The sequence below is a fragment of the Pezoporus flaviventris genome, unplaced genomic scaffold (assembly GCF_033815535.1).
Source record: "Pezoporus flaviventris isolate CSIRO_AGI_PZ_B2104156 unplaced genomic scaffold, CSIRO_AGI_Pfla_v1 ptg000036l, whole genome shotgun sequence".
NCBI lineage: Eukaryota > Metazoa > Chordata > Aves > Psittaciformes > Psittacidae > Pezoporus > Pezoporus flaviventris.
This window is the reverse complement of record NW_026892584.1, coordinates 33,897,401-34,101,826: the sequence shown is the minus strand read 5'-3', so window position 1 is coordinate 34,101,826 and position 204,426 is coordinate 33,897,401. Positions and strand designations below refer to the sequence as shown.

The following is a 204,426-nucleotide window of genomic DNA, read 5'->3' as shown; positions in this document are numbered from 1 at the left end:
AACCTTACTGGAACTCATCCATCACTGGGTCCCCAGTGAATTATTTGCTACATAGCCACTGTAATGAGTTTTGATAACTTGCTCCATCAGAATGAATATCTGATTTTAAAGTCTTGTGGAAAGAAAAGTAAGCAAAGAAACAGAGAAAACAGTCCATTTACAAGCTAAAAAAAGAATCCCAGCAAAAATGCTTGTATCCCATTACTATAATCAGTTTGGTCAGGCTAATTTTCATCATCTAGTATTTTTTCTGAGAACATTATAAGCAGTTATATTTATGCTGCACGATCAAATCGCTGATTTATGAAGGCCATTTACAAAGGCCATAGCTACACAACTCAACATACTCTAAAAATTCAGAGTTTCTCTATATGCCCTACCCTAACGCACAAGTGACTGTAACTCATTCTCGGAGTAACATGTAACTCGGAGTCCAAGTCAGGTAAATATTAGAGCAGTGTATGTCGGAAGAGTCCTGGAAGTCTCGATATGCTAGTAAGATTTAAAGAGTAGCTTTACACAAGATGTGATTCCTAGCATCTCTTATTCGTGTGAAAGTCAGCCAAAGAAGTAAATTGTATATGCAACTGTTCTAGTAACTTATTTTCCTTATTTCTATCCAAGCAAATTCAGAACATATCCCAGAAGGGACTCTGGGGCTGCAAGCATGTCCATGGACACTTAATAAAATGAAAGAAAACCAAAAATAGATAAAAACCACCACATCAAACAGAAAATGCTGCTTTTTCCTCAGTCCAGACCCTGTTTCTTGGCCTTTCTGGCACTTACAGTCACCTTTACACTTCCACAAACCTGGGCCATATAAGCCCTGATTATACCCCAAAATAAAAATGAAGTTGAACAGCTCCAGACTGTGAAAGCTAGATTAAACCCTTTGACATGTACTGTCCTGCCAACATAAACTGCAGCAGCAAGTAGGCCCTTTCTGCCAATACAACCTATTTTAATCACAAACACACTAAAAGCCTGCAGTGCCTGTCCAGCCTGCTTACATTAAAGCTGACATTCACTCATAGATGTTGATCATACCCATCTTTAGTGTCATAGTGACACATACTATGTGACTGACAGCTGACCACATTCACAGCATCATGGACCATCACTAGCTCTTACCTTAATGACTGCAGCCAACTATTCTTAAAAGCAGTTGCCTTTCACCCAAGTCAAAATTTTAATGCAGAACACAACTCGGAGGTTTGAAAATTAATCCAAAAGGGTGGACAAACATTGGGCTAGAGGATCCAGCCCTGGCCTCCCAGATCAACTAGTTTAAAACATCAGCTGCAGCAACAGAGAAGAACGTCTGTGAATTCTCATCAGGTTATTCATAGGATCATAGAATAGTTTGGGTTGGAAGGGACCTTCAAAGGTCATCTAGTCCAACCTGCCTGCAATGAGCTGGGACATCTTCAACTAGATCAGGCTGTCTAGAACCATGTCTAGCCTGGCCTTCAGTGTCTCCAGGGATGGCACATCCACCACCTCTCTGGGCAACCTTTGCCAGTATTTTACCATCTTCATTGTAAAGAAACTTTTCCTCGTACTGAGTCTGAATCTCCCCTCCTTTAGTTTAAACCATTACTCCTCATCGCAACAGGTCCTGCTAAGAAGTCTCTCCCTATCTTCCTTATAGGTCCCTTTTAAGAACTGAAAGGCTGGAGTAAGGCCTCCCCAGCCTTCTCCAGGCTGAAGAACTCCAGCTGCGTCTGTCATTCCTCAAAGCAGAGGTGCTCCATCCCTCTAGTAATTTTTGTGGCCCTCCTCTGGACCCTCTCCAACAGGTCTATATCTTAACTCACAACCAATAGGCAGTACTCTACTAGACTTACAATACCTCAAGCCTAAGCATACACAGTACCAAAATGATGAGCTTGTGATGATACCACAGTATCTAAATTTTTGTTACCTTGCCCAAGAAGTCTGACACCCTTCCCCTAGCTAGGATGCCAGTGTAGGCAGAAATTAGTAGCCTGACAGTGAGCCTTATCCCTCTTTTCTCTCCCTAATTAGATGGGATTCTTCCCTTTCTTCAGCAAAATGCTAAAATGGATGCGACTGCTCTGAGAAAATGTAAAGGAGGAGTTTTGTTCAGACCAGAGATGGGGTAGAAGGAGGGATTCCGTCACAGGCGGCAGCAGCAGTCTCTCCAAGACAGGCTTTAGCTTTCCAGCAGCCAGATTAACATTTCCCACCCCATGCTGACATACTCTTCTCCCTATTTACCAACCCAGGAAACCATTAGGCCTTTGCCCAACAGGTTTAATAGTAGTGCAACTGGTTTAAAACCAGTCAGGTAACGCATTCACTCACTGCCCCCCTTCTTTCCCTCCCCCTACTCCCGGAGGGACGGAGAGGAGAATCGAAAAGAATGCAACTCCCACGGGTTGAGATAAGAACAGTTTAGTAACTAAGGTATAACACAAATCACTACTGCTACCACCAGTAATGATAAGGGAAATAACAAGGGAAGAGAATACAACACCTCAGCACCAGCCTACCGATAACTCACCCCACCCCACCCAACCGAGCACCAACCGATACCTCTGATACCTCATCCAACCCCGTAGTGAACTAGCTCTTCCGGCTAACTCCCAGTTACATCCTGGGCATGACGTGCTGTGGTATGGAATACCTCTTTGGTCAGTTTGGGTCAGGTGTCCTGTCTCTTATTTTCTCCCGGCTTCCCCTCCTCCCTGGCAGAGCATGAGGCTCACAAAGTCCTTGGCCAGACCAAACATTTGAGCAGTAACTAAAAGCATCGGTGCTATCAGCACCTTTCCCAGGCCAAAAGTCAAAACCACAGCACTGCACCAGCTACCAAGAAGGAGAAAAAATGACTGCTACTGCTGAACCCAGGACAGGTACAATAATACCAAAGAGGTGCGTCAGTATCACAAAAGATACAAAAGATGTTTAGCTAAACGTATTCAAATGTTTAGCAGTGTGTTAGGCAATGCCATTCTAAAAATTCGTAAGACATACTATAATACAAATTTAGGCACACAGAGATGCAAGTGGACCCCTTATGCCTGACGCTAAGTACCAGCTGAAACAAAAAGGTCTTTTACTTGTAACTCTATCAGAAATCCTGTATCTCCCCAAATTTCAGCACTGTCAAACTTTCAGTGCCTTGTTCTAACCACTTACCCCAGCTAGGACCTCTCCATTTGCATCCTCCAGAGCACGCGATGCACCACAGTACTCAGCTTGACAAGAGCAAAGAGAGAGTCACGACTGATACTGTAAAGATGTTTGTTTCACATATGGCTGCAGCTCACACTTTGTGTGTGTCTGTTCTTAAATGACAGGTTTATCTGCTGCTTTAATGCTAGCTGGCTAATGCCTGCCTAACCGTACTGCAAGCAACATGACTAACCCAAAAGCAGTATGGTTCCAGAAGATTCCATAGTCCATGTGATTTACTTATCTTGTGGAAAAACATACACTACATAAGACTTTTAAAAGTGTCCATAGCAAATGGGATGTTTGATGGGATGGGATGTAGCATTGCTAATCAGCCACTAATGGCTGAGGGTTTCCATTTGTTTTAGCACATATACCAAAACTGGGCTGCTATTGCTATGCAAATTGTTTTATTCAGATGTCTTTATAGTTGCTTTTGTTTCAAAGACCTGCAGAACTCACTAAGGAACTCATGCTTTAAAAATATACGTACTGAAAATAAATTGCCATTTTCTGCAGGAGGTTTCAAGTATCTGTACAAAGGAAAGTTAAAAAAGGAAAAAAAAACACCCTTTTAAGTGGGGTATCAGAAGTGAGGCTTTTTAAGTTACTTGAAGATTTGAATGGAGGAATTCATTCAGACACAGAGTGCTATTTCAAACACAAAAGTATCATTGGTTCCAATTATATACTTTCCCCAAAAGAGACCTTACTTTTGGCACAGAGACACATACATCCTGCTTTTCCAAAGAAGCTCCTTTATGAACACACTGAGCTGCACCATCAAAGCCCTGCTTTGGCCCTCAAAGCTGAAGACTCAGGCCACTGCTGTGATACAACACATGCCCCAAGGATGCAAGGACAGGCTTTGCACTAGGATGCTCCATGTACCCAAAACTGGGAGATGAACAGGGCAGGCAAAGACATAACACCCAGACATGGCATATATTGGGTTTGTATGACAAAGGATTGGTCTTCACTAACACTGGCCACATGAGTTTACTTCTGGCCAACTACAGAGTTGGTATCACACCTGCCCCTGCCCACCCCTTCCTTTGGGTTGCTTTTTTCAGATCAAGATGACTTGCACTTGCAGTCATTTACAGTGGGATTTCTTTCAAGCACAGGAATAGCACAGAGGAGGTGTTTGCACTCAAATTCTTCAGTTACTTTCATTTGACTGTAGCAAGAGAATGTACTTTTAATCTCTGCAGAAATTCAAGTATGCTGCTTTAACATACTTCCTCTTCTAAAAAAAAAAATAACAAAGAACCTAAACCCAAAACATTTACACCCACTGTATCCACAAATGAATAGAGAGTCCTAAAGGGAAGAAATGCACAAAACTCGGGAGAACTGGTGCGGAAGCCCAGCCAATACCAACCGAAGATCTCAGGTTCTCATGTTCTGAATCACATCCTCCAGTTTCCATACGCAGCATGGGAAGTGCAGGCTCCTACTCACCTAAATGACATACCTGGTGTTAGCAGATTAACTGCTTTTCTGCCAACATGCTTTAGCAGATCAAATAGTGGAGTATTTCCACAGATTCAGTTTGGAAAAGAGAAAAATTCCCTGTCCTTAAGGAAATAATATTCTGCTTTAGCGTTAACTACAAACATAAACCACAAAATAAGGTGAAGTTGAGGATACAGAAAGTAACTCTTGGGGATATTCTACAGAAGTATAATTGGACAACCAAGTAGGAATCTGCTGTCTTCACCACTTCCATCTTTTCTCCCTTGTCTTCCCAGAAACATATAATTTTATCAGCATAGACAGACATCCAATGAGACTAGACATTTGAAGTGCCTTGCTAGCTGAATCTCAGCTGCTTGCATAGAGCCATTAGCTAGTTGCCAACTCCAGGGCTACAAATCTGCTAGACAATGAAAAGGAGACCTTGGAATCAAAGCCAAGCAGTGGACTTGAGTTTTCAAAATAATGCTGTACTTCAGCAGCTCTCATCAGTCACATGAAGGAAGTCAAAGCCCTGTGAATAAAGCAGTGTTCTGCCTTGCTGAAAGAAGAGAGATTTTATACTTGTACTTACAGACTTTCAAAGTGCAATACTGTTCAAAAACTTCCACGCATCTGCCCTTTCATAGCCACAATCCATATAAGTGTGGCAGAGCATCTGCAATAAGAAATCAAGGCTTGCAGAAGTACATCTTTAAGAAATTAGTATTGTTTCAAACATGATTTTAGAAAGCTCGAGGAGTAAAAAGGTCAATATCATAATGAAAACCCACTGAATACTAGGAAGACCTTGCAACATTTAGAAGCCCAACTACAAAAATCCCTTTAATTCTGGATTTCATAGAATTACATTGCATATGACTGAACCATCTTATGAATTATTAAGCATCAGAATGATATTATCAATACAATGAAAAAAAACTCATTCTAGCTTCTCTCACTATGAGACTCAAAACAAATTTAGATTTGTAACTCTAGTGCCCCTAATCCTGTTCTTAAGCCATTATCTAAACTATAGATGAAGTCATTCAAACCACCCATCAGAAAATATTTCATAAACCACTTGTAAATCTACACACATTGCTGTGTGATCAATGAGTAAGTGTAACTCTCTGATGCTATTCAGAATTCTAACCTAATTTTATCCTGTAGAAAAACATACTGTTCTTCTCACATGACAGGCTTACAGACACCAAAAGATCTGCAAGTAAAACTCTCCCAAATCTTAAACTATATGCCTAATTCTACAGGGAGCAGTTGACGAGACTCTTGAGCAAAGCAGAACATGTCTAAAGCTCTTTCTTCACCCATACTTTATTTCCAAACCAAGAATACCATGGCAGATATCCTTTCCCAGTCTCAAGGGGATGATTAGTTTCTTTAGGCAGCTCAACTTTAAAGACTACATATTCCCCCCCCCCATTAGAGGGTTCCATTAGAACAATTTCTGAACTGTTAGAGCACATGTTCAGACAAGCAAAAGAAAATTCCACTCACAGATGAAAAAAATAACTCCATACTTTGGAAGCTATTTCTTTCTTACAAACTCAATAGTCCTTCAAATGTATGAGTAAAATTACCAGAACCGTGAAGCACTCAAACTCTCTTAGGGTATATAAGCTCAAATATACAGCTCATGCAATGCAGCCTCTAGTAGCTGGTTTTGAGATCTTCAACACATGCATTAGAAAAAATAAGCTTCCATGTCATATTAAAAAAGTGTAAATTACACATTTCTGTACATCAGCTTAAAGGCACTCATTTGTACATATAAATAGCAGCAAGACTAGCAGTCAAATATTCAATCTTTCCCACGTTCCTTGAACACAAAGCCAATGACTTCTTTCACTATGTATTTTAATACCTCAATTACCAGTGCAGTCTTTATTTTCATTCAAAGCAGATTATTTTACAGCAAGCTGTCTGCTATAACACAGAACTTGTGAGCATGCGAAATTAAGACCATGCATCTTGACTGACCAAAGGCAATGCACAATATTGCAAGAAATGAAGTCATTAATATATGATGGCACGGCTTTATGGCTTTTTCATAATAATTACGTTAACATAGTCAGAACAGGCTACACAGAATGATGATTGCAGGATGAGGCCATCATGCAGGTATCTTAGAGCTGTTCAGTTTAGAAGGTGTGGACACCTCTGGAAGCAAAATCAGAACTATGAAAAGTCACTACTGAATGTCTATGGTAAACACAATGTTAACTATTCAAGTCAGTGCACAGAAACACAAAAGCTGGGCTGAAGAACTGCTGCCATCGACTCCACAAGAAAGCAGATTAGGATCACAGCTTGCAATACCAGTGTGGTTTTTGACTGCAACAGAAACTAAATTTAGACCCAGTTATATAAAAAAAAAAAATACTAATAGCCTTAACACTTTTAATCAGCATAAGAGGTTTAAAGATGCACAAATGATTTAGTCTGTCGACTAGTTTTATACTGCTTTTGCAGTATTGTGCATTAGTAAAATCAGGGAGATTATGAAAGAAATGCTGAACCATAATAAAATTACATAAAACATGAAAAGCAGAGTGACTTCAAACTTGGATACTAATAGAAATTTTAGCAGAATATATCTGGAAGGTAGTTCCTCTATAGACTCCTGCAGCACAGGGGCTAACCTACCCAGGAAACACAGCACAAGTACCTGGTAGATTCAGAAAACAGACTGGACTCTCCATAAATGCAGTGTTAACTCATCTGATCCTACAAAGAGCAAAAAACTAAAACATTTACTATCTTCATACTCTTGCAAATCACTGACCCACGGCTAGCGCAACAGCGCAATCTGGCAGGCTTTCAAATGCCAAGTCCAGCGTGGTGATGGGCAATATGCTCTGCCAGCTGTGCAACTCCTTCAGGAACTGCAAAATGGCAAAAAATAATTCCCTGATGATTTTCAAGGATAGTTCATCATTATGGCCTGCAGAGCACCTGTCACTAATTTATGAAGTATTGATCACATCGTGCTCAGGGGTTTTTATCCATAGTGGCTAAACAAGTTCCCAGAAAACAACAGAAGACACAACAATATTGTCCTAATATATGTAATTACTTGGATAAGCTACAACTGTTGCCCCAGGCATGTGGTAAAATTGCACACTAGGTGGCAATATTATCATACACCCATCACTCTTTGCTGTTTACACCATGAAAACATGCTTAGGTTCACATTTTGAAGCATAAGCAACAGGCCAGTTGGGGGGGGGGGAAGTTACGTTTAGCTAACTTGAACTTCACTGCACAATGGCATCACAAAGTACCCCTCAAAAGCAAGTTTCTGTCACCATGCACTAGCTAACACAGAAATGAAACAGCTGACAGTCCTACTGAATTTTAGTGATGACCAAGTTCTATTTTTTTATTGTCAAAGATCTTTCAAAGTCCTCAAAACCCCATACAATTCTATGCAATTTAAGTGTTGCTACTGATAAAGACCTATTACCTATCCACTTCAGAACTATTTCTAAGAAATGCTGGTAGTAACAGCTAAACTGCGGGTACCGTAAAACTTACCCAGATAGATCTAAAAAGATGGAAAAAAACACCAACCAAACCAAACCAAAAAACACAGTTAACTTTGCAGCAATTACTGTAAAATATAAGCTCAGGCAAGTATTACCACTGATACCTGGCTAATCACTGCTGAAGCCAGTTGTTCTTTTTCTACAAAAATATAAAAATCGGGGGAGAAAGCAGTAGTTTCTCCAGATTAGAATAACTGCAATGGTTTTACATAAAACTGCAACCTTAAACAAATCCCAGTACAATGTTAGCTTTCAACTTCTAAGCTATTAATCTTTTTTTCTTTGCAGGAACTAATTCTCAGTGATCTAAGCTGGCTCACTCTAGATTAGAGTTCTTGTTCCAATTTCCATAGCTGTAAAGCAGTCTAGAAAATGACTGTGCTTTGTGTCACAACATTATGGTTTACAACTGGCGAGACAACTAAACCAGGCTCCTTGCAGACAAGGCAACAGAGTTAAATGACAACTCTAAGAAGGCACTGATGAAGCCACCATCTTGAGAAACTGATCACTCCCAAGTACTGCTGCTTAAGAGTTCTGTTGCTAAGAGTTTGTTCTTCATAACTGACACCTAAATATTCCTGTAAACTGATTAGGCATAAACAAAGTAAAACAATCTGGTTTTATCTAAGAAAATCCTGTAACACACAAGAGATAGAACGGTTACTTAGCTGCAGAATTTCTGACATTGTTACTTGTTATTAATTGTACTTTATTTTCTACACCTTAAATACTAGCAAAGGCACCACAGTTACTACCACATGACGAAGTCTTTCCATGGGATTTCCAAACTTTTTCAAAGTCAATTTTGCAAAAACTGGTATCAACCTTGGGCTGAGATGTATAGAAGGTTTGTGGTTTGCATTTTTTTCTTTTTAACCAAAATCACCATCATTGTGAATTTCTTTAGAACCATTCATCAAAAATACATTCTAAAGAAGTTCTTAGCGCTTCAGAAAAACTACACTGAAAATAAAAAAATATTTACACAACTGAAACTGTGTACTTCCTCATTATCAAAATTTGAGATTACCAGATTAGAAACTATACTTTTTGGCAGATGCTTAACTCATTATCATTCAGCTGTTGAACCACAGATCCAGCTTGCACCAACTAAGAGGCTTATGCAACAACAGGCAGGTTATTACCGCTTAAAACTCAATATACCAAACTTGCTTCTTCATGACGTTTTGAGTTTCTATGGATACTTCGTTACCTGAAAAACTGCCCCATGGGTTACTGAATTTCTACTAAAAAAAAAAAAAAGTTTTTTATTTACTTCCTATCACAGTGGTAATACATATCAAGAAGAGTAAAACGTAAGGTGCACTGCACAGAACAATTTAGTTCTCCCATATTTTAATTATCTCCCATATTTATTCAACCTCCACACTCCCACTACACATAAGAAAACATACTTGTCAGCTAATAGATTTTTAATTACTACTTCTGTGTTCCTCTTCTACCATGGTGAGCAAGCATTAGGGAGCTGAAAGGAGCGATCAATTCACTTACCAGTGAACTGCAACCACTCCTTAGAATTTCTCTGTCAGAAACAGTAAGATACCTTTTAGGACAAGAAATTAAGAATTTTACTAGTGTAAATAATTTAGAAATCCTAAAACAATGTGCTCTTTCATCCCTGATTAATACTGGTCAAGCAGTTAATAGTTCACAATATACACTGCTTATCATGCAGTGAGGATACAGTTTCAGACCATTTAAAATATTCAGTGAAATATTTGCCTTGCTGGCAAACTTCCTGGAAGATGATTTTCTGTAAAAGATTGTGTTATTGTAATGGAAGCTTTCAACTCCATGGGAAGAAAAAAAAAGTACTCTTTTTTCTTATGATGGCTACTGCTCACATAAACTTTGGCTATCTGCTCTATTCTGTACTTGCAGGAAACAAGCCACGCTATGGACTCTCATTTACAAAATAAATCCTAGTGATGTAAATTGTGATCTTTGTGTCATACCCATATCAGGGTATCACAGAAGACTTAAGACTATTTAAAGCATTTTTAAAAATAAATTTCACCAGGCAGTTTTAAAGACTACTAGATCTAGACTCATCAACATTAACCCATTTTGAACTACCATCAGTTCCTTACATAGTTTTCAGATCAAGGCCTAAAATTGTTTACTAGATACTGCATTCAAATCTGATGAAGTATCTTCCCCAGCACCCTTTTTAAAACTATGAAAATATCTGTAAAAGCTATCAAACAGAATATTGTACCATGTTCAGATCCTGACAGTAAGATTTCTTTTGCTAAAGTCTCAAAAATTTTAGTGGTTTAAGTGTTTTCCCCAGGCAACACACTGCCTTCTCCTAACCAAAACATTAATACATGTCATATGCCTTATCAATGAAATATGTACTATTTAAGTGTTTTAGGGTACAAGCATCTATAACAATTATTTGGGGGGGGGGGGTGGGGGGTGAGTGTGTGTGTTGGTAGGGTATCTTTTTGCTTGTTTATTCCAGATTAATAGTGGTTTACTGCAGTTAAAAGCCAGTACACACACAGGAGAACTCCTACATTTCCAAGGAAATTCTACCAAATGTATCTCAAATGCTTTTATGAAACTGCTTGAGTCTCTGACTGAATGCAGGGCATACCACCTTTCCATTATTTTGAAAGGTGGATCTGGTTAAGTCTAAACACTGCTCAGGGAAGGAGAAGACGACAGATTTTCAGCTCCGGTACATACTGTCAAAGTAAAATGATTAAAAATGAGACTGTCGCCCACAAAGCCATTTAGCTTCAGGTTAAAGCTATGTGTAGACAACGGGAACAGCTTAACAATCCTAGAATTTTTTCTTTTATTATTAGAGAGTTCTGCCTCTACATTCCCTTAATCTTTCGGAATACATCTTCATGTTCTACTATATAGGCACAGGAAGAAGAAAATACAGATAGCTGGGATTTACCCACAACTACTTGAAGAAGCCAAGTTTCTGCCTTTCCAGTCTCTTTACATGCCCTCTGGCTCTTCTTAGTTGTGGAATCCACATTATCCGAGGCCCTTGGACTGAAATACTTTTGAATGGTCAAAGTAAGTACCAAACTAGGGTTCGTTTTTTTTAAACTTCATGTTAATATTCTTGACCTCAAAAGCAACACAGCAAAAAGTGATACACTGTATCAAATTTTTAGCGCTAGCAAAGAAATGGGAGAAGTCAGAAAATACAGCTTACAGTCCATGGCAGCACTGACATTTTGTGGAGGTAAGGGGAAAAGAATCTTTTAGATACAAACAAGAATCAGATTAGAAACTCTGAAAATTACAGAGAAGTTCAATTATTGTTTAAAGTTAATCACAGTTAAGGAAAAAAATAGAACAATAATAATCTGAGAGCTAACAGAGGACTGCAAAATTTATGAGAAAGTCCTTCAGTTCCACAAGTAATGAATACACAGCCAAGGAGCACACCTGCCCCACAGTGCAGATGCGGCAGGTCATGTGTTTACTGCAGACATCCTGTATTCCCCTTCACCCCTCTCACCACCAGCATTGTTCACAAAAAAACCTCAGCTTTCCCTAGTCCCAGTCCTCAGATGACTAAAAAGCCTTGAGTATCAGCTTTCTAGGTCTGATTTCAAGCCACACTTACACGGAATAGACTAAAAAAAAAGAACAGTTAGCTGGTTTGCTCATACCAAGGCTTGAACCTCTTCCATAGTGATGGCACTAATTTGGGGTTCTCCTCTAACAGAACACAGGAATTTAGTGAACAGTAACCTAAACTTTTGTTTAACTGTGCAGAATTTGAATCAATAGGTTAAAAAAACAAAACTGACAGATATATGATCAGACTGTCCTGTCTTTATCCTTTAAGGACAGCACTATTTTTAGTTTGATTTCCTAAGGGATTTTTTCTTTATTAGCACATTGCATGCAGGCATGTGTGATCTCTGCCCATACTAAGCCCTCAAGTCCTAAGGCCAAAATCATCATGTACAAAGAAACTCACTTTATGAAAGTTCATTAGTATCAGCAACAATACAACAGTATTAACCAACAAGCACCCGGTACCATATAGATTTAGATAGCATTGCTACAAACCAGCTACAAACCCAGAGAATTTGTATGAAGTTGTGGCTGTCAATAAAATAGAAAATAAATAAAAATAACAATAATAAAAAAAGCAAAGCAGCACATTGAAGCCATTCAGTCATTCCTAGCCAAGGTTTGCTTTGTGTAACAAAATATGTTGCCACTGAGTATTCACTTTTCAAGGTTTCTAAGTTTTTAGCATATAGTTCTAGCAAGTGCTTGTTTCGTTCTTGTTTTAACACGGTCTTCAGTTTTAAGTTACTATTTTAAACAGAATAGTCTGTAGATCAGATAGAAAACTATTTCTCAGCAATAAATTGCAAAGTAAGTTATCTTTTCACTGAAAGCCCACAGGGCTATTTTTGCCACTTTTTAAAAAGTGTTTTATTTAAACATACACACAGAAAGTACGTATTACATTGCTGCTGTAGGTAAAAACAAGCAAGCAACTCTCCGCTGCCAAAGCCGGTGGTTCACATGTGGACAGGGAAAAGAAGTATTAAATAAACTCTCAAGCAGCCATTTGTTTGAGTAAGTTAATTTCTGAGAAATTAAGGTGCCCAAAACTGTGTTCATTTTCACCTAAAAAGGTCATTTCCCAGCATCAGCAGCTACAGTAAGTCCCACTGTCAACTAGAATGAAAAATGGCACAACACATGCAAGTAGAATGAAACATGGCACAAAACCATTAACACATCACATGAGTCAGATTTCAAGATAAAGGATCTTCCTGAACTTGGCTCACGGCACTGTGAACAAACACCACATTGGATGGATAAAGGCTTTAGGTTTTGGAAGGATTAAAGTCAGAACTCAAAAAGATTTTCCAGTTGGCATAATTTTGCAAAAGCTTGACATTGCAAATTCTGTACACTGGCACAGAAGTTACACTGAAGCACACAATCACTGGATTCTAAACTGCCTGACAGTATTATCCAGTCATCTTGGAGTACCTTTCCAAAGTAAATTTTTTGATATAGAGTACGAACTGCTGTTCTGGAACAAATCAGTAATAGCAGATGCAAGACCAAGATGCAGTCACATTAACACTGGGGGAAAGTTAGACAAGTCTAGCTTTAAACGGCTATTACAAAATGTACTTTAACCTTCATTTAAACGAAGAAAAACCAAGCAAAACAAATCACACTTGACTGTCCTGCTAAATCAGAGTTATTTATAAAACCCAACCAAACAAAAGAAAAACCAAACCAAAAACCCCAATTACACAAGAAACAAAAAGAACAAAAGCAAAGCAACTTACAGTTTCCCATCTAATGTTATTTTAAAATAGAAGAATAACTTTGTTCTATTTTGTATTCTTTGGCAGGGAATCTATGAAACCAAGACACATTCTGACAATCTGAACCCTTCCTAAGAAGAATAATCATAAACTCATTTACAATGTGTTATGTGGGAGACAGCAACAGTTTGAAAGTCGACAACATGGAATGTACCAACAGATTTATGAAGACAAGTAGCAATTATTTACATGTTCAGGGTAGTTAATTGTTCTTTAGGAATTAGGTTTCACCTGTATAAATTAGAAAGCTACAAAAAGTCAAAATTGAGAGAAGTCCCCACTGTCTTTAAAAGTTCAAATAAACCCATCTTTGCAGCACTTTCCTTAGACAATAGCATATTGCTCGTATAAAAGGTCTCTTATCCTATAGAAGTCCTGACAGAGACAGCCTTCCAATCCAATGCGCCCCGTTTCAGTCTGAAACAAAAGATGTTTCAGTTTATTACTTTTAAGTCTCTCATTGGTAAATAATATTCTAAATTACACTAAAGAGTTTAATACACAGAACACCTACCCTGCGAACAGCCACCAAGTTGTTGCACACAAGCACTCCTCCTACAAATTCAGCTTGAATACCTTCTCGCAAGAGAACTTGCTTGAAGTCAGACAGCCTTGGCTCATTCATAAACACAGACTGATGTCCAAGAACCTTTAAACAACACATACACAATTAATGCTTCTGCTACCAAATAACTCCCATTTTTCCCCAAGATCTCCTCATCATTGTGTTGGCAGCAGTGTGGCCAACTACAGGACAATAAATGAGAAGATAGGTTTCATTTCTGTTCACCTGCAACAAGACACTTCCAGGACAGGAAAAATTCAGAAGTCAAGTAAAAGTGAAAAAAAAAAAAGTGGAAATGTTCATTTCTCTGTTCACATATTGAAGACAAACGGAAGGCTGTCACTGAAGATCCCTCTCCAAAGCCATGTTATGCCAGGGACAGAGCTGCAGTAAGCTGTACTGTTTATCAGTACATACTTCTATGATAGTTGTCATGAATCTGAACAGACTTTAGAGTTGTCTCCTCATTTATCTAGCTCCTAGAACAGACTATACTTCAGACTGTGCAAGAGTAATTTAATAAGCAATTCTAGGATTAGAAGGCATTGTAATCATTAAATGGAAAGATAAAAAGCGTTATCTACTCACACGCAAAGTAGAGCAAAGAAATTTAGAGAAGTCTCAAATCACTACTAAAGGAGACATGAATTTCAGAAGATCTGTATCTCAAGTACATGAAGTATTTTCCACAGCGTCAATATATAGAACGTAATGAAATCCAGGAGTGACTAAACATCAACTGTTTCCAAATCTGCAAGTACTAACTACAAATATGAAACATGTTAATTAAAAATCTTTATCTTCATAAATAAATGGTACTGGATACTGGGCAGTGTTACTGGATGCAAGAGATCATCCTCACCTACAAGCATAAAATATGAACAAAGAACAGTACCAGGTTTAAAGAGAAAACCAAACATGAAAATTCAGTTTTTGTTAGGCTTTCATTTGAATAAGATCACAGCATCAACCTGTAAGCACTAGAAAAAGCCAAATGAATACAAAGCTCTTGAAAAAAGAGGCTCAAACCAGCATAATTTCTGTACCTCATGAGGTGGCAGAGGTTCCAAAGTAGGAATGATCTCGCTCTCCTCACACATCTCCTTGTCATCATCGCCAAAGAGGCTTTTCATGGCCTTCTGTTGTGCAATGACACTAGAGTCTGAAGAAGGCACATCCACTTGCATCTCTAACTCTTCATCTTCCCTCAGCTCCCCCTCTTCCAAAATAACTCCAGTATCCACTTTTGAAACCCGCATGTCCAGAACACCATCTATCCAAGCCAACTCAGCATCCTTGGCTTTACAGAACTGAAGGGAGCTGACAAGAGAATCTTTTAACCTGACCTGGTTTGCACAAAATTAGAAGTGCCATTAGTTTCATGGAAAACACAGAATTCTTATTTCAAGTTTTAAAACAAACGAAAAAACAAACAAACAAAAACAAAAAAACCCAAACAAAAATGGCAGTCTTCCTTTTACTGTCTCTCCACATAGGTTTGATTCATACTCTTTTGGGGCAGGAAAGGAAGGAAGGAACTGGTATCAGCAAGGCAAGATGTTCTATACTTCAGAATATAATTTATATAACCCTCATGTTGTTACTCAAAAGCAGTGAAGATCAGTATCTTTAAAGAACCTATGCAACTGCAAACTTGAGTTAAAAGTAAAGCAAGAGCAATCAATTCCTTTTAAAACATCAGAAACTCTTTTTGTAGCCAAGAAGTTCCTCAGTTAGCTGTAGTAAATTTAAGGAAAATTTCCATAGATACATTTAGGTTACTGAACAGCAGTTCCAAATTTCAACCCTCCAAAAAAGCAATATTTTATAGTAAGGGATGTTGTAAACATCAGATTTTAAAGTGACCAAAACACTACCTTACCCTGAGTACTCTGGTGCATTCCAGGACTTTAATCCATCAAAGCCCTACTCTGAAAGACTGTTATCCACATGAGATTGTGCATGATCCCCATAGCAGAATGAAGCTGTATCCAGGATACTACAACTACCCATTTGCAGCACACCCCAATAAAAAGACAGGATTCTGATGCCCCACTTCTATCTATTATTTTCTAATTCAGTGTCTCAAGTGCACTTCATTTGGTTAGAAAGCTTCCAACAGAAAAAGAAACTAATGCTCGTAGTTACAAAACTAACAAATTCCACTACCTTACCTGGTAAATGTGAGTTTCGCTGGTTGCATCTACAGTTTCATGTAGTTTTGGCATATAAACTTTAATATCTTTTCCACCAAAAGCTCTGCAGCATTCTGCAAGGTCCTGACTGGCCTCAGGTGGTCCATGGACAATGATCAGCTGTCTTGGTTTCATTTGGTTAATAATTTTTTTAATTGAGTCACCATCTGAGCGTCCTTCATAGTCAATATATGTAACTCTGGCTCTAATTTGAATTAAAAAGCCCAAGATCAACATTTTTTAGTTTAAAAGATTTAACCTTCAAGTGCTCCAAAATACTTCATTTAAAAATAGGAAGATATATTGAAATTATTCTACATCAGCAAAAGCTGCCAGTACAAGATATCTTATCAATCAGTATGTATGTGCATTTAACACTATAAATTCTCAAAATTCATTCACACAGTTATCCAAAACATGAGATAAGCTTATTTGAGTAAGTTCTTATTTAAAAATAGATATATGAACATTTTAGTATCTATATTAGCATACTATTTTTCCTCTTTCACTTGTCTCCATCAGAGGATCCCTAACCCTAACCCTGTACCACACCCCAGGAAAGACTAACAAAAAAATAACTTAGCCTGGGGGACAAGAGGTGGAAGCACACCAAAACCGAAATAACAAAACAAACCAAAGACCAAGCCCTTTCCCACTTTGTTAATTCCAAACTAGCCTTTTACCCAATTTGCACTGTACCCATACCACCATTCCAGCAGAACTGACAAGAACAAAGCCACTCACTTAATTTCCATTGATTCTGTTGCAGAAATACATTTGGTAGGAACATCTGATAAATCCTGGTCCATAGGCTCTTCTCCATTTGTCAAACCAGATTCTAATTTGCTTTTTTCTTCTTCTGTTGCTTGAAGTTCTGGAACTAGAAAATCCTCAGGTCTAAAGAAAGAAAGTCATTTTGCTTTTAACAGTCTCACAGTGAAACCAAAGCACTACATGATATAAAAACCAAATAATGCTGACTGTTACTACTGAGATGTTTTATAATTTTTATTGCAAACAACTGCCTTCAGTATTTCCATATTTGAGCAGAGGTCATTTGGAAAATACCATTTTCCTATCTTAAACAACCTTGACATCTTGGGAAATCCTGCAAAACTGAGATGAGATTTTCTAGCAAGTATTCCTTACACAGAAAGAACAAAAATCACTAGATTTTTCTAGAATTAACAATATTCTTTCCCATCATTACAAATTTTTCAAAATTATGTGTAAAGCAGAAAAATAGTCAAGTTAAAAAAAAAAAAAACAACGAAATTTTCTATCTCAAGATTAAAAAAAAAAACAAACCAAAAACTGGAGTGGAAACACTTCCAAAGAGGTATGAATACAGGCCAAGGATCAGAACTCTGCAGCTTCAAACTGATCATGAGCTTCCTGTGGGACTCAGTGCAAATGGTTCTAACTGTGGTTGAAAGAGCATGCAAGAGTGGTGCTAAAGAGACAAAACTGTCATTTTTATTACTTTTATTTCTGAAGTATTACGAAGCTGCTACATGTCACAGTATGCATTCCCACCACATACTTGATAATCTCGCCATATTCATCCCATTTAATTCTTTCTTCAGGGGCTGGAAACATTGGATAAGACTTCTTTGCCTGCTTGAAGAAGCTTCCTTTCCGGCTACCTTCACCTTTCATCATCAAATCATGTTTGGTCTTATGTACAGTTGGCTGATCAATATCCTCTTCAGCATCACTCTCATCGCTGGAATCGATATCTGCCCTGAAATGACATTCCAAAAAGCTGGCATTTTTTTCATTCAGGTTTAATGTTACATAAACACTCTTAACTGGAAAATAAGAGTTAACATAAACACTAACCAAGGACAAGAGCAGTTTCTGTATCTGAGAAAGAGCCCACAGTCAAAGGGCAAATGAAACAGGTCTATCATAACACCAGATTAAAGATAACTACTTCCAATTCCTCTGTGCCTTTAGACAAGGCTATCAAAACTATGTTTTTCATTTATCCCTGTGACCAGTGGAATGTTCACACAGAAATCTCAGCTCTGACCCTAACAGCAAGTACAAGAACAGCCAGTATACTTACTCTTTAGACTGTTCTAACTTCTTAGCTGCTTCTTTCTTTAGTTTCTCCTTTTCTAGGTATTCTTCAAGTTCTTTTCCTTCCAACTTGACACGTTTTCTCAACTGAATAGGATTAAAATTAATATTATTGTGAGCAGCTGACATTACTTTAATACTCTTCCTACACACTGCTGACAAGAACATTCATATTTAAGTACCAAGGGCAAGTATAACTTGTATGTTACATACAACACAAGATTATGCAAATGTGTGACACCTTGGCATGGCAAAATCATGACAATGTTACCTATCAGTAGATTCTACTTTAACAGAAAAGCATTTCAAAAAGTATTAAAATAAATACAAACTTTTTTAAAATTTACAATATATTTTAAAACATCTTCAGGAAATCTCTCTTCAACAAGGGAATGCAAATACTCCCAGATGAGCAGTGTTTACTTTTTGTGTCACTAACAACATAGAATCATAGGTTGGAAAGGACCTCAAATATCATCTAGTTCCAAACCCCTGCCATGGGCAGGGATACCTTCCACTAGACCTGGTTGCTCAAAGACCCATCCAACCTGGCCTTGAACACTTCCAGGGATGGGGCAGCCACAACTTCTCTGGGCAACCTGTGCCAGGGCTTCAGAGTAAAGAAGCTGTTCCTAATATCTAATCTAAATCTACCCTCATCAAACCAGAAGAACCTGGCGAAGTCATACTAGCAGGCAAAATAATAGTAAATTTTATTTCTTGCTTTCTGAAAATAAAATTCAAATACAGGCCACTTTGAATAATGCTGAATCCTAGTAATAGTCTAATACTGTAATTCAATGCTTCCAATTCAATCTAAAGCTAAACCAAATTGCATCATGAGGACTGAAATTATCATGGTGATCACAAGAGACTCACATTAAGTGTTTACACCAACAGAAGTAGACATAGGTATAAAATTACTGAAAATAATAATTTTAAAGCAAGAATAACAATTAAGTGTACCCTAATTCCTGACTTATCTTTCCAGTTCAGGGGGGATATATTATAATTGGACTTGATTCTTCCCTCATCCAAAACCAGAGTAGGAGCTGGAATATAAAAAAGGTCAGACACATTTTTCACCCCCATTATAATATTTTTTCTTTCCCCCTGGAGAAGTAATAAGCCAAAAATTCTGCTGGATTAAGACATCCCCCATTAAAGTCAATGCTGCTAGCATGATCTAAAGCCAGTTGAGGATCTGACCTCTATTTTAAACAAGTGGCCAGATCCTACCAGGGTAGGGGAGCTGGTATACGTGCAACTTCGTGGTACAACAGCAACCATAGAAGGGCTACAGGTTGCAAATCTGACTATAAAACTGAATCTTATTCTGGAGAGGGCAGCCAGGGAGCTGCAGGCTGGCAGCTACATGGGATGCACAAGCCGGTGTGGGTTTACGGCTGGACTCAGTCTTGGAGGTCTTTTCCAACCTAACTGATCTACGATTTTCTGCCAAGAATAACCCATCGTATATTGTGATCTGTATGTCAATTGCAAGCAGAATTTCATCTATTATAACAAAACCAGAGTGTTTTCTAAAGATAAATATTTAAAAGCAATTTCATACTCATCTCTGTGAAGTATCAGTTTTGCCACACAGCAAAAAGCATTTTGCTGTTTTTCATATAAGACCTATTTTTATCCAAGTCTATCCACAATCAGTTAAGCATACAACATACTGATTTCAGATTTCCCTCTGCCACTAGAATTGTTTTCAGTAGGTCAAAAAGGAAACTAAGCTCAGCTTTACCCAAATTCCCTCAGATGGCCCACAGTAAAAATCACTGGGATATACAGACGCCACTTACCTCAATATCAATAACTTTCTCAGAAGGATTATCAATCAGGAATCGTGCTAATGTTCCAGGTGTAGTCCGGTAAGTTAAAATTATAGAGTTTTTGGAGTCCTGGCACCACTGAATGAAAAGATCTCTAGAAAACCCACACTCTAAGTCAGGCTGACTGGCAAGAACAACTTTTGGACTCGGCACTCGAGCCAGATCAGACAGACTATGACATAAGGAGAGATGGCGGAACTGAAAAGGATTGTTTCTCTTGTCTTCAAAGCACCTCATCAACTTGTCACTCATCCATTCAACCTAAAATAGGTATTAAGAGAAAGTTATTTATAAGAATACAAGTCCTTCAATAAGGTACAAACCTGATAAGAAGTGCAGGATGCAATATGCACTTGAATACGCCTCTCAGTAAGTGTAGAAATAATGCTGAGCATAAACAACACAGAAGCAAGTACTTTAAGTCCTCTTCTTAAAGTTATAAACTGTGCTAATTAGTATTGTGATAAAACCAAAAATGAGTATCAAGAAACATGCTCATAGCCATGACTGTACTCTGTTACTTGATTGAAAGATCTGAGACACAAACATGCACTATAAAAACAGGACAACATCCAGTATTTATTCATTCTTTACTGTTAAAAAAATAAAATGTTTTTGCATACATGTTCCATTACCCTCATCATAAATGCATTTTAAAAACAGAACAAACCTGTGATTTAGAAAATTCCACTACATTGTAGCTGACGTTATTCAGAAGTGCTAGGGAGTAGACTCCTAATCCTGCATCCTTCGTTCTCCAGATCTGATCAAGGAGCTGAGCAAGCTCCAGAACTCTGCCTGCTGTATCCACCGCTATTAACACATTTCCATCACCTCGCAATGTCTCCAAAACATTAGCTAAGTTGAATTAAAAACAAAACAAAAGCCTACTTACACTTTAAACCAAAATTAGAATGTTTGTAGCTTGTTTTTGTTATATCCATCAGCAATCATAATCAAAGCATAAAGAATACATTTAAATTAATATTCAAAAGAGATCCAAAGCCACATTTCTACCAAGATTAAAGGGAACTGGAGTTTTCTTGGTAGCTCTAAAGATCTCATTGTCTTGATGCTTTATTTTTCACTAAAAATAAAAAAAAAAAAGGCAAGCAAAAATAGCAAAAATAATAGCACCCCCCAAAACCAAACCAAAAAAAAAAACCCAAACAAACAAAACCAAGAGTAAAACAATGTTTAAAATAAGAATGTGCCGAAAAAGGAGATACTGGGTGAAATATACTGTTTTCAACCATGCTTTGTTGTTTTCAGAAAAATATTTAACCCAAAGGATCAGTACAATCAGAAAAGAGCAATTCAGAATTTTTTACATTTTAATAAAGGTTATTAGTTGGATGCTGAGGAATTTCTCATATAAAAACAACTGACAGTAGCTAACAAAACACATTACTGCTTTTTTCAAACCCAAACAGAATACATACTCAGTAGCTGTTCATCCCTTTGCTTCCTCCTGGGTTGTACGTAAGTAGCATTAAATGAATCTGTAATAAGCAATGAAGGCCTGCTCAGCATTTCCAAGGAACATCCATTCAGATGACTGTGGAAAAAAAAAAAAAAAGCAAAATCTCACTTTATTGCATTTCTATTTTATAAGGAAAAAATAAAAAAAAGAGGCAGCTAGCTTCCAGATACCTGCATGTACAGAAAACAAACCCCTCAGGAGCTGAATGTTTCCTGCTGCAATCTTACAAATAAATAATATTCAGTGGAATACAGAAACACAGAGTTAATGCTTATCTCAAACCGATTAATCTGAAAAGAAGTGAAATTAGTGCTCTCATTGCAGCTGGAAAGGCACTGCTACTTCCATACCTGCTTATTACACACCAAATGATGTATACCTAACACAACTTTTAATACATATTGCTATGTTATACTTACATCTCTCTCTTGTGGTTGAAATCAACTGCATAAACAATTTCTTCCTCTCCATCCTTGACAATCTTCCAGATTGTGCCTCCTATCATGTGTCCAGCTGGCAGCGGCGTGATTGACAAACCATGTCCTTTGCCTACAGAAGTTTTCAATATCTTAGATACATGTATTAACATCCATTATTCTGAATAAATGAGTAACTCTGAACAACGGCAGGCCAAAATTATTACTGGCAGAAGAAAGTCAAACGAAGTATGAAAAAAAACACTAACATCTGTCCTTCCCATCTAGCCAGTAACCTCAAAATTTTTTGCAGTATACTTCTATTCAGCCTCCAGAAAAAGAAACTAAAGTGAAGATCACTTCTTTCCCGCACTGATACTGAGAGGCACTCTGGTGCAAAACAGACCCGTCTCTAGGGCAACACAAGATGCTTACTGCATCACTGGCTGCCTGAGTACTTACAAATCCACATACATATTACACAAACTGGGCAGTTTTGCAGAATGACAAATACGCAAATCAAACAAACCGGGAAAAGCATTCAAGTGCTTCAGTCAGGGATAATCTATCTTTTCAATACCTGATGCCTTTCTTAATGCATTGCTACTCCTTGATGTGGCCGCTAACCTGCATTGTTGCTAGAATAAAATGAGACTACTTGTGACCATTACTCACTGACTTCACTGCATGCCACCAACTTGAACAGAAATGCACAGCTTTAATAATTAAAACATACATCATCTTCTTATATGCATCCACCAAATCTTTCAAATCACTTACGTTAAATATGAAAGAGTTTTTAAGAAACACCCTAGAAAAAGTTGTTCACTAAAATTACTTTTAAGATGTAAAAGTTGGCAGCATAAACATAGCCTTGCTACACATACCTTGAAAAAGCATCAGCAGCCTTTCAAGGATGACATCCCATTTCTGTTTTCCAAATTACAGGGCAAGTATTTTGGCAAGCAGCATTCAGGAACTAGGAGATATTGCACCTGAGACTAGCTGCTGGTGGTTAGCTTGTAGGTGTCTGTTCAAGAACAGGATTTCCGATTCATTCTGATCTTTGGCTTAAAGAGTGAGTGAGAAGCTGCTGATCCTCTGGATGCCACAGTTCCCAGCAATAAGCTAGACTGAATATCATAAAGAGCCAGTGAAGACCTCCTAAGCCATCCACATGGTGTAACTTAACATCTGCAAACTATTAATTCTCTAGGAAGCCTTCCTATGTGTTTCTAGTTATTGAAGAGTTCCGAGTTATCTACCACTAGGCATGAGTATATGCTTTTGAGAGACAATAGCAGGAAAAGTTACAAAAACATACAAACAAAAACGTGTCTAAATATGCTTTGGCATGACCTTCTCCTCATTAAGTGGAAATTCTACCCATTTTCACATACAATTACTGAGGCAAATGTTCAGCTGATATAGACTGATACAGGGCTACCAGTATCAGTCCTGCAAAATCCATTACATGTCAAAGCTTGCTCCCTTTTTAAATTAAAGGTGTGTGTATATATATATATATATATATATATACACACACACACACATATACACACACATACATAAACTCTTAGTGAAAGACAACAGTCATTAAAAGTCATTTAGTGAAACTTGGGTGACATCTTTACCTTTCAAGTTGACAATCTGAGAAAACTTCAGCTGTTGTATCTTATCAAAGGCTGCATCTACATCATCCAATGTAAAGAGTGTGAAATCTTCAGTATTATGGCGGGACTAAAACAAATAAGGAAAATTCAAGAACCTGAGCACTCTACCATACAGATGTGTACAAAAGTAGTAACTTAAACATACCTGGTAGAGATCATACATGAACATCTGTCCCATTTTATATACAGGAATAGTTGCATAAATGGCACAATTCAACCCCATTTTTCCAACTGCATATGGAAGCGCACCAAGGTGTAGAGGGTCAGGATGAGAAAGAAGAACAGCATCAACTTGGTGTACATGTCTACAAAAAGAGGACAACAGAAGTTGGTGAAAAGAGTTCTTTATGGTGTTATATACTCCCTACTATGGCTATTTTGAGAATACATACACATCCTGAAGGCCAAACAAAAAAACTTAAATCCTTCCAAGTTCAGAATGAAGTTTTTAAAATCATCATTTAAAAGTTACAGATCTTTCCAAATGTTCAAGTACTAGAACTGCAAGTGAATACTGAAAACATGATTTCAAGGTCTGGAAGACATACATTTCACATAAAATTCTTGATTAGAAAGACCTTAATATATGCTTGGACACCAGAAAGTGCATTAACTGAGGGGTCAAAAATATTACCAGTGCAGACATGCTACAAATTGTTTATACACTTAAAACCCAAAACAGACTACAACTTTTCTTCTGATGAGAAAAACCCACAGGACCAAAGACACAACAATACTTAAATGGATAAGGATAAAATCAAAACATATGTCTTTAAAAACACAGAAGTCAAAAACATAATTTAGGAAAAAGGACACATGAATTTTTGGGGGAGTATTCATTTAAAAATATTTTTTCCTTGAAAAGTGTGGCACAAAATAAAAATCAGACTAGAAGTTTACTACCTAGCATAACTGAAAAACTTAAAGGCACAAAACACATGCAACAAGTGAAAATACAAGTATGGCTGAAAGCTTTTTGTTCCTTCACATTGTAACTGGGGCACACACATTCTTCTCCATGGCTTTTACTAAAAAAGGGATTTTATCTAATTGTTCACAGATAAGAATAGAAAAAATGTACAAATTATCCTAAGGACGCAATAATTCTTAGTAAGACTTCAAAGACTACAAGTGTGTTAATGCTAGAAAATATATGACTTAGTTTCTTTCAGGAATTGCCATGGTTCATGTAATCAATGCTTGCATTAAAGCTCCTTGCTGTAAAAAAGTATTAAAGCCTAGACAGGTATATTTCTTTGCAAGGCTGGGATAATTTATAGAAGCTGTTTTACTGACAGTTCATTCAACTTCTTTGAAACAAAGAGTTGAACCACTTTGTATTGAACCTATGTATTTTAAGGAGTCTTTCATTTAAAACTTAGTGAACCATTCTAAACTAGTTTAGAGCCAAGGTCAGTACCCCATAAACTCTGTTCTGTGCCATGTTTAGGGAAAAAAAAACACCTCAAAACCCCACAAACATACAAGCCAAACACAGACCAGTCTGAGAATTACAGTTAATAGATGTAACTTAAGACTCTAAGAAAAAAAATAAAAACAAGTATGTTTCTACTGCAAATATTTCAGCAGCATAATTCCCTTCATATAAACCATAACTCTAACAAAGAACAAATCCAAAACAACTTTGGATTTTACATCATCACACACATACCATTGCGTGGTATTTCAGAGACCTATCAAAAAGAGTGCATTAACTGAACTACTTACTTTTTCAGAGAATCAATAATATCCATAGAAAAGTTTTCATCCCAGCCACAGTCCAAAAGAAAACGAAATTCATCTACTTGCAACAGATAGCAAAGGGCAGATTCCTCTTGCACCCCTGAAAGCGTAGTCAACTTGATAATCGATGTCATTTTCCTCTCCCAAGTACTTAATCGCCAACAGAACTAATCTGAATGGAGGAAGAAAATGTTACATTGCCTAAGCCAAAGCAAAGGTCTATTTATACCTAACTTCATTCATTTCTGCGAACACTTAGGATAACACCTACTGGACATTAATTAAGCCTCAGATATTAACCTGATCCTTGTAGGTGTTTGGCTATTACAAAGAGGATATTTTTACTATTGTAATAAAAAGAATCACTCGGAACAGCGCAGCTAGCAGCAGCACCTCCCCGCCGAGGGCCGGATACGGCGCACCCAAGGCTGTGTCCCCTCAAGCCCAGCAACTGCCGCAGGGGGTGTGAGCCCGAGCTGGAATCCAGCATGGGGCGTGCCCGGGGCTCCACACGGCGGCTCCAGCGTCCCGCCGCCGAGACAGAGGCCTAACCCTGACGAAGTGAGCCTCGCCTGCCGGGCCCAACATTAAGGGAGCAAGCCCTGCGCCCACTCCACTCCCCGGAAGAAGAGAAAAAGGACAAGGGTGAGCTCGGCGAGGACAAAGCCGAGCGCTTCACGCCTCAGCCCCGGGCAGAGACCGGCTCCCCGCAGCGGGGAAGCAGAGCCCTCCTTACCGGGCCCCGGGCCCGGCTGCAGTGTGGCCCGCAGCGCTGCCCGCCGAGCAGCCACTCCGGCCACCGCCACCCGCCCCGGGGCCTCCCTCAGGCCCACCGGCGCACCCAGCCGCCGCTTCCGCCCCGCGCAACAGCCTCCGCCACCTTGCGGAAGGCGTGAAGAAGGAGGAAAGGTGGAAGGGCAACGGAAGGCACCACCGCGAGGCTTCCCGGGAGGGGTGAGTTCTCCTCCCCCTCTCCCTGCGCAGCCGGTGGGCTCTCCCGGCCTGCTCGCGCCGCCCGTTGCCCTTGGGGTGGCAGCTGCACGGGTTCTGGCGGCAGCAGCGAACGGTAACGGTGGGGCCCGCAGGGGGGTGGGAGCCGCTGATGGGCAGTTTCCGTGGTCCCGGTGTCAGCCTCGCCCTGTGCCCTGTCTCCCTGTCCGTTCGGCCGGAACACAGGACGGGGGGGCCGGGCCGGAGCGACCTTCAGCCCCGTGGTGTTATGGCGTCTTGTCCCTGCGGGCACGGGCGTGCGGGGGACGGTGGGGTACCCAGGCAGGCTAGGAGCACCGGAGCTGGGAGATTGGCAGGGCCCTCTCCTGGGTCACTACCGTGAGCGCCGGCCGCAGCCGCCATAGCGACCGCCTGCGGTTTGGGATGTGCGAGCAACGGCGTCGGTTCTGTCCGTTCTCTGTAACTAGTATGTGGCTTTGAGCTCGCAGCTGTGACAAGAAGACGCTAATCTTAGCTTTGCTTAGGTTGTAAAAGCTGGCTGGGTTTTAGAAATGCCCTTTCTTCCTTACTTGTCAATTACCCACTGAACGTACAGATTAACTTCAGCCTTGTTACAGGTAATAAAGTTGTCTACAGGAGTTTAGGTAGTAAATGCATTTGTTAGAGTTACTTTAATGGGTAAGTTACTTTAGAACATCTAAATAGAACTATTTCACCAGGGATATCTTAAAAGACGTTTTGTGTTTCTCATTTTAGGTTAAAGCTCTCTTCTCCAGGGCTCTAAGTTAGGTTGCTTTCTAAGAAAACTATAAGGATTTGAGAACAGTATGTGTCTCATAGTAAGTGAGATTAAAGATGCCAGGTATGCAACACTTTCCATGTACAGATTTATCAGTAACCCTCCTCTGTTATTCTTTTCTCTCTAGCAACCATGGTGAATTTCACCCAAGCTCTGCGTGATCACTGGGTTCACATCCTTGTTCCCTTAGGATTTGTGGTTGGATGCTATTTGGACAGACTGAATGATGAAAAACTGTCTACCTTCAGAAACAAGAGCTTATTATATAGAAGGTCTGCTGTATGTTATTTGCAAAATGCTTCTCTGCGCTTCTTGAGAGTATTAAGTATGAGAAAAAACCCATCAGTGTCAAAATGCTAAAGGGAAGAAAGCCCTAAAAATTTCAGCAAGCATTCATGAACAGTTTAAATTACTAATGCCCCTGAAAATTGGGGCTTTAGGAGCCATTTTAGTAATGAAAGAAAGGATCACTAGGTACTTACGTAAATCTGTCATTTGAAAATAATAACCGAGATTTTGAAAATTAACACATTTATGTTATCAGCTGCTGTATCTTCACTGAAGGATGTGACTATAGACACTGATGAGTTTGGGCTTGCTGACCCACCTCTGGGAAGAATTTAGATAATTTAATGCATTGCCTCAGCTCTATCACTTGTAATTCTGTTTTAGATGGTAGCATTAACAAAACAACATGAACTAAAAGAATGTTATTATCAATTTGCAGGTGGATTTTTATTTTTTTGTTAACTCTGATCTTGCCTAAATTAGGTAGACCAGAGTCATAAAGAAAGTTATAAACTTACTTTCGTAGTTAGTTGAGGAAGTAAGTTTATCACATTATCCACCCCATGGCACTTTTCTTACTGCAGTTACTGGTGAAATGAGGTTGGTGTTTCAGCTTCCGGCAAAAGTCCCCTCTTTCACACCCTAGTTCTCTTCCCAGTAAAGCAGTGAATTTTTGTATTTAAAAGATTTTTTTCCTTTTGGATCCCATTATGTAGAAAGTCTGTTAACATCTTAGAATTCAGCAGCATCAAGCTTCCATTTAAAAGAATGGGAGTTAAGAGGACTCAATCCTTTGAAGCTTTGGAAAGAAAAGAGGAAGTGTATCAGTGTTGAACAATTTTTAACTGACAGCAGTTGCGAGGAAAAAAATTCATACATCACTCTCAAAACTGTAGAATAAGTACATCTATTAGTAAATGTTCTACAAAAATTATCCTAATTTTAGTCTCTTTCCTTTTTTTCTTTCCACACAGAGAGTTGAAGCCTGGTGAAGAAACTACATGGAAATAAAGGCTGCAGATGAAATGGAAAATATTTTTTTTTTCGATTCATCATCTTATCTTACTCGATGAAAGCATAGGGTTATGGTTTTTACCTTGGGAGAATATGTAAAGCTGCGAAAGACAACTACAGTTCATCTGTGCTAGCTTAATTTTAAAGGTGACCTTTTGGAAAATGATTAAATTACATGACTAGTATGTGTCCAGGGGTTCTCTTAGTCCGTAAGTGTTGAGAAACATTTATCCTCAGAAGTCATGTTCTGGAGGGGAAAGGAAGAATTACGTAATAAAGAAAAAACTATGCAAAAATCATTCATGTTGCAGTGTGGTTGTAGAATTTATGTATTTATAGCTCATTTGTGAACTCGCCTTCAGAGAAACACCAGAAACCCAGGATGTGGTTTGGCGTTTCTTTAGCTGGATCTGAACAAGTTTGTTTTCAGATTTCCTCGGCAGGTTTGTTTGGAATGCCAGCCAGTGGGATGCGGCTTTGTGAGCGGGTGTCAGCAGAGGGAGATGGAAAGGAGAGGCGAGCTGTTACCGCTGAACTCGGTGGCGTGAGGAGCCTGGGCATTGTGGTGCGCAGGAATTCACGCTTACAGCGTGAACTCAAGGTACCCGTTTAACCGCGCGGCGGCACGGAGCAGCCCGCCGGCCTCCTTGCTGACAGGGGGCGCCGGCACGGCCGCCTCACGCAGGCAGCGTAGCTCACCAGGGCCCTGCGCAGATCGGCTGCTGCGGGTGGCCCAGAAGGAGAAGGTTCGATTGGCTGGGGGAAGTGTCACGTGAGGCGGAGGCTGTAGCCGTTGACAATAAACATGGAGTCGATCTTCCATGAGAGGGTGAGTGAGCGTTTGTGGTAGGGTTGTGCCGCTTTTGGGGGGAGGGGGGCCGCTCAGCTGCTGTAGGGGGTGTTGTGCCACCGGTTGGCCTTCCGGGACGGGAGTCTTATCTGAGGAGCCGCTCGGGGTGGCGGCTGGTTCTCCCGTTCCTGCGATAGCCCAGGGGCAGCTCTCGGTCCGACGGGGTACGCTTCGCCTGTGTCGTGCCCCTTCCCGCCATCCTTCCGGGAGCAGGATGAGGTAGCGGCTCTGTTTCCTCTGTCTTGGGGAAGAGCCGAGCCCTTCCTGGTGCCTGTGGCCTGGCCTAGCTTGGCTCTGCTTGGCCTGCCGGCTCCGCGGGGAAACTAAGTGCAGTTAGTGAAGATCGAAGAGGGTCAGGCTGAGCTACAGTGCTCCTTCTCGCATGGTGACTACTTTTCTTAGGCTTTTAAAAATAGACCTCAAGTATGAGAAGGTACAGGCTACAGCTGCTTATGTTGCTTGTGAGAGAAGTCGCTTAACTGAGAAATGAGCATGAGGGTGAGCAGCGGCAGGCAGGGCCGTTTCTGTGCTCTCGGACACAGCCCTTCACCTACGCTGGCTTGGTTGGGCTTGTGTTATGAGCAGGGAAAGGGAGAGCTGTTAAGGAAGTCCTAATTAATGTACTGTGCTTTTGTGTGCTGAACAGCGTTTCCTGTTTTGGAAGACAAATGCTTCTATAAACTGCTGTGATTTATCCAGTTTCCCAAATATGAGCTATTTGTGCTTTAATGCTATTCAAATATAATTGTCTTTTTTCTCATGTACTTTCCCAGTGTGTCTGCACCTTTATTGTCTTAAGATTAATGTTAGTTTTTATACACTGCTCTCATATATTGCTTGGTTTCCTTAGCAGATAAAGCAAGATAGCAGTGTAACTTAAAAACAAAACAAAACTGCTCTGAAATCTGTGGAACGTGAGAAGTGTTCTTTCAAACTAGGTTTCTATTGCAAAATTTGGCAGTCACTGTGGTATTAAAGAGCAGGTGCCCCTAGGATGAGTGTTAGATTTCAACCATTATGGTCTCTGCTACAATGACCTTGAGTTCTAGTCTAGATTTGAAAATCAAAACAAGTGTACCTTTTCCTTACCTGGTCTAGCTTATTGCATAATGAAATGACAACCTTTTTTAATGACTACGTTGCTTTCTAATTTAATAATAAAACTGCTGAAATTGAAGTTGCAGAGCACAATACATTTAAAATCACAAGCTGATTCTTTGTAGTTGCTACAGGTTTTGGGATGTGGGAGGGGAGCAGCCTTGGATTGCTCTGTAGTAAGTCAGCTATGCAGTTACAAAGTTAAACCTGAATGCCTGTTTTAAATTAGAGTACTAACTACTTTATCTTGTTATCATTATTGGTCTACAAAAAATTTAACTGAAATTCTGTCTCTTAAGGAGTATTTCCCCCCATCAAGCTATGTCAAAATATTTAAAGTGCTGTATGTGCATGCACATGTCCTTACACACATCCTTACACTTCAATCTGCACACCTTGGATGTTCCAATAAAAAGGCATGAAAAATATGGTATTTATAAAGGAAATTTATTAAAACAAAGACCTAAGCAATGAAGCCCTTTTAACAGGGGAATGACAGTTGCAGAAAGTAGGACTAACCATGACTACTACTAGTAGTTACCACTAACTTAGAAGTTAGTAATTTCTTTGATATTAGTATTTGAAAACACTGAAAGTAGGGAAGCAGGTTATATCCAGATAGATTTCAAGGAGGAAATTTCAGATTATGGGAAGATGCAGTATTGTCTGCGTTTAAAAAAAAAAAAACAAACAAAAAACAACAAACCTGAAGTTAATGTCTGTTAAGAACTAAGATCAGTTTTCTCTTCTGCTTTTTGCACTTACTATGTACAAATTTTGCATATGAAAGTTAATGTTTATTACTTTAAGATAAAACTGTACAAACACAGACAGTAAAAAACACTTTTAGTTAAATTAAGATCGAAGACTGTAATACAACTAATTTTCAAAGGTATTTTAATATCTTTTTATTTCTGAATGAGATTCATATAATTCTGCTGGAGAAACCTGTGATTCTTGAACAGGTTCTTCTGTTACAGTTTTATCGTATGACCAGCAGCAGGGATGTGATAGCAAGGGGATAGGACCTGCTGAGCTTGCTGAGGGAAGGACATGAGCTGGAGGAGGCTTCTGGATTCTGTTGCAGCTGGGCTGTACAGCCTATCCAGCCTTAATAACTCATTGCTCAATTAAGTGATGAAGTCCTAGAAAGTTTCTGTGATCTGCAGTAGAGGGAACTTTCAGTGTTCCTGCTGTAAGGGAAATCACGGGAGATTTGTACATATGATTTGTATGAGCCGTTCATGGAAGTTCAAAGTCTGTTCTTCCAAGCCATGCTTTTGTATTCTTAGTTTCTGTGGGTTTGGCGGGAGGGAGGGGTGTTACTTATTTTAGTTGAGGGGCTTTGGTTTTGTTCTTAATAGTGTATGTCACTGGAGTTATTAATGTAAATAAAAAAGGGCTGATTAAAATGAAAGAGAGAAGCGGGATTAAAAAAAATGTTGATCTTGTCTATACTTGTTTAGTTACTTTACTATTCTTTTAGTCAATTTACTGATTTTTAATTTGAGTTGACAACTGTTATCTTAAATGTGCTGAATATGTAACAAAATATCTGAAGTGTTTTCCATTCGAATGGTTTATCAAGAAAAATATTTTTGCTGTTTAAAATGCTGAATTTTTATTTTTTTTCTTGTCACCTCATCATTGTCATCAAGATTTCAGAACCGGTATTATTAGTCTCTTTTACCTAAATTCTATTCATAAATTTCATGTGGAAAAGGAGCTTTACTGCTCCTCCAACTGCTGATCGAAGAAGTAAAAATCTAAACTGATTTTCCTGTGGTTGTGACTTGGAAGAGGACAGAATGTATTGTATTGATAATTGCAGTCTTTGTGAGATTTGGTCAAGTGACTGGCAATTTTTAGTGTTTTAAAAAATAACATTTTGACATTAATTTATTTCCTTTGAGGAAATAAAGTAGCATGCTGTCGTGGTTTAAACCAAACCAGACAACTCGTTCACCCACCCCCCCTCGCCCCCTGCCCCCCCCACCCCCCGGAGGGATGGAGAGTCAAAAAGAATGCAACTTCCATGGGTCGAGACAAGAACAGTCCACCAACCAAGGCACAACACAAATCGCTACTGCCACCACCACCACCACCAACGATAAAGGAAACAGGGAAGAGAACACAACACCCCACCACCAGCCAACCAACAACCCATTCCCCCCCAGCCTGACCAAGCACTGACCCATACCTCCTCCAGCCCTGCAGTCCCAGCCCTTTCGGCTAGCTCTCCATTACTTCCTGGGCATGACGTGCTGTGGTATGGAATACCTCTTTGGTCAGTTTGGGTCAGGTGTCCTGTCTCTGCTTCCTCCCGGCTTCCCCTCCTCCCTGGCAGAGCATGAGGCTCACAAAGTCCTTGGTCAGGGTAGACATCGCTTAGCAACAACCGAAAACATCGGTTTCACCAACATTGTTCCCAGGCTGGAAGTCAAAACACAGCACTGCACCAGCTACCACAAAGGAGAAACATGACTGCTACTGCTGAACCCAGGACACATGCATGTTGGTTTGTTCCCATCAAATTAATGGGAGAGTTGTATTCTACAGCTTGCAGTGTAATACATCCAAAGAATGTATGGCATTCTGGGTGAGTGGCAAGGGCAGAATGCCTGAATTAAATGGTTGAGTCATTTTACAGAGTGAAGCATTAATGTAATTTTTTGTTGTCTTTTTTTTTTTCTCTTCCAATTTAGCAAGAAGGCTCCTTGTGTGCTCAGCACTGTCTGAATAATTTGCTGCAAGGGGAATATTTTAGTCCTGTTGAGTTATCCTCTATTGCACAGCAGTTGGATGAGGAAGAAAGAATGAGAATGGCAGAAGGAGGAGTGTCTAGTGAGGAATATAGAACATTTTTACAGGTAAAATCATTTTAATTTGAGGTTACTTGATATTTGCCTGAAATTTAATATTTTGTACCACAGACCCACTATTCTTGCATAGCTAGAAAAGGTTAATTCCCTAGTGCTGAAACTTCTTAATTTTATAGGTCTTTTCGCTCACACATCTTAAATTTGGCATTCTCAAATGTTATTAGTACAGCTTTACAAAACTTCTCCAAAAAGCTACATTATCCTCATCTTACAGGTAGATCGATCAAGCATCATGAGGAGGAGGATCAGCAATTTGCCATTTTGGGGGTTATTTTTTTGTAAGCTAGTGGCAGAGGTAGGAGCAGAAGTTTCCATGCCTGCATGTCCTTTAAGCATTGAGCATTTCTAATTTAAAAGTTTGGGGATTTTAATTATTTGGTTACTTAGTTATTGTAATTAGCCTTACATACTAGGGCATACTGAGTTGTTTCTCTAAGTATGTGTAGTTATATTTATTTTCAAAACTTATTTCTGATCTTTTATGCTTACACCATTTTTCCCTTCTCTCCCTCCCAACCTCATACAAAGCAGCAGCCTTCTGTAAACATGGATGATAGCGGATTCTTCTCAATTCAAGTAAGCATGGCTTTATACTGACAGAATTTTTCTATTTATGCAATGTCTCATGTAATTTAAATAGCATTGAGCTTTTTATCTAGTTTGCAGGTTATAAGCTTAATGGAATTAAGTACTGGCCTTCTAAATCTTCAGAGGGTTTTCCTCTAAGTGACTTGCAGTTCTTCAGTTCATATGCCCTTAAACACATGGTAGGAGCATGGATATCCTGAACTGTGAAATGACATGTGCTGGCAATAAGCTTGATTCTAAGTTGATTCTTACAGGCACTTCACATGTAGATCTTGGCTCCCATAGACTGCTGGTGAAAAAGCAGACTTGAGATTGTTTTCTCAAATATAGACTGTAAAGCCCTTGGCAATGGTTTCACGATTATCACAGCAAATGGAAAAAGCTGCAATATCTACATGTCAGTTTTTATAACACACACAAAACAACAACAAATGTTATTGAACACCGAACTGGGGGTTGTATCTACATGGAGGTGAGGATGGCAACATGGTTTAGTATGAGGTATCCCTGCCCATGGCAGGGGGGGGTGGAACTATATGACCTTGAGGTCCTTTCCAGCCCTAACTATTCTATGATTCTATGATGCTTTGCACCTTTGGCTGCCTCCTGAGCTTGGAGTGGTGATTCTCGTTGTTCCAGAATCCCTCAAGAGCCTCTGTTTGTTTTGGTTGGTTGGTTTGCTTGTTTTGGAGGGGGGTTAGTTTTTGTTGTTTGGTTTTTTTTTTTTAAGGGCAGGGCCATTCTAATCAGTGAAAAGCTATTAATGGTTTGGCATTTCTTGTATTCCTTCATTGTGCTTTGTCAATATTGAAGCTCAAAAAAAAAGCTTCCTTACACTCTACTTTTTTTTGTCCTGTCACTGCTCTGCTCACTTGCTGCGCAGTTGCCTGGCTGAAAGGACAGTGAATGTTAATTTAAATTTCTTACAGCATCGTTTTGGTTAGTGCTAAAGAGTTACTGTAATAGAGATGTGCTAATGCAGCTGGCTGATGCTGTGACAGTCCAGTGGTGAAAAATTTCCAGTAGTTACTGTGGGGAAGGATGATACTGTATTAGGGGGATGGGGATGGCAGAGCACTACATTGAGAGCAGAGAGATAACATCTTCTCAAGTGTGTGTGAGAAGTTTGAGTTACAGCTTTGCCTGGGGGAATAAGCTTATTAATACAACTCAGTTAAATCCTAGTAGTTTTCTTACTTCCCCTTTGATATGGCATGCATGTTAACATTTGCATATAGATGCATGACAGTTGTGTTTTGAATAATGCGATTTCTAGGTTTCCTAGCAGTGAAGTCCTGAGTTGTATGAAACTAGTATGTTTGTTTATAGCAGTTAAGATGGTTGTATTGCTTAAATTAAGATTTGACTAGTTTGATTCATGAAAAGTGCTGTTTTTTGACAGGTTATAAGCAATGCCTTGAAAGTTTGGGGTTTAGAACTAGTCCTCTTCAACAGCCCAGAGTATCAGAGGCTTGGGATCGACCCTATGTAAGACATTTTTTTCTTAGCACCCTGCTTTTATTTTACAGAAAAATAATACTCTTAATCTATGACTTAAATCTTTCTTTAAAATTACTCTTTCAAGCTCTGTTGCATTCTGATGGTTTTATTATCCCCTCTGTCTTTAAATTTTTCTCTTTGGGGGTGTATATGAATATCTGTCCTCTCTGCCTTTATGATATCTCAGTATCTGTGGCATCATACATATATGGAGATTTCAGTAATGCTGACAACTTCCTAAATGTTACAAAAGTAGTATGAGTATGGTTGTATTACTGAAATTTTATTATGTAAGTTTAAAGTAGTGGTAGCAAAGAACTTGAACATTAATATGCACTCCAATAGTAGAGTATTTAATTTTATCTATACCTTTTGTTTTTCTTTTTACAGAAATGAAAAATCATTTATTTGTAATTATAAGGAACACTGGTTTACAGTTCGAAAGTTAGGAAAACAGGTGACATTGTCTCTTTTTACTTAAAAATTGACTTCAGAATGGGGGTGGAAAAGTGGTTGCAACTAGACCATGTGTTGGCCTTTTGCAAGCTTTGGCTGCACTTTAATAGTATCCTATATTAAAAAAAAATAAAAACGAGTAAATGTTAAATGTTTGTAATAACACAAAAATACCAGGGAACTTTTTATGAATATTAGCCTGGAGAAATACCCTAGGATCAATTTCTTAGTGAACCTGTCCTTTAGGGAGCTGCACTTCTTGTAGAGTCTGTGTGACATCTTCAGCTCTTTTCTTTTCTGCATGAAAAGAGGGTGAGGGGACAAAGATCAGCATCCGTATAGAATGCAGACTAATTTTAATGCATAAATTTATTGACATTGTAAAAATAATTTTGCTCATTTAAATGGACAGTAGGCATAAGGAAAAGTTCAAATTTCAAAGGTATTAATATTTATGATTGCTAGTGTTTAAGAGCATCCATCAGGATAAGGCTGGGGAAAGCAGAATCACAAAATTTTTAGAAAACTTTCAGAAACAATTGTTTTATAAGCAGGAAGTAGTTACTAAAGGTAAGGGGTGGCCATACAAGTATATGGTACGTACATATAATAACTCAAGTCGCATCCATATCCATTGTAACACCAATGCAGTTTTTTATTTCAGTAGCCAATCATTGTTCTGGATCACACTGCATAAGTTTTATACGACATAGGCTGGTTTGGTGTTTTCAGGTTTGTTTTTTTTTTTTGTTTTAGTTTGATTTTTTTTTTTAAATAGAAAATGTTCGTGAAATGGCTTTTATGTTCTAAAGTAATGGACAGGAGTCTCTTCATGCATTTGGTTCATTTTGCATGTGGTGGCTACCTATCTTGTCATCCAGATTAAAAACCACAACAAAAAACCCCCCACCAAGCAAAAAACAAAAACCAATCCAAACCCAAACAAAAACTGCAAAAAACAAAGAAAGAAAAAAAAACAAACCAGAAAACAACAAACTAAACAAAACCCAACTGTGAGTAAACACATTAAACTCTGCTGTTCTGCTTCAATTTGAAAGTATGGGTCATGTTTACAGGCCATTTTTGGGTATTTAATATCAAAAAGGCTGAATGGTCTCTTGAAAGTATGGGAATGTTGTTTTGTTATATATGCAACCATGTTGGGTGGAATTTTGTGTGATAATATTCTAGCCCAAAATGTTCTAAGTTGGAGGGGTAATGTCTTCTGTTTGTACATGCAGCTTGTAACCACATGAAAACAATGCTAGGTGTGTGTTATCTAGAGAGGAATAAAAAAAATAGATTTGATGTGCTTGTCTTCTGTTACATTTAAAGCAAAAGTAGTTTACCAAACCTTCCTCCTTCATGTTTCCTTTTAAAAGTTTGTCTGTAATCTGTCCATCACATTTGTTTTTGTAACTTTATCGCCCATTCCTGCATTGTTGGTTATCTTACCCCTTTGCAGTGGCAAAGGGTGTTTTTAACAAATTCAGTGACTGAGTGACAGATTGGCAGATAGACACCTCTGTTCTAGCTGAATTATAGTATGGGTCCATCTGCAAGTATGTAACTGCAATATGGAAGTTTAGATAGATAAATGCATTTTTGTGAGAATGGAGATAGAATTATCCTTCTACTATCTGAAATTATGCTTCCTGATTAAAATGGCTAGTATTGAACGAGTATGTTATAAAAAAAGGTTCTTCAGATTAAATGCAATATATATGGGGTTTTAAAGATAGAATATTTTGACATCCATATGGTATATATTTTTTTCTGTAGAAGTGTTATTAATGGCTACTTGTCATCTTCAGGGAACTATAAATAATCTGTGTATACATTTATGTCATATTATAACATTATGCTCTAAATTTTAGTTGTTTTTTCTTAAATGAAAAAATTATCTCAGAAGTAAGCAGTAGTTCACCAGCTATTAAAGGCAGAATGTTTAATTAAGGTATTTTATGTAAAGAATTCAACTTCTGCTTCCTGTATCTGTTAATTTCTTAAGATACAATGTTAACTCATGAAGATTTTCTTCCCTCGTTAGTCTCTGAACAGACTTAAAATTCTGATTAAGCAGAATTTTAGATGCTGTCTAAAATAATTCTTCTACAATTATATTTTGACTTGCCTGTTTTAGTCTGTTTGCTTGGTATTAATGTTCGGTAATGGGAGAGAGCATGCAGTAATTTCCTCACTTCATACCTCCTGATAGCTGAAGAGTATTTGAAGGGTAACCTTTAGCATTAGAGGTCTTGTGCTTCAAGACTTTTTATTTGGTAATTTACTAGATTTATTTAGATACTCCATCATAGAAAATGACCACAATGTACAGAAATGGGTTACCAAGTAATCTTTATGCTAATTTGTTCTCTCAAACCTTTTTTTTTTCTTAATTACAGTGGTTTAACTTGAACTCTCTCTTGATGGGTCCAGAACTAATATCAGATACATATCTTGCACTTTTCTTGGCTCAATTACAACAGGAAGGTAATAGTAACTTGCAGATGTTAAATCTCATTAATTAAAAGTAGGTAATAATTAATTAATTAGAACTTATGTATTCAGTTAATTATCCTTAGTTTTATGATTGAAATAGTGAAATAACCCAAGTCCTTTATAATGAAAGGTAGAGCCCACATTGTAATAAATTGCACATTGTTGTGTTCCATGTAGCGTGCATTTTAGAGTGTTTTTTATACACCTTAATGCTGTAGACTTACAACTTATTTTCCTCAGGTTATTCCATATTTGTAGTAAAAGGTGACCTGCCAGACTGTGAGGCTGATCAGCTATTGCAGATGATTCGGGTACAGCAGATACAGCGACCAAAACTAATTGGAGAAGAGACAGCACAATCAAGAGATCAGAGGTAAGGTAAACAGAGATTTCATTTTAATAATGTTAAAGTATGATTGGTTTCCATGATTAATGTCTCCATGGAGACAACCTCCTTAAGAAGTAATTAGAAGTACTTTTAGTGCAATATGCTTACTACTGTTGCATAAAGTAACAGTAAGCTGGTGAATACAAATGGTGTTACTTCTAAGTGGACAAAAATTACTTGAATAAGGATTCAATCCTTCCATGTGTACAGGTGTTGTATAGTGCAGATTTTTAACAATGATTACAGTATTTTTCCAATTATTGTAAAATGGGTAAGCAAATCTTAACCAAACTATGGTTAACAGTAATCAATCTATAATTAAGACTGCTTAGTGCATTCTGTCTTAAGTAGAAAAGAACAAGAAACCCATACCTGAATTTAACATCGTGTAATCATACAGCATTCCTTTTTGGAATAATTTCACTGTAATGTTGTAGTGCTGCTCTGTTGTGAAAGGTACTGATAGTATGAAACATCCTTGAAAGCATATAAAGTGCTGCTTCTGCAATAATTTTATCACATTTTCATAGTGAATGAATTGCAATAAGCCAAATGCTTAAGGCTTTTTGGAGGAATTTGTTCATTATGATTTCTTCCACGTTGTAAAGGTAAACTGGTGTTGTAAATTGATGGAATAAAACCAAATGACTTTGCGGTAACATAGAAAGTGTGTATAGTTTATGGAGGACCTATTGCTCTAGTGTGGTCATCAGTTTCCCAAGAAAGAAACACATGCACTGTTTCCTGATGTTGTAACTGTTTTAAGTAGCAGTTGTTTTAAGTAACATGTATTACTGCTTTTTGTAGGCTTATTGTCTTTGAAGTTTTTCCCATTAAACATGTACATGGGTTTAGATTTTCAGTATTTATTTTTTTACAACTGCAAGGTCTTCTTGCAGCCCTTTTGTGCTGCTTCACATTTCATTTAGAAATGAAAATACTTTTTTATAGAACAGGTTTTCACAATAGAAATATTTTTTCCCAAAGTTAAAAAAAAAAGTCTAATTAGTAGAAAATACTGACTTTAAATTTCACAGTAAGTTACTATTTCTGCCTGAATTCTGCCATAAATATATCAATTTCACAGGCTACCCAGAAGTGATATGGAACAAGCAATAGATGTTAACCATCCTTTTGATGGAACAGGCATGCTAGATGAAGATGAAGAGAATTTTCAGAAAGCCCTGGCTCTAAGTAGGCAGGAAATGGATATGGAAGATGAAGAGGCTGATCTTCGCAGAGCCATCCAACTCAGTATGCAAGGTGCAGCACTCATCTAAATTTCTCTTACACTGTTCATGTTGCTTATGCTTTAGGCAGCTACTGAAATTGGTTTCAGTCGGCCACTTCTTCCAGCATGCATCAAGCTCTCTGAAAAGACTGGCTTTCTGGCTTTGAGGCATGGAAGGACAGTTCAGAATTCCCTATAGCTATCTCCTTTCTGCTTTTGAAAAGTTGAAACTTGCATGTTAGCATTGATCATTTGGAAGCAAGAACAAATTGGCAAAGCGTGGCAGGAAGGAAGGGAAGCAGTCCTAATAAGAAGAGGAGATAGTATCAAGTGAAGTTAGCCTAGGCACTTATTTCTCCAATAAGTATATTTCTTCCTCTGAAGTTTGAAGACATTTTCTGAAGCTGTATTTCATTTACTAACTTCATTTTACAGTAATTAGTAGGATATTGTATGTTCTGGTTTTAGGTAGTCGTCGAAGTGACAGCTCAGGCTCATCACCACAGAACATTCCTCAGTTACCTCACACCAGTCAGACAGACTCCCTTTCTTCAGAAGAACTGCGAAGGAGAAGACAAGCGTATTTTGAAAAGTAAAGTAGTTGATACAAAATTGCATCTGGAAGGACATGTCCTAATTTCGAGTGCTTTTGGCGTGTGGATGAGTTTCTTACTGAGACCCAACTTTTCTCTCTTAACATGTTTTCCTAACAGTATCTGAATTTTGCTATTCCCAGGTGGCTCCTTATGAAGAAAAGGAACTTGTAAATAATAGGAGTTCAACCTGTTGGTAGTGCTACATCAGGCTTGTGGGGGATGACAAAAAAAATACATGTTGGGTTGGAAAGGACCTTAAGATCATCTAATTCCAACCTCCCTGCCAAGGGCAGGGATCCCTCACAGTTCATGAGGGATCATGTTGCCCAAGGCTCTGTACAACCTGGCCTTGAAAACTGCCATGGATGGAGCATTTATCACTTATTTGGGCAGTCTGTTCCAGTGCCTCACCACCCTCACAGTAAAGAACTTCTTCCCTATATCTAACCTGAACTTCCTCTGTTAAAGTTTAAACCCATTACTTCTTGTCCTATTGCTGCAGTCCCTTATGAAGAGTCGGTCTCCAGCTTCCTTGTAGGCCCTGTTCAGATATATTTTAAATGAAATCCTGTAAAGTTCTGTAATTATTTTTCTGAAGAAAAGCATTCTTTCTCAAAGACTGCTTCTGGTAATGATGCCTCTAATGTGCATCACATGAAAGTGTTCTAGATGATATTTTATGTTGCTGTTCTGGAATACCTTCTTAATACATAGAACCATAGAATCAGCTAGGTTGGAAAAGACCTTTAAGATCATCAATTCCAGCCATTACCCCAAGACTGCCAGGTCCACCACTAAACCATGTCACTGAGGGCCTCATCTACACATTTTTGAACACTTCCACAGATGGTGACTGTGGCACAAGTGCAGGACCCGGCATTTTGCCTTGTTGAACTTCATACCACTGGCTTCAGTCTATCGATCCAGCCTGTCCAGATCCCTCTGCAGAGCCTTCCTATCCTTGGTGTTGTCCACAGATTTACTGAGGATGCGCTCAATCCCCTCATCCTCACTGGCACTAATACTGAGCCCTGAGGTACACCTCTATTGACCAGTCGCCAGCTAGATGTGATACCGTTTACCACCACTCTTTGAGCTCTGCCATCCAGCCAGTTTCCAGCCCAGCAAAGAATACCTCAATCCAGGCCATAAGCAGCCAGTTTCTCCAGGAGAATGCTGTGAAAAGTAATGTCAAAGGCTTTAGGTCCAGATAGACAATGTCCACAGCCTTTCCCTCATCAACTGGGCAGGTCACTTTATTGCAGAAGGAGATCAGGTTGGTCAGGCAGGACCTGCCCTTCATGAATCCATGCTGACTGGTCCAGATCCCCCTGTTTTCCTGCACATGCTTTGTGATTTGACTTAGGACCATCTTCTCCATGACACTGATGACTCTCCCTGGCACTGATGTCAGGCTGAGAGGCCTGTAGTTCCCAGTGTCATCCTTCCTGCCCATTTTGTAGAGAGGCCTTGCACTGGCCAACTTCCAGTCCTCTGGGACCTGCCCACTAGACCAGGACTGCTGAGATGATGGAGAGTGGCTTAGCAAGCTCCTCTGCCAGCTCCTTCAAGTACTCTGGGGTTTAACCAATCTGGCCCCATACACCTGTTTACGTCTAAGTGGAGCAGGAGGTCACTAACCATTTCTTCCTGAATTATCGGGACTTCAGTCAGCTCCCCATCTCTGCCATCCAACTCGGGGAACTGAGTACCCTGAGGATATGTTGCTGGGGTACTGTAGCTTTTCTTTATCTCTGTCTCCTAGTGATGAAGGAAATAGAAATGCTATGGATGGGAGAAGTTAGACTTTGCGTGAGAGGGTAAGAATGCAGAACATTCAGATTTTAGGAAAACAGTAGTGTGGCTTGGCCACATAATGCTGGGGTGGTATGATGTCTGAGGGGTAGCAGTGTGAAACAATTGAGCTTTTAGGTGCAGGGCTGTTACTGTACCAAACAGCTTCCACTTCTCACTCTTGGCCTTCCTTACAATGAATTAGACTCGATACAAGTCTCGCACTGATGTTAATCTTATTGTTACAAATTTGTAACACTTTCAGGCAGCAGCAACAGCAGCAAGATCAGGCCCAAAACCTACACAATAAGCCAGCTCTAAGCTCAAGTACTCTGGAAGCTGACCCAGGTATTGTTTTTTAAGCTATTTTCAACAGTGAAATATTGGGCTTTCCTGCTTTTGTGCTCTGTTTCTAATTTTTCTTGACTGCCTACTTCCTCCCTCCAGCAGCCATTCAGATGATGGATCAGAGCCATTACTCTTTTTGGCAGTGAAGGATCACTTTCTTGAAAAGCCTGTTTGACTTTGAGTGTCAATATCCTGTTTCAGAGCATTACTATTAGACCATCTTAGTTCTGGCTTTTTGTTGTTTTGTTTAGCTTGAGCATTAAAGATTGTAATATTTGATGGGATTTGTGCCAATAATTTGTTTTCTAAAATACTTTTAAAGTTGTATGATAATGTAATAAACTTGGAGTAATATCTGACAAAATTACAGGAACCAGTTTTCAGTAGAATGTAACTATGTAGGCCTTACTAATGTCAAGTATTGGTGATACAAAATTCATATGTATTACTTGTTACAGACTGACTGTTGATGAAAAGCAAAGTGCAAAATATTCATGATTTTAAAAAACAAAGCCAGTTTTGGGGGTGGGGTGGAAACAGGTGGGTGTGGACAAAGGGAACAATGGTAGCATTTAACTACAGTTGAGAATCAGCTCTGTGAATTTATTACAACTTACATGCATTTATTTTCCTTAGGAGGTGATATGAGTGAAGAAGACATGCTTCAGGCAGCTATGAATATGTCTCTGGAATCCGTTAGAAACAACTTGAATACAGAAGAGGAGAAATGAATTAACTTTTTTCCTCTTATTGTCAAAACACTTAAGTCTCCATTATAATTTTTCTGTGTGGATGTTGCATAAGCAGGGTGCATTTTAGAATTCTGGAAGCAGGAATGAAAGGGGGACTGGAAGTCAGTGTGGAGGGAATCCGCAATTACAAAAAAGATTGCACTAATTTACAAAACTTTAGCACTCCTACTACAGAACCTTTGTTCACAAGAGTAACTGTATTAAAATTACTTAAACTGTTCACATGAACCAAGTTAGATGTGTAGCAGAAGGAATTTGCATTTTAAAAGCAAGTTTAAATTGAGAAATTTTAAAGGAAATACAGAAGGTACTGAAAGGTGGCATCAACTGATTTCCTTCAGTATCAATGGAAAAACAGATACAAGTAATAAACTGTACTCATAAATGACAAATTTCTTTGTAAGGAATCCCTTAAAATGGGAAAAAGAATTCTGTTTATCTTAGATAATTTGTTTTGTGATTTTTTATTGTGAATGACTTAATGTCAACTTTTCAATCCTGCTGTCCACTTTTGAAATGACCCATTTTGCAGGAGAGACATAAAATCATAGAACAGTTTGGGTTCAAAAGTCATCTAGTCCAACCCACCTGCAATGAGCTGGGACATCTTCAACTAGATCAGGCTGCCCAGAACCACATCATGCCTGGCCTTCAGTGTCTCCAGGGATGGCACATCCACCACCTCTCTGGGCAACCTTTGCCAGTATTTTACCATCTTCATTGTAAAGAAATTTTTCCTCGTGCTGAGTCTGAATCTCCCCTCCTTTAGTTTAAACCATTACTCCTCATCGCAACAGGTCCTGCTAAGAAGTCTCTCCCCATCTTTCTTACAGGCCCCTTTTAAGTACTGAAAGGCTGGAGTAAGGTCTCCCCAGTCTTCTCCAGGCTGAGCAACTCCAATTCTCTTAGCTGTTCCTCATAGCAGAGATGCTCCATCCCTCTGATCGCTTTTGTGGCCCTTCTCTGGACCCTCTCTAACAGGTCCATGTCTTTCCTGTACTGAGGACTCCAAAGCTGGACACAGCATTCCAGGTGGGATCTCACCAGCGCAGAGTGGAGAGGCAGAATCACCTCCCTTGACCTGCTGGCAATGCTCCTTTGAACGAAGCCCAAGATATGATTGGCCTGGGCTGCAAGTGCACATTGCTGTCTCATATCCAATCTTTAATCCACTAGTACCCCCAAGTCCTGGATAACTCCCAGTCTGAGTCTTGGGGTACTCTCATTCCCTTATCCCCCAGGCTGTATTGACACCAGGGGTTGTCCTGATCTAGGTGTAGGACCCTGCACTTGGCCCCATTGAACCTCATGAGGTTTGCACAGGCCCACCTCTCGAGCCTGTCCAAGTCCCTCTGAATAGCTTCCCATCCTTTAGGTGTATCAGCTGTACCATGCAGCTTTGTGTCATCTGCAGACTTGATGATGATGCACTCAATCCCACAGTCTGTGTGGCTGATGAAGATTCTAGAGTACTGGTCCCCGTACAGACCCCTGAGAAATGAATTTTGCAATTCAAGAGATAATCATCAGTGTGCTGTTGATAATGATGTTACTCCTGAATCGGTGACCTCTGACCTTCTAACACTTTCTGGTTTTACTTTGAATTCCAACTCTAAAATTTTCAGATTCATGATTAAAGTAGGATTTTTGCATTGCCCTATTATGTTTTGGCAGATACACTTGACACCTTTGGTTTTGGGGGGTTTTGGGGGTTGTTTTTTTTAATTTGTTTTTGTTTTCTTAGGTTCTTTCCAGTTATGCCACTGTCTTTACTACAAAAGCAGCATATAATCAGTTGGGTTGAACAGGTTTTATTTTCTGCCTTTTCTGGAGTCTTTTTTTCCTCTTCAAGCTCAACCTTTCCAGTCTTTCAGTAGGGAAGAGCTGTAACTGAGTCTAGGAGAAAGGAGGAGGGGATTTATGTGCCATGAAGTCAGTGCCACACAAATAAGGTGCATTCTTGCAGTCTGAAATGACCCCTGTGCAAATCACTCATTTAAGAATGAATATTTATGTCTGTGTGGATGTTCTTTCTGAAACGCTTTTCATGAGTGTCTGTCAGAATGTTGCAGCCTTTTCAGGAATGGCCTTTATTAGTGCACCTTACAATTTTTTATCATGCTGTTTCTGATCCTGAGAAAAACTGGGGAGCAAAGTATGCGAGTAGCTTAAGCTATTGGTTGTAAGACAGTTGCTTTGATATCCAGGATGAATGTGTAAGAGGGTGACCAAACCTGACTTTCAACTTCAGTGCAACAATTGAAATATGTTACATTTTCCTAAATGGTGCTTGAAACACAAGTTCTGTTTACATCTAAATTAAACGGAAGTATGTTGTAGATAGGGTATGTAAGCTGTAGTCCACATAATGCATTGTTAGCACAGGCATTCTGAGAATCTTTTGAAGATAACCCTAAATTTCTTTATCAAAATATTCTAAAGTTAAATCATTGCACACTAGTAACGTTTAATTAAAATTAGTATGAAATGAATGGTATCTAGATGGTAATACACATTCAGCATCAAGCAGTACTGTATGTGAAAGGGCTTTTACCTCTCAGTAAAGATTTGTTTACAACATTGGTTTCTTGATATCTTAGGATATTATTATGTTATACCTAATTGGACCTAATTCTGTTTTCCTTAGCTGTGTGCTGAATTTCCACCAATGTCATCAGAACCACTGTATGTGTTAGTATGGATTTTGGCATGCAACAGCGCTACTTTTTAAAAGCTTATTTTAAATTTTGTCTTTTAAAATAACTCTGTTATGCACATTATAATTAATAGCTGTAATGTCTCAAAATAATACAGCTAAACAACGGCTTTAAAAGCCCATGTGTGCATATACCATTTTGAAATGCTATGTTATGTTTTTCAGGATGAAAATTTCTGCCTTCAGTTTAAAATGTATATGAAACTGAAACTTTCTTTCCTGAAGTCTCTAAAGCACTGAATTGTTTCCTTGCTTGTCTGTAAATCCACAGCTTTAATTTCCTGTCTTTTGTTGTGCCATGAACTGATTCTGAAATAAGACTCTCTGTTTTATAAATGGGTATAGGCTGGCAATTTGATACCAGTACTTGGAACCTGGACCTTTTATTCCCTATTATATAAAAATATATTATTTCTATAGCTATATAGTGTGGCAGCCCTATATTAAAAATATAAGAAAAAAAAAAGCCCCTTGAATTGCATTAACTGTAACCTGTGACAATTACATGTTTTTTATAATCACTAAAGCATGGAGGTTTGCATTTGAACTTTCTTGCCACTTTGTAAATTACTTTATCACCCAAGTGTTTTAATATGTAGGGAACATAAACAAACAGTGCCTGAAAAGCACATCTGTGTCAGTCATTACAGGGCTAACCATACTCCTTTCTGTGCAGAAACAGTCACTCTGCAAATACCAATTTAATTTTCAGAGGTATGTCCAGTTTCATGAAGTAGGTATATCAGCCTAGTCAAGGAGCTAGAGGTAATAATTTAAGCTATGTATGTTAATTGCACCAAAGGAAAAGACTAATACTAATTGGTTACAGTATACATTTTATAACCCAGACCTAAGGTTCAAAATGTGTGGACCTGCCAAGAAGCTGTCAATAAAAAGCCAGTCTCATTTTTTGGTGTGCATTCTTTTGGTGATAAGCAGTCCTCAACGTGGCTGAACTATGCTCATAAAGCATTTACTAATAGAGAGCTTATTCCTACAGTTATCTGTTCTGTCAAACTGTTAAGTGTTTTTTGCATGTTGTAGCTTTAGGCCAAAGTCCATTGTAAAAGAGCAGAAACTGTTTTGTTGGTTTTTTTTTTTAAATTACAGTATGATATATGAGGGAATTTTAGACTTCTTTCAGCCAACATATTTTTACTGTCTTCCTCGCAGTGAGCAGTCTATGTGACTGCTATGTAATTCATGTTTTCCTGCCTATAGACATCAAAGGGGTAGGCAAAATGAGTGATACTTATATTAAATATCTTTCAAAATTACTTCTGTAAGCATAAGCTGTAAACTGTTTTCATGGTCTTGTAATGAGGATGGGAGGAAAAAGTGTTGTAGAATCATGGAATAGTTAGGGTTGGAAAGGACCTTAAGATCATCTAGTTCCAACCCCCCTGCCATGGGCAGGGACTCCTCACACTAAACCATGTCACCCAAGGCTCTGTCCAACCTCACCTTGAACATCACCAGGGATGGAGCATAAATGCATTCATTTGTAATGCAGTCATGCTTGAATGCAATTCTTGTTAGGCACAGCAGGTATAAATATGAGTTATTTAGAAGTTCTAATTTTTCTGGTCTTGAAACTAATCTGGTACAATCCTGGCTTGCTCTCCAACATTTGGGCTCCTTGTGCCCTTTAAATAACTTCAGAAAGTTTAAATGTAATTTTCAGATAAGGTACTATTTTTCATACTTACTTACTTTGCAGGCTACTTAAAAATAACCAATACAAAGTTAAATTTCCAATGTGTTTTAATGTTGGACTATTATTACTATTACAAATCTGTAAAATGGTGGGGAGTTTAAAATGTCTTCTGCACATGTCTAGTAAAGAATTGTATTTCTGTATCTCAAGACTAATATTATTATTTGCAACCTGCTTTATTACAAAACTGACAAGCTTTTACGAATTACCAAGAACATGTTACAGTTCTAAAATGAAATTTCCTAGAATTTACTGTTTCAAAAGTTGATGAAAACATACAAATGGTGGCCTTTTTACTGGGGAATGGGATTGGAGAACTCTAGTTACTCAGACTTGCAAAGGCGTATGATTGTACAACTCATTTTACCAGGACATAATTTTAACAGAATCAAAAAAGAAGAATCCAAGGAAAAGAAAATTTGAAGTGGAAACTTTAAGGGGTTAGATATAAAATAGTGTTTCTCACTGAGTAAGCCATCACTGTCTTGACTAAACCAAACTTAATGCCTGGAAAATCTTCATAGTTACTTAGAAATCATTAAAAAACCCAAACAAACAAACAAACCCCAACCGTACAGGTAATAGATATAAATGATATAAACTCATTTCACACATAATTAGTTGTTCAAGTAGGAACAATGCTTACTATATACAAACTGGCCTCATTCAAATACTTGATTCTTTACTTCAAATTAGTAGCTTCTTTGTGTTGTATCCAGGTTTGCATCTGAAAAGCATGAGCTCTTTTGCAATAAACTCTTTTAACCTGCATACACACATTTTGCCTTATTTGTATTTCGGACATGGAGGGAATGCTTCAGTATTTAGCCTGCCATAGTCACCTCCTTCGTCAACTGCAGTTCTTCACAATGTTGAAGTACATGTGACTTTTCAACTGCTCTTAATCAAAATCAAAATGTTTTCACTTTATTTTCTTGGTTAAGAAAAGCAAATAATCGTTACTAAGAGGATTTTTTTTTTTTTTTCTCTTAATATCCCCTTCCCCCCCATTTATAGCGACTGTGTGAATTCAGGAGAGAAAACTTGTAAAAAGGTTTGGACAGAAAGGGATGTAATATTTAAATGCCACTAAGCAAAAAAAAAGGATAAAACCCTTGATACTGTCTTCAAAGCATGCAAGCACTGATAAAACTTTTTTTTTTGCTACATGAAATTCTACATGTACAAAACAGTGTGGAGTTATGATTTTGTAAGAGAATATTTTATTTTTCATCTCTTGCCTAACAGCTGTGTACTTTAGAAATCATTTCAGTAAAAAATTTTTCATCTTGAGACTCTGCTTTCAGGATCATGTCTTCAGCTCTGGATTCCTAAACAATCTTTGTTTCTGTTTTGTGTATATAAAGCATATAACACTGAGAAGATTAAAAAAGGGAAAGGTGAAATGCTTTGTCATTGTTTTGACTGGAAAATGGCAGTGCTGTCTGATATTTTGAAAATGCTTTTGAAATAGGCATGAATATATACGGTTGTATTTGATACCACTTTTTTAAATAAATATGATTATAGCTTCTAACATTTCTCTCTTGACCCCAGTATTTATGTATGTGCTTTCTCTTATGTGTGAATTGGGCACAGAACCATCAAACATTAAAACTGTACCTTTGCTATCAATGGGCCTTGCACCAGATGTGTACACATATGAGCAGTGGGGCAATTTTCTGTTGCTGATAACTGACATTTTATCATCTATGATTCCCTTGATCTGTTGATACTCCAGAATTTATGTAAAGACACTTCTGAGGAAGGGAGTTGGTGCCAATTATAGTTATCCTACATCTTTACAAACTGTATGCTTTATATTTTAAAATCAGTTACTGTTTCCTGTTTTGCTTCCAGAACACGCATTCTTTTTGTGACACAATGCACAGGTTTTGTAGCTTTGTCAATCCACAGACTAGACTGGATGATCTCTGTGTACCTTTATCAACAGTGATGAAGCCAGTCTGCTAAAAAAGAGTTGCAATGCTAAATAGTTGGATTTTATTTTTTCAAAAGTACTAATTAAAAAAAGTAGGGAAAGAAAGCTTTCTGTGCTACTTTATTAACTTCTTGCCTTACTTGGCATTATAAAATGAACCACAATATGAGACATTTTTATAATTTCTAAATACTTTCAAAAGGCTGGAGGACATCCCTGATCTCACTTGAAAATGTAAACACAAGTTTCCCATATAAATGAATTAACCAAACATTATCGGAAAAGATGACTTGTCTTTTATCTCCTATGGACCCATATGGTTTTTGTTAAGCCATGGAATAGGGTGTTTGAAGCATTGTAAACTTTTCCTCTCCATTAAACCCAATGTTTGAAATTAACAAAATCATTGAAGATGCACATTTACGTTCTGTGCTGTATCACTGCACTAATACTTCCTGTAATTGTGGTGCATAGATTTTTGTTTTGGAAGGGTTTGGTTGGATTGTTTTTTGTTTTTGTTTTGATTTGTTTGTTGTTGGTTTTTTTGAGCTAGGAATGGATTTGAAGTAGTGTATGATACTACCACGCATAATTTTAAGGGCAGTAAATATTCTGTCTAACATTTGGCAATGTATAAACCTGATGGAAAAACTGTTCACAGGGAAAGCAATCTTATCAAACTTGACAGCTATTTCTGTTACTTTTAACTTCCAAACTCTTGCTCCACATAATGTACTCGACCTCAGAGTTGCCTCTTGAGTGACAGTTGGAGGTGAAGCAAAAAAAGGCAATCCAGTATTGCAGGCCAGCTATGGACCCTTCACTAAAGCTCTGCAAGATACCATTTTGGAAGTAACAAGCACTTTTTTCCATAGTGGCCCGGTAATGATTGTCAGCTTGTAACTCCAGAGCATGTGGTTTGTGCCTGCTGCATTCTCGGCTGCTCTGCAGACTTCACATGTGAAATGCTCTTTCTTCTCAGCTTCATTTCGCCATTGATGTGGTGCTTTCATTATTAATTTTTTAATGTAGTTATTAATTTGAAACTTATTAATGAGCTAGCTGCCCTTTATCTTCTTTCCAGTATTGGCAAATTTTTGTATCAGTATTGGTTTTACTGTTTTAATACTACATTTTCTGTAACAGCACAGTACTCCTTGTAGTCCCTGTAATTTCAAAAATGTCATATGATCACAACCAACAGGAATTTTGAATCAAACCAGTGTCGGGGTTGTGGCTGGAAGTCCAACCAACCAGCCATTTGTTCTACATCCAAAGAGGCAGGGGCCTGGTATCTCAGGAACTTGCCTAGAACACGTTCAAACACGTCTCTTGTAGCAGTTGAGTATTGTATTTTGTTCATGACACATGACCCAAGTATGTGTACATTAGGGTTCGTGTTAGTCAGGGCACTCCCAAGCCGCTCGGCCGACATGTCCTTCCACAGGACAGACCGGCACAGAGCCCTGCGGTAGCTCCGCGGTTCCCCCAGCCTCACTTTTACACAGACTAGGATTGACTGATTTACTACACTCAAGAGTCGCGCCGGCCGTGCCTGTTGGAAGGGTGAACCCAGGGGCATAAACTTGAACTCGACCACATGGCTCTGCTTTTGTTTCTCTGAAAGCAAACACACTCCAACACCCCCCAGCCCCGCTGCACACCACCACTTCAACCTCCCCCTCCGCCTACCACGGCGGAAACACCCCCCCTCCTCCACCTCTATCCCGGCATCCTCCGCTGCCGCGCACGCGTCATTGCCGGCGCGCGGGCGCTCTAGCCGGTTGCGGTTGCTGTTGATGGTGTTGTGGTGGGGGTGTCATGGCTGCCGCCGAGGTGGCAGAAGCAGGAACCGCTGGGACGAGCCGCTGAGTTGGCTAGTGCTGGGAGGATGTGTGCGGCGCTGGCGGAGGGGTCACCGAGACCTCTTTGCTGAGTTGGCAGCAGGAGCCTTGACCCTCCCTAGCGAGGGGAAGGGAGCAGGAGGAGGTGATCGCCCCTGTTCCCGCTGGAGCCAGCTGCCAGCTGTGCTGGCCGCCTGCCCGGCGCGGGGCTAACTGAGCAGCGGTGATGGCGTCGTGGTTGGGCGGGCTGGGCTCGGGGCTGGGTCAGTCCCTGGGGCAGGTGGGGGGCAGCCTGTCTTCGCTCACAGGCCAGATCTCCAGCTTCACCAAGGACATTCTGCTGGAGGGCGCGGAGGAGGTGGGCGGTAAGTGCCGCTGAGGCGCTGGCCGGGGAGCAGCGGGGCGGGGGGTGTCCGTGTGTTTGTGTGTGGTTGCCGGGGCGGGCCCTGTTCCGTGTGTACTCGCTAGGACAGGCTCGGTTTCGGGAGGGAGCCTTTGCTCCGGCTGCCGGTTTGCCCAGGGGTCGGCAGTGGGGGGGGCCTGCACCTGCCGGCCGGGAGCGAACTGTGCCGTCCCGGTACGCGGCTTGGTTTCTTTCGGGAGAGCTGCTGGCTTTGCTGGCTGTGTTTTCTTAGTCAGCTCCTGTTGATCTCAGGATCTGAAGAATAGACAAACATATTCCCAGCCTATAATAGCAGAGGTTAACCTTCTCTAGGTTTATTATTCGAAAGTTTCTGACTTGCTTGAAGCGTTATGTTGATCAGTAATGAAAGCACACAACACTCTAATTCCATTCCGTTTGCTCAGCTTATCTAAGACCCTATCTGGTTAGCTTTTGGTGTGGTTTCATAAAACTGCAGAGGAATTTTTACACTGGTATGATCTAAGCCTGACGTGTCACATAAGCAAAGGTCCAGCCTTTATGGTGTTCTCGTTGTTTGTATTTCAGCTGGGGACAGAGACCTGTCAAGTTGTACCATTCTCCTGCAGCCAAGTAGAACATTGCCATGGTTTAATAGGGACAGGAAGCTAGGATGATACATGTTTAAAATAGGAAGCTGAGACATTGGAGTAAGATTTGAGTAAAGTAACAGTAAACTTATTCTAGACTGTAGTCTTTATATTTTTAAGAAGCTTTTTTTGTTACAAGTTGTTGAATAAAACTTTTGATTTTTATACTAAAGCACTTGTATAACATGGTAATAAATATCAATAGGTTAATGCCACTAGTATTGTATTGTTTACCACCTTGAAACTATAACTTACTGAAAAATATTACCGCTCTTAAAGCAAATGTTAAGAACAGCTAGGACTTCTGAATACTCATCTTAAATGTGAAATTAAACAATTCTATTTTGTTTGTAATTTCGAGCAAATTTAGATATCAGGAAGAAGTTATTTACTGTGCGGGTGGTGAGGCACTGGAACAAGTTGCCCAAAGAAGTGAATGCTCCATCCCTGTCAGTGTTCAAGGCCAGGTTGGACAGAGCCTTGGGTGACATGGTTTAGTGTGAGGTGTCCCTGCCCATGCCAGGGGGGTTGGAACTAGATGATAAGGGCCTTTCCATCCCTACCTATTCTATGATTCACAACTAGGAAGCATTGCCTAAGTATTATATCAGTCTTGTTGGCAAGCTGATGCTGCTGGTCTCATTGATGGGGTTTTTTTGGTATACAGGTGAAATGAGACAGATTTGTTTGGATAACTGCAAGGTTACACTTTTCTGAAATACTTGCTTAGAATTGTTTTAAATTTCAAAGTCCCATATTAGTTTAGTTTGGAGACTTACTCTGTGCTGCTAAACTGTGTAGTCATCTAGTGTGTTTGGTTTGCCCTTTTAAAAGAGAAATTGAGATTCTTATTCACACATTTGTGCTTTAGTTTGTGTAAGAGGCATGTGCTGATGATGTTCATTAGTTACTTCCAGGTGTACTTGACTGCTAGATACTGCTGTAAACTACTTCTGTTTGCTAAAACTTTCAGAGTAGTACATTTTTATGGGTTACTAGCCTTGAGGGTGTGAAAATCTAGTGGCATCTAAATACTCTTCCATGAAGACCTTTACATATTGTGTGGCATAGAGAGCACTTCATGCAGTTCTTTACATTCCTGGTTTTAATTTTCTGATGTTTCCTAATTTTTAATATTATCCCTTACATCCACTGCTTTGGCTGCCATCTGAACTGATGATAGTGTTTGTGGTTTATAGACTTCTAACATCTTCCATTTAGCAGAGATTGTTGCTTCTGCAGCACTTGAGCTGCATCATTTTTAAATAGCACATAGGAAATTATGAAATACTGTATTTACTTGAAAATTATATTTATTTCACATAACTGTCAAGCTTGTTTTATAGTCAGTCAAGGATGATTTCTCTTTAAGAAAAGGCAATATAGTATTTCTAGGCACTGAAAGTTGTACATGGGAGAAGTAAACATAGCCTGTTTGAGGAGGGTTGATCATCAACGGGAGAGTGTCCCAGGACAGAATTATGTGGGTTTTGACTTAAATACACTGATATGATAGGTAGTGTCACCTCTGTAAATGGAAGTGAGTTCTATTGGGGATTTGTGCCTTAATGAGGGAGGCAGGGATGATGTTTTGTTGTATTGGTTATTTTGTGGGTTTTGTTAGGTTTGGGATTGGGTATTTTTTTTTGGTTTGTTTTTCTTTGTTTTGTTTTCTGAAAATTTAGTTACTGTTGTGTCTGTTTTGTGGAATTCTTATTTTGAAACTTCACATGAGAATACTGAGAAATACACAACTGTCACATCAGGGGCAAAGTCCTATGTGAAAAACAGCTCAGTGACATGAAATAGTCACATTTTAAAGCTTAAATCTATACTTTTCTATTATCTTTGTGATCTGACTTAAAGTCTAGGTAAGAGAGAACTAAATTACACTCAAAAAGACTCGGGTTTGTGAAAAAGAATTCTGACGGTGTTCTGATAAGAGCAGCTTTTGATATTTACCTAGGAATGAACATCAAAGCAGTGTAAAGTAAGACACTTGTTAATAACTGTGGTCTTAATTGATGTCTATTTAACAGACTACAAGTAGCTTAATAAAAATGAAAAATTTCACTTTCTTTCAGATGCAGCAACAGAACTCCAAGTGTCCAATTCTAGACTCAGAGAAATAGAAAGTATTAATGCAGCACAAAAGCTTGAAGTAAGAAATTTTGGAACACTACTGTAATTAAAAACAATTAATAAATAACGTTTCTTGTAAAGTTGAAATATAGCACCGAATGTGCTTGTCTGGATAAATCTAGAAAAGAAGAGTGTGTTAGAATGTGGCTTTTTATTTACTTTTGGGGGGGAGTGGGGGGAGGCATTGCAATTGGGGGCATATTTGTTTATTGGAGTATGCGTGTGATGCATGTTTTCATTTTTCACTAAGTGCCGCATCCTGCAACTGTTCCTACTTACCACATGGGTTTGGACTGCAGCAATAGTCTTGGCTTTGAAAAGCTCGTAAATATGACAGTCTGAAGTTTCCATAAATTTTGGCATTTTGTAGATGATCACATATAAAATCAGATCTGGAATGACGGGTTAAACTGGACAGCATGTCTCCTGCAGCAGGCAGAAGGCAGAGCGTATGTGCTCCCTGATGCAGTTCTGTGCCCGTGTTTCCCCACTGTGTGTTGGTTTTGACATAACTGTGGATGCATGTGCTCTCCCAGAACTGCTTAAAAATCCCATGTGCCCGTGAGGAAAGTGACTTGGTGTACTTTAACAAATGACTTGTTGGTTTACAGCCATAAATAAAGTCATAAGATTGACAACTTCTATGTATGTCCTCAGCCCTCAAGAACATTGAGAAGTTAAGATAGTATTTGGGGAAGTTCCTGCTTGTCCTTTTTTAGATTCTTGCCATTTGCTCTTGAAGAGTGTCAGAGAGAGAATACTGTGTTGTGTGGATATTAGCTCTGATTTCTGTTATCTGGCTGTTCTTAAATTCTACTGATGGGTCATGCTAAGATGTAGTTCAGCCTTGAATTTTTCTTCTTGCATTTACCAGAAACCTTTTTCTGAAATGCTGTATGAAAATGGAAAGCTTGGACATGAATGTGATTTTGGACCACATTTGGAAGTTACTGTTGTTTGTGTGGTTTGAATAAAATAACATGAGAAATGTGTATAATTTGATTTCTTTACTGTCCAGCAGATTTACGCTTTTCTTATTCTGTAAGAACTGTTCCAAATTTACCAACATTAATTTCTCATCTTTGCTAGAATGAGAGACTGAAAAAAGTTTGTAGTGATTTAGAAGAAAAGCATGAAGCAGCAGAACTTCAAATAAAGCAGCTATCTATAGAGTACCGAAATCAGCTTCAACAGAAAGAGGTAGGATATAGAGTGAAATATTTGAATAAATATGCCAAATAAACTTGCATATTATGCTGTTTAATCTCTTTGTTATGGTATCTGTGCTCTTTCAGTGGAAGCGTTGGTCACAGTTTCAATTTCTTAGTTTGTTAATGTAGACACTGGGAGACTTAAGACATATACTGTTGACTTATGTAATGTAAGCAGAGCTGCCAGGAGAAAGTTGAGATGAGAGAATTCCAGGAATGTCATGCATATATCAATTTCTGTTTTTTTTTGTGAGAAAGAGCACTTAAACTGCTTTGTATTTCTGATTCAGTTATCTTTAAGGAAGGCAAAAGGAGCAAATTCTTATTTGAAGCAGTTATATTGTCTGTAGATACCATAATTATTTATCTTAATGTATACAGTTTCATGATCTGAGAAGTGTTTCTTTGTGATGAAAACATCAGCTGTATAGTCTATTGCATAGCATTAGATTTCATAGCCTTTTAAATGAAGACAGTTGCCAGTATGCCTAGAATTACACAAAAGTTTTATTTCTTCTCTATTTATAAATGCATGTGGGAACTAGAGGAAGAAGAATTTTGAGATGTGTAGAATTCTGCATATTAAATACAGTAGCAGAGTTGTTACAAGAAAATTGCATGCAGCTAATTTCAGTTTGTTGTAAATAAGTAAATTTTCAGTACCTTATGTGTAAAAGAAATCAGATGTAATATAAATGTGGGAGCATCACATACTGCTTAATTTTCATATTTGAATACCCTTGTTAATTTTTTTTTTTTTCAGCCTGACTGTTGCTATAGTACTTAAGTACCTTGGCTGCTGAAAAAAAAAAAATCATCATTTTTACTGAAACTTAACTGAAAACCGTTAAAACTTTTAGTATGTATCCATGTGGGAGATACTTTATAAACATCAGCTAAGACTGCTTTTCTCCGTTAGGAGGGAGTTTGGGGTTTTTTTTCCTTTTTGCTTTAGTGGAAGCAATTAGTTATTTTTGCTGGGGACAGGTTGTCTGGTTGGTTCACATTTCATAAGTTTACAAGAGGCAGTGTGTTTATTGTTATTCTTCCTGAAACAATACATTTTATTCTGTATTTTCAGGTGGAAATCAGCCATTTAAAAGCTAGACAGAATGCTCTGCAGGAGCAGCTGCAGAAAGTACAGAAGGCTGCTCAGTCAGCACAGCTGGGAGCTGGTGTTTTACCACCAGCCACTACATCAGCTTCATATGTTCCAGTGGTCAGACATTCCTCAAATTTTGAAGGATATGACATGGATTTTGGAGATGTAATCTGGTCACAGCAAGAAATAAACAGGTTGTCCAATGAAGTTTCTAGGCTTGAATCTGAGGTTGACCACTGGAAGCAGATTGCACTGGTGAGTATTTCCTCGCTGTCTTAATCTCCACTCCAGATTAGTCTTTTCATTGAATTTCATGGTTTTGGAATGGGTCTTCAGAAAGTTCATGGTGTACAATTTCTAGAAGCAACATGATTTGATGGAAAAGCTGAAACTTAATTACGTTTTCATCATTTTCATACTGTCACATGGCTAACATTCAGTTAATAACATTCATTGACTAACTTCCAAATGCTTCATGATGCTTTTATGCATAATTTATCAAGTTAGGGAAAGGGCTTTATAAACATTTGCCTGTGCTACTTCAGGGTTTAATTTCTGTGCAGCCTTTCAGAAAATGATTTTCTTCTTCCTGGCTCTGATACTATTTATTGACAGTATAATACTGTGATAGTTGAATATTTGCCTACTGGTTTTACTTACTCTTCTCTCAGTCCTTGTTATGTCAGTTGGAATTCATGATTTGCTGAGACAAGAAATAATACAGTCTTTCAAGCTGTTGTTGATATGAGTCATTGTTTTTCAAGCTATGGCCTGATTTCAGAGCTATGCCTTTCTCATTTAGAAATAGTCAAGTAAAATTAAGAAACCCTGTTGTATTGTTAGGTGCAATAACACCCACTACCACAAACTTTTGTATATTTCCATATAACAATAATAATAAAAATCAGTGGAAAATAAATACTTTCAATTAAAATGTCTTTTTTTAATCAAATTTACTGTAAATTTTAATTTTTCTTCACATTCCCTTTGTTTTTCTACTTTGAGTAGAAATAGAGGAAACACACGAAAAATATGCCTGTTTATCACAATTTTCACATGGATATGTGATTTTTCTTTTCTCAGTCTTCCAAAGTGCAAGGGACAAATGATGCTGAACAAAGTGAAATATGCAAACTGCAAAATATTGTTAAGGTAATATGACAATTTTGACAAGCTAGTCTTCTCTTACACTTTATTCTTGATGGTTTTGCATATGATCACATGACTTATGAATACAGTTAAAATGTTTACAACACATGCACTTAAATTTTCTCGATTAAAAACATATGTGGGCTTGTAGTATCACAGTAACATTTCAGTCATCAATACAATATTTAAAAAGTTACTCTGCGAAAGGGTATTTATGTGAATTTGTTTAATGTAGTACGTAAGCTTAAAAGAATTACATTGGTATTTATGAGGGCAAATCACTTTCAGAAGCTGTTGATGTCTGACTTACGAGATACACAAAATAATTTCTTCTCCCTTCTCAGAAACATCTTACTTTTTCGCATTGAAGGTGCAGAATATGCATTTGCCTGACATCCTTAAAAGTTGCTAGAAACGTGTCCTACTGTATCCACTTCCTGTGAAGTAGTTGTAATCTCTCTGCTTTAGTATTTGCTGTTTTGTGGAGCATACTGTTGTGTAAATGTATTTTTAAAAGGAATGTCTTTTGTTGGTTTGGGGTTTTTTAAACATGTTAAAAGACAAGAAATGTGACTTCTGTGAGTAATCTTTTAATAAATCTTTAATTTTACTAAGGAAAATATTCTTATTTCTTTTTTTTTCCTTTTTAAGCTTCTGTACTGTATTTTACCATTCTGTTTTTCTAATTATACTTTTAGGAGCTCAAACAGAATTTAAGTCAAGAAATAGATGAACATCAACATGAACTTTCAGTGTTGCAGGATGCACACAAGCAAAAGCTAGTAGAGATAACTCGTCGACACCGAGAAGAGCTGAGTGAATATGAAGAGCGAATTGAAGAACTTGAGAATCAGTTACAGCAAGGTCTTTCTTACCACATGCTTTCTTTTTTAATGTACAGTGAATTTTGGTTAAAGGATCAAATTTGTATGTAATGGTGTAATAGATATCAAATACGTGATGTTCAGGAATTTGATTTTCAACTTGATTTCATCTTGATGTTTAAGGTGCATGTCCTAGTATCTTATATTCACTATTGCTGGCTTGAACACTGGAATGCTGGCATTTTTTCTGCTGATGTATGTCAGTCTAGAGGGTCATTTTCTATACATATCAAATGTTGTGCTCCAAATCCTACACATCCTGTTTTGTTTTTTTTTTTTAACCTTACACTTAATGTGTATGTGGACAAGATAGCACTTGTCTCCTTAGCACAGGAGTAATTTTGCTGAGAAGTACTATATGCCAATTCAGTTACTTGACAAAAGTTCAAGACTGACATAAGGACCACACTTCAGTCTGCGGCGTGACTAGATTGTAGGAGAAGCTTTGTAGTTCTCACAAGATGCTTTTTCTTGTCTTGTAGGTTATTTCATAGAATCATAGAATAGTTAGGGTTGGAAAGGACCTTAAGATTATCAAGTTCTAACTCCCCTGCCATAGGCAGGGGCACCTCACATAAACCATATCACCCAAGGCCTCGTCCAGCCTGGTCTTGAACTCTGCCAGGGATGGAGCATTCACAACCTCCCTGGGCAGCCCATTCCAGTGCCTCACCACCCTAACAGGAAAGAATTTCTTCCTTATATCCAATCTAAACTTCCCCTGTTTCAGTTTTAACCCATTATTCCATAAAAATAGTAATGTAAGATTTTCTTTAGAGGCTTCCTTGCGTAAATATGTAATATTTGCCTGGAAACTTCCCGTTTTATTATGTGTTAAAACTTGGACTTTTAAAGAGTATATATTCTCCTTTTGGAAAGAGAGATCCATTCCCTTCTTGGAAAGAAGGGAAATATTTTCACAGCCTCTTAATGCCTGAAGTAGTACTGATAGAGAATTTATTTCTTAAAATCAAGTGCCTGTTAAGATGTAATCTGTCTTTTACTGTGTGTACATACACCAGCAGGACTAATTTAATGAAGTTAAAGGGAGGAATCTCTATCTTTTGCATTACAAGTCATCTGTAAAATAAATACTGCTCACAGCTTTTGAAGGTTTAAGAGTGTTTTATTTTTTTTATTTTGTTGGTCTGTTTGACATCATTATACAGATTAGGGCAGGAGGAAGTGTTTGAGCTTGTGATGAAGTGAATTCACAAGCAGCATGCTTTCATTTAGCTTTTTTTGCTGTAATTTCTGATTATGCTTTTTTATATTCCAACTTTTCTAGACGTTACATTGTGATAATATGGTAGATGTCTGAAAACATCAATTCTGCAAAATGAGATTTTTTTTTTCAAGTAAAAGTCTGTGCATCATTTAGCAAATGATATACTAATATGTAGCAAATAGTTCTCTATAACAACCATTCAACAAACCTTTGAAATTTAATTAAAATATTAAGAGAGATTTTGCATCAGGCTAAATTAGATGGGGTTTGATTAAATTATTCTTAGAAAATTAAGCAATTCCGAATTGCAGTGTACTAGATTGTGTCATCTCCCCACCAGAGGAATGGGGGTCAAGTATATTTTAATTAAATGGCAAAACGTACTGTTCACAACACTTTAAGTTTTAAAATTATTTCAACCATAAATACTTCACAAGGATGCGCAAGCATTTGAAAAGCTGCATATCAAGCCGGTAGTATGTATAGCCCTGCTTCAAATCTTAATTCTATATATGTAAGCTTTCTGTTGATGATGATTATCAAGTCTTTGGTTTAGATATCTCCCTTTGTCAGGAGAAGAGGTAGAAGAAGAGACTCTTAAGCAAAAGATCTGCAGTGCTGCTGGTTTTGGTTAATAGTTAAAATTGCTAACAATCTTTTTTGCTTTTTAGATGGTGTGAGCACTGATGCTGTGGGTGGCTCTGAAATTAGTGAACAGAAAAAAAATGCTCGGAGTCTAGAAGGAGGAAAAATAGAAGAGTTGGAGATTGTAAAGGACCAAGAGGATGAAATAAGAAAATTAAATCACAAATTGTCTTCTGCTAAAGAAGAAAACAGAATTCTTCTGAAAGAGCAAGAATTGGCAAAAGTAGAAAAGATCCAAATAATGCAAAAATATGAAAATCTTAAGTCTGAATTTAGCAGGCTTCAAAGTGCTGCTGCAGAGCAAGATGCCCTCCTGAAAGAACAAGACAAGAAGCTCCAATCAAAAACGTCATTACCAGAGGATATTGTCAGACTACAGCAAGCGCTGTTAGGTACTAAGATGATGATTATTTTATTTTTTAGTTAAATTATTTTTAGTAAACCTTTGCAGGTTTTCACTTTTAAAGCTCAGATTTTACTTTAAGAATTTGGATCTTAGTATGATAATATATATCTTTTAAAAGCTGCTGCTTTACAAAAGGCTTTTTCATTGAGGTAAGGCTAAGCTGAAAAGGAGACACAACTGAAGCTAGCATGACTGATTATCATAGGGCTTTCTGATTAGGTAAGTAACAAGAAGTTGCTTGTTTAAATTCTAGAAGCACAATTTTGGTAAAGACAATCTGTTGCTAATCTTCGCCCTAAAGTAACACTGAAACTTCTCTGTTTAAGAAGTGTATCTGTATGTAGAAAATCTTTTAATATTGCATAATTGATACACTGTAGTGCCAAAGTCCTCCTAATGTGGACTCAGTAGTAAAAGTAATTCTCTGTGGTGGTGGTTGATGGTGCATTTCAGTCTACAGCACTGATGATTATAATCTCAAAATACTGTGAAACTATTCTCTTCTGAGCAGCAGAGTGTTGCTGGGGCAAGGTGGGAGAATTGTTTTTGTTGTTATTTGGAAAGTGGTAAAATTCTGTATTTTTTTTTTTCCTTTATAGAAGCAGAAAATGAAATAGCAAGGCTTTCAAGTTTAAATCAGGTAAAGCAATTTCTAAGTTAAGCCAACAAAGTTTGTGTAAATAGTAAGTGATGGAAAACATGTTCTGGCACTATACATTTTTTGGAGCAGTTACACTTCTACATTAATAACCTTGTAATCAAGGAAATAATTGTAGATTAATTCTGGAATTACATGTGGAATTGATAGAAACGACACATTTTGACTTGTGAAACTCCATAGTTTCTCTGTGAAAGAAAACTAGATTTCCACCTATCCATTGCTACTTAGGCTGCTGTAACATAAATTTTAAAAGTATTAATAGTATATTCTGTAAAATTTGTCACTTTTCACCTGTTTGGCCTATTCCGGCTTTAAAAAACCGTTGACATCTGTAAAATACTTCTCTCCTTACATGTAGTACTCTAGTAATAGTACATTCCATCTTACTGATCAAGTTAAGCAGTGGAAAATACAGTCTCTGGAACACACCTTTAGAGTTTGGCAAGGTTTGACTTAGTCTTTTATAAACTCAGGTTTGAGAGACTTGGCTTAGTTTACGTTGTATCCATTAGCATTTCTCAACTGGGGTCTTCTGTGTTTTGCATGTGTTGAAGATTTCCCATGGCATTTTTCATAAGCATGTTGTTCAGGTGTCCTTTATTAAAACTTCCTGTCTCACTATGCAGCATGCTACATATTTAGAGTATATCTTGGATGTATAATAATTTATCCCAGCTGTGGATCCATGCCTCAGGGGTGGGTATAACTTTGCTTGCCAGACAGTGGCTTTTTGTGCAGAAGCTCGTAAATTACAGTCCTGAACTTAGTGATGAGAAAATAAATGTCTATGTGTGAATAGTACAGTCAAATACTTCCTGATGAATAATTTTTAAGTGGCATAATATTAATGTAGGCCTAAAGATTCTAACAAAAAAAGGGCATATTTTACTTTTAATTGTTGAAGGGGGGAAAATAAACTATTTCAGATCTGAAGAGGTTATAAGTTTCACCAAGGTAAAGTCTAGTATTTAGTTTTTTTAACTTAAGAAAGGACTTGAGAAGGAACTGACAAGTTCAGAAGATAAAAATGAGAATATTCTTTCTGCATATGCTGAGGATCAGAATTCAGAATTAAGTCAGTTAAGACAATATTTGGAAAGGAAAGAACATGAATTAAATGAAAGTATTGCAGAAAGAGAAACATTAATAGTGGAGCTGGAAGAACTAGACAAGTAGAATCAAGAAGCTACTCAGGTAATAAACACTGCAGCTATTTATTTAACTGCTAAAATATTTAGGTTTGTGCATGTTGGTCTTTCAAGTTGATCTTTGAATGTAGATAACAGGGAAACAGAAGTTATCCTCTGAGGCTTAAAAAGAATATTGGGACCATCTTAGTGCAAAATTTTAAAATGCAAGAAACCCACTTATTATGGATGAATAAATAACATGGTGTGTGAGCTGTCCATAACGTTTGTCACATCCCAAAGTCCAGTTAAATATTACTTAATTTTTCACTCCACAAGACTTTTGACAGATCTTACCCTGCTGATATTTAGACCTCCATCTTATGACAGTATGCATAACATGAGTTATTTTTTAAAACTTTTTCCTTGTATTATTTTTAATTATATTGAATAATTAAGTTGCTTTATTACAGGTTCTTTCAAATACGAGCATATGTGGGGCAAAAAAGGTCACTGACTATAACCAAAATGGAATGATAACCTTTTTCTCACTCTTCTGATATATTGGACCTGTAAATATCCAGTTGCAAGCCATGTGTTTTCAGTACTGGTTTACTTTATGGAATTACACATTTTTTTCCTATGAAATGAATCTCAGCAAATGTGTTTAAAATTAAGCATGAATAAGAAATTGAAAATAGAGTATAGAAACAGGCATTCTCTTCTGTAATTTGTTATTTTAAATTTAGTGCCGCCCTGGTTTTAAGGAATGGGTATATGCTGTATCCCCATTCCAACTGTCCTGGCAAATTCTGATGGTTCTTTTTCTTAGGTAACTCTCTTTTTGTTCCTTGATTTAAGTAGTTAGGGTTTTTATTCTCAATGAAGTGTAATCTATTCCTATTAGGTTGTTTGTTTTTAATTAAGTTAGCATTGACTAGTTGATCATACTTGCCACCTGTCTTTGGCAACTAGGAAACAGTTTTGCTTCCTCCTCTCAGGTGTGGGTTTTTTTCCACCTCTCAGGTGTGGGGTTTTGGTGTTTTTTTTGTTTGTGGGTTGTGTTTGTTTTTTTTTCTTTTAGTGTTCAGATGATGCAAATGCATACATGGTTCAGCTGGCTCTCCTTTCCTAATGAGTTCTTGTCTATGTACGTTTCAGCATGTGATTACACTGAAAGAGCAGCTGTCAAAGCAGCGCATGGAAACTGATAGTATCATCAACCAGCTGAAATTTGACTTAGAATTTGAAAGAAATAAATTATCAGAATTAGAAATGGAGAAGATGGAAACTATTAAGGAGTTAGATATTCAGAAAGAAAAACTAAGCCAATGTTCATATGCACTTAATGATTTGCACATAAGTAAGCAGCAGCTTCAAGATAATATTAAAGAGCTTCAGGAGCAATTAAGGAAAGCCCAGGACTGTAATTTTCATCACAAAAAAGAGTTTGGAGAATTGCAACAGAGGCTAAAAGAAAGAGAGGAGGAAGTTTCTGTATCTTTGAGCAAGCTAACAGAAAAAAGTAACCAGGAATCTAACTACACTTGTCAAGATCTGATTCTGAAAGAAAGAGAAGTAGAAATTGCAAAACTACAGAATGACATTTCAGAAAATAAACAACTGAATGAAGAATTAAAGAAATCTCTGTCAGATCTCAGAGCAGAAAATGGAAAGCTGATGGCATCCACCGAAAAACTAAAACAGGAGTTAAATAGTGCCATTTCTGAGAAAAATAAAGTTTACTTGGAAAAAGACACTGTTGTGGAGGCCTTGAAAATGGAAAAAAGACAGTTGGAGAGTGAATTAAACCAGGCAGAGAAGAGGCTTTTGGAACAAGCACATAAGTATAAGCAGACTATTGAGGAATTATCACAAGCACGGAGTATGGATACCAGTGCCTTGCAGCTTGAACATGAGCGCCTAGTTAAATGCAATCAAGAGAAAGACTTTAAGATTGCTGAACTTAAAAGGAGCATTGAGCAGATGGAAACTGACCATCAAGAAACAAAAGAAATGTTGACTACTAGCTTAGGAGGACAAAAGCAGTTGACAGAACTCATTAAAGAAAAGGAGATATTTATTGAAAAATTTAAAAATCAAGCCTTACAAGTGAAGCAAGAACTTGAGGAATATATGAAAGTTTCAAAAAAGCAGGATGTCTTAAAACACAGCTTGGAGGAAAAAGACAGAAGTCTTGCAGTCATGAAGGAGGAAAATAACCATTTGAAAGAAGAACTTGAACGCCTTAAGGATCAGCAAAGCAGATCTGTGCCTGTGGTTGAGCCTAAAACTTTAGATATTATTATTGAACTTGAAAGTGAGGTAACACAGTTAAAAGTAATAAAGAATAATCTTGAAGAAGAAATAGAAGTTCTCAAAAAAACAATAGAAGATCAGAACCAAACAACAGTGCAACTTCAGGAGTCATTGCAGGAGCAAAGAAAGGAAATAGATGAGTCTAAATTTCAGTGTGAGCAAATGAATGTCACACATGAAAGACTTTCTTTAGAGAAAGATGAGGAGATTAAAAATTTACAGAAAACAATTGAACAAATTAGAACTCAGTTGCACAAAGAGAGACAAATTATTCAGACTGATTCCTCTGATCTCTTTCAGGAAACCAAAGTTCAGACTCTTAATGGAGAAAATGGAAATGAAAAGCATGACTTATCTAAAGCTGAGATTGAAAGACTGGTAAAAGGTATCAAAGAAAGGGAGATGGAGATTAAGCTTCTAAATGAAAAGAATGTTTCTCTAAGTCAACAAATTGATCAATTGTCTAAGGATGAAGTTGGCAAACTTACTCGTATAATTCAAGAGAAAGATTTAGAAATACAAGCTCTCAATGCTAGAGTTTCCTCAGCTTCCTCTAGGCAGGATGTTCTTTGTCTTCAGCAGCAGCTGCAAGCTTATGTTCTGGAAAGAGAGCAAGTACTAGCAGTTCTAAGTGAAAAGACAAGAGAAAACAGCCAGTTAAAAACAGAGTATCGTAATATCATGGATATGGTTGCTGCTAAAGAAGCAGCTTTGGTAAGGTTGCAAGAGGAGAATAAAAAGTTATCTGATAGATCTGAAAACAGCAGTCAAGACATGTCTAGAGAAACTATTCAGAATTTATCCCGTATCATTCGAGAAAAAGATATCGAAATAGATGCTCTAAGTCAAAAATGTCAAACCTTATTGACTGTCTTGCAGACATCCAGTACAGGTACTGATAACGGATCAGGAGGTGTTAACAGTAACCAGTTTGAGGAACTTCTACAAGAACGTGATAAATTAAAACAGCAAGTAAAGAAGATGGAGGAGTGGAAGCAACAAGTAATAACCACAGTTCAGAACATGCAGCATGAGTCAGCTCATCTCCAAGAAGAGTTACACAAGCTTCAAGCACAAATTTCAGTTGAAAGTGATAGTAATTCAAAGTTGCAGGTGGATTATAATGGCTTGATTCAGAGTTACGAACAGAATGAGAAAAAGCTGAAAAGTTTTAGTCAGGAATTAGCACAAGTTCAACACAGCATAGGACAGCTTTATAACACCAAGGATCTTCTCCTAAGTAAACTTGATTTGGTAACACCATCTGTGACAATGGCTTCCACTGTTTCACAGCTTTCAGGCATACAGCACAGTGGTCCGGAACTACTCAGTGACGAGGCTAAACTCCTTCAAAATGAGTTGGAACAACTGAAACAAAAGTTGCAAGAGAAAGATTCAACTATCAGAACTCTTCAGGAAAACAATCAACGACTATCTGATTCTGTGGCTACAGCATCAGAGATTGAAAGAAAGAATCAAGAAGGAACTGAGTCGGAGATGAGGCAGATCAAAGAAAAACATGATGTCTTACAGAAATCACTTAGGGAAAAAGACATATTAATTAAATCTAAAAGTGACCAGTTACTTTCTGTCAGTGAAAATCTTAGTAATAAAGAGAATGAAAATGAGCTTTTGAAGCAAGCTGTGACTAATCTTAAAGAACGAAATTTGATTTTAGAAATGGATATTAGAAAACTGAAAGAAGAAAATGAAAAAATAGTTACACAGTCTAGGGAAAAAGAAACAGAATTCCGAGCACTTCAGGAGACTAATATGCAATTTTCAATGATGCTGAAAGAGAAAGAGTTTGAGTCTCACTCAATGAAGGAAAAAGCTCTTGCTTTTGAGAAGCTGCTGAAAGAAAAAGAACAGGTATGTGCCTTCATATTTATGAATGTTTTTCAAAATTAGCGACATGGTAATCCTTTTTTGTGTATATGTAGCCATCAAGTGTTTGCCTGAAATCTGTTTGTGACTCCCTACTGCATTACACTACAACAAAAATCCTACCCCTGCAAAGTTAAGAAATTAAAAGTCAGCAGGTGAGTGGTTTGCAATGTTACCTGTTAATTGTGCATCCATAAACAACTTTTATTTCATTTACTTGGTAATTGCTCATTTACTGATCAGCTGCTTAATATTATGCTTTGGCCCTGTTCATGAAGTGCCCTATATTATTTTTACTGTATGGTGCTCAAACTTCTGCAGAGTTGGCTAGCAGAACTAATTTTCCAATGTGCTTTCCTCTAGTGTTTGTTATTCCAATGTGGTTGCTTCTCAACATCCCTGTGAGGTGAATGGACTTCTGTATCTTGCTTTTATGGCTACAGAAACTCCAGTGCAAAAGAAAAGATGAAAGATCAGATAAGCTAAATTAGTGGTTTCTTCTATACAATTTGACAAATGGAAATATTGAAACTTTTTTCAAAATGTTTATTCAGAGAAAAGTTGCAGTGGCTTGTAAATTACCTTGTATGTAATTTGAAGAACAATCGCTTTTAAAAGAGGCAAGAATTATGTGGTATCATTGATACACAGGGCAACAGCATGTTGTACGATTTACTGCTGCTGGAGTTAACAAGTAATTTGTTAATTGCCATTTGGTTTTGAGAAATAGGTGTTAAGTACAGTGCCAAAGTCTTTCTGTAGTTTAACAAACACTTGACAGCAGAACTCCAGGATGTAGATGCTCTGAGAGTATGTCTTGGTGGGAGACTTTTCTGGTAATTAATTCCAAACAGATGATTTTCTTTTTTTTGTTTCCTCTGTACTGCTCAGGTCTCCTTTCTCTTCATCTTGATGGCTGTGGTTGCTGTTCTTCAGTCTTCTCTTAGAGTTGTCCCCCTCCATGCATTCTGTTCTTAGTATCCTTCTGGCTTTTAGCATACCTTCCCATTCTCTGAAGTTAGGAGCACTTGCCCATTATCAAAGAGTGGTATTTATGCAAACCATTGCTAAGTACCTTGGCATTAGTTTTCCCCCCACTATAATTAAAAATATAATTACTGTAATTTAAGTTACAAACATAACATTATTGTTATGTTTTTAAAATATAATTAAAATTAATAGAATGGTTTTGGCTGAAAGGAACCTCAATGATCATCTCATTCCAACCCCCCTGCCATGGGCAGGGACACCTTCCACTAGACCAGGCTTCTCAAAGCCCTGTCCAACCTGTCCTTGTACGCTGCCAGGTATGGAGCAGCCATAATTTCTCTGGACAAACCTGTTCCAGTGCCTCACCACACTCACATCTCTGGAATTTTCGAATTGCCAACTAAATCTGCAGTGTAATGGATTTGGAAAGCAAAATATGAATTACATTTAGCAATACATGTCTTTTTAAATTTGTCATTTTTAAGGCTCAACTTAGACCTAATATGAGTTGAAAACTAGGTTGGTTTTTTTTTGGTTTTTTTTTTGTGAGAAGTTTGACTTAGGACAGATGCATAGCTCTGTTTGCTCGTAGTAGATGTTTTCGTATCCTGTTCTAAGGAAATACTATGGAATTACAATGCAAATTTTTGTTGTCTCAAAGTACAGTGGTGTTTTGACAAGTGGCTTTGAATTACCATTGGGAATTTAAACATTCATCAGTCTTTCCATATAAAGCATACTAATACTTTACAAATTAACACTCTTACTATTTTGTTGGGTTTTTTGTTTGTATTGGGGTTTTTGTGTGTTTTGTTGGTGGTGGTTGTTTTTTGTTGTTTTTTTTAATTCTAACTCCTAGAAATCTGTATTGTCTGGCTAGGTTTTCTGTGTTGCATGTGTTTTGGCCTGCAGAGTTTCACTCAGTGGTGGTTTAGGCTTTCAGTTTCACAAGCATGTTATGTTTGTCTAGATGTTTTTCTTGCACAGATCAGAGAAGTTCCTGTTACACACTTTGTGATCACCATGGAGAACTAGAAAATATAGTATCAAAACAGTTTTGTATTTTATGTGTGCGTGTCAGAAGATAACGTGACATTAAAAGAGAACGTCTGCCTGCAGGTTTATGGTTCTAGGGCAAAAAGACTTCTACTGAACTCAGCTTGATTAATAAAACGGATAATTGAAGCTAATAAGTGATGAAGCATCATTAGTGATGAAAACAAAGATTTGTATACTTTTATCCAGCATATTCAATATGCATTCAAAACAACATGGGACAAAAGGCAAAGAGCATGCTGACAAGTTTTCAGTAACTGAAAATGTGTTCATGTGTACATGTCAATTCTGTGTAACTGACATACTTGCAGTTCTTTATATGTCTATGTGAAGTTGTAAACTGCATGTGAGAGCATTGTTTGTTGAAATTTGACATCTGAAAACATGTTGAACATTGTTGTGATTCATTGAATGCTAATCTTCAGGAGTGAGGTCACCCTATAGTTTATTTTTTTAAGATTTCTTTATGTGTTAAGTTGTGTTAACTACAGGCAAGTTGACCTGCCTAGGGCAATGCTTTACATGTGCATGGCCTAATAAATGGGTATCACAGCTAACAGATTTCAAACACCAGGGGGAAAAGTGAAGTTTTCAAGTATACAAGTGGCTGAAACACTGTGTACATAATACATATCTCATCTAAAGATAGTTAGGTATCAGTTTGTTTGCAGCAGTCAATTAAGACAATGCTTCTGTATAGTGTCTTTAACAATAACTTTGTCTTGTAATATGTGAGTGAAATAACTTCAAAATAATATTTTCCCCAGATGTTGTTTTGTGTTGTAGGGCCATGAGCGTCTTGCCCTTTTCCTTCTTAGATCAGTATTGTCTTTAAGCTCTTTTGGGCAAAGACTGTATCTCCTTTGGTAAAACTGTTTGCCGTGCTTGAAATGTATATTTGTGTCTTCAACAGGGCAAGACAGGAGAATTGAATCAACTGTTAAATGAAGTTAAATCAATGCAGGAAAAGGCTGTTACTTTTCAGCAAGAAAGAGACCAAGTCATGGTAGCACTCAAACAGAAGCAAATGGAGAGCAGTGCCCTGCAGAGTGAGGTACACCACCAAATAATTTACAGTTGCAAGAAATAAAAGAAAAATATTTTCTGTATTATTTTTGATAAAAATCACTTGTAAAAATACTTTAAAATCTATACATGTGCAGTGTGCTTCCATGAGCATGTTTTAAGTTTGCTTAAATAACTGTTATGAAAGGCAGTAGTACGAGCAACTTAAGGTATGTTGTACACAGTTACAGCATTTGCGTGAGAAAGAGCAGCGCCTAAAGCAGGAGCTGGAGAGGTTACGCAATCACCTTCTAGAGATGGAAGACTCCTACACGCGAGAAGCTTTAGCTGCGGAAGACAGAGAGGTCAAGCTAAGAAAGAAAGTTTTGACTTTGGAAGAAAAACTTGTGTCCTCATCTACTGCGGTGGAGAATGCCAGGTAGTCTTTTAATTTGTACAGCAGTAGCATTAGCTGGGGATACCACAGTTAGCTAGACTGGTACTTGATGGCTGTATTTTACAGAATTACCATTCTCTAGCATGCTAAGTACTTGAGAAAACAGATAAGAACTTTCATTACTCTAAATCAGAAAGGTGATATGAAATCTACTTGACTGCTGTTTGGAATTTAAGGAAGTACTTGTCATTTTAGTAGCAACTATTGAAATCTCACATGTATGACTGTGCTTAGAACTAGAAACAGCAAAAATTCCTCAACCCATCAATCTAGTTGTCTGTTAAAGAAGATGGACTTAACTTTCTTTTTAAAGTCAAGGCTTCATTCAGTTTGAACTAGTTTTATTTTATGTGCTTCAGTGCGCAGATGTGACTGTCATGGTTTGTGAATTGCTTTTGAGACAAGTACACATATTTTATACCTGATACCATGGAAAGTATATACTGCTGTAAGATTTTTTTCTTTTTAGCCTGCGTAATGTAAGATGCATTGAAGTTCTCACAGGTAAAACCTAGAAGGCTAGAGCCAATTGTGATTATGGCAGATAAGTAAAACACCAGAATTTTCAGCCAGAACAATGAAAATCCAAGTATTAAAATTAACAAATGCTTATCTTGGCTGTTTTAATACTGTTTTATTTAAAGGAATGTTGGTTACTTCAGGCACCAGAATGCTTTTTTGATCTTGTCAAAATGAACAGGTTTTTTAATCAAAAAGAAAAAAAAAAAAAGTATGTGTGTAGCTAAGGTCTTCATGTGCTAAAGATGGATTCCACTCTTAACATTCTCAGTAAAGAGATTCTGAGTTGAGCAGAATTTATTGTGAAAAACTGTGGAGAAATGGAAGAGCTGGGAGAAGGCTGTGTAAAAACTGTTCATCAGAATGTTTCTTAATTCTTCATCAAACTTGTCAAATAACCTTTAAGAAAAATAGCCTATGTGCCACCTGATAGGTACTATTTCAAAAGACTGGCATAGGAGTAAGTCAGGTTCATAATATCTTTGCTTAAGAGGAAGTGAAATGGATCATTCAGTCGTCAGCATGGAGCAAGATACACTGGGTTCTTGAAGACTGGCTTTAAAAGTAAGAATTGGTAGAAAGACCTGTTGATTCATCTAGAAATTGAAGCAGATAATCGGCAAGATATGGAGGGTTTTTTTTTTGGTTAAGATAAGATAATGTTACAATAATGAATAACAGAGTAGGTTTTTCTTTTTCTAATGTACTTCAAACAATAATAGGGGAGTTTTATTGTAAAAAAAATTATGATCAGACTTATTTAAAATCTTTTGTTGGTGGGATTTTTTATTTGGTTGGTTTGATTTTGGGGTTGTTTTTTCATTTTATTTTTTTTTTTCAAAGAGGGACTGGCGAACAAAAATTGCCTTCATTTTTATAAATTGAGCTGAAAAAGGTAGGGTATTTTTGCTGGGATTTAATTTTCTCTGTGATTACTTCTGTTGTCTTAATAAATAATGTATTTTATTTTCATGAAGTCATCAAGCTAGTCTGCAAGTTGAATCTTTGCAAGAGCAATTAAACCTGGTTTCCAAGCAGAGAGATGAAACTATGCTACAGCTCACCATCTCACAAGACCAAGTGAAGCAGTATGCATTGTCACTAGCCAACCTGCAGATGGTACTAGAGCAATTCCAACAGGGTAAGTTTTGTCAAGAAATAGCAAAGATTGCAGCAAGTATTTTTCAACTGGCATAGTTACCATACTGTGGTGCTTTTTAAATATCAGTTACCTGGTTTCCTTTTTGATAGCTTGAATTTCAGAATCTGATGTCTGTTAAAAAAATTGTAAGGAAACAGTTCCGGCCCTGTGAAAACTGATGGTCAGTGTCCCATTTAAGAAATCTGAATTCCACCTCTACCTCATGAAGGCCAGATTTGATAATTCTGATGTTTTTGAAGTCACATCTCTCACATGCTGTGAATTAAGATTTTCTTGTTTGGCTTTGTATTTTTAACCCTTTAGAAGAAAAAGCTATGTATTCAGCAGAGCTGGAGAAACACAAAAAACAGGCTGAAGAATGGAGGAAAAAAGCAGAAAACTTAGAAGAAAAAGTTGTGTCTCTACAGGTGAGCTGAATAATGAAATTGAACTGTATGAAACTGAATGCTAATTCTTGAATGAATTTTTTGGTTTTGACTGCTGTGTTGAGTGTAACTGTCTAAGAATGCCTTAAGTTATGTAATTATTCTCTCTTCCTTGGAAGAGAGGGGGGGTACTAAAAGGTTAGTTAAGTAGCATTCCTCTGCTGACCATCAGTTTTCTGGGGATGTTTACAACCCAGTTATTGTAAAGAACAAATGATGTAAGTCTCTGCATCTGTTATGTTTGATTTATGTTTTAGCCTGAGAAAGTTGGGGCTGTTCAGCCTGGAGAAGAGAAGGCTGCGTGGAGACCTCATAGCAGCCTTCCAGTATCTGAAGGGGGCCTATAGGAATGCTGGGGAGGGACTCTTCATTAGGGACTGTAGTGACAGGACAAGGGGTAACAGATTAAAACTTAAACAGGGGAAGTTTAGATTGGATGTAAGGAGGAAATTCTTTCCTGTTAGGGTGGTGAGGCACTGGAATGGGTTGCCCAGGGAGGTTGTGAATGCTGCATCCATGGCAGTGTTCAAGACCAGGTTGGACGAGGCCTTGGGTGATATGGTTTAGTGTGAGGTGTCCCTGCCCATGGCAGGGGGGTTGGAACTTGATGATCTTAAGGTCCTTTCCAACCCTAACTATTCTATGATTCTATGTTGTATTAGCTTAATTGTGGTAATGAACTCCCTTGCTTCTCTTTCTGTCTCTTTCCTGCCCTCTATTCAGGAAAGTTTAGGAGAGGCAAATGCTGCATTGGATGCAGCATCAAGGCTTACTGAGCAGCTTGACATCAAAGAGGAGGAGATTGAAGAACTTAAGAAAGAAGGTAACTACTTCTTTTACATTCCAATCAGCTCAGGAGACAATATAGTATTCCTAGAAACTTACCGAAATTCATCTCCTATGAGAAAAAGAGTAATTCTGTGCCATCTTTAGAGGTTTTCACTGTTTATAAAGCAAAGTTGAAGAAGTATGCTTACCTTCTGTTAGGGACCTTTCTCAAACAAAAGTCCTCTATGGTTGTGGGTTTTTTTGTTCCTCTCCTCCCCCCCAAGTACCAAGGCCCTTAATATAGCAGTTAAAAAAAATTTCATTTTAATATGTGTGTATAATACCAAATGTTGTCAGGCTTTCCCAAGTAACTAACTACGCTATTTGACATAGGGGAATACAGTCAGGTAGAGAAAGGGTGTGCTGTTAGCAAGAGATGTAGAGGGAGCAGTTCTTGCACAGATGTGAGACTGAAGAGATTATGTGGAAGATCTTGGACATATCTCTGGATTGTATTTTTAGCTCTCTTTTAAAATAAACTTCCTGATTTCTGATATTTTGAAAGATACCTTCTGCATTGCTCCCAGATTAAGTACTCTAATATTTGGTGAATGTCATTACTTTGGGTTTGCCAGAAGAAGAGCATTTATAGTGAGGGGGGTCAAATGTTGGTCTAACACATGGAGCGTCTATCCCGAAAGATACTCAAAACCCAACTGGCCGTGATCCAAGACGGGCTCCTGTAGATGATCCTTCTTGAGCAGAGGGTTTCAGACTAGAGGATCTAGAAGTCCCTTCCAACATAAATTTATTTGATTTTGTGATTCTGTGAATATTTTGGGGTATGTTTTTGTGTTTGGGTTTTTTCATGTTGAGCATTAAAATTATAGGAAAGCCTAAAAAGACAAATCTTTTACTAAAAAACAGTGCCACTTCAGTGTATTTCTCTTTTATAGCCTTCCACTATTTAGTGTAATCAAATGGAAAAAAATGAGGGTAGCTTCTATACAGGGTATTTAAATATCAAACATCAGTAAGATTTATAAACTGAGACACTCACTTTGAGGTGACAAAATAGTTATATGAGTAACATACAGTCAACTTTTTTTTTCCCACTACTGCATTAATTTTAGTTTTCATGAGAAAAGTGTCATAGCATTAGCTAAAGTAGGATTCAGAACTAATAATAGTTCTTCTGGATTTCTGTACTTACATCTTAGCCCTGACATGTAATTTTGTCTGCAGTGTTCCATTAAACCAAGAGGGAAAGTTAACTTCTCTTTATCTAGTTCCATGACAGTTTTGCTATAGGTGAACTTATTAACAGTACTGACTGCTGAGGGGAATATTAGGCTTTTTTCTTTTTTTGTTATTGTCTTCATGTATCTTTTCCTTCTCTGTTTTCCCGAATGAGCTTTACTTTGTCTTTCACTCTTTATTGTGTGGGTCACCATATTTTGCTATTACTGCAGCATCCTCTGCTATGGTCAGGCTTTCACTGAGCACATGGGATAAATCTAAAACCAGAGGAAAACCTGTGGTTGGTCCCTGAAGCATCTCTAAAAAAGGAGTTTGAGCAGCAAAGATTTGCTTATTCTCTATGGTTACTTAACAGATTTTTACTTTCTGGGTTTTTTTCCCCCATGTCTGGGGAATTTTGAGTGGATGACTTTAATTCAGGTTTGCTGGGGCAAGACCTGGAACATATCTGCTGGATGCAGTGGTAACTCTTGCCCTGAACATACAGAACTAATAATTGCTTTTTATTTTTAAATTATGATTTATCTTACTCTTGAGATAAATAATATTTTTTGAGCATACTTGCTTATGATCATATAGTTGGTGTGTAAAGTCATTTGAAAGTCTTCACAGTTGGAGCACAAACTATTAAAAAGTTTTGACTTCTCTACTATATAGTTGAATGAATAAGTACTCAAAATTAGTTGTGTCTAAGTACAATTTGGCATCCAAATAGGAATGCTTTCTGAGTTCACATATTAATTTTACAAGCTAAATTAAATTTCAAGCTGCTGCATGAATGTACAGCTAAACACATTTGGTTTTAAATTTATGTATCTGTATCTTTTTGCCTTGCCACAGACATTCACAGCAAAAATTTTTAAACACTGGATGGAAATTAACTTTGGCATAGGCAAATCTAGCACTCTCAGTTGGGAAGCTCTTTATTACTGGTTAATTTTGATTGCAAACCTTTGCATATGAAAGCAGGAGGGATTTGAACTTTAAGGGGAAATGGAATCTCAGTATTTTATCAAGCTATGTTGTATTGGCAAGCTATTTACTTGTTAAAAAAAAATTGACAGGATGGTTGCATAAAGGAAACAGCACTTTAATGTTGTTGTAGAATAAATCATAATTTTTATTGAGGAAAAAAAAGGCCACTCCATTTTCTCTATTTACACAAGAAAACATATAATAGCTTATTGAAAATTGTCCAAACACATTCCCAGACACAGTTTTGTTGGCCAAATCTTTTGAAGGATTTCTTTATGGATTTTTTTGGCAGGAGAAGTTATTTTAATGGAAAAGTATAAGATGTACCAGATGCAGTTTTCTGGATTGCCGTAAATGGTTAACAGATTATTGGAGGCTGTTGTAAATGTCTGGTTTACAGCAGTCCGTACTGAATTTTGGCTCAGGTCTTTTTTGTTATTCAGTCGTTTCACATACACGAAGTACGTGTTTGAGTCCTTTTCAACTCTGAAGACTCTATTTTAGAAGGAAATATTCCATTTAAAAAATATGTTTAATGATGAAGTTGCTTAGCCACTGTGGATGGAATATTAGCTGTATAGCTGTCTTTAAAAATTGGTCATCTTTGATATGAAATCTTTTTTGCCAGGAAAAAAATAGGAAAATAGAAGACAGCAGTAACATTTCATCTAAGTTATTGATAAGTTTGTTCTAAAATTTATCATGTGAATAAAAATTGAAAGTAAACTTGTGATTGTCTTGCTTTGTAGAGCAGCAATAGCAACAGCGTTAAGATTTACTTGAAACTTATTTTCAGATTTTGTTTTTTGTGTCTTTCTGAGACATTGGTAGTTTAATTTTTTTAAGCCACTTTTACTCTGTGGAGACCCAAATAGGAACTAAACTTCCTTATACGCTCCTACAACTGTTAACCATTCCATAATTACATTGCAAATGTTTTTGTGGTCCTATTTAACCACATTTACAAAGTAGCATAATTTTTAAGTAACTTGAAACCTTGAAAGCATGGATTAATACTCCTGTGCCTCACCCTGATGTTTTGAGATAGTTGAATGCTGAAGGGCAGTTACATTAATGGAATGGATTTCAGTGTATATGGATGTAGTTGTTACAATATATATTGTTGTATAATACATATATTTTTGTTTGGGTTTTAACTTGTTTTGAATAAGGAGCTTAATCCTTATGTTACTTAAGAATTTTCCCAGCATGATACTAGTTAGTTTGTTCTACTCTGTACTCTCTAAAACTTGTATTTGTGAAGTAGAATGTCTGTATAAAGATGTGGAGTATCTGAAGTAGGTTGGAACCATGTCACAGCTCAACTCTTTCATGTAGATACATGAAAACTCTATGCAGGTTCTAATGGAGTAACTGGTGTTAAGTTGAGAACCATGTTGCATCAGCGTAGTTGTGGCATGCCACATGCCACAATTTATTAAAATTGAAAGTCATGTGGAAGCTAAAGTGGAATGTTTTTCATGCATCCCAGATGATTTGAAGGGTATAAAACTTTATGAAAGTCCCTTTTCCTACAAAGATATTGAGGCTTTGTGGAAATTAACTACCAAATAGATACAAGAAAAGTGTATCTTTTTGTGGGTCTTATTTTGTTCTTTAAATGAAGCAGTTCTCATTGGCATGAGCTCAAGAAGTGTTAAAAAGGTAGGGAAATTTGATTGGCACATTTTCCATAAGATTTGAAGGTAAGCATTCAACCTTATAGAGGGAGATTTTGTACTCTGTTGATAAAACTGTAGGGTAGAGTTGGTCTTCATATGGACAGTCCATGTTATAATATACATGTACTTTTGTACGTCTGTTAGAAAAAAAAGAGCATGAAAAATTGTATTTTTGCTGTCTTTAAGTAATTTATAGTTTATCTTCTAAGGATACTTTGTATCCTGTAATAATTTGTTTTCTTGTCTGAGAATGTTAAATTATCGGTGTTCTGGAATCCTGTGTTTAGGGATTTAAATGAAATAAGTTTTTCTAGCACTTCTACTCTGGTTGTACAAACTTGCGTAGACCTGAACATCAGATGCTTTATCCAGTTTCTAGTATATCTGATTTTTTCATAAAGAGAAATTTTTGTGCCTTGTTTCCTTACAGTCAGAATGTTGTAAAATACTTACAGCAAGTAAAGCTTTCAGGAGGGAGTTTTTTATTTATTTGTCTATTTTGGGCTTTATTTTTGAGTTTTGTGGAAGGTCAGAGGAAACCTGAGTTGTTGACACAGAGTGACTGGGGTAGTTAAGTCTATTCTGTATTTGACCTAACCAGTGACTTGTGTCTGTGGAATTTTGGAATGATGTTGTGAGGCTCAAATATGTAGATAGTAGACAAATCATTGTTGAAATTCAGGAATTTCAGAAAGCTGAAAAGTTATAACGCTAGTGAATGCAGGATCTAAACTCTTCTAATAGTTCCTTTTTCAAGTTTGTTGTGAGGAAGAATAGTCCTTTGTGTGAGCCAAGAGTGTCATGATCAGTATTTTGTTATCCTAGATGAACTGATTTCAGTGCAGCCACTACAGAATGGTATCAGAACTTGAGGTCAGCCTGACAAAAAAAAAAAAAGGGCAGAAAATTCATGCAGTGGCTCCCAGCACACTGCTACACAACCTCATGTTAATTAACTTAATACTGGCCTTTTCATTTAATTTGCAGGCCGTGATGCTTCACTGGAAGTATTTGCTATTTTCCTCTCAGTTTTTTTTTGGTTCATGGTAGCTGTGCCATTTTTAACTGAATGCTTGTATTCCCAGATGTACAGGAAATCTGGCAAGAATGGAAAGCCTTTCTTGCCAGCATACTGAATCGTGAAGCACAGCACTGGTTCTAGGATGCATTAGTGTGTCCCAGCATGCTGTTTCAAAAGCTTACATCAGTTGTCAGGAGCAGGAAAGGTCCTAACAGAACAGAACCACAAGTAACTGATGTTGCCTTGCTAGCTGGTAATTCTCCTGGGAGACTGGAGAACTCCTTAGTACTTCAGGGCTCTAGCAACTTGATAGTGGAGCATGCAGATTTAGGAAATATTTGAGGTTAAGTACTGAGGTCAAAATACCTGATGCCAACATGCAGTTTGGTCAGATGATGAGAAAGATTGCCAGCACAGCACTATAGACCTTGATCAAGAGTTTCTTTCTAGTTCTGTGTTATCTCGGTGGAATAGAGCAGTTCATCACACCTTCTGCAGTTGATCTATTTTCTGTGTATTCCTGTGCTTGAACATTGAGTATTGTTTTGAAAATTTTAGCTTATGATTTCAAATAATGATCACTTAAGTTGACATTTGTTTAGAAAAATGAGCTAATTTTGTTGGTTTGGTTTTTGTTTGTTTTTTTTTTAAAGCACCGCCATTATTAGTAAGTTTTGCAACAAAGTTTAAATTTTTGTGTATTTGGTGTGCCATTTTATAGGTGAGATCAGAAGAGAAATGTTAGAAGATGTCCAAAATAAACTAATGAATCTTATGAACAGCACAGAAGGAAAAGTGGACAAGTAAGTCTTTAATTAAAGATTTGGTATACATTTTTGGTTTTCATTTCTGACAACGTACAGATATATTACTAGCACAGATGCAAGAACAGTGCAATACTGTGCTTCTGTGTGTGACCTTGTAATTATACTTTGATTATTTTGACATTTTTCAATTACACAGTATCACAGTATGCTAGAGATTGGAAGGGACCTCAAAAGATCATCTAGTCCAATCCCCCTGCCGGAGCAGGAACACCTAGATAATGTTACACAGGAATGTGTCCAGGCGGGTTTTGAATGTCTCCAGGGAAGGAGACTCCACAACCTCCCTGGGCAGCCTGTTCCAGTGTTCCGTCACCCTCACTGAGAAGAAGTTTCTTCTCAAGTTTAAGTGGAACCTCTTGTGTTCCAGTTTGTACCCATTACCCCTTGTCCTATCATTGTTTGCCACTGAGTAGAGCCTGGCTCCATCCTCGTGACACTCCCCCTTTATATATTTATAGACACTTATAAGGTCACCCCTCAGTCTCCTCTTCTCCAAACTATAGAGACCCAGCTCCCTCAGTCTTTCCTCATAAGGGAGATGCTCCACTCCCTTAATCATCTTCGTTGCCCTGCGCTGGACTCTCTCCAGCAGGTCCCTGTCCTTCTTGAACTGAGGGGCCCAGAACTGAACACAATATTCCAGATGGGGTCTCACCAGGGCAGAGTAGAGGGGAAGGAGGACCTCTCTCGACCTACTAACCACCCCCCTTCTAATACACCCCGGGATGCCATTGGCCTTCTTGGCCACAAGGGCACAGTGTTGGTTCATGGTCATCCTGTCGTCCACTAGGACCCCCAGGTCCCTCTCCCCTACACTGCTCTCTAACAGGTCTTTTCCCAACCTATACTGGAACCTGGGCTTGTTCCTGCCCAGATGCAGGACTCTACACTTTCCCTTGTTATATTTCATCAAGTTATTCCCTGCCCAACTCTCCAGCCTGTCCAGGTCTGGCTGGATGGCAGCACAGCCTTCTGGCATGTCAGCCACTCCTCCCAGCTTAGTGTCATCAGCAAACTTGCTGATAGTACACTCAATCCCCTCATCTGAATCGTTGATGAATATATTAAATAATACTGGTCCCAGTACTGACCCTTGAGGCACTCCACTAGTTACAGGCCTCCAACTAGACTCCGCCCCATAGACTACAACTCTCTGGCTTCTCTCCTTCAGCCAGTCCACCTCACTACCTGATCATCCAGACCACACTTCCTCAATTTAGCTGTGAGGATGCTGTGGGAGACTGTGTCAAATGCTTTGCTGAAGTCAAGGTAGACCACATCCACCGCTCTGCCATCATCCGTCCACCGTGTTATTTCCTCATAAAAGGCTAAGAGATTGGTCAAGCAGGATTTCCCCTTGGTGAAGCCATGTTGACTGCCCCTCATAACCCTCTTATCCTTGATATGCCTTAAGATGGCACCAAGGATAAGGTGTTCCATCACTTTCCCAGGGATGGAGGTGAGGCTGACCGGTCTATAGTTACCCGGGTCCTCCTCCTTCTTGCCCTTTTTGAAGACTGGAGTGACATTTGCTTTCCTCCAGTCCTCAGGCACCTCTCCCGTTTCCCAAGACTTGGTAAAGATGATGGAGAGTGGTCTAGCAATGACTTCCGCCAGTTCCCTCAGCACCCGCGGGTGCATCCCATCTGGACCCATGGATTTATGGATGTCCAGATTGCTCAACTGGTCTCTAACCCATTCCCCATCGACTAAGGCAAACCGCTCCGTTGACCTGACTTCATCTAAGGTCTCAGGGGTACAGGGCTCTTCAGGACTGCCCGCAGCAGAGTAGACAGAGACAAAGAAGGCATTCAGTAACTCTGCCATCTCTGTATCTTCTGTCACCAGGGCACCCATCCCGTTCATCAGTGGGCCTACATTGCCTCTGGTGTTAGTTTTATCTGCCATGTATTTGAAAAAGCTCTTTTTGCTGTCCTTGACCCTTCTCGCCAGGTTTAATTCTAAGGAGGCCTTAGTCATCCTAGCTGCCTTCCTACATCCTCTAGCAGCAGCCTTATATTCCTCCCAAGTGGCCAGCCCCTCCTTCCATGACCTGTAAACTCTCCTCTTCCACTTGAGCATACCCAGCAATTCCCTATTTAGCCACGCAGGTCTCCTGGCCCTCTTCCTTGACTTCCTATGTGTTGGGATGCTCCGATCTTGAGCTCAGAAAAAGCAATCCTTGAATGCCAACCAACTATCTTAGGCCCCTTTACCTTCAAACAGCCTTGCCCATGCGATTTCCCCTAGCTATTGCTTGAAAAGGCCAAAGTTTGCCCTGCTAAAGTCCAGGGTTGCAATTCTACTTGCTATTCTACTGGTCCTACCACACAAGATCCTGAACTCCACCATCTCATGCTCGCTGCAACCAAGGCAGCCCTCAACCCTTACTGCTTCGACCAGACCCTCCTTGTTAGTGAGGATGAGATCCAGCAGCGCTCCTCTCCTGGTTGGCTCATCCACCATTTGCAGGAGGAAGTTATCATCCATACACTGGAGGAACCTCCTGGACTGTGGCTGGGTTGCCGAGTGGTCCTTCCAGCAAACATCAGGGAAGTTAAAATCCCCCACGACCACCACGGCCTGTGACTGTGAGGCCGCTCTCAGCTGCCTGTAGAAGGCCTCGTCAACTTCCACATCCTGATCTGGTGGTCTGTAACAGACACCCACAACAGTATCGCCCCTGCCAGCCTGCCCCTTAATTCTCACCCACAGACTCTCAACTCGCTCCTCATCTGTCCCTGGACAGAACTCAGTGCATTGTAGTTGCTCCCACACATAAAGAGCAACCCCACCACCCCGCCTGGCTGGCTTGTCTTTCCTGAAAAGGACATAGCCCCCCATGACTATATTCCAGTCATGTGAGCTGTCCCACCACGTCTCTGTAATTGCCACCAGATCATAGTCTCCTGACCTAACACAGGTTTCCAACTCCTCCTGCTTATTTCCCATGCTGCGCACATTGGTGTACAGACATTCCAGGGAGCGAGCTGAGCACACCGATTTCACCCTAGGATTATAGGAGGCCTCCCAGTCTTCATCAATTCTGGAGCGCTGCCCCACTGGGGCAAGCCCAGCTACAACCCCATCCCCCTTCGAATCTAGTTTAAAGCTCTCCAAATGAGCCCTGCTAATTCGTGCCCCAGCATCCTTTTCCCTCTGTGAGATAAACCTTTCCCACTTGTCATTGTCCAGACTGGTGCCCTGTAAAACCAGCTGTTATCAAAGAATCCAAAGCCCTGCCTGCAGCACCAGTCTTGAAGCCAATTGTTTATGAACTGAATCTTCCCATTCCTTCCCACATCATCAGTGGAAGATGGAAGGAGTGAGGAGAAGATCACTTGAGCCCCAGACTCTTTCACCATCCGCCCCAAGGCCCTGTAGTCTTTCTTCATCCCCCTCAGACTGCGGGAAGCAGCTTCCCCCCCACCTGTCTGGAAGATCAGCAGCGGGTAGTAGTCTGTCGGGTGCACCAGGTTGGGGAGCGCCCTGGTGATATCCCTGATCCAGGCTCCAGGCAGACTACACGCTTCCCTGTGATGAGGGCCAACTCTGCATATCGGGCCCTCTGTTCCTCTCAGAAGGGAATTGCCTACTACAATGACGCTTCTTTCTTTCTTATCAGAGGCAGTCTTGAGGTGCAAAGTCGACCCCCTTTTCCTATGTGGCCTTGTAGGCTGGCCTTGCACCACATTCTCACCTACCTCTCCTTCAAGATCCAGGGCCTCGAACCTATTACGGAGGGACACCTGAGGAAGCAGGGCAGGAAGGGGGGAGGGTTTCCCACGACGCCGAACTGGAACTCGCTTCCAGCCCTCGTCGTCTTTTTGGTCCCCTACCTCTGCGCAACAGCTGCAGGGCAGGGGGTGTCTCAGGCCATCCCCCTCTGTGTGAGAAGGCAGGGGGTCCTTCCCCTTTTGGGGGGTATCTCCCTGGAACCGTTCCGACTGTCACGCCAGGGAGTTACTCCACCAGTCGATCTCCCTTTCACACTCCCTGATGGTCCTCAGCGTCTCAACCTCCTCAAGGTTTGCCACCAGGCTAAGCAGATCTTCTACCTGCTCACACCTCACGCAGGTGGAATGCTGTCCTCCCTCCCCCGGCAGCAGCAGGCTCTGGCACTCCCTGCATCCAGAGACCTGAACAGCCACGGTTTGGGACGGGGTCTCTGTCTGAGTTGCTGCAGTCATCTTACTGCAAATTGCTTGGTGGTTGTAAATAGTAATTTTGATTAGTAAAATAGCAGTGTAAATTTTGATTACTGAGGTGCTCCTTAAGTCAAAGTGCTCTTCAATAGCATGAGCTCTGCAAATGGAGATTAAAGTTCTTGATAAACATCTGTTATAATGTTTAAGGTGTGAACAGCCAGCCCTTTCATGTAGCTAGCAATACCTGGATGTTGTGTAAATCTCTCTTCTTTAGTAATTTTTTTTTCCCCTTCTCTTTACCAATTAGAACTGAAATGGGGGATAGGCAAGTTGGTTTCCCTGCCCTCTTCATTTACATCTTCATCTGGGAATACACATAAGTATCTTTTTAAATGGTCTCCTGAATCCATATCTTAGAATAAACTCTTTCCCTGATTGTAGTACTTGCATCAAGATTAGTGCATGTACAATGTAGTTTCATCTTTTTGCATACAGTATTTCTAGTACTGTCCAAATTGACATCTACTATATAAGAAATATTGTAACTTGTAGGGGAGGGAAGTGAGTGAGTTACCCTTTTAGTTCCTTGTATTAGATTTATTTGGATTATTGTAAGGCAAGAGTATGAGGAATAAATGCATCAGTATGACAGTATCAAGTGTTATGTAAGAGCAGACTGTGTAACAAGCTTCTGTTGTTCTGCAGGCTCCTGATGAGAAATCTCTTTGTTGGGCATTTTCATACTCCAAAAAATAAGCGTCCTGAAGTGCTAAGGTTAATGGGCAGTATCTTGGGAATAAAAAGGGAAGAACTTGATCAGGTAATGCTTTGCAGAAAAGTAGACTTCCTTTTTTATGTGCAGCATCTTTATCTGAAAATAGAATGACTTGCTGCTAAACTAAATGCGCCTGCACATCTTGTGGGGAAAGTGTGGGGGGTTTTATGTGGGACACGCTGATTTTAATGGACTCTTCTGATAACATTATTTTAGTAGAATGGATCTGATTTTGCTGAGGAATGCTAACATGGAAAGAAAGGGATTTAACTTTGGGCTATTGTGTATAATAGCTGGAATATGTCTGTTAACAGAAAAGTAAGCTAGTTTTGTATGTAACACTAGGTATTGTGAAAAATGTGGGGCTTATATTTTTAAATAAAAAGCCATGGTTTTAGATTGCCAGTCTTCGGGAGGCAGAGAAGAAAGTTTTAACAGTAATTATTTATCTGTAGGATTCCCACACAGTCATGGTGAATAAATATAATGAGCACAGTGTTGCAGTTTCCTTTACCTGCTGCCTTATTTTTGGTTTCCAAATTATTAATTATTTTTTTTTTAATACTCTCTAGTTATTATCTGAAGACCAAAGAGGAGTTACAAGATGGGTCACTGGCTGGCTTGGTGGAGGAGCTGGGTCAAAGAGCGTCCCTAGTACACCTTTGAGGCCAACTCATCAGAACATTTTTAATAGTGTAAGAATTAATTGTGTATGCTTGAGTGGAAAAAATGGGGCAGTTGCATATTAATGCTGATTTTTGGTTCATCAGTATATTGAGTTACTGATGCTACTGTATCTTGCATTATTTGCTTTGTACAATTGATTTTGGTGTAAGGGTTTGGGGTTTTTTGGTTTGGGGTGTTGTTTGTTGGGGTTTTTTTTCCTCACTAAGTAAATAAATAGGCATTGATGACAACTGTACAATATTAAGTGTTGGGCTAATACAGATACCCAGTTACTGTTCCACTGGTTCCTGAGATCACTGACTTCTTACAGTATGTACTTTATCTTGCAAACTGACAGTGCTGGAGGTTAAATATATGTGGTGGTCTGGAATTCTATAATAGACAGCCATGGCATTATATTTTGATGACTGTGTTTCCATGTGTGCTTGAAATTTCATTTGAAAGGTTTTCTTAGCTGCTGCAGCTAGTCCCTCTTACATGCAGGTTATAAAGTTGATATTTTAAGCTTTCAAACACTGTAAAGCAACAGTTCTCATAGTGTGATCTGTGGGAGCAGTTTGTCTATTGAACTTTCTGTTTTGCAGGCCAGTAAATAATGCACTCAGGGATAGAATACTGAGGGACTGGGCTTTTTGGATGAACCTTAGGTATTTTTCTTGCTGAGCTAGAAGAATATGTTGAGAATTGAGTCCTGTAAAATATCATAAAAAGGGTAGGGATTGATTTTTGACCACTAAAATAATACAGGCATTTAAGCCACCAGAAGATTGTGGTCTGATTAACTACAGATGTAAAAGAGGAAAATAAATGCTTTATTAAGCCAAAACTTTTTTTTGTGATGCTGCTGATGCCTTAGTTGTTTCTTTATTCAAGACTTTTTGCCAAATAAAGAAAGTAGTGGGTTTTAAGAGAAAAGTTGCAAATTTATGTTCCTGGAGGAGTGATTTGCTTGAGCGTGATCACAGGAAATAAACACCATGATATCAGTCATTAGCAGCATGGGATGCTTTAAACCCATAATGGAACTATGGTGGAAGTATGTGTGTTATATTTAGAATTTTATCAGTTTCACAAAAATACTACTTCCTGAGATCACAAAACCCTGCGTATTTTGTAAATAAATTTCATTATCATCAGTAAGGACTACTTAGTACCACATACTTAGTACTAAGTACCCACACAAAATTTTTGGGAGGCTGTTGATGCCTTCTTGGTATATGTATGTTTGTGTTTTTAACTTACATACTTTTCAACAGAGCTTCAGTAAAATGTACTAACTGGTAGCCTCTTGTAGTCTTTTTCAGAATTGTTTGTGAAATTCCTCGAAACAGAATCTTGCCCAAGCCTTCCTCCACCGAAGCTGTCTGTTCCTGATATGAAACTTTTAGGAGCAGCAGGAACTGGTAAAACTATCAGTACTCCATCCAATGTTCAAATGCAAGGTAACATTTGAAGGAAAACTTGAATTCTTGCACAGAACATAAATAACTAAAGGTAGCATTTTCAGGGGCATTTCAGGGATTCTGTGCTTCCTCTTGTGAGCTAGGAATTTGATTTCTCCCTTCCCCCCAGCTCCCTGCCTGCAGTTTCATACTTTCTCTTCTATTTCTTTTTTTCCTTCCCCCACCCCTTCTTCCCACTGCTTCTGTACCCCACTTCCTGAAATCTCAATACAGAAGATCATAGGGATCAAATTCCCTTTGACATAGAGAGGCTCTAACAGCACCTGTTAGAGCCAAACAGATGCTGTGCAGACAACTCCATATGGTATATCACTGAACCCAGTTCTGATTTTTGGCATCCCTGTTTGTCAGCTTGGGTCTTACTGAGTGAAGAGTGCAAGTAATAGCAACCTGGTATTGCCTGTCTGTTAGAATCTGGTTCCTCAGGGAGGATGGACATAAAATCAGTTAAGTATATGGCCTGATTTGAAATCTCTGTAAGCTGTGCATGAGTGTTAACTTTGACTTTTTCCTATGGGAAAGAAGAATTATTCCTGTATTATGCTTGTTGAAATGAATGCATTTTTGTCTAAGTAATGCAAGAACTAAAAATTTTTTTATGTACATTTAAGTCTTGACTTTAATGCAGTCCTGCTGATTTGCAGAAGCTTGTTTTGATTCAAACTTTTACCAGTGAATTAAAAAAAAAACCAAAACCTACAACCCCAAAACCCTGTAAGTTGTATAACTCTACAGAGAGATAAGCTAAAAACCCACTTTGAATTTGTATAAAATAGCTGTATGTTACAAAGTATAAATACTTAAATTCATAATGTGAATTAGATATTTATATTATGAATTATTATATTTATGAATTATGAATTAGTATTTCAGTGTGAAATACTAATTTATCTCTGAAAGCAGTATGTATTTATTTTCTTAATAAACCTAAATTAAGTTTATAGTTTTCTTTTTACTCTTTTTTCCTTGTACTACAACAGTAATACAATAGGTAAATTACCTGCTTTACTTTGGAAAAAAAAAAAAAAGAGAAAAAAGCCAGTTTCCTTGTCTGGAAGAACCAGATTCTTGATTCCTTTTGTCTATACAGGAGCTAAATTTCTGGGTGTTTTAAGTTTTTGTTTCCGGAAATAAACCATATGGTAGCAGTTTTTAAATGCTGGACTCAAATGTCTGTAGAATATCCACAGAGAAATGCAGTCAGTCTTGTAACTTGTGGCCTGAAGTGTAGACATAGGAATTTTTCAGTAAAAGAAGCAGTGGCAGATGAGATCCAAGATAAGAGAGAACAGAGAGAATTAAAGTCCTTGAGAGTGTTTATAGCAAGAAGATGGGATTTTCATGTTGCAAAAGTAATGGGCAATTTTAGAGTTTGTTTGTGAAGAAATCCTGTAAAAGTGGGTAGAGTTATGAATGCTTTCTAACAAAGTGTTTTCATTGCTGGGTTTTGTTTTTGTATTTCAGATTCTGCAGTCTCAGTAATGGGCAGGAGGCCAGACACAAATCCATTTTTAGCACCTCGATCTGCAGCAGTGCCTCTCATAACACCTGCCAGCAGTTCTGGACATCTGCTTATGAAACCTATTTCTGATGCACTGCCCACTTTCACACCACTGCCAGTGTCCCCTGATGCCAGTGCTGGTGCTGTACTAAAAGACCTTCTGAAACAGTAGATAATCTTGTACCAATATGATGATAGTAGCACTTTAAGGAAAATGAGAACACTATGATGTATATAATTTACCACAATGAGGCCTTCTGTAAAAAGTCACATACTTGTATCTAGCTTTTCTTTTAATTACAAACTAACCAGTGTTTTGGAAATTCTAATAGTCGCATGAATAGCTGCCTTCTTTATAGTAGGAGTTCATTTTGGCTGTGGGTTAAATGTTAAAATGAGAAAAAAAAAAAATCCATCTTGTTGCTAGATTGTCAGAAGACAAGTAGAAGGACATTTAAACCTTAATTATACTCTAAGTTCTTTCAGTTATGCATAGACAGCGTTAACTCTTTGGTGTTGAGATTTGTTTTTCCATTAAAATGATCTGCCACTGACAGTGGCCTTCAAGACCACAATTAAAAAAAAATAGTCTTCAGCCAAAATTGGTCACATCTGGGGGCAATTTGAGACATCTTAATCTCATTTTGCACAACTGTTTCATTTCTCCCCCCCTTTTCCCCACCCCAGACAAATGGCTGCTTTCAGCAGTCAAACCCATCAGCATCAAGGAGTTAATTGTGGAAGTGACTGCTTCATTTTCTAGAGGTGTCCATGTGATGAAGAGTGGGTAACTTAGCAAAAGATAGGTTCACATATATAAGGACATTGTACTGTAATAATCTGAGATGTATATTTGAAAGACTTTTATCTTGCGGGATTTTGTAAATCCAAATATAGGCTTAAAGCTTCAACACATGTATAGAATTTAAAGGGAAGAAGATGCTTACTTATCTCAAATGTTTGAATAGGTCTTTGTAAGACCAAGACCAAAGGCAATTATTCTGTAAATTTTGCTTTGATCACTTGTATACTGTGTTTGGCAGGTAAAGAATGAAGTTGCATACTAAAGGATAAAAGTCATCTTCAAAGTGAATCTGAAATACAACATCTTCCATTTAAAATGTGTAATTTCTAAATCTTTTTGTATGTCATTCCTTGTTCAGTCAGTGTTAAGGTAACTGTTGTGCAAGTTCTATATTAGAACTGTCAAACTTCTCATTTTCATTAAGATTCTGGATTAAATAGTTGTAACAGTTATATTTAAATAAAATCAATTACTGAAACTTGTACAGAATCAACCAAAATAATGCAGAAAGTCTTTGCATTGTAGAGGTCAAGTAGTGATTTTCTTTTGCTGCCTTGAAATCTAGCAGAGATTTTTAATTACTGTATTTACCTTAAGAACTGCTTGAGTTGCTTTTCTTCAGTATGTCAAATGTTTCATGGAAGACTACATGAAGTTGGAAGTGGATTGACCATATTGAATTTTTATTTGAAAGTTTTTACTTCATTATAGACAGTTTGGCAATTAAGTTTCTGGAAGGATAGCAGCTGCACATGGTATACCAAAGTTCTGAATTATGTAATAAATGTAACGTGGATTTGAAATTACCTTGGCTGAGAACATTCCAGTTTGGTACTTCAGATGTACCTCATCATTTAAACTGGAATGATATAGGTACTTTTTTTTTTTTCTGTAACAAATACAAAGAAAACTGAAATCTGGTGGCTTTAGTGCAGTCTCTCGTCTTGTAATCATGTCTGTTTAAAGATAGGTATACATATATGTATATATATGTAACAGCTTCATAATAAAATCACCTTTTGGTGAGCCAAAGCAGAAAGAAATGTTTAGTTTTTAAGAACTGTGTGACGTACAGTATGAATTACAAATGGACTCATGTTGCTCACTATCCTCTGAATGTACTAACTGAGCAGATCTTTATTGTGCAGATTTTTTCTTTAGTTGCTGAGGATTTGATATGTACAAGTTTCTCTTCCAGGAAGCTCTAGAAATGCCAGTAAATGAAGTGTAGACCTTTTTTTTTTTTCTGCCTGCTGTAAATCAGCTCTATTTATTTAGTAAGCTATGAGGAGGGAAATCTAAAACCAAGAAAGGTATTGTAGAACTTCAGTTACTCATTAAGCTACTTCCTTAAGTCCTAGGTGGTCTATTGAGCTATGGGGAAAATTCCCATGGCTTAAGAGGTTTCTGTTCTAGGGATGCTTATGTTATAACTAAATTGCCGGGTCTTGTTGCTTTGTTAGAAATCAAATGTGCTCTGTGTTCTAGGCAGTACTTTTGCATTGAATAGTGTAGAACAACTTCAGTGCCTTGTTGGTCTTTAGACTGTGTCACAGATTATTCTAAACTTTCAAGATTTGTTTTTATTGAAAGATTAGCAGATACATTTTTTCCTCTAATTTTTCTTAGTGTTTACTTTGTGCTTGATAACTGTTTCATATGTATTTACCTTGCCAGTTTCCCACTTCTAAGTATGTGACTCATGTAGTCTATCCTGTTAATTGTGTGGGTCTTTCACACAGAGTATGCGTGGGGGGAAATTCTCTCTGGAATTTGAGCAGGTGCAGTAGTTGAGAACCTTTGTTCTTCGTTTGACTTAATTTTTCTCTTTCACCTTGCTTTTTGCAGGGGAAAAAGAGTATGGTCCTCCTAGTTTTGGTCTAACAAGCTGTCAGTTATCTTCAGTGATAAGGTAATAGAATTCTAGTAAAGAATTCATTTTGCAAACTTGACATAAAGGGAAAAAATAAGGATTAGGATTTTCTGTACTCCTCTTTACACTCTTTTGTATTTTGCTGTTCTTTGCTCATCCTGCATTCTGTCCAAAGAGAAGGAAGTAACTGGTTAATCTTCCAGTTGTTACTGTAGGAGAGCGCACAATTTCTGTGTGTTGTTTTTATTTTTGGGGTGTTTTAAGTTAAACTCTTTGCATTAAACCAGTTAGCTACAGCCATATAATTTGGCACATTATAGTGACCAGTGTAGAAAAAAATTTTTAAACCAAATATTAGTTCCCAGCCTGCATTTTGTCATTGCTTCTTATTCATTTTCCTGACCCATTTTGCATAAATAGTTACCAGTAAGGCAGGCTACCTGGAACACATATAGCAGTGACTGATTGATAAAGTGAAAGAGACGGAATGGGAGATGCTTGCCTCTTAAGAATGTAACATTATCCCATGCATCATGAAAGCTTCACAATTTTAATCCTTGATGTCATCTTGTTGCAAGTTTTGATTACTGGCATGTAATCCAAAAGATCAAGAATAACTTTCTCAACTTGTTTAATGAGACATACTTGTAAACTTGATGTTGTACTGGGAGTAGATTTTACCAGAATAAAATTAAAATTTATGGAGAGACGTTGTTACACCATGGAAATAACAAAAATAAGTTTCATGCATTCTTTCAGAGAAGTCTTCAATTTATCTAGACATGCAAACCAAACTAGTGTTTGTGTTGATATGCTTCCGTCAACGTTTTAATAGACATCTGGTAGTGGTAGCAGTAGGGCTTAAGGAATTAAAAACATTGCATGCATTTGTTTTAGTTTGGCTCTTCTTTTCCCCCCTTCCAGTAAATTTAATAGTTTGTTGTCTTGAGTAGGTGTCTTTCAGGTGGAAAGTTTGTAATTAGGTTTCTTAGAAAATAATATATAAGAACTACCAGCCTGTTTTTTGTTCTCTTGTGTTTCGCCATTACATGCTGCTGAATCCATTTGCAGCCCTGCAAAGCTTTAATGTGGAAACCAGTCTTCAATAAAAAAAATTGAGGACTACACAACTGCTGGCATTCTGTTTAAAGGAAAAAATAATTTGTACATGGCAGTTCACAGCAGTTCACAGCAGTACCAACGCTGACTTTTAGACAGTTGTATTCATCTCAAGCTTACAGAAGCTGAGAAGTACCTGAAAGCATCACCTGTTGTATCTCAAAGGCATTTTGTAGCAAATAGTCTTAAAGCATATTATCAGCGGGAGTGTACAAGAAATGTGCCTGTTTGCAGGTGGTGGTACATCTGTTGAAAGGCTAATTTGGACAAATTAATTCCAAATTTTAGTTCAGCCACGCTGCAAAAACTCAAAATGTTGTGCCAAAAAAAAAAAGTATCAAGTGATTAAAGGCTTATTTTCTTTGTTGTAGATAACAGTTGGAATATAACTTGTGTTTTTTTCATACATAAAATGGGGCATTTCTCATGCAGTAAGTGCCTGTATCAAGTAATTTGATGTTTTGTGCCTTCTTACTGAACTTGCAGCATTGCTGATTAAAACTAATTTCTTTTAAAATATTCACAGATGTTGTACATCATCCTTGAGCACTGATAGTGAATTAATCTTTCTCTGCTCTTGTGTTAAGATATCCATTAAACAGCTTCTCATAGATAAGATTTTAAAATCAGTGTTGCTTGTGCTCAAGTTTCTATCAGTCTCTGACAGACTGCCTTTGAAAAGGTTGACCTTTCTTGGTCTGTGATGAGTCAGCCAATAAATACTACGGTACCACCAAAAGCATTTCACAGGCCTCTTAAGCGGACTGAAAACACACAATTTTCTCTATTTGTAACCATTTTGATTTAAGTTCTTTTACGCCCTGGGTTGTTTTGGAGGGGTGTTTTTTGGATTGTTCTTGTTGGGAACCATACTCAAGACATTTTCTGCTTTGAGGAAATGAGATGCAGCTCCTTGCTGCTGGTAGGTCCAGCTATGTGGAATGTTCCACCCAGAAAGAAAATGCCACTTTTTTAAAAGTCTGCTTCTGCAATTCTGTTTGACTCCTATTACCACAGTAATGTACACTATCTAAGAGTACCTTCCTGCAAATATTGTAGTTCCACAGCTGGGATGGCTCTTGTGGCTGTAGAAGCTGAGCTTCTGTATTACTAGATTCCCTAACTAGTGACAAGAATGTAGTTGTGGAGTGCAAAGCTAAACACAGAGTGAAATCTTGAACTGCTAAAAAAAGAGATACAGATTCACATGAAAAGTTCAAGGTAATTAAAAAAAAAAGAAGAGGGATGGGATATGCCAGATGACTCTCTCTTGCCATATTTCTGTTGTCATTTATTAGGTGGACTAGAAAAATGCAGCAGTCAAGAAAACCATGAAACTAGTAGCATGGTCCCGGAAGACTTGGTTTTGGGTGAAGTGAGAAAAAATCTGCTAAATTTAATACATGTACCTCATGATCAAATTTAACATTGATTACCCTGACAAATTCAAAACCATTCATTATGCTCATAAGATGAAAGAATAATTCCTATTTTAAAGATATGGTGTCTATTGGTAGGGATTGGAGCTTTGCTACATCTATAAAAAGGTCAAACTTAACATCATCTCAAGCTTGAAGGAGCTTTGCTGAATACACAAATGGGGGAACTTCACAGCTAAGGCTATGCCTCAAGACTGGTCTGCCACACACCAACTGAGCTGAGCCACAGAAACTGAGAGCAGCCAAGATAATTGCCTTTTCAGTGTCAGTTTCTGGTCACCAGTGATAGCAGCTGCAGGAAGCTCTGTAGCAGTGTTCTATTTTGCTGGAATTTTGCCCTAAATCAGTAAACTAGTAGTAGCCATCACTGTCGCAAAGCCACAATATCTAATGTTTGTTGAGGGAATAATTAATAGGGGTCAGGGAAAAGAAGCACATAATGCACTCAAAATGGTGTATGTTTTATCTTTTGGCAACCTTCTGCAAAAACTATCATGCAGACAAAGTTGGGTGATTGATCTTGACCTAGTAAAGGCAGACGGGTGGTAGTTCTTGACCTAGTAAAGGCAGACGGGTGGTAGTTCCTGGTTCTCTGGAACAGGAAGCACTGCTAAACATAACCCACTGAGAACAGGAAGTCAAAGAGTTATAATGCTTCAAATTGAAGTTTTGTGAAGTAGGGAGTAGGCAGCTAAGGACATGCTAAGATTTTGAGAATTTGATCTTTTGGTGCTGCCCAGAGAGGCAGAAGCCCATGTTAGGTTTGGCAGAGGCAACTGCATTTACACAACTGGAGGTACCCTGAATCCATGTGCTTCCTGAGCATTAGTAGAGTATTATCAATAAAAATATATTTAGCCTAAGCAACAAAGTGGCCACTGGATGTAAACAGTGCAACAGTAAGGCATACTAACAGTTTTGAGCAAGTAAGGTGAGTTCAATAAAAATATTAGTTCCTAATTGGGAACACGTAAACAGTGAGAGCTGCAAACATTATTTTGCAGGAGAGTAAGTAGTCACCATGAGAGTGATCCAGGGCACTTTCAGGTGTGCGTGTCTGAGATACTGTATTTAGAAAGGGAAATAAAAGATTGAGCGTTCCGCTAGCCATGGGGGGAGCCAACCAGATGAAATATTGGTTGTAAAATTAACCTTTATGCACAAATGTTTCACTTGTCTCCTGCAGCAGTTTTCTTTATTGTTATAAGGTATTAAAGTACTTGGGCAATACTTTGGTTGTAATAAAAGTGGTTTTAGAATTGCAAGCAAATCACGGAGTTGATTCTGGTTCATTCATATTGTTTTGGTTTATCTGCTATACCGTGGATCCAACACTAAATTTTACCAGGAGTAAAAAATATAGTAAAGGAAGTGGCTTGAATGGTGAACTGGAGCAGTGAAAAATAGTCATCAAAACTGAAACTTTCTCTGGAACTAGAATTGGAAAATATTTAGACTGCACTTTGCTCTGTATTCCTAAGTAGTGGGTGCCAGTAATAATGAAGGCAAACAGAAGACTGCCTTACTTTTGACAATAGGAGCAGGAACACATGTTTAACAGTTTTCAACTAGCTTAGAGGAGGCTTATTATGAAACTACAAAAATTTGAGGAGTACAGGATTCTAAAGAAAACCAGTGAGTCATAACCAGGTTTGCCAAATCTGTCTGGACCCAAACCCAGACTGAATAGCACATTGTCTGCAGAGTATTCAGGATCGAGGACCTGCAGAGAGGCATCTGCAAGCAAAGGTCTTGTAGATAGTACCTCTGTCTTTGCTGGACTCTTGACAGATTGATGGCTATGGTGTGCTGCTCAGAACCTGCCTACTTGGACTGGTGATTCAGGGACCCCTCAGCACTCTCGTGGTGTTCTTCTGAAGTCAGTAAGTGATTCCAGCTTCCTTGAACTGGTACTTTTAATAGGCAATCTGAAGCCTGCACTGCCCTGGTCAAATATGGTTAGTAAATCTAGTTCATGAAAGAAATGTTTTCATTAGAAACTACAGTGGAATAGGGAAACATCAGAAGTCATTGCAATTGATCAAAACCTGAAGGGCCCAGAGATATAAACAAAACCCTAGTGAGAGGCCAAACTGAGACTGAATTATGCTTGTAACTGACTGGAAGAAGCTTATATGTACCCTGCCACAGTGACGTTGTCTTGTCTTTGTGCTTGACACTTGAATGCCCCAGTTGTCCAGGGTGCTGATGCAGCAACAAGAGCTGCCAAAAATAGAGTGCAGAGGAGAGGAGATGGGCTGAGAAGTTCCACTTCAATAAGCAGTTGAACTTAACCTTCTTGAGTCCTTCCCTTTTTTCCCCTCTCCCTGGTCTTCTAACAGTATGTTCCAGTACCAAGACCTCTTGGGAGTCTCATCCACATGTAACTTGGTTTCAGTGCCCATTCCATGGTCCCTGTCTTGGGCTACCAAGGGTGGCTACAAAGCCTGAAGGTTAAATCCTAGACTTGGAAAGAAATTACAACTATTTTACACAAATTCCTAAGTTTTTGCTGGGAAACGTTCATGTTTGCTGTTTACAGGTGCCAGTTAGAGTTGGCTGGAGCCAGTTTCAGTTGCATGGAGTAACAGAGTAAATGTAAAAATAAATCTATATGCCACGGATCAGAACTAGTTTCCTGAGATACATAGTAGTTGACGATGTCTCCAAGAAAATCTAGACCTGAAAGATCAACACTGTCTCCTGTGCTGTGCCTCATATCCTGGATTTATTGTTCTATGTTTTATCATATGGAAACCTATTAAATACAGTATCTTATTTGATACCTTCTGTTCTAGCACAAAGGCAATTTTGTGAGAGGTTACACTTAAGATAAATAATTCCGCCGTCAAATACCTTCACATTTAATTCAGTTACAACACTTAATTTCTAAATGTCAAGTGAGTTCTGATGAATTATTGCTCTTCGTTTTCTTGATTTGTTCTACAGCCTCTTCTGCTGGCACTGCAATTTGAGGCAGATCCTCTCAAGTATGATTTTTTAATTTTTTACTTATTTTTTTTTCCCCCACTTTGAGAACCTGTTGGAGTTTCTTGAGCAAATGCAGATAAAGAAGAAATTTAACTTTCTACTGTGATTTTATCTTTTCTAAGCACTATTTTTATACCTTGCTCATCTGTTGGCTTTGCAGACTGGCAGTTTTCCTGCTCTTGGTGTTATTATTAGCTTTTATGCCTCTTACAATTTGTTTCTCAAACTTTCTTGGCCTGCTTTTCTGTTTTTTACATTTCATCTGTCAGAGTTTTTGTTCCTTTGTATTTTCTTCACCTGGAACAGCTTCAGCTTCTTGAATTTTGCTCTGAAACAGTGGACAAAATGGGGACTGATGGCTTTATCAGGCTCCAGCTATGGGCTCTGTTAGCAGTACGAGTACCTCTGTTGAGGGAAGGGTCCAGTTCCACTGTCTTTGCATGGCTGCTTAAGGTTCTGTTCCCCTCCCAGCGCCTGAACTGGAGCCCTGGGAACAGTCGAGCTACTGCTGCAGGGGGAGCCCCTGGTACTGCTCAGCTCCTTCAGCTGTGACAACCAGTGCATGTCAAAGCAAAGGCTAGCTGATTAAATGAAAAGAAAGAAACCATCTCTGCTGCAAACTGTGTCCTTTTGCAAAACTTTTGTGAGCACTGCAGTGTGTGTACAGCAAATAGCAAACAGGAGTACATCCCCTGCTCAGTGACGTGGATACCTATAGCATTCTGAATTGCTTCCTTATAGCAGCCCTCATTGCTGCAGAGCAGTGAATGCTGAGTCTGAAAGCAAGTAGACAACACACTCCATTTTTATCACCTGCTTTCATAGCCAATTTATTTCCAAACAGTATGGTTAACTTACAAAACTGCCAAAATAAACAGGTAAATTGTGAAACAGTGTAATCCCTGCTATGGGAATAAGTAAATTAAGTGCAGTAGTTTTTAAATCGAAGAAAAGTTTATAAATGTCTTCTGAGGTTAGGAAAACAGTTAAGTACAAAACAGGCAAAATTATCACTCTCCTCATAAAGAAACCTTCTGTCACTCGTATATTTGCCTGACATGTAACTCTAGAAATCATAAAGAGCCAAAAATGTGGGCATCTTTGCCAGTTGTGTCACTGGAGAAAGAAACTTGAAGTCTTTTCTTATATGTGCACCTATACCAGTGATACATGGGAATGTTTTCCACCACTTGGAAAGAGAGAAGCTCTGGAAGGAGAGGGCTGATATCAAATATTTTTCTGCTCTGGATTTGTCAGCAGGGTTCTGGCAGGTGCTCCTAGAAAAATAGCGCACACATTTGTGAACATTCAAACATCCCCACTGATAGATGGCATTTCCACAGACTTGTTTGGGTTTGCTTGGAACCTGAAGTGTTTTAATGGAAAATGCAGAACGGGCTCGATGCTATGGAGGGTAATGTGCTCTGGGTACAAACAAAGTGAGTTGCCTGAGCAGACTAAAAGAAATATTTAACAAAAGAGAGAGAAAGGATGCTCAACTAAATCTGAAGGGGACAAAAAAAAAAACCCCACCCAAAACATAAATCCCATGTGATGAAAATAAAGTACCTGGGAGAGGAGGAAGCACAGGTGAAGCTGATGTTTTACTACACACATGTCCCAGCCCTGGGAATGCTGTTGTGTTAACTTGGAAGGGTGAGCTTACTGCCTCCAGTAAGCTGCTGTAACATGTAGCCTGATGCTGTTGTGCCAGATGTGATGTGCCCAGTGCATACAGTGTGGTGCAGTGGTGCATGAGATAGTAAAGAACTGGAGAAACTGCAAAAGGCACTGCATTCTTGAGGCATTTAAACATAAAATAAATTGGTCTTGAGTATTTCTAAGGGAGGCTATAGTATGTACTTCTAACTCTCTGGTCGTAATTGGAGACCAGTGGTTTATGTATCCCAGCCCTTGTGAAGACTAAATATTGGCTTCTTCAGATGGTGAAATAGACTTTAGTCTTGGTCCAGAAGTACTAAGAGTTTTAGGTATTTCTTTATGGAAGCTCATTATTAGCTGAAGTTGGCCGTAAAGGATTTATGTTTGTTATTGAAAGAGGCTGGTAAACATCTTGTCATGAGATTAAAGAGTATTGTTTTCAACCACACTGTCTAGATCATTTGACAAAAAATGCAGAGGAGAAGACTTCAGCCTAGCTTATGTACATGTCAATCTTATAAAATAAACAAAAACAAACTAAAGGAGCTTTCCAGTTTCAGGCAGAATGTGAATTGCTCTCTGCTCAAGGAGGAAGTTCAACAGGGAAAGAAAGAAGTATGAACGGTGGCTGGCACATCATGTTCTTGGATGCTCACAACTGCCCAAGGGAAAGGTGTGAGTTCCCAAGATCTTTTGTCTTTAGGTACAGGATGGTGTTCCATATGCATTTTACAGGAAAACAGGTTTAAAAGCATAAATGCCAGTCATTTAAGGATCAAAAAAATCAAGAAGAATGTTGTATACTGATGCAAATTAATAGTAATAGGAAAGGTCTTGCTGGGAGTTGTTGCGTGCACCAAAAATGCTGTGAAAGAGTCTGTATTTTTCCTGGAAAACTTACAAAAAGATTTAGTTTGCTTGCTTTCCTTGCTTTTGTTGGGGAAAAACAGAACAAAACAAAACCAAGTAAACAAAAAACCAGAACTGAACCATACTGAAGCATTCTTCCAAGAATATTACTGTTTTTTGCCTCAGGTGGACTTGCTAGACTTCCCATGAAAATACTACAGCTAAGCAGGTGATCATGAACATCAAACTTGATCCTTCTGCAAATAATACACCTGAAACAGTTTTGTCTTACAGCAGATGCAGTTCATTTGGCATAAATTTAAGCTGTTTGGTTTTCAGTACGTGCTAGATTCTCCTATTCCTTATGTAATAGGATGATTAATACGTTTTCAGAATGGATCCAGTAGCGCCTGGCTTTCCACTGATAACTTTTTTTCTAAAAGAAATTATGCTGTTAGAAGCCAGTACCACAGTAAGCACAGACCTGCAAGATAGTAACATCTGCAAGATGTAGAGTTGGATAAAGTGAAATATAAACTTTCAATTATGTGGCTCACCTGGCAGGGAACTCTGAGACCATCTGCTACGACATCACAAGGGCTCTTGCTTATGGTTCTTGGGAAACAATGATATCATCAGCAGTATTGTCATCTCAAAGGCATGCATGCTACAGGCACATGGGTGACATCCCCATACAGGAGGTAAGGAAGGGATGCTGTACTGGCCTTTTTTCCTATGGATAGCTCACACAGGTGATGTGTGCCTCAACTGTACCATGTTGAGTCAACTAAGCCCCAAGAGACAGCAGCACAGCAGGAGCAGCACTTTCTCCTCCTGGAACAGTAGCGTAAGCTGCAGATCAACACAACATCTCAGAGACTCTACGTTCCCAGTATGTTTTAGTTAGCACTAGTGATGTTTCTACCATTACGTATTATGTTAATTTTCCCTGTTAATTCTTGCTTGTGTTGTGTCTGGCTCAGAAAGGAAAATATGTGTGGGACTGTGCTTTTGACTTCTGGTTTGAGCCATCTGGAACAGGTTAGTATAGCATTGATGTTATGAGATAGCACTTGTAATTCAGACAGTACCTGAAGCAGGCCTCAGCTAATGATGTTATGTAGTCCATCTTTGAAAAAGGAGAGGGAATCCTCTGCAAACACCAACAGTTTGAAATTCAGATTCTTTCCCAGGAGGTGGAAGAAACAAGCTCTACTCTTTTTCAGGCAGAATTAGGGTTTGAGACCAAGTTTCCCATGTGCTTAGTGCTATTCATGTGGTGGTAGGGTGAGACGTGTGTTTCAAATTGCTGCGTGTCTTGTGTTATACCAGCATGTGACAATACAAAAGCTTGCTAATTTGTCAGTCTCTAGGATCACTTATACCAATTTCCACAAGCAAAAGCCAACTTTCTCATGGAGCTTAGGTACTATCAAAATGCAATCATTCCAGTAAATACCCAGCAGTTTTGCTCTAAGTGCTTTTCCAGTTTTGCTAGTAGAAAATTTGGTTCTATAAGGTCTGATAGGAGCAGAGTGGATGTTTTTAAGCATCTAAAGCTTGGATATATATGGCCTTAAAGTGTCAGTTATTGCCAAATTCCTTTAATGAATTCAGGTCTGTATGGCTGTGTAAAAGATGCCTAAGATTTGTCACTCAAAAAACATTGGGCTTGTACCCCTACTGCCATACAGAGCTGTGTGATTTCACTCTGCTCCCACAGTTTGACGGTGTCCTTGAGAATGTTCAGAAAGGGTGAACTTTAAAAAATGACAAGAACATCTAAGAAGGTGTTTGACAACATAGCTATGGAGAAGTATAATATCAGAATTAAAAAGAACATAGATGAAGTGTTGTGAAAGTTAGTATATGAGAACTTGGCTTTGTGATAGAGTTGCTTTGTTAAGGAGTCCTGAGTGTAATTAACTCTTACTGAGGCCCCTGACCTATATACAGCTTTTGTCTTAGCATTCAGAAGCCATTGGATTATGTTCTTCAGTGCTGAGGGTCTCTTTTAACACAGCACTGTGCATTATCTGCAGGAGCATAGTGCAATTCATACACTCAGTTGTATCATCCAGGGAGGCTAGAGTTAAGATTACATGACATAGTTTATGTGCCCCTTATGATTATGTATTACACAATTTTTGAAATCCAAATCTTAAACATAATTCAGGGCATAGTTTCAACCCTAGCTATACACAAAGCAAATGGTTAAGAACATAGTTACTTTTACCCCTTTTATACGGGGGACTGTTCTGCACCTCCTCATGAAGACAAAGAAAATGTCAAGGTAATCTAAATGCAGTAATAGATTTTATAACATGGGGGGGATATTTGAGACCACTGAAGCGAGAGTGTTGCTAGATGTGAAGTTTATCCACCATTTTAAGCATAAATGGTGAAGGTGTCAGAACATAGTGCTGAAAGATATATTGAATTGTCCATGCTTATATAGGGTGAACAAAAGGGGTTTTATGTACCACAAACTTCTTCCTTTATGCAACTCTTCCTGTCAAGGAGAGTTGTGAGAAGGGTGTGGCTGTATCTCATTACTTGGTGGCTGATGGTAGTTGCAGAAAGGTGCTGCAGAAATTGGACTTAGCCGTAATATCAAATCTTTTTATTTAGGAACAAAACCAGTCACCACACTGTAAACTAGCCCAAGCTGTGGTTTGGTACACTTCTTGTACTCTGTCTTTTTATTCACCCCAGCTGTCAGATGGAGACAGGAAAAATCAAAACATTTGTATAGTTTTCTTTCTTAAGGGAGCCCCTTAGGTGGTCAGGTCTGGATTCAGCTCCTGATTCCAGCGCTGGAACACCTCTGCCAGTTGGCTGATGAATCAGAAATCTTTAGTCTGAGGCAATTCTTTGGGAGCAAACTGGTACTGCATTCTTCCAGTGTTTCTGGCATGCATACAATGATTTTTCTATGCAATGGTGAGAAAAGTTCAATGGATCAGCAAGTGAAAGATCAACAAGTATGTGCAGCAAGCTCTTCATCTACACAAATGGATGCCCCGAGCATGTGTTTTGCTGTAGAGCTGTTTCCTATAGTTTCAGTTATCTTCACACACCTAATATAGAGCAAGCCCTGCTACTTTTCGGCTTGTTAGCTCTCCAGATCACTGAGTGTATTGAGAAACACTGGAGTTACGGAGTAATGAGAACACTCTCTGTTAGCCTTCTGCCACAATGAAAATTTGCTATGTATTTCTTGTCTGCTTTCTCACCCATGACAAAACTTTCCTCTCACAACATGCCCAGTGACCTTCTTCAGAAGTCCCTTGTGTGAGTTTTTGTTAAGCTCTGGGGAAGTCTATTTAAAATTCATCTGCAAGTGTATTGGTTCTCTTTGAATAATTCTAGGAGGGTGTGTAATTTTCCATACAATACAGGTGAGGCAAAGAAGCCATTGAGAGGCAGACTTTCAGAAATGGCACTGAGTGTCTGATGCTGTCATTTTGGACAGTTGCAGGCAGTTAACAAGGTACAGAGCTGTTGCACTTCCCATTAGCATCGATATGACTCAGCAACCCTGGAGCAGCTCAGCCTTTGTATCTTCCCCTGGGTATCCATGCCTAGAGGCCAGTTTTATGAATATCTGTTGTAACAACTCTGTTTCTGAATCTGCTATAGAGAGGGATGACAGATTTTTGTCTGGTTGGGCATCTCACGTTCGTTAGGAATAAAGGATTTCCTCAAATGGAAAACTCAACAGAATTTTGAAGTAGTCATTTAATATCTGTGTCTGTATTCAGTTTCAGTGTTCATCTTTGGATCTAGCATAGACCTGCAGCATCTGATTGCTTACCTCTCACATCTCATAAATGTTCTGCTTGACATGTTAAAGTTCTGCTTGTGGCAACACTGCAAAACACCTGACAAAGTACTTTATTTCCTTCCTCTGCAGTTTTAACTGGAGATCTGCAAGATTTGTCTTTCCTGAGAAATACTTCATTTTAGTAGCTGCTCCCTTAAGCATGGGGTCAGTGTTTGCAGACAAACCATTTGTTTTCCTTTGAACTTTTAATTTGTTTATTCCTGTTTTCAGATAATCCCCAAGCAATATAGTTCCTGTAGCTGCAAGCGTCATGAATTCAAGTTATTCACCTCCCAGAGGGTCAGACCTTTCATCAGTATGCCATTGGCACGAAGCAGTGAGTGTTGCATATTCATTGTCCGAGACACCAGCTAGAGGGCCTCCAAAAAAGCCTGACTTTTTTTTTGTTCTCAAAGCAAGGAAAACAATCCCTTCCCTTCTCCAGTCCCTTGATAAGGGTTTCTGTCCAATAACGGTGCTCTCTGCTCTGAGGCACATTTAACTGTGAAGTTTGCAGCGGGAGAGGCTTTCCTTCAAGCTGTTAGTGTTTTATCCTGGCAGGCTCCTCGAGGTTGTTGTGAGGAGTCTAGCCAGTTGGTGAGCTTTGTAATCTAAACCAGCTGTCCCAGGCTGAGGCCCCCATTTGCATTGTTTAACATACTTAGAAAATGAAGTGTTCATTTCTAACATTCCTCCTCCAATTGGTTTAATGCTGAATTACAGAAGAGAACTAAGCAAAACCAGGTGCTTTCTCTGTATTCTCTCCAGTGTCTGAGGAGGTACAGACGGCTCCTGATCTTCTCCATTACTTGCTATTTCATTCTTTGGACTATAAATGACTGACGAACTGAAGTGCTAGCAGAGGGTAATGTTTGGAAAAACTTTTTAGTTATTCATCAGCACAGACTCTGTTTTTTTTCCACCTTTCCCTAACAGTTTTGGACATGCAAGGATTAAAAAGGTAAGTGGTATGCATGCAACTTCTCTACTTACTGAAGGGAAACCTGCTTGTGGAAAAAAGCTGTGGCAGGGATTCGGTATGCCAATCCACTTGCTAAAGCCATTTGCAAAGAGACGGGATCTCAGTGGTCAGAGGTGGCGAAAGACGATCTGTCTGTTATTAAATCTGTGCTGTCTCTGACAAGTTTCTTCTTAATCTGTGCTTATACCCTGTGCTTTAGGAACCCCAGCATCCGCAGGAGTGCTGAATTGCGGCAGCAAATGATCCCACTGGCTACAGTGATTGATTTGAAGCTAATTAGTTACTATTGCAGAACTTAACCACTAGTTTAAAATATTTTGCCTGCTGGGCAAGCTCCTGTGACCAGCTGCATGTAGTGTTGATAGGTTGTGCTGTGCATGTCTTAATAATTCTTGAGGGGATTTGAGATCTAAAGTAATGAGCAAATTGAGATGATGGTTGGAGGCAGAACACATAAGAGGCGGTAAGGTCACCCCCCACCAAGAGAAAAGAATATATTATCTTGTAACAATGGAAACTAAGACTGTCTAGAAATGTATGTGTTTTGTCTGACCAGTTTTATAGGGGATTTTGTTAGTGTGCAGTACTCTGTAATAATGTAGAGTGTAGCTCAGTTTCTAGGTGTTAACATTCAGCTAAAACCTGTTTTATTTCCTTTTAGTGCTGTTCTTGCTATATGCGAAGTGAGTACACAGTCTTTGTAATGGTGCATGCTTTAAAATCTCTTAAAAAAGATTTGAGGAATCAGTAAATGAAGTGCAATCCTAAATGGGTAACGTTGTACTTTGAATGCTTTCCATCCGACTCCAAGGAAAAATCTGTGCAGAATTTGCCTTTTCTTGTCACTCAAAAGCTGCCAGCAAGCACATTCTGTCTTCGTAGCACTATGGACAACCATTTTAGGGTTTATGTTTACTTTTCAGAGCTTGTGCCTGTCTTCTCATTTAAAACAAATTTGTTCAAATGTGTCGGTCACTGCTTGTGTGTGGTTTTGTCTGATGCATTTATAGGTCTTGTTCAAGAGCTCAGTTTGCACTGGAAATCAGAGACAGCTCTGAGAGAAAGTTGGCAGCTTGCTTGGGTAGCAGAGCTAAGGCTACCTAAAATATCCCTTGCTTCCTGTGCTAGTTTTGTGGGAACATATTGTATACAATTGCCATTCAGAACTAGAATCCAAGATAAGCAAGATGTGGGTCTAATTGTATTGAGAAGAAGTTTTGTATGAGGCAGTGGCGAAACACTGAAATCCATAGTACATAGAAAAAATAATTTCTTATTATCCTTTCATGGGTTTCAGTCTCCTGGTAAATACTCGGGGGTAAGAGCTTAGTTGACCAGAATTTTTATGCTCTAGGTAAGGAGTTCCAAAAATAGCCTCAGAGCTCTGTTATAAAGGGATCCCCTTCTTTCAGTTGCAGTGAAGAGACCCAGTAGGTCCCACTAGATGCTAAGATGATATAACTGTGAAAGGCTTCACTGAATATAGCAACTTCTAGTAGCTGATGAGCTGGCACGGTCTGTCTGCTTACAGAGCGATGTATTGCTCAAGATTGAATAAAGGGACAGAATCTGGCCCTAAGAAAATGGATTAATCTCAGATATAGTCTCCTGGGGATGAAATGCGGTTTAGCGGTTAGAGCAACTGGCTTGGATTCAGGACCTCCTGCATGACATGTCTGCAGTCTTGCCAATGCGTTGCAACTGTGAGTTTAGGCAGGGCCTGTGCTCTGGTTTACCCGTCTGTACAATGTGCATAATGTGCAAGAAAAGCTTTTATATTCTCAAAAGGAAGGTGTCAGAGAGGGGCAAAAATGCTCACTGAATATTGCACACTTGTTCGTTAAACAGTTGCTGCATGGGGTGTCATACAAATATAGGTTAGTTAATAGGCATGTACAATCTGATTTTAATCCTAGTTGCACAAAACCATAGTATATTAGTAACTCTGAGATCCAAGTGTGGCCCACAGTTGTATTACTCCTCTCTTGAGGCCAAATTTATGTTAGCAAAATGCTGTGGAATATACTGAAATGTCACTAGAAATTAATTTGCTCATGCGTATTTGATTCTACATAATGAACCTGGATATTAGAAGGTTTTCAGCCTATTTTCTATGCACATTACAGGATACTGACTGCTTTCACACTGGCCATCTGCCTTTCAAGACCTGGAAAAGCACAGGTGAGAGGTATACACAGAGATCTATGTGCTGTTTTGTACTGAAGTGCTGTATGGCATGAGGCTTAACTGGCTAGCAGGTGAATAGGAATCTTTGTGGTCTGGGGTTTACATGAAAAGGAAGCTGTGTGGTCTAAGGGTTTAGAGGGGAGAACTTGGAGCCAGCGATATTCTGGAGTTGAACATGGACTGAGCTTATTGACTCAACATTGCCAGCTCAGCAAGATATCCCTGTAGAAACCTGGAACTCACTGAAAAACCTGATTCTGCCTGTTACCTGAATGCTTCTGGAAAAGGAAACGAGAAAAGCCATCCCATGAGACCAGGGACAGCTCAGTTTTGTGGTGGGAACATCCACTCTTGGAAAACTTATTCATATAAATAGGTATTTTCTGTCTACAGCAGGATCTTGTTTTAAGACTGTTTACTTTTGGACTGTGATCCTGAATGACTGTATCCTAGTTTTCATTTTAATTTATGCCTGATACCATTTTTGTTCAAGAGGCAGGGCTTTTGAGGGTGGATGGAAGTAAAGCAGTCCAGTTCCTGAAATAGCAGAAGCATTAGTTCTTTGTGTTCTTGGGTTCCATGTGGACTTTAAATCAGGAGAAACAGTTCCCAAAGGCATGTTAAGTTTGGATTCCTAGTTGATAATCCAGATATACTCAGTGTCAAGAGCTGTGTTTCTAAATACCTTTGCCAAAAGTCTCTGAAATGTAGCTGTTTGGTTTTCTTTTTTTTCTCTTACATTGAAAATTTCCTGCACATGGCATGCTTATGGATACTTTTGTGAACATGTCTGTATGGGAAATGCTTTTCATGCCCCTGGGGAATTTTTGAGATGTCTTTAAGGGTTTGTTTTTATAATTTGAAAAACGTTTCCATTGTGATTTTTATAAAAACATCCTGTACCATAAATTGATTTTTGAAGTCTAAGCAGAAAGCAACTTGAAACCAAAATTGTATCAGTGACTTCTTTCTGAAGATACTGAAACTGGTCATTTTGACAGTATTGGATCCTTTTCTAGAATAAAGTTCTAGAAAGTTGTTGAAACCAGTTCTACAGCAGATTCAGTGCTGAATCATCACTTACTGTCCAAAAGAAAATAGTTGTGTTAAAAAGTATCTCAACTTTTCCTCCTAACCTAGGTGTAGTGTATGCGCCACAGCACAGAAAAGAGAACAAAAGGTAGATTACGTACATTCTTTAAAACGTGAGGCTTTCCACAACATGATGCCAAAACATTTCAGAATGCCAAAATAAATGAGGACTGAATTCCTTCATACTTGTTTGACACTTCTAACAGTGGGTTTGTGTATTCATATGTGCAAGTGGCAGGTGCACTCCGAGCAGTACCATGTGTTTCACTTCATGTTCCCTCCCTAGTTCCTGCAGTGGTCTGCTTCCACTGACTTATCCCTCTAACCCCTTGTCTCCCACCTACAACTTTGCCAAACATGAACCAAATACTTTACTCTTCCACTGATTTCTTCCACAAAGTCTAAAACTAAGTGGTTTTATCATTTAGCAACTACAAAAAAGGAAGAATCTTGAACACACTCCATCCCCTGGTCACTTCAGTGGTTCCTGGTTTTTGGATATCTCGTGCTTACATTCCTTAGTATAACCTATTAACTGTCAGGTTCCTGTGCTTGTGTCAACTGCTTGGCTGGTTGTTGTGTAGCTGAAGACGCAGTCAAAACCTAGGGAGAGCAGGGAATCGTTTTAATGGGCTTTGATACAGTCTTCACTAGGATTGGCTTAGAAATGCTGATGACTATTGATGAGGTGCTGAATACTCAAAGTTTCAGCCCTGATAAAGACCAGCACCACAGGATAGGAAGGAGCAAAACTTCCAGTAACGTTGCATGCCTAGAACATGTGTCATCTAAAGATTTATTCTCTCAGATTCAAAAGGCTTGGTATAAATGAAAAGCCTTAGTTTTATTTTATTATTTTGTTACAACTGTTAAGGGGCTAGCATATGTTCTGAGACCTCAGGTTCATGCCTTGCTGGTTGTCCTTTGGGGTAGGGACTTCATTTTGGTGTAATGTAAAGTGCTGGACAATTGTGCTAAACGTAATAATCCAGATGAGCACTTGATTCTGCAACTCTCTCATTTTACAGTCACTGACTGTCCTTTGTTTTCTTATTTTAGCAACAATGCACTAATGGGTTTGACCTGGACCGTGCCTCTGGGCAATGCTTAGGTAGGACTTTAATTAAATCCATACATTTAAACGGAGTTCAGAAATCCTGAATTGACTGAGTTTACATTGTGCTGCTGCTAGTACATTTTAGTTGAAAGTTCTTGCTGTTTGACAAATATGTGTGTTTGTGTATCTGTATATATAAATATATACATATATATAAAAATATGTGTTTACATAGCACAAGTATATAGCAACATTGTTGAGATACTAATCGGCTGTCAGTGATTCTCAAATAACAGTGCTGCATTTTGATGAGAGCTCACTCTAGTTGCCCAGTGACAAGGGTCATTCACTCTCCTCTTTCTCCTTCAGCCAGTATTTAGTGGCTTTGTTGGAAGCCTCCACTTGGTGGCTCAGAGAGTCTACCACTTCTCAGCGTTGAAACTCCAAGTAAATTGTTAAGGCAATGTAGGGAAACACACACTTTGACCTATAGCATCTTTTTATCAATGGCATTCATTTTCCAGGGCAGCATTTTCTGCATGTATTAAAGTCACTCAAGCAATAAGGAAAAAAACAGAAAAAGACTGCTTGCCCTGCCATAGCAGCCTACTGCTTCCGTGCCCCAAGAACCAGGCAAATGCTCAGCTTGACTTGATTTCTATCTTGATTTCTCAGCTTGATTTCTATCTTTCTAAATTTAATTCAGTGATGATCTCAATCATAGCAAGAAGGAGTTCTGAACCATGTCGCCAGATCTGAACATCCCTAACTTCTTCTGTGGGAGGAAGCTCAGGAGTTCCAAATCAGAATCCAAGTTTCACAGCTGGGCAAACCAAACCACCAGTGTTTGAAATCCTGATCTGCATGTTGTGGTTTGGACAGACCCTTTAGCAGAAACAGGTGGTAGCATGCTGTAGTCATGTGTAAATCAGTGCTTAAACTGAACATATACAGAATAACAAAGCAGGCTTTCCTCTCCTCCCCTCTACTAAGTGAAGTAAAGCAAGTAGGATATAGGATATGTTGAATATATGGGATATTTCCTGGTTTAGTATGATCTGACTTCAAAGTGAGGCTCCACAAGGAAGGATTAGCTTTTCCATTCAAAGAGAGTATCAAATTTTTTAGCAAAGTCTTGAGAAAAATGTTAACTATTTTTTGATAGGTCCTATGAAGAAGCAATCACTCATTTCACTTTGCAATTTCAATCCAGATATTGATGAATGTCGAACTATTCCTGAGGCCTGCAGAGGAGATATGGTGTGTGTCAACCAGAATGGTGGCTATTTATGTGTACCCCGAACAAACCCAGTGTATCGATCACCATATCTGAACCCTTATTCAAATATTTATCCACCGCCCCCAGCACCAGGCCCTGTTCCTAACTACCCTACTGTTACAAGACCTCTGATCTGTCGATTTGGTTACCAGTTGGATGAAAACAATCAGTGTGCTGGTAAGTAGTGGAAACATTTGTTCTATGCTTTTGCTTACATTAAAGCTTGTCTGACATTGCAGAAACAATTGTCCTTTAGTAATTGAATCACTCAAGCCCAGTGTTTTGAAGTTCAGCTACACTTTTTTTAAAGGATGTGAGCTGTACGTTTCATATAGTCATTACTTGATGCAAGCCAAGAGAAGATTTTATTATTTAATCAGTCTTATTATTTAATCAGGAAACCCACTTTCATGAGAGAAGTAATGTTTTCTATGAGATAAACAACCAATTGATGGCAGGGGATTTGTCAGAGCATCAAAGGCATGCCTTTTATTCTTATGATTCTGTCCTTGAGAGAGAAGGTGGCTGTCCATTTAAAGTGTTAGATGGGGACTGAAAAAACCTTGATTAAGTTGTTGGCCATATGTGATAGCTCATATGTCTGGACATCAGTCTTCCTCCTTTAAATGGTATAAATAAGAGTGGTTTCTTCTCATGCTTTGAGTTCTTTGCTGAGACTATAATCCCCTTGGAGCACATATGTTTCATATCTGGAGGGTGGTACACAACTGTTAGCACTACCATTGCCTTAATGACTATAGACTTCAGCTGAGACTGGAACTCCCTGTTGAAGGCACTGCATCAAACAACACAAGGGGAAAGGATCACTGCCCCAGTAGAGCACTGACTTTGTCTTAGCACATTCATGTTCCCCATTCTCAAATAAAAAAAAAACAAATAAGCCTATGAAAAATTTCTTGTGTTGGTAGTTTTTCTACTTTTGCATCTTTTGCTGGATTCTGATTCCACTTACTCCCTTTTGTACTGTGTTTAACTTAAATATAAGCTGCTTCTGTGTTACTCAAATTTAAGGAAGATTTAGATTATATCGCTTTGGTTTGCTTCATTTGATAATGCCATGGTATGAAGGAGCAGACAGAAAACTTCTTAACCAAACAAAATAAATCCACTAGCCAAAATATTTATTTTGATGCCAAATCTAAAATCAAGAGCTCAGGATCAGTGATCACTGGTGGCTGCTCAGGGTAAGTGCTAGAGATATAGCCCACAGGTCTACCACAGAGTGAACCTATAGCCACTACCACCACTTACTTCCGTGTCTCAGTTGTCCTAATAGTAAAGTTTTTTGTCTGTTATCTCATGTAGCTAATTGTCTGAAGGCTTTTATCAAAATCTGTTTTGAAACAGGACTGGTCTTTGACAATAAAAATTGCCCAAAACACAGAAGATACAACCTTTCAATAGAGAACATTGCCTGTCTTTAGACTAAGAACTGCATTTAACTCAGAACACTTCTTTATTGAATGCTGCTGCAGAACGATACAAGAGCTAAAACTGACTTGTCTTTTGGGCTAATTCTGCCCTATTGTTTGACATTTCTGGCAGGACATGGTTTCAGATGATGTACATTGTTTGCTTTCTAGTGAGGAGACCGTGATGCTTCATGGGAGATTTAAATTCACAGACTTCAGGGCATTTTTCTGTATTTGAATCATTGCCTTCATTACATTTCAAGGTGGGAAAAAAAGTATTTTCTAACCAGCACTAGTAGTAATACCTACCGGAAAAAAAAAGCAACAAACAACCTAAAACAAAACAAACAAAAAAACCAAAACCAATCTGTCTGGGGATTTTTTATGAGGAGTTTTGAAGTCCTGTGATAACTGGTAGGTTTGCTGTTAAAATAAGCATGTATACTCTTCAGTCATTTGAAAATTGAAGTAGTCCTTCTCATCTTAGCAAATTGATCAACCTCACTTATATATCTACTGGTTTGCACACTTCTGGGAGCGTTTTCAATTTGCTAATTTTGATGTAGATGAATCAGTAAATGGGGCAGTTAGTGGAAAAGAAGTGCTGAAATCAAAGTGGAAATTAAACCCCTCTGTTGTCTCTGGCATGTCGCATGCAAGCCCTGCTAATCAAAACAGGTGGATTTTGGGCACTTTGACAGTGGACCTGCCAGCCTGCGAAGGAATACATGTTCCTGTTCATGCTGGCAGAAATGCGATGTTTAATGCTTTCTTCAGTCAGGGCTGTTCACTTCTGTCACTTTAACTTTCAAATATGGGAATTTAATTGTAAGGGAAAGTCTGGTGAATAGAGACATTAACGAGAATAGATGGGCATAGACAGGCTGCTGTTTGAGTGCCGCAGTTAGCTGGGAGCAGTTTTAGAAAGTCTGCATCAGGTTTGAATTTGGCCACATGATGGATCATATTTGTGTTAAAAGAAGAAAAACAAAACTTAAAGAAAACAAGACCTGTCAGAGGGAAGGGGTCTCTGCTGGGGTTAGATTTAATTTTTCATTCAGTGAAATCCTCGAGAGACATGTCTTGGTGCAGGATTTATTTTTGTACCTAGTGTGCACTAGGATGGAAAGTGTGGACATGAAGGAAGGTATCTCACTGCAGTGGTGGTAGAAAGGCCTGATCCCCTGTTTCCAGAACTTCTGGTGCAGTTAACAGGGTGTTGTGCTCTTTCGTTCTTGAAGTCCTGGAGATAAGACAGCAGGGAACCTTGTCAGGATCCTCAGGATTTTTGCCCAGGTCTTTCAAGAAAGTCTGAATCACATGAATTATTGGTCTATCCTATTATAAGCTGATTATAAGCATTGCTCATGTTAATGATATTTCAGGTGCTCTGTGCTTCCCCGCTTGTCAGAATTCACAAGCTCTTAGGATATGAAGCACTTTGAGGGTTAATTTGTGGTGGAATAGTTGAAAAGAGTAAACTGGAAGCTATTTTGCCCAGTAGCTGAGCCACTATATAACTCACAGGTTTGTTACGTGGTGTTCTGGCACCTGCCTTGCAACACCTTCTTTCCAAATAAAATCAGTGACAGGTATTTCCATCAGAGATGATGAGACTTTTTGCTATTGATGTCAGGGGAACCAAAGCTATTCTAATGCCAATGTTTCTGAGAAATTTCCATTTTTTAACAGAGCACACATTTTTGTCTAGTCAGATATGGGGTTATAGGTCTGGGCTACATCTTCTGTTGCTAGGCCAGCAGAAATCTTTACTTTTTCTTTGCATTCCAGTCAAAACAGCTTATTAAACACAGGAACCTTCTCTGAGCTCTGAAGAGCTGAGATTGTTCAAAAGACTTCCAAAGTGAAACAGGGTTAAAAATTAATCTGAAAGCTGTGAGATTTAACAGGCTCTTTTCCGTTGTTTGTGTTTGGGTTTTGTGTGTGTGTGTGTGTGCGAGTTTTGTTTCTCTTTTTTGTATTGTTTTCTTTTGTTTTTATCCCCCCTTTGTTAGAGGTAGAAAGGCTGTGAGAGGGTTGCTCTGTCACAGCCTGGCATTTGGCCTGCCTGCAAAGGCTTCGCATTCCCTGGCTCTTAGAGGAATGAGCATCTCTGGTGGTTCACATCATGACATTCCCCCTCTTGGGCTGGTATTTCCAACATGGCAAAAAGAAAAAAGACATTTAAGCCATTCTTCTCCCTTTCAAGCTTTTTTGCCTCATTCTTTCTGCCCTGGAAGGTTCGCCATCATGTTCACCACTCCTTTATCTCCAGATCTTGTCCCATGTGAAAACAAAACCTTTCCTGGCACAAGTGACACCTCTCAGTGAGAACTTTGCCCATTCCAGTGTCCTCTGCTTGGTGCAGAAGTAGCTGTAGTCATTTGTTGCTAGAGGAATATTATAATAATTACTTTTTAAATCTTCTGTGGGTTTAATTCCTGCTACAAGGCATTTTTACCTCTGGAGTTGCTGAATGCTTTATATTTTGTATGTGTTTTGTATGTGTTTTTGCATGTATTGTGTTTTCAACAGCACAGGTTAGGAATGATTTGTAAGACAATTAACACTGGAGTAAAAGACCATATACAGGAAAAGGCAAAGAACATCTAGCACAAGAGCACTTCTTGAACTGTTTGTCTTCTAACGCTGCATCTCTATAAATACAGAATGGTTAGTCATAATAATGACTTTTTGTTCAAGGAACTCAGTCTAGTAACTATTGGCAGGATTAAACTGGAGCGAGAGCCCATGTTCTTGCATTATACATTCATAAGCTGAGAGCTCTTTCCAATTTCCCTTCACTCCACCTTGCTGTTTCCTGTTTTACAAAGATTTTTAAAACATGCCTCAAACACAGATCCTTCTGGACATTGTGGAAAGAACTGTAATGGGTGGGCTCCTATTTTCACTTCCTCTCCTGTTAATGCATGTGCACAATGTGGGGAGTTGATGGAGGTGGGAAGGCATCTAAGAGAGTTGAATGGAGGGATTGGAGAAAGCAGGCTGCAGTCTTCTCTCAGACTACTGCAGAGAAGTAGATGTTAGGAAAGATGCAAGCATAAGGCAAGATGAGTATGACCTAGAGACAGAAGGAAGGGAGGAGGCCTGAGGAGTTAATTACAAAAAAAAAAAAAAAAAGGAAAAAAAAGAAAAAAAAAGGCATCATTATTTTAAAAACAAAAGCTGAAAGGAAGAAGCACGAAACCAGAGGGAAATGGAAAGATGTTTTTTCCAAGACAGAATTGTTCTTCAAGGCCTCCTCTGTGGAGCAGTCACCTCATCTGTGGAGCAGTCATTGCTTCAGCTTTCCTCACTTCACAAAGACTGCCAGGACCTCCTACATTCCCTACCTACAAGTCCCCATTCCTACGTTCATGGAGCAAAACTCCTTCCTTCAAAACATTACCTTTGCACAGATGGGTTTTAGATCATTATCATTTATATTGCAAGCATACCTAAAACCCACATCCAAGTGTGCAATTATGCTGACCTGCTCTGTGCACAACCTCATTAAGAACAGGCTATGCCTAGATGAGTTTTCAAGCAAAATGAAAGAACCAGATATGTGTGTGTGCGTGTCTTGGGAGAGGGGAGGGAAATGAAGATACAGGGAACTGAAAGGAGGTGCACAGGTCTTGTGGCAGGCCCATGGCTATGCTGGGGGTAGAGCATGGAATTCCTTATTCAATGGCTTACCTACTAAGTCAGGTTGCCTCCTAACAGTGACTTTTCTAGTGACCTCTCCGAGCATATAGAAACAGGAGAAAGAAAAAGAGGGAAATGCAGCAGGGAGATTATGCCCTAGAAGGGGATGTGTAAAGGAGAAGCAAATGTAATCCATTCCTACTATTGCCTTTTTAAACCCCATTTGGTTCAGCTCTGTGTCCTTTTGGTCTGTGATACAATCTCTTCTGCTATTCCAGAGGGCCAGTTCCTGAAGGCTATGCATGGCTCATGTTAGGGCAGCACTGCCATCATATCCAAATTAACTAGGAAACACACACAAAAAAAAGAAAGACTGCATGAGAATAGGTTCTGAAAGTGGTTGAGTGCAGTGTCCTGAAAGGATATGTAATGGATAACAACTCCCGTTTAAATTAAGGGCCATGATATGTAGCCTTTATTTATAAGATGGTTTTCCTTTCAGGTTTTGTATGGGGAAATATAAATTCAGACTTCATGCTGCCATAGCAACAGGAAAGTTGCTTCTGAAGCATTTCAAGAAGAAGCTGTAGTTGGTGGCTGAGGCTTGGGTTGGAGGATTTTGCAGTCAGCTCTTGACTTCGTAATAGATAAATGTGCTGGGTATTTTGGCTCTTCAGGTCTTTCTGCGTAAACTGAAATGGTAATTAATTTTCAGGATTGTACCACGTGTAATTTCATGAGTAGGTGATAGGTGCTCTGATAAATCCCTGACAAGAATCATATAAAAATATATAAACAGGAGAAAAAAGGCCTGGTTTAATAAGCCTACAACAGTGAAGCTCAAAGTGAGTCATGTGGAACTTACTTACTTTCCTAGCACACTAAACTGATTGGAAATTACTGGGCACTTTTGTCTATGTTTCTCCATAGATCAGAGGAGAGGGGTGGTCACAGAATTTAATCAGTATCTCCCATCTACTTCAGGAATACTTGTGTTACAAAAGCTTTAAATGATTATTTGATCCTAAAGTTTTTCAGTCACCATCTACTTATACTGTACTCATTTCCTGTTTTAGCACAGTTCAAGATGGTTGACCCTTGGTTATCTAATGTAATGAGACTAGACAAGTCAGGTAAAAGAAATACATGAAAAATACAATCTATGTACATTAAGAGAGAAGACCATATGCCAGGGGACTAATGGAAGAAGGATCATTATTGTCATAGAGTACAGGCATATTTAACATAGCCCTGTCCCATTGAATAAACCCTCATTGTAAAGCTCCAGAAAAACATAACTCTTCTGGATCCAGCCTCAGTGCTTCTGATCTGATGGTCTTATCTATTGACAAGCCTTCATAAAGGTAATAATTAATTGACCATAAAATATTAATGGGTAAAACCATACATCTGAAAATATTCAGAGTTCTTTACTCCCTCAGGAAACCATTGCACAGCATGGAGGATGGGCCAGGGCTGAGGAAAGGCAAGATTCAGTCTCTACAGTAGGGTCCATCGGTAGGGTCATTCCTACAGAAATTTGGCCATCGATAGACATATCCTCCCCTAGTAGAATCTACCAAGCAGAATGAGGGTGGAAACGCTGCTTTCCACTGAAGTGAATCCATTTGTGGAGGGGGAGTTGGCTTGATAGGAAAGGTTGCTGTGTGTATCTGTATGTAGCAAGGTAAACTGAGCCTTCTGTGCCTTGGATTATTCCTTCTTTCATCCCTTGCTAAGTGCACTGTGGGAGGAGTACAGTCTGGTGGTTAAAGCACAGGCAATGCTTCTCTTATTTGTAAAGTTTCTACTGCTCACAAAGGCATGAGTAAAATTGAACCAAGAAATACAACATGCAAGCCAAGAAGGATGGCATGTTATTAAGAAAACTGGCATATCTGTACTGGAATGAAAACCAGCAGGCTCCTGGGTATAGCAAAGTGTAAGTTCAAATCCGTCATTCTGCATGTCAGTGCCTTTCAAGCATCACTGACTGACTATTTATGTATGATGATGTGAAATGGGAAAATAAAATGAACAGAACTAGAGTATGGCCACAACTGTACTTGACTGAACAACAGTCATCCCGTGTAGATAGCTACATAGTCAATTGGATACCAAAATCTCTTAAACCTCTCATTATGGACCCCATTGATTTCAACGAAGATTTTAGGATCTGAGAGCAATTCTTGCAGTGAATTTATTAGGTTTAAATTAATCTGTCTTGAGCCTAAGCCACTGAGCATAAGTAGCTTATGGTCAGGAGATTGCTACCATATTTTCCTCCTGCTCATCTCCTGATACCCTGATAAGAATTTCCTAGACATTGTGAGGGACAAATAGGCAGCTGGTTAGAAGATCACCTTATAATTAAAACCTGTGGCCACCTGGGGAATATTTGATTATACTTTCAACTTTAGCTTGAGCTAAACTGATTATATCTGGAAATGTCTTCACCTGCTTATTAGTGGTGATTAAAAGTTTTCTGGTTTCTTCTGTATTGAGGCTGGGAGCCAGGAGGGAGGCAGAGTGGCATATGGAGGGGAACAACTGAAAGAGAATGTGTCACGTCACAAAGCACAACTGGTTTGTATGCAGAGATAGGGCATAATCAAAGAAAAAACATCCATGTCTTGCTAGATGTGCGGGCCACCTCCAGACAAAGGAAGGTTAAAATCTCTCTGGACTGTGATCTCTCTATTTCATGATGTGTTTCAGTTTTCCCTCTTTCATGCAGTTGTGTGACACTTTGGTATACAAGGTGGCAAGAAGCCAGGAATTCCATCTCCCTTGTGTTTTGTAGACTGCAGAGGGAAAGGGTATGCAAGTGAAAGAGGGTTAATTGATACTCTAGATTTTGGTTGGTTTAATGGCCTCAGTTAAGCTTGGTCTCTGAACTGGAGGTTATTGGGTGATGGGCTCTGAGCCAAATAATACACAGACTTCAGCTGTCCCCAAGAGCTAGTTGGCAGGAGGTTATATCTGACTCACTTCAGAGGAGCAGTAATCATGCCCAGCTTGCCATATCTGCAGGCATGTGCTGGCCAGGACAGGACTCTCACCCCTGCTGTTAGTCTCAGAATGATGCTGTAGACTCACTGCTAACAGCAGTTTGACATATGGGGCTTTGTGGCTGCCTTGCCTTTATTATGTCTTACCTCCAGGGATTTCAGCAGTGCCAGATCAGTTAAAGCCACTGTGTACCTATTAGCTCTGTCTGCTCTGGAGCAGATTTCATGAGCTTTCCTTTATGGGATAGCTGTCGGCAAGGCAGTCCTGCCAACTAGACAATTACAGGGCTTGAAATAAAATTAAGTCACTTAATGGTGCTGGAAGATTGACTGACTTCATGAGCACCCTTCTCCAACATACTGGCTCTGTGGCTTCTCTCATTTTCCTATGGATGTCTGTTTCTGTTGTGGATGACAGTCCATGTGTAACTTTCTTCTGAGACCCTCAGGGACTCTGGTTGCATGAGTGACACCTTCTCTACCTCCCTGTGGCATAACACGCAGAGTTCAATATGTGGGAGATAGAGTGTTTCTCTTTACCTGAAAGGCTTATTTATTTTCAATGCCCTTCATAGCACCAGCACTCTGCTTGGGCCTGCGTATTTGCATGTATTTGCAGCACTCAACAGTGCCTAGAGATGGCAGTGTTCTCAATGACTTTTTAGTCACCGTTTTTCTTGGCCTCTCCCTTATATTTTTTGGGTCAGCTTTGTTTCTTTTCACTTGGTTCCAGCCTGAAATTTGCCATGGCTATATGTCACAATCAAGATGCTAAGCCAAAATATATAGAAAATATGAATTGGCTGCTTTGACAATATAAATCAGCCAGATGGTCCGTATGTTTTGCCAGACTCTATAGGCAGAGGTAATGTGCTGGCATTGCTCCTTTGTCTTGTCCCTGATACACTGGACCCATGATGGAGCTGCCACGCAAAAATAGAAGAGCTGCCTGATGTTATGTGGTGTTTACCATGCTCTGTCGCCTTCATCTGCTAATTGACTGGCTTCCCATTTTAGTATTTCAATGAGATGAGAGATTTTTTCAAAGAAAATAAAGCTACCAGAAGATAAATGGGAGTTACACATCACCAGCCCAACTGAACACAGTAAAGCCCTTTATGACAGCGCAGTGTATCAAGTTATAAAAGAATACAGTAGGCATGTTGCAGTGGAGGAATAGTAGAAAATATATCAGCAGGAGCATTTAAAAACTGCCTAAAACAATTGTTAACAAGAAAGAGCCTTGCACAAGTTGGGAGTGAGATAAATGTTATCAAGATCTTTAAGTTGCTGTAGTTTCAAGTCCTTTGATATATTTCCAGCTTCCACTGTGCACTGAGGCACAAAAGAAAACTGTTTGCTTTATCTAACGCTGCAGAGAAAAGTTCATAGCATGGTTAAGAGCTGCCACCCATTAAATAACAGTTATTGTCACTATGGCGGAACAATGCAAAGCTGAGATAGCTTAAATGGGTAGCCAGAAATCCCCTTTCTGAAAGAGGAATCTCAGAGTAGTGCAGAGTCAGTTTGCCAGACTACCACTCCTTGCTCCTGGAGCAGGAATTGGCCCAGGGGGAGGACATGTGGTCTGAAAGCTATAGTATGCTTCGAATTTTCAGCTATTGTAACCCCTGTGGGGAATCCCAAACTAGGCATAGGCTGGAGGAGCCTTGGATCACACTCATGTATTTCAATGGTAGACTGTAGCAATATATACAACACTTGTTGCCAGCAAAGCATTAAGCAATGCATCTGGAGCTTTAATTCAGAAGCAGATTGAAATAATTTTAATCAAAAGTGGAGCTGATGAAATAGCAGGCTGATGGAATAGCCCAGGACTGTGCACTGACAGCTATCATTTGGTTTCATGCAGTCATCCCAAAATCGTGTAGCATGCCAGTTTTAGGAAGGAGGTATTCCTCCCCACTAAATCAGTACTATTTGAAGATACGGCTTTGTAAAACCTGTATTATGTTATTCAGGTAGTACATTGCATTTTGGGACAAAATTCTCAGCGGAATCAGTGATTTTATCCCTTTTTTTTTTTTTTGGTTTGCAACATGACATTTGGTTCATTGACATTTTCAAGGGGTTTCACTAGACACAGTTGAAAAGTGGCATAAGAGAATAAGACTTTTGTACAAGGTTTCAAATAAGACTTCCAACACTGCTTATGATCTTCATTGAAAAAAGTGGAAATTTTACTTCATATTCCACAAGCAATTTTGCAAACCTCAGTGTAGATTTGAGCCCAGAGTCCTGTGGCATAAATGTGTCCTACGAAGACTGGAGGATACCTCTAAATGCAATCAGGCAGTTTGCAGTATATCCATTAATGGCCCAACAGGCTATGCACATTCTGAAGCTGATAAGGGATGTGTTCTGCTACAAGATACAAAATACCATCATGTTCTTCTCCACCCAAATGCCAAGCTGACATCTAGAATCTTGGGACATGAAACTGTCTTGGAAACACATGATCCATCTGTGGTTCGTTCCCTCTGACCTGGGGAGGACGGGAAATGCAGAATCAATAATTTTCTGCAGTATGTGATTAGAGATGATTAGAAAGACTACAAATGGTAAAATGCCAGTCATGCTAAGGATTTGCAAGGCATGCTTCTGTGCTGGAGATTGTGCCTTTTAAACTATGCCTGCTCTCTTGCATGACTGAATATGACCAGAGCCCTAGTAATAGAGGCTAATAAAGGAAAGTACTATGAAAAAGGAAAAATGTAATTTAGTTTTTCACTACAGCAGGCCCACATGATGGAAAATTCACTGGGATGTGCCTGCTGGACAGTAAGAGCAGGAGTTTGTTCCAGGAATAACCACAGATGTGAAATGTTCCTGCTGGTTGGGAACATCGCCTTTTTTGTTTATTTCTCTATGATTTTTTTTTTTAATTACCTAAACAGATTTTTTTTTCAGGCCAGGCGACTTGGAATTGAACCATTTATCTTAGGAATACTCAATGTGAGCATGTGTCTTTCTGAGCTTTCATGGGTACCGCGAGAAGTGGTGGGACTGCCTGTGACGTTGGTGGTATGACTGGCCCCATGTTCAGCCTTTAGCGCTAGTCAGCAATTCCTGAATTCTGGTGCAAAGAAGCTAGACTTAACTTGAAGCTTTGGGGACAAAAACATGCAGACCTGTATGTGTGAGTAGGGCAGTCCTGGTTCTAGCTGTGTTTCTACATCATCCTGTGAAATAGTTCTCCCATCTCAAGAATTTCTAGTAAATTAAGCAGAGATTCACAAATACGTTGTCACTGTGATGAACTGCACTGATACAAGGTTTACAATTAATATCTATGTGCAAGTGTTCTAAATATTTTCTCTTAGCTACCTCCAGGAGGGAGTTCAGTATGCAGCAGATTCCCAGATTCCTGTTGCTTTCACGGGCACCCAATTCTCCCAGTCATTCTGGTTCCCTGGTATAGAAAAACATGGGCATCCTGAGGCGTATCCAGGACAGGACTACTATGGTGGTTACAGGGTGGGAGCACATAACATACAAGGACAGGTTGAGAGAAGCAGGTTCTCTCTGCCTTAAGAAGGTAAGACTGGTGAGGGAATTGTATTGCTTTCTGTCTTCAGCTGTCTGAGTATGTAGAGAAGTAAAAGCCAGATTCTTCCCAGAAGCGCATGTGAACAGGAATTAACTAAAGTTGGAACATGAGAAATTGTTGTTAGATATAAGAAAAAATGCTATCACTTGAAGGTGGTCAAACACAGAATCATAGAATCATGGAATAGTTAGGGTTGGAAAGGACCTTAAGATCATCTAGTTCCAACCCCCCTGCCATGGGCACAGACACATGTCACCCAAAGCTCTGTCCAACCTGGCCTTGAACACAGCCAAGGATGGAGCATTCACAACTTCCTTGGACAACCCATTCCAGTGCCTCACCACCCTCACAGTAAAGAACTTCTTCCTTATATCCAGTCTAAACTTCCCCTGTTTAAGTTTGAACCTGTAAACTTTGGAACAGAGGTTCATAAAGTTTGTAGCTAAAGGTTGTATCCTTGGAGAAGTTCAAACCTCAGCTGGAGAAGGCCCTGAGCAACCTGACTGAATAGCCCTGCTTTGAGCAGAGGTTTGGGCCAGATGACTTTCAGATGTCAGCTCCAACATGCCTTGTGCAATGATACTGAGACTGCAGTCCCTGAAGTGCAGGAGCCTGTGTCTGACACTGATTCTAGCCTTTAATTTATTTTTTAATTTATTTAATTTATTTAGACTCCCATAAAATGAAAGTGATATTCTCTTTGTCACAGAGATTTTGAGGTTTAGCATTGATTTTGTAGTGTTGTAAGATCTTTGGATGGAAGCTGATATAGTGAAGTAGAAGCAATGATCAGAAGTGGAAAATTTTATTCCCAGCTTTGCAGTGAAGTGAATCTTGAGTTTCACAGAGTGCAGGTTCAGCCAAGACCATCCAGATCAACATATCTGTTTTACACCAGGATCAGTACAGGGGAAGAAGATCTGCCCTTATCTCAATTGATTTATTGATTGATGGGCAGGAGCCAGAAGTCCTGCCCAGAAGTTAGTCAACTTGTATTAGAAATTTGCCATATGAGGCTGAAAGTACCTTGTCCTGCCTGGGAGTTTCATAACCATACAGAACCTGCCATGGTCCTGCTCAAAACTGGTAGTTCTTGAGGCTAAACAAAATACAACTTTCTGCCCCAAAAGGCTCAGTGTATCTGCTCTGAGGGCTTGTTATCTCAGGAGTTCACAAATCTTGAAAGTTTCTGTCTTAGTTTATGCATAAAAGGTAACTGAATGTGGTTGAAAGCAGAGTTGGGGGGGAAGCCCTTTGAGATTAAACACCTCTTTTTCAGGGAGACATGAACTGAGAGTAAGAAGGAGAATTGCCAGTAGACATCCACATCACATGCCAATTGGAATAAAGTAAACCTCCCATATCCACACAGTTTTCATTTATCCAGGAAGATTTGCAAACCAGTTGGCTGGTGGCAATTTTTGGAACATTGCAAGCAAATGTGGCTCAGTCATTATAAAACAGTGAATGCCAAATCTGAGTTAAAGCCAGTTATTTGAGCAGCAATTATAAGCATTTTCCAATGATCACCACCACAGAAATAAATAAATAGATGGCTTGCTATGTATACACTCAAAGGGGAATGTTGCCCAACATTCGTAACTCTTTGCTATTAACAGTAATGAGGACACAGCTGTCTGAGCCTGAAAGCCAGTATTTGCAAAGTATAATTCTCGAAGATTTTTCTTCTCTACTGGCTCTTGTCCACTACCCATTCTTTGCTTACAAAAAAGCCCAAAAGGCCCTAACATTTATACAAGAATTACACTGGCTTTGTGGTGCTTTTGAGATATTGTTATAAAGCATGCTGACACATGGACTGATTCAAAACTCAGATGAAATATGAAAAACAATTCTTTCCCCTGATAAGCTCCCCAATGCCTTTAGTGCCAAGCATAACACTGTCTTCGTATTCAGTCGCGACAGCTCCTAAAGCAGCTGGCAAGGGTTGCTGCCATGGGCAGAGATCTGAAGTTCTCCCTTCCTAAGGATTTCTAAATCACACTGAGTAAAGAACTTGTGGCTGCAACCGGGCAGACCAGTGATGAGTGTGTTCAGTCATGTATAACTAGTCAACTCTACATAACCCCTAAAGCATATAGAAAACTGCCCCATTGTCCAGGCACGTCTTGCATGTTGGTGCTGCCAGAGTCTTTTCCCTGGTTCTGTATCAGCTGGGCTCATGGATTAAGGTCTTAGATTCCTGAAGGAAGACAAAGCACTGTAGGCTCCATTGCATGTGTGTTTGACTTGTGCAGTTCAAGTGACGTGAGGCAGTATACAGTCATAGCACCTTCTACCTGTAGCCTTCTTGCATGCTGTAGCCAAGCTTTGAAATCCAGTATATTCCTGAATGAGATGCTGATGATGATTGCTGAAGCTTTGTGAGAGAGTGATTAATGGTGAGTCACATATTGCTATTCCAGTTCCCCATAATCGAGTTCCCTTTTTTATATTCGTGCATGGAGTCCTTTCTCTTTCATGTATATTACAGATTTCAAGGTATCCTGTGACAATGACTAGAGCATCGGCAGTGAATCCTCTCTAGGCATATGTACATATGGCACACCTAGGATGTCTCTTGTATTTTCAGGTCTCCAATACTTCACTCCCACGTCTGTTTGCACAACATGCTTGAGCAATGGTTAAAGCTTTTGTTATGTTGTATATCCAAAGTGGTATTTTAATGGAAGAAGCAGCCCTTCCAATAAAAGTTTCTGTTATATCCTGCAGGTGGATATTTACATCCCTTTATTTTCATTGCGGCTTTAATTTCTGGATCCATTTGGATTGATTTCTTCTGTTGCATTAAAAGTAGTGCTGTTCTTCTCTTTACTAGTTATTGTGGTCTATTCAGAGTCTCAGACCTTGTTAGCTTGCCAAAACACTTGGAAAAGGAGCTCTTAATGACTCAGTTAAAATGTACGGTCAAGAAGTTCACTTATTAGAGGAAATGTAAACTGACCACCAATTGGCTAAACCAGCTGGCTGGACTATTTGTGCTAGTGATTTCTCAAAGCTCCCTGGGGAGCAAAAGTGGGAATAGCAGTTCTCTTCTTCCCTCATGGTCTGTACCCTAACAGAAAAGACTTTGAAAGAATTTGCTAGAGAAGAAGCCAATAGGATTTCACAGACATGTTTAAAAGCTTTATAAATAGTGACTTAAACTGCAATATTTTTAATATATTCCTTCTTACAGGGTTTTTTTAACATAGCCCATAGAATTGCACAGAAAATATACAATTCAGCCATAGACAATTCATGTGTTCAATGTTAGTAGTTCTACTTTTAATAGTTTCTACTGTGAAATTTTATACACTTTCTCTAGAGACTTCTCTAGAGACTTTTTCATATCATGAAGCAGAGGGAGGGCTGTAAGGACCTTTTGCTAGAAGTATGTTTTAATTTCTTAGTGTGCATTTCCTGACTCTGATTGCACATCTTTTTCATTTACATTGCAATAGAAAGTGTGGCTTACATAACCTCCAAACATCTGGGAGTATTCTCAGTGCTCACTGGCTGCTCTCACCACCCTACCAGCAGACCTCAGTGTAGCATATGATCACATAGAACTGATAATCTAGAGAAAAGGGTAGTACAACAGTAATTCTCCATTTTTTTCAGCTGAAAAATATGTTTCCTGTTGATGCAGATGAAACCATGCTGAGCAACAACTGTTTGGTACCTTCTAATTCATCAGATTCAGTGTCATCAGTAGGATTCTAACACATCTCTACCCTACTCCACCAGGGTTCTTAGGTCACTCTTATTCTACTATACCACAGCTACTTGGAATAGTAAAGTGAGGTGGAGAAATAACTGAGATTCCCAAATCACATGCAATGACCATGGATTTCATAAGTTGTGCAACAGCAAATCATGAATCCAGAGTGTACAGCTATGCTCTAGTCCATGGAGTTTCCATGTTTAAGCAAAACCCTTAACTGAAATCAGTAGTTTGTCATCTTTCTGATATCAGAATTAACAAGCAGACTGTACATTTGTGCAAAAGCTTTCATGGGACACCAGGAACAGTCTGAACAGCCCACAGCCACGTGTGATCTTGTACCAACAGGGAGCCATGGGAATTGGTAGGAATGAGGAGCTGTGGTCATGCAGATGATGCCAGGTGTACAAACCATGCACAGCTCTGTTCTGAGCAGAAGAGGAAGAGCCTGCTGCCCCTTTTGTTCCCCTACTATGCACTTACCTGCATGGCTGTCCTATAAATCTCAATCAAAAAAACAGGACTAGGACTGTGCTAAAAGAGTAAAGTCCTTTCACAGTTTAGCTGTTGTTTATCATCATCTTTGAGTAATATCCAAAGTGTGCTAGCTAAGGAACAGCTCAGATAACTGGCAGGCGATCCAGAATCTGTGACACATGTTGAGCAATATTCATACCAGGCAGAAGGAGCAGGATTACAGATTGATGCCTCACACTATTTAGTATCCGCTTTCAGGGTGACCATCTGTGTGAAAAAACACTTTAATCCTTATCTAGCCATCAACCAATAACATAACGTACACGGGATGCAGATGCAAAATGAATTCAGCAATCAACAGCCAGTCCTCAGACACTGAAATATGCAATTAAACAGGTGTTTAGGGAGTTGGTCTTGGATTGTGTCCATGCTCAGCAGGGTCAGTTGTCCTTGGGAAAAAACACTGACCCCACACAGCAGTAGTTTGAATTTGGCTTCAGTCTGCACTTTAGGAATGTGGCATTGTTATTTCTCCCCTTTTCTTATCAAATATAATTATCTTGAGAAAAAAAAAGTTTTGAGAAAATATGTGATTTCACTGAGTAAAAATCTACTACTGAGGAAATTATTTCTGTGTCCAAATAAGGAGTGGGGGAGAAGTTTGGAGAAAGTGCTCTGTTCCAAGTAATCTTGGAACTGATACCATGTTACTGAGCTCGGATGTTTAGTCCTGGCCTGCAATTATTCCCATAAAAAATAGACATCCAATCTTTATATAATTGTAAAGTGGAGCCCTGAGGGTTATAAATGACTGAACGAGCTTCACTGTTTGAGCAGATTTTGGAGCAAGCTTGCAGCCTTGAGCCTCTCTGCAAGAGCTTTGCATCTTGAGAGTGGGGTGAGCTCCTGGGGTTGTGATGATATGACAGCAGGACTAAAATATAGACAGGTTAAAATAGAGAAGTAGGGCTCCCAAATCACCCCCACCATCTAGCAGAAGGGCGAAGAAGACTTTCCATGGCAAACTGGTTTTGATCTGCAAGACTCGTGCTGTCACAACTGTGAAATTAATCTTCAGCCTTACTGTGTTAAACCCCATGGTGCTAATTGCTCTCAAATAATCATGATGGCAAAAACATACCCACTTTTTCAATGGTTGATCCAAAGAAGGAAATGCAGCCATACCTGCTACTGTGACCCACAGAAATTTGTGGCATGATTGTCAGAATTCATTACTTATGAAAGGAAGTCATGCATACTAAATATGTTCCAAAAAGAACAAAATGTAACAGTCCATCTGCGAAACAGTGCACATTGCCAAAATCATATCGTCTTGGAAATCTGCTGTCCACATTGGCTTTCCCCTTGAATACGGAATCCAAGCAAAGTTTGTCTTCTAATCACCAAAGTCTCCAAGAATTTGGTTCTAGCTCAGAGATGATAACTCCACATCTTTCCATGATAGCCCTCTGCTAGGGGGGTTAGCACCTTCTCAGCCAGCAGGGAAAGGAGCTGTCATGGAGGGAGTGAAATGGTCACAGCACCCTAAGCATGGACCACTCTTGTGAAAGAATATGTGTAGTCACAGATCCCACAGCTTCCAACATCAGTGGATGGACTTAAGAAGGTAGCAGTCTCCCTTGTTCCTGAAGTGCCAGGTGCAAATAATCTCCTTGAGATGGAGCTTCTTTGGTAATCTTTCCACATGCGTTTACTCTGTCATGTGGTACGTAACCATAAATACCAAAATCAGACTCACCACTGTGTTTATTTAACTTTTGGGTTTTTTTGAAAGTAGCTTTTTGTCAAGAAAGTCTCTTCCTAAAGGACTTTGATATTGTCTCTGAACTGATCTTAAGGCCTTTGTTTCCTTCTGTGTTCTTTAATTCATAAGTCCTGTTTATGTGCAAAGTCCTGTTTTTCAAGCGCAAGAAAGGTAAAGAGTGTCTTTGCTTACAGTATTTGAACCTCAACTTCCAGTGGGCATCTCCTTCCAGTTCCTAAGCACCTCTGCTGCTTCTCCTCTTGTCTGCTGGCTTTCTTCCGTGGCTTTCCACCTCTTTAATTCACTTAGCTTCTCAAACAATCACCACTTCTCTTAACCTGCAGTTTAGTCCTCTCTGGGATCTTTAATTCAACAGATTGTCTGTGGATCTTGGATTCTTGAAGATTCCTGAAGAACTTGGATTCTTCATCTTTATCTTGCTTCATGCTTTATGAAGATGCAATCATTCTGTGTGTCCTAAAAGAAAGGTGGTTGGCATGCCCAACATCTTTAGGCTGATGACTGAACATATTCTAGCATAACAAAGTTAGCAACATTTTCTAAATTTTCCACATATTTCTGCAGTTACTGCAAACATTAGTGGTACAATATCTTTCACTAAAAGTCAAATCTATTGATAAAAGCACAAACAAAAAAGTGAAAAATTGCACATATGTACATTTACATCTTTACAAAAGAGAAAGCATTTGGCAGAAATTTACAAATTCCTATCCCCATTTTCAGTAGTTTCACTGGCCAAGAGGCATCTCCCAATGGCTTCAAGATACCACTTAGACCCTGTAATCCTTATTTTTTATGACACAGGCCATAGAAACATGCCCAGCAACTGGTGTTTCAAGCACACATTTTTTTGTTATAGCATATTTCAAAGAAGAAATACCATTCAGGTATAAGGCCCTAAAGTAGGGGAACATCTACTATGGGCTTTATTACTTGTTTTTCAGATGCTTGATCAGTAGTACTATTACAGTTCGTGCCTTATTTTAATTTTGAGTTTGTTTGAATTAGTCTTCTAAACTCTGAATTTCACCTCATTGTTTTTTGCTAGCTTTAGTGACCATCTCTAGCTAAAAACTTTGTTTTCATAAAGATATTTATAGATCACAGGCAAATATACCTCGAACTTTTTCTTAGATAGATTATTAAATGGAGCATTGTCTTGCTCCGAGACAAACTTCTATGTCTTGGAATTACTCTGCAGATTTTCTGATCTCTTTGCAATATTGCTTGTTGAAGCGTTGACACCAGAAATGTATTTCAGTGATTATTTTACTAATGCGATATACAGTGGTAAGAACAATTTCCTGTGTCTACTCGGTGTTCTCAAATTTATGCTCGTCCTTTCAGCAACACTGTGTCAGGAAAAGTTCATGTTCAAGTGATTATCATGTTCAAGTGATTGTCTCCAGAGTTATTTTAATGACCAACATTTTTACTTTTGATATCAGACCTTGCATTTGTATGCCTTGAAATGTACTTTCAAATGTGCCCACCATGCTTAGAAAATTGTTTTCATATAAGAGTTGTGTTCACTTTTGACTTCTTGCCTCTACCAGCTTGTGATCCTCTGCATTTTATGACAAATGTGGAAAACAATGGACCAAAACAAGATCCTCAGGATCCTGTAGACACTCACAGCATGGTTCCACATTTATGATTCTCTCCTGAGATTTCTGGTCTCCTCATTTTAGTCTCTCTTTTGAGCAGTATTGAACATGTCTGGTCTTGATTCAGTGGATTACTGTTCTTTTTATGCTGTGTTTTCTTGCAATATTATTGATACAGATGAGAGTGGCCTCAGTTCTGCTGTCTTTGTGGACTTGAGTCAGTATAAATGATCACGAAGTCTTCTGGTAGGAATTAGCCTCCCTGGTGAGACACGCTGTTGTGCTGCAGTTTGGCATCTAGGTTTTCTTTCTAACTATATTAACATGCTGCCTCATTTTTATGTATGTAGGACTCTTAATTTTTTCAATTATTATTACAAATTAAATAAATGAATTAAATAAATTAATAAATGAAATAAATAAATAAAGTAATTAAATAAAATAAATGAATTAAAAATTTCATTCATTGTTCCATGATGTGGCTAAATTCTAAAGAATCCATGAAGATTACTGCTAGCTTTTACAGAGCCAGTAATTTGCATGCTAAAAACAATTAGTTCATTTATTTATTTTGACATTGTAAATGATATCTATCCCATCAGCAGGCATGCTGCCATCCATTAAAGATACAGTCTGCACCAATAAAAACAAAGCATCAGCACATCACATCCCACAAAAGGCAGCCAGTCAGCCAGAAACATAAAACACCCGCTTTCTCCACCCTTACAATCCCCAGACTAAACCTCATTGCCCCAGCCACCTCACCTCTGTTGAAACGTCAAGTAAACAGATCACACCCCAGGGTTGCTACACCAAACCACAACAGCCATAAATTTTTAAGGCAGATGCACTAAACTAAGGGAGAGGGATGTGGTTAATTTTGGTGTATTCAGGCTCAGGCTCTTGCAGCAAGGGCTTCCTGGCAGATGTATATGGAGATAACACATACCTATTCTCTCATTCAGCCAGTAAACCAATGATCTTTAAAACTCATGACTTCAACCATGAGGCTCTGCATTCATTCTAGGTGCCATTTCTTAGGAGGCAGAGAGCAGAGGTCTGGATGGGCTGTGCGGTTATCTCTGCATTCCTTTGAGAAGTAACAAAGAGAATTGTTCCCACTTCAGGTAAAATTTTAATTTCAGACTGGACTTCTGCCTGAACTTCTGCCTTTGGAACTAGCTGTGGGAGCAGTAATGTGAACGCAGCGACTGGAAGGATGGATGTCTGAAAGTAGATGACTGCTGATTTGACATCACACAGCATAATCAAGAGCCAAGATATCCAGGGCCAGCGTGGCCATGGACTCTTTGACAAGAGAAGTTTTGAACAGTGATCCATCCTGCCCTGCCTTGGTTCTCTAATGTGGTTTAAGTGCTGAACAACAGCGCTCTCAAAGTCAGGAACCTCTAAGGAGTCACTCAGAGTCACTTGGGAAAATTTGGACTCACGCAAAACAATTAGATATGATGATCTTAAACATCCTCTTAGTTTCGTATGTAATTTCACAGCAACAGTCCCAGTTCTGTCTCTAGAGGTAAGAAGTGTGGTAGCTAGATAACATTTTCAATTTGCCACTGGCAGTGTCAATAATTCTCTTTCTGTTTCATTAACCTCTGGAAACTGAGATTCGATGCACCATTAGGGTAAACCATTAACATTGGGAGTAGCATAGAGTTTAGCTGAAAGAGCCTTTGATGGCACTGAGGTCTCCTAGTAGAACATAAGGCTTTCAGAATGATCGTTAGTCTTTACTTTAGATATCAATAGCCAATGTAGAGGCTGCACAAAATTCCTGAAAAAGTCACATTTTTAAGTGATCATATAATAGGGGCTACATGAAAGACTGCAAGTCAGAAATAGCTGTGACTTGTTCTTGCTTCTGTATTGTTGAGTGATTTCAGGCTAGTCCTTTAATTTCTTGGCCTTGAATTTCCTTGTTAAAATCCAGGGACACTGATATTTACCAGCAAATGGGACATTGCAGGGTTTTGTAGTACAGTTTGATTTGTATAAGGATTGGAAGGCTTCAAATAAAAATGGGCTAATTGTGAGCTCTCTCTTTATAGGACAGGCCCTGCCATGAATAGTTTTAGATGCTAAACAGTGAGGTAGGCTTGACTACAAACAGAGATTCTGTTATCCTCATTTTTCAAATAGGAAGCAAGGAAGTGGAAGATGAAGTGAAAGTATGAGTTCCCACAGAGTAAATTCTCAGCACTTAAGATACAATGTGATCACTGCTGCTGTTCTGGTTCTTTGTCCTGCATAGTAACTACCAGATCCTTTAGTCTGTTTTCACTGAGGACACATCTACTTCATAATTGTGTCCTAGTTGACCTCATGGCAATTTTTGTAGCCACATACTGAGTAATCTAGCCAAAATCACAGAAGAGGTATTCAATAAAGCTAGCTGTTAGCAAAATCTAGACTTGCTCTTGGGATAAAGGTAATATGTTTTCTAAGGATCTTGGCTATAAAAGGTACTAAAAGCAGGTTCAGTATAATGAACTCATCAGTGATGGGTGACATCATCTGATGCTTTCATGGTACTGATGTTAAAATCACCAAATATCACAACCTATTTGCAGCCTGAACGGGGGGCAGTGGGGTTTCTAGGTTTTCTTGCTAGCTTGCTTTGCTTTAGTAACTATTCTACTCTCCAGCTTGTTAGACTTTACTCTGGGGCTGACATCTCATTGTGGTATTTCTTTCTATGGTGAAGACTCCAACTCCAGTTATGCTGGGTCAGAGACACTCTTCCAGGCTTCAGAAAACTGCATCTCAGGGGCTGCTTTGCCACATGTTCTAATCCTTGCATTGAGTAGTTCTTACATTTTTTTTAATTACCTGTTTTGTCTTATCTGCTTTGAACATACAAAACTGATGACAATCTAGTATCATGTACATTTAGCATCACAGTCTTGCACTAGTATTGTGTGTGACCCCCTCCCTCACAAGGGCAGAGGCAGTACAAATGAACTTTGAAGTGATATTACCAGAGCATTATCACACCTAAGATTTATGTTCAAATGGGACAGAAAAAAGCTGTGCAATCACAATAAGAAATGATTTACATATTATTGACTAGCTGTCAGGTTGTTTCCACTTGCAATTTTCCACTCAACGAAAAATGCCCTGAGAGTGTTTTGATATAGTTTCTATGCTGGCACTTAAGTATAGTGAATCCATTATAGGCAATTTCTCTAAGTTTTGTAACTAGTTTTCTCTTCAGTGGAAATAATCTGGTTTTTGGTTTTTTTCCTTTCCCTGTCAAATGTCTAGTTTTGACTCTATCAGCTACACCAGATTTACTGTATGCTGAACTGTGTAAATGAGCTGGGCAATGTTCCCTCTGTCTCCCAGTTCTGATATTCTTCAGTATGATACCTAATGGTTAACCAACTGTTGTACCAACATATTTTTTGGTTGCATTGGCTGAGTCTGTCAGAGTTTAATGGGACATCATGGTAAGGGGCAATCTTAGAGAAAGACAGAGACTGGTAATATAGAACTCGGTGTGTGCACTCAGGCCCAAACAAAAAGATTTGATGCTACCAGTAAAGCTGTTTGTACCTGTTGGTTGCATTGAGCAACAGTGACACACTGTTCACTGTAAAGTGTGGGAATCAAGGTGTTTTACATAGAGAACTTCAGGTTGATCAGGTTTTCTAGGGACAACAGAAACCCTTCAGGTAGCCCTGTTGTAAAAAATTTTGCATTCAAATGGAAGTACGTCTCCAATACCACTACAGAAGCTGAAGACTGGGAGTAAGCAGAGAAATCTGATTGGTAGATAGCAAAGGAAAGATGATCTATGTTTTACTTTTCTGGAGTGATTTTACTGCTGCTCATGCAACTGCTACAAAGATGGCTCAGGAACAAAGCTGATCCCTTAGCCAGCCATTACTTTTGATGAAGGATGCATGTTGTACCCCTGCAAGAAAGATACGCCACAGAGCAGTAGAGGATCTTTAGTCTTCAAACATCATTGCTACCATATGTGGTGGTAAGATCCTAACCTTCATTCTGCCTCCACTATGCTTCATCTGTCAATACTCTCGGAAGCAGGGAGCATGGAAAATTAAAACCTCCTTTTTAAGCTTGGGGTAGGTTAGAAACAGCGGAATTGGCCAGATCCCAAGGTCAAACTCCTAAAACAATAAGCAAACATGACAAACAGAAAGATTTTTCATTTAGGAGAAAATAATGTCATTTTTATTAAATTTATGGTTAGATAAAATCTGTGTTCAAATACTACCAATTATGTTATATGCTGTGAGAAGGAAGGATCCAGAATTTTTAGCCCAATTGCAGAAGCAATAGCTGAACTAAATAGCATATCTATATAACTACATAGTCTAGACTTGTTATCTTACCCCCACTTCCCCACTGGTTTGCCAACCTTCGTCTGGCCAATAAACACATGGGAACCGATTTCTGACAGAGTTAATTACCTCTAATTGTCCCAGTCTTGTTGTCTTACCAGCTTTGACTCACCATAAATTGTTCTGGTACAGATGTTGGCAAGATAAGAACTCTTTCCATATATATGATATATCTGTATTTATTTATGTATGTGAACATGTTAGATACACTGCTGTGGTGGATTGGCTCAGTTATTTCAAGACTGCTGGGGACTTAAAGCTGTCTGACTGTGCTAGGTGCCTCAGGGCAGATATTGAGAGGCAATTCCTGCCCTCTGCTGCCTACTCCAGCCCAGCACGTTTGTGAGATACTTTCAGTCATGATCCACCAAAGTCTGTGTTAATAAGAATGGGAGAGAGTGGTGGTGTGTGGTGATGGGGTGGTCAAGGGAGCAGCACAGTACTTCAGCAAAGGCCAGTGCACAGTATGCTGGAATAAAAAATAGTTTAGGTATCAATAAATAAAACATAGAAATCTGAGTTGGCTGAAAAAATGACACAATTTATCTTTTGATATTTCCATTTCTGACATCTAGAGGCAAACCCGATGCCAGAAACATCAGGGAAGAGACTGAGCAAGGAGGGATTCAAATTGAACTTCTGACTCTGAAAGGCATTTTTAATCAGTTAGGTTCCAGGGTCCTGACTTATATAAATGTAGGAATGCTATTCACCTCCCCTGCAAAAGAAAAAAGAAAAGGAAAGAAAAAAAATAAAACAGAAGCCCACAACAAACCACCTTGAGGCATTGTAATAAAACCCAAATACGTTACAAATATTAAAGATGGTTAAAAAAAAAATTAAAAAGAAAAGAGTTTTATTGTCAGGAAATTGATTCCAGGGAAGTGTGGGGTGTTTTTTTTTCCTCAGGTGAAGGTTGATTTTGGTTGAACTTTCTGTCAGAAAAATTACAGTGAAATAATCTGCACTGGTAAGGGCAGGAAATAATTTTTATATGTCTGAGTTGTGCTTGTACATCTCTTGAATTCCCATTCATCTCTAACTCCACAGTGAGGTTATATAGCTCTTTCAGCAGCCTTTCGCTAGGGCTGAACGCTGCCATGTAGCGTGGAAATCTCAGTTCAGCGAGAAAGTTTGGTGTGGAAGTAATAAAAAGCTCAAGGTAATGCGATCCCTCTCTTGAGGAGCTCTGGGAAACACTGAGACATCTGCAAGAGGGAGAGATTTGATGAGCACTCTAAGTTCTCACCTCCCTCAGATATTTATCACTATGAATTTTGCTTCAGGTCATGGGCGTTCTTTCTGCTCCACCACACTTTGGTTCCTCGCATGGAGCCAGTGTACACATTGTGAATGCAAGCCCTTTTACAGTGTGCACAGTCTTCTGCTGTTGCCATTTCTAACATTTTCTTGCTGTATTTCTGTGTTGCAGATGTGGATGAATGCGCTTCAGATTCTCACCAATGTAACCCCACCCAGATCTGCATTAATACTGAGGGGGGCTATACCTGTTCCTGCACTGAAGGCTACTGGCTGTTAGAAGGCCAGTGTTTAGGTAAAAACCTCATGTGATATGCTATTTGAGCATCTGTGCATGTGTACCTATGAATAGCTGAAATCATGGCACTGAGCATCTTTGTCAAGTACACAGTTAAACCTTCGGCTACATGGAAACTGTCTTTCATCTTTGTAAGTGCCAATGGTATGCTTGGCAGAGACTCCCTTGTGGAACAAAAATGTAGATGTAAATGCCATATGACTAGCATCCATCTAACATGTGGGATTTTCATATTCCCAGTCTGAAGGATTCCCTTTCATATAAAATCCATCACAAGCATGTACACAAAGAGACTTATTCTCCAACACACCTGTCCTTTCCACATTGTGACAATGGACCCATAGGAATCAGTATCTGATACCAAGAAACAGACCAGTAAATCCCTAGATTCAACCAACCAAATCTTTTGCTTTCAGGTGAGAAATACCTCTGAGCTGGGTGCTGTTTTGGTAGCTTCCAACCAGTTTTATTTCGATTTTATTATATTCCTTGCAGCAATGTCCTGTTCATACTTTTAGCTCAGACCTGTTAAAAAAAAAGCCATCCCTCAACAACAGCACAGGAAAACCTTCCAGCTCCCCTTTCCTCCAGCCCATTCCCCTCACTTGATGAGCCCATGTGATGATGAAGTAGATGTTAATTTTAGGTACACAGATAGGACCTAGGAGATAGGATACAACATTTTTTGGTAATGTTTGCTCATTAATGTATCTTTCCCCATGGCACAGACAGTTTGCCTGCCAGCTCTGCGGAGCTGGACTCTCCTGCCACAATGCCTCTGCTGGAAGGAGAATGGGCTTTCCTTTCCCATTCATCCCTGGATCCTCTCCAGTTATTTTCCAACTTTCTCCTCTCAAGTACCAATTCCAGTGAAGGACTGACTCACGGCTGCTTTCCCAACTACTGGAAACAGCTGCTGTGTAGCTAATCTGGCAGGGACAGAGCCGAGCCTCATCTGAGCCAGGGTCTGTGCGGCCATAGCCACTTTTGGGGAGTCACTGTGTTGTAGTTCTCCTGGGATATTAAATCTCCAAGTCCCTTGCTTCTTAATCTCTGATAATTCTTCTTCTCTTGGGGAAGAAAAGCTTGTTCCAGTTGTGCAGGTGTATGTGATGGAGTGGAGATGAGGGAGGGCACGGAGCGGGATTCTGCTTTGCATCACCAGTTTTGTTACCCATTTGGTTCTCCCAGTTACAGCCTAAACAAAAGGGTTGTGTACAGCAATTCAGGATTTAGATGTCGATCTAAAGTACTTTACTGCTTTGTGGATATACCAGAGAACTGAAATGGCTGTATTGCTGAATTGATTCGGGTATCCACTTATGCTATTTAAAATGAGCAATAATACCCCAGTGCTGCTCACTTTAAACAATCATGTGAGATTATTACAAGACAATGCAAAGAGCTAAAAGCAAATTGTGTTTACAGTTGCTCTGTTTTTCCCTAAGTGTCAGAAAATTCTCAGTTTTCCCTGCTTTCCACTGCCTTTGGAGAAGTGACTTTTGCTGGCGTAGGAGACCATTTACTGTAATCAGAGGTTTTAGAGACAGACTTTTTTGGTGCACTGTTAGTAAACCCCAGTTACAAAAAACTACACTTCTATCAGTTGTAATTATCCTGGTATCTACAGCAGTATCCACACAACCCACCCACAAAAGCAGCTGTGTAAAAGTCCTTATCCTCAAAATGTAGAACTCTTGAGATAACAGTCCTGCAAAAGCCAAAGTATGTATTTTGTGTAATCTATTGTATTAATGAATGAGATATTAATTACTTAAAACCCCATATTACTTTTTTTCAGGATTTAGACCAAGCTTCTGCTGGTCTACATACCATACCTGACCCTGGACTTTAGGTTATCTTGCTATCTGACCAGAGATAATACACTTGTTTTTCTACTCCACAAAGTTGACTTCAAAGCTTTGAGAGGAACCATTTAAAAAAAATCTCCATAAATCAAAAGCCAACTGATACCAAAGGAAATGTAAAGCTTTGGAAAGGTCAGCTGGTTCAGGTGTTTCATTCCAATTCTTAGTCCAGGGGCTAAATTCTCCTAGCATTTACCATCACACATATCTTATACCATTTTCTTGTACTTTTAAGTATTAGTTCCATGTATTGCTAATGCTGCAATTCAGCCCAAACTGCTATTTTGGCATTAAATATACTGTTTACATTTTAGAGGCTGTAACTTGTCTGTTAAAAATGAATATAAAATACGAATGTGACTATTTGGAAAAAAGCCTTAAAGAATATCCTCTCTAAAAAAAACAGTATTTAGTAACAAATAATGCTTTCCTAGTGAGTAGCTTTGATATTTGTAGAGGTAAAAAAGATTTCTATCTATCTTGCTTCTGACAAAACTCTGCTACAATGTTGGCTGTGCTTGTGCTGATGGCCTGTGCCAGCTGTCAGGTATGCTTCAAGGTGGCTGCTTAAGGGGACTGATTCTTGGCTTCTGTGTGGTATCACATTAAGACAAAATTACAGCAATGACAGTTCATGGGACATACTAATAGATGTCAGCTGTGGATAAAAAAACATTACTAGATTCTTCTGGGTTGAGACGTATTTTAACTGACTCTAGGTCTGAACATCTGAAAGTTTGGCTGTTATATCCCTAACCAGTACGCTGGATTATTTCTGTGTTATTGGTACTGTTGACTCGGTGTGTTTGCTGCTTTGTACCTGCATGTGAAAATGCAGGCAACTCTACTTTTCATCTTTCCCATCTATAGATATAGATGAATGTCGCTATGGCTACTGCCAGCAGCTATGTGCCAATGTACCCGGTTCCTACTCCTGTACGTGCAACCCAGGTTTTACCCTTAACGATGATGGAAGATCATGCCAAGGTATGGTGAATGACTGAAATCTTTGGTCCCAACCCAGCAGCTCCCTTAAAACTTGCTTATGTTTTAGAATACAAGTAACCTTCCTAGCACTGTTTTGAAAACGTTAATGTTTGTCAGCCTGAGATATTTCTGCAGCTTCACAGTACTTCACAGGGGTACACATGCAATATGACTAGTATATGGAGAGAAATACGCACAGAGACACAAACCCCATAAAATCTAGAATTACTTGATTCAATGAAATTACCAAGAGTTTAAGCACTGATTTCATATCTAAAATCTGAGGCTATGTGACCCATCTGAGACAGGGAAAATCTGTCAGATCAGTAAATTAGATCTGAGTCTCCCAAGTTCCAGACTTGGGTCCTGAGCATTGGACCACCTCTTGCTGTGATATGCTACCTCAACCAAAGCCATAGAATTTATCACAGAATCATAGTATCAACTAGGTTGGAAAAGACCTTTTAACATCATCACATCCAGCCTCTACCCCAGGACTGACCACTAAACCATGCCTCATCTACATGGGTTTTGAACACTTCCACGGATGGTGATTCCACCACTTCCCTGGGCAGCCTGTTCCAATGCCTGACCACCCTTTTGGTGAAGAAATTTTTCTTAATACGCAATCTAAATCTCCCCTGATGCAGCTTGAGGCTTTTACCTCTTGACCAATCACTCATTACTTGGGAGAAGAGATTAACAATTTCCTTGCTCCATCCTCCTGTCAGGTAGTTGTAGAGTGGTAAGGCCCTCCCTGAGTCTTCTCTTCATCAGATTAAACAACCCCAGTTCTCTCAGCCACTCCTCATAAGCCATGTCCTCTAGGTCCTTCACCGGTTTCATTTCCCTTCTGTGGAAGTCAACACAACTTCTTTGTAAAGCCTGTCCCTAGCTAAGCAAGGAGCATCTTCCCACATGCTGTGGTAAATGGTCTCTGCTAATGATGAACTGCTAATGAGAAGCTGCTCATGTCCTAAAATAGGGAAAAAAAAAAAAAAAAAAGTTTTGTGTTAGTCCTAGGTTTCCTTGAGGATTGTTCCTTATTGCATTACCTTCCTCAGGAATATCCTGCTGCATTTTTTCTTAGGTCTGTTATGACAAATCAGTTCAATGGCTTTAAAATTGCAGGATAAAGGCAGAAGCATTTGTAATAAATATTTCATCCGCATCTTCCATTTTTTTTTTTATTGGATACATTCCCAAAATGCCTCATTTCCATGCATGTTGTTTTTCCAACATGCTATTTCCAGTCCTCAGCCTGAATCCTAATAAACAATGCTGACTTGGTTGTATTTTTTCAGAACAAATCATTCTGACTGTACCGCTAATCTCTTTGAAATTTTTACAGTAATGAGTTAAAAATAGAGTTTGGGGTGAAGTCAGTGATACATTGGGCATTGGTTTTCCGTAGATGTGAACGAATGTACAAGTGAAAACCCTTGCACTCAGACCTGCGTCAATACCTATGGCTCTTTTCTTTGCCGTTGTGAACCTGGCTATGAACTGGAAGCTGATGGAGTTAACTGCAGTGGTAACTATCTTTAGTTATTTATTGTTTTGGTTTCTTTAATTCTGTGAAGTTTTCTTTTTCCAGTGTACTGTTTTGTACATGTTTTTTACCTTGGTCCATGGTTAGCACCAGGACTGCTGCAACTCTTATGATCTTTCTAGTTAAAGCACACATCAAATAACCCAGAAAAGCACAACAGAGGAGGGCTGTAAAAGGTTTTAAAGAAATAAGCTACATATTAAAAAGCTCCAAGATAACAGCAAGGCATAAGAAAATGCTTTGTAATGCTGAACAGGAAAATTTATTAGAGCAAGTAAAGGGATAGTCTAAGAACATTCTTCCATGATTAAATGCTTTGTATAAACCACTTTTCCATTTGTCTGTTGTATTTCTCTTGCTCTTATGACTGCACACTTCTGCCTGAAAACTCCCTCAGAAGTCCTGTATTCCTCTGGCTACGCTTCAGAAACAACGTATGTTTTCTCAGTACAGCTATTGCTAATCTGTTCATCACATAGCAGAAGAAACTGTGCTCATGTCACTGTACTTTTTCTTCCTTGTTTTTGTATTGCTTTATTTTAATTGAAGGCAAAACTTATTTCTTAGCTTAATGTTCCCACAGCCTGATAAAATTAGAGAATTCAGCCAATATTTCTTTGGAAGGAAAAGCACACTGGAAAATACTTGGGTTTTTAATTTACAGTAAACAGATGTAACATGCCATTTCTGAGAGAGAAGGACATGTAATATGCAGTATGTGTGTAGATTAGTGTTTCTAAAGTGTTTTTTCCCTGCAAGCATCCTTATTATAAGGGAAAGAACCAGGAGTTAAATCTCTACAGGGTCTTCTAAATTTAGCATTTAGAGCTGCAACACCCAACTTGAGTTTTCTGCTTTCTAATTGAGTATCTCCTTCTAAGTTAGACTCCTGCATCATTTTATGTGCTCCTGAGCTAGCCGGGGACCTGAATGAGTGAAGATGAATGCAATGGAACATGAACACTGCCAGTGCAAAATGCTGACAGAAGAGGTGGTGCTTGAGTCTCATTCATGTCTGAGAGTTAAGATAGCAAAAGGGACTTTCCACCACCCAGATTTAGAGCAGAAAACATCTGCTTGACCATTTTGTGCAAGAAAATGCTCGTCAAAGCAGGTCAAATTTTTCTGGATGAGCTTCTTTCACTTCACAAGCAATCACTAGACATGGCTGGTGCTCACAAAGGGAATGGCTTAGGAGGCATAGGAGGACACTCCTATGAGGCATCTTGGATCCAGATGTACTTCAACAGCTGCTGGATTACTCCACAGCAGCTAGGTTAGCTTGAAGGTGGGAGGTAGCCCTGCCCCAGTTGAAGGGGAGAGGCAGAGATTTCAAGCTGGCTGTCACAACACTGGCAGTATTTTCTAGTCACAGGGGTCTTGCACGTGCATTAGATGTGCTCTGAAATGCCTACCATCTTGTCCTCTGCAGGGAGTCAGCAGAATGCCAAAAGTGTTTAGGGACAGTAAAGGTGTGTCTGCCCTGTGTGGGCTCGGTGGCAGAGATGTAGGACTCTTGGGGCTTTAAGTCCCTCCAGCACCTCCAGCTGAGCCCAGGTTATATGAATTTGATGTGCTGGAGGTGTGGGCTTGGACACCTGGAGGGGGTGGGTGGTATCTCCATCCCTTTATGGGGTCAGCCCTCACTCCATGTTTTGTTAGTAAGGTGGGTTTTTATCAGCAAGCTCACTGGGCCAAGTCACACAATAACAGGACTATGTAGGTATAGAATTCCTTTCATCTGTCTTTTGATAATGTGGCTACAGCCATAAAGCCGCTTTAACATATTTGTACTTCAAATACTTTCCAATCCATCTGCACAAAACACTGAAAGGGGATAAATGGACTGAACCCAATTTAGAAGAAAGGGAAATTCAGTCTGAAGAGTAAAAGTGATTTGCCTGGGAGAGTCAACATGTTAGAGCTGGGAATAAGAACTTGGGAGTTCCTGGCTGGGGCTTTGGCCTTTGTTTCTTTCTTCCCCTGAACAGAGAAATAAGGAAATGATTAACTGCAGCCTCCCTCAGTCTAGTGCCTTTGCATGTGTTTTCCCTTCAGTCAGCCATGTGCAGCTCTGAAGTTCCTATTTCTCACTTAAGCACAGCTCCGCAGACTAAAATGACTGCTCAATTAATGAGTGCAAGGGGAAAAGAGCACAATTGCTGCTTTCAATCAAAGATTTGACAGACTGCTTAGCTTCCTGGGTATCTGGGAGATGGCTGAGCCTTCCAGTAGGTCTGGCCCAAGCAGGGATGAGCTCTGTAGTCTTGCTGGAATGCCTTGGAAGTAACTGGCTAGAGGCTAAGAAATATAGAACAGCCGGGGCTGGCTGCAGGACTTCTGCTGGGACCCATGTGGCCCTGGGAAAGGGAAGTTTGCTGTCCAGAAAAAAAGAGGGGGAAAGAAAGCAAAGAAAACCATTGCCAAGTCTCTCCTTTCAAATTACAGTTGCAGCTTTGTTGTTGGAGTGGCTCTATCTCTGACGTAAAACATAACTGAAAACCTGGCCAACTGCTGACAGGTATTCGAAAACAAAAATAAATAAATAAAATGCATTGTGTTCAGCAGCAGTTTTGATTTCCTGAGGAAAAAAGTGTTTAACCATGAACTTGTTGTATAGCGTTTTGCTAGGTTGCTCCAAAGCTGTAGGGAGTTGGAGGCTGCCAACCTCCAGCTGAGGTGATGGGCAACTAGTCTGGATGGCCACCTGCCTGTGGGACTGCTCCTTTGACTATAAAGCCAAAGACAGTAAATTTTGTTTTACCACTGCAGACATGGACGAATGCAGCTTCTCAGAGTTCCTCTGCCAGCACGAATGTGTGAATGGGCCTGGTTCTTACTACTGTATCTGTCCTTCGGGCTATAACTTGCTTGATGATAACAGAAGTTGCCAAGGTAAGAACATTCCTGCACTGATTAAAACCTAAGGGGATCAGAAAATAGTTCTGTGTCTGGAAAGGTTTTCAAGACTTGAGATGCTTTGTCTTGGCACTGCGCAGTGAAATACTCGTAGGGGCCAATTGTGTAATTCTGGTAAGAATGTCATCACGTGAATAGTCCCACTGAGGTGAATTGGTTTGTTGGTGTAAGACTTCACTGACTAGGAAACAGCTACATGGGAAAGCCCTCAGATGCATTCCTCTCTGCTGCACGTCTCTCTTTAGTTTTCCCATTCTCTAAGGTCAGAGACCTTGAGCAGCCAATTTCTTTCCTATTTTTGCAGTGGTCAGCATATGGGAGCACTCCAACAGCAGAAATGAATGGAGTAAAAACTGATCTTAAAACAGGGGCCAGTTAACAAAAGGCCACTTCTCATGGTGCAAGAGTGTTACGAATCTTGGGGCAACCCCTTAAGATGGAAACCGGCTTGTAAGATTGGTGTCTTGCGTGTATTTTGCTGATTTATCCTTCCTCTTGTTTCTGGTGTTTTAGATATCAATGAATGTGAAACCAGAAATTTCACCTGCACTCCGCAGCAAACATGTTTCAATATCCCAGGAGAATACAAATGTTTAGACCCAGTACGATGTGAGGATCCTTATATCCAGATTAATGAGAAGTGAGTAACTTACCCACAGCCGCAAAAGCAAATTCTCTCTGTATGAAATATATCTAGAGTGAACCAAACAGGCTACATTTTCATAACACAGCCATGAAATGGGTCTAGAAACCTATGTGTACATGCTGTTGCTGCATTTACCATTGGTAAGCTTTGTAAATATAAGAAATTGCAGTTCTTTACCAGATCACCAGGTAGGATATGATATGATATGATACTCAGATGTGTGGGAAGTTAGACTGGAATAATACTTATCAGGGAGTAGAGAAAACAACAAGGTTTGTAATGTAATAAGACATTTACTTATATTACTGACTTCATATATGCTCAAATTCAGCCTGTTTATTAGTATGAATATTTCCTGTAAATACGAACTAGCTTATGTCTGGGAAGTAATTTAAAACATTAGATGACAGTTATAGCAGAATACAGTTAGTTTCCTAGTGCTTAAAGGTTAGAGATGCTAAAAAGTTCAGACTGATTTGCCTTGTGCAGAAATCTAGTATGTCAGGGTAGGCTGTTAGCACTGTTACTGTCTAAATTTGGAATTATTTGAGCAAGCAAAAAATAAACCCCACATTTCCAAAAATTGCCTGTTTCTTTTACATTTTTGTAGATGTTTTTCTGGGGCTCAAAATATTTCAGCTCCATACAGATGTTTGTATATTGCAGCCCATAGTATTTTGCCCATAGTATTTCACCCACAGTGTTTGAGGGTTGGAACTAGATGATCTTAAGGTCCTTTCCAACCCTAACTATTCTATGATTCTATGATCTGAACTGGATTTTTAAAAATCTGAAATCTCTGTATATAGGTTGCCAGGTTGGACGGAGCCTTAAGTAACCTGGTCTAGTGGAAGATGTTCCTGCCTGTGGCAGGGGGGGTTGGAATTAGGTGATCTTTAAGGTCCCTTCCAACTAAAAAACATTCTATATGCTGCAGTCTTATGACCTAAACTCCCCAGAGCCCAACTATAGAGTCCTCACAGATCAGCTTGCATTAGAACTCTTGATCTCTGAGCTTTGTATTTCATGGCCTTGGCTGGTGCCTAGATGTGACAGCGTTTAATTTGTGGCATCTGTCTAGAAGTGGTCAGTATAAAAGCCATGTGAATTCCTTGCATCTGTGTTTTCTGTGGAAGGAATTGGGTGTTTGTAATGCCAGGAGCCTTTTTATGGTGATCATGCCAGATGAACTGTCTTAAACTGGTGTCAGTAGTGGAAGTAATAGAAAAAATAAGCAAAAAGACACAACTCTCTTCCAGTAAATTCCCCAGCATGGCCTTTATAACGTGACATCCTGCCTCACAACTTTACTAGAGTTTTCTGAAGAAATCAGCAGCATGTGGCTAGGGCACATGGGCTGATACAGTCTCCTTGGTTTCAGAGCACCTCACATAATGTTACGGAGATTAAGCAGCAATAAAGAAGTGAGAAGTCCCTGGCAAAAAGAATAAGAGGTTAAAAGAGAAAAAGTAAATAAAGTATTAGGTTGTCAACTTTCACGGTGAAGTTCTGCAGGAGTTTGAGCTGGACCTACTTTGCTAAACATTTGTAAGCAAGGATAAATCATAAGATGGGCAAAGTCTGCAGGACTACCTGAGGACAGTAGAGAAAAGTGGTGGTCAAAAAAGAAGTGCAGAAGGAGCCTTAATGACTGTGCAATAACAGTAGCAGATGAAATTCAGTGTAAATGAATGCAACCCCAAATTAAATAAAAGGTGCTGATCATAATCTACCCAAACTGAGATTTGAGGGTTGTCATAGATATTTCTATGATCTGCAATACTTACCTAATGATCTGAAAGGCAATCTTAATTTGAGCTGTTAATAGGTAGATAATGTCCTTAGAGCACACGCCATTGTGTACCCACATCTTCAAGACTTGTGCAGTTCCTTCTCTTCCTCTCAAAAGAAATATAACTGGACAAAAGTTCATGAAGAGCAGTGAGGATGATCAGAAGTATGAAATAGCTTCCTTGTTAAGACTCTACAGCCACGAGCAGGGTCAAATATGAAACCCTAAGTTGCGTGAGGAGAATGAGCAGGGGTTGCCTGGCTGCCCTCCTTTCAATAGAAAAGCTTTAAGCATCAAAGCCAGCAAGGGGCAGTGCAGAGAGGTGAAGGGGGGCTGTGGAGCTCCTGGCTGTATATGGCAAACATTCATGTGGATGTAAGGGGAAGCTGGACAAGCTGATGAATAAGAAAGCGAATGTTGTTTCTAAGGAGACAAAGGATGCCAAGATATTTCGGCCTAGAAGACAAGAAAGACAAGGCAGGGATATAGGTGGGTCGGAATAGCAACTCAGAGAATACAAAAAAGTGAGAAAATGCATTACAAGTTTCACTGGTTCTTTTTTTTCTGGTCAACAATATGATTTGTTTATTTATTTAAGCAGCTGTATTTGCATTAAAGAAACAAATATTACAGCAGTTTGTAACTTCTGATGACAATCCTATCTCTAACAATTAGCCGCTGCATGTGTCCAGCTGAAAACACCGGTTGCAGAGATCAGCCATTCACCATCTTGTACAGAGTGATGGACATGGTGTCCGGGCGGTCTGTGCCTTCTGACATTTTTCAGATGCAAGCAACAACTCGCTACCCTGGAGCCTATTACATATTCCAAATCAAATCAGGGAATGAGGGCAGGGAATTCTACATGCGGGTAAGTCTGGTGCTCACTGAGAGAAAACACTGAGTTAACTGAATATCCTCATAGCAGAACATACTTTTAATGAATATCATTTAAAGACTGAGTATGAAACATTTTCACATGTGGACACGCAAAGAGTGAGTTGATCTGCAGACGCTGCTGGCTCTTTCAGGAATGTAACTGACTCAAAGCAAACATATTTTTTAATGAGACATTAGTTTCAGGAAAATCCAGGGCTTTACCCATGTCTAAGAATAGCTCAGGGCTCCCATGCTCAAGAGAAACTATGTGCCAAACCTTTTATATTTGATGGACAATCAGTAACTGTCACTGAGTCAACGTTTCTTGTTTGCTGTATTAAACTCTTCATTGGAAATTGGGAAAAAATAAAAATCACAAAGTAAAAAAAACAACCAAACAAAAAAACCCAACCAAACAAAAAACCCCCACCAAACCTCAGCCTTTATCTCAGTAATTGATTTTCTGTGTTCTTTTCTTTCATTTGTTATGTATTTTTTTTTCACAGAGAATACAGATTTTGTGTATTTACGGTTAGAGGAATACATAACTACTTTTTTCTTTAATCTGAATTTTCCTCAGAAGACATTTCTGTTCTCCAGTCATGTTTACTGCACCTCTGATATGTAGGGACAATGGGAAGCATCTGCACAGAATGAGGCAGAGGCACCAGGGATGGTGACATTCAAAAGGTTGATTTTTAACCCTAGGCAAAACCTGCCTTTGATATTCACATTAAGTAATATTCAGCAGCTATTGATAGTTCTCGTTGCCCACAGAAACCAACAGTGTGATAGATTCCAATTTCTCACAAAAGCCTCAGATTCTCACTGTAAAAAAAGGAAAATGTTTCAAAATACTGGAATGACAAGTGGTCCCAGAATGATCATTTACATCTCACAAGAGCTTTCCTGTTGCAAAGCCATTACTGATGCCACCAACCTTTCCCATTCATCTGGGTTGACCCACCAGATACTAAGGCTCCAGCCATCAGTATCAGTGCTCAAGTTGCTTGTTTTCTTTTCTTCATTTATCACACCACCGTTTATTTGTCACCTAAGCCACTCCGTTGGCACAAGCTACCCCTTCCCTGGCAGCGGCTTCATTCTCCACTCAGGTCGTAGCCGGCAGGTGGTGCCCAGTCGTTGCTTCGTTGCTTTGGGAAAAGGGAAAGGCGGGGCAAGGGCAAAAACCCGGACCCTGCGCCCGGCGGCTGAGGCACAAGGGGCCGTCCAGCTCCCCACAGCTTTGTTGGGCTTCTCTGATCAGAGATAACACAAACTGCTCAGTTTAGTGATAAAACAGGTAACTCTTTATGTACATAAGTTTTTGCCAGAAAAATAAAAAAATAATGCACTTGATCTTAACATCAGAAGCTCTGATTCTTAAATGTCCATAATCCACTGTTCTGGCCAAATATTTCAAAGGTCTGCTTCCACTTACTACAGACAGATTTTTCTGAACTGCTTTCACATACTTAAAGCTCTCTTCAGAGGGTAAGGTTTTGTGATGTTAATATATGCAATTATATAACAAACCCTGATCCTGTTCACATAGGAATATCTGTTCTTTGAGATCTGTTAACATAATCCCTTCTTGGTGTTCACTGCTTCAAAATAATAATGTTCTTTACACCAAACAAAATAATATCTTCCCAAATAATAGGCAAATAATAGGCAATCTTACCTGCTTTCTCTTGTTTTGTGCACAGCAAACAGGACCAATCAGTGCTACTCTGGTGATGACTCGCCCTGTGAAGGGCCCCCGTACTGTTGAGTTGGACTTGGAAATGATCACTGTTAACACTGTCATCAACTTCAGAGGAAGCTCTGTCATCCGGCTGAGGATATACGTATCACAATACTCCTTCTAAACCCTGAGTTTATGCTCTGAAAACATTAAAATAAGAGACAGTTCTTCCCCTGCAGAACTCTCCTCAGAAGCCAGTACGTATAGCAGCTCCAAAACAAATCAGTACTTCTACAGACCCATGACCTATGCCTGTCTGAGGAGTGAGGCCTCTTCCTGCACAGCCCCTACCAGGCTGTAGACATCTGAAGATGTATTGTCAGCAGATCCCATATGATTCTCTATGTGGTCATACATTTTAAGGAGTCTTCTTTCCATTGTAAACACTTCTAGGGTATGAGTCTTATATTTCAAAGATTGTGAACCTTTGTAGCTGCAAGGCTGCTTGGCAAAAAGCACCAAAGAAACTGAGGAAAAAGCTGGCTTTTGCAATCTTGCTGTTTATTCTTCTTATTATTATAAATGGAAAGCAGACAAAAAAGCACAAAAAAGAAACAAAAAGTCACTTAATGAAACAAGGGATCTCAGAAGTGCTAACTTACATTCCCAATTATCGCTGGAATTATCAGTCAGGCACTTTGTCTCAATTCACCCTGCATTTGTCTTAGTTTCTCCTGTTTTTTCTTTGATTCCATTTTATAGTTAAAACTCATTGTAAATTCATTCCAAAATACATGTTTTACTATGTAATCTTCTATTTTCTAGCAAGGTGTCACATGTTTGGGTTCCTTCCTGTATTAAATCTTTCCATATATAACAGAGTTCATAGAAATCACTGGATGGCATGTTTTATAATATTAAGGATGCTATGCTTATTTTCACCCAGGCTTTTTAATGTAGGCCTTCACTGCCAGAACAGTGTCCAGGATCTTTAGAGCAGATAAACCCCAGAACTTTATTTTCCTGTTTTCCTGAGTTTGGTAGTTGCAGACAGTTTGTAATGGTTATAAGGCAGCAATACTAACTTTGTAGTTGAGGTTACAACTAATCTCCTGTTCAAAGACCACTCAGGTCAGGCGGTCCAAATTCCTTCAGAAAAAATTGTTATGTTCATGTGCAGTTTCCCTCCTGCATTCCTAACACTGGGGAGAATAAACTGAAAAGGACTTGGACCAGTCTTACCGTTCATGCCTCTGCCACAAAGCAGACCCCAGTGTATACAAGTACCCAGACCTCGAATGAAGGGGTCCCGCAGTTTCCGCAGGCAATGTCTTCTCAGGTATAACTGCTGTAACCAATAGAAAGTTTCTCCTAAAGTCTAATCTGAATCTCTGCTATTGTAACTTAAATCCATTGCTTTTTAGCCTACTTCCAGTAGAAACAGAGAACAGTTTATCTTCCCCTTTGCCATAGTCTTTAACGTGTCTAAAGGCTGTTGTCATGTCTCCCCTCAGACTGTTCCTCTCTAGTCTAAACAAAACCAATTCTTTTGGTCTTTCCTCATACATCACATTTTCTGGACCTTTGATCATTCATGTTGCTCTCATCTGGATTCTCTCCAGTTGGTTCACATCTTTCTTGAAGTGCAGTGCCCAAAACTGTGAAAAATATTCCAGCTGAGGCCTCACAGTGCTAAGCTAAATCTATATATATGTTCAGGAGTTTGAAAAAAAACTAAATAAAAATTGTATAGTTTGGAGATACAATGCTCATCTTGTTGAAGCCACTGGCAGTTTGGTCTTTTATTTTAGTAGGGATGAGGGTTCATATGCCTGGTTCTTACATTTCTCTGAAACAAGCTCTTCTGCTTTTCCCCTTGCTACTTTACTTCTTGCCTTATTTGCCCTGTAGCATTGCCATGGCAAGAAAGAACCTTTGCATTGTCTTTTGGGGAGCTGGAATTGCATAATGCTACTTGGTAAAAGAAGTTTATGAAGATTACAATGCAAGCAGGCAGGAGCAGAGTGGAAGCATTATGTGAGGTCTTCGTTAAAGTGGACTATTAAATTGGAGAATACAGACTCAGAAAGTTGTCACAGCACAGACTGCATTACACAATCAGAAAACTAACTCTTACTCCTAATAAGCTTTGCGAGTTCGTCTGGAGCTGTTTTTCCCTAGCTTTATCAGAGACTCTTGCTCTTTTTACTTGTACTCAGTTTGAGGGGAGCCCTGATGCGATGACTGACAACAATGAAACATTGAGTTGAGTGTGTTTTAGCAGCTTCTATTTCTTCATGGTTTAGTTGTCTCCATGCTGCCACAATGTCCTGGGATCTTGTGGCTTACAGCTCTGTATGCAGGCTGTCCTTTATTGTAAAAACAAAAGGGCTGGAGACAGACTCCAAAGTTTAACAGGCAAACTGAGGGCAGGAAGCCAATGAGTTTTGTGAGTAGCCAACTTGGAGGAGATACATGTAGAGGAAATGTGGACAGAAATATCAGAAACAAGAATGTGTTTCTTGAGTGTATCATGGCTCATCATATACCACAGTCTTGGAGGGGAAAGTAGAGATGAGCAGAAAAGAGGAATGTTATTTTATAACCATGGGGCTAACCAAAAGTACTCATGTGTCCCAGATGATGGAAGTGAGACATGGGAAACAAGCAGGCTCTGGTGGCCCAGAGAGGAGGCAAGGGTCAGGCAGGGTCTCTTACATTAAAGATGTTGAACTCTTCACATGCTGAAAGTTTTCCCAGCACTTTAAAGGCCCATTTTCTCCCGTGTTAAGGTTTCTTCATGCTCAGTTGAGAAGTCCTCTTCTTCCTGCCATCACATCACCCCCTGGAGATGAAGCACACCCTGTTAGGCATCAGACAGTTTCTCACTTCTGGGCTGTTCTCCCATGGCCTCCACATACCAGCCTGATTTAACCCTAATTTAGAAACATCAAACCCCAGAGGAATTCCATAACAAAACACTTTGTTAAGAGAGTAAAGCTTGAACACTTGGTTTTAGCAGGGTCCAGCAAGTACTCATAAAACTTCACACTTTCTATATAAACATTCCGTGCCTTAAAAAAAAGTGAAAAGTCTGGAAACAAAGGAATTCAGCCACTTCTCAAATGCCATAACATCTTTCATCACTCACTATCACTCCAGCCAACTTTAACTTTGCCAAAATATATGCCAATCTCAAAATAATAAATTACTAGCAGTTTATAATATCTAAACTCTCCATTTCCTAGTCCGGGGTCTGTTTCCAATAGATCATCGCAGACTTGTATAGTACAGCAATTCTCGCCAAATTAAAAAAAAAGGAAAAGAAAATAGGGATATGCATGTCAGGTTTATACAGCTTGAAAGCTAAAAATGCGAACTTGCAACTCCTGTATACATTTATGTCCTCCTTTGAGGCCAGGCCTCCATAAAAGTAGACAGAATTCCAGGTCCAGAAAATGATTATTTATTCTAACCTATTGCAGAGGATTTTCTGACACAAAGGGTTTTAACATATAGTTAATAGACAATATTCTGGCTGGCACAAGATGAGGGCATTGACCCCTGTCTGGATACATGTGGCTTCCCTCCAGCTCTGATCTTACACGCTCCTCACTTGGCGTGGCAGAGCCATGCCCTGGCTGAGCTGAGATTGGACAGCTCTGTGCCTCTCCTCCCTGTTGGCTGTCATGTCTGTTTAAACGAAGGTCCTCAGAAGAAAGACTGGCTCTCACTGTGTGTTTGTGCAGCACCTATTGCCAATGCAATAATTGGAATAAAAGTAAACAAAAGCAGAAATGACAGTCATTCGGTCATTTTGATACGGATCACAGTGAGGAAAGGATAATCTATTCTGATAAATGAACCAAGTGATTCATGCTAGTCAGGTTAGGTGCCAGACGGAGAATAATGGCAAGAGATGAATGATCCAGTGCTGTAGAGCCTGAATGGGTCCTATTATCTGGTCTATTTGACTTCCAGATATTTTTAGGGGGTTAAGATGTTTTGACACAGACAAAAAAATATTGTTTCACCTGGGAGTTTGCTGGATCCCACGGGATAGCTTGTCAACTTGTGCTTCTCTGACAACAACTTTGTTGAGAATATTGAAGCTTCTTTGAGTAGCTGATCACCTACCATCACCAAATGTAGTCGTCATTCAAGTTCTCCAATTTGGCTTAATCACAGAATATGCTACTGAATATCTTCCATAGCGTGTAGATGTATTAGATCCAATTAAAATGTCATAGAATAAAGATGTTAAAATAAATCATAAATAAATAACAGTATGTTCAAACCTGACAGGCACTATTGTTAAAATAAATCTCTATCCTGGATGGACAAACCCCTCACCCTTTGCATGACTCTGCTGCTCTTTAACAGAAAGATCAGAAGTATCCTTAGGGTCTTCCCTATGTGTGTGTAAACAACTGTTCATGTATGTGTATGCAAGGAGAATTTACATAGCTAAAACTAGTTGTGGTAGTGTGGTTCTGCATTTGGAAGTCAGAGTTGTAAGATAACACACAACAAGCAAATTCTATTTCCTCATCTGATATGAGTGCAGGTGTCACATTTTGTTGTTTTAAGTCTTTGAACCAATTCTGAATAGCTCAACCCCAAAGCAGGTGCTAGTCATGAAGACTGAGGCTGACGGGTCAGTGCCATAGGATCCAGAGGTATTTGTGTGGGGATGCCTCTGATTCTGCAGAGGATTTCCTTACCTGTTCTCAGCGCAGAGTGCATCTGATGTTTATAAGCGTGCGTAACAGAAGTGAAAACCTCACCTACTCCAGCTCTTCAGACTTCTGAGATCCCTCTAGTGGCTTCCATTGGCCAAACTGACTCCCCTGTGTAACTACTCTGATGTTAATGAATTCACAAGAGGGAGAGTTTTGGTGCAAGGCAGATACACTTTTACACCAGCAAGTGAATAATGATGCAGTAATCTTTATGTAAGAATTGAGGAATGTAGTTCTGTAGCAAGGGATCTTCAGGAAACACTTCAGCAAACAAAAGTTCCTGAAATGTCCAATCTCTTTCAATTCCTTCCTGTATCCCAGAAGTGACTCATTCTCCCTTTTGAGTTTGTCCCAAACAAGTGATCTCATTATGATCATGTACTGCAAGCACACGCTGAGTGAGCTTCACTTCTCTGGCACTATAATAATTTTTTTGGAGACCTTGTCACACTTTTTGGAGATCAGCTGGAGGCTATGTGCCTCTTCTAAGCTCTGACTGACCTCAGCTGCTTTTCTTATAGCCAGAGCAGGTCCATTATTTCCCTGCCAGGTTCCTCTGCACCCACCATCTGTACAACAAGCTCTTCAGATGTTTCACTGGAAACAAAGGTGCTTCTTTTGACCCACCTGCTGCTTTTGAAGCCCCCTCCCCCTGCAATGATGGTAGGCACCCTCACAGCAAAATATTAGGGCTGAAGGGATTGCCCAGCCTGCTGGCAGGGTTTGACTTCATGAAGAGGATTAAAAATGAACATAACCCCCCAAATTTGAAGGTGATAATGCTCTTGTAGTTCCTGATGAATCACTTTTCTCCTGAAATTGCATCTGTATCATGCTGGCTTGATAGTATCAAGGCTTTTTAAGAAGCCTGATATGATCAAGCTTATGCAATACACCCTTGGGCTCTGGACACCTTGGATGAGGTTTTCCCACTTTACAGAGTATTTGGCCCAATCAAAAAGTGAAATGTCACCACTATGCTGAACTCAGTGATTGCTTACCACCTTACATTGGGTCTGGATTTAGCCCAGTTTTTTTGAGGTCTTGAATCTCAGTGTCAATGGTGTAAACATAAGCAGATACATATCATTTTTACAGTAGAGCTGAAAGATTGTTTCCAGTAAATAAACAGTACTACAATTGCAGTATCTCTTTCTCTGTGGGCACTGTCATTGGGTACTTCATGATTTCCTGAGGCATCTTTGACGCTTCAAACTTTCCTCTGGTATTTCAAGCCATTCATTGATATGCTTCCATGAATGATTCCTCATCCCTGTTCTTCAAAGGCCAACCCAGGCTCTTGGCTCCATATATTGTTAAAATATCAAGCTATACCCAGGCCTTTGCAGAGTCATGGCCCATGCAATGTTCATAGAAATTGTTCCTCCCTATAACCTATAAGGGATTATGCCGACTTCCTTGAGATTCTGAAGTGTTCAAAGTAATGCATGTGCATGTGGCTTTCAGTACTGGGACCTAAGTCTGGAGATTGCTCATCAACAACTTGCTACAAATGTTCTGTGTTACATGTGTGAAATCATAGCTGCAAAGGTTACTTTTGACAAAAATCCTCAAAACATACAGCATTTCTTGGCTGCCTACACAAAATGCAAACACAATTTAGAAGTCCAGCAGCAGACTTCTCTTGTATTCATAAGAAATTGCTGGGTTTAAGAAACATTTTGGTCAGTAACCTCATTTTGTTGATTATGTAAAATCCAAACAAAGATTTGTTATTCAAATCAGTATCTCCAAGTGAGTCTGAATCTACTTCATCATTTAAAAATACTGCCACCTGATGCCATTCAGGTAGGGGAAGGGGACAGAAAAACTGCCCCCTTCCAAAACAACAGCAGTTACTCTACAGAGATCCCAAGGCTGCTGCAGGGATCAGAAACACCTCTCAGTCCAAGTCTGCACCCCATATCAGTGATGAAGGCACTAAACTCATAAAGACATGTGCTCAGCTGAAGGATAGATGTCTTCATTTACTTTTTAATGATGTCAAGTGAGTTTCACTTCATAATGTGTATAAAATCTGTCACTGTGTTTATACATTTATGAAAAATTCAAAATTACTGGACTGAGCTGTTGCCTACCACATGCATACTACCTGGAGCAAGATCTATCCTATCCCTCTGCCATTCCCCAGAGCTGTGCTCACTTAATTACCCAGTCTGATCTGGTGTGAGTCACAGCGGTCTAAGTGACAGCATTTGGTTCACACCACTGTGAAGTCATTCCCATAGATGAAAAAAAAAAGAATCATTGAGGCATAAAATTGCAGTTGAACCAGAAAGTTAATTAAAAAAGAGCTTGCTCATTAGTTAATATTCAGTGCTTTGGTTATGATGTCATTGATAGGGACAAAAATAATCAATTAGAAAACAAAAACATAAAAAATGATGTTATTTCCTTAGAAAGATAAGTACTCCTGTAGCCTGTAAGTAGCTCTGGAATGAAGATATCCCACACTGGATATGAAGATATCCCTTCCCTGGAAAAGGAAGAATTCACTCCTTGGCCTCCAGCATCCCTGTCTCCCATTGGCAAGATAAACACAGTTGATCCTTACCAGGATTTAGACACAATCGCTGGCTGATGGATGGGCCCGAGAAGGGGCAGAGGCAAGGGAAGTACAAACCAGTATAATGTAAAAGTTCTAAGGAACGTTCTCATTGTGCAGGATCTCTGAGACAAGTCTCTCTCTTGCTGTACAAAATGTTTTAGCTTTGCTGAGGCCTTTGAAAGACAGAAAAGTGCTAGGAGTCACTTCAATAGAAAAAAAGGAGGGCAGCATTCATGTGTTTGAATGCAGCATCAGCTTTCAATAAAATCGCACTGCCCTGGCCAGCCTGTCACCTAATGAGTTGCACTGAACACCAGAAGCCTGTAAGTACAATTTAAGGTACAGGACATACAGAACCACCTTATACCAACAGTTTCTTCTGCACCCGGTATAGGTGCAGGGCGAAGAACTTGCTGCCCAGCTCAACAGATGCTCCACAGAAATTCTGCTTTTGCTTAAGCAGTAATTTCCTGAAGTCTTACTTGCAGGCTGTACAGATTAATAAGCATGTTATATTTTGTATCTATCTTCATTCCTTTTGGAAGAGGAATACTGTAACTTAAAATGGATGGTTTCGATGTCCCTCGTCCTGCCCCCTTAACCAATAAGCATTACTTCATTTGTAGCAGAAAATGAGCTTTTAATTCTAGTATTGTTTTACAACTTGTGAACAATTTACATTGAATATGCCAGTAGGGACTATTTTAAAGCTTTTTTTTTTAAATAAAAAATACATTGCTAACAAAAATCATAATTGAATTCTAGTTTATTTTGATCGTTGCCTGGTTTAATGGTGATCATATAGGATCACTACAAGCATTCATGCCAGAATTATATAACCTCTTCGCAAAACAAGCTGAATGAGTATCAGTGATACTGGTACATCTATTGATCATGAACGCTAGTAACATACATAGAGTGGCAGAGAAAACTTAAAAGCAAAATACAGTGAATTCTCAGGAAGCTAATTTTCTTTGAAAGTTTTTGTTGTAAACTTGCCCATACTCGGAGGTGTGTGTGTGTATTTTACCTTCATTTCCTTCTGCATTTATACATGATAAGGCTCAAATTAACATTTTGTGTAATACTACTTTATCTGTACCCGGAGCTTGATGTATCTGAGGTATTTCTTTCCCCTGCAACTCACCAAAGGTTTGTAGCAGGTCGTTGCTTTTGACAGTGGGGATGGCTCCCTTGCCTCATTCCTCCAAGCACCAGCCATGCTTTGCCCAGTAGGAGCATGCTTTTGGAGTAGGATGTATGGGAGGGTTTATAAAGCTGCATGCTGCAGCCTTGGAAGCATTCCTGGAGGATCCTAGGAGATGAGCTCTCCTCGCAGCCTGATATGGTGCCACTCTCCTCTCCCAGTTGCCCTGGATCTTAGAGGTACAACATGGATCACTGAAGGCAGGGGTTTGTACATGGAACATGAGGCTATGGACAGAATTTGGCTTAGCTCTGCAAAATAAACTTGTCTACTTAACAAATAGTGTTAGTACAAAATAGACTGAACCGGTTTCCTTATGTATAAATCATTAACTAGCAGCTAGTTCTCACTCCCACCTGCACTACAAAGCTTGTGATTTTAGTACAACAAAGGCTTTTCCACCCGTACCATACTAAATGACCCATGCCTAATGGCATTTGGCTGTTGTTGGTTGGTTCTGTGGCTGAAGGTGGAAAGTTCTTTTTTCAGTGAATTGCAAGGGCAACCAAGCCTGGTGCTGGTTTGCTTTATGGGAAGTGAATGAACTTAAGTCACACTGTTGCGCTCTCACATTCCATCACTCAAATAACTCACTGCAGAAGTGAGGTAGGTAATACGCCATTCACTGGGCTTGTGATGATTTACAAGCCACTCAGAGAGCCGATAAAGATCTTTATAGCTGTTTCAGACTCAAAGGAACTGCTGCTGCTCATTTACAGTATCATGAGGACACGTCAGTTCCTTCCACTACACTGCAAATGCATTGCTCCTGAATCACACACTCCAGAAAAATGACACTGAAACAGGCACATGTGCAAACCAGAACAGGAGAGGCCACGTGCAGGAACACTGGGCTGCAAAGTTTCAGGAAAAGCAAACAACTGTCTAGAACTGCTAAAAAAAAAATGAGAAAACAGGTCTGTGGTCCATGATCAAGGACTCTTGTTTCTTAGTCTCCATTGTACCTGCTTTGGTACAAGTGGCCTGAAGCCACCGAGTGGCTGGGCTTTCCACTCAATTTGGTGGAGAATAAACACTTTGGGAAACAAAATGGCTCGGATTTAGCTGTTGGCATACAGCTCAAGTAGCCTCATCTGAGGTTTCCAGACCTGAACCACTGCATTCTTCTTCCTCTAGCTGCTAGCAGTCCACTTTTCAGATTGTTCTTATTATATATGCTGTCATGTTTGTCTTAGATGGGGTTGCACATGGGACTGGAGAGTGTGACCCTCCTTCCCTTTTGTTGCTCTTTTCACAATGTAAGACCAATCTGCTCTGACAGTATCTTCCCAGCCAAGGGTCCCTGTTCAGCAAGAGCTCTGTGAATAAGTCAACAGTATCTCCAGAGCTGACTCACAAGCGTGGAGGTTGTACTTTCTCTTCTGCCAGTGCTGTCCAGCCAGCTGGTTAAAGTCACTGCTGCTGGAGAGATGGAGTTTGGCTGAGCTGTAGAACTGATATCCTGCAGGGATTTAACCTCCTACTGCACTTCCTTAAGGGTGAGCTATGAATCGTGTTTCCTTGAGAAGTCCCACAGGCTGTATTCTGTGTATCAGAACTCCTGCCTCCCTCTCCTCGCTCTGTTTTTGGTGGCACCAGTTATTCATTGGGCCTGCAGGTGCTGCTGAATGCTGTTAAACTGTCCTCAGTGTCAGCCTGCACATAGCCACATAAGGATGGAAAAAATGAACCTTTCATGTTTTTTCCAAGAAGTGGGAAATATTTTCTCATACCAGTAACTTATTAGGACAGCATGCATGAACTTGGCTCTTTCACACTGATGCAAAGCTTCATAGTCTGTGGCACTGATCATAAGGACTGTCCCGAGTGGCAGGTAATTGCTGATCTTCAATGGCACTCTGAATTTCCATTTTTTCTCTTTCTAGACTGTTTTATTTTTCCTTTCATGGGCTTTTGCACATTTCAGACACCATACCAGTACAGAATGATCACCAAGGCCCCTAAAATCCAGTACAGACAAAAAGTCTCTGTCTGCCTGCTAATGAAAATCCTTGTTAATTATGGGATAGCCATATCAGTGAGGGAGCAGCCACAGCACTAGCTGAGAAATGTTCAGTTAGTTTTCCTAAGATCTTGAAGAACTAGTTCAATAAATCCTTGCTTGCTTGAATGAGTGCACCTTCCATCTCCCATCATGTTTTTCATTATGTCACTTGGATACACACGCACGTGGTTTTAACATGAAGTTAATCCCCAAGCTGCAGTGCAATGATTAACCCTTCACCCTTGAATTCCTTGCTACCACATGATCTAGTTCTTACGGACCTAAGAGTTAAAGCGATAATAACAGCTGAAAACACTTGAGGCGAGTGGGTATTTGCTTGCCATGGAACGCCAGATTTAGTCATATATATACAAAATTTTGGCTTGGGAAGTACAGGTAAATAACATGGCAAAGCTACTGTGACATGTAAACAAATATTTGTACCTACAGTTATTACTGCTGACTCAGGATTCTTGAAAATAATCTGCCAAGAAAATACCAATGAGAATAAATATCCTGCAGTGTGCAGCTTTTAAACTTTCTGTTAACATACAGGTTTGTGACACCTGCACCATTCAGCTCAAGTGAATCAAGTTGTACGATCAGGTTGTACCAAGACAGTAACCCACTTCAGTCTGTTCAGCAGAGCAGCCTCTGAAGGGTTGCATGTTCTCTCCTCTCTGGATAATAATGTGTATAACCAAACATGAGATAAATATGCATAATGCTCTGCTTTGGGGTGAGAGTACATCCTTATTCCTCCTCTAAAATAGAATCATAGAATCATAGAATAGTTAGGGTTGGAAAGGACCTTAAGATCATCTAGTTTCAACCCCCCTGCCATGGGCAGGGACACCTCACACTAAACCATATCACCCAAGGATTCGTCCAACCTGGTCTTGAACACTGCCAGGGATGGAGCATTCACAACCTCCCTGGGCAACCTACTCCAGTGCCTCACCACCCTAACAGGAAAGAATTTTCTCCTTACATCCAATCTAAACTTCCCCTGTTTAAGTTTTAATCTGTTACCCCTTGTCCTGTCACTAATGTCTTCATTAGCCCCTAATGAAGAGTCCCTCCCCATCATCCCTATAGGCCCCCTTCAGATACTGGAAGGCTGCTATGAGGTCTCCACGCAGCCTTCTCTTCTCCAGGCTGAACAGCCCCAACTTTCTCAGCCTGTCTTCATACGGGAGGTGCTCCAGTCCCCTGATCATCCTCGTGGCCCTCCTCTGGACTTGTTCCAACACTTCCATGTCCTTTTTATGTTGAGGACACCAGAACTGCACACAATACTCCAAATGAGGTCTCACGAGAGCAGAGTAGAGGGGCAGGATCACCTCCTTCGACCTGCTGGTCACGCTCCTTTTGATGCAGCCCAGGATAGGGTTGGCTTTCTGGGCTGCAAGCGCACACTGCCTGCTCATGTTCATTTTCTCATCAACCAACACCCCCAAGTCCTTCTCCACAGGGCTGCTCTGAATCTCTTCTCTGCCCAACCTGTAGCTGTGCCGATTGATTGCTCCGACCAGGTGTAGGACCTTGCACTTGGCATGGTTAAACTTCATGAGGCTGGCATCAGCCCACCTCACAAGCGTGTCAAGGTCCCTAGTGTTATTGCCAAGGGTTGTGACCACAGCACATTTACTTTCCAGTGACTCTGGGTGCACTGGTTGGAGCAGCCAACGCTGCTGGCAGCCCTGCAAAGTGAAGGCTGGGAGGGAGGGCAGCAGGTTGGCATTGCCTTATTTCATGTACCTTGAGAGTGCTGTATATTGTGTGCTTGCCAGGGAACAGAGCCAAACATACTGCAGCTTTGTTAAAGGGTTAAATTTAGGCTAGCAACCTCTGTTTCTAGTTCTTGCTATTTTTTAAATGGCTTTAAACACCAAGCCAGACTGGCCTGTTTTTGCCTCCTTGCCTTTCCCCAAGGGATGTGCCCAAAGATCCAGCTAGAAGGTCAGCATGTTCTCTTGTTTTGAACTGAGCAATTTCAGATGGAAAAACAGCATTCCAGCTTCTATGGGCAACAGGTCACCGGGCTGCATAAATGTTCTTCCTGGCTCCCTCATTTTCACAGGGGTGGCAGGCCTTAAAGTGTTGTGATTTCTGGGATGGCTTTCTGCCCTCACCCCTTTAAGCAAGGTAAATAAAGTTTGCTTTCATCTGAAAATAGAAGAAGAAAAGATCAGAGGTTTAGAATGGGAAACAATAAACTATTTTTGTGCTTCACAAGTTGGGGCTGTTTCTTGACTTGGTCCCTTTCAGGAAGGACTTTTTGCATGTTGCCCTTGCTCTGTGAGTGGTGACACCTGGCTGGCCTCTGTGTCCCAGGGAGAGGAACATCTGCTCATCCTCGGGCAGGCCTGTATCTTTTGTGTCTTTTGTTGGGAGAGAGTCCAGCTCTGAGGCCATAAGCAGAACCCAGAGAGACAATGGTGTGAAAACATAGGGCAGGGCAGCAGCATCAGGTCCTGTGGTCCCATCAAAGCAGGGGTAAGAAAGCGGCCAGGCAGGAATTTGGACACGTTTTGTCCCTGGGTCAGCTGCCTGCTCTGCCTATTGCTTGGGCAGGCAGGCACCCAGGCCCTGGGGAGACTGGGAAGACCTGGAGAGCAGCCCCTCATTATCAATTTCACGTTGAAACACATATTTCTGAGAAGTGTCACAAGCAACTGAGACTGGAACAGTGTTTGGGGAGACACTCAGAGGCATCCCAGGAGATGGCACCATCCCAGCACATTGGGAGAGCACCTTCTGGGGTGACTGGGCTTCACAAACAGCCCAGGGAACATCCCCCAGGTATTGGGAAAGGGCTTCTCCTATGAGATTTTCACTGGCCTGGGCAAGAGTGGGGAGAAAAACACAAACTGTAGGAGTGATGGTCTCCAACTCCCCACAGTTCTGATGTCCTGCCCATCCCTATCCCATCCCCATCCTCACAGAGATCTCTGATGCCCAAGGCTGGGGCTGAGCAGCTGCCCTGCTCCCTGGCTGGGGGTGAATGGGGGTGCATTAGGGTGGCCTGTCTTCCCCATCAGCCCTTGGCTTCCCCACCTGCCGAGGCTCCCTATCAGTTCCCTCCTCAATCCCTTCATACAGCAGGGGCATAGCAAAAATACACATGTGCATTTAAATGCCTACATTTGGACTTGCGTTTCCAGCCCATTTTGAACTGCAGTGCCTAAACCACACAGATTTCCACTGCTAGCTGGTCACAGCTATCATTTTTTCATGTGTTTTTTAATCAGATGAACTAAAATAATTCTGTGAGATTTATTATGTCTCTGACTTGTAAAATACAATAATTTCTTACTACGTTACATTAATATTTCATAATTCATTCTTAATATTATTCTTCAATAAAGGTCTGTGCAAACAATCTATCCCACAGGAGGAAATTCTGCCAGATCCCAGCAGCCAAATACATTTGCTTCAAATACAGGAGTTCATGACCTTTTATGTTTGTTAATGTGACACTATGGAAATTATTTATAATAAATAAGTATTACTTCAGAGGTGCTCCATGGGGACTTTTTCAGTGATATAACAGCCTTTCCTGAAACAGGTCTTTCCTGTTTTGTTTGGGGGTTTTGGTGGTTTTGGGGGTGGGGTTGTGTGTTTGTTCTTTTTTTTGGGGGGGGGGGAGGATTGTTGGGTGTGGGTTTTGGGGTTTTTCCCCCCCCCCCCCAGCAATGAAGGTTTGGGAACAATTTGAAATCCAGTTCTTGAACTGAGTTCAACTACTGCACTGAGAGGTAGACAGAAACTCAAAGATATCTCAGATTTCAAATCTCTTCTGAAATCAACAACAGGCAAAGTTCTTCCTTTCTTTTTTATCCTTTACCCAGAAAATTCAGTTTTCAAATAGCAAACCATATCCAGACAAACACTAAATATATTGGCTTAAAGCACCAAATCAAACAGGAAAATACTGGAATTGTTTGGATCCAAATGACAGATTGGATATGCCAAGTGATTTTTGCCCGAAGTGTGCTCATTTTAAAGCAGGGATAGTACATCTACCCACAATTTTGCAAGAATGAAAGCTCTAGAAAATATCTGAAGGTGCCAGGATGCTGGTAACATTTAATCTTATTACCTTTTTTCAGAAGGTGTGACAATGTCCTCACAAACCTTTGCTGGTCATTAAGAGCAGCTGGCTCTTAATGAACAGTCAAGAAAAGGATGCAACTGGAAAACACTTCAAGGAGCATGTCTTGGCTCTATTTCATCTTTTGCAAACTGCACATGAAAGTTTATAATGTCTCTTGAGTTTACTGGATGCATCATCTTGGATTCCTAGACAGTAGCAGCAGCAAGAAATGCAGCCTGAGGATGAAGCTGAACCATTTGCTCCTGCATAAATATGCACCCACAGTCACTTCTGTTTGTCAGCCCAGGGTGAAGCTGATGGCCTGAAAAGTCCACTCCAGGTCCAGCACAGCACCCCTGTGCCTCAGTGGTTGTCTACCCAGGAACCTCAACTCGCCTTAGGCTAGTCCGGGGCTGGCAAACTGGCAAGGTTGAAGGTTGAAGACTGCTGTGTAGTTCAGAAGCAATTGCTGCAGCCCACACAGATATGGGACTGGCTGTAGAGAGACAGAACCAAAGTGTTCTGGTGCATGAAGGATAAGCCTGCCTTGGATTTATTATCAGAATGTATTAATGATGTGTGTCTGTGCAAAGAAAATCTGCTTTATAGGATAAAGCGAGGCAACAAGCCAGCAGATATCTTTCCAATTCACAGTACATCTAATCTAGACGAGGTAAAGAGAGGGTCTAATTTGGACAACAAAGTGTCTCCATGCAATTGCTCCTCTAGGCATTGCAGCAACGTTTTCAAAAGATGTTGTGCAACAAAGTTGTTCCCAGTGTTTTGGGAGGAGGTAACTGGCTGCAGCCGCAGATGCGGGACAGAATTACAGTGGTTATGTCAGGAGAGCGTGACGTTAAACATGCATTCAAAAAAAGGAGAAAACAAAAAATAACAGTCATAGATTGAATTACAGCAGCTTTCTATAATGAAGTGTGTGGACCCCACCCAGCATCTGTGGCAGAAGAGGGAAGGTGTCTGCTTAACTCAAAGGTTATGATGAGAATGGAAAAAGCCAGGCTCCAGCTGAGAGTAGCACAGGAAGGATGAGGAAATAGTTTCATGTTTCTCCCAGTAAAACCTCAGGGGATAAAGATCACTGCTGCAAAAACTTTAATGGTTGTAAAAGCCTCTGGCTGCAGAAGTTGTTTATAACGAAGGTGTATTAACCACTTAGAGACTTCAGCTGAAAAGGATTCTGCTATTTCACTTACATCTAAGTTGCAAACTCCTTTTTTCTCTTGTAAAAAAACTCTGTATCAGAAAACTTAATTTAGTGGCTACACACGGAATTTGGCTGTAAGATGTCGTATGCTGTGTGCTGGACTTGTACTGATAACGCCCTGCTTTTAGGTCCTAACAGCTGAGCTCATCACTTGGCTATTGCAATATACACTGGATTCTAGCTCTGACGGTAAGTACATCACTTCATGTTAGTTTCTGAAAACTAAAGTATTTCACAAGCAGCAATGTTAGATCCTTGCTTGCTCTGAAGGATTCCAGAGCTGGGGAAGCTATTTGCAAGTATTGGCTTAATTGCATGTGATCTTTTGCAAAGCAGGCAAGAACTACTAAGCAATGAAGTTTTCCACTTTTTTGCTTGAAAGATTACAGCATGCTCTCTGCAAACATGATTCAAACTCTCTGAGCTGCTAGATCTTTTAACATGGGGGTTGGCATGACTCAATACACGTGCACAAGTGCTGGGATCAGGGTTCTGAGGCAAATGATTGTGAGGAAGAATTCAGGCTTGATTGATGCAAAGCTGCAGCCTCTGTCAGCATTCCTGCTTAAAACTTTGTTCACTGGAGTATTTGCACAAAGTGAAGAAAAGGGTCTTAGTCTGCTTGAAAGCTTTTGTAGATAAAAAGGATTACTCAAGAACATTTGTATCTATATTTAGACATGGGGGTTTTATTGTATCATTATTTTATTTCCTAAAGGTTTGAGGCCCAAGGACAACAGCATGCACTTCTGCTTGTAGCTACTTTCTACAGCCTCCGCTTCTGGCTACTCTTCTTTCACTGAGAAAAACACTGGGAAGTTGTAATCCAATAGCATAAACAACCTCAGCAGCAAGTGAAAAAGTGTGCTGTGCAAAGGTTCAAAACAGATGAGACAAGACCTTGCTGGGGGATATGAGATGTGAAGCATAGCCCAGACTAATAAATTCTCCTCTGTTGGCTCTGCATGGGCCTACTCAAGTGTCTCAGCCCTGCATTTCTGGAGCTCAGTGTTGTGGTTTGGCACAGCCAGCCAAAACCAGGCCAGTTTATTAGCCTGGTCTTAGTACTGAGGGTGCCCTGGGTGGAGGCAGCATGAGGAGACAAGAGCAGCTGCAGAGCATTAGAACTAATGAGGATGAGTGGCTGTAGTGACTGTCTGGTGTGGACACAGAGAAGAGGGGCCAAGAGCAGGCATCAGTGAGGCATGGGAACATCACCAGGTTTCTCAAGCAAGGTTTAGCTGCAGAAAGATTACAAACACTAGAGCACAACCTGGGGCACTCTATGCTGCCAGGAGGCTGGCAGGGAAGGAAGATAGTATTTGCAGCTGACAGAAAGGTCTAGGAAGCAAAGAACAGTGGTAAATTAATTTCATTCAGACTAGATTTGCTTGGGACAAAAATCTATGGGATGGTGGAGGTTTGTTTCTCACCCCAGCTAAAAAAAAATCGCAGCACAGTAACAGAATCATAACTGTAAGATCATTTAGTTCCAACTCCCCTGCCATAGGCAGGGACTCCTCCCACTAGACCAAGTTGCTCAACCAGGCCCTGTCCAACCTGGCCTTGAACACTTCCAGGGATGGAGCATTCACAACTTCCTTGGGTAACCTGTTCCAGGGCCTCACCACCATCACAGTGAAGAATTTCTCCCTAAATTTCCCATGTTTAAGTTTGATATTTAATGTTCTCCCCCTCCATACTAGATCAAATTAGTCATACCCCTTACCATGCACTTACTGAAACGAACTCCCCAGTTTTCAAGTGGCTGAAAGCAGAATGGAAGGTGTGTCCCAAACCATTAAAGCAGCCTTAGTGATGTGAGAAAAGTCCCCCTCAAATTACAGAGGGCAGTCTTGCCTTGAGAAAGAACGAAAGCTGGACTTACAAACTGCTTTTTCCTTTAACTGCCTTGTCAAAAATACCATTTTTAATGTCCTTTCCTTCATCGGAGAGGCAACTTGCAGTCCCAAAGGCTGGCTGCTACTGCACTGCTGGCTCCAGCACCTGGAGAGCCACTCAGGCAGGACTGGAAGTCACTCAAGAGCCTGAAAAACCCTTGAGTGTGAAAATGCCGATGTAACTTGTTAGCAGCAAGCTACACACAGGGACCTTACTGGCCATTAAACAACGCACTTCTGTGAACAGTGAAGATAAAGATGTTCAATCAGGTAAATTAATTCAGTAAGACACCCTGAAATGCTTGCTTAATGTGCACATCAGGAGGACTCAGACAATTTTGGAAGCATATCAGGTTACTGGTATTTCTTTAGAATAGTGACCACACGTAATCTCATGAGCTCCATTAGCAGGAATCAGAGCCACTTTGCTATGTGATACCCCAGCACTGTGTGACTGGCTCTGCAGAGATGAAGAGAGATGCTTTGTTAGCTCAAATATTACGAGCTGGTGCTTTTGGCAAAGCATCTCCCCTTACAGTGGCTCTGGAGCTCAAAGCAGCTGTGTTATACTGCATGATGACAACCATGAAATTTTTAGTAAGCAGCAGGTCCATGGTACTATTAAATTTAAAATGAAAAATACTGTAATCGAAAAACTGCAGTCTTGGTGGATGGGGAATCCACCAATATCTCACTCATATTTGCCTCCTGTGGTATTTTAACACTTCTAGTTCTTTATCAGAAACTGGAATCAAGGAGGGGATGGGAAAGGGACAGGAGACCACCTTGAGTCTCACAAAACTTTGCTTCCTGCAAGGAAATTTCTGAACCAGAATTTCCTGATGAAGTTTCTGAACCAATCCACCACATGTGATCCATAAATTACCCCTATGGACGATGCACTCTGTGGCAGGGGCTTTCTCTCGTGTGTCTATGTAAAACCCGACTTGACAGGGATCCATATTCCAGATGAACATGCCATTTACTAAGAGCATTGTAAAAAATTAGAAATTCATTTTTCCTCTCTAAAATATAGGCCTGGTGTTGCTCCTAGCAAAGCAAGGGGCAGCGTTGGCACTGGCTTTGCCACTGTAACAGCCTAGCAAGCGACGAGGAAAAGTTACTGGCAGCTATGTGGGAAATAAATCTGTTCCTTTGGTGAGGCGGGTGAGGCTCAGGTCGACGGTGAAGTTGTCCCTCGGGATAGGGATGGGTGAGTAAACGCTGCTGGGCCGCACCTGAGGAGCTATGCGGGCAAAGAGCCCGGCAGTGCCCGGCTGCGAGGGGCAGGCGGAGGCCGGCAGCCACCGGGCGGGAGGAGAGGCCTAGGAGAGAGAGGCGGCGAGTGGCCGGGCAGGAGCCGCGGGGCAGGGCGCAGCTCCGGGGCAGGGCAGGGCAGTACCGCGCCGCAGGAGCGGCGGGCAGGCGGCGGACAGCAGCAGCCACGACCGGGCGCAGGAGGGGCTGGGCGCCCTCCTAGCAGGTACAGGGTCCGGGGAGCTGGGCCGGTGGGAGCGGGAAGCGAGGTCCGGAGCACCCATCCGGGCCCCGCTGGCGCGCTGCCCGCCGCCGGCTGTGTGAAGGGAAGGGGGCGGTGGAGAGCGGCGCAGGCAGCGGCGAGGTGGCAGGTGCAGGCAGGGACCGCCGGGGAGGCCGAGCACCGCTCCGGGCCAGCCGTAGAGCTGCCCTGGCGGCCATGGGCAGCCCGAAGGCCCGCGGTGGTGGCTGCCGGCGGAGCTCGGAGGCAGGGGAACCGCCCGAGGTGTCCCCTGCGTCCGGGCCCTCCTCGGACCACCGCGGCGAGTGGTGGAAGTGGCAGCTTGCTTTCCCTGCCTAGTCCTCAATGGAAATGTGAAGTTGGATTTTATATTTCCAGCAGAACCACAGCCGATCTCCATCAGGCTCTGTAACTCGTGGCACACCCCGATATAGCAGTGTGGGACGTCGGTGAGAGTAAATGGGAACACCGCAGCCGGGGAGGCTGGCTTGGGCTGTCTTGCTAAAGTTACTCTTCCGTATGTATCACCCACATGATTGAACATATCGTAACTGCCTTGTGTATTGATACTTAGAGTATTTAAACATGAGTATACAGTGATACTACTGTGATTTGTAAATTATTACTTTCTCACTGTGCCCTTGAAAAACTAAAGAAGGCTCCTGAGAAACAAAAGTTAATGATCTTTTTTACAAACTGATGTATTTCCCCCAGTGCATATTGATAGGTATATTGAATGGGACAGTGTGTTTTTAAAGTCAGATTTTTTTATGAATGTCAGCATGTTGATCTAAGTGGCTTTTCTAAGTAGGCTAAAACTGGACAGACAATTCAACTTGCAGAACATGAGTTACAAAACGCAGTATTTGTTATGGGCAGTTTGTGTTACAGGTGATGTGCAGATCTACAGTGCCTTGTCACCAGGATACAGGATCAGGGGTTTGGAGTGGAGACCTTTCAGTGCCTGCGGTTTGTTTGCTTATGGCTATGAGTGATAATTTTACAGTGTGCTTCCAAGATTTGTCTGAGGACTGTAGTTTCTATCAAGTGACAGACCTAGAGAAATGGAGGGAGGTAGGAAAATATTCACTATATTGAACTACTACAGAATTAAATCTTCATAGGAATTAGGTCTGAGATTAAATTGTACTTAAAACAGCCTTAAACTGGTATTGCTATAAGAAAATGTCCTTTTAAAATCCTGCTGTTCTGTGTGAATTAACAGCTAAGCGTTTTCATAGACAAGAAACAACTAATTAGGTTATTTCCTTCCCTATGAACACTTCAGGTAATTAGAGGTGTGGTTTACCGAAACTCAGAAGGAAGTTGTGAATATAGCTAGACAGTTTCCCTTCTGTACTGCATGAAATTAGCATCATTAAATACATTATATTTAGTGAAGTTATAACCTGCTGTATCCAAGAGCACTGTTAAAGCAGCAGTCATGCTCGTAAGCAGTTTCAAACTGTCCTGTTCAAAAGCCACGGTGTATTTTTTTTTAATGCATACCATACAGCTGGATTCCTGGCTGGTTCAGATCACTCTGATTATTAAACAGCATTCTGAAATAAATATCATCTTAAATTAAGCTGGTCTGGTAACTTTTCTTCAATGTGAAAACATGCCCAATGTCTCATGCGATGCATTTCACTAGATAAGAACAGAAAGGTTGATATGGTCATTCCTCTAAGGTACACTTCCAGTCAGTGCCACTTTAATTGTGCAGGAAGAGAACTAGATCTCAGGGGATGTATGCTGCACCACAGCTGTGAAGTGCTTGGGATGATTCTGCGGGCACCCTCACCTCTGAGCTATATCCTTGCAGTCCTAAGTCTCTGATCTGTGCAGACTCAGGTTTTTTTCCAGTAATACTCACTAAATGCATTGAGATCTGCTGCTGCTTGTGCCTTTAGTTTTGACAGTGTTGATTAGTTAGCTGCCCAAGCTGTCCAGGGATCTAGAAGTGAGGTGTTCCTTGACAAGTTGCTCCTGAAGAGCCCAGGTGTCTTCAGATTACATATAGATGATCAGGACCACTTAAAAGACATGCAGGGGGACTATACTGATGTGTTCCCTCCTTACCGCTTTCTTATTTTTTCTAGGCTTTGTCTAGAGGTGTTATCCAGATATGAAGAGCCAAGTTCTGAATTTGCATCTTTTATTTCTCAAGAGAGTGTTAGAGCCATAAACCTGTGTGTTGTTCTGGGCTGGTGGTCTCTGGCTCCTTACTTATGAAACTTTTTCACTTTGCTTTCAATACAGAAATATTCATTAGGTGAGCTGTGGTCCTACAATTCAGTGGCTAGGGCACAAATCCAGGAGTGGAGAAGTTTGATTTCTGTTTTTTTTTTCCAGCTGTAAATTAAATATTAAAAGTATATTTGCAGACTAGCTGTGGTCAAGCAATATTGGATTTCAAGAAAAATATATTTATTATTAAAGTGTCCCTTGATTCTTGCAAATACCTATAAAAATCACACCTACTAAGAGCACTGCACCCAAAGGGTATGTTGGACACCACAGAAGTTCCATCAAATCCACTGCCCTTTTCTGCACTTAATTTAGGTGGTGGATCCCCTGGTGATTTAGTTTCCTTATGCTATGGAAAGAGTGAATGTGAGCAGGATTGCTCCATCAGTTATGTGTCTATAGGCTATTAATTTACAGTGTTGGAGAAAAAACTCAGACTCTGGTCTCTTTTTCTTTGTCCTAACCGTTAGGCTTAGTCATAATACATTTTTGTCCTGTCACTTGTGTTCTGTTTCATATCAGCTGGTTTGCTTTTCACTCAGCCTCTGTTCATCATACTTGTAGGTGTTTCAGCTTCAGATGTACATTACTCTAAACGCACTTCCCAGGGATGTGGGTTGGCTGTGAAAAGGGCAGTCCAGGTCTGCCCCCCCCCCCCAATTTCCTCACAGCACACTGACCCCACTTTGTGCAGTCAACCACAGGGGGAGATGGAAAAGTACTTTAAAAAAAAACCGAAAAAGTTCATTTATTTTGGCGGTTTAGTTTGGATCTAATCAATGAGCTGGGCCAACTCATCATGCAGCTGCATGTCTACTACATCCAACAGGAACTGCCCCTCTTGGTAGCGGCCAGCCCTTTAGGCAAGTTCAGGACAGGAGGATGCAGCTGCTATGTGTGGTGAGCAGCCTCTGCTAGGAAGCCGGGATTTGGCTAGCTTAGGCCTACTGTGTTCCTGTGAATCCTATCCGCTTTGGCTTATGCCTTTTTGCCTTTGGTGGAAATGTTTATTGAACTGGTTTGCTTGATTAAAGTGTTATTTATTTCACTTGGTGAATTTTGTGTGATGCATATACTGACCTATTGCCCCCCTTTTTGGACTCTTGTTTCATTTTATAAAAGAACGACTTTGTTTACTCTGAATTTCTGTCTCCCACGATACTTTAAGTCTTCTAAATATTCTCTTTACATAAGCTAAGTAGGACAACAGCCAATCTCTGTCAGCAGAGAACCTAAGACATTGTTCCTTGAAGGGGAAAGGCAAAGGGGGTTTTGACTTTAAGTAGGACAGGCTGAGTTTGGGTTAAGCTGTGTTGTCATACTGGTTAGTAATGCTATTCAGGCTCCATCAGAAAGATTGATTCTGCAGAGAAAAATTATGTTGATAGCTTTTTGTGGCTGGGATGAATCTTCAAACCTAAACTAAGAAACCTCATGTGGGAAGAGGTTCAAATTCTGGATTTGGTTTGAGCTCATCTCTGTTGCATCATATTTCTTACTCATGTTAATACATCAAACCACGCAGGATTAGTGAGGACACTTCTCTTAAGCTTAGTACTAGTGTTTGTTTGCCTGTCATCGCAGCTGAAGTTTACATTAACTCTGTGCCAAAATAAAAATTATGTCAACTATCTCATGCCTCTCTTTCCTGTAAATTGTACATTGGTGATTTTGTTCAGAAGCCTTTTCTCAGTGGTCTGATATCCACACTTAAACTGGAAACAAAAGATAATTAGGCCCCAGATTAAGGCCCTTAGTGTCTGGGGGCTCTTGTGGTCACTGTGAAGAGCTTTGGATCTGGCCTAAAGAGCCAGTTCTGGAGATGCTGCTTTGGCAATTAAACTAGCTTTCAAGTCCAGAAAAGATATATAGGACCATGATCCAGTGGCTTCAAAACCTATTCTGCATTTAAATTAATTTTGCACCTGTGCTTTGGAGCCTTGAACCTGGACACTTGCTCAGTGTGCTCCAGCCTGGGCAGAGGGGTACCTGGCTCCCCGCTCAGCTCCCCTGGGCCCCTCCAGACTCGTCAAAAGAGCACGCTTGTGTTATGTCGATGCACATGTGTAGCACCTCGTCTTTGTCTGGAGCATGGAGAGCTAAAAGACTGCTTGGCTTTTGTGGGACAGCCTCATCACCAGAACTGCAGGAGGGTCCCTTACACCTGAGGAATGAAACCCCTTGGTCCCACAGCACCCTCATGCCTCCAGTCTGAGGGGGCTAGATGTGGCCCTGTCCACCCTGCTTGTTGGAGCTGGGCCAGCCTGCACAGCATCAAGTGGTTCATGTGACCAGAAAATAGTCCACCCCTTGACCACAGCTTGGCAGGGGCTGGAGGGGCAGATAAAGGGGTGCTACGGGTGAGTTCTCTTTACAGAATTAAAGCATCCATCCCTCTGTGTTTGTACATCTTCCAGTGAGGAAAGCACCTGCCATAGAGAGAGGAGGGTTAGTCAGAGAACAAGATTTAAAAGTCACTTGAGCTAGCACTGCTGCTGTGGGTAGCAGTGAACCGGTACAAAAAAAAAAAAAACCAAACAGTTCTGTGTCCCATTTCCAAGAGATTTATAAAGCATTTAGAACTGATCTTCTAGGTGACAACAAAACAATCCCAAGATTGGTTTAATTTCATAGTAGAGTAAAATTCAAAATATTTTAGTTTTGTGTTGGGTTTTTGGTGTGGGGTTTCTCCCCCCCGCAATTTACTTTTGCAAAATTGGATTGTCAGCCTCTAGATTGGAAACTCTCTGTCAGTCTCCCATTCAGGTTCTCTGTTTGCTCAGCACTGACTGGAGTAGCTAAAGTTTCCTTCATGAAACCTTGATTAAGCACAGAACATCTCCATGAATCATCCTGGCTTTTGTTCAGTTCAGTGGTATGTGTACTTCCAGATCTCATTTCACCAATGTGTGAAATCTTGGGTCAAAAATCTTGTGTGAAGAGTGTTGATTTAAACTTAACAGGATAAAACCCCCATACATTCATGGTATAGCTATTTGCTTTGTTGTTAGGCAAATCTGTTCTGAGGGGGAAAAGGGAATGGTAAGTTCATGCTGTCAGCTTCTGCTCTCAGGACCTATGTCTTGTCAGAAGGTAGTGGAGCCTCACCACCATACCCCATAGTTGTAGCAAAGGTTGGCTGATAATAAATTGGATGTTCAACACTCCCATCAAATTGAGACAGCTCTGATTTCTGCTGGTTTCTCCCAGTGTTGATGCAAAAGTCTTCAAAAATACCTCTTTTCAGCAGTGCATGGTTTCCACTCCTCTGCCTGGGCAACTGCCAACCTCTCCAACCAGGCAGCTGAGAGGCACTGCTGGGGCTGTTAAAAGTGGTCGTGGGCCCCTGGTCTGGGTGGATTTAAAGCAAAAAATAATGCATTGTTACATCTTATAAAGATGGGATCCTCCTGGACTTCTAAAATATGTTCGGGCAGCTTCCTGAGCTCAGTGCACATGCTGTGCAGAGCCATACACCCAGTGTATTTTGGATTTGAATTAATTTAGATCAATTCCCATTTCCTGTTCTCAAGTCATTTGTTCAATCTATTTAATCTATTTCATATATGGGATCTCCTGCAGTCACCTGTTGCCTTTCTTAATCTCAGCCATAGTCTTATAGCCTTCATTTATACCAGTTGCTTACTTCCTTTCTCTCACCACAGTGCTATAACTGGTTATAGTGATAGTGCAGAGCAGAACTGCTGAACAGGGAATCCTCAGCCTGTGCAAACTCCATAATTTAAAAATTTTTGTTTTCATCATGAAAGAGGATAATAATTATCTGTAAAATAACTATTGAATAATTAATGTAAAATAACTAATAAAAAACTGCTTCACCTAAACCAAAGCAGTAGGTGCGTGTGTGCATATGTGTGTGTTTATATATATATATATATATATATATATATATATATATATAAAAAAAGAAATATTCCATTTTGACTCTTATAGGCCAAGACTCTTCTTTTCTTTATATATACAGGAGGAGCTATTTTTGGTTAGCTGTCTGGATATTACATGTGTATCCATGTGTGTGGCTCCGTGGTCACGGCAGAGGTTGAGGAGCCCTGGATGCCATTCAGTGCTCTCTTTAAGTGTTTCACTGAGTTGATTTCTGAGAGCCATCTTTTCAAAGCTAGACACATTTAGCTATGTTAGGGAACTCCACTGCACAGGCAGATGCTCTTGCCTAAAATACCTTCTTTTTGGCTGTCCTGTTGAAAAATACATCCAGATGTTAACAGTTCTCTTTAGTATTGGGGCTTTAGAGGGACTGCTGACAGTTCTATTTTTGTGGCTTCCTGGCATTACTGCTGAAGGAGAGAAAACTGGATTAAAACCTGACACAGAATACATAAAGAAAGTCTTAAGTTAAGTAACCATTGGTGATAGTAATGATTTTTTCCTAATCTGCTTAGAGCAAAGGACTTATCTTATGTTGAATTCTTTCCATGCTCTCATCAAAAGCCAAGTTCTTTTTACAGAGATTTCAGTCTCTTAAATTTTCTTTTCTGGTGTCCTGACTTCAACTTTTGCTTTGCTGTTTTCCATCTGAGTCCAAAATGATCTGTAGTCCAACATAATGGATTTATTCATTTGTGTTTACCGCCCCAATACATACCATATTGTACATCCTTGTCCAAGTCAGTGAATTTATCTACAGCTCACAGGAACAGTGTTGTCAGTTCAGTAATTGGATGAATTGATTACTTGCCTAATGCAGCATTAGGAAGAAACACTATCAACTTTTCAAGCCCAGAGCATAGGGGATTCAGCATATTAAAATCCCAAGTTTTAAGTTTTAGCATGGGATAGATTTATAATGTTCCCTTCTTAATTCAAATATAAATCTTGCATGAGAAAATTGGCTCAGATTTATGAAAAGTGTTCTTTTGGCCCTTGTAAATGATGTTATTAATCTTCTGCATACTGGGGTAGGGTTGGATTAAGTCTGCATCTAAGGGCTGCAGGTGCAAGGCTGTAATGCTAAGCCAGTCAGGGTGTCCCTGGGGGCTGTGTCAGAAGGATGGCTTTGGACTGTGTACTTGTGCCAGGGCTTGTTCCCCTTCTCCAAATGGTGCCTGTAAAACAGAGGCAGTTGTTCCTGTAGCACAATAGCTCAAGCACACACACCTGCTCAGCTTTATTTTTCTTCAGGGAAGTAGGCAAAAGCAGTTAGTTGTTCACGATATACTCTGTTTCATGGTCTGTGCCAGGGCTGCATCTACAGATGTACTGAAGGCCGTTTGGCCACCTCCAGCCTGGAGCCCTGGGAAGAAACAGCTGCTGAGCTGAGGGAAACCATAGCTAGATTGCACAAGTGCATTTTCTGTAGGGTTCAGTTCAGGGCCTGCATGAAGAGACACATATATTAGATCATCTTCATCTGGGCAGAGAAGCTTTGGTCTACTTCTCTTACTGAAGAGAAATACAACAAAAGGTGAGATCCTAATCTTTTAAGATCTGAATGAAGATACACTACTGCTAATTAACACTCTTAATATAGCAAAGGGACATAAAAACTGGGAAAAAAAATCCCAAACAACTGCAAATTGAGTTAAAATATTAACAGTGAAGGTGATGAGCCATTGGAATATTTTCTGACATAAACCCCAGGAGTTTTCCTGCTTATGTTGCTCAGTGTAATGCAGCAGTAACTGGTTGAAATCCAGGGGTGTCAGTATCTGAGGAAGATGGGACAAAGGTGCAATAATGGGCCCTCTGCTCTTCAAAAGGGAGATTCTGCTTTAGCAAACTGTAAGTGAATGAGAGGAGTTTGCAGGACAGAATCATGCTGGTTCGGACCAGTTGTCCATTCAGTTCAGTTTCCTGTTTCTGGGATCAGTGAGAAGAACTGGTAAAGCTTTCCTGGATGGGCTGTTGTGCCATCATTTACCAGTGTGGGAAGGTGCTTCCTCTGCCTAGGCAGTTAGTGGTTTGTTTGCATCATGGAGCATGACACTCTTCCCAGCAACTTTTTGCCATCTATTTCTATTACTAGATTTAATTTTTTAACTACTTAAACAATGCCACTAGGCTCTTTGAGCCAGGAAAGCTGTGCAATGGTCCATCATAAAATACCCATCATTTGAACTAGGTTAATGATGCATAGTCTCTTTCTTTCAGTTTTAAATATGTAATTGTATTTTTTCTGCATTTATTTGCTGCACTGGGAGAGCTTTGCATCTTTTCATTATGTTTCTGTCAAACTGTTTGTAAGCTGCCTCTCACAAGAATGCCTTTCTGGTTTTGTCCTTCAAAAGCCTTCTCATAACTTGACTTTTTTCTGTTGTGTTTCAGCAACTCATTTGCAACCCGCTACTGTCAGGGTGAAATCCCTTTCACTTTCCAGGCACAAAAAGGAAGGAAAGCCTCACGTTTTTCTTCATTTCCTTAGAAGGTAGAACTGGAATAATCTCTGTACTCAAATTCCAGAGCTTTTGTGTTTTTCCCTGACTTACAAGCAGGGAACGAAGGTGTATGTACAAACACACACACACACACACCCCTACCCACCCCTAGTTACTGCAGATATCACTATTGTGAGGGTCTTCTGGAACAGGCATAGGTAGGAATCTTTTATCATGCACCTGGAAGGCGTGTTGATATGGCATTTTTTGTTTCCTTTTCTACTACTGTCTAGGTTTATAATGAATAGCAACAAAAGCTTGTGTGCTGTCTTTTCACATGCTCAGACCCACTTGAAGTGCCTGTCTTCCCTGTATGGATGATGCAAGTCAGACCTGCTTACAGTCCACCATAAAATAGGGCTTTTTTTTAAACCATGGGGCTTATTCCCATACAAAGGCTGAGAAAATTGGGGCTGATCAGCCTGGAGAAGAGAAGGTTGTGTGGAGACCTTATAGCAAGCCTCCAATATTTGAAGAAGGCCTACAAGGATGCCAGAGAGGGACTCTTCATCAGAGACTGTAGTGATACAGGGGCAATGGGTTTAAATTTAAACAGGGGAGATTTAGGTTGGATATAAGGAAAAAAATCTTCCATGAGAGTGGTGAGGCACTGGAATAGGCTGCCTAACGAAGTTGTGAATGTGCCATCCCTGGCAGTGTTTAAGGCCAGGCTGGACAGAGGCTTGAGCAACCTGGTCTACTAGAAGGTGTCCCTGCCCATGGCAAAGGGGTTGGAACTAGATGATCTTAAGGTCCTTTCTAACACAAACCATCCAATGATTTTATGATTCTATGCCTTTGGCAAGTGTATGACTATGCATGGTGCGATGTGTGTAGTTGGGTGCATGTGCTGTCCTTGTTGATATAGTAGCAAAGTACTTGGAAGCAAATTTCTCAAAACCATTGAAGCTGTTTACTCATGTTGACTGGTTTTGAGATGCAGTGGTCCCAGGCACCCCTCTTCAGACAAGGAGCTGTGCTCAGACTGTTGAGCAGCTCCCAGACGCTCACCCCCAGAAACAAAACTCAAAAAACAGCTGGCCACTGGAGTTAAACCTTTTGCAGCATTTGCACTGTCAAAAGAGAATCTGTCTGACCTACATCAGGAGCAGCTTTTGCTGTGCTATGTTCCTGTTAATCTTCTGAGACCTGCAGGGGTACTGTTACACAATTTGAAGGATTTATATGGGTGGGATTGACTGCGTCTCCTGGATATGAAAGGCAGAAAGGCACAGAGGTAGCATAAATGTGCTGTTTGGCTGAGGTGTGAACCGGCAAGCTTGAGCTCACTTTCTACACAGGGCAAGATCCTGGGATGTTGCAATATATTGTGGCTCTGCTGGGGCTACTGGAGCTATAGACACTTATGTCATTTGAGGATCTATCCCAAATGCTGAAGAACAACTTTTACACCTCCTGCTTTGCGATGACTTCCTGCTACTAGAAATTTTGCTCTGATGTGTTTCTGGAATGCAGATCTGAGAATGTGTTTCATACATTTATTGCTGTCAGTAAATCTCATCACGTTTGAAACCTCTGGTTTAGCTAACTTTCCCAGTTTGACATCAGCTATTTCACCTTTGTATCTGTTGCATAGTTTTAAATGTGTTACCTGATCAACTCTTATGGAGCACTGCTGTGTCTAGATGCTGTAAAATACATCGACAGCCTACAAACTTGTTGCAAAACACAGCTTTTTATCATAAGACAGCAAAGACTGATTTTTTTTTCAGACTGCTTTCAGCTTTTAATATTTAATACCGCAATCATCCATTTTCTACCATGTTCTTTTTATTTAATGAGTTGTTGAAAATATTTACTTTCTTCTCCAAACAGCTCTGTCTTGTAATCATCCTGGAGTCATTTGGAACTGAAGTCTTTGATACTTTATCTGATTTTAGCTCATTCAAAATTTCTATCTGAGAAATCTGGAAATCATTAAGATAATTTATGTTCTCCATCTAAACCCATTAAAATAGTAGTGATTGTAATTGTCTAGGCTCAGTGTATGCGTGTGGTTGGTTTTTAAACTTTGTTGTTTCCAGGATGTTCTAATAACTTGGCTCTTCTTCTTCCTTGGTGTGGAAGAACTATTGCTGAGTTACATTTGATTATCTTATTTTGGCTTGATACTGGGAAGAGAGAAATAAAAAAGCTCACTGAAATCAGTGGAAAAATACCAAGGAAGCCATAGAGTTTGAGACAGAGTGAGAAGATCTGGGTTCTGTTCCCTCTTCCACTGCAAATGATTTGATTTCTTTTTCTCATTTATTTTGTCTGATAATCAGGGATAATTCTCCTTTTCTTCCTATCATTTTCTCAGCCTAATATCTCCAAAATGGAGGATGTCTTTGATGTATGCATATTGCCTAACAAAAATTCACTTGAAAACTTAGAGATGGGGTCAAGGAGTCCTAACTTCTTGTTAAGAAGAATGGTATAGCTGGAAAGTCAGTATTTCTTTGGAATTTGGTGGTGCACCTAACAAACGTCTCTATAGTTCAGGTTTATTTGGTAAATTTCCAGGCAAATGCATGTTAGTACAACCTTTTAACAACTCTTAAATGATACACTAAGGATTTTTGGGTAGCTGACACCCGCAAAAGTTTCTGGCATGTGGGAGAAGTGTAACCTGTGATAGAAATGTCAACCTCTGTCAAGATCATGAAATACTGGTTTAATTTTCTGCAAGATTTTTGTTCATTTTTGGTTAATTAACAGAACCTGATAAATTTCTCTCTGTCCCACATGATTAAGATGAAACTTTTGCATGCAGTGAAAGTTGTGTAACTAACCTTAAGTAACTTGGGAAACAAAGATATGAGAAAATAAATGAACTGGATCCAAGCCATCTAATTTATTGCCAAGATAGCTCTTCTGAATTAAACAAAAAAAAACACCCATATATATTTATCTTTGTAGCTTAATGAAGTACAGAGATACTGTATTGAGACCATCCATGTTATGATTTCACAAAGCAAAGTGCTCAAAGTGGAACGAGGGAGCCCTGCATGTTGGTGATCTATCCCTTGGCAAATGTGGTCTTTTTGTTATAATGGGGGTCTGGTAGAAGTCTAGGAACAAAAGCACGAATTTTGTCACTTAAACTATTACATTTTCAAGCTTAAAATATTTAAACTTTTTTTTTTTTTAAAAAAAAAAGCCCTTTCTTTCTAGGTAAGGCACTCAACTCTTGATGGAAAGGAAACTGGTTGTGACAGACTATTTACATTTGTTTATTTGCTTACATTAATGGCCTCAGCTAAATAGTTCTGGGGAAAATAAGATCCCTACCATGAACTGAATCTTCTCTGATGCAGAAAAATCAATTTTTCCACTTTATGTAGGTGGAAAGTAGGGTGGTTACTGACATTTTGGTTTCTTCACCAGCAGCAGTGAATAAATTCAATCTGGACATTTTGAGATCAAAGATGTTTTGCCTGTGCAAACTGCCACTGAGGCTTAGATACCACTGTTTCAAAGCTTAGAGCAAATGAAGCAGCTGTTTCAGCCCAGTTTAAACATGGTGAACAAGAGTAAAGCATATTAACACCAGCTGTGTACCGATAACAGCTGGAAAGGAAAATCACTGCAAGGGAACCTTAAAGTAAACTTGTAGTTCTAGCAGGCTTAGGTATCATGAGCATGCCTCTGAGGGAAGAGCAGCAGTGAAAATTTGATCCTTAGAAATGTGAAGAATTTAACGAGAAATTCGCTTGCCTCTTTTAGTGCCCCAGTATAGATGCAAATCAGGTTCTGGAGTCGGTGGCATGGCCTCTGAAGATTTTTTGATGCAGATCTCATGCTGTACTTACACACATGGGCAATTTTGAGATCAGAGCAAGTACTGAGTGATGGATTCTGTTTAGAGTTACAGTGTCTGGATAGAAACTAAGCTGTAATCTCTTCAGTAGTATTCCCATTTTCCAGAATAATGTGTGCTATTCATATTCAGGCTGCTTCTGAGGTTTTTACATTCACTTGGATTTTGTTCATTTTGGTCTACTAATCAAAAAAGAGCAGTATAAAACTAGAGGAAATAGTTAATGTCAGCAAAAATTATTCAGAGAAATTGTATTAAACCAAATATTCCCTTAGGTCCTTCTTTCAGTAGAGTAGGTCTCATGGGAATACATTTTAAGACTTGCCTTCTCATCAGTACTTTGTGATAGCTCAGGATTAAGACTAATTCTGGAACAATTATATACTTATAATAATAAACCTTCATTATTTTACATTAGTATTTTAAAGATACCAAGTTAATTCAAGACTTCCTCATGAAGCCACGTGCTCTCAGTGACTTTGCAAAACCCATAAGGTAAAACACAACTAACAGTGAGGAGGTACTGTAGGGTGCAAAAGAGCAGGTCAGTAAGGATTCGTTGTGTTTGTTCCATATTTGCAAATTGATACATCTGTTGATAACTTTCAGTTGCTCCCTACCCATGGAAATAAATAATGTTAACACAAGAAAGCACGTTTTCTAAGTTAAATGAAGTGCCTGTAGCTTAATATCTCCACTTGGCATCCATCAGAATTTTGAGGGGCTTTTAATGAAATAAAAGTTTTGGAGATATTAGTATTATTTCCACAGTATTTGTGTGGTTCCCTAGCTGTCTTTGAATACACATACAAAGAAAATGACAACACTGTTCAAGCTGCAGGTGGGAATAACTCCTGTGCTGGAGTACAGAAGCTTTCAGCAATTTCTTGCCATTGAGATAACTGAGTAAATATGTCCATTTGTGTATAATTGTCATCTTCTCTCTATGCTTTCCCCCTTTCACTTCTTGTCTTCTCCATCCCTTCAGCTAGTATTTATGTGCTGCTTGGTGTCTTCTGACCTCCATGGAGCTGGAATCACATCTTGGGTATGTTCTACAAAGAACCTTGTGTACTTTAGGTACATGGAAAATAACTAGACTTAGACAGCTAAAGTTTTGGACAGGAGGCAATGCAGCTGTCTGAGTCCCTCTGAAAAGAGAACATAAGGATATGGATAAAGACATTTAAATGAGGCCAGTTAGCATTGTCATAAAGTTCTTTTAATGTTAACCAGCTGTTATAGATTTGTTCTCATTCTTTGGTAGATTACATGCCTCTTATTGTGCTGGAAGTCAGTGCTCTCTATTTCTGTATGCATAGCAGACAATAATATAATAAACCAAATCTTCAGATTCATGTGTATACAATTATGAGAAAGCAGTAGTTCCTCAGAGAAAGCAATTTTGGCATAATTCATAACAAGTGTTTTCAAATGTGAAGAATGGAGTATGTTGAATGAAAAATGTAAACGCGTACGGATGTATGTTCAAATAGCACGTGAGTGAAAGAGGATAGGAGAAGCATGAACAAGGGGAATGGAATAAAAAGCACATCTTGCAAATGACTTGACAAGGCCACATCAAAACAGCTGTAAAGCTGAACAAACTCCACAGCCCAGTGATACACAGAAATATGAGACAAATTTTAGCGTTCCCAAAAGACAGGGACCTGTCTGAGTGGGTCACCGAAAGTACTTGGATGCTGTATGTTAAAATGATCTCTTTCCTGTGCTTTTACATAAAACATAATTTGTCTTGGTTAAGATCTGAGTAAATCTGATGGCTCTGATCCTTTTAGGACTGAAGTAACTTTCTCATTGACCCTGGGACTGTGTCCAATAAGCAGTCATGTATTAAATAACTGATAATACTGTATTTTGATTTCATTTATTCCCATCTGCCATGGTTTATTTTATTTTGTTTTTCAGGTTTGATAGCTCCACTGGATCTTTGATTGTGATCTCCTCTAAATCACAACACTGAAAACAATGGCAACAGAATGTATAAAAGACTGTTATAAATGGTGTTTCTGCATGGAAAAAGAAAAAAATTCTCGTGAGTTCTGACATAATGACATGAACTAAGGGTTTTGCTGTTCTGGCTTCATTAATTATGAGATTTCCCATTAGTAAAATGACTGTGTTACAACTGATAAGCTTGAATTCTTTTATGATATCCAAGATTCTTTCCATACCTCATCTGGAGATGGAACACATGCTTGTTAGCGTTATGAACTGGAATTGGAACTGAAAAATAACACTCGTCTGAAGTCTGCTCCTGCGGCCTAGAATGTTGTCCAAAAAAGCTAGCTTTTTACCCAAGGTTGTAATTGTCTTGTATCTTTCAAACACTAAGAGTGAATGTTTTTGGTTTTTTCTTTTTCTTTTTTAAACTCTCTGTGGATTTGCAAACATCTTAGATGTCTGAAAAACTCTCCTATGATACAAGTGTAGCTCTTGTGAGAAGTCACTTAAGAGCAAGGTAGCTATAAATATAGAAGCTTGGACAACAAAGAATTTGGATCAGTGCAAGTGTCATGAGGATGAGTATCTTTTCCAGGTGCTAGTCCTGAATACTAGTAAAACTGAACTCTAGCAGTAAGGTATCAAGCGCAGATCCTGTGAAATAAGAGTTCTGTTCGTAGTATTGCTCAAAACTTAATACACATGTGGATTGTCTGTTTTCTTGTGTTTTATTTTTAGCAGTTTCCATGGTGAAAGAATCTGAAGCAGCAGCCACAAGCAAGCCAGCTATTGTAGAGAAGCCTCCATTGTCTTCCGTGTCAGTGAAGCGTCAAGTTGGCTGTTCAGAGGATTATCTGCTTTCTAAACTGCCCCTGGATGGTCAGGAGGTACCTTTTGTGGTCCCTCCATTCAAATTGGCCTATGTACAACCAAAGAACCTTCCTAGTATCTCATATGGAGGGATTCAAGGTAAAATATAAACAGCATTGCTGAAATAGTTGTTTAGCTTATGCTACTCCTTAGAAGTTGTCGAGTATCCCTACTGAAAACATATGTTTGCAGAACTTTTCTAGAAGCCTGCTTCTGTTTCTTTTATTTCTGGACACCCAGAGAGGTTTTGGGAAGGATGTCTTCCCACTGTGAGTCTCTGTGATGTTGCCTGAATAAAACTGAAAGAGAGGATGGCACAGCAGTGCTCATACTCAAAAGGAAACAGAAGCTTTAGTAGAGAGTTTATTGGCAGCAAGGAAAAACCTAGCACATCCCTAGTATACAGATGACTCAAGTAAAGAAGGAGGGTAGTCTGGCTTTCATGTTTAATGAACTGATATGCTTTAACATACTAACACATCTTCCTTTTCAAATTTTTGCTAATAGACAGCATATGCTACTACATGGTGGAATTTTTTGCCCCTACTATTTCCTGCTCTGTTTGTTGCTGTTTGGAAGGCCAAGGGTCATGGATCTCGGTGGTATAAGGTTGCACATGCTACTGGAATTCTTTGCTTCACGACAATCTTATGCTTCAACCTCTATCAGTTAGTCCCATGCTCAGACTGCCAAAATGATGTACATGCAATTTAGGCACAGTGACATTTCAAAAGAATAGGAGCATGGCACAGTAACATGAGTTTCAGGTCATACACTATTGCTAGGTTGTTGATCCTGCCAGGGGATGCCTAGAATCAGTCTGGCACAGGGGCATACACGAATGGTTGTTTTCTCTAGAGTTGCTTTGCTTCGAGGCTGTGATAAGCTTTCAGTCCCATGTGGTTGTATTTCTTTTCTGAAGGTGGAAACCTTAGTAACTGAAAAAAAGTCAGCCACATGTTGCATTAACAACCCGTACAGTACTACCTAACTGCTTTGTGTTTGTGTGATTTTACTGCCACACTTCTCTGTTTTCTCTAGGTCCTTGCTGTTGCTTCTTTTCTCCTCCTGCAAGCCTATTGCCAAACTGCCTCCTCACCCATCCCTGCTGGTAACAATGGCACCAGAACCAGGCTAATCAGTTTAGCAGAGCTTTTTGGTATAGATTGGCCATTCTGTACCTAATCTGGTTAGTGTTTTTTTTGGTGAAGTCTGCCTCACCAGACATGGACAGGCGACCTAATAGCTGGAGGTAGAATATGTGAGGCCCTCCTCATCTCTGAGCCTGACCTCTGTTAGCCTCCCTACTTGCCTGCTATTTCAGTAGCTGGTTCTTAAAAGAACCACCATACTTGGACAAGGTACAGACATGCAGGACATGGTCCTGGTAATCCCCTTTCTAACTGGGTCTGGGCTCAGGCTCTGCCTTGCTTTGTCCAACCTTATCCTCAAGATAGTGTACAGAGAAGTTTGTCAGGACTGGGAATTCTGTTTTATCATCATTTCTGAAGGACTGGATGAACAGAGTGGCTCTCAGGCTATAAACCTGGTAGATCTTCTAGTAAGATGACCTGACTGTTCATGATTGTCTCTTTTCAGCAAATATTTTAAATTCTTGAACAAATATTTGAAAAGTGGCTCTTATGTCAAGTAGGCAACTGCCATTCCTCTTTCAAAATATAAATACTTATTTTTTAAGCTTCATTAAAGTTCTGTTTAAAAATGAAAAGTTTACTTTTTAGGGAGATTTACTAAACACATTGAAGTGAGCTGTCATTCCTTCTTCATATTAGCCAAAGTGTATTAAAAAAAAATGTATTTGGAGTATTTGCCTCTTAGGCCACTGTTAAATACCTGTAAAAGTCCAAGTTCTGCTCTTGGTTCCACTCCATTTTCTGTGCATGTCTGACCATTTTTCTGTAGTGAAACTGAACATGCTCAGTGTTAATTCTTGGAATCCCTCCTGAAAGCAATTAAGCTCTGGCAGCTTTCCTCTTTAGTGTTCACTGCAGCATGTCTCATGCTGTCACAGAAGTAAGGTAGCAGGGAAGAAGTGTGCTCCTGGTCTGGAACACTGGCTTTTCCATCATCTGCTATGTAGCAGTTCTTTGTGGCTTCACTTCTAGCATTCATCCTGATTCACATCATACTCAAGTCCATTATACTTGAATTAATGCTTTATCATCTCTCATGTTCCATCTCACTGTTTTAGTTATTCTTGGTTACTTACTTTTACTAACACTTGGTGGAAAGGATTTTAGAGCAATAATTGTTTGCCTCTTATGGTGCAACACACTTCCAGAATTGAAGACACTTTATAATGGGGTAAAGAACTTTTTAACAGATGGGTTGAAGTCCAGGAAGGTGAAGGAAGCAAATGCCAGAGCTTTTCAGAGTCCAGGTCACCCCATCCCTGTTCTCTACTGTACTGTACTATGCAGCTTATTTTTGCTCCAGACAGACAAAATGAAGCACTAGAGCAGTGTTCTTTACTGTTCTGCTGATCGAGACGTGTATGTTTTTTCCAAAATGATTATAAATAAAAGAAAGAAAAATAGGGCACCTGTGCTGTAATGGGCTGAGTAAAGGGCTGGGATTCAAGCAGTCTCGTATCTGTCTACGTATGCCTCAGCCAACAATTTGAGTCATTTTGGACCAGTGATCTTACCACTGACAGACTTTCTATGGAAATTGGATGACAGGGAGACTGTAGTCGTAAGTTGCATTATCTTTCCATATGAGACCCTCCTGAAGGTTTGGGGGTCCATCAGCTGAGTGGGAATGTACTGAGAGTAGGTAGCCAAATAAGTCAGAGGTTTTCTATACACATGGCCCTGCTTTTGCTGTTGATTTTTTATCTTGCTGTCTGGTTTTGGAGCCTTCTGTATTTTAACTAGTTAGGCATTTATTGTGGAACCCCAAGACAGGGTATGCATAGCTTTTTGTGGCCAATTTAATTCCTGTGTTTGCAGGCACACTGTGGAAATCTGACATACTGTGTATGTGTGTTTTCTTTACTTTTACTTCTTTTTTTCCTTTTCCTGAAGTAGATAATATTGAAATACTTTGTCCTTTGCCCTGAAGGCAATCTGCCTGCTTTTTGAAGCCAGGCAGCATGTGTTATGTCTGGAACTCTTGCATTTGATGTTTACTTGTGCACTGCAGAATCTGCCAGAGCCTCATTTGGTGACCGGAAAGCAGAACTGCACGGCGTGTACCAGTGGCCCCATTATGACGTGTATAACCCATTCTATTTGGAGCAGCGCGTTTCGCCAGATCTGATTAGGCGCTTCCAAGCAAAATCAGATAATAGGAAATTATATGGATCAGGTGAGAAGGATTGCACCCTCATTTTTTTCTATTTTTCTGTCTTTCCCAGGGTTTACTGGTAAGAGAAAAAAAGCCATTAGTCTACAGAAGACGTGTTCGGTTATAGCAGTTCTCAAACTAGTCTGTATGCTATAGATGCTTCTTGGGTGTTGAATCAGTCTGTGGAGCCAGTTCTGCTTGATTTCCAGCTGCACTGTTATTTTATGTCTTTCGAGGGCTTAACAAGGCTTGCATGTATCACATGAAGGTAGACAAATTGGCAAGGCAAGTTAGTGTAGCTGCCTGTGATCTCAAACAGGATGCAGTACTGCAGATTCCAGTTACCAGTAATAGGAGTGAGGGAGATGGAAAAAGAAAGTCAGGCAGTATGTTGAGTGGAGGAATGCATGAGGAGTGCATATATATGGAGAGAAGAACAAGCACCAAAAAAACATCCAGGATTAGATTATAAGAACAGGTGTAAAATGGGAAGTGATGCTATATGCCAGCTTTTCTGTAGTTTGCTTTTGAAGGTGCAGAAATGTCCCTGCTTCTGATTGCAAGTGTTTAAGAATGGGGGAGGGCTGTGAGATAGTAAAAGTTCAGCTAGAAAGTGTTTAGCTATCCAGGTAAAAGTTTACTTCTGTGCTGTTCATTAGTATATGTATCCTATAATGAATACTGTTTAGATTAAAGTAAATGACTAAGTGTTGCTTGCTGAAGTGACTGCTAAGGCAAACACATTCAAAAAGCTCATGCAGGCAAAGAAATGTACACACCTCTATTGAATCAGAAGCTGGCAACAATGTGCATTTTAAAAGATGTTTTAGTTAGAATGGTATAGCATGCTTCTTTTACAGCTGGGGAAAACATCTCTGGGGCTTGTTTTAAAAATAATTCTGAATCACCATAGAGACTATGTGAGAAGACTACTCCATTTATTTTCTTTTTAAGAGAACAAAACACACTTAGCATTTCAGCCACCTTTAACGCATATGGTTTTGCTAGGCTTTGTAAGCACCTGTGGTGGGAGCCAAATGGGTTCTATAAACTGTCTTGAATTTTTCCTTCAGTTCATCATCTCTTATGTTCTTCTTCAAGCTAAGTAAACGCTTCACTGGTTTTGTCTTAGTAAGCTTAAGTATAAGAAATGTCACTTAAGTGTGTCTAGAGTGCAGTTCTAAAAGGTCTTCTTCCTCCAGAGTTTTTTTGACAACTCTTTTAGAACCTACATGATTCTCTTCATGTGCATCTATAGACTAATTAAGCAAAACTCTAAGCCTGTTTTGTTGCAGCAAGTGCTATGATACTATTCTTGGGGAGGGTGGGGTGGGGCTTAGAACAGAATGTGCTTATTTGGAAGGTATGAAGTGAAATTCTTGAATTTTCATGTGAAGCCCTCTCCCCATGTTCTCTGAAAACAGTAAGCAGCTTTAACAGATGCAGCAGACTGTACTGTCTTTAAAGCAATTTGGTGATTTGTAACCTGTAGGCTCAAGTGGATGTTTCCCAGTAAGCTGTGAAAGTCATGAGTACTGAATAGGGAATGAGTTTCTATAACTGTAATAAATTTCAAATTAACTAATGAGCTGGACTCTACTACTTGCTCTCATTGTATCAAACAAGATTTCTAGGCTTCATATGATATTATAGTGGTACTGCTACACTAGACTTCATGAACAACTCAGCCCTTTTATGTCATGCACGGAAGAGAATTTGGAGCTTGTGCCAGCCATACAGACCTTCATTAAATTTTATCTAAATTATTATGTTACTTTCCTTTTCCTCTTATGGGTTCTCAAAACTATCTTTATCTTTTGTTCTCTTTTTTCTTCTTTGGGAAAAGAAAGATTTGTTCTTTATTGTCATATCCTACAAGAAGCATAATTGTTTTTTTCTTTTGATAGCAACAGAGAGGGAAATAAATTTTCAGTAACAAATGATGTTAATTCTGTTAAGCTATGATCAGTGAGTTGTAATGGAAGTCTTCTGAAATATTGTATTAATTCTGAAATAATGTAACGCAGCATTGCAAGAAAAAGCTATTCATTGCATCAGACAGTCCTAGAAGTTAAACCATATTGCTTTCAGTATGGGTCAGTTTTGAAGCTGGGAGGCTTTAAAAATCTCTTGAACATTACTGGAGTCAGCAAAGATTCCTGAAACAGTGGCACTAGTTCAGCTCTCATTTTCTACTGGTGCTACATATGCAGACAGCGTGCTTTAGCTCTGCGTTGCTTCGAGGTCAAAAGAAAACTGATAGGCTCTGTTTAACCACCTCCAACTGCTGAGGAAACTATCCTTCTATAAAATAAAGATCTTGATTTTTTGCTGTAACAAGTACCTGTCATCTTAGAGTTAAGACTTGCTTCGTCTGAGATCTAGGAAGAGTACAGATTACAGTGCTTTGACACTGTGATCAGTAAAGCCAGGGAGATGAGGACAAGTTTAGCAGGAAGCATGTTTTTGCACTGGGATGTTAACTGTGGAAAAATTTTAAAAAGGAGATGAGGCTAAGCCCCAGTTCTGGCTGACTGTATTTAGAGACAAGGCTTTCTGTTTGGCTAAAGCATTTACAAAAACAACCAGTTCTCTTGAGGAAATAACTTTGAGGCAGGCTTCCCATTCCACCACTGCTACCAGTGTGACCAAGTAAGTTCAAACTGTTTCAAGGATGGAATTAAGATATTTTAATGGCTCATTCTCTCTTGAAAAGGGGAAGCAGGGAAAGGTGCTGACATCCCTCCTTAGGTATTGTTTAGCTAGTTTTCAATCCTACCATAGGTCTACTTAAATGCTTAAGAAGCTTAATTTTTTTTTCTAGCAACATTGCTTATATGATTTGTATTGTTCGCTTTGTCTTTTTAGTTAGTGATTTGAGATCCAGTGCTTTGCCTGGATCATTTGATGTAAGTCGTTCAATGTTTGATCTCAGAAGCCCACCTCATCGCTTCATGAAGGTGAGTTCCCCTTGTAACGTAGGTTATACTGAAAACTCAGCTTACTTGGTGTATCTGTTCCTGTTGCATTGTGTTTTCAAAGTAAACACTGAGGACCATTGAACTACCCACTGGAAAGACAAGGGGGAAAAGTTCAGTGTCTTGACCAACTTCAAGAGGCTCTTTCCTGATGTCTCCTCTTAGTACTGGTGTTTTAGCCCAACAGGCTGTTGAGAAACCTGAGCAGTCTGTTAGGCACGCCAAGACAGACAGGAGGTTAAGGTGTTAAAGTAGTAATTCCATGTGTGTTAAAGTAGTAATTCCATGCTGCTGAATAAAGAGATCGGTAAGGAATGAGACAATTATTTGAAATTGGGTGTTGCTTGCTTTTTATCATGTCTTGTCTGATGGTAGAATCTCTCTGGGTTTTTACATTTGTTGCCCTGAATTGAGTGACTTTATTTTTGCCTCCAGAGATACGATTCATTATCCAGTGTACCCAGCAGTACCTCTTCCAGGAAGGATTCACAAGGCAGTAACAGGAGTCTGGGTAATGTTTAGTTTGTTTTCCTTGTAATGAAATAATTCCCTTTGCACTTGAAACATTAAGTTGTCTCTGCTGTTGATGGGAGAGAGTGTTTGGGTTGGGTATATTCTTTGTTTGAGGTTTGTTTTTTGGGGTTGGGTTTGTTGTTTGGTTTTTTTTAGGTGATTATGATTAGCAAGTCAATTTGGAGACTACTTCACAATTCGAAATGTAGAGTTTTGGATTTGCACTTTCCTATCATCAGGGGATTGAGCAAATGAGCCTTTGAGGAATTCTCAAATGCTTTTGAAAAACTCACCCCTGGATTTACTACCTCAGTGAAATACAAAACTGCAGATGTTCTGTTAGGATCAAATGCAGCACCTTGGTCACAGTTCTAGTCCTTTTTTATGTATCACTGTTTTTCTGTGGGAAGAACCTGGAATCCAATGCCCATATTACACTGAGAATTAGGAAAGAATATTGCATGCAAACCTAGTATGCTTATTTATGAAAAAATACTGAAGTGGAGATATTGCAAAATAAACCCTCAAAAATTAATCAAGTCCCCATGGAGCTGACCCTGCTGGCAGACAGAATTTCACCCAGTCTCCTCAAAAAGAAGACTGGAGGGGCAATGACCCAGTTTCAGTTATGCCAGAGAAACACTGGATGTTAAACAGTTCTTCCGACTTGGAGAAAAGCACAATAGTAAAACGTTTATTAAACTAGAACTGAAATCTGAGAAAGATAAAAAGCAGACAAATTTACAACCTTAAGAGTGGAAGTGATCAATCTACGGGAAGTGATAGATTATAAATGTGTCTCAAGCATATGCTTTTTTTCCCTCCTAAAAGTTTTTCAAGTACAAGTTATAAAATTCAATATTTATAACTGAGGTAAACATGACAGCTTTTAGCTATGCAGAAGGTCAGGCTACAGGACTTCATGGATATTTTGTCCTTAAAATGTAGGTGTTAAGGTATTTCACACTTATTTTGAGAGAAGTTTTCAAAGATAGGCAGTCCACCTACTAACAAGTTCCCTTATTCTTGGACTGAACTTCTAAAATACTGCATTACTTTCAAAAACACTAATTGACTTTCTTCCACAGATACTATAACATTATCAGGTGATGAACGAGACTTTGGAAGACTGAATGTGAAGTTGTGTTATGTTTCTTCTGTAGAACAGATCTGGATCACAGTTTCACATGTGAGCAAATATAAATAACTTGATTGTTATTTACTCAAGTATCTATTTTACTAAGTGATAATTCTTATTAAATTTGCCTCCCTGTTACATTAAGGAATACTTTAGGAGAAAAAGAAAATTCCTTCTAAGTATTAATATAAAGTTCAGTCTAATGTAATATTTGGCTTCATTCAAAGTATCTTCCTCTCCTTCTCCCACCCACATCCCCCTCCTCCCCCCGTTGCAATCTCTGTTCTGCTGCAGTAAGTAGAATCTACTTGATTCAAAAGTTGAATCCAACTCTGTATGTTACTATACATACGTTCTGATTGTGGAGTGAGGAACTGTTCAGCATAGGTAAGAAAGATGAGCTGGTCATAGGCTGGTCCTGCTATGGAAATTTGGAGGCAGCTAATTGGAGCTATTTTGGAGGCAGCATTTAACAGATTTTAACAGTTCCTTCAGGGCAGAACCATAACAACACTTTGAGGACATATAACTTCTTGTGGCTTTTTTGTTAGCTAATGTGATATTGTTTTGCTGGCTGTTTTAGAATTTTCCAGGAACTATGAATAATTTTTAGGCAGTGGAAGTTTGAGTAGTCTGAAATCCTCATAACTACATCAAGTGCTAAATAATACATAAGGGATTTCATGATTTATCTGTTGTCAAATCACCACATAGTGAAATCATTAAAATCTACTGAGCAATTTTTTACCCTCTGGTTGTAAAAAATTAATTATGAAAAGATCTGAAGTGACGCAATCATTACATTGGCTCTGATTTACAGTCAGTATTACAGGAATTTAGCATAGTTCTAGAACAGTGTAGAAGACTCTCAGTTGTCTGAAGGCCAGAGTCTTACGTTGTCTAAAATGACTGTCTTTTTCAATGTTACAGTGCAAAGACCTAAGCTGGCCTTCTAGCTGTGGGGAACATCCTCGTATCTATGTCAAGGGAATTCTCACACTGCCCAAACCAGTGCATTTCAAATCTTCTGCCAAGGAAGGGTGTATTGTAAGTAGAGGCAGGAAAAAAACAATGAAATCTTTTCCCCAGATAAATAAAAATGAAATGTAAATGTTTTTGGTTTATGTTTTGTTTTTTTTCTGTTTCTTGTTTTGTTTTTGTTTTGTTTGTTTCTTTGTTTGTTGTTTTGGGTGGGTTTTTTTTGTTTGTTTGGGGTTTTTGTTTTGGGGGTTTGTTTTTTTTTAATGGACCAAACATTTACTCCTATGCCATATTTGCGTGGTAGTTGTCTAAGTTTTGGTTATTTCTCCCCACCTCTCCTAGCCCCCTTTCTCAAAATCCTATTAAAAGCTTTGTTCCACTTCCTCCCCTTATATATCCTCTCTTGCATTGTACTGTTGCCCTCCTTCTCTCCCAAGTCAGCAGGACAGATAGGCTTATAGGGGACTGAACCATGAGCTGCTGGCCTTGGCAACTCAGTTGTTGGGGACTGGAGGAAGACTGGGCATACCTGTAGGTGCACATTCACCCCAGGGAAGGCAGATGCAGTACTGCCTCTCATTAGGGCAGGAGATGAAGTTCATACTTCCTTTCTACAGAAGGCAGTAAGAATTGGTTGCATGGGACAAGACTCCTGCTAGTGTCAGTAAGTGAATATTGAGGGCGTGGAAGGTAAACCAACATAAAACTCCCATAATGTGAGTCAGAGGTAAAAGAACTAAAATTAGGAGAGACAGAAGCAAAGGGCCACAGAGGAATTTGCTCTGACAATGTGTATATGTTATTGTAAAGCTCCAGAAGAGATGGCCTCAACTCATTGTGGTAGTGAAAAATCATAGAGAGCTTTGTCCCTGCCAGGGTGTGACAATGAGGTGGTGAGTCTGTGGGGACTTACCACTGCAAAAGCACACTTTCCACAGCAACCTAAAATAGTAGCCGGGAGCAGTGGCTATAGGACGAGGAAGCCTTAGTTTTTAGCATTTGAGTTGAGTGTGACTTTTACGGTTGTGATGTTACCCCTCTGTTTTTCCTTCTAGGATATAGAATTTATGGAAACTTTTGTATTTGCTATTAAACTGCAAAGCCTGCAGGCTGTCCGACTGGTATTTAAAATCCAGACACAGACTCCCAGGAAAAAAACAATTGGAGAGTGCTCCTTGGCACTGCGGGAGCTCAGCTCGGAGGAATCAAGTCATTGGCTGGATATATCTCCTCCTTCCAAGGCACCTGTAAGTGCCAATACTGCAAAAGTATGTTGCTGTGTCAACTAGAAATAGTTGCTGGGAATGAAAGTAAAGTAATTTAGTAGTAATTTAATGTTAATGCAATTGGTGTGTGTGTGTCTCTTTTTCTCTTCTTTTTACCCTTTATTTTTGTTTTTTTTTTTCCCTTATCCCTCCTCTCCCCCGCCCTGTTCTTGGTGAAAGGCATTCTGATGGGGAAAAAATGCAGACTGTAGCTGTTCTGGTCATAAACTGCAGCTGTTTCTGAGAAAAGACTAGAGCAAGCTCTTCCACACCATGGCCTGCAGCTTGAGGGAGCAGTATTCTGGGGAAACGTTCAGCAATGTACACCATGTAATTGCCTTTTCTGACCAAAAAGGCATCAGAAGTTCCTTAGGACTCACAGCAAGAGCTCAGAGCAAATGGAATCTGGTTTTGTTATGGAAGAAAAGTGCCAAGATCTTCAGTGGCTTGAAACTGCAGAGATAGCTATATATTTCATGTTCAGATTCCATGCTGTGAAGTAATAATTCAGGCAGTTCATTTCCATTAGCATAATAAGAAGCAGGTGGCTTTCACAGCAGGATTTCCTTTCCCCCTACCCTCATTTTGTTTGTTTCTTCAACAGATTGTGTCTAGACATTTGTATTTGCAACAAATTAAACTTGAATTAGCAATTCAAAAGCAAATTTTATCAAAGTGTGTCTGAGTAACATGAATGACACTCTTGATTTCTAACGTAAGTTACACTTGACATTTTTTAGTTCCAACAAGAATAACCATACTGCTTCAAAAGTCATAAGCTTAAGTGAAAGAGGAAGCTCTTTTAGAAACTGCTTCATCCCAGTGTAAATTCCTGTATCACCTCACGGTTTCTCTCTCACTGTTGGCTTTCTTCACCATTATTTCTAAGAGCCCTCCAGACACTGCTGGAATTCACCCCTGTACTACCCTGTCAGGCAGCAAGTACTCTACTTGCCAATAGAGAGCCAAAGCTCAGTTGAATAAGTGGCTTCCTCTCAGGGTTACACAGAAGTTTTGTGGCTGAGCTGCAAAGAGAATTTGGGTCTCTTCGATGAACTGGAGCCTGATTTCACTGTTACTAACCTGTTGCTCTCTTACTTGGTACATTTGCTTCACTGCAGTCCATTAAAACTTAAAGTGAAGTAGGACCAGCAAAATCCTTTTAAATGGAGGTTGTCAGGAAACCTGGGTCTCCATTGGCCTTCTCCTGCTGTTCTTAAGTGCTCAGAGTATATTAGCATCTGACAGGAGAGTAATGAAGATGCCTCAATGCACCCTTGCAACTAGAAAAAATACTATAAATTATAAAATACAAAAATTCAGGCTGGAGCTTACAGTACAGTCAGAGAGCAGGGGGTGTGTATGTACCTAGGCATGTAAAACCCAAGTGCGTCCATAACATAGGAAACACCACAGCGTGCAGTTACCCTTTTATATTCATAACACTAAGTGATGGGGTCTCTTATTTATAGAAAGCATTGCTTATATCTGCATGTTGCAAAATTTAGAAGTTTGGGAAAAGTACTGCAAAGGTTTTTTGCACTAGTGGAGCATAGTGGGTCTCTCACTTCCACACCCAGGTTTAGGAGAGCTACAATGGCATGTCTGGTCTCCCCTGTATGTGTCTGCACTTACCATTGAGGGATCTTTCCCAGGTGACTGTTTATCCAGTCTCTCTGGCTGCAGCCCACTAGGGTCATCTGTGTGCTGCACGTAAGCAGTCCACCAGTGAAGCACATGTACTGCAGCTACGACAAGTGCAAGACACACTTACTGTGCATCTGCAGGTTGTGTATACACCACATACTTTTATTTCTGTCCAGGAAATCCCAGATATAACTGTGGGAGCCCAGCATATGACAGAATTCCTGTGTTTCCTGAATTTATAAACAACTTAATCCAGATGTTATAGCAACATTCTTTTGCTTGTAGGTGTGCCGTGCAGAACTTCAAGTAGGAACTTGTTTTCAAGCAGTAAACAGGAGGATACAGTTACAGATTCTGGAAGCACAAAACCTTCCAGTTTCATCTACACCACTGTCTTCAAGTAAGTTACATCAGCTGTCTCATGCCTCCTGTCTAAAAGCATTTGTAACAGGTAAATTGCTGCTCAAATGGGTTGGCAATTCATAACATTCCTTACAAACCTCAGTCTAACATATTGTGCAGTAGATTTCCATTGCCAAGGCTTGTTTCCACAGATGTCTTATTTGATTACTTTTTGTTTGGTTTGAAGTTATGTGTTTATGTATTTTGGAAGGTTTGTATCCCAGTATTAATCCTGACATATAAGAGCATTAGCCTGCACTTGCTGTTTGCACACTGTGTTAATCAATTCAATATTAGTGAACATACTCTGTGTGACTAGTCAGGAAAGCTATTGCACAGTCCTTTTGGCCAGACTTTTGGGAATTTATTGCAATCTGAACAATAGATGTAGATCTTGTCGGTTCCTTTTGGGATGTGTTTGTGAGTAACCCTTTGTGTGCTATGCCTTTTTCCCCTCCCTTTTGTGCTAGATTTCTTTGTGAAAGTTGGAATGTTTACTACAGAAGGGATGATCTATAAGAAGAAGACTCGTCTTCTGAAGTCCACTAATGGCCACGTGAAGTGGAGAGAAATGATGATTTTTCCAGTTAGCCAAGCTGAACAAGGAATTGGCTTTCTCATCAAGCTCTACAGCAGAAGTTCAGTGAGAAGAAAACACTTCCTAGGACAGGTTGGTTTCTGCTAACTGGCATGATATCCTTTAATTAAAATCCAGTTCCACAGATTTCTTGGTATGAGTTTTAAAATACTTTAAATAAGGTGGCATATAGCAAAATAGTAAATGCTAATAAACTCTCCTGGATGTAACCCAAGAAATAACAGTACTGGACTCTTAAACATGCCCTAACATCAGAATGGGAGCTGACACTTGATTTTTCTTTTAAGAAGAAATCCTTGAGTCATTTTTGCGTGGAGTACTACTATGTGGAAGATTCTTTCATACAGACAGATATACAATCTCCTCCTTGGCTCTAGGCTTTCTAAAGAAAATAAACCGCACAACCTATACTGTACTGTACAGAAAGGGAGTGTGTTGGCTTACCATACCAATACACTTGTGTATGAAAGGAATTATCAACAGCTACAATCAGTTTGCCTTCCTGGGTAGAAAATACCAGCACTGTTTCTTTTGAAAGCATTTGTGTGGTCATATTTATTTAACCACCATACAACTTGGTTGTCTGGTTTCTTTATTCTCTGTCTTCTTCCCCTTGTTGTTCTAATTTACAGTCATCTTGCCCCTTCTTTCTTTCCCACCCTACTCAGTGCTTGTCAGGTCACACCTGGAATACTGTGTTCAGTTTTTATCTCTGCTATACAAAAAAGATGTGGACAGGCTGCAGAGAGACCAGACAAGCGCCACAGGGATGATCAAAGGACTGGGAAGCTTGCTGAGCTTGCTGTATGGGGAAAGAACTGCATTCATTCAGCCTAGAGACAAGAAGGCTCAGGGGAGCCTTATCACCATGTTCCAGTATTTAAATGGTGGCTGCAAAGAAGATGGAGACTCCCTTTTTACAAGGAGTCACCTGGAAAAGACAGGGGGTAATGGGCAAAAATTACTGCTGGGGAGATTCTGACTGGACACAAGAGGAAAATTTTTCACAATAAAGACAATGAGCCACTGGAATAATCTCTCCAAGGAACTGGTGGATTCCCCAATGTTGGACACTTCTAAGATTTGGCTGGACAGGGTGTTGGGCTATCTAGTTGATGTTGTGCTCTGCCTAGAAAGATTGGACCAGATGATCCTTGAGGTCCTTTCCAACCTGGTATTCTATAATTCTTTTTCTTCTTGGTATAGCAAGACATAGCTTTTCTTAATGCTCTGTGCTTTCCCTGACTCAGCTAGTTTTAGTAGCAGAATTTTAATATATGGTTAAATGAATAATGTAGAATTGATTTTGAGACACCAACTGTAATGTCCCTTGTCAGATGAAGGGCTGTGCTATCCTCAGGTACAGAAAGGGGTAGTGTCCCATTGTGGTGATGTTTCTTGTGCCTGTTGAAGACATGCAGTTGCAGGAGATGCTGATATGCTACAGAAGTGATGTGCCAGCAAGTTACGTGCAGTTCCTCCATTTTATGAAGCCTCATGTCACATACGTTCCATCTTTTTGCAATTCCTGTTGGTGGAATTGGATTTGGAATAGGAAAAACAAAAATTAAAAAAATAGAATTGTTCATCTTAGTTGTGCTACCTTGGAGCAAAAATAACTGGGTATGATTTTGCAGTCACTTAGCAATATATGAGGTCATCTCAATCTGATGAGTTACATTTAATCACAGATCTTATTTTTAGGGGGAGGAAATGAGCTACTTCTGCTCCTCAGAGGTTACTTGGAAAGGTTGTTTCAGCTCATGCAGGCAGACATTGCCACATAACACATGAAGACATAAAATATGGCTCAGGGAAAAAAGTACTTTGAGCAACTGGCTGGATAGCTGGAAAAAGAGGAATGTAGCTGGATCTATTAATTTTGTTCTTCAGAGAGTGATGTTTAATTGGATGCTGTTCTAAGCAGACAATACTTAGATTAGCCTGCTTTTACAGGCATGTCTTTAATCATGAGCAAAATGTATATTGAATCTCTGTGGACATGTCTGTGGTATTCTGGAAGACATTATTCTCACTTCTTAAGGACTTCATGCCTCAGCAGTGTAGGCTAAATGTGCTCCATAGTGAAGGTTTCTGAGAAGTCTTAAAAAGACTCATTCTTGGAAGACTTGAGGAAATAAGAGTCCTGTAAATAACGATACCTACTTACATAAGCAGAATTCTTTTTGGCAATGAGACTGGTGATAATGTTCAGAGGAAAATGTCCTCCTTGTACCTCATTTCCTCATTTAATGGCCACTATCCATTAACTAAATACTGAGAAGGAAGAGACTCCTACTGCGTGACTATGTGTGGTATGGGCATGCTAGTAACTGTGGAACGCAGGTTTGGCCTTGACTGTTGGAGTGTGCAATTTTAAATGCATATGACAATGCTGGACAGCTAGCTGAGGATGCCAGATGGCTTGCAGCCAACTGGAGTTTGAAAGCATAGAGCCATTACTGGCCCTCATGAGCCCTTGACCCTAGCACATGCATTTGTGTGGAGCAAGGAATGCTTGACTTAAAACATCTTATTAAGCACAGAAACATTAGCATGTAGTGAATTCTCTAAACTATTTTAGAGACTAAATTTAAACCCAGACTCCCTGTGTTCCCAGATGACAGCCAAAATACGTTAGTCGCAAGAGAACCGTATTTGTTGGTCTTACTCTTTGGTCACAGTCTACATGTTGTATCTCATTCTACACTTCCATGGTATTTATTTGGAGCCAATAAATTCTGGGCCTCTGTGTTATATCAGGTAAACTCAATTTTATTTTTCTTTTTGTTTCTTTCTGCAGATCTGGATAAGTTCTGATAGCAGTAACAGTGAAGCAGTAAAGCAGTGGAGAGATACTATTGCTAACCCTGAAAAGGTTGTTGTTAAGTGGTACAGCATTGGTCCGTCTTGAAGACTGCAGATGAAACTCAGGACTGATTTTTCTACAAAGATATTCCTACACTGTTTAAAATAGTATAAATAAAAAGAAAAATATCGTCTATACAAGTTCTTTGGAAGCTCTCCAATACATCAAACCTCCATGATAACAGGGAAAACTCAGTTCCACCAAGAGGAATACTGGCTAAATATTATTAAGAGGAAAACTTAGGAACTGGAAAAGTGCTCATTCGATTTTAACAAATCCACATTGAAAAATATATTTTTGTCCCTTTCAGGCTCCATGAGAGCACAGGAATCCAATCCTGGAAAGAAGCAGGTTGAATCAGCATCTTCTTCACTAGTCACTGACTCTATCCTCATCTGCAGTCTTGTCTTGGGCACGCTCCAAAGTTCACAGGAATCGGTCCAGTCAGCGGCTTGATCCTACATACCTCTGAGCCTCTCAGGCTACACCTGTGCTGACACCTTTTGATCAGAGTAGTGTGTGCCGGAGCAAGTGGGAAGGCTGTGGCAGTAAAAGGCATAAAGGGAACTTTGCAGTAAGGCAGTATCCAAAGACTTTTCTAGTCTCCATCTTTGATAAAGGGTTGTTCAGTTCCCTGACATGCCTGCAGCTTGTGTTTTCTCCCATCCTTCTCTCTAAACAGAGTGATTGAAAGAAAAGAGTTTCTTTGACTGTGATCTTTGCAAGTAGGGCCCTCTAGACTTGCTGTGTTTGGGAGAATTCTGGTTGGAATCAATGGAATAATACAAACAGGCAACCACCCTTGGATCAGGGCTAGTATTTTTAGACAAATTTCTTGTATAGAATTCTTATGTGTAAACCACTTCCTATCTAATCAACAATGTTCTAGCATTTGCTTACATTGTTAAAACCCAGACTACCATGTACGAGGGAGTAAGCAAATATTTACTGACATAAGTGCTTTTTGATATTAATTAAAATGCAGCACAGTATGGAACTTAGGCTTTGTTTAAAAGATGGGCTACTATGCAGAAATATTTGTTACATGTCTAGGATGGTGAAAAATTACGTGTGGGAGTATTTTTGTTACTTGTGTGTAGCAAGAAAAAATTATCCTATTTTTATTGCAAATTATATTTTCACTGCAAAATCCTATGATGATTTTTTCTGTCAGTGCCTGCATTTTCAGGGGCTTATTCACAGTTATTTTTAAGGTGGGAAAATGCCATGTACATGATTGATCATATATACATCTAAAAGCACAGGCCTCTGCCCTACTTGGAACTATGGGATTTGAAAAATATATTCTATTAAATCCACTGCTTACAGATTTACTGTTTGCTGTCTGGACTGTACAAATATGTATGTTTGTATAGACACTGAGTAATTCTAGCTTTTTTTATAACTTGAATCCCATTCAAGCATTTGACATGGACTAGAGTGGCAGTGAGAGCACTTGCTGCTTCAAGGCAACGGAACAGCGGGGAGCAGAAAAAATGCTGTAACAGGAAAGCATGTTGTATTTAAGTGAAGAGCTCAGAGCATCTTTATCTTAACTTTTTTGACTTTGAGTAAGGGTAAAGAAAAAATGGAATTTCCTTGATATTTCTCTTTTATCAGCTGATAATTATAGCTTTTAAAACTTCGACCATTTTTGGTTTTTAAATTTAATACTTTGAAAACAGGCAAACAAAAGCGTTTTCCCAGGTTCTTACATATTTTGCTTTTCACCAGTTTTATAAACAAACTGGAAAAGTTCTGCATGTTACCCAGAGAGCAAACATCAGTTCTAGCTCTTACTGACACTCTTTGCAGAGTTCCCAATAGGCCTAGAGGATCTTGACTGACAGCATTAACTCCCAGACAGTTTCAACGCTTGGCCTGACCTGTTGGGTAACATGAACAAAAGGAAACTGGACTTAGCCGATATTCTTGGAGTATCTTTACTTGAATATGACAATCTTATTATTCATTGTGGCTGAACTGCAGTAAACAGAAGTGCAAACTGTTTCCTTATTCAGAATACTGCTCTACTTGAAAGAGAAGACAGGGAATATCCCAGTACTTTGGAGGCTTTGATTCTACAGAGATTGCCAACTCAGTGCATACTGTGTAAAATCGGCTTTTTGGGCTGCTTAAGGACACCTTTAAAGGCCTAACTAGAAACATCTCTCTTTTCCTATGTTAATATCTAATCTATGTGTTTATAATAAAAGTTATGAAAAGAAAATATTCCATCTTTTTTTCCCCCCAATTAATTATACCCATGTTTACCAGCATCTCAAACTGAAGTTCAAGTCCTACCTTTTTTCTCTGAGAAAATCGTTGAATCATAGAATAGTTAGGATCGGAAAGGACCTTAAGATCATCTAGTTCCAACCCCCCTGCCATGGGCAGGGACACCTCACACTAAACCATATCACCCAAGGCTCTGTCCAACCTGGCCTTGAACACTGCCAGGGATGGAGCATTCACAACTTCCCTGGGCAACCCATTCCAGTGCCTCACCACCCTAACAGTAAAGAACTTCTTCCTTATATCCAATGTAAACTTCCCCTGTTTAAGTTTTAACCTGTTAGCCCTTCCTTGTCCTATCACTACAGTCCCTAATGAAGAGTCCCTCCCCATAATCCCTATAGGCCCCCTTCAGATACTGGAAGGCTGCTATGAGGTCTCCATGCAGCCTTCTCTTCTCCAGGCTGAACAGCCCCAACTTCCTCAGCCTGTCTTCATACGGGAGGTGCTCCAGTCCCCTGATCATCCTCGTGGCCCTTCTCTGGACTTGTTCCAACAGTTCCATGTCCTTTTTATGTTGAGGACACCAGAACTGCACACAATACTCCAGGTGAGGTCTCACAAGAGCAGAGTAGAGGGGCAGGATCACCCCCTTCGACCTGCTGGTCATGCTCCTTTTGATGCAGCCCAGGATAGAGTTGGCTTTCTGGGCTGCGAGTGCACACTGAAGCCAGCTCATGTTCATTTTCTCATCAAACAACACCCCCAAGTCCTTCTCTGCAGGGCTGCTCTGAATCTCTTCTCTGCCCAACCTGTAGCTGTGCCTGGGATTGCTCCAACCCAGGTGTAGGACCTTACACTTGTCATGGTTAAACCTCATGAGGTTGGCATCAGCCCACCTCACAAGCGTGTCAAGGTCCCTCTGGATGTCATTCCTTCCCTCCAGGGTATCAACCAAACCACACAGCTTGGTGTCATCAGCAAACTTGCTGAAGGCGCACTCAATCCCACTGCCCATGTCAGCGATGAAGATGCTAAACAAGACCCGTCCCAACACCGATCCCTGAGGGGCACCACTCGTTACTGGTCTCCAGCCGGACATTGAGCCATTGACCACAACTCTGCGTGCAGCCATCCAGCCAGTTCTTTATCCACTGAGTGGTCCATCCATCAAATTGATGTCTCTCCAATATAGAGACAAGGATGTCATGTGGGACAGTGTTGTACGCTTTACACAATTCCAGGTAGATGACATCAACTGCTCTACCCCTGTCCATCAGTTCTGTAGCCCCATCATAGAAGGCCACCAAATTGGTCAGGCAGGATTTCCCCTAAGTGAAGCCATGCTGGCTGTCACCAAGCACCTTGTTGATTTTCATGTACCTTAGCATGCCTTCCAGGAGAATCTGCTCCAAGATTTTGCCAGGCACAGAGGTGAGACTGACTGGTCTGTAGTTCCCTGGGTCATCCATTTTCCCCTTCTTGAAAATGGGGGTTATATTTCCCTTTTTCCAGTCATCGGGAACTTCACCTGACTGCCCCAATTTTTCAAATATGATGCCAGTGGCTTAGCAACTTCATTTGCCAGCTCCTTCAGGACCCAAGAATGGATTTCATCAGGTCCCATGGACTTGGAGGTTCTTAAGATGGTCTCGAACTGGATCCTCTCCTACAGTGGGCCTAGGGTCTTCATTCTCACAGTCCCTGCGTCTGCGTTCCAAGACTTGTGTGCTGTGGTCAGAGCCTTTGCCAGTGAAGACCGAGGCAAAGAAGTCAATCAGAACCTCAGCCTTCTCCAAATCCAGGGTACCCAGTTCTCCCAGTGTAGGGGGCCTACATTGTTCCTAGTCTTTTATTTGCTACGTACCTGTAGAATCCCTTCCTGTTATCATTAACATCCCTAGCCAAATTTAATTCTGATTTGGCCTTAGCTTTCCTAACCGGGTCCCTAGCTTCCCAAACAACATCCCTGTACTCTTCCCAGGCCTCCTGTCCTTGCTTCCACCTTCTATAAGCCTCTTTTTTCCTTTGAATTTTCCTCAGCAGTTCCTTATCCATCCAAGGAGGTCTCCTGGCCCTCCTGCTGCACTTCCTTCTAGTTGGGATGCAACACTCCTGAGCTTGTAGCAGGTGATCCTTGAATATCAACCAACAGTCTTGGGCCCCCCTGCCCTCTAGGGCTGTATCCCATGGAACTTTACTAAGCAGGTTCCTGAAGAGGCCAAAGTCTGCTCTCTTGAAGTCCAGGGCAGTGAGCTTGCTGCACGCTCTTCTCACTGTCCTGAGGATCTCGAATTCAACCATCTCATGATTGCTGCATCCAAGGCTGCCCTGGAGCGTCACATTTCCAACGGGCCCTTCCCTGTTGGTGAGCATGAGGTCAAGCATGGCACCTCTCCTGGGCCACTCCTCTATTACTCACAGAAGGAGGTTGTCTTCCACACAATCGAGGAACCTCCTAGATTGCTTGTGCCAAGTAAGGAACTGTATTTCCTGTAATGTTGCACGTAGTGGAGTTGACTGCTAACACACTGAGGAGATATGTAAGGCCTTCCTTTGAAAGACGCACATGAGTATCAGAGCACTCTGAAAAGAATAGTCTGAGGCACTGCTTCAGCCTGTGCTCATTCCAAGGCTTTGTAGTTTTCTGCATTTGTGTCTGCATTCATGTAAGAATTTAATGAATTCTTAATAGAATATTTGGATAAAGACACTATGCTTTTTTCCTACAAAATAGGAGCATGTAAGTTGCTTGTCGCTCAGACTTGTTCCTTAATTTGTCCAGAGCACTACACTGATCTTGACGAAACTGACTGCATTTCAGGTATAGAAAGTAGAAAATGCTTTATTTGTCCCACCACACAAAATATGGCTCTGCTTGTTACTAGTCTCAGCTGACTCAGTGTACACTGCATTACTGAGAGCATGGCAGCAGAGCATTGGGATGTCTGTCTCTGTGCACACTCCAGCCCTGTTGTATATAGTGTGGTAGAGAGGGAAAGACGCAAGATGATGATGAAAAGACACTTACGTTGCAATGTTTTGGCTTTAACTGCTGTGTCCTACTTGTGTCCTAATTACCGCCTCCCAAGATCCTGGGAGGAAACCAGCAATTCTCTTTGCTTTCACTATTGAGGAACATCATCCAGGAATGGAGAGAGTCCTGTCCCGCTCAGGAACCAAAAGGCACCCACTCATCACATCAGCATTTACTTTGCAAGTAAACCAAAGCTGTGCTTTGAACAACGCATCTTCCCCCAAAACAGTAGTCTCATGATAATGCCTGTTTTGGTGCTTTGGAGGATACCTGCCAGGTAAAGGGCTTGTCCAGAGGATTGCTTACAGTGGGCTGGAAAACAAAACTATTTTGGAGGATAGGGGCTGCCATCACTGAATGTTAATCCAGTTAATCCAGTTATGTGGTTATTTGCATTGGAGGTGTTGCAGAGGATGTACGGGAGTGGAAAATGTCTGTATGGAAACACTGGGGCGCATACACACCGACTGTTGAACAGAACTGTGAAAGATGGAAGATAATTTGTGGTGTAGTAGAATCAATCAGTTAGACAAACTTACTAGCGGCCACATAAAGCATTCTTCATTCATGCTTCACCGGGTCTAGAGCTTATCAGTACAGTTGTTATGTTAGATAACAGTCCTGAAGAAAAAATGTGAGACAAGATACATGCATATTCCTACCACCAGTCTGGGGGTACAGCTGACTTTACAATAGGATGTTTCAGCTGGTGTTTTAAGTTTCAATTTGAATGTCTTAAGACACCAGCTGAAAATCAGCTGTGATGTCTTGCCTCTTAATTGCAGAATATTTTGCTTTACTGCTTAGAGTCTACCTCGCTATAAATACACGTGAGACTTTGGCTCCTCCAAATCAGCTCCTGGCTTATTTGAAGCTAAGGCAGTTCTCCAACAAAGGAAAATGATGCACCACTTGAAGACCAAGCCACAGTATAAACTAGCAAGGAACTTTATGTACTGCAGGATACACGCACAAGGATGGAAAAAAAGTGTCTCACAGCACTCTTCTAATGGTGACAGCTGTGTGCTATCCTTTTGATGCATGTTCAGCCACTATTTTGATTGTTATATCCAAGTTTACTGTTACTGAAAATACTGTTATAAAAGCTGGTTTTGTCAGTTCACTTAATTTGTAGATGTAAGGCACACATGGTTTATAGTCAGATTTGCTGTTGCTTCTTGTTAGTGACTCACCAAGCTTCCCAGCTTGTAACAGTTTCGATGAAGGCAGAAAAGGTTCAGAAGCTGCACGAGTTTTATTTCAATCAACTCCAAAATGAATGTAGGGGAACTGGAAGACCAGTTATGATCTTATATTAAATGTTATTCATACAGAGGTCCGTGCCTGCCATAGACTAAACTTGATGAGATTTTCCAGAATGTGTGTATATAACTTCACTGATAAATCAAACAATTCTGTTTATTTATGACTACTAGCATCCTGCATGTAAACAAGGCCAACAAATTTATTTTTCAAGTCTCAATTTATTTTTCATCTCAATGGCACAGCATGGCATCTCTTTTAAGGAAGAGAAAAGTAAGATTCTACTTCAAAAGATGAGTGGATGTAAAAGTTTGTAAACCACATTATCATAGAACATTTCTTGGAAAATAATTGTATTAGAGTATCGAATCTTTTGTGATCACAACATAAATAGTGGCATATTGCTAAATCCATTAGACATTCCTAGTTTGTTCCTTTGTTGGCAGGACATCTGTTTAAAATAAAAGGTAATTTTAAGCATTCAATTAAGCACATATGTTCTTTGATTTAAAAACTGCCCATTGGAAGTTGCTTTTTGAGTTATGAGTTGACTTCACAGCTAAGGCATAAGTGTGTC

General features: G+C 39.7%; 6 protein-coding genes across 21 annotated transcripts; 5 read left to right on the top strand and 1 right to left on the bottom strand.

Annotated features, from left to right (window-relative positions):
- Positions 1–12,526: 12,526 nt before the first annotated feature.
- Positions 12,527–26,423, bottom strand: CPSF2 (cleavage and polyadenylation specific factor 2). The gene is made up of 15 exons (XM_061463864.1): positions 26,338–26,423; positions 25,587–25,773; positions 24,004–24,163; positions 23,820–23,925; positions 22,189–22,318; positions 21,729–21,844; positions 20,957–21,144; positions 20,257–20,547; positions 18,429–18,529; positions 17,901–18,101; positions 17,102–17,254; positions 16,337–16,562; positions 15,209–15,508; positions 14,112–14,246; positions 12,527–14,014 (listed from the first exon to the last, which is right to left on the bottom strand). The coding sequence occupies exons 2-15, from the start codon at positions 25,733–25,735 to the stop codon at positions 13,922–13,924; spliced, it is 2,349 nt and encodes a 782-aa protein (XP_061319848.1). The 5' UTR covers positions 25,736–25,773; positions 26,338–26,423; the 3' UTR covers positions 12,527–13,921.
- A 162-nt stretch (positions 26,424–26,585) lies between these two features.
- NDUFB1 (NADH:ubiquinone oxidoreductase subunit B1) lies at positions 26,586–28,952 on the top strand. Of its 2 annotated transcripts, none has more exons than XM_061463882.1 (3): positions 26,586–26,667; positions 27,479–27,623; positions 28,614–28,952. In XM_061463882.1, exons 2-3 carry the CDS (start codon positions 27,484–27,486, stop codon positions 28,648–28,650), a joined length of 177 nt encoding a protein of 58 aa, XP_061319866.1. In that variant the 5' UTR covers positions 26,586–26,667; positions 27,479–27,483; the 3' UTR covers positions 28,651–28,952. The 2 variants fall into 2 exon arrangements, with proteins under 2 accessions (XP_061319866.1, XP_061319865.1); XM_061463881.1 differs by lacking the exon at positions 26,586–26,667 and adding an exon at positions 26,791–27,018.
- Positions 28,953–29,050: 98 nt separating this feature from the next.
- Positions 29,051–49,608, top strand: ATXN3 (ataxin 3). 8 transcript variants are annotated; one of them, XM_061463873.1, is made up of 12 exons: positions 29,420–29,482; positions 30,727–30,777; positions 33,307–33,471; positions 34,015–34,059; positions 35,474–35,559; positions 35,962–36,028; positions 38,433–38,520; positions 38,770–38,902; positions 40,005–40,180; positions 40,617–40,740; positions 42,804–42,886; positions 43,523–49,608. In XM_061463873.1, the coding sequence occupies exons 1-12, from the start codon at positions 29,459–29,461 to the stop codon at positions 43,615–43,617; spliced, it is 1,137 nt and encodes a 378-aa protein (XP_061319857.1). In that variant the 5' UTR covers positions 29,420–29,458; the 3' UTR covers positions 43,618–49,608. The 8 variants fall into 8 exon arrangements, with proteins under 8 accessions (XP_061319862.1, XP_061319856.1, XP_061319859.1 ...); XM_061463872.1 differs by lacking the exons at positions 29,420–29,482; positions 30,727–30,777 and adding an exon at positions 29,059–29,254; XM_061463874.1 differs by lacking the exon at positions 30,727–30,777 and having other exon boundaries at positions 29,350–29,482.
- A 2,146-nt stretch (positions 49,609–51,754) lies between these two features.
- TRIP11 (thyroid hormone receptor interactor 11) lies at positions 51,755–88,938 on the top strand. Its single transcript, XM_061463844.1, is given in 20 exon segments — positions 51,755–52,222; positions 54,953–55,029; positions 56,100–56,210; positions 57,303–57,578; positions 58,407–58,475; positions 59,171–59,336; positions 61,256–61,621; positions 62,235–62,275; positions 63,284–63,490; positions 64,585–67,614; positions 70,589–70,729; positions 70,926–71,119; positions 72,634–72,797; positions 73,122–73,225; positions 73,967–74,066; positions 79,671–79,752; positions 84,630–84,744; positions 85,272–85,394; positions 86,681–86,828; positions 88,314–88,938. Coding segments are annotated over 20 exon segments (5,862 nt in total). The 5' UTR covers positions 51,755–52,083; the 3' UTR covers positions 88,523–88,938.
- A 14,433-nt stretch (positions 88,939–103,371) lies between these two features.
- On the top strand, positions 103,372–147,941 carry FBLN5 (fibulin 5). Its single transcript, XM_061463836.1, has 11 exons — positions 103,372–103,875; positions 106,023–106,077; positions 108,235–108,286; positions 109,446–109,688; positions 134,592–134,714; positions 137,456–137,572; positions 138,987–139,106; positions 141,897–142,019; positions 142,557–142,683; positions 145,157–145,352; positions 147,070–147,941. The coding sequence occupies exons 1-11, from the start codon at positions 103,859–103,861 to the stop codon at positions 147,229–147,231; spliced, it is 1,335 nt and encodes a 444-aa protein (XP_061319820.1). The 5' UTR covers positions 103,372–103,858; the 3' UTR covers positions 147,232–147,941.
- Positions 147,942–163,063: 15,122 nt separating this feature from the next.
- Positions 163,064–197,454, top strand: TC2N (tandem C2 domains, nuclear). 8 transcript variants are annotated; one of them, XM_061463832.1, is made up of 13 exons: positions 166,129–166,278; positions 179,768–179,827; positions 180,709–180,835; positions 181,486–181,713; positions 184,780–184,944; positions 187,792–187,883; positions 188,337–188,412; positions 189,503–189,603; positions 190,483–190,599; positions 191,589–191,801; positions 193,731–193,845; positions 194,318–194,517; positions 197,249–197,454. In XM_061463832.1, exons 3-13 carry the CDS (start codon positions 180,769–180,771, stop codon positions 197,357–197,359), a joined length of 1,485 nt encoding a protein of 494 aa, XP_061319816.1. In that variant the 5' UTR covers positions 166,129–166,278; positions 179,768–179,827; positions 180,709–180,768; the 3' UTR covers positions 197,360–197,454. The 8 variants fall into 8 exon arrangements, with proteins under 8 accessions (XP_061319814.1, XP_061319816.1, XP_061319815.1 ...); XM_061463829.1 differs by having other exon boundaries at positions 166,131–166,278; positions 181,483–181,713; XM_061463830.1 differs by lacking the exons at positions 166,129–166,278; positions 179,768–179,827 and adding an exon at positions 163,064–163,083 and having other exon boundaries at positions 181,483–181,713.
- Positions 197,455–204,426: the final 6,972 nt, after the last annotated feature.

Excerpts from the sequence above, each read along its gene's own strand:
- CPSF2 (XM_061463864.1), bottom strand. The coding sequence starts at position 25,735 with ATGACATCGATTATCAAGTTGACTACGCTTTCAGGGGTGCAAGAGGAA. Across the intron at positions 18,530-20,256 it reads AGAAAGTTATTGATATTGAG|TTGAGAAAACGTGTCAAGTT; the intron begins GTAAGTGGCGTC and ends AATCCTATTCAG. Across the intron at positions 14,247-15,208 it reads AACCTCTGCCACCTCATGAG|GTTCTTGGACATCAGTCTGT; the intron begins GTACAGAAATTA and ends TGTTGTTTAAAG.
- NDUFB1 (XM_061463881.1), top strand. The coding sequence starts at position 26,976 with ATGTGCGAGCAACGGCGTCGGTTCTGTCCGTTCTCTGTAACTA. Across the intron at positions 27,019-27,478 it reads CTGTCCGTTCTCTGTAACTA|CAACCATGGTGAATTTCACC; the intron begins GTATGTGGCTTT and ends TTTTCTCTCTAG. Across the intron at positions 27,624-28,613 it reads AAGAGCTTATTATATAGAAG|AGAGTTGAAGCCTGGTGAAG; the intron begins GTCTGCTGTATG and ends CTTTCCACACAG.
- ATXN3 (XM_061463872.1), top strand. The coding sequence starts at position 29,108 with ATGCCAGCCAGTGGGATGCGGCTTTGTGAGCGGGTGTCAGCAGAGGGA. Across the intron at positions 34,060-35,473 it reads GCGGATTCTTCTCAATTCAA|GTTATAAGCAATGCCTTGAA; the intron begins GTAAGCATGGCT and ends GTTTTTTGACAG. Across the intron at positions 35,560-35,961 it reads AGGCTTGGGATCGACCCTAT|AAATGAAAAATCATTTATTT; the intron begins GTAAGACATTTT and ends TTCTTTTTACAG.
- FBLN5 (XM_061463836.1), top strand. Across the intron at positions 108,287-109,445 it reads TGCCTCTGGGCAATGCTTAG|ATATTGATGAATGTCGAACT; the intron begins GTAGGACTTTAA and ends ATTTCAATCCAG. Across the intron at positions 134,715-137,455 it reads GTTAGAAGGCCAGTGTTTAG|ATATAGATGAATGTCGCTAT; the intron begins GTAAAAACCTCA and ends TCCCATCTATAG.
- TC2N (XM_061463830.1), top strand. The coding sequence starts at position 180,769 with ATGGCAACAGAATGTATAAAAGACTGTTATAAATGGTGTTTCTGCATG. Across the intron at positions 181,714-184,779 it reads CTCATATGGAGGGATTCAAG|AATCTGCCAGAGCCTCATTT; the intron begins GTAAAATATAAA and ends TGTGCACTGCAG. Across the intron at positions 191,802-193,730 it reads TAAGTGCCAATACTGCAAAA|GTGTGCCGTGCAGAACTTCA; the intron begins GTATGTTGCTGT and ends TTTTGCTTGTAG.